This window comes from Lethenteron reissneri, chromosome 45 (genome assembly GCF_015708825.2).
Source record: "Lethenteron reissneri isolate LAM-NWPU_2019-01 chromosome 45, ASM1570882v1, whole genome shotgun sequence".
In the NCBI taxonomy this organism is placed as follows: Eukaryota; Metazoa; Chordata; class Hyperoartia; order Petromyzontiformes; family Petromyzontidae; genus Lethenteron; species Lethenteron reissneri.
Window position 1 is genome coordinate 4,404,111 of NC_083823.1, and position 223,330 is coordinate 4,627,440.

The 223,330-nt window shown below is 50.9% G+C and overlaps 5 protein-coding genes across 12 annotated transcripts; 1 reads left to right on the forward strand and 4 right to left on the reverse strand.

The window, feature by feature from the left end:
• Positions 1 to 17,104: 17,104 nt before the first annotated feature.
• Positions 17,105 to 40,041, reverse strand: EIF2A (eukaryotic translation initiation factor 2A). Its single transcript, XM_061570254.1, has 15 exons — positions 39,956 to 40,041; positions 37,896 to 37,965; positions 35,455 to 35,529; positions 34,197 to 34,315; positions 33,943 to 34,042; positions 32,289 to 32,371; positions 31,535 to 31,608; positions 27,376 to 27,520; positions 26,582 to 26,698; positions 25,097 to 25,441; positions 24,583 to 24,827; positions 23,257 to 23,382; positions 22,616 to 22,747; positions 20,032 to 20,097; positions 17,105 to 19,122 (listed from the first exon to the last, which is right to left on the reverse strand). Exons 1-15 carry the CDS (start codon positions 39,981 to 39,983, stop codon positions 19,057 to 19,059), a joined length of 1,791 nt encoding a protein of 596 aa, XP_061426238.1. The 5' UTR covers positions 39,984 to 40,041; the 3' UTR covers positions 17,105 to 19,056.
• An 87-nt stretch (positions 40,042 to 40,128) lies between these two features.
• LOC133353831 (stress-associated endoplasmic reticulum protein 2-like) lies at positions 40,129 to 45,957 on the forward strand. Of its 7 annotated transcripts, none has more exons than XM_061570259.1 (4): positions 40,129 to 40,267; positions 41,569 to 41,655; positions 43,242 to 43,314; positions 45,677 to 45,957. In XM_061570259.1, exons 2-4 carry the CDS (start codon positions 41,572 to 41,574, stop codon positions 45,715 to 45,717), a joined length of 198 nt encoding a protein of 65 aa, XP_061426243.1. In that variant the 5' UTR covers positions 40,129 to 40,267; positions 41,569 to 41,571; the 3' UTR covers positions 45,718 to 45,957. The 7 variants fall into 7 exon arrangements, with proteins under 7 accessions (XP_061426243.1, XP_061426241.1, XP_061426244.1 ...); XM_061570257.1 differs by having other exon boundaries at positions 40,226 to 40,372; XM_061570260.1 differs by having other exon boundaries at positions 40,234 to 40,364.
• Positions 45,958 to 49,269: 3,312 nt separating this feature from the next.
• Positions 49,270 to 152,175, reverse strand: LOC133353829 (TSC22 domain family protein 2-like). Of its 2 annotated transcripts, XM_061570251.1 has the most exons (4): positions 148,298 to 152,175; positions 120,994 to 121,068; positions 55,991 to 56,042; positions 49,270 to 50,072 (listed from the first exon to the last, which is right to left on the reverse strand). In XM_061570251.1, the coding sequence occupies exons 1-4, from the start codon at positions 151,111 to 151,113 to the stop codon at positions 49,764 to 49,766; spliced, it is 3,252 nt and encodes a 1,083-aa protein (XP_061426235.1). In that variant the 5' UTR covers positions 151,114 to 152,175; the 3' UTR covers positions 49,270 to 49,763. The 2 variants fall into 2 exon arrangements, with proteins under 2 accessions (XP_061426235.1, XP_061426236.1); XM_061570252.1 differs by lacking the exon at positions 120,994 to 121,068 and having other exon boundaries at positions 148,298 to 152,174.
• A 22,406-nt stretch (positions 152,176 to 174,581) lies between these two features.
• On the reverse strand, positions 174,582 to 195,932 carry NUFIP1 (nuclear FMR1 interacting protein 1). The gene is made up of 11 exons (XM_061570390.1): positions 195,491 to 195,932; positions 194,662 to 194,828; positions 191,545 to 191,646; positions 191,321 to 191,383; positions 189,897 to 189,973; positions 189,180 to 189,272; positions 186,113 to 186,355; positions 185,490 to 185,497; positions 184,115 to 184,267; positions 178,247 to 178,683; positions 174,582 to 176,763 (listed from the first exon to the last, which is right to left on the reverse strand). The coding sequence occupies exons 1-11, from the start codon at positions 195,789 to 195,791 to the stop codon at positions 176,455 to 176,457; spliced, it is 1,953 nt and encodes a 650-aa protein (XP_061426374.1). The 5' UTR covers positions 195,792 to 195,932; the 3' UTR covers positions 174,582 to 176,454.
• Positions 195,933 to 211,967: 16,035 nt separating this feature from the next.
• LOC133353827 (type-1 angiotensin II receptor A-like) lies at positions 211,968 to 216,620 on the reverse strand. Its single transcript, XM_061570249.1, is given in 3 exon segments — positions 211,968 to 212,587; positions 212,589 to 213,224; positions 216,246 to 216,620. Coding segments are annotated over 2 exon segments (1,059 nt in total). The 5' UTR covers positions 213,143 to 213,224; positions 216,246 to 216,620; the 3' UTR covers positions 211,968 to 212,082.
• Between the last annotated feature and the right edge of the window lie 6,710 nt (positions 216,621 to 223,330).

Sequence of the window (223,330 nt, forward strand, 5' to 3'; positions counted from 1 at the left end):
CGCTCACGTCCGCACGCGCGGTGGAGGGGAAGGGGGTTGGGGGTGTCATCCGCCGTGCCAGCGAGGAGCTGTCGGCGTCACACAAAGTTCGCTCGCGACGAGGAAGCCCCCCGGGCACGGCTCTCGGAGTCCTCGTGGGGCCATTCAGGGGCACACGGAGACACAACCTCTTGACCGTACTTGCCCACCGTGCTCCACCGCGTTCCATCGTGCGTAGCCAGACGCTAACCGCATACAGGTGGCGATTGTGCGTACCCCGGCAGGGCCGAGTAACTAGTTTGCGCGTTGTTTATGTGACGAACCTTTTTACTGGCTGTGTCGGGTGGTGGAGGGCTACGACACATTTATACGTACAGCGATGTAACTCAAAAACCTTTATATTCTTGGTTCTTTTGGTAAAGTCACGTGGAAGGGAAATAATAAAATAATAGAAATATAAAACAATACAAATTCTCACGACGTTTCGACTGCAACACAAGCAATCATCATCAGGTGTGAAAAAAGTGGTGGAAAATTTGAAAAAAGTAGCGTTTTTTTCAAATTTTCTTGCTGTGGATTTTACATCTGATGATGATTGCTTGTGTTGCAGTCGAAACGTCGTGAGAATTTTTATTGTTTTATATCAATATTATTTTATTATTTCCCTTCTACGTGACTTTACCGAAAGAACCAAGAATATGAATCCCTGCAGTCACGAAAGCTTTAAATCAAAATTCAAAAACCTTTATTATGAATAATATTGGTCGCGAAAGTCTACATGTTAAACTAACCTATTTCTAACCAAAATTTGCTATGTTACGCACTTTGAATTCACTCTACATGCTGCTATGCAGTCGAACAACATTGTTTACTGTGTGTACTGTGTTCTGTATATGTACGACTTGGCAGGCAGCCGGTCTCATGCTTCGTGTGCCACTGTTTTGGTAATTGTACATCACTCAAGGCAAGGCATTTACATGGAGTGTGAGATATTAGTCCTTTTAAATGTCATGGGTTTTATTATATCTCTCTGTGGGTTTGTTGGCGAGCGGCCACAGCCACCACCAGCAACAGCTACAAACAACTTTTAAAATAGCCATCTGACTAGGATTTTAATAGTACAATTTACGCGACTGATTAGCCAGAAGCAAACACTGTGGTGGATGACAAACATTTGCTGGGTGTGGATGGGATTAGCCCCGTTGCTACTTGCACAGTGGAGCTCACACAAAACAACGGTGTTGACAATAGGCCTCTGGTTACTTCTCGCCTTTGGTGGCCACCTATTGTTTTTTTAAGAACTATTGGATAATGCGTGTTTGTTTAGCGCCATTGCGTAATGTACATTATTGTGTTCTGTGTATTATATTGTCCTTGCCGTAAAAAAAACATAGCGGTTTGTCGCGTATCGGATATCTGACGCACAAGTGGAATATTTTAAACTCTACGGTAATGGTGCAAATGTGGTCATCCAAAACAGACCGTACAACAGTGTAACGAAGCAATGTCCGATCCACAAATATGAAGCATTAACATCAAAGTGATACAACCCCGCTACTCCTGGCGTGATTATCTGGCTTGACCACCTGAATGTGAAATTGTAGTTGTTGCTTTGCCTCTACATCAGCAGCCATACGACAAGAAGGAGCCTGGACTCTTACTGATGAGAAATTGGACGTCAAGACCGGTCCAGGGCTGGCTCGTATTGAACCAATGCCGCTGAAAAGATGCACTCTCAGAAGGCCACGTAGGCCGATGGAATGCGTGAAAAAAAGTTGTATTTTGAGCGTGGACAGACAAATATGGGAAGGAGACGTTATTCCCGCTTACTTATTTTGTTGATTCAGGTCACCGATTCATGCTTGTGCTTCTGATTATTGGGTCAAGGGGGGATGTGCCTGTGTGTGTGTGGTGTTGTGACCTGCATTTGTCCACGTGTAACTCTCGGGTCGTGCGCACAGGTCGCAATCGGGTACCCGATACCCGTACCCGGCCGGGTATGGGTAGCCGGGTACCCGTTTGCCACCCTGGTGCGGCCGGGTACGGGTAGGCCGTAAGTCACTGGTGAGTCACCGTTTGTCACTCATTTCCCAACGTCTTGTCTCTTCTCACAATTCAAGTTCCTAGAATCAACCCACCCGCGCCTGCAACATGGCTTCATCCCAGAGGTCGCAATCGGGTACCCGTATCCTACCCGATACCTGGCCGAGTACGGGTAGCCGGGTATCGGGTAGGGTACGTGTACGGGTACCCGTTTGCGACCCTGGTGCGGCCGGGTACGGGTACTCGTAAATAATCAAAACCAGTTTGCGACCTCTGGTCGTGCGTACAGGTTTTGGCTCATTGGCTCGCCACGTGCGAATGTTATTGGGCCGTGCTCTCGTGTCCTCGCTTAGCGTGGGGTCGACGTGGCCAGCGTCGCGCGCGCGCGCGTGTGTTTACGTGCCCGCGCGACGCACGTGTTTCGCGTCGTCACGGCGTCGTACGCTTCGGTGTCGGTCCACGCCGTCACCGGCCGCCGCGCGTGACACGGCCGGGGCGCGCGCGCGCGCGTCACGCGTGCGCTCGCCGCACAAGAGGCCGTTGTGACGACCGGAGCGTGCTGTGCAACACGACCAGCCTTGGCAGCGGGAGGTGGCGGCAGTAGTGGCGCTGGCGGCGGCGGTGGCGGCGGCGGCGGCACCCCCCTCCTCCCCTTCCCACGTCACCGCTCCAGTTGTCTCCAGTTTCGGCGATAATTTCGTTCGTGGGCAGGGGAAGAGAGAGCGAGAGAGAGCGGGGAATAAATCGGGGGCTTTGTGGAGAGAGCGTCGGAGAGAGCGGCGAGTGAAGGCGACGGACGCCCTGTGTTCTGTGCGCGTGCTGTGCGAGCAGAAGAGCCATGGGTGTCGGCGTGCTGCAGTGCTTCCCGTGCCACAGCCGCAGGAGGAGCAAGCAGTCGGAGGCGAAGGTGCGCGCGGAGGGGGAGGAGGCGGCGGCGGTGAGAGGTAAACGTCACGGCACCCACCACCACCTGGCTTAGGTGTCGTTCGTGTCATCGTCGGACACGGGTCTAGAGTGCACCGTGCACTCCGCTTGCACTGAAGTGGCTTAACGGGTCACCGATTAATTGGCGTTTGCTTGGTCGCTGTGAATGCAGAGGCATACGGCGTCTGCTGAAATGTATCTTATTGCAATGTAAATTGTCTTTTACTTTACTGCGCTTTTGTCAATTGTTATAGTTTTTTTTCTGTTGGATTCATGTTGCTGTTGTACCCAATAAACTTTTGGTTTTAATGGACTTTCACCTCAATTTTAAAGATTTGATGATGAATAGGTATCATCATCATCATCATTATCAGCCATTATCAATCCGCCGCTGGATGAAGGCCTCCCCATGTCTCCACCATCTCTCATGATCTTGCGTGGCAACGATCCATCCATCACCTGCACATGAACCGATTTCATCACTCCATCTCCCTCGATGGATGTCCTCTCTGATGCATTCCGTTTTTTTGCCTGCCACTGTTGTTTTTTTCTCTCTTAAACATCGTCACTCTCGTTAAACAAATATCTCTGCTCTAAAAAACAATACCCCTAAATTTCGATTTAAAGCTTTCGTGACTGCAGGGATTCATCTTCTTGTTCTTTCGGTAAAGTTACTTTACCGAAAGAACCAAGAAGAACAATACCCCTTGCCAAATCAGTCAACTTTTGGGGGGGTCCAGGGGGTGAAGTAACTGGTGGTTTTGATGGGCGCACCGTAATGCGTGGAAGCAATAGGGGAGATAGTGTTGGGGGTTAGTGGTGCCACTGTTGTGAGCTTGTGGGTTCGATCCCGACCCCGATGCCTGTATATTTGAAGTTTGCGTGCCTCTCTCCCCGTGGTCATGTGGATTTTTCTCTGGGTCCTTCCGTTTTCCCCTCCACATTTAGAATCAACGTCACGCGTTTGGAGTATTTAGCTAGTATCAATTTCCACGCGATGAGCCACTTCGTTGAGCTATCATTTATGATAGCCAGTTCGCGTGCGAAAAAGAGCTACATGGCTCATTGGGCCCTCCTGTTAAGAGCATCAGTGATGATGTTATCAGCTGCGGTGCCGATAAAGTAAACATGAGAAATGCTGACAGGTTTGGCAAAATTCCAATCTTATATTTAATTTCATAACTCCAGAATGAAACATCAGATTGATTGTCACGAGAGAGACTTTTCTGCCACGCGACAAACATAACTCTCATTGGCAAAGCTGGTGGGAAAATGTGCGGCCCCTTTTTCTATGTGGGCCAAGGGTCACTTGAACGTGTCTTAGATGTGGCCCTGTGATCTCCAATTCCGTGGGCTGTTCTTCGACACGGATTCTTCACCGCGTGACGTAATGCTGATAGCACAATCTGAAAAAAAAATTGTGGGGGAAAAATGACCAAAAAATACCGACGGTTTCGTCTTTTTACACCGGGGAGCTTTGAGCGGAGATGTCAAAGGTTATGGCAGCAAAACGGCGAGCAGCTAGAACTCGAGCGGAGAGAGGGGGGGTGGGGAGCCGTTCATTCCTTTCTGTACAAGGTTTCTGCACCGAGCGATAATCGCTGTACCTACGTGCAGGGCATCTCAACACTCGCTGCCGTCACTCACACTCACTCCAACTGGCAGTGCTCCCATGCGGGGGGCAGGGGGGCAGGAGGAGGGAGGGAGCCCTCTCTCCGGGAACGCGGCTCTAAAGTTAGAACGCACCGCGCCACTGCGTCTCACCGATCAGGGCTCGCACTTGACCTCTCCAACATTTGCCACTGCCCATTGTGACATCTCGCTACGGTGGCTAGGAGATGTTAACTCCCTCGCCTGGTATGCAGGAGGTCGTGGGTTCCATCCCGACCCTGACGCCTGTTGTATATTTGGAGACTGCGTGTCTCTCTTTCTCTTCATCATCATCACGGTGGCTAGGAGATGTTACTGGTAGGAACCCACTGGTTCCACCAGCCCACAGGGAATTATTGTGTCTGTCCATCGTGCACGGAGGGGCTGGGTGGGGAGGGTGGGGCTGGGTGGGGAGGGGAGGGTGGGGAGGGGCTGGGTGGGGAGGGTGGGGAGGGGCTGGGTGGGGAGGGTGGGGAGGGGATGGGTGGGGAGGGTGGGAAGGGGCTGAGTGGGGAGGGTGGGGAGGGGCTGGGTGGTGGGTGGGAGGGGTGGGGCTGGGTGGGGGGTGGGAGGGGTGGGGCTGGGTGGGGAGGGGCTGGTCACCCCGTGGTGCCCTTATAAAACTCAACGTTTAACCTACTCACGCCCGCTTGCGCCCACCCTCACAGTCGGGCATATTTGCGGAATACACCACGCTGCCGTTGACCCTGGCCATTGACCGAGCAACCCAACGTTCTTACCAGCTCCCTCCGCAGGAATCTGTTAACTCCCTCGCTTGGTATACAGGAGGTCGTGAGTTCCATCCCGACCCTGACGCCTGTTATATATTTGTGGTTTGCATGTCTCTGTCCCTGTGGTCACCTAGATTTTTCTCTGGGTCCTCCGTTTTTTTCTTCCACATTTATAATTAACACACACGTTGAGAGTATTTGGCTGCTACAAATTTCCAGGTCATAAGCCACTTCGTTTTAGCTCTCATTTGTGAAAGCCAGGTCGGGCCTTACCTGGTAAAATAAAAAATAGTTTAGTTTCTAGTTTAGACATCAGAGAGTCATGTCGATCCGAAATTGAAAACCCATTTCAGATGTCGCAGTGGTTAGGTCAACCGGCCCTCGGAATAAGGGGTTGGATCTCTGAGTAACTTCTCCTACGACTTTGCAACAGCCCAATGTAAATCCACTGCTAGATGAAGGCCTCCCCATGCCGTGCAAGTCGCGGACGTTGTTCTAACATACTTCACCAATCTGGTCAATGCATATTGCTGAAGGGTGGGGACCCCCATCAGTACCGACCGGTTCAGACATCGCACATCGGATGGCGTTAACCGTGGCTGGAAAGAAAAAAACTTGGGTTAGCCAGATTCATTATCAGGCATGAAACAACCATTTGGCCAAAATAATTATTTTAGATATTTTTTTTTAAATGCATAAATGGCCCAGCATGCAGTTTACCTGAACCCTAGGGGTCACTGGAGCCTGCACAAGTGCTGCTCACGGCTCCAGTCTGAGCCTTACCGTGGGACAAGCGCCACGGCAAAAGCGCCTTTTCCAGAGACGGTCCAGCGAAGATGAAGAGTTGGGGTGGGGCAGGGGGGGAAACATGAGATAATAATAATAAAAAAATAAATCGTTTATCCAGAAAGCCCTGACCGAGAGCTCTTCACTTTGATGTTGTGGAATTTGCTTGGACACACGCGTGCGTGCGTGCGGCACATGTCCAGCCTCAGCGTTTCGCCATTAAAGCTCTGGGGCGCCCTCCGTCTCCCCCCTTAAATGGATCCACGTGCACAAATATTGAGAGTTGGGGGAAGAAAAAAGATACGCGCTGTCGCTCCTTGAAAGCTTGCCAAGTTGCAGTTGCAAAAATAAGCGTATTTAAGCCACTTGTTTACACACGGTTCAGATTTTTCCTCGATGGGTTGCAATACCACAACAGTTTTTTTAAAGAAAGCACTGCTGTAAGCAAGCAAGCACAGCAACAAACAAAAAAACTTGCTGCATTGGCGGGTGTTCCACTCTCTGCGCTAACTCTGTGTCAATAGTCAAACTTTAAAAGGCAACCTGGAATGTTTGGCAGAGCGGTTATTCCAGGTGCTCAACTCGGAGAGCCCAACGCCAGAGTTAAAACACAGAGCAGAACCACGGGGTGGACCGCTGGGTTACCGAAGAGACGACTTCGTGTCTAACCGTAGGCTGCTGCAGGAAACGACGATGCGGGGACAGGGCCGTGTGGCTCCTCGCTTCCCCTGGGCTGACCTTGCCTGACCTTGGCTAACCTTGCCTGACCTTGCCCACCAGGTTCCCTGAGCTTAGAGAACCTCGTGAGTGGAGAAGGAGGCAGAGGAGCCCGTGGCTACGTCAGGTCGACCGCGACTGTCGAGACCCGGGGATAGGAAGGGGGTTCGCTTTTGGAGTTTATCCAGTAGGGACCCCCTAGGAATGGGGTTCGTTCTCGGGGGCTTGATCAGGAAGAGACCCTTGGGGGGCTGGTGATGGAGGGTGGGTGGTTACCACGTGCTACCTCCATGTATGCTCACACTCTTGACTTGGAATCTTAAGGCGTGTGTGAGCATGGGTGTGGGTGCACCATGCGTGGTGCTGGCCACCCACTCCCTCGTGTGCCGTGCCGGCCTTCATAGGTGCTATTCGCTAACAGCACTTGCCCCAACAGTCTGTTAAGGCTATACGGGGGGGCCTTTGTATTTTTGGGTGCGCCACTTTCCTCGTACAAACTAGCGGTGTGAGCATGTGGTGTCAATGGTTAACGTTTTTCAACTGCAAACCAATTGACCCGAGGTCAATTTGCCAACCGCAGATCTAACATTGGTATCTATTGACATCCGAACCGGTCCTGGGCATCCCCTAGGCCAAGAGTCGGCAACCTGCGGCTCCGGAGGGACACGCGGCTCGTTCAGGACTGCTTTGTGACGTTCTTCACGTGCATTGCGTCCTCTTGAAATGTTGAGTTATTCCCCGAATATAAAAAAAAAAATTACTCCTGTTTTTTTGGTTACCGACCAGAGGTCGCAAACGGGTTTTGATTCCTTACCTGTACCCGGCCGCACCAGGGTCGCAAATGGGTACCTGTACGGGCCAGGTACGGGTACCCGTTCCCTACCCGTACCCTACCCGAAATGAGTGACAAACGATTACTCACCAGTGACTCACGGCCTACCCGTACCTGGCCGCACCAGGGTCTCAAACGGGTACCCGTACCTGGCCGGGTACGGGTAGCCGGGTATCGGGTAGGGTACGGGTATCGGGTACCCGGTTGCGACCTCTGTTACCTACCCCTGCCCATAAGTCGGCTCGGTCCTCGTGTGAATAACATCGGCGCGGTACCGCGGAGGCAAAGGCAGCAGCCGGGTGCGGTGCCCCCAACAGTCCGTTAAAGAACGTTTTGTCGCGTCCCGCAGAGAACAGCGTCAAGGCATCCGCCGTCGAGACGAAGCCCCTCCGCAAGCAGACGGTGTCGCCGAGCCCGTCGGTGGCCAGCGCCCAGGCCGAGGAGCCGCCCGCGCCGGTAGCCACCAGCGGCTACGCGGCGCGCAAGGCCCGCATGTCGTTCCGCCACGAGATGGACGCGCACGAGTCGGGCGTCTTCTCCACCATGTGACCTCGGCGGCGACGCAGACAGGCCGCGGGGGCTCGCCACGGAGCGCCGGGATGTCTCCCGACAAGGGGGGCAGGCTCCGGTTTCTTGGGAGGCCGAGTGGGAGAGCCGCGGCAGTTCCGGAGGTTCCAGATTAAACCCAGTATCCGATTCCCGCTCCGCGAAACAAAATGGGAACGGCTCTTGTCGGAGACGAAGTTGGCTGTACCGCCCGGCCCCGGCTGTTTTTGCGTGCGGTACTTGTGCGCCACGATGAGAGAGTGTTCGGTGCGACGCCGTAAAGTGGCGTTGTACTAATGTGTATTTTTTTACAACTTTTAAAAAAGATTTAACAAGTACAGAGGAGCATGTGGTGAGCAGTAACACCGGCATTGTCCCTCGCGATTACAATGTGCTAAGGGCAGGTGGCTGATTTTAAAACTGTATGAAGTCGAGTTGATTATAATTTTTTTTTTCTACGATTACGCTGAATTTGCCTTCTCCTTCCCACGGTGTCTGCTCCGCGTGGGGAGCAGGAGTTTGGATGCGTCTTGAGGCTCCTGCATCTACCGGGCATGGAGAGAGCAGCTTCCATTCGTGGTATCGGATTTCTGTGCTTGAGGAACGGCTGGTGCACAGGGCATGAAAATCTTGGCCCAGACTGCAGCTTCCAGTTCACTTTTGCCATTTTATTTCCACAAATGGCACGACGGCAGAGAGCGAGCGAGCCAGACTGTCGCCGAAAAGTTACCGCACGTGCCTTGAATTACGCATCGCAATGGAGCGATGCTTCCCAAGCGCCGGTCAGCAGTGGAGCTGTGAACACCAGAATGGAGATGCAGCCAAAGCCTGAAAAGGACGTAAGTTGTATTCGGGGAAATAGGGGGTGGGGGATATTTTGGGTGGAATAGCGCACTAGTTAACCGAACACTCGCCTTGCTCCGTAACCAACTGGTTATCCAAACAACAATTAGTACTCGCCTTCCCACTGAACCTAACCCTACCTCTAAACCCACCTCCTGTGCTTTAATGGGGTTCCTTTTCATATTTGTTTGCTTTTAGCTTGTGGTGTTTACAGTGCCTTAACGAGGTTTTGTTTTGTCTACAGCTGTGTGGTACACGATTGAGATGGGCACAGCAGCCTGTGTATAACAGAGCATAACTCAGACACTTTTTAAATAAATATATATATAAAAATGTGAATTACATTTCTATTACTACCCTGACTGCATTGTATAGCCATGTTGCCTGCAAGGGTAACTTAAACTGGTTTATTATTACGTTGTTTTCCTGCTTTTTACAGTTCAACTTTTCTGAAACTATCACTGTGAATACGGCCATTGTGAGCCATTAGGCTTGGGGGTTAGGCCTCTCTTTGGCCTCTAGCTGGCCGTGCCGTCACTCGGGACAGCCGGACACCAGCTCAAGTGGACATCACTTGCTTCAACAGCAAAGATCGTCCTTTAGGTTGAGAGAGAGAGAGAGAAAAAAACAACTTTTGGTCATTGTTAACGTGTTTACAGTTTTATAGATTATCGTGGGGGTTTTTTTATCGTTGAAAGGGCGAGGGATGGGCGGAGAGTTTTCCGGGGGACTTAGTTCACACTCACGAATGCGGTGACCTCGTTTGCATCGGACGCGAATGTTGCCACTGTCAGAAGATGACACGATCCACACGAAGCAGCCAGTGAATGTGCCTGAGGACAGCAGCTCGGTTCAGACACAAGTGGGGTGATTGGTGATGATGGAAATGATTTATTTAAAAGTGCCCAACACCCAGTGGAGACCCGAATGGGGTCCTCCGCTGGGCCTTTTACACTCGCACCATGTTTACGTGACCTGCCACGTGGACCGCCACGTGGACCGCCACGTGGCATCTCGGCCACGCAGTTACCTTGGTGCAGATAAACGCTCCATTCAACGGTGGCCCCATTTCGTACCGTGAGCTGCAACGTGCAATTCTGCACACGGATGTTTGCGTAAAGCGCGTATACCGTAGTTGTAAAGTGTGCATTTATTGCGTGTAGATATCAGATACGGGAGGGTACAGGATCGGAGTGATGCCCCCCACATCAAGGTTTTACCATTTTCCCCAGCACCCACTTGAGGCATGACCGGGTTTGCCGCTTTCTCCACAGACCAAACACGGACATTTAAATTCAGTCAGTCAAGTCAGTGTGGCTCAGAATGACGTGCTACTGTAATAGAGTTCAACGCAATGCCAGTGCCAGCTCAGCCGAAATCAATTCCTGCCACCCCGAACACAAATGTCAATTCCCAGAGTGTTCGAGTTAAACTCGGACAGGTGGCAACTCGAGTATATGGGGCCGTCCATAAATGACGTCATGCATCTAGGGGGGGGGGGGGGGGGCAGACATTTGTGACGATGTGTGACGAGGGGGGGGGGTGGTTTGGGAAATGTGACGTTACATCAAAATACGCAACTTTTAATAAATATAGAATTGTTATAACAATACTAATTGTTAGAACAACACTCCTACAACATCAGAGTGCAGCGCCCCATTAAATACGCACTACAATGACAATAGTTTAAAGCGAATTGAAGCATCTTTTATTTTTAAAATGGAAATATGGTTTGGGGGGGGGGCAGAGCTTTGTGACGTCATTTGAGGGGGGGTCTGACTTTGTGACGCCGTGTGACGAGGAGGGGTGGGGGGGGGGTCAAAAATCGTCCAAAATCACGTGACGTCATTTATGGACGGCCCCGATGGTGACCCTAATGCGGTATTGAAATGTTTCGGTATTCGGCATAAGGTCATTTGCATTGTATATTTGTACAGCTGTATATAGAATGTAATTTAGCTGTGAATGTAGCTCCACCCAGCAAAAGGTGCTCAACCGTCTCAGCTGCTGCAGACATGTTCAACACGATGCGCTCAGCTGTAAGTCGTCAACATTGCTTGTGCAATGTTGAACTGAAATGGGTTCTTCTGTGAGCTGTGGTCCAGGGGTGGATGCTGGTTCACTTAGTAGTTGCTGGAAGCTTGGAAACTGATCAAGAGGATCAGTGTTGTCGCCTTTGTATTCGTTTTAGTAATGTTAATTAAACAAAAAATATTAACACCCGTTGTTTTGCTGTGTTCACTGTGGTTGTGTGAACTGGTCAGTGTGTGCGTGTGTGTGGGGAGCGGTAGTGTAGTGGTTAGTGCGCCGCGCTACGAACCCGGCAACACCAGTGACGATTATCTAAACCGGTGCTGGGTGCGGTGTGTAAACATCGCCACTGGGGAGACAAAGGCGGGCGGGCGTGGTGTTGGCCACCCCCCCCCCCTCGTGTGTCGTGCCGGTCTTCATAGGTGCTCGCTAACAGCACTTGCCCCAACAGTATGTTCAGGCTATACAGGGGACCTTTGTCTTTGCCTTTGTTATTAGTGTGTTGCTATTTGAGTGCTTCCTGTATGGGGGCTGTCTGGTGTCCTGTGATTGGTGTCCCATACTCTTAGGTTTTTTCGGTAAAGTCACGTAGGGGAAAGCAAATAAATTAATAATATGTTAATTATAACAATAATAGGAGAAATTATAGAAATAAAATAATAAATCACGACGTGTCGGAGGCAACACAAGCTTCCGTCTTCAGGTGGAACCGTCACAGCACGATTGCTGTATCAAGTAAAGAGTCGTGATTTATTATTTTATTTCTATCATTTATTCTATTATTTTAAGTATGAATCTATTATTATTTATTTATTTTTACCTACGTGCCTTTACCGAAAAAACCTAAGAGTATGAATCATTGCAGTCACGAAAGCTTCAAATCTAGAATTGGTGCCCCAGTTTCCTGCAGCGTCATAACAACGCAAAGCACACTGGTTACGCTTCGCATCATCATCATCAGATATGATCAATCCACTGCTGGATGAAAGCCTCCCCAACCCATCGCCACCTCTCCTATGACATAACAATCCACGTAGCCACGGGATGACTTAATCGCTCCATCTCCATGGTGGAAGTTCCTCCGTTTTGTTCCCTATTTTGGCTGTCACTTCCGATGTACGTGGAGGTGCTAAGTCCGAATTACTTCTTGCTCTGGTGTAGAGCTGGGGAGGTATGATCGTGGAGAGGTCTGGAGGTGCAGATATGAATGCTTATATTCTAATCTTGCGTATTGTATGTTTAGGAGCAAATGCCACTGTCGATATTTACATAACCACAATTATATATGGTCCATAGTTTTGGTCGCATGGCCGCAATTGCACTGTTATTAAGCTAAATCACAAACATACGAGGCTTGCGTGTCCAGGGATTGCGCCCTCTGCTGTTCTGGAGTGATTCCCTAACAAAGCTGGGGGCGTAAGGGACTGACGGACCAGGGGGGAGCGGGGGTTGGAACTTTCATTTGACATTCATGGAGATGAATGATAACATTGCAGGTCCTAAACAATTTACCCATTAAACACGTATTGGGAGGGTCCTGCATTGAGATGTTTGGCCAGTTCCTCTGTTCTGTTGTTTGGTTCGTGGAATAGAACGGCGGTGCCCGGAGAAACCCCCCACCACCACCACCACGACGGGGTAACACAGATCCACACAGATAATAATTATACTGGTAGGAACCTCCTGGTTACACCAGCCCACAGGAGATTATTGTGTCCGTCGTGCAGGGAGGGGCTTGGTGGGGAGGGGCTGGGTGGGGAGGGGCTGGGTGGGGGAGGGGTGGGGCTGGGTGGGGAGGGCTGGTCACCCCGTGGTGCCCTTATAAAACTCAACGTTTAACCTACTCACGCCGGCTTGTGCCCGCCCTCACAGTCGGGCATATTTGCGGAATACACCACGCCGCCGTTGACCCTGGCCATTGACCGAGTAACCCAACGTTCCTACCAGCTCCCTCCGCAGGAATGTGTAATATCGCAGAGACACACACACAAAGACACACACAGAGATACAAAGAAACAAAGATCCCCCGTATAGCCTTAACAGATTGTAGGGGCAAGTGCTGTTAACGAGCACCAGAGATACACACACAGAGGCACACACACAGACACGCACACAGACACACAGAGGCACACACACACAGACACACACACAGACAGACACACGGAGATACACACACAGACACACACGCACAGACACACATACACACACACAGACACACACAGAGACACACACAGATGCATTCACGAATCCGCTTCTGTGCTCGTGCTGCCACCACGTGGCCAGGGGCCGACAGCGCACCACGTGGGTCCCTCCTTTGCACACGGCGCGCGTTTACGGTATCTGTCGTAAACGCGCGTCTCCCACAATGCACGCCGCCAGCATCGCCCCTCCTACCCCGCACTTTACGACGACGGCTGCCGTAAAGGAGATCGTCCCTGGAGCCCACGCTGGTGTTTAAATGCCCGCGGTTGAGTTGAGTTTTGAGTTGTTATTGTTGTTATCCTCTTGTATGTTTATGTATCATGTTTATGTATAATGTTGATGAATAATTGTATGTATAACGCTGATGTATCGTGTTTATGTATAATGCTGATGTATCATTTTTATGTACAATGTTTATGTACAATGTTTATGTATAATGTTGATGTATATTTTTTATGTACAATGTTTATGTACAATGTTGATGAATAATTGTATGTATAACGCTGATGTATAATGTTTATGTATAACGCTGATGTATCATGTTTATGTATAATGTTGATGTACAATGTTTATGTACAATGTTGATGTATAATATTCTTAGGTTTTTTCGGTAAAGTCACGTAGGTAAAACATTAAAATTAATCAAAGGATTTATTTTACTTTTATTAATTTTAATGTTTTACCTACGTGACTTTACCGAAAAAAACCTAAGAATATGAATCCTTGCAGTCACGAAAGCTTCAAATCTAGAATTGATGTATCATGTTTATGTAGAAGCACCGTATGGTGAACTTCTTTCGCACCGTACGTAGCCAACCTTGCTCATCGGAGGCGCTCGGCGAGGGGAGAGGGACAACCAAACGCAACAAGCAGCTTCGAATAAATTCGGGGCTAGTTTTCAATCTCTAAAAAGCTCCAAGCTCCAGTAGTGGGCGTCCTTAATACTGGTAGGAACCACCTGGTTACACCAGCCCACAGGGGATTATTGTGTCCGTCCGTCGTGCATCAAAAAATGGGAGGGGTCGGGCTGGGTGGAGAGGGGTGGGGAGGGGAGGGTGGGGCTGGGTGGGGAGGGTGGGGCTGGGTGGGGGGTGGGGCTGGGTGGGGGGTGGGAGGAGTGGGGCTGGGTGGGGAGGGGCTGGTCACCCCGTGGTGCCCTTATAAAACTCAACGTTTAACCTACTCACGCCGGCTTGTGCCTGCCCTCAGTCGGGCATATTTGCGGAATACACCACGCCGCCGTTGACCCTGGCCATTGACCGAGCAACCCAACGTTCCTACCAGCTCCCTCCGCAGGAATGTGTAATACCGCAGTGTCTCCTACTACTGGCTCTGGTCTGGTCACCGTGCCTGGCACTGGCTGATGACTCGTCACCAGCGCCTTGGATGGGACACGGTGTTTTGCAGCAGCTGTCTTTGGCTCTCGGGGGTAGTCGGAACTTGGGGGGTGCTTGGTTAGCGGCCGAGTTGTTTGTATCACGCCGCGGTGGGGGGGGGGGGGGGGTCTTTTAAGGTCGGTGCATTGCTCATGGTCGCCAGCCGTGATCTATCCACTGCTGGATGACGCCTCTCCAAACGGTCGCAGCGAGGAAAGCGCCCACGTGCGTTTTGGGTTTCGTGTGCAAATTTATTTATCTTCTTAATTGTAGACACGCGCCACGTGTGAAGAAGGTGATGTTTACGTGATGCTAAAATGTCTAATTATTTTTGTGCGTGGTTAATAACAAGCGGTTGGATTGTTGTGGAAACTAGTGTCAAGATACGGGGTTTTTTTTTAACTGAGAAGTTTTTTGTTGAATGTTCCTCCTCGTGGTTAATCCGCGCTGTCGCGCGCTGTTTTCGTCTCGCTCTTCCCCTGCATTGCAACAAACTTCCCCTTCAATCTTGATTTGAAGCTTTCGCGACTGCAAGAATACTCTGATAGTGCGCTGTTTTTGAGTTGTACGCCTTTTGGCGTCATCTGGTCCAACACCAATGGAGACTAGGCTCTAAGAAAAGCTGTCTCGGGTGTGGGACCAATCAACTTCAAGGACAGTGCATATCATTATCAGAGTTGTTTCTTTTTGTTTGCATTTTGACTGCTTGTGTTGTGGTTATTGCAAACATGATCCCTTGTATAAAGGTGTCAGTTTTTGTACCAGTTGAAAGGGTAAAAACCTATCACTAAGTGTTGTCTTTGTGGTGTGGAAATTCGCAGTGAAATAAAATCAGCTTTTTTAAAAAAGATTCATTGTTTGGCACCACCCTTGCCCGTAGTCCATGTCCATGTCCAGTCTTTGACGTTTACTTTTGAGTTCTTGGGAATTTCGATCTCCCTCTCCCCTTCGTCTTTCACCAGTCTGCCTCGCGTGGGATTTGAACTCATGTTCTCTGGGCACGGCGGTAGTAAGAGCCCAAAACCAGAGCTCTTCCACTCAGCCACCACAGCATGCCTTGCCAGCTCTTTCGCTTGTGGGGCCAAATCATCTTGGAAGGAGAGTTTTTTTTTTATATATAAAGTAGCTTCATCCACCAGATGGCGGAGGGGAGGTTTACACTCAAGCTGTATTGGCTGCAACGGAGTTCCACACAAATCAACTTGGCCCCGTGAGAACTCTCCCAGTTACCCTTATTTATGTTTTGGTGTATAAAAAATAATGGAATCCGTGGCCTGGGTTTGAACCCAGGGATCTACCTGCAGTACAAGTTTCCCAAGTCTGGGACCCTACTGGTTGAGCCACGCTGTGTGGCGTGGTTGGCCATGTGTTTTTTTGGGATAAATGGTGAGAACACGATCTCCTCTGTATGCAAGTTACTAAATAGGTGTTGCCTACAGATGACAGTAATTACTCTTTCAGATGTTTTGGAGTTAAGCAGCTTCCCTCACACCTCTGGTTGGGGTTTTCGATGAACGTGGGGAAAAAAAATCAACACATGCGTAGGTACAAGGATAACACTTAACATTCCACATTTTAACACATTCCTGCGGAGGGAGTTGGTAGGAACGTTGGGTTGCTCGGTCAATGGCCAGGGTCAACGACGGCGTGGTGTATTCCGCAAATATGCCCGACTGTGAGAGCGGGCACAAGCCGGCGTGAGTAGGTTAAACGTTGAGTTTTATAAGGGCACCACGGGGTGACCAGCCCCCACCCAGCCCCTCCCCTCACCCAGCCCCACCCTCCCCACCCAGCCCCCCCTGCACGACGGAGGGACACAATAATCCCCTGTGGGCTGATGGAACCAGTGGGTTCCTACCAGTACTAAAACCTCTTGCTACACTGACATCCTCCTGGCCCAACAAGCAGCTGATACTGACTACGCCCGATGTTCCCAGGAAGCCTCCCAATCCAAGTGTCAATCACACAAAGCCTCCACTCATCTGCTGACAGCGTCCTCGTGTCAGATGGGCCCAGAGGCCTCGCGTTGCTGAACGTGGCGTGGGCCCGTCACTGATGATCTGAGTTGGTCTGGTAGACACGACGACGACTAATCCGCTTCAATTGTGCAGAGTTGTCACCCGCTCTGATCAAACATCCAAGCCAAGCCTCGCACTATCCTGGGCCTCTCAAGCGTTGCTTGTACGTTGAACTTCTTTCGCACCGTACGTAGCCAACCGTGCGAATCGGAGGTGCGGGTGAAGGACAACAGATACGCACACAAAAAGCAGTTCAATCTCGATGATTTAAAAGTGTATGGCTCCCAATGGCTTGGCGATATGACGCTGGGTGCATTCAGGACGCTTTGGTCTGAGCAAATGTACTTGAGGAAATGGGCCAATGTTCATGTTGCATATACTGCATACAGTTTATGTACCGTATAACAAGACACATTTCACCCATGCTACTCTACTTTGAAATAAACTTTATTAAAGTATTGCTCTCGTGGTGTAAGTGATGCAAAACGCGTCACGTCTCGTTGAACGTAAACACGGCACGCGCAGGAGGATGGGCGACTTCCAGGACACGCACAGAGGACTCGCATACACACACAGTACACACACAGTACACACAGTACTCACACACAGTACTCACACACACACAGTACTCACACACATACAGGACTCACACAGTACACACACACAGAGGACTCGCATACACAATACTCACACAGTACTCACACACACACATAGTACTCGCACAGTACTCACACACCGTACACACAGAGGACTCACACACACACAGGACTCACAGTACACACAGTACTCACACAGTACACATACACAGTATTCACACAGTATTCACACAGGACTCACACAGAGGACTCGCATATACACAGGAAACGTGCAACTTTCACACTCGTGGAACTTAAGCGGACAAGGATAAACATGTATTTCATGTAGATCCTTGTCTATAAGCCACCTTACATCCGTTTGATGTTGTTTTTATCTTGTTATTGTGCGATTATCGGCCTAAAGGTAAACTGCAGCGAGCCAACATGCGCTGCAGGGAATTTATGACTTAACACTGATTTGTTCGCGCAATATTTTCGACCTCATGTTTCGACGCAGATTTTTTTTTCTCCGATTTGTTTTCTTAACTGCGAAACTTTTTTTTCTTTTACGTTGCCGACCCAGGCCAGTCACTCTTGCATACAAGACTTTTATCCTGGTCTCCCGAGTTCTCGCCTTGGTTGTGCGAAAATAAACTCAAACGTAAAAATTATTCGCATCCTACTCAAGACAGAGGACTCGCAAACAGCGAGACCCCACAAGACTCGCCCTCTCGCACCGTGCCCGAGACTCGCGCGCGTTCACAACACTTACGCTCGCACACACGTCAGGAACCCGCCGACGGGACCGACCGCGACTCGGGAAGCGACGGTGGGCGCCCCCCCGTTCGACAATTCCGAAAAACGACGATCGACTGGACAAAGTGCGTCGAATTTCGCGTGCCGCCAACCGATTCGCTAAACCCCACGGACATCTCACAGACACAGCTCACGGAAGCTGAAGTCGCCCAAAAAGTCGGGAGTGGGGGGGGGAATTGTTTGAAACAAAATGCAAAAGCCCGGCACAATGATCACAACTCCGCCGGAGAGCAGAGGTAATGAGCGTGGTGGCCGGTTTGTGTCTCGGCTGTGATCAACGCCGCATTACAAGTCCTTAAACAATCCTCAGCAGCAGCAGCACCAGCGATCTCCCTGAAGGCCAAAGCCACGGGGTAGTGCGTGGCTAATCGCATGCAACATCGGTGGCGAGCGATATCGGAACCAGTCTCCCCGGGTGCCGCCTTCACCAACTCGCACTGACCAGCGTGGTAAAGTATGGTCAAGCAACCCCCCCCCCCCCCCCCCCCAAGGCAGTGTGGGGGAAGCCTTCATCCAGCAGTGGATTGACAAAGGGCTGTATTTTAATGTACCTGCAGGGGGCGAGTGTGGCGTTTGTAAAAACTTAAAACGGCAGTGTACAAACCGCACCGGTAAACCGCACACCGTCGCTCGCACGGGGGTCCCCACAAACGTGCCAGGCCCCAACGAGACGATCGCCGCCACTCGATCGCAGGCGTTGTGATAACTCGGGAGGCTTTTGACTCGACTTTATTCAGGCGGAGGGAGGGGGGGTTAGGGCGCATTTGCCGCGGCGGCAAAAAATGTCACGTTCCGTCCCACCGTCGGGGAGGGGGGCCGGAGGGAGGGTGAGTGCCGTGTCTCGTCCTCGCACACCGGTCAAGCCGACCGAAGCTTGCGCCCCCCTCCCCCCCCCCCCCGCCACCGGCACCACTCGAGGCCCGCCGGCTCCCGTTACTCTCGACTGGGGCCTGCTCATCCCGCCGCCGCCGCCGCCGACAACCGCCGTCAGTCCTGCAGCTCCAGCTGCTCCAACTCCTCCAGCAGCGACGCCTCCATCTGCATCTTCTCCAACTGTGAACGAGAATCGGCGTGAACGCGGCACCGGGCACGCGGCGGCTCCCGCATCTCGTGGTGCCGCCGCCCCTCCTCCGGCCAAAACGCGGTTGACGGCGATTTCCGCATCACTTCCTGTTGACCTAACCGCTTTCCGATTGGCCACGGCTTGTGTTAAAAATTGAGGCTGACGAAACAGGAAGCGGTTATGGAAGAGCTCCGCACGACGCGGATCGGGGTTCCGAGCTGGATCCTGAAACGCGTCTGCGCGGTGCGTATACAAGTTCTGCATAGCCTCTGGCGCAATAGCTCCGGGCCAGAGGTCGCAATCGGGTACCCGATACCCGTACCCTACCCGATACCCGGCTACCCGTACCCGGCTAGGTACGGGTACGGGTACCCGTTTGCGACCCTGGTGCGGCCGGGTACGGGTAGGCCGTGAGTCACTGGTGAGTCACGTTCTGTTTACAACCCTTACTAATTGGCTGTGTCAGGTGGTGGCGGGTTTAACGACACATTTATATATTTACACGATCTAACCCAAAAAACCTGTATTATGGATGATTTTGGTTGCGAAAGCCGACTCCGTGTTAATCTTAGCGGTGACTGCACGACGCTCAGCTTTTGGCAAGCCATCATCGAACAAAGATGGTCACTGCATCGCGCGCTTTTCAGATGGCCTTCTGCGGCCGTCTGGAACGCTCTTCCTTCCGATATTAGGAAGCCACAGGAGCTATGCACTTTTACATCATCATCATCTGGATTGACTAACTCATTTCTTTAGAACTGCTTTTTGTGTTCAGTGTTTTCTCATTCCCCCGCACCTCCGATTGCCGCGGTTGGCTACGTACGGTGCGAACGATGTTCAACGTACAGACACACACACTTTGGTCCCCACACATGGCCGGCTCCAGTTGGATCGCTCACCTGGTTTTTCTGAAGCTCCTTCCCGCCTGTCTGCTGCTCCCTCAACTGATCGATGGCTTTCAGCTTCTGTAGGAGACAGCACGGAGGAGAAGGAGGACCACCACCAACGACGGCGCTCGAGAGGTCAGCATTTACCGGCAACAATTTCACCGCTCGGTGGTCGGTAGTAACCATTCAAAGTTCTACGTCTTCTATACTCGCTTGACGACCAAATCACTTGACGGCCGGTTTCGTGGAACCTCTTACCGTCGTTGTGAGGGGGTTCTCTACTGAAATTATTTTAGTGACTCGACTACCTTTTCCCTCCCGTGCTCTAATGTCCTTTTGTCTAGCCCGTTGATGGAACTCGCTCACCACCACTTCCCCCGAGTGGACATCTCGCGTGGAAAAAAAGCTTCATAGCTCATCGGATTAATAAAGATTCCGATTCCAAATGACTGACCGTCCGATTCACGTTCCGCGAGCCGTACGAATCGAACCGCCGTGTGTGTCTCTCGTTACGTTTTCCACTGTGGCTTGGCAGGGCTGCCGTCTTTGACCACGGGGAACCACCAGGGGTCAGTAGCGTCCCGGTCTCGAACACGGGGAGGGCCCGGGAACGTCTCGATCTCTTAACTATTTTTTATTTTACCAGGTAAGGCCCCACTGAGCTATATTGCTCTTTTTCAGATGCGACCTGGCTATCACAAATGATAGTTCAACAAAGTGGTTAATGTGTAAATGTATTGCAGCCAAACACTCTTTAAACGCGTGACGTCGATTCTAAATGTGGAGGGAAAAACCGGAGGACCCGGAGAAAAATTCACGCGACCACGGAGAGAGAGAGATATGAAAACTCCAAATATACAGCAGGAGTCAGGGTTGGAATCGAACCCACGACCTCCTGTATACAAGGCGAGGTAGTTGACATCTCGCTACCGTGAGTCGATCAATAGCTGCCACGACACCGCCACCACAGGCGAACGATGGCTGCAGGGCGTATTGATCTCTCTCCACGATTATTGATCGCTTTTCTCTCCCCAGATTAAAATAGCGCGAACAGAGGGTGCACCGGTGGGAGGGGGTGTTTATTACAGGCTAATAGCTGAGAGTGATGGCACAACAATGTTGCTTTTCACTTGATTAAAAAATCCGGCGTGCACAAATTCCGCTTATAAGGGATGTAACGACGTATCGACTCGTTGATGCGTCCCATCGATTCCATAAGCTCACGGTTCACGCATCAAAACGGACGAGTACGGATCGATGTTTTTCAATTCCATAGGTCGCAAGAAATGAGTTTCGCGTCACCCCTGCAAGATGCCAGAGGCGGCTGCATCCACCACGGTGCAACGGCAAAACCAGCCTCGAATTAAATCGTGAAAGTCGAGCGTGAACATTATTCAAATTAGCAGAGGGCGAATCTTTACACCTCTAATCAACACCGTGTCACTCTGGGCGGCCATCGGGGGATGGCGACGGCTTGGAAAGGCCTTCATCCAGCGGTGGACTGATTGATCACTGCTGCCGATGACGATGGAAAACTGCCCGACACAATGTTGTAAATCCTGCGCCCGTTATCACGACGGACGACTGGGGCCAACGCGATTTCACCCTTTGCGATTCGATGCATCGCGCATCACCGACACGGGGTGGGCCGTTTCGATCACTCAATCAAATCATCTATCGTCGCATTTGCCGTCGGGCAAGTGACATTTTCCGCGCGATGACTTCAAACCGACGGAAAACATTTTAACGACGACGGTTAAAGCCATTCCCTCCGAATTTAGTCGCGAGAAAGATACCATCCAAGGTGTACGTCCGGTGTGCTCGCCCCACACCAGCCGACAGCGCTACCTCTCCTGCTCCGCCCGCCGCCCTCCGCCCGCTGCCCTCCCGTCTGCACTGAGAGGCGAGCTCCGCCAACTGTTCCTGCACCGTCTCTCCATTTGCGCCTTCGGCATTTGCCGTCTCGTCTCGGCTGTGTTTTCCTTTTTTTTCTCGAAACTGTCATCGTGCAATTGCGTACTCTGTAACGTCTATCTGCACCGCCTTTCCCCCCCGCACCTCCCGATTGGCACGGTTGCCTACGTACGGTGCGAAAGAAGTTCAACGTACATACATTTTGCCTTTCATCTGCACCGTATTTGTCTATTTTGTACTGTACTCGCAGACTTGTTGCGTCTCGTCTTTTTCCACGACATCCTCTGCACTGTGTTTTGTCGTCAGTCGTTCGACCCATTCTGTCATCGCTTCGTCTCCACCAAAGTCTTTCTCCCCTCTCTTTGCATCGTCTCTCGTAGGTTCGTTTGTTGATGTAAAATGATAATTTAATTAGTGTAACATCCCCAACACCATTGTGCCCAATGGAACGCCATCAATTGTGTTGGAAGAGCGAGTTGATGAGTGGATCGTTCGGGTCGAAAATCAATTTTCAATCCACGCGTCGATCTATTGATCTGGGCGAGCTAATGTTGAGCAAGCGGTAATGGAATTGGTAAAAAAAAAAAAATCACAGCTGCACATTACAGATGCGTTTTAAAGGTGGAACATTTTCCTAAGCCAGCATTTTGTGAATGATGACAAAGGAACAGGATTCTCTCACCTTTTTCAAGGCTTTTATTTTCTTCTCCTTGTCAGGGTCATGCACGCTCTCTGTTGTCGATATCACCGCAGGCTTTGCGTCGCTGCCAATGTGGGCGACCGTGTCATCATCGTGCGCCTCTGTTCCGCCCTCCTTCAAACAACATCGCACGTTAAGCATTTGAAAAATATTAAAACGTTATTTAGTTTGAACCCAACAAATTCAACATTTAATGCACACCAACCCGCGATGACATCGTGGAGAGGGAGCGGTGAAATCGGCTCGCGTTCAGGAGCTAGACGGATCGTTGCGTTCCAAGACCGCGGGAGATGGTGACAGAGTGGGAATGTCTTCATCCAGCAGTGGATCGATCATGGATGACGACGATGACTATGAGATAACCCCAACCCAGTAGGAACATAAGACGCAATGGGAGTGGGAGACGCCACGGCAACGGGAGACGTGATTTGGAACGGGAGACGTGATTTGGAACGGGAGACACGACAGCAGCGGCAGACGCGACGGGAACGGGACACACAACGGGAACGGGACACACAACGGGAACGGGAGAGGCGATGCAAGCGGGACACGCAACGGGACACGTGATGGAAGCGGGTAACACGACGGCAAGCGGGAGACGCGACAGCAGCGCACGCGCGCACCTGCTTGGCCGCCTTCTTCGCCTCCCGCTTCTTGAGGTTTTTGAGCGCCGCCTTCGACAGCTGCTTCTCCGCCGCCGCGCTCCCCGCCGCCGGCCGCATGTTCTGCGGAAGCTCATCCTCGTCGTGCTGCGCACCGCACAACCACAACCGCCTACGCGTCAGTCCACCGCCCCCCCCCCCGCACCCAACCAACTTGGCCACCACACGCCCGCCCGCTCGCACAGCAGAGTGACGAACCAACTCGCTAACGGGGCAGGCGGCAGCGGTTGAAGTGGGGCCAGTATACGCGCCAGAGGTCGCAACCGGGTACCCGATACCCTGGTGCGGCCGGGTACGGGTAGGCCGTGAGTCACTGGTGAGTAACTGTTTGTCACTCATTTCCCAACGTCTTGTCTCTTCTCACAATTCAAGTTCCTAGAAGCAACCCACCCGCGCCTGCAACATGGCTTCATCCCAGAGGTCGCAATCAGGTACCCGATACCCGTACCCTACCCGTACCCGGCTGGGTATGGGTAGGGTACGGGTACGGCCGAGTACGGGTACCCATTTGCGACCCTGGTGCGGCCGGGTACGGGTAAGGAATCAAAACCCGTTTGTGACCTCTGATACGCGCCGGTGGTATGACACGGTGAGGAAAAAAGGAAATATGATTTCTTGATTGGGAATCTGTCGGCCGAATCGGTGATCCGATTTGCGCAGAGCTACCTGCCGATTGGAGGTGTGACGCTGGGATATCGGATTGAATAACAACGAATTTTCTACAAAAACAATTAACCTTTTCAGTGAACTCGCCAACAGATCTGCACATTTGGAACGACTGGAAAGGTGGTGATGTGGAGGCATTACTGTCGCACTGCAGGGGCAACGTGACGCTGCCGCGGGTAGATGCAGCCTACCGGGTGGCTGTTTGTTTGATGATCTAGCGGCACGTGCCGTTTGAAATTTCGTTAACGCAAACACTAGATTTCGTTAATTGAAAAGTATCCGTCATTTTTCTATTGCGTTCACGTGAAATGTCGCAAACTGAACGCTCGTAAATAGAGAGATACCTGTATATTAAGTCAACTCTAACAAATACATGAATACAAAATAATATCCTTCAAAAGCCAAAGTGATCCCCAGCTCAAACCGAACATTGAGGCGGCGCTCACCTGTTTACCGCCCTGAGCCAGTGGTGCAAATTCCACGTTCCACATTTCTCTCTACGTTACAATCCGAGCTGTGAGCCCACGTTCGAACGGATAAAATATACATTTATATTATTCTGCGCAAACCAGCACCTTCCGTCAACCCTTCCTACGCGCCGCTTGGGCAGCGGTGCCGTACCAGCTTGGTGTTGGTGACCGGTTTGTTGCGGAGGGCCGGTGGCCGGTATGTCTGCGGGATCTTCTTCCCCGGGGCGGCCGGTGCGCCGTTGCCAGCGGCGACGTTGCCGGCGGCCCGGCCGGTGATGCCCGGCTCCGGGTAGGTCCCCTCCGGCACGGGGCGCCACGTCGTCTCCCACACCTCCGAGTTCTCGGAGGCCTCCCAGGTGAACACCGTCGCCCCCAACACGTGCCACACGCGGTAGCCTGCAGGGCAATCGCGCGCAGACGCCGTCGCTCAAAACGGCTCGCCGGGGGAACACAAGCCTCCTCCCGCGGCGGTCACCCGTCCGTGCGCTATCCAGGCTCAGTCCTGACCAGACCGGGCGCGTTCTGGCCGGATCGACCGCGAGGCGTGAAATGTCCGCGACGGCGATAGTGAAGTGTAAAACGAAACTGGGCGAAGAGACGAACAACAGTCGTGAGGAACGACGCCGGCACGGCTCGTGCTCCCGCGCGCTCGCTCGTGCGCTCACCGTTGCCGACGCGCAGGCGCGGTGCGCAGGTGGAGGTCAGCACGTGCGCGCCGTCCGGGCACCAGTTGAAGTGCGTCGAGTCCGACGCCGTGATCTGCGACACGAGCGTTTTCTTGCGCACGTCCCAGAACTCCATGTTGCCGCGCAGGTTCCCGAAGCCGGTAAGTGCCAGCAGCCCGCCGTGCGGCGAGTAGGAGGCGGCGTTGCGCGGCCCCGTCCCGAAGTCGAACACGGGCTCGCAGCTGAGGTTGTAGATCGTCGCCTTGGCCGGCATGAAGCCGTAGACCACGCAGTACTCGGTGGACGTCGGGCTCCACGTCGCCTCGTAGATTGGACCGTTCTTGGCTGAACCGCCGGCGTCGCCGGAGGGGGCACGGGGGAGAGAGTGTGTCGAGAAGAGACGAGATTAGCGCCTAGGTTGGGCACGCGATGATTGGTCGATTTGTCAACGAGAAGACATTTATGAGGGTCGCGAACGCTGGGCACGGATCTGTTATTATTTTCAACTGGTATGTTTTTCTGCGTAATTTGTTCACAATGGCACGGGACGCTCTTGCAAATGAGACCCATCCCGGCCTCTCAAGTTCTCACCTGGTTAAACTAAATAAACTTGAACCTGAAGCAACAGAGCCGTAAAAAATTAACCCGTAAAAACAAAGTTTTTCACTATAAATCCTTTATATGTCCTCTCGTCATCTGGCTTGAGATGGCTGCCACCTATGGGTCAGATGATTGCCTGCCACCATTAAGCGAAAATAAATTGTCACGCACAACGAGTCTGTGTGCAAAATGTCAGCTCGATTGGATCACGGGAAGTGGGTTAAAAAACGACCGAAAGATTTGCACGGTCGTAAGCGCGCAAGCAAGAAAGCAAGGAAACTTAATATAAAGGATTTAAAAATGTCATCAATTCTCCAAAAGAATCACCCCCAACCTGGCCACAAGTGGTGGGCAAAACAGACGCGCTAGTGTATAATGTAGTGTATATAGTGTAAAGCCTGTGTAATGTATAATGTAGTCTATAATGTAGTGTATAATGTAGTGTATAATGTAGTGTATATAGTGTAAAGCCTGTGTAATGTATAATGTAGTGTATAATGTAGTGTAAAATGTAATGTATAATGTGTATAATGTAGTGTATATAGTGCGAGCGCCCAACCTTCGACTCCGGCGTTGCCGGTTCTGCCGATGCCACTGCCTGTCAACCCATATGGTTTACCCCGTATTCTTGCGCAGAGAAATTGAGTTTTCAGGTCCATAGGTCGTACAGCCGTTTCATTACGCGCAAACAAAAAATTGTAATTGTCTATTTGTGTTTCTCTCCTTGTGATGGGACATTTGTAGGATGAACGTTGAGATGTATAAGGGGCACGGGGTGACCAATAAGGTCTGAATTGGTCTGTGATAAGGTAGGGCACTGATAAGGGGTTGTTGACCGGTATGCGATCCTGCCACAGTAGTAGCGGCGGCGGCGCTGTGACTCACGCAGCTGCACGATGATGCTCTCCCCGCCCGTGCTCATGTAGTGCAGCGTCTGCTCGCCGTAGTACGACGCGCCCGTCTTGTCCACGTCCGTGCTCGCCACCACCAGCACGGCCGTCGCTGTGCTCACGCAAGAACAGCAACACGGAGGAGGCATGGGGTGGGGGGGGGGTTGGGAGAGGGGGGGTGAGTGGGGGGCAGGGGGTGAAGTTAAGGCGCTTGATGAGTGTCACGTGACCATCACGGGAACTTAATCAAGACGTGGACGGCTTCTTTAAAATATACAAACAGAAAATTCACATTAAGTTAATCCTGATTGTGCTATAGGTGCACACACACACACAAACGTACCCACATGTACACAAAGATAAAGATCCCCCTATAGCCTTAATAGACTTTGAGGACAAGTGTTGTTAGCAAGCACCTGTGAAGGCCGGCACGGCTCACAAGGGGGTGGGTGGCCAGCAGCACGCCCGGCCGCCCTCGTGGCGATGTTTAAACACCGCACCAGATAGTAATTTGAGGCTGAGTCAACCTAGGGGAGGCCCAAGACCGGTTCAGATAATCGTCACTGGTGTTGGCCGTGAGCCGGAATCTCCGGGTTCGTAACGCAGCGCGCTAACCACTACACGACCGCTCCCCACATACATATATGTATACACACACACATGTACACACATGGGCAAACCCCACACGGAGACGTGCACACACACACACACGCACAGTTGTTGCCACAACTGCGAGACATCCGTGCGTGCGGCTCGGAGGAGGAGTAGAGACAGAGAGGGCAGCCGCACCTTTCTTGTTCCACACCAGGGAGGCGCGGTCGGCCTTGAAGAAACTCCTGTTGGCCAGCGCCTGCGTGGGGCCCCCGAAGTCGGGGTAGCGGTAGAGACGCACGAACGACGGGCCCCCCTTCACTCCCGGCACGTACACGGCCACCTGCGGGCGCCGGCAGGGACGGCACACGGCGCGCGATTGCACGTCTGCAAGCAGCCACCGTCTCGCGCACACGAGCGATCACGAAGCGTGATTGCGCGCTTTCAATCGGCGTTTCTCAAAACGCCAGCCCTCGTGATTCCAGCCACCGCAGTTTGTTAACCTATAATACCTGGGTTTTGGTTCTCTGTGACCTGCCGCCGGAGAACCTTCGTCACATCATGTTGCCGCGCGTGGCCTTAGGGCGGTGGCGCGGCCCGGCGGTGGCGCGCGCTCGACACTTGTCACAGATATTCACGGTTCGAATCCAGCTGGCCCCCCCGATTAATACTGCGGGTGTAAAAAACCAAAAAAAAAATACACTAACGTGCCGTCCTCTTGTCCTCAAAGTCTACCTCAACAACTTGGCAGGACCCTCCTGCAAAAAGAGTCATGAGACTCCGTGAGGCTTTACTTATTAAGCAAACATAATAACAATAAAGTGCACCTCGCTTGGGACTAAAACAGCGGTGATGCAACGACCACCATGCTAAGACGAATGGAGAGCGGTGTTGCTGATATGCGTACAATTACACTGGTAAACAAAAAAAAATTCTGGCCTGGACTTTTGCAGCTGTTTTAGACTAATTTCAGGGTGCCGATTCCAAATCTGATCTCAGATTCGCTCTATCACATTATTTTTATGCTATCGGCATACCCCATTTTCATTGATTTTACCCGAAATTAACTCTGTCACTTATGATTGCAAGTTGTTGCGAGTCAGTGACTGCTTTAGTGTTAACATATGGTGCTGTATTTTTAGGATAGTGTGTTTATAATATAATTTTATGTAGATATCCACATTTAATATTTTTCTTCTGCAGTTTTTATTGAAAATGCAATATTTGATATCTCAAAAATGATGTGATGTGATAGACAAAAACTGATGCCAGATTTGGAATCAGCACCCCAAAATTACCTTAAAACCGTTGGAATACCTTATGCCAGAAAAAGTGTGTTGACCAGTGTTATTAATAAGTATACAGTACTGGGCAGGGCATGAATTGGATGATCAGAGTGGCTCCCGGCATCAGTCCCCATCCTCACAAATGGCTGGGGACATGCAGCTCAAAGACGAGTTCCTAGATGGAGCCTGCAGCCTTATTCACATCGTATAGCAGCTCTTCCATTCACTTATGGTTTCACAAGCCTCAATTTATACACCAGCCTCTCCAATCAGGAGCTTCATGAATGACACGGGTTTGAAGGAAGCCACGGTGGCAAGATGTTAACCACCTCGCCGGGTGTAAAGCAGTTCGTGGGTTCAATCCTCACCCCGACGCCTGTGTATGTTTGGAGTTTGCATGTTCTCTCTCCCCGTGGGCGTGTGCATTTTTCTTCGGGGGTCCACTGCTTTTTCCCTCCACATTTAGAATCAACATCATGCTTAAGAGTGTTTGGCTGATGTATGTTTACACGTGACAAGCCACTTTCTCGAGCTGTCATTTGTGGTCAGGTCGGTTTTTACAAAAAATGAGCTACATAGTTCAGTGGGCCTTATCTGGTAAAATAAAAAATGGTAACGGTTTTACTCTTCTTGGTTCTTTCGGTAAAGTCACGTAGAAGGGAAATAATAAAATAATAAAAATAAGCCTCAAGGCTCTCTTCCCCCTCTAACCCAGCTTAAATATACGCTGCCAAGCCTGGGGTGTTTCATTCAGACGCTGTCTTCCCGACAGACCTGTTCTTCACCTGAGGACGGCTGCTTGCGTTGTGGCCGAAACGTCGTGAGAATTATTTTATTATGTATTATTTTGATTGTTTTATTACTTCCCTTCTACGTGACTTTACCGAAAGAACCAAGAAGATGAATTCCTGCAGTCACGAAAGCTTTAAATCGAAACGGTTTTACTGTTAAGGGCTCTCGGATGTGAGGTCACTTTGGTTCCCATCACGCAAACGCCACTGTGCATCATTATCGACATGGGGCTCTGTAACACAAAGGGCTGTGGCAAATGGTTAACAAGAGGCGGAGCCGATGAAATCAAAATTTTCTAGGTTAAAGGTAAAAAAAATTTTTGTAACCGTAAGTTCGATCTCGTTTGCATGATTTACAAACCCTAAGCTTTTAGACGACTCTCCATTCGTTAAAATTGGTGGAGCGGCTGACGAGGACTTCACACACGCACACATTATAGCGGTGTGTGTGTAATAAACTGGTACAAGTGCCATTTCCTGACAAATCGAAATATCCTCGGAGGGGAGAAAAAAATAATAATGAAAATCTGCCCACATGTTGGCGCCACCGCTCTTCCTCCCTGCACTTATTATCTTTACGATACAGCAGCTCGCGTCAGCCGAGCCTCCCGGAGTGCTTTAAGCACACAGAAGCCTTGTTTTCCCCGTTTCACTCGCGCACCACCGAACATCGCTTCTTCCACAACATCTGCCAACCGCAAAAAAAAAAACAAGCAAAACAAACGGGCGGGCCGGCCAACCACGGCGCCTTAAAAACACCCCACGCTCCCCGTTCGCACGCCAACAAAAAATATAGGGGGGGGGTGGGGGATCCAGGGATCCAGGATAAGTGAAGGCCCCGAGCTGGCACCGCCTCGGGAACGCCGGACGACTTCTTAAGCGCGCGAGTCATGCCGCCGAGAAATAACGAGCAATTATAAGAGAAACTACAAAGGGCGCCAAACTTCCCCGACTGCCGCTGCCTCCGCCCCATGCAATGTAATCGCACTAATGTCCTCGATGGCCGGTTTGAAAAGCGGCGTCGCCAGCAAGAGCTGGAAGCTTTGGCTGAGCGTCTGACCGCCGGGGCGGGGTGGGGCAGGGCGGGGGGAGCCGTGCCGTGCGGTGGGTACGGCGCCTCGCCCCCGCGGCCACTGGAACAGTTTGTTCGACGACCGCGCGGCGTTCTGCGGTGACACGCGGCGCGCACAAACACTTGGGCGCGCACGCGTCCGAAGCGTAAACGCCACCGCTGTTTTTTTTTTAAATAAATGTTTTAAATGTAAATACCGTTTTGTGTCCAGTTCGTATGCCTTTTTGTAATTCCACATTTCTCATATCGAGTGGTTTTTTTTGTTTGTTTTGCTGTAAAAATGTTTGGCCTGGAAGCATCTCGATTGACGTCGGAAAGCGACGTCAAACTGCGCGCGTACTAAATCGGTGATTCTCAAAGCGCATATTCCATCGCGATTGACTTCCTACATCATGTGCCACAAGGAAAAGGGCAAAAAAACAAGAGTTGATGTCTGAATTGAAATGTTGACCACTTATGTAATCATACCTGTCAACTGATACGGATTACTCCATATTCTTCTACAGGGAAATTGAGTTTTCTGGTCCATGCAGCGTACAGCCGTTTCAAAACGGGCAACAAAAAATGTCTTTGTGTTTCTCCCTTGTGATGGGACTTTGTAGGATGAACGTTGAGATGTATAAGGGGCACGGGGTGACCAATAAGATCTGAATTGGTCTGTAATAAGGTAGGGCACTGATAACGGGTTGTCAGGTTTGTGTAATCGTGGGGCATGGGTGGGGGGGGGCAATCCGTACCTTATTACCTTGCTATGCTGTATCAATATAAAACCCCACACCTGTACATTTGCAGCAAAAAAATATTATTTTAGCCAATTTCAACGCAGTACCTGGCAACGTCATTGTCCAGAAAGTCGTAGGAATTTGTCGAGACCAGGCCGAATAAAAAAAAAAAGTGAAATTTCACTCCACCGTGCACCCGCCGGTGCCGCCGGTAGCACCGGCGAGCGACTTCACGGCGCCGGCGCGTGCCACCGGAACGAGAGGGGCTCGGCAAAGCGCAAGGACCCGCACGCTCGCTCTCTCTCACGACGCAATGCCCGATCCACAAATACAAAGGAGACATCGCAGCGATACACTCCGCTGCTTCTGACTTGAACACCTGAATGTGAAATTGCAGTTGTTGCTCTGCATCTCCATGAGCCGTACGAAAGAAGAAGAGGACTCGCTCCCTCTCTCTCACGCTCTCTGACACTCTCACTCGCTCACCTTGCTGGGGCTGGGCCCCGGGGACAGCTGGAAGTCCGCCACCTTCTGCTGGAACAGCTTGTTCGCGATCGTGTCTGCGGCGAAACGCACACGTGCCGCTCGTTAACCCAGTGGAACGTGGGGGGGGGGGGGGGGGTACAATTTTATAGCCGTGGGACAAATTTCACTCTTTCGGATACCTTTAGCGGAAAGTCAAACAGTCATCGACAATAAACTTCGATTGCGCTCGGACTGTAGGCATCGACCGCATACTTCGAGAAGGACTTCAAAGAAGAACAGGCGACCAGGCCAGATACAATAAGCAACTCGACGTTGCCAGGTTGAAGTTATTCCACTTAGTTTGGCCAAGTTGCTTGGAGTTTACATACAGACGTCGTTGGCGGTGTAGTTTTTGTTTAAGCGGCAGGCCTCGCGTGGCGATGCGGCAGGCCATACGGCGTGAAACCCGTGGGTCGCGTCCAGGCTGTACAAGTTCACGCCCCGGTTCAACGGGCATTACCGCGGCGCCAGGGCCAGGTTCGGATCTCACTCGCCATCGACCTTAGCCGTGGTCGGGAATGGAACTCGAACGGTCGCGCCGGGTTCACAACGGAGGGCGCCAAATACTGCGCCACCATAATCCGTGAAAATCGTGAGCTGAACCTCAACGCGCGCTGTTGACGCGCACATCATGGGGTCGTCAAGAGTCGATTTTGATTTACCCGTCGCCGTTCGCCTCCTGCGTGGAGGCTCACGGTGGCGCTTGGTCGCTCACCGAAGTTGTTGTCTTCGAAGAAGTGCACCTCGTTGTTGACCATCCGCGCGCAGAGCTTCTCGTCGTCCGACCAGCTGGGGCACCTGGGAGAGGAGGGGTCAAAGGTCACAGGGGTTAGGAGAAGAAATGGGCTGGAGCTCGCCACGGAGCAGGCGTCAGGGTGTGGCAGTCATCGACACTTCACCACTACGGGGTGCGATTTGGTGGATAAAAGAATCGGGATTAACACTGTCAGAGCAGAGCCTATCTTCCCAGGAAGATCTCATTGAGTCTTAGGAGTTTTTCGAGCAGGGTCCTGCATTCGGATGTTTAATTTTAGTAAAATGTGTTTATTAAAATCAAACCTCAATATTCAATGTCATAAAATCCACTTAAATAATGAACCAAGTGATGAATTTTGCCACGGTTCTTTCCCGTTAAGATCACTCGTACTCTGCTGCTGCCCCCATTGTCTGGAATGGCCCTCCCCCAGCCGTCCACGCTGTTGACTCCCTGTTCCCGTTTCATTTTTCATCTATGCCCAACTGGGTCTATGAAATAATTACGCCCAATATTTACGTGTAGGATCCCAAGATGTGGTCTCCATTTAGATGCTACATGAAACCACATTTTATTGCACTGACCCACAGAGACTCACTTTGAAACTCACACAGTGATCCATAAACTCATACTGGGACCAAGAGACTTACAAAGAGACATTTAGACACAGAGACCTAGGGGGACATGCAGACCCACACAGGAACCTATAACTCACACAGAGACCCACAGACCTACACAGAGACCCATAAACTCAAATAGGGACATGTAGATCCACACGGGGACCCGTAACTCACACAGAAACCAAAGACTCACACAGGGACCTCTAGATTCAGAAACCTATGACTGCCTCTTTCTCCATAAAATATGCCCACCTTCCAAACACAATTTCGAGAACGCGGTCGCAATAAACAACTTTACAAATCCACATTTAGCTGTGTGGCCTCCCAGATGCGCATCGCAAGCCACCCTCACTCATGCATGGACAAATAGACTCACACAGAGACCGAGAGACAATTCTCTAGCAGAGGTCGCAACCGGGTACCCGATACCAGTACCCTACCCGATACCCGGCTACCCGTACGGGTACGGGTACCCGTTTGCGACCCTGGTGCGGCCGGGTACGGGTACGGGTAGGCCGTGAGTCACTGGTGAGTAACCGTTTGTCACTCATTTCGGGTAGGGTACGGGTAGGGAACGGGAACCCGTACCCGGCCGGGTAGGGAACGGATACCCATTTGCGACCCTGGTGCGGCTGGGTACGGGTACAGGTAAGGAATCAAAACCCGTTTGCGACCTCTGTTCTCTAGCGACCTATAACCGACTGCCTCTCCGGGGTTAAATAAAGAAGCCCAGGGCCGTTGCAGAGCGTTGTGAGACGCTGCGCGACCGCACGCGGCACCCGTATCGAACGGAGCCGACGCGCGAGCGCGCGCGTGTGCAAGTGTGTGTGCGCGAGTGTGTGCGCGAGTGTGTGCGCGAGTGTGCGTGCGAGTGTGTGTGTGTGTGCGCGAGTGTGTGCGCGAGTGTGTGCGCGTGCGTGCACGAGTGTGTGTGTGCGCGAGCGCCACCCCGACGAACGCAGCCGCAACGGGTCAAGGGTAAAACGGCCTCTCACCATCCCTGCTGCTTCTTCTGGAAGAAGGACTTCAAGCACTTGCCCTCCTTGAGGTCCCACAGCATCAGGTTGGGCTCCCCCTTAGGGTTGTCTTTGGTTGCTGGGAGGCGACACACACGGCGAGGTCGGGGGGAGCACGGTAGTGGGGGGGGGGGTGGGGAGCGGCGATCACGATGCTACAACCGCGAGCAGCTGTAAATTTGCGTCGTCGAATGTGTCCGTCGTCGAGTTCCCGGGTGTGGGAGGCCACTCACTCATGTAGGGCTGCCACACGGCGAGCAGCGTGCCGAGCGGCGAGAACGCCAGGCACGCCGTCTTCGGCATGTCCAGGCTGTGCAGCAGCTTGCATTCCGGCAGGCTCATTACCTGCACCCTATCGGGGGAGCAACGGACACTCGCTCACGCGCTCGCTCGCTCGCTGCCCGGCTTGCTCACTCATTCACTCACCCACCCGCCCGCCCGTCGCCAGACTTGACAGACTGTTGGGGCAAGTGCTCTTGGCGAGCACCGAGAAAGGCCGGCACGGCACACGAAGGGGTGGGTGGCCAGCACTACGCCCAAGTGCCTGTCTCCCTAGTGGCGATGTTTACACACTGTACCAGCTACCCATTTGAGGCCGAGTCGACCTTAGGGAGGACCAGAATCGGTTCAAATAATCGTCACTGGTGTTGGCCGTGAGCGGGAATCGAACTCTGGCCGCCGGGTTTGTAGCGGTGCGCTAACCACTGTGCCACCGCTCGCCATACTCACACACACGCTTATTCAGTCACACATTCAGTAAACCCACGCACCCTTTAACTCACCCATCCACTTACCTACTTATTCACTAACCTGCCGATTCATACACTTACAAACACTTTCAAGCACTTTATTGCTCATTCACTCAACCACCATTCATTCACTCATTGAATACATTGCAGAAATGATTCAATAACTTTATTATTCACCCAGACACGTATCCAATACCTGGCTGAATCATTCACTCGCCCACTCCTTCAATAACACACTTGCTCATTCACTTAGTCTCTTTAATACATAGACTTTCGCGACCGACATCAAGAGGTTTCTGGGTTAGATCAAGTATCTAATGTGATGAAACCCAAAAACCTCTATGACGACTAATTCTCATGCCTGCTCAATCACACACTCCACCTGCACGCTGCTCACTCAGAATCACTCCCTCAACCATGGAAACGCTCACTCATTTGCTTACTTATCGACACATTCACGTATGCACTCGATCACTCACGTACCCACCCACTCAGTCACTCAAACTCGACCGCTCGCTCGCTCACCACATTATGATCGCCAAAGCAGCGTCCCATTCTTCTTCTTCGTTCTTTCGGTAAAGTCACGTGACTTTACCGAAAGAACCAAGAAGATGAATCCCTGCAGTCACGAAAGCTTTAAATCGAAATTCAGCGTCCCATTATTTGACAGTTCGTTTTTTTTCGAGCCCGCAGAGGTTTGGGTTCAGGACAAAACCTCCCCATCCGAGAGGGTCGTGCTTACTTCTCTCCATTGCACCAGGCCAGCTGTGTGCCACTGCTGTTGAACGCCAGAACCCTGCAGGTCTTCTTGTCCTCGCTGGGCGCAGGATGGTAATCCGAGGGACGGGCACGCCGTTGGAAAAACAAGAGAGAGAGTGGTTTGTTTTGTTAACGGAGTTGTCCTAAAAAAACACACACACACAAAACACGCGGACACAGGCCCCACTGTTCCGATGCCAACGTCGTTGCCATCCATCACGCGAAGGTGAGATGCGCCGCTCCGCCCAATCGTTCTCGCGTTGCCAGGGTGACCCTCATCCGCTGCTATGGCAACCGGTACGTTAGTGGCTGCGGAGAGGGGAGGGGCCTCGGGGGGTGCGGTGAAAGTTAAAGCGAGGTGAAGTGCATAAAAGATGAACGGAGCGATAAACAAGGCGATAGAAAAAAACGTTAATATTTAAATAAACTACTATGTGCGGCGTGAAAAGGCTTGGAGCAGAGTCAAGCACGTCAGGACAAAGCGGGTGCGCGTGTGTGGAAGCGTCCCGGTAGCGTTTGATTTTGGCAAAACAACTTTGATTTTACGTTCGAGTGAAAGGGCGACAGGCTCGGGGCGACACAAAAGCACAGAGGGAATAAAAAGTAAAAGAGACCCTCGCAAAATGACGCAAGACAACAACGGCTCCTTTATTGAGAAGAACGTTAGGTCGGCCGGGGCTGAGCGAAAAGCACAGCGAGTGCGGTCCAGCAGAAGAATGGCCCCGTGCGATTCACCGTACTAATGAGGGGTCGGGTGTGGGGAGGGTTCACTCTGGGGGGTGTCCCCCACACTGGGAGAGCTGGGCTGTGACTGGCCCTGACTGACTCAACCAAGCATAGGAAGGCCTAGATTTGAAGCTTTCGTGACTGCAAGGATTCATACTCTTAGTTCTTTCGGTAAAGTCACGTAGGTAAAAAATGAAATTAAAATTAATAAAAATAAAAAAATTATTTTTATTGTTTTATTTTTACTAATTTTAATTTCAAATTAATAAAAATAAAACAATAAAAATCATTATTGTTTTATGATTTTTATTGTTTTATTTTTATGCGCCAATCAAAGTTTTGTTCTTCTGCGCATTTGTCCTCGCTGCGCTTGGACGACATGACAACAGAATGATCCGTGCCAGGTGGGTCGCGGTTCAAGGTGGGACGGAGTTGCCAAAAAGAAATTCATTAATAACGATTTTGACTTCCGTTTATTCGGGACCGGGGTCCTGTCATAAGGTTCATTTGTTCAAACAAACAAACTGTTGCAGTTCCGACCATGAGGGTTTGATTGGCAGAACTGCTGGTTTGTCAGACGCTGTTGGCAAGAGCACTCACACTTCACCAGGGTGTACTCTTTCAGTGCCAGGAAGCAAGATTGCATTAGAAATTAATTACGTTTTCTTTCGGTAAATTACGACGAAAATTTTCATTTCTTTACACTTTTGGTCACGCCACGTAAAAAATATAGGCTTTAGCCCATTTCATATTTTTTCCTTCCAGAATTACATTTATCCAGCAGAAATTATCAAATATCAAGTGTCCTCTATTGTAAAGTTAGGACCGTACCCATTGAACCTTTAAAAGCGATTTTTACTCCGTTATTCTACTTTCCATTGTTTGTTATGATGACTATGTCATTGTAAAATCTGACAATGTCAAATCTTACCACACTAAAGTTTATGCCTTTATTAACCGAGGCAACTTTCGGAGAATATCTTCCTCGCCGTCGAAATAAACAGCCTGGGTGAGGGTGCATCTCAAGCAACGTAAGAACCAATGGCAAGGATCGACTCTAAACCATTTGATAGGTAACCAGCGAAGACTGCAGAGTTAGATTAAATATAAATAAGAGCAAGTCACCCACAAGTTCACTGACCAAAGGAAAATAACTGATGCAGGAAGCTGTGACGCACAACTGAGCATATACACATCTAGAAGAGGGCGTGCCACTGAGAATTCCATAATTTTCAAGGTCATGCCTCACGGAGTGTGGCGAGTGTGGTGGGCGAGGTGGAGTGTGAGTGTAGTGGAGTGTGTGGTGGAGTGCGAGTGTAGTGGAGTGTGTGGTGGAGTGTGTGGTGGAGTGTGAGTGTGGTGGAGTGTGTGGTGGAGTGTGAGTGTGGTGGAGTGTGAGTGTGGTGGAGTGTGCGAGGTGGAGTGTGGTGGTGGACGAGGTGCAGTGTGAGTGTGGTGGAGTGTGGTGGTGGAGTGTGAGTGTGGTGGGCGAGGTGGAGTGTGGTGGAGTGTGAGTGTAGTGGTGGAGTGTGAGTGTGGAGGAGTGTGGTGGGCGAGGTGGAGTGTTGTGGAGGAGTGTGAGTGTGGTGGTGGGGTGCGAGTGTGGTGGTGGGGTGCGAGTGTGGTGGGCGAGGTGGAGTGTGAGTGTGGTGGAGGAGTGTGAGTGTGATGGAGTGTGGTGGGCGAGGCGCGCTGTACCCGGGGAAGGCGCTGTTTTCTTTAAACTCGGGAGGCCCATCGATGAGCTGGAGACCACCTGAGCCTCTGACTGCGTCGCAATAAAAACACAAAAAACTCGTCAGCAAAATCAGCGCCAGCCTCCCGCGGATGTCCTCTTATAAGCGCATGCGACTATACAAGCAGAGGTCAGATCGCTGAGATCCTGGGTTTGAGCCACCGTGATTAAACCAGGTTCTCAAGTGGGGAGAGCTGGTGGTTTCAGCCTGGCCATCGATGACTTCACAAACAAAGCCGTGACATTAAAGTTGATAGTGTAAATGCTTACCCCGAGCTCTCAATACTCTGATAGTGCACTGTTTTTGAGTTGAACGCCTTTTAGCGTCATCTGGTCCAACACCAATGGAGACTAGGCTCTAAGCAAAGCTGTCTCGGGTGTGGACCAATCAACTTCAAGGACAGTGCATATCATTACCATTATCAGAGTTGTTTCTTTTTGTTTGCATTTGACTGCTTGTGTTGCGGTTATTGCAAACATGATGCCTTGTATAAAGGTGTCAGTTTTGTACCAGTTTAAAGGGTAAAAACCTATTACTATATTTAAGTTGATTGCGCAGCTACTTTTTGCGAAATCGCAGGCCACAGATTAACGCGACTGTCAGCGGCAGAGCGGGTGTGAAAGGGCTGTCCCCGACTTTGAGAACCAGGTCCACTTGAAATCATTGCAAGAGCTGCATTCACCACAGCACTCTGCTATACCACCCCACACACACACACACAAACTACATCACCCACATCCATCATCACAACTCCCACCGACAACATCTGCCTTCATCATCACAGCGCCCACCACCCTGCCACCCACAGCACCCACATTCATCACGGCATCCAGGATGATCACTTCACCCACCAACACCGTAGTAGTAGGTTTTTACCCTTTAAACTTGTACAAAACTGACACCTTTATACAAGGCATTATGTTTGCAATAACCACAACACAAGTAGTCAAAATGCAAACAAAAAGAAACAACTCTGATAATGATATGCTCTGTCCTTTAAGTTGATTGGTCCACACCCGAGACAGCTTTCCTTAGAGCCTAGTCTCCATTGGTGTTGTTTCTTTTTGTTTGCATTTTGACTGCTTGTGTTGTGGTTATTGCAAACATGATGCCTTGTATAAAGGTGTCAGTTTTGTACCAGTTTAAAGGGTAAAAAACCTACTACTATATTTTGCCACTGGTAAAGGAGGTCTCGTAGTGTAACCACGAACATCGTCACCCATGACCTTATCCACTGCTGGATGAGGCCCAACTCTTGAGCCACGTGGCTCTCGCAGCAGCGGCCGCCACGTGCCGCTCGCACTACAACAGCTGCCACTAGGCCCGTCACGCCGCACGTGCCACCACAGCAGCAGCAGCCGCGTAGCTCGCAACAGGCACGGCCCATAGAGCCTCTTCTTGCTCTCTTCACAGCCTCCTGCTCCTCCTCGTCATCATCGTCACCTCGTCTCTTGCCATCATCATCATCCCTTCCCCTCCTCCTCGTGTCTCGTACTCCTAACCCCCGTCACCCCCCCTCTTCGTCACCCCCCCTCCCCCCTCGTCACCTCCCCCCCCTCATCACCCCCCCTCGTCACCCTCCCCCCTCGTCACCCTCCCCCCTCGTCCCCCCCCTCGTCACGCCCCCTCGTCACCCCCCCCCCTCGTCCCCCCCCCCTCGTCACGCCCCCTCGTCACCCCCTCCCCTCGTCACCCCCTCCCCTCGTCACCCCCCACCCCCCCCTCGTCACCCCCTCCCCTCGTCACCCCCCCTCGTCACCCCCCACTCGTCACCCCCCCTCGTCACCCCCACCCTCCCCCCTCCTCGTCACCCCCTCGTCACCCCCCCTCCCCTCGTCACCCCCCCCTCGTCACCCCCACCCTCCCCCCTCCTCGTCACCCCGTCACCCCCCCTCCCCTCGTCACCCCCCCTCGTCACCCCCACCCTCCCCCCTCCTCGTCACCCCCTCGTCACCCCCCCTCCCCTCGTCACCCCCCCCTCGTCACCCCCCTCCCCTCGTCGTCGTCCTCGTCGCCTCTCACCCACGAGCAGAGGCACAGGCGCCGCCATGTTCGTCTCGCGCGGGGGGTCCTGGGAGAGAGAGAGAGGGAGGAGGGGGGGGGCGGCGACGGTGAGGGGGGGGGTCAGAGGTCACGAAGTAGCGCCGGCTGACACGTTGTCATCGAGGCGCGCACGGATACGCCATCCTCCGGAAGTGGATGCGAAGCGGCGCCTCCCCCCTCCACCGTCACTTCCTGTCCACATCGACGGACGGAAGCGCAGGCTGACTCCCGTTACCGCGCGTTCGTTCGCGTCCAGCTGCGACGTCCACCGACGTTGAGGAACGTTCGACGGTAACCTCGCGGCAGAAGTCGTCTTCAACCTCGGCCGTCGGCCGCGCTCGTTGGTTCGCGTCCGCACTACTTGATCGTGTCGGAGCGATACGCGGCGGTGAGAGGGTGCGTCTCTTTAAACGGTCGTCAGAGTCGAGCGTTACCGTCTTGGTGGTGATTACTGCGCGATTACTCCGAGGTAACTTGGGAATTACTCTGAGGTAACTATGGGATTACTTTGAGATTCTCGTGGGATTACTTTGAGGTAACTGTGGGATTACTTTGAGATTATCGTGTGATTATTTTGGTGATTACTGCGCGATTACTCCGAGGTAACTTGGGGATTACTTTGAGATTCTCGTGGGATTACTTTGAGGTAACTATGGGATTACTTTGAGATTGTTGTGGGATTACTTTGAGGTAACTATGGGATTACTTTGAGGTAACTATGGGATTATTAAGATATTCTCGTGGGATTACTTTGAGATAGTTGTGGGATTACTTTGAGGTAACTATGGGATTACTTTGAGATTCTCGTGGGATTACTTTGAGGTAACTCTGAGATTACTTTGAGGTAACTCTGGGATTATTAAGATATTCTTGTGTCATTATTTTGGTGATTACTGCGCGATTACTCCGAGGTAACTTGGGGATTACTTTGAGATTCTTGTGAGATTACTTTGAGGGTTACACAGGGATTACTCCGAGGTAACTCCGGGAGTATTAAGATATTATCGTGGGATTACTTTGAGGTAACTCCACGATTACTTTGAGGTAACTCTGGGATTACTCAGAGATTATTGTGGGATTCTTTGAGGTAACTCTGGGATTATTAAGATATTCTTGTGGGGTTACTTTGAGGGTTAAAAAGGGATTACTCCGAGGTAACTCCACGATTACTTTGAGGTAACTCTGATTACTCAAAGATTATTGTGAAATTCTTTTTGGGGTTACTCCGCGATTACTTTGAGGTAACTCTGGGATTATTAAGATATTCTTGTGGGATTCTTTTGGGGGTTACTCCGCGATTCATTTGAGGTAACTCTGGGATTACTCAGATTATTGCGGGATTATTCCGAGATTACTCTGAGATAGCTGTGAGATTACTCCGCGATTACTCGGAGGTAACTGCCTAAGTTACTCTGAGATTACTCTTACATGGCTGTGAGATTACTCTGAGGCAACTGCCAACGTTACTCTGGGATTACTGTGAGGTTACCTGCTGCGATAAATTCGCGATTGCTGCGAGGTAACTGAGATTACTCCGCGGTAACCCCTTGAGGTAACCGTGAGGTTTACGGAGGCTCTTGTGTTTGATGCAGACGATGGTGGCGAAACAGAGGATTCGCGTGGCGAACGAAGCTTACAGCAAGAACATCACGCAGCGCGGACATGTCGCCAAGAGCTCCGTGAGTGTTTCCCTGCACGTGACCAACGTTACCACCGTCACCACGTGACCCCTGTTGCAAGTTACCACTTTCACAACGTTATAGACCGCGTTACCAACTTCGCTTGCGAGCGCGTATCCACATCGCGCGTTACCACGTCACCTCGGTACAAGTTACCACGTGACCAACGTCACCACGTCACCACGTGACCAACGTTACCCCGTCGGTACAAGTTACCACGTGACCGACGTTACCAACTTCGCTAGTGAGCGCGTAACCGCATGTCGCGTGACCACGTCACCACGTGACCTCGGTACAAGTGACCACGTCACCACGTGACCTCGGTACAAGTGACCGCGTCACCACGTGACCTCGGTACAAGTGACCGCGTCACCACGTGACCTCGGTACAAGTGACCACGTCACCACGTGACCTCTGTACAAGTGACCACGTCACCACGTGACCTCTGTACAAGTGACCGCGTCACCACGTGACCTCTGTACAAGTGACCGCGTCACCACGTGACCTCTGTACAAGTGACCGCGTCACCACGTGACCTCTGTACAAGTGACCGCGTCACCACGTGACCTCGGCACAAGTGACCGCGTCACCACGTGACCTCTGTACAAGTGACCACGTCACCACGTGACCTCTGTACAAGTGACCGCGTCACCACGTGACCTCGGTACAAGTGACCGCGTCCCCACGTGACCTCGGTACAAGTGACCACGTCACCACGTGACCTCGGCACAAGTGACCGCGTCACCACGTGACCTCGGTACAAGTGACCGCGTCACCACGTGACCTCGGTAGAAGTGACCGCGTCACCACGTGACCTCGGCACAAGTGACCATGCTACGTGTGAACGTTGCGTCGCGACCGTTACATTTCACGTGTCAACGTTTAGGGGCCGTCCATAAATGACGTCACGTACCTGGGGGGGGGGGGTCAGACATTTGTGACGATGTGTGACGAGTGAGGGGGGGTTGAGAAATGTGACGTCACATGAAAATGAGCAACTTTAAATAGATAGACAACACGTTCTACTTAATTAAAGACTTTGTAATAAATATTTTCTCCTACAACATCAGAGTGCAGCGCCACATTAAATACGCACTACAATGACAGTAGTTTAAAGCGATTTGAAGCATGTTTTTTTTGTTTTGGGTGGGGCAGAGCTTTGTGGCGTAATATTTGAGGGGGGGGGTCAATCGTCCAAAATCGCGTGACGTCATTTATGGACGGCGCCTTACCACAGCGCACGTGGTTACCTTGTTAACGGTGAGCACGTGACGCATTGCCACGGTAACCAATGTGGTTTTAATACTCAACACTCGCTTCGAAACGTGAACCACACGGGAGTTTTAACAGTGAAACCTCAACTCCATCCCCTGCTCGCCATATCGGTCTTTGGAGCTGTTTGACCATACTTCACCACTGTGGTCAGTGCGGGTTAGTGCAAGGCGAGGTCCAACACCGCTACAGATATCAACCCCCCCCCCCCCAACCTTTGCTTTGAAGTACAGGGGGGCGGGTGAGAGAATGTGGTGTAGATCTGTTGATCTGGAGACGAGTGAGAAACTTGAGCCGTGTTGTGTCCCCCGCAGAAAGCCCAGGAGGAGAGGCTGCCCGTGAGCCCTGCCCTGATTGCACTCTTCGTGTTCGTGGTTTGCGGCTCAGGTACCCGATCTCCCCACCATACCCGACTTCAAAAAACAAAGATCCCCTCCTCGTATAGCCCTAACAGACTGTCGGGGCAAAGTTCTGTCAGCGAGTGTCACCTGTGAAGGTCGGCACGGCACACCAGGGGGTAGGTTGCCAAGGGGGTAGGTTGCCAGCACCATGCCCGGCCGCCTTTGTGTCCCCAGTGGCGATGTTTACACACCGCACCAGGTACTCATTTGAGGCTGAGTCGACCGAGGGGAGGCCCAGGACCGATTCCGATGATCGTCACCAGATGTTGGCCGTGATCGGGAATCGAACTCTGGTCACGGGCATCGTAGCGCAGTGTGCTAATCAATACACCACCACACCATGTCCCCATTGTGACCCTGCAGGGAACTAGTGTGCGTTGACTTCAGAGGTCAAGGACTTCGTGGTAGACAATGGTGCAGTGCAGCAAAATCCATTATTGTACTGTATGTTCTATGCCCCCCCCCCCCCCCAGCCCCATGCCTACAACCCACACTAACAGATTTTTAGTAAAGTTGGTCCTATAACCACAACTCTTATGGCATGGGGAGGCACTCATCCAGCAGTGGATTGGCAAAAAAGAGTTGCAGAGCTTCCTCCAAAACCAGGGCATTCTCATGACCTGGTTTAACAGATGGACTCTGTGTTTCATCCGCCGTGTTCAACCACCACATGGCAGTTCAAATATTTTTTCTTCTTTCTTAGCACTGCTTTGGACTTCCCCCCCCCCATCCTCTCGTTTCCCAAGCATTTACAACCTTAAATTTGCATTTAAAGCTTTCGTGACTGCAGGGATTCATATTCTTGGTTCTTTCTGTAAAGTAACGTCGAAGGGGAAACAATAAAATAATACAAATATAAAACAATAAAATTCTCACGACGTTTCGACTGCAACACAAGCAATCATCATTTGGCTTTTTGTGCCTTTGCTCGGTAACTGTGAACAACAACAAGTTGCAACTGGCACCACAACACAGCCGTGAGAATGCGTCGCAGTCGACGGCCGAGTCAGCGCGTTGACGTGGTTGATGATTTTCCCCGAAACCAGACGCCGTTCGCGCGTCGATGTTTGCATAATACACGTCAGCATGGGTAAACCCCCACACCACACGCAACACGGTCAGGGAAGTGCGTCACCACGGGCAGACCGAAACGCCCACAAGCTATGGGCGGAGACGCATGGGAAGTGATTGGCGTTCTGGGTTTGCGTGACCTAGCACCCCCGTGGGATGGTGACGGTGTGAAAATGCCCCCAGGTGTGCTTCAGGTAGATTTATCAGGTGACTCGTGTTTTAGAAACTGGGTGTAGTCCACTCTTGGCTGTGTTGCAACGCACGAGTATCTTATTACATTCCTGGCTTTACAGTCAATTCCTCTTAATAAGCGCCGTTTAATTCAAAATAGTAAATTCCACGTGAAGGATACAATGTATTGGCCGTGAGCTATCCACCACTGGATGAAGGGTCCGCCAAGCCAATGTCATCCAATCACGGTCCCACGTGAGCAAGTCGGTCTAGTTCCTGCACAAGAACGTTTTGATCACTCCCAAATCCACCCAGGCCATGCCCCGAAAAAAGTATGTCCTTCCAAACATATCAATTGTTTACGGGATTAAATAAAATGTACAATTTCGATTTAAAGCTTTTGTGACTGCAGGGATTCATCTTCTTGGTTCTTTCGGTAAAGTCACGTAGAAGGGAAATAATAAAAACAAAACATAATAAAATAATTCTCACGACGTTTCGGCCACAACGCAAGCAGCCGTCTTCAGTCTGACTGCCTTCTCGACAGACCTGTTCTCCACCTGAAGACAGCTGCTTGCGTTGTGGCCGAAACGTCGTGAGAATTATTTTATTATGTTTTATTTAAATTTTATTATTTTCCTTCTACGTGACTTTACCGAAAGAACCAAGAAGATAAAATGTACAAGTCATGTATAGCATCCAAGAATGCATTTCGACCGCAGTGAATGCATGCTCAGGAGAAATAAGTTGCGCATGATTAAAGTTTTAATTCAGTTATATCTCCTACTTTATGGAACATGCATATAATACAGGTACACACGGCCCTGTCAATCCACTGCTGGTTGAGTGTCTCCTCACACTTGGGTAATGTTTTACCATACTTCACCACACTTGTCCGTGTACGCTGAAGGCGGGGAACATAGGTGTGGGGAAGCATGAGATTGATATATTTTTGCTCCACATACCTTCTGCTGTCCACGACACTGCCCCAATCTGTAGCCTGGGACACGGATGATGTAAAGCAGTGGGCTTCCCAGGTGAGGCACTTGTGTACATGAATGAAAAATTGCTCACCTCAGTGTAAATTGTTTTTTTGTCCTTTACAGCTGTCTTCCAAATCATCCAGAGCGTGAGGAGTGGATATTGAGGCAGTGCTTGTGAAGTTACTCCCCCATCACCACCAACTTCTGCTGCCACGATGTGGGAACGCATCACCATCGCCTCGCCACCCCACTCCCAGCCTCTCGCCCAACACCCAAGCCAGTCTTTAAAACGCATGCTTTTAAGTGTTCATGTAAAATGTTTACAACACAAATGTGCCTTCAATGGAAAGTGATTTACTATTTATTCAAAACTGACAAATAAAAGCCTATATTTCCTCGCTAAATTTTACGTGGCAGCTTTAAACTGTTATTCTGAGAATGTTTGTGCTGACTGAACATTTGCTTATTAAGTTGTGGATCCACACATGCAGTGTTCAGCATGAACTGGCACTGGGGAAAACGATGCTACACTGTTCATTGGTGCTGAAAATAATGCTTTCTATTAATATTGTAGTTTAATATACCTTCCGAAGTCAAGCCTGAAATGTACCGAATATCAATTGCAAGCAGCTTTGGCATACCAGGTGAAATGGTGGCTGCTTCAAAACGTGCATGAAAAGTTGGAGACATCAGAATAGTTTGTTAGGACAGGGCATTCACCATGGTGTGGTCTCCTACTTTGTTTAACGTTGTGCTTGACCATTTACAAATGGCGTTAGCACAGCAGAGAACCCAGGGACAGATAGGCGATACAAATGTATGCGACTTGGGAGTGTGCAGATGCAGGTTTGTTGACGAGGTCTTTGGTCAAAGCCATTCTGTTATTGGCGGTCTTTAGGCAGAGGTTGGAAACCTCAGCCTCAAGTTTTCCTGACAACTGATTTCTAATTAGAAACGACCCTCCTATAGGAGAATCATTAAGTCAAGGCAGTAAATAAGGTTGTATAGGACTCTTGTACAAAGGCAATAATATCCATAATTCAGAGGGCTGTGAGGTCAAGACGAATATTGCTTTATCAGGGCAGGTGTTTGACGGGCGATGGAAACCACTTTGGAAATGAGACGTCTTGAGTGGAAAGTGGTAATTGAGGCAGGAGCACTATCTGCTACTGTATGGATCTGAAATCTGGACTCAAACGTGCCGCTTTTGAGCACAGGTGTTTGAAATCTACGCTAGGAATTGCTGCGAGTCTGAATAAGCAATGCAGAAGTTCGGAAGGGAACACTCACAGGCAAGTGCTGCCGATGAGGGGAAAAAAAACGGTGGAATGTGTGCAGGACGCAGGAGGGCTGATTGCCAAGACGGGCATTAGAGTGGTCTGCATGAGTGGCGATCTACAGGAAGAGAAGACCTAACCAGCAGATGGTGGGTACTGTCAGGGCAGGCCTAGGAGGTCGTGTCTCCAGCAGCTGTGGTAACTGGCGGAGGGTGCAGAGTGTTTGTGAGATAGGATGGCATCAACGGATTTTGCCACAATCACAAGCAGGGTGGCTATATGCAGCCGATTGCATGGTTGGCAATATTTCAAAACTGCATTCATAAGAACCATTGTATGTCCACAATACATGTTCTTAGGTTGGATCGCATGTGTTGTTAAACCCACCACCAATCAGTAAGGTTTGTCACCTAAACAGAACGTGCCAGTTGGTTACTGGTACAGCACAATGGTGTGTTGGAGAATAAATCCACAACATTTACAATCGGAGTACGACATTTTACCAGTAATAACAAATAACATCATCAGGCGACGGCCAGATATGTGGAGAAATCCTCCTGTTTCGTTCCTTCAACAGCGGGGATAGATGTGATGGCGTCACTTGTGAGCCCCTCACAAGTATATGTTGGTTACAGCGCACAACACTCCACGCGAACCGAATGCTTTGCCTGCACACGAGAAAGTGGCTTCGACGACACTCGACCACCTTGACGACTTCCAGTGGTGCTTTGCGACCCGAGTCCCGAGCATTTATCGAAAAAAACATTTCTGCGCAAAAAAATGAAACGACCATTTCTCATGTCATGTGATATTTAATTTCACGGCTTGCGTTACAAGCAGGTGGAGAAGGTCTCTTGCACATTATTAACTCATTCCCATTGTTACAGTAACAAACACGCATCGTCAATACCGCGCGCGAGAGGGGATTAGTAGGTTATGTAAGCAGTACAAAATAACTTAAGTGGAACGGGTGCGGTGGTGTGAACAAAACAAGGGAGAAAGAGAGACGGAATGGTGGGTGGGAGTGATGAGCGGCGCAAATCAGCAACGACTTGAGAACAATCCACAGGCTTTGGAGGAGACGCTCAGTGCCTGTGTCGCTTAACCGTGCGGCCGCGTGCGACGAACAGGGCCTACGCAAAGGCCACGAATAAATAGAACGGTCTCAGGCGGCCGGGGGAGCCGCAAGCTACGCGCAGCAGACGGAGCTACGCCGGTTCCGCGTTTCACGAGAGGCGATGAACGAAAAAAAAGGTTGAACCCAACTTGCTGAGCGTGCTCTTGGCATCTTTGGTTGAATGTTCTTCCTTTTATGAACGTATCTTTTTGTCTTCATGTGTTTCAAGTTTCGTAGCACTGGTTACATGAGAGACGGCGGCAGAGAACCGAGAGCGTACTGGTAGAAGAGAAACGGGCAAAGTGAAACCTTAATCCGACTACAAAATGTTGCACAACTGCAACTGGCCAATGAACTTTAACTGCCATTCAAGTGCACAACATTTGAAACACTTGACCGTATCTACATGTTTCTGTCCAAAGGAACATTTTACATACAGTACATACATAACGTACAGAATATACACTTCTTATACAACCTGTTCACTCTATCGTCACCGTGTGCTGTGCCCATAAAGTGTGTACCCAGCGACAAGTCACACTTGTGATGCTACAAGGACGACGCGTTCCTGCTCAGCCCACAAACCGCAAGGTGGGGGGGGAGATGCAGGGGAGGGCACCGGACTGCTTTGTACCATTCTATATTTAAATCCCCGAAAAGGTGACGGGGGACACTCTGCAAGTGATCATTTCTCTGCGGCAAGGACCCCTAGGTGCATTTGTGCGATACGACCCCTCTTCCGAAGTCACCACCGACTTTACCTTTTTCTTACCAATGAAATTCGAGCAAAACGCGCTCACGAGTTCCTGAAAAGGCCTCGGTCGCAACTGGTAGCGGCACGTAGAGGTAGCGTGCGCTAGCTTCATGCTGCTGGAAGCGACGCTTGTCGCGCTAGTCCCGACGTGTGCTATGCGACGCAACATGCTACACGACGCTGCTGCTGCTGCACCCGCTATGGGGACAGAGAAATATTGACCTCCACGAGGAACAAAAAAAAAATATATTTTTAAAGTGACACGAGCATAAAATTGAACAAATCGTGGACACCCGACGTGTCCCATCGTGTGTATGTGACGTCCCGCTTGAGGAATTTTAAGGGCTTTAGCGAGGGTGGATTAACGTGTCTCCACGCACCGCTGCGTTGGCAGCTATGCGCCAGGGACGAATGTATGTACGTAGGTGGCTCAGTTTCGCATGGTCACAGCTCGGCTCGATCCCAATCCCAACTCTTCAGAAGGGGCCCTCTCTCTGCTTGGCTTGCCCTTTGCCGGCTCGTTCACATCAGAAGCACGGGCACCAATTAACACGTAGCCTAGCATTCAATATACAGTACATCAGTCACCTTTAATTACTTATTTTTTTTCTTTCATATAACTATGTTTATGTACATGTCATCACAGTAACAGATGGCTGTCAGGTCCTTGTAAGCTCAGGCGGCGGAGTGACACGTGGGTAAAAAAAAAACAAAGAATCCTATTGCAATTTGCGACGAGGAGGAAGAGGAGGAGTGGCTGTCAGTCTGTGCTCCGTCGTCTCTCAAGAGGCAGCCCCCCCCCCCCCCCCCCCCTGGTTGGGGGAGCAGGGATTCATTTCTCACCCAACACATTCCGGGCCCGCTGATGGACTTGGGAGTAGGCACACGTCAGTAGGAGCCACAACCGTAGCGATACGTATAGCTGGACGCTGCGTGCTAGGCGTGTAAAGATTTTCTGGGGCAGCCGATCCATACCGTACAGACCCAGCTGAAATTTAGCCCTGGGGTCGGTAGGGGGTCGGGGGTGGTGGGGGGGGGGCAGCATCCGGCGGACGGGAGCCCTCACACGGACGGGAGCGCCGTGGCCGACGGGGCGGCTGTCACGGGAGCCGCAGCGGCCGGCGGGGCCGCGACGGCACCCACCGCTGGGACTCCGCCGCCCGGCGTAGACGGCTGGGCGCCCCCGCCGCCACTCGGCACGCTCACAATCTGGCTCTGGATTTGCTGCAGCTGCTCAGGGCTCGCCAGGCTCTTGAGCAGGCGGTTCTCCTGCTCCAGCTGGCTGTTCTTCTCGATGAGCTCCTTGATCTGCTCCTTGAGGACCTCCACCTCCTCCCGCACGGCATACATCAGGTGGGACTTCACCAGGTCCTGTGTGGCACAACGGGGAAGGGGGGGGGGGGCAGTAATCAGTTAAAACTATCAAATTAAACAATTTTTATTTTACCAGGTAAGGAGCTCTTTTTCAGGAGCAACCTCGCCACAAATGATAGCTCGACGAAATGGTTTATCAAGAGGAAATTTAAAGCAGCCAAATACTCTGAAACGCATAATGTTGATTCTAAATGTGGAGGGAAACAGTGGAGAAACATCCACGCGACCACGGGGAGGGAGAGAGAGACATGCAAACTCCAAACAAACAGGCGTCAGAGTAGGGATTGAACCCACGACATGGGGACCAGGTGAGGGAGTTAACATCTTAAGATCGCACCCACACTCTTAAAGACACTCTGTGAACTCGCCCCTCCCTGCCAACCTCTTTTCTCACTCTACTCCACCCGTCCCAACCCCTCAAGATAAAATCTCAACTTGTACTGCTTTAAATGACATGCCGAGCAAAAAATATATTTTCAAACACCGCTCAATGTCACTATAAGTTGTCAGGAGCGAGCTGTGCACATAAATGAATTGTTGTACTTATGCTCAAACGTAAATGCTCTCCACGTTCAACAATCCACACTGACCAGCGTGGTGAAGTATGGTTAAATAACCAAGACGGCTCGCACGGCATGGGGAGAACCTCATCCAGCAGCGGACTGACAATTGGGCTGTATGTGTACGTACGGTCAGAATCAGAATATTTATTTAGACTGGAGCAATCCAATGAGCAATACATCTATCAGTAGTCTTGCCACTACTGGACACCTGTACGAGCTTCGTCACTAAACCGAACTCGCTTCCCCCGGCTAAACGCTCCTCCTCGTTGTCCATGGGCCACAGCAGAATTTTGGAACCGTGTAAGTCAGCAAAATCTTAGTTTTTATACATGTGGATAATTAAAATGGATTCATTGACAACCTAGACATTTGAAATGATTATCACACAACTAACTGCTATTGGTCACAAACAAACGACAGGTGGCACCCACAAGGGATACATCTGAACTCATGGACTATCAACCCCACACTTCTCGCGAGCGGTTAAGCTCGGCTGTGGCTACCACGAATGCACAATCCACTCGGGCCGCAGGAATTACGCCGCTAATCCACGACACAGCAAGCTTAATGGCTTGTCATCTTGACAAAGTCCAATCATCAGCGGAGTGTGTTTCAACATCCGGAGCACGTCTCTCCGGAGGGACACGGTGTACCGCGGTGGCTAGGAGATGTTAACTCCCTCGCCTGGTACGCAGGAGGTCGTAGGTTTAATCATGACCCTGACGCCTGCTGTTGTATATTTGGCGTTTGCATGTATCTCTCTCTCTACGTGGTAGCGAGGATTTTTCTCCGGGTCCTCCGTTTTTCCCCTCCACATTTAGAATCAGCGTCACGCGTTCAGAGTTTTCGGCTGCTATACATTTCCACGTGATGATGAGCCACTTTGTCGAGCTATCATTTGTGGGTCTTAGATCTGTTATTATTTTTTTAAACGTTTTAGTTTTAGCTGCTGCTGCCCTGTAAGCGCACAGTGCCCCACGCGTGAGACTCGACGAACGTGGCACAGGTGCCCGCGTTCACATCGGCGCTTCCATACCAACAGACGCCACAAGGTGTTGTGTCAAGCTTATCCCTGGCACCCACACCTGTGACAAGACGTACCATTACAAGTATGAAGATGGTACTCGCACACTACTGTCAGTGCAGTCGCTTATTGCTTTTTTATTAGTAGAATTGGTTTTACTCGTCCACGCAATTGGGGATATGCGTACGCTCGAGAGAGTTGTACGTGCGGGCACAGCGTGCGCAGATCATGCGCAAGCCTTTCGCCCCACTACCATGCCAGTGCCCCATCGAAAAGAAGCGACCATCGGCTCATGACGTAAGTACAGAAAGAGTGAAAAGGCAGAGCAACATTTCAGTCTCGTTACATCGATCAAATAAAAAAAAACTCAACTTAATCATGTGCTATGGATAAGGGTCATTGCCCGAAACGTCGCCGATTGTTTTCGTTCTTTTTCCAGGCAGCGTTTTTTGTTAATTGTGCACCGCTGCCAATGGCGCATCATCACGTCAATTTGTTTAGATCAAATTAAATCAGGAGCACATTTGGTATTCGAGTCATGTTTATGGACACAACGCTCTCTGCTGCTGCTGCTGCGTTTCACAGACGGTCGATCTCCAGTCTTTTCACCGCAAGAGGCGATGCGGCGACGTTTCATCCAAATCGAGTATATTTTGCAGCTACATTTTTCCAAATTTGGCAAATTTGGACCACAAAAGCCAGCACACAAAGCGCGACTCTTTTCGAATAATGTCACGGCCTCTCTCAAGCAGACAACACGCATCTCACGGCCAATACACCCGCGGTATTAACACGACCGTCTCTGATACACACACACACACGGCATTCGTACTTGGAATAAAATACATCTCCGCCAATGTGCTACACACTAATATTTACACACGCGCACACACGACACCTTGCGGGTAGCAGAGAGCATTGGGCGTATCCGTTGTATTGAATCTCCTCTATAATCTCCCACGTCTACCCTCGACCGGCTGGCCCAACAGACTTGCACGCCTGGAGGAAGATCCCCTAACCAGCAGTGGGTTTAGACAGGGGCTGGACCACCCCTCTCCACTGGAAACTAAACATCGGAAGACTCGGCTCCACCGCCTTTATAGGCAGAGCAAAAATAGCCAACGCCCCACCCACCAATGGGGTAGCGGACCTGGCTCGTGACGTCACCAAAGCTTTCTGCTTCTCGTGGCAACGGTGACATCACCGGGGAAACCCCCCCTGCCCCCCCCCCCTCACTGGCCCCTCCCCCCTCTCAGTCACTAGCACCACCCCCTCCCATCTAGCCCCACCCCCTTCCCCCCTAGCCCCACCCCCTTCCCCCAAGCCCCACCCCTTCCCCTAGCCCCACCCCCTTCCCACCTAGCCCCACCCCTCCCCCCTAGCCCCACCCCTCCCCTCTAGCCCCACCCCTCCCCCTAGCCCCACCCCCTTCCCACCTAGCCCCACCCCTCCCCTCTAGCCCCACCCCTCCCCCTAGCCCCACCACCTTCCCACCTAGCCCCACCCTCCTCGCTACCCAGCGGCCCTGACACAGCATTACATAATAGCAGAGTGGGTGATCTCATACGCGAAGCGGCTGATGTACTTCAGTTCTAAATGAACATACGTTATAGCATACTCTTTGGTTCTTTCGGTAAAGTCACGTAGGTGCAAACTATAAAATAAAAAGTTATTTTTTTCATCCGTAAAATTGTATTTTCTTACCTACGTGACTTTACCGAAAGAACCAAAGAGTATGGATTCCTGCAGTCACGAAAGCTTCAAATCAAGATACGTTATAGTATCGAGCGACGCCACCGCCGCCACTACAATCGTCCGCCTGGCACCCGGACACGGAGCTCATCTTAACGCTCCATCTCTCCGCTGGACGCACTCTCGGCGGCACGCGTTCCATTTATTGGCTGCCACTCGGGTTATTGGTCGAACGCTCCGGCCGTCGAGACTCGATGACGCGTCCTGCCTAAAGCCACTTACTTTCCTTAACAGCCTCGAAGATGTATGTCATTAGCCTCTCAATGCGTTCCCTAAGCCACGTAAATTGCAAGCATGCATCTCCGCAAAGACACGTGTATTCATTTAAAAGACCATGTTACAGTACTATATAGGGTGGCGCGGTGAAGTATGGTGAAACAACGTCCACCACCCGCACGCCGGTGGGGAGGCCCTAGGGAACACGGCGAATTTGGGCAACCGCCCCGGGCCCCGCGGTTTGGGGGGAGGGGGGGGGGATCCCCCCGCCCCTCTTCGTCGTCAGATGGAAGGGGCCCACACAGTTGGGTTTGCCCCGGGTCCCGCACTCCCACTAAGGATGGCCCTAATAAGATGACATAGCAGCGTATCTATAGATATCATCTATCTATGCACGCACACAGAATAGACATCTACTACAATTATGCTAAAGCTATTAAAATGCATTACGTACGTTTCCTTAACACTCTTATTCGCACTAACACCAACACAACACAATGTGATCTACACACGGGTGTTGAACGCCCATCTAACCACGCGACGGTAAGAACTAGACACGGTCCCGATATCCTGATCCGGACCACGAGCTGGTCCCGGACCGCATGGCTAGAGGCTTCTTCAACCCGACGTGGATCTTCATCACCAACAACCCGAAGAACCCCGAGCCCCACACGGAGCCACCGTTATATCGGCCCGGGCTGGGGCTGGCTCCGCCTCTCACCCCGCCCACCTTCTAGATCTCTCTGGCCCTTTCCCGAAGGCTCCCGAGAGCTCTTCTATACCACGTGACCACCCAGCGGCCTCCCTCCAATATCATCCGGCACGTGTCGGCAGATCAACCAGCATATCATGCCCCAAAGTAACCCTGGCTGGCTGACACTCTCTCGCTCCCTCACCGGGAGCCCGCACCGCACACTGTACGTGGTGCCTCTGTGCTGACCAGCGCTCACCCAAGCCCCGCTAGGGCTGGTACTACGCCCAGTAAGCGGGCTACACGTAATGTTAACACATTATCCGCCGTGGCCTCGAAGGCCCGGCACCACACAGTGACATCATTCACAGTCACTACACTCCGAGTATTGTATACAAGTAGCTTACACGTGCAACATTGACAAATACAGTGGAGGAATACTGTTGAGTTGCATTGCATACACTTGCAAGTAACGAATATAGGACACAATGGAAACACATGCAATTTGCAAACACAGCGCATACTATTCAACTGAATTATTTCTATTTAAATGCGTGGATTTTTTTTATTACGTTTGTAGGGGGTAATGGACGCCGAGTGTTATCCCAATTGGGTAATTTACGGGGTAATGCTTTGAATTTGGACCGCGGCCGACTCTTCAAAAAGCACGTCATGGGATCTTTAACGTGCGCTGTCAAGCAGACGGCGCTCAATTTTATTGGCTAATACATCCGCAGTATTAACCAGGGCTGCCGCTGGATTCGAACCAGGAACTAAACTGAAATATTATCCGTGTAAGGCCCCACTGAGCTACACATCTCTTTTGCAGAAGCGACCTGGCCACAAAAGATAGCTCAAAGACGTGGCTTATCACGTGGAAATGTACAGGAGCCAAATGAGGGAAAACCCGGAGGACCCGTTGAAAAATCCACGCGACCACGGAGAGAGAGACACTCAAAGTCCAAATATACAGGCGTCGGGGTAGGGATCGAACCCACGACCTCCTGTATACCAGGTGAGGTAGTTAACATCTCGCCACCAAGGTACCTCGTTGCAGAACCTTTGCAACAAGAGGCGGACATGCTGCCCCAAGGCAGCGCCATCGCCCCATATTCATTTACATTCAAGCAACGGATCACCACATGCAGGTAAAGACAATGTACACTGTAGATGTAATTGCGATTGTGCGGTATGTGTGTGTGTACATCTGGTGCGGAGTGTAAACATCAGCACTGGCGAGATAAAGGCGGCCAGGAATGGTACTGGCCATATCACTCACTCATGGCGCCTATCCAGGCTAAACAGGGGTTATTTGTCTTTGCGTGCTATATGCGTGAGGGTATATGCGAGTGTGGCTATGTCTTTGTGTACATGTGTGCGGAACTCTGCGTATATGCTTATGTGGGTATATATATGAGCATGTGAATGAGAGCGTGTGAGTGACAGTGTATGAGTGCGGTTATATATGATTGTGGGCATATATGTGCGTGCGCATGCATGTGCGCATGCACGAGTGCGTGCGGCCATACACGTCCACACACGTCGGCATGAGAGTACGAGCGTACGTGCGTATTTGTACGTGCGTATTTGTACGTGCGTGCGTACGTGTGTGGCAACGCATGTGCTATGGTTTGTGCGCCTGCGCGTGCGTGTCGTGATTTACACTCACCATGGCTTGCTCGATTTTGTTGTCAATGGCAACCACGCTCGCACCGGAGGCACTGCAAAGCAAAGGAAATCACCGCGGTGAGATTGGCGCTCCGTACCCTCGCATCGCTCTCTCCGCGTCGCTCGCCTCGGCTCTCTCGCGACAGCCTCGTCCTTCGCTACTCCTGCCACCGTAGTCGTGTTATTATTATTATTATATAAGATTACGACTATCGCTATCATCACTACCGTCACCGCCGCCGCTGCTGCTCTTTGATACGAGTGTACAATTAAAATAAACAACGGAGGAGCCAAGGACGACGGTAATGCAGGGCGAGGCGGCTGGAGAACGCAACGCTCTCACACAGCACAGCCAACAACAAAGGCTTTCGATCAGCTCCTGCAAGAGGGGGGGGGTGACGTCACCACCACAACGCAGCCAAACAGCAGCAGGCGGAGCACAGCAGCAGCGGGAGCAGGAGGTGCAGGGGTCATCATCGCGAGAGAAAAAAACAAACCAGTAGCAGCAACAGTAACATCATCGACGGCAGCAGGAACAGCAGAACCAGCAGGAACATCAGTCAGCAGCACTACATCCTCAGCAGCAGCAATATCATGAACAGCAGGGGGTGAATGAACAGCAGCAGCAGTAGATGATGATGTTCATAATCAGCAGCAGCAAACGCAGCAGGCGTAGAAACAATCAGCAGCAGCAGTAGAAGACCCATCAACATCAGCAGGAGCAGAAACCATACCGAGTTAGGCATCAGTAATTGTATAAATAGCAGCAATAACAGACCCAGGATCATCAACAACAGCAGAAAAACAGGACTAAAAAACAGAGGCATCAGTGTTGTCGTATAAATATCAGCCAAGGCAGCAGTAGCAGGAACGGCACCTAAAGCAGGAGCATCAATAACAAGGTAAGTAGCAGCAGACACAGCCACAGCAACGTAACCAAAAGATCCGGCATCAGCAGCAGCAAACACAGCGCAAGCAGCAGCAGCAAAAATAGCAGCAGCAGCAGCAATAACGAGGAGCAACGTCAGTGACGGAGCAGCAGACGGGATAGAATGTCACTGCCCAACAAGACGAGAGCGGGCTCTGTATTGGTTGGCTTACAAGAGAAGCCATTGTGCTTAGAGGTGAATGCCACGCGGACTGGGACGGGTGACAAGAAGGGCCGATGGACGAGACCGGTGACAGAATGGCAGCCAAAGGTAGGAAGGTGGCCGTGAGGACGACCACCCCACAAGGTGGGGGGGGGGGGGAATTAGATCAGCTCAGGTGCAGCAGCGACATGGATTGTGGCGTCACATAACCACGAGCGAATGGCGTGTGGATAGATTGCACGATCGCGATGCATGTGTATACCCATATGTACGCAAACACGTACATACGTGTGTGCCCGAGAGGACGTACAGCATGTGTTTACGCGCGTGTATATTACGGAGCGATGCAATCCGTTCATGCGCAAGAGACCGACTGGCACTGTGGGCCCGCGAAGGATGCTGGCGGTACGGAAAGGCCTTCATCCAGCAGTTGATAGCCCATGGCTCACGTATGCATGTTGAACTTCTTTCACACCGTACGTAGCCAACCGTGCTATTCATGACGACGACAATGATGATGATGATGACAACGACGACGAATGTGCACGTGCGTGCCTTCATCCAACAGTGCAGAGACCGTGGCTAACGATGTCGGACACCTGGCGTGGCAGCTTTTAGAGAAGTGAAATCGATGGCCCCGGCCGGCATAGCCCCGCTCATTGCTCTACTCTACGCTGCACAAGACAGCACAAAGCAACAGCCCCGAGGGGGTAGGGGGGGGCTGTATCCATCACGACAGCGCACCACTGTTGTGGTGGCCGCCGCAGGCATTTTCGGTATTCGGCAATCGGTAACGCAAAACCCTGGGTGGTGGTGGCGGTCAACTGGCGGCAATGGCACACGCACAATAGCCTCGCAACAGCAGACACCGACAGCCGGGGGTGCACACGGCAGGAGAACACAAACAGCAACAGCCGAGGCTCACAACAATGGATAGAGCGACAGCGTGCACAGCAGCAACAACCGTCACACGCACCATAATGGACAACAGCAGTAAGAGACAACAGCAACGTCCAGGATATTTACAGCAATCCAGGAGTGAAGACACAAGGAGCAGTCACAGCCAGGATGAACGATGTTTAGAGACAATAGAAACCAGCCAGGACACACAACAATGGACACTGACAACAGACAATAACAACAGCCGGTAGATACAACAATGGACACTGACAGCAGACAATAACAACAGCCGGTAGATACAACAATGGACACTGACAACAGACAATAACAACAGCCGGTAGATACAACAATGGACACTGACAGCAGACAATAACAACAGCCGGTATACACAGCAATGGACACCAACAGCAGACAATAATAGCCGGTATATAGATCAATGGACACCAACAGCAAAACAATAGGTGGAATACACAGAATGAACAGCAGACAACAGCAAATGACACACAAACAGCACACATTAACAATACACACACAGCAGACAACAGCCACGGTTCCCACAGCAAACGACACAGCAGACAATAGACCACAACAACAGTCACACGCGCGCAGGGCAGGGCAAGGGATAGCAGCAACACGGCGAACAGAAAAACACGCCGAAACGCGGTCACAACAACAACAACAACAAACAGACAACAGCAGCGCCAGCAAAACAGTGGCAAGCACCGGCAAACGACAGCAGCCGACGATGCTGCTGCTGCTGATGATGATGGAAGCAGAGCCCCGGGGAACAGGCGCGCGACAGCGCTAGCAGCAGCAGCAGCAGCCGCCACGGCATCTGACCGAGCAGAGGAGGGGTCGGAGTTGGGTGGACTGCGCTTACGTCGGCGTCGAGGGGAGAGGGGGGTCACTGCGGACGAGCACGGGCGAGGATGCCGGCCAGCTCTTCTCGCCCGCGGCACGCCACAACACATCGGCACCCGCTCGATCGAGATCTTCCCCCACTCCGCGTGAGATCTCGCTCACTGCCTCGTCATTTCGAAGCACGGGCGGGTCCGTAAGAGTTGTGCGCGATGGGGAGGAGAGGGCGTGCGTTTGTGCGTGTGCGTGGGACGGGATGCACGACAGGGTGTGTGTGTGAGAGAGAGGTGTGTGTGTGTAAGTGAGGGAGAGGTGTGTGTGTGAGAGAGAGGTGTGTGTGTAAGTGAGGGAGAGGTGTGTGTGTGTGAGAGAGAGGTGTGTGTGTGTGAGAGAGAGGTGTGTTTGTAAGAGAGAGAGAGGTGTGTTTGTAAGAGAGAGAGAGGTGTGTGTGTGTGTAAGTGAGAGAGGTGTGTGTGTGTAAGTGAGAGAGGTGTGAGAGGGGGAGGTGTGTGTGAGAGATGTGTGTGAGTGAGTGAGGTGTGTGAGGTGTAGTGTGTAATTGAGAAAGGTGTGTGTGTGTGAGGTGTGTGTGTAAGTGAGAGAGGTGTGTGTGTGTAAGTGAGAGAGGTGTGTGTGTAAGTGTGAGGTGTGTGTAAGTGTGAGGTGTGTGTGTGTAAGTGTGAGGTGTGTGTAAGTGTGAGAGAGAGGTGTGTGTGCGAGAGGTGTGTGTGTAAGTGAGAGAGAGGTGAGTGTGTGTGTAAGTGTGAGGTGTGTGTAAGTGTGAGAGAGAGGTGTGTGTGTGAGAGGTGTGTGTGTAAGTGAGAGAGAGGTGAGTGTTTGTGCGACTGCGTGAGACGCGGCTGACACAAGCAGCTCGCGAACCCCCCCTGCCTTGGGAGCCAGGAACCGGTTCAAGCCGGTTCTCACGGGGTTGTGCGTGACGTCAGGGCCCCCCCCCCCCCCAGCGAGGAAGAATAAAACGATCGGCACGGTTCGCGATGCCGCAGCACCACCGACTGCCTCTCTCTCCGCTGCCCTCGTTGGTTCTCATCGCGAGCCGCGTGTGTCGCTGCGGACGTGGGCTTGTGGGGGAGTAACGTGAGGGGGGGTGGGGGAGTAACGTGAAGGGGGGGGGGCTCAGGTGCGTAGCTCAGGTGCGTAGCTCAGGTGCGTAGCTCAGGTGCGTAGCTCAGGTGCGTAGCTCAGGTGCGTAGCTCAGGTGCGTAGCTCAGGTGCGAGTGATTTCTTTGGGGGAGACAGTGGCAGAACGGGGCTTTTCATTCACAGGCAGCGTCAGGGCAAGGATGCCCCCCCCCGACCCAGATTGGGGCACAATAACTTGGGGACCCCCCCCCCCCTCGTGCCTGGAGTTACCGACACCACAGGTTGGAGGAGAAACCCAGTCACAGTACTGTGTGGCCACAGGGTGCGGTCAACCGGTAGAAGGGCATTACTATTTGACTCCCACCAATACCACACCACCCAAAACTGATTCTATGGATTGTGGTGACGATTCAAGATTCGAGGCGTTTTTGGTAAGCACAACATATTGACATTAGAAAGACGAATCATTGAGAACCCTGCTGCTTTCGCCATTCATCGTCAGCTTAAGAATCAATTTTAATCAAGGAGACAGCGCACGCATTGTGCACATACAGTCCGAGAGGCCCTGACATGGAGTACTACACAACAGGGTACCTTACCATAGTCATAGTACTACCATGGTAGAACAAAGTACCCTTGGTACCATCAGTCCTCTGGTACTAATACCCATAACTACAGATTAAGCTGATCTAACCCACAACACCTGTGTTGTGGAAATTGGTCGTTAAAGCCTACACGTGTTAAACAGGTACTAATACCGACTGTCAGGGAACGCGTGCCGAGGTCAAAGTTCAACACTTGGAGCACCAAACCACAGAGAGCCCAGCAAGAGACACGCCGGCAATGATACCACAGCACTTTCGGTCATGGTCATCACGCTCATGATGTGCCTGAAGGACAGGCGGATTATACGAGGCATGTTGTGCCGTACAGTGCCGCGTGTAGCTATGCGCGAACATTAATGTTGTTATTGTCGATTATATTTGGCTTGTTTCGCCGCTCCCCGAATCGTCTGGTCCTGGCGCGGGACCAGCTCGCTGAAATATTAATGACGACCGGAGACGGAGGAGGGTGTTCCGACAAAACAACCGGAGTGATGCCGACACAAACAAAGATCCCCCATTTAGCCTGTAACAGCCTGTTAGGGCAAGTGCTGTTAGCGAGCACCTATGAAGGCCGGCACGGCACACGAGGGGGTGGGTGGCCAATACCACGCCTGGCCGCCTTTGTTTCCCTAGTGACAATGTTTACACATCCCACCAGGTACTGATTTGAGGCTGAGTCGACCTAGGGGAGGCCTGGGACCAGTTCAGATAATCGTCACCGGTGTTGGCCGTGAGCGGGAATCGAACTCGGGTCGCCAGGTTCGTAGCGCAGCGCGCTAACCGCTACACCACCGCTCCCCCCTACACACACACACTCACACACATCCTACACAACCTTACACCCAACCAGGTCTCTACACACAAACTCTCAGGGGGTCCCCGACACACACGCTCCGTACACACACACCCAACACAACTGGGGTTCTCTACAACAAGTGGGGGTCCCTGGGGTGAAGGGGTAGCGAGGAGGGCACTGGAGTTGAGAGGCCACTCGCTCTCCCAGACCAGGTGCGATCTCCGCCACCGTTCTCGTCACGATTCACTCCCGTGGCCAGGCACGTAGCGATGCGATCGCCCATTTAAATAGCTTCCTCTCTTCCACGCAAGACAAGTGCATTGCAGAGCATCGATTATTTGCCCCATTCGCATTCATGTCGTCTATCACGGGCACACACACACACACGTCACCCACGGGGCGCAGCCACTCAAGGCGTATTGCTCTCGCAACGGTGCATAGTAAAATCAGGAAAACGAAGAGGCACTCCTTCTGAACGCAACCGCAACCGCGCGAGTTCGTCACGCCTGCGGTCGGAAGCGACGGATCGTCGCGGCCGAACGGCGACTCGGGGCGGCGTACGAACCTCGGCAAGGAGAACAGCAGGTTCCGGCGCGGAGCTTTTCGCGGGTCTTCCAATGACGTTGACTCGCGCACGACTGGGACTTTGCAAGTCTGTGTTCGTCAAAGGCTCGACACGGATGCGCCCTTGGCTCTAGCTGTTCCACGTGTGGGGGGACGGTCAGTGGCCGGGTTTTGAGCGAGGTACGCACGACGGGAGGGTGGGGGGGGGAATGCTCACACCTATCTAATGGGAGTAGCCACCGTACTATTTATACGCGCTAATAAGGCGCGCTTGTGTCAGCTCTTGCGAAACGTTTGTCAAATTTGGCCACCGTACACTCCACGTTACGGTGGGCGGGTGGGTGGGCGTCACCCCGCTTCGCCCATCAACAAGGACGGCGCGCACCGGTGCCTGGCGCTCACGCCTGCGGCACAGCCCCGGCGCTCACGCCTGCGGCACAGCCCCGGGGGGGCGGGGGGGGCCCGTAGGCCCCGCCGGAGAGTGCGTGGGGAGTGGACAGCGGTGCAACGCCTCCGATCCGCCAGCACTTTGGAGGCAAGTTGTTGCTGGGTCACACAAAGGCTTCATCTTCTTGGCTCTTTCGGTGAAGTCACGTAGAAGGGAAGTAATAAAATAATAAAAATACAACATAATAAAATAATTCTCACGACGTTTCGGCCACAACGCAAGCAGCCGTCCTCAGGTGAAGAACAGGTTTGTCAGGTGAAGACCAGGTCTGTCGGGGAGACGCTGTCTCCCCGACAGACCTGGTCTTCACCTGAGGACGGCTGCTTGCATTGTGGCCGAAACGTCGTGAGAATTATTTTATTATGTTTATTTGTATTATTTTATTATTTCCCTTCTACGTGACTTTACCGAAAGAACCAAGAAGATGAATCCCTGCAGTCACGAAAGCTTTAAATCGAAATAAAAACACACAAAGGCTGTGGAGTGCAGCGGCGAGTCTCCCAGCCTGCCGGGGCTCTACGATGACCAGGCAGCAGAGCAAGTGGGATCCTCCATTGCGTACACGCACATTTTGAAGTGCGTCGTCTTCGTCGCGCGCGCGTAGGTTTTCCGCCAGGCACTTTGGTTTCCCACCACAGGCGAAATACAAAAGTAATTGGACCAAACATTCCAATAGACTCAGTGAGGCTGTAACAGATAAAAAAACTATTATGATTATTATAATTATATTATCATATGGCAGTAGACCTTGCCTTGCACAGAGCAGTGCGCGATGTCAAGGGGGGGCAGGGGCATGGCTCCAGGTGGACATCGTGGCTCGTGACTGCAAGGCCACGAGGTCACGAGGTCACACCAGGGTCAGGGCTTGAATCGGCCGTGGGGTCGTGACCCCGCGCGTGGTAACCACGGCATCCGTCGCACGTGTGAAACGGCCGCCACGGATGCGGGTTGGCGCGCGCTACATTTCGATTCAGGGCACGACAAACACCGTGGAGCTGTAAATCACGAAGCCCCGTGTCCACTGGCGGGCGGGCGGGCGGGCAGCGGGTGAGAGCGGCGATCAGCGACGTGCTGCATTTTACAGAGAAACAACGCGGGTAAACACAAACCTGCCAGATCCCTGGGTGAATTCAATTAAGCGCCACCGTTTGCAAGACCACCGCCAATTGGGATATTTTATTCCATTTTTCCAAGCGGCGTAAACCTCATTACATCTTATCGCGATATCTACGCTTACGTGTTTTTGCAAAACGGCCGTAAAAAAAGCGGAGCAATTTCATTACGAACTCCCAACGACCCCACTCCCCCCCCCCTACTCTAATCCCTCTCTCCCCACGGATCAATCGCCTGCATGGGGAAGAGCTGGCAGAAAACCTTGGCATCGGATCACCCACCCCCTGTAAAATGTAATTAGTTTTTTTACTAATTGCAAAAAAAATAAATCGGCTTAAAAGAAACCGGACCAAAAATGTTTATTTGAAAAATTAATCAGTGAATCGTGTAGATTTCCAGCCACCTCTTGTGTATCCCCCTGATTTCCTCCAGCCTGCCCACACCGGCTTTAGCTCTCGCTAAGCATCCACAAAACACCAGCAAGCTTGCAAGAGACACGCGTGCAACGCTCGCCATCGTGTCTTAGCCCCCTCACAGCTGATTACGCACACTCCTGCAGCTCGCTTGCCAGGCACCCGCCCTGGCCAGATGAGTTAGCCAGTGGTTAACCAGCTCGCCTGCCATACAGCGACCCAACCAGTCAGCGAGACGTCCAGCCAAACAGACAGGCTGCCAGGCAGAAAGCCAAACAGTCACTCACAAACTGTCGTATCCAATAGGCCTTCCACCAATGAGCACCTGAGTGTGTAGTACATGAGGGGTCCTGCACAGTGGCTCAGCCAAGCCGTGTGGAAGGAGCCCCCCCCCCCCCCCCGGAGGTACCAGGTGTCTAGATTCTCTCCCTCGAAAGCCCCAGGCCGCAAACACCGAAGACCCCCGGGCTCAATGAGAAATCCAATCCGTTGACATGGAGTGGGGTTCAGTATATGGGCGTGGGAATATATCAGGCGGGGGAGGGGGAGGAAGCAGCGACCTCGCAAATTTTAGATGGGGGTGAGGCAGGGGGGGGCATGGCAGGGATTCAAGCCATTATCCTGTACCTTCAGAGCAGCCTTCATCGACGCTCTGGGATACCCAGCATAGGCCCCCAACCGCCACGCCCCATGGCCATTAAGCCGGCCACCACCCAGCCTTCAAACGCGTTCCCACACCTGGCTACGGGGGGCCCCTCTTTAATGGGGCTAGCGGGCTCCGGCAGTGGCTCCGTCACGCTGGGCTGGGCTCATGAGAGAGAAAGCCCTCGAGCAATCGCTCTGGGGGGGGGGGTGAGGGGGAGTGGGGCGGAGAGGGGAGGTTTGGGAATCAGCCGGGCAAATCGGGAGGATTGGGCGGGCAGCCAGGTGGGCTCAGCTGCGGCGCATTGGCTCAGAGGAGAGAGGGTTGAGCAGTCAAAAGAAAAACTCTCGACCGGGACGGAGGCCCCAAAGCGGCAAGCGCTCTCGCAACAAAACACAAGATGCGTCCCCCACCCCCCAACCCCCCACCCAGGCCGACTTTTAAACACAACACAGATAACTATTTTGTTAAGTTCATTCCTGATAACTGCCTAACTTATGAGCACCAAGTTGGAGCGCCCACGGCCCCGTCGGATAAAAATCAACTTCCGGGGGACGACGCAAACTCGCACGGGCCACGAACGTCCCCCAGACCCACCGTCGCCACTGACGATCGCACCTCCTGAAAATCGGGCTCGCGTTTAACGGCGCTAGAGCACAAGTGGCGATGGGTGTGGGTTGTGGGGAGGAAGCGGAGGGGGGATGGCGCAAGCGAGAGTGAAAGGCAGTTGCAGGGATTAGCGGCGCTGTGTAATATTATTGAGTACAATTTTTGGCAACCCAGACTTAAATTATAATAATAAATAAATGATTGAATAAACACCACACAAAGAAAACGTGCTATGCGGGTGCATTCATTTCATTCACGTTTGTAAGGCAAGTTCTCAAATTAAAACACCAACAAACGAGTTCCATTCGACGAACGCAGGACACGTGTCGCAGGGTTGCAAGCAGACTACACGTCAAAGTGTAACTGCGTAGACACTTTTCGATTTAAAGCTTTCGTGACTGCAGGGATTCATCTTCTTGGTTCTTTCGGTAAAGTCACGTAGAACTGAAACGTCGTGAGAATTATTTTATTATGTTTTATTTTTTTCGGCCGAAACGTCGTGAGAATGATTTTATTATGTTTATTTTTATTATTTTATTATTTCCCTTCTACGTGACTTTACCGAAAGAACCATGAAGATGCATAGACACAGCTGCACGTGACTATGCTGCTGGCGTAGCTTGCGGGAGGGTGTGAGAACCGGGACCGGGGAGAGCACCTGGAGTCATACTCTTAGTTCTTTCGGTAAAGTCACGTAGGTAAAAAATGAAATAAAAATTAATAAAAATAAAAACAATAAAATCACGACGTTTCGGAGGCAACACAAGCGTCCGTCTTCAGGTGAAACTGTCACAGCAAAAAATCTCCAGTGGAGAGAAGTCCCAAGAGGTACAACCAGTATATAAGGTCGTACCTCTTGGGACTTCTCTCCACTTGATACAGATTTTTTGCTGTGACAGTTTCACCTGAAGACGGACGCTTGTGTTGCCTCCGAAACGTCGTGATTTTATTGTTTTTATTTTTATTAATTTTAATTTCATTTTTCACCTACGTGACTTTACCGAAAGAATTAAGAGTGTGAATCCTTGCAGTCACAAAAGATTCAAATCTAGAATTAGCACCTGGAGTGTTCTCTCCACCACCCGTGCCCTCGCCCCCCACACAGGAGCACAAAAGTGGCGACGCAGGCGAATGACCTTATGATGTCACGAGGTTACGGCTGCGTGCGTGCCGCACATTCCAGGGAAGTGAAAATGCCCGCTGCTTGCTTTCGTTTGCCCTGCATCGCTTCTATTTATAGCCGGCAAACATTAACAGCAGCTTTCGCTTCTCCTTCAGTTGTTTTTCTCAAAGTGGGGAAAATACATCCTTTCGTGCTCCTCAAAAACAAAACAACAAAAATGTCGGTTAAAGTTTCAGACCGAGGATGCGGGCGTTTTTTTTTTTTGGTAACGATGACGATGGGGCAAGGCTGCCTTTTAGAAGTCCGCGTTTCATCAACACGCGCGACCTTGCCAGCGCGCCGGCTCTCCGGAGCACGGCGGAGAGCGAGCGGGCGTTTGGACATCGCCGCTGCGGAGACCTTTACCGGAAGAGTGACCATCGGGGCCACTTCGGCCGCATTTTCCTTTCACATTTTTTAGTTGGCCGTGAAGAATCACAACGGCGGGGGGGGGGAGGGGGGTCGTCCCACGAGCTTGCATGGCGTGAAAGCTCAGGGACTGGCACGCGCGATGGGACCGTGCGAGGCCGCTCGCGCACCGTTGTTGTCGTTTAAAACTAAACTATCTGGCGGCGGCGGTGGCGACGCCGCGTTGGTGGTAGTGCACGAGCACAATCGACAAATCATCGTCATAGTTATTATTATTATTATTCGGTAGTCGATTGTAAAACGTTTACACGTGCAAAACAAGCACGGCTGATGAACGGAGGACTTAAGGCGCGCGTGCGTGTGTGTGCACGCTGGTCGTTACCCCCGCCACCCCCTCCCAGCGGTGTTGACGATGGTCACGACTCTGGGATTGCCATTCGATTCAAGAACGTATTATTTGTCTTGCGTTTGACCACCTCGTTTTGTGTTGTCCAGATCTCCCGGCCTCATTTGCGCGGTTCTGTTTGCTATGTTCCACTGGCATACACCGCAATTCGACGTGTGTTTTCTAAGCCAATTCATTTTTGATTGTGGATGAGCCGATGCAGCGTCACTTACCGAGATAATTTGCCGACTCGGTTTGCCTGGGAATTAGGACGGGGGGAAAACAAAATACCGAAGCAGACAATTCGCTGCGACATATCTGTCCCCCGACATCAAGAAAATACAAGTACTTTTTACACATACCATCAGCCACGCACAGCCTTCTGGGAGTGCCCAATGTCTGCAGCGTTGGTTCAACACAAGCACACCCTGCACCGGCTTTGACATTCGGCATCTCATCAGCAGAGTCGAGCTTGATTGAACCAATACTGGCGAACTCGCACATGTTTCGAGGCAAGGACTCGCTCTGTTAGATGTGGGTCCTAGTTCGACGCTAAACTATTTAACCATAACGCTGCCGAAATTACGGCCTTCCAGAAGACACTTCTGCCGATGGTTTGTGTGAACAAAAACTTGTATTTTTTACGTCGATGAACAGATATGTGGAGGGTGGCGTATATTGTCCTCTCATTTCATTTTTGTTACTTATATTCTCCACATCGACGCAACATTATTTTGCGTGATGTCGTACGGATAGTAGGGTGGTGACTACGCGAGGAATAAAGAAGCGTTTGTGCACGTGCACACATCGAGGGCTTTGAGAACACCACATCAAGTGTGCAAAGTGCAACACAAGCCTGTTTGGTCATCACCCCCGCCACAACAACGCCTAACGCTGCTGCTGCTACACACGACGAGCGAGATGACGGGGAACTTCAAATATATCCCGAACGCAGACAGGCACAACTCATGAAAAGTGCCTCAATCAGAACATTCTTGACTGTCCCATTAAGCCAAACCGTATTGTGTAGGCTCCACAACACTAAATCCAGAACAAACAAAATACCAAAATACCAAAACTGCGGCATCGCCGGCCAACAAAACAATGCCGCACGGCCGTTAGCAATGAGCAGGCTTCCGCTCGCTTTGGTAAACCAAAGTCGAACGCAACAAAATGTACGTGACCACATTTAGCGCAAGCTAAAAAAGTTAACCCGTAAAAACAAAGTTTTTCACTATAAATCCTTTATATGCGTGGCGGCTAGAGTCCTCTCGTCCTCTGGCTTGAGATGGCTGCCACCTATGGGTCAGATGATTGCTTGCCACCATTAAGCAATTGGTAATTACATATTAAAAAAAATGTTTTACCTACGTGACTTTACCGAAAAAACCTAAGAATATGAATCCTTGCAGTCACGAAAGCTTCAAATCTAGAATGTTACATTTTTGAAAAAAAATTTCACGAAAATTAATTGTCACGCACAACGAGTCTGTGTGCAAAATGTCAGCTCGATTGGACCACGGGAAGTGGGTTAAAAAACGGCCGAAAGATTTGCACGGTCGTAAGCGCGCAAGCAAGCACGCAAGCGAACTTAATATAAAGAATTTTAAAAACCTCACAAGACTCGCGGCAATGGATTCGTGACTGCGGTGGGTGCGACGGAGCGTCACCTGCGCAACCAAGACGCGCTAAACTCTCCGCCTCCGTCGCTGGGCTTGTGCTGCTGCTGCCGCCAGGTGAAAGCGCTTCAGACTGGCACGGTTGGCTACGTACGGTGTGAAAGAAGTTCAAGATACATATGGTACACTGTAGTCTGCACTCCTTTGTCGGAGCACGGGGAACAGCAAAACGACACGAACGCTCTCTCCTGAAGTCCTCTCGTCGTAGCCAGCAGCAGCAGACGTCGACATTGGCAGTTCATCCCCTGAGATGAGGTTAAAATTCGCCCTTTTTCCCTCGACGCCAGGGGAAGTGCAAACCCCACGGGCCCGCGACTTCGTTTCACGCGATCACTTCGAAAAAACGGCCCGCAAAACGACATCCATCCGTCAGCGCAGGCACGTCAGCAGCGCTAATTGGGCGGCAGAGGGGAATATTTTTGACCTGGCATCGGTGCCGTGTTTGTAATTTCGGCGCGCCCAGGCCGCTTCTGTCACCGCGAGGGCCTGTTGCGGTGGCAGGAGTGACTTAGCGGCGTCCTAATTTGCGACCCCGCCACGGATATTTTGGGGCTCCATTCGGCACCTCGGCAAAAGAAGAATGTTCCGCACCCCCGTCCCACGCGATGAGTCAGGGGGCCACTCAAACCTCAGGAAGGCTTCCCGCGTAAACACTCCCCACCTGCCACACCCCGAGCTGGGAGCTGCGGCAGGAGCAGACGCATTCTGCGGGCGGGGGCGGAGAATATTTACCTCTGCCACGTCATTTACGGTAAGCGGCTTATGAGCAAGGGCGGTGTTGTCTGTGACCACACCCCAGCACTTTTACGAAGACTTACCTGCACTCTGTTAAATAACTTGGGAGCTACACAAGCGCCGGAATCAATTTTGACCAAAATAAAGCTACCACCCCATTGCACCGGCGTTCTGAGAACGAGCGTGCCCCCCACCACCGCCCAGCGACTCCCAACCCGCGGCGGTCACGGGGCACACCTTGTCCCGCGCTGGCAGCTCGCAAAGACACGAGCTGGGGCAACGTGACAACGGGTGAGTAGCGGGACGGAGCACACCGCATGCGGTTTAACCGTCTGGCATTCACCCGTCAGGAGTCCCGAGGGCTGTAAGCCTGCAACCACAGACGGCTTTGTGGGGGGGGGCTTTCACGGGACCGCCAGAGAGAGATGGGGGGGGGAGGGTTCTCGTTTCCAGTCTAACGAAGCCGTGCCGACTCACCAATGTGCGTGCCGTTCGAGAAAATAACTCTCGCCCCTTACGAACTAAAAAAAATATCTCCCGCCCGCACAGCCTGTAACAGACTGTTGGGGCAAGTGCTGTTTGCGAGCACCTATGAAGGCCGGCACGGCACGCAAGGGGGTGGGTGGCCAACACCACGCCCGGCCGCCTTCATCTCCCCAGTAGCGATGTTTACACACCACACCAGGTACTCATTTGAGGCTGAGTCGACCTCGGGGAGGCCCAGGACCGCTTTCAGATAATCGTCACTGGTGTTGGCCAAGAGCGGGAATCAAACTCAGGTCTCCAGGCTCGTAGCGCACCGCGCTAACCGCCACACCACCGCTCCCCTTAAACACACATAGCCCCCCCCGCCTCTACCAGAAAGCCACCCAAACCCACAATCCCCTACGCACGCTCCTCGCCTGCCAACATTTTTCCAAGCAGGATGGCACCGGCTCCAAGTGTTTAGGAACGCAGCCATTCGTAGACAAAACTTTTTTTTTATCTCGGAACGTTTGCAACGAATGTTTCCCCCCCGCAACGACTTTGACAACCGGTCGGTGTAAGCGCTATTGCCGAAGCGGCTGTAATGAAGACCCGGGGCTACCGACACTCATTGTGAGGCCGTTCAATAGCAACTGCAAATGTGAACGCACTCAACGGCAGAAGAATCGTCACCCCCATCGGTGGCATCGTGCGACTATCCACAACTGGCCAAATCCGTCGAGCGCAATTCAACGCGTTCACGCAACTAACCTTGGGCGCGCGCGGTAACGGTAAAGGTCCCCCCCCCCCCCCCCCGTCGACTCGCGAGTTCGGAACGAGTTGCTGAGAAAAGCGATCGACAGTCCCGGAGCAGCTTCGCAGCCACACGGACCACTTTGGTGCCGCACGAGAGAAGAAGCGTCGGCGCTCGCCCCGGGCTTGCGGGAGGAATGAGTGCACTGCGTCGTACCTACGCAGGTGCTGTTCCAAACTCCACAGCAGCATCCCGAGAGCCATGGCTCGCCTCCGCAGTGGCACCACAACGGCAGCCTCCCTCCCTCGGCAGCCTCCTCCGCCGCCGACTAAAGCAGCCACTGCCGTCCCTTTCTGTTTATTGTCTTCAACATACGGAACCCCCTGCTGTGACAACTGCCCCGCGCACACCCCTTTGCCCTGCCCCCCCCACCCCGCACACCCCCTACGCACACGGCAGCACCAGCCTCCACGATCCAGCTAGCCCCCGGCAGCGGAGCGAGCCGTGTCGGGCCCGGACGATTTTACAAAAATGGTTTGACCTCGTCGGGCGGCGAGTCGCCCTCTGGTGCATCGCTCCCCCAACCCCCCCATGCTCTGCCCCGCGGATTAGCGCCGGCTCCCCCCCTCCCTTCTCCCCCGCCCACTCGTCTCCGTAGTGACCGGCGTGACGTGCGAGCGAGCGAGTGAGCGAGCGTCGCCGTTACATAAAAGTGGAATGGTGCGTTGCGGGGCGGACGCGATGCGAGGTGACGGCGGAGCAGGCGGTCGCTTGCGCGCGGGGACTGGCCGCCTTCCAAGTTTTGCCGTCCGGGGATTAACGCGGCGAGGCCCTCATGCCAAACGGCTGCGGGGAACCCGCAAAAGTCGCCGCCACCGCCGTGGTCCGAACGGCGCTGTCGTTAAAATCTGCATCGCAAAACGCGGTTGGGGGGGGCCCCCCCCCGCCCTACCCCACCGAAACTAATTAAGAGCGCCGACGACGTTAAACTGAACCGACCGCTCGCTGGTGATGTTGACACCGGCGCAGACTTTCGCCTGCGGAAAACACCACACGGAGTAGAATCTCGACGGCGGAGGCTCTCGCCGCGTGTTACGCCGTGCGCGACCGCGGGAGTGAATCGCCTGTGTCTGGCGTCTTGTTCCCACCGTGTTTGACTCGAGCTGAACCGCCTGGGAACGGCGTTGGTGGACGTGACAAGGCGGCGATGTCCTTGCAAAAATATAGTCAACCCCCGCGCATGACAAACACTAGGATCTAGGTGCCATGAAGGAAATTTAACTGTGACCATTACTTTCAATTGATACTGCCAATGAATAAGTGGGCAGCATGGTGGAAGCTCGTTTTCACGTACGCACGACAAAATTAAATGCAACGAGCTAGCCAACGTGCATGAGAAAATACGCTGTAAAAGCATTTAATGGGAAATGCTTTAACACAGAGTTTATTTGTTCCAATTACGCACACGTGTATATACACACAAACAAAGACAAAGATCTCCTGTATAGCCTGTAACAGACTGTTGGGGCAAGTGCTGTTAGCGAGCACCCTATGAAGGCCGAAACAGCAAACGAGAAAGGTGGATGGCTAACACCACGCCCGGCCGCCTTTGCCTCCCCAGTGGCGATGTTTACACACCGCACCAGGTACTCATTTGAGGTTGAGTCGACCGAGGGGAGGCCACGGTCCAGATAATCGTCACCGGTGTTGTACCGTGAGCGGGAATCGAACTCGGGTCGGCAGGTTTGTAGCGCAGCGCAGTGCGCTAACCACTACACTACCCCCCCCCCCCCCCACATACGCAGAACACACACGCACACGCACTGTACTTGTTTTCACTAGCGACTTTCCTGAGCTCGGAGTGGAAATTACACATTCCTCTGGTGGGAACCAGCCTCCCCTTAAACAGCTGTTGCCGATTTCCCACAAAAGCGGTACTCATTTTAACGACCACATGAAGACGATGGGGTGGAGTTAACCCCCCCGAGTAGGATTTTTTACCCCCGTGATCTTCACTCGCAGCCTGCTGCTTGCGAAACGAGTGGTCTGACAGCACCGACAGGCCAGACAAGCGTACCAAGGCAAAGCCATCCCCAGATAGCCTTTAAAAAAAACACTTGGGATAGAAATGTGGTGAAGCGAGGACTTCCTAAAACCTACATTCTAGATTTGAAAACCGACATGGCGATGTGGCCACCACCACACACCAGGCTGACTTAGTCTCCTGAGTGCAGATGCTCACACACCACATTAGCTCAGATCACATTGCTGTTAGCCATGGTCTGGGATTTATCCCTGGATTCGTAATGCAGCGCGCTAAACCACTGTGCCATCACTCCCCATATATGTACATATATATATACACGCACTAGGTATAGTGATCCATCGATGTGTCAATTCATATTGATTATTTAGCTCACGATACAAGCATATAATCACGAGTGTAAGAATCAATGTTTTTTCATTCATTTGTCCGATGTAACTGGTTCACGTAGGGGCCGCGATATTCACCATGCGAAAAACAGGGGGATAGAATTGCGGTCACGCAACGCGGCAATTCATTGATTCGCAGAGGGAGGTGAATCGTTTACTCCTATAACACACCGCGTGTTTTTGTAAACATTGCCTATTGACCCCACTGAATGCACAAAATCCCAAGCTCTATATTCCACAAAATCCCATTGCCAGAAATAATGACCGTGATATCAACGCCGACAATTCATCCGCGCGGTGTTGTGATCGTGCCGTTGTACCCGACATCAGACACCGAGACTTGCGACGATGTAATCCTTTACCGCGCATCTGTGGAATGTGAGAACGGTTATTTCCAAAAATTAAAATGTCAAACGCTGATTAATATATATTCGAAGCAAATCAGCAGAGTAAGCTGCGGACTTCTGTTACACAATGCCAAGGCCGCCTGTTTAGCCCGAGATAAATTCGACTCCGTGTAATGTTTCGCTCAAAGGCCTGAAAGCCCTCTGTCCCCGCTAGGCAAGTGTCAGCAGCGATTAGCGTCTGCTGGACCCACTGCACCAGGCCTGGGGCCGGGCGGCGTGGTGATGAAAATGCTCGTACGCAGTTGGCACTGGCACGGCCGTCACGTTAAGAGAGAGCAACTCTCGCCACGTTCGTCGTTGACACCGGTCCCGTCACGTGGATATAATATATACACTGCTAAATTGTCGGCGCGGCCCTCTTTGCTCACTCTGGAGAAGGGTCAGTGCCTAAAATGTTATCCCATTATATATTTTTTCTGTTCTAAGGCAGAGTTAACGGCGATCACGGAGAGTTTTTTTTTTTTTCCCGCGGTATACCGCTGTAAAACGCAGTCTTTAATCAATATTTTTGTTATTAATTTGCCCGCAGGAGAAATCCTTGCCACGGGCTGAAGCTGCCAACCACCACCCTGGGGGACTTACCGAAAATCCGGTCCGCTACGCGGTGGCCGGACTGACGCGTGCCCACCTCGGGAGCCCGGAGCAACGCGTGCGTGCCGTTTTATACTAAATCGGCCGAACGTTACGTGGTTCGGCATGCGATGTTGGCATGGCACAAACGTCCGCCCCCGCCACTCGTTGTGTTGGTTCATCACCCGAATTGTTTACTCGCTCACGTATCGCTTACGCGAGTGAGCCGCCCGGCACGCGCGTTTATAACCGAAGGTGTTCACACAGTTCCTGGTGCACTTCGCCGAGCCGAACGCAACAAAAAAAAAACCTCTAAATGTTTGACTTGTCAAACGGATCGCTGATGTTTTTGTAAGCACTTACACGGAGCAATAATTAAGACAATTATAGCCCAGTGTTACAATACACAAGCACTGTGCAATGTGTTTTGGTTAACAACTTCGTGGGTGGAGGTGCACTACAAAGGCGTAATTAAAATGGCTGGCTATTAATCACTCGATTCCAAATATATCACCCAACGACCCCTGCCTGACGTTACGCAACGGTCTCACGGCTGAGTTACCCGCCGAACGAAAAACACACACGCGTTCCACGCTCGCCTATCACTCGCCACTGACTCTGCGAGCTCCGAGGCACAGAGAGGGTCACAGCACTCCTCCCCCCTCCCCTTTCACAGACCCAAGTTCAACACAGGCACGCGGCCACTCAAGAAGATACGGCAGCTGTCGTATGTACGTGGACGCATGTTAAACTTCTTCCGCGCCAACCGTACATAGCCAACCGTTGCTGAACGGAGGCGCGTTGATCGCTCATCGCCTGGCAATGTTAAAGCTGTCCGAAATGGTTTTTTTATTTTTCACGGCTTCTTTGATGTTGGCTTCTGAAATTGAGGCATGCCGAGTTCTGAGACGGTGCGCGAAAGCGAGCGCCGATCAACTTCACAAGGGATGCACTGTACGTACGAGTGGACATCTGTGAAAAAGAGCTTCATCGCCCATCGGATTCCTCCAGTCTGGATAAACATTCAGATTGTGTACAAAGGCTCCACGCGGTGGCGGTAGGTCAAGGCTCGCACGACAGCAAGGGGCGTTTCGTACCGTATGTGTTTTGCGCGAGGGCTGCTCCGTCGGCATATCAGCGCGACGTAACATCTTGGGCGTCCCGCGAACGCATCATGCTACGATCGAGCGGCGCCCGCTAGCTCCGCTAGCTCCGCTAGTTACGGCTGAAGGCAGCGCAGGCCGAGTTACCCCCCATTAAACTCAGCGGCAGAATAGCTGCCGCGGAAACCGATTGGGGGGGGGGGGGGGGAACTGCTGCGGATAATATAATTGGCCGTTCGCAAGCAGCGCCCGTGTTGAAATATTCGGCAAAATTCCCTTTCGAGGAATGTTCTCTGCGGGACGACGAGAAACCGCCCGATCTGGAGAAACCCCCCACCCATGCGTAAGTGATAACAATCACAGAGTCTGAAGACAGGGAGGTGGTGGTGGTGGTCGCCCCTTGTTGCATCTGCCATCCCCTGGCCACCTCGCGGAGCTTGGCGGGATTGGAGAGTTTAAATAATCTACGCAGATCCACCCCCCCCACCGCCCGCCCCCGAAGCTCTGGAGCAAAGACATGCGCCACCCCCTGCTCGTAATCTGCGCAGGTAACCGTGACTGGCACCGCACAGGAGCGCGGCTGCGTGCGTCGCACATTGTCCTCACTGGAGGACGTATTTTGTACGTGGATCTTCGTTCGCACTGTACGTAGCCAAGCGTGCTTATCGGAGGTGCGTAATAACGCCGTGGTGGTGTTATCTGTCCGCCAGGCTACCCGCGGAGAACTCCGGTATTGTTGTGCCCCTGTTCAAACCACAATGGGACGTGGGCGTGCGGGGGACAAACGCGCGGCTGAATGTCACATTTCTGGTCGGCCGGTGTACATGTCAACACAGCCCCGGCGTTACCCTGCAACACAAAGCCGTGTTTCTGGGATCGCGTTCTCAAAGGCCGAGCGCCGTCTTGACGATCCGGTGGCCGACAATTCGCGAGGGCCGGAGAGACGCCCTCGGTGCGGAGGAGATGCTAACGAGCTCGCCTGGTTTTCAGGAGGCTGTGGGTTGGATCCCGACCCTGACGCCTGCATATTTGGAGTTTGGATGTGCTGCCCCGTGGTCGCTTGGGTTTTACCCTCCACATTAAGAAACGCGCATTTAGAATGTCTGGGCTGCTATACATTTCCACACAATAAGCCACTACACGTTGAGCTATCATTTGTCAGGTCACTTCTGAAAAAGAGCCGTATATATAGCTATGTAGGCATTACACCTGGTAAAATAAAATAATAAAAATTAGTTTTAAAAAATGAGCTCCCGAGAAATGTTTGCCACGTTGCTGTAGGAGTGCAAACCAAGACCGTGTGTGTGTGGTGTGTGCGTTTCTCTCATCGATGTGTTTTTTCCTTAACGTTTTTCATTGTTACAGGGGGAGGCACATTCTCGACTGAATTCGGCTCGTTAACAAGGAGGGTGTCGTCTTTGGGGAAAGCGAAGGGTGGTGGGTGTCACCATTAGATCGCACCACTCTTTACGTTTCAAAAGGAAGCCCCATTTTTAACGCGGGATTCCACGAATTAAGAAGCCGTGGCATTCGACAGCAAATCAGGTCAGAGAAGAACGACTCGTCATTTGCGGCGTTTTGCTTTAAGACGCAGTGTATTATCTACTCTCACACTGTGCTTATGCTTCCGTTAAAACCGGACTGACACTAGTGCCCCATTGCTCCCCCCCCCCGTATCCTCCAGCGATCGCGTGCAACGCTCTGCAACTGTTAGGTTGCTTGAGATTGGAGGGCCGATTCTCGGTGGCACGAGAGACAGAATGGGGCAGATTAAGTGAGTCCAGCTCAACAGCATCATCATTACAATTAGCTATCAAATACTGAACAGCGACCTCTGCATGCCATCACTATTCCTCCTGGCCCTGCGATGCCACAGCCCATCTAACCCCTACACATGAAGCCATGTCAAGATCATTCGCATCGACTACGATCGCATTGTGTCGGACGGAATTTAGATGTAATGGTTGGCGCACTGCGTGACGATATGGCGACGCATATTCGATTCCCGGCCATGGTTAATTTCTAAACCATCCTGCGCCTTCCATAGGTCGACTCAGCCATTAAATTAGTATCTGGTACGGTCTGCTAGAGGATCGGTACTCAGGGAGACAAAGGCGGATGGGCGTGGTGCTGGCCACATGATTCCCTCGTGCGACATGAGGGCCTCAAGCAGCTGCTCACCAACAGCACTTTCCCCAAAAGTCTCCATGGACCACGGTGGCAAGATGTTCACTACCTCGCCTGGTATACAGGAGGTTGTGACTTCGACCCCGACGCCTGCTGTATATTTTGAAGTTTACATGTTCTACCCGTGATCTCGTGGATTTTTCTCCGGGTCCTCTGGTTTTACCCTCCACACTTTGAACCACGGTGTTTAGAGTATTTGGCTGCTGTAAATTTCCACGTGATGAGCCACTTCGTTGAGCTATCCTTTATGGCCAGTTCGCTTCTGAAAAATAGCTGTGGGCCTTACCTGGGAAAATAAAACATTGTTTTAATAGTTAAAAAAAAAAATCTGTCGCTAACAGAGACGCTATTGCCCACTGGCCTCTGAAGCGCCAGGATCGACGCTCAGCTCACCGACCCGACTGGAGTGTCGTGAGAAGCAAATCGAGGCGCGAGCATTGGAATTACAAAAAAAAAGAAAACAAGGCAAACAAAAGTTTTCATTGCTGCGTTTTTTTCTGCCGGCCGAGAGCCGGCGGTGGGGTCCCCTAACAGCGCTGCGCTGTATCTCGTCACAGCCGGGCACCCGTCTTAGAAATCCAGCCCCTCCGCACCCACAACACCCCCCGCCGTCGCTTATTCCCCCCGGATGCGTCCGACAGGAACCATTCGGCACCGGCCGAGTGCGTCGGAGCGACCGCGGAGACACGAGAGGATTTGAGCCACAGCGCGAGCCGTGTGGGGGGAAAATAAACAAATAAATAATGGAGGCTTGCGCGGACGAACCTCGTAAACAAGTTGTGAAGGACGGCGAACCAGGGCGGCGCCGGTCTCCCGCCACCCTTGCGTGGGGCGCGCATTAAAAACGGGGCATTCCTGGAAACCTGCTGCTTTGCGAGCAGCTTAATGTACCCGCTCGGTGGGAACGCCGCTCTGAAAAAAATCTAATGAAACGCTTTGAGTTGCCGGGGGGGGCAGGGGGGGGGGGGGGTTGAAGGGTCACGAAATGAACCCTCAAGTACTTGACCGACAATACCGGTCCACCTCTCGTCCTCGAGTACACAGTGACAAGACTCGAACGCCACGTCCTCCGTCGATTTCAGTTCCCTTGCCCTGCGCATTGCTGCAGCACCTGCTCTGTCCACGCCAAGACATCGCCGTGCTATACGCACAACAACACTGGGGTTGCCAAGACAAACGCACGCGCAGGCCGGTCCACGGAGGTTACCGCCGGTCCTGCTGTACGTGACTAAAAGCGTGAAAGGGTTACGAGCATTAACGTAAAGCGTCTCGACCGTGTGCAGGCGTCGCCGAATCCGCCGCTCGCGTGGCCACTCACCCGTCGTGCCTCCTCAGCTGGCCCGCAGAGTGCAGCGGCCGGTAGGCCATGGCGTCAAGCGGCGCACACTGGGCGGCAGGCGCCGGCGAACTGAGGACCCCGCTCGGGGTGCGCGCGGGCACAAACACGCGTCAACATATTCCGGCCACGGCCGCAAAAAGCTCGGGGCGGGCGATCGTAGCCGGTCGCTGTTGTCGTTCGTAAGTGAAGGTCGGTCGAAGGCCGGCGTCGAACTCGCGTGGCGTGGCGAAGATCGGGGGGGGGGGGGGGGAGGAACTAAAGCAGAGCGCCTCTGGGCTGTCGCGCACACGTGTGTCGGGCGATCGTTAGGCTCGGCAGGAGCCGGGGAAGGGGGGGCTGCGAGCGGTCGATCGGCATGCCGAATGTGGCGGGGGGGGTGTTTAACATCGCTCCACTCCGGGTGCCCCACACTGCTACAGATCGAGAGTCACCACTTCAAACCCCAGCCGCACTCGCGAGTGGCTGTCGGTGCAACTTTCCCCGCCATCGGCCCTCGGGGCTCTCAGCAGATGTTCGGCGCTGGGATTGACCTTCGGGAGCGATGAACGATTCCGTTGTGCACAGGCGCCGGGGTCAGGGATGGGAGACGACAAAGCGTGGTCACGGTGAAGTTTTCCCAGGTGAGTCTGCTGCACACTTCTCTTTGCCAATATCATCCCGACCAAATGCCGGTCTACTTCAACTTCGCAGCGGCCTCCTACGAGTCAGCCGCACGTACGCGGTTAATCTTAAAAACACCGCAAACTAATTGCATGTGGCAGAAAAGCAGACGACTCTTCATTTTGCGCAACGTCTCGCGGACAAGCAAAGCCACCGGAATGAAAAAAAACACCACACGGTGGCTCAGTGCTCGAAAGCGCGACAACGGAGGATTAGGTGTCCCAAGTGCGTGGCGATTGGGCGAGTACCCCCGCATACCAACCACCCCCCCCCCTCTTGCCCCCTTCATATCGCTACCCAAGTTAACTTAGAGGCGGGGGGTGGGGGGGGCGAGGCACGGCGTGACTTCAGCGAGCCGTACACGAAGCACGTGGCCTCGCGTGACCCCGGACGCCGAGCGCGGATTGGGAGGGGGGGGGCACGTCATGTGACGCCGTCGTCAGGAGGTGACAGCACGCGGCGTCGCGCGCGGGGCGTGGGGGCCCCCCGTGTGGCACCCTCGTTGCCGAGCGGACGCAGGTGTTCCCCCGGGGTAGACAGGTGAAGGCGGCGGGTGGCCCCCCCGGGGCGTTTAGGCGGCGGAGGCGGCGATTAATTACCGCATGTGCATTCTGGGAGGTGGTGCCATGGGAACTGGCTGCACCCGGGCGAAACCGGCGCGAACTGGTCGGAAGCTGCGGCGCACGGCTCGCTCGCTCGCCGGCGCCTCGCCCCAACGCGGCTCGGCGAGAGCCGAAACCTCGCGGCGGCAGCAGCAGCGACGGCAACAACAACGACGCTTTTCTATTGTGCGAGCCGTTCCCCCCCACCCCGACCCACGCAGTGGTAATGGAAAAAAAAAGTGCGTGTTGTCCCCACGCCACGTCCTAGTGCAATACGGCAGAGGGTGAAGCAATAATACAAACAACAACGGCGCGTTCCTCAACACGCAGGGCGATGCAGCAGGGGCGACGTGACGAAGGCCCGTTGGGGAATCGTGTTTTTCACCCGACCTCGGAATTTAAATATCGGATGAGCTATGAAGCTATTTTTCACATGTCATCCTATTAATACGGCTGGCGAAGGATGGTGCGCAATTAGTTCAACGTATGTACATGCTGCGTTACTTAGCTGCCTCGATTCAGGCAGCGTGAACAAACAACAAAACGTCGATTTGCATGGTAGGGAACCAACGTGAGACGGCGAATTACGTCGCCAATTTTGGTGGATTGCTGTCTGCTGGCGACGGTGCTGACGGTGGTGAGCGCAGTGGGCTGTGAGAGGAATGTCCTGGGCTTGTTCCGACAGGAGATGATGGCCCGCACGGCTCCACTACCGCCCAAACACCACACCACCGACAGAGATAACCATCCGCTGAACGGCACCTTTTCTGTCCCCCTCATCGTCGTACCCCCCCCCCCTCCCGCTTACACGTGTACATTTTTTTTCCTTTCTCTCCCCCATCCTGTCACAAAATCTCAAGACGCGCTGGAATGTTTGCGGAATCCAAATATCGCCGTGCAGAACGGCACGGCGATCGCTCCATCTGGGTGCATCCGAGGACGATCCCAGCCCTGTGCATCGGCAGTGTGGAAAGCCATACCTACACCATCATCAATACCGGCATCAGCACAAAGTGCATCAATACTGGCATCAGCAACCAGTGCATTGATGCACTGCCTGCTGATGCCAGTATTTATGCACTGGTTGCTGATGCCAGTATTGATGCACTGGTTGCTGATGCCAGTATTGATGCACTGGTTGCTGATGCCAGTATTGATGCAATGGTTGCTGATGCCAGTATTGATGCAATGGTTGCTGATGCCAGTATTGATGCAATGGTTGCTGATGCCAGTATTGATGCAATGGTTGCTGCTGCCAGTATTGATGCAATGGTTGCTGATGCCAGTATTGATGCAATGGTTGTTGATGCCAGTATTGATGCAATGGTTGATGATGCCAGTATTGATGCAATGGTTGATGATGCCAGTATTGATGCAATGGTTGATGATGCCAGTATTGATGCAATGGTTGATGATGCCAGTATTGATGCAATGGTTGTTGATGCCAGTATTGATGCAATGGTTGATGATGCCAGTATTGATGCAATGGTTGATGATGCCAGTATTGATGCAATGGTTGATGATCGCCGATTGAGGGCAGCACACAATGCAAGAGGGGCGTTCATGCAGATGGTACAGATACACCTGGCTGCCTTTGTCTTCCAAGTGCTGATATCATATCAAATGTGTACTCATGCAGAGCAGAGTTCACTTCAGTGAGGCCAGGTGCAGGTTGAGTTGCCACTTGCCTCTTACTGAATTAAAAAAAAACTAAACAATCGTCATTAACGTGGCCCCTAAAATAAAATCACGCGAGTAAGCTGACGTTTCAGACAATGGCCCTTCTTCAGAGCAAAGGCAATGAGTGCAGACAGACTGAACTGTTTTACGTATGGAGACCACACTTCATACTGTGCGACTGACAAAACTGTCATTACAGCCGTGACCGGGAATCTCGCTCAGTTGAGTTTAGGTGGCAACACACTGCACCACTGATCCACGTAAAAGCAGTCGCCATTCGCCACGAAGAGGCGGTTACGTCACCACAGCGCTTGAACCAGGCTACATTCACTTCGAGGTCACATTAAGTGTGGAAGGCTCACTCCTGGCAGAAAGCCACGGGACAGACCCAGGTGTTATGGGTTGAACGACCGAGATGACCGCCTTCACACGCACGCGCACACACACAAGGGGTCTTTTGTGCGTTTGTTCCGGTGCTACTGGGGCTACTCGGACACAGACAACAAAGAGGCTCATGTCCTCTCCCTCTCTCTCTGACGAGGACAAGAGCTCACTCAAAAAATCCAGTGTGGAGAATATCGAACCACGCCGGCGAAGGGGAGAGAAAAAAGAAAATTCCACGCAAAGCTCTAGGAACCGATCGCAAAGCTTGAGACGAGAGGTTTCTTTTTTTTCTGTGTGCGTGCTGTAGAGTGTAGAGGGGAGGGGTGTTCCCTTTGCGTGGCCCAATTGGGACGGTTATGCAACAAGCGAGGAGGCTTCCAGGCCAGTTGGCCGCCCGGCGCAGCATCCACGTCCAACTCCCGAGGCCTTCGTGGCGAGCGGTGCGACGACGGCTCTCGGCCTCTCGCACACCTGCCTGCCCCCCCCCCCTCCTCCCCAGGCTTCGAGGCCGCTCTGTGACGCCGAGGAAGTATGACGAGCCGGGGTGTAAAAACGTGGCACGGTGCGAGTACGCCAGCACTGAATGATGGCCTGGCTCTCGCCCAATCACTGACCAAAGGTCGCTACGAGCCCGAATGATGATCCTGGGTCGTATGCAAACCTAAACAACATTCCCGGAGCTGCACAAGAATGTTTGAATGGCAGCACGATTCGCACGCTACTACTAGAGATGGTATCGGCGCGAATGAATGTGGCAGTGAATCCGATGCTCAAGAACCAGACCCCAACTATGGCACCGAGCTAGCTTTGATTCCAGCAGTTTTTTTCATGGCTCGGTATTTACTCATTTCAGAGCGCCCCCCCTCCCTCCCTCCCTCCCTCCAGCCATCCGCCCCGCACAGACACAAGTAAGCCACCGCTCGCTCCGTGCTGGAATGTGGCTCAACGTTGCACATTTGTATTTCAGCAAATGCACATCTTTAATGTGGTCAGATTAGACTGGGCGCATACCCGCCAGTCAAACCGGACCACCGTGGTAAAAATTATATATTATTTCGCGCCGACCCGGTGACCTCTTCCGCAGGAGCCAAGCGCGCGCGGTCTGACGGCAGCAGAGGGATTTGTTTTTTCGTGGCGTTGTGCGATGAGCACCGCCCACCACCGGAGGTGGGTGGAGATAAGCGTTACATGATCAGCCAATGCCCAGCGCTCGGGCTTTAAACCGTTGCCTCTGAATTTTGGGTTATGTAACAACGGCCGGTTCGCACGCCGCCACGATGCATTACGTATCCGCCGAGCTCGTGCGCGCTTCTTTCTGTGGCAGGGCTTTCAGTGCGAGCGCTGCACAAATATGCTGATGAGTGAACCGCAGGGCCGTGATCAAACCATTCACCGTGGGTACATCTTGTGCTCCCCCGTTCAATGCAGTGCATGGCTTCCGTGCAGTAAGAGGAGACAGGAGCACAGTGTGCGTATCATTTACTAAAATGAACATTCTAGGAGTCATCAGGCAACGAATGTAAACAGATCCTAAACTTCGATCCCTATAGACGGGGGGGGACATGGCGAGTTGGCACACGCGCAGTGTCACGTTGAGCGAACACGCAGGCCGCATGCAAACTCGTTAAAACTTTTAAAACGGTTCGTTGCAACGAGGCGGAGGTTTTTGTGCGCGGCAAGAGGATCATCGTGTGCCCACTGCGGCCATGCGTGCAGCGAGTTGGCAAGCACCGGGGCGGCGCCTGCCAGCGCCAAAACTTGTGGCGGGCCACACGCCGTCCAATCCGAAGACGGGCTGCCGCTGCTCAGTTTCACTCCGAGGCATGAAACCGTGGCCGAGTAGCCCGGAAATTGCATCTACGCAACCGCCACCGCCATGCGGCATGCTCCAACACCTTAGCCCTCGTCTTTGTCGTGAAAAAACAAGTCGGAAGGCACACCGTGCCATGCCGTGCTGTGCCAGATTACACCATGCCTGCCTGCCTGCCCAAATTTGCATACATGTGAAAATGCCGATGGGAACAAACGTATTTGGACCTGAGACCTGACAGTCGGCTAAATCTGTTGGAACAATATATTAATTTCTGGTGCCAACTGTTTACTTGCCAAGCACGCAATCTCGCGTGCCGGTACCCATTTTGCGACCTCTGTACACACGCACGTGTAGTACCGTGCACGCACGGGTACGCAAGCTCAACGCGCGCGCCGTGCTCAAGCCATCATAAAGCGGCTGTACCAAAAAAGCGGACACGCGACGCAAAAACCTTATTGGCGGGCAGCCCGCCTTCGAGTTCCAGGGCGGCGTGGACAGAGATCACGACGGGGCACCAGGCATGTGCGGTGCAGATCTCGGCAGGCGCAGGGCCGGGCCAAGTGGCAAGCGTGCGAGCAGACGGGGCCCGGCAGACGGGCCTGCAGAAGTCAGCGGCTGGGGGTGGGTTACTCAAGAGCCTTAAAAGCACTTTGTAGTGAATTGTAATAATAGCATTCCTTGGCTTATTGTACACACACCTTGTGTTTAACGAGAGCCAAGTGGCACCCTCGCAACAAAACCTGCCGCAACGGTGGCAAGGTATCCGATTTTATTTTGCTCAGACGTTTGTTACAGGTCCAGCGCTCCACACCCCAGACAACAGAGGCCACAAGTGAAAAAACGTTCGTTTTTACCCCCAGCCGCTGCGGTCGACGTGATCGTGTGACGAGATCGTCGGAAGCCGTAAATAATCAACCCACAACAACAGCTGCAGACTCTGCACAAGTTAAGCGGCAGCTTTCGTTTCATCGCACATTGTGCATTTTACAGCGACTGCTGTGTCACGACTGCTCATGCCTTACAGCTGCCCCCCCACCCCAAGCTTTACCCAACACTGAAACAACAAGATTGGTGTCTGTCTGGCGTGTGCAACCTAGAACATTGTTCAATGCCAGGGTAGGAGCGACCCCACATACCCACTGGCGGGAACCAGCGTAACCTGCTGCTGGGCCCGTCAAAACCAATAATGACAAACTGAGCTCACGTTAACGCTCGGGGAGGCACGCCGCCGATGTTTAATGCACGACTTCCTTAACGTTTCAGCCAGGCAACATTCGATACGAGCCTCCTACGTGCGTGCGAACGCATGTGAAAGATAGGTGGGGGGGTTCGGGGAGGACAGTGGCGGGAGGGGGGGGGTAGGTGTCTGGGTTTCAATTTTAAACGAGGCTTCACACGAGTCGAAGTGACAGGCCTAATATTTAGAACGCTCGAATGCAAATCTGCGCCCCGTCTTGACGGCAGCGCTGCCAGCAGGCGCACCCCGTGCCCAGAGCCTGCTGCACGCCTGTGGGGTAAGCGATGGCGAGCGCCATGTTGCCGACTTGGCGGACGGCTGGGCTCGATTTCTGATACAGTCCTGTGCCTCAAGGTCAGGGGTCGTCAACCTGCGGATCCGGAGGCACGCGAGGCTCTTTCAGGACGGCGGCTTCGTGACGTTATTCAGCACGCGCATTGCGGCCCTTGAAATGTTGAGTTCATTGCCGAATTCGGTAAAAAAATTCCGCTTCTTGTTAATCTGGTTTGCCGACACCGCCGCTCTCGGTCGACTCAACCTTACATGAGAGAAGCTCGTGGGGATGGTGTCAACGTCAGCGGTGGGGTCCACAACAGTATATACAGGCTGCACAGGTGGTGTTTGTGCAGGCGTGTTGGCCTTAACCAGGTTTGTGCTGTGTGCCAGGAGAGGCCACGCAGAGACCGTGGACAATGGGGATTAAAGTGAAGAGCAGCGTGGAATTGGGACCCTGTTGATCAGGCAAACAAGACGCATTCGTACATTCTGTACACGTTCATGCCGGGGCCGGCCGTGCAGCCAGCTTCAAACGTCAATACTTCATCGACTTCGCGCACTCGCCAGCCCCGGCGACAATGACGCTCGTTTCTTGTTATACCGGGTAAATTAACGTTAAGATTGTTCCTTTGATAAAAGTTATTTCTTTATTATTATTAATCGCTGTTGGGAGTCCATAGGATACTTCACGCTATTACCAATGGCAAAAAAAAATGTGTGATTAAGCAAGGCGAGAAAACCTCCACCTTGAATCGATCAGCAAAATCGATCATGAGCCGGGTCATAAGCCAGCAGGACACACCAGTGCGGAAGTTCCCAGTGAAACACGCGGACTCGCACGTCCGCCCGCCCGCACGCACGCACACGCGTGCACGCAAGCGAGCACGCGTACGTGACCGGGGATCGCAATGTGCCGCTCGCCGAGGGGGGGGCGTGCGGAGCTCGTCGGCACGGCGTGACCCCCTGGCGGCGAGCGTGGCCCCGGTGTCGTATTGTCGAGGCTTTATGCCATGTTGACCGTAACGCACCGCGGCGCTATTAAATTACACTCACTATAGAGGTGACAAGAAAGTTCTCTCCAAACGCCAACCCCCTCCTCCCCCACCACGAGCCAGTTTTTGCAAGAGGTGACGGTGCTGCAGTGGCTTCCGAATAAAAATATACAGGTGTCAGGGTCGGGATCGAACCCACGACCTCCTGTATACCAGGCGAGGTAGTTAACATCTCCTAGCCACCATGGCGACGACCGTGTTCTGCACGGCGGAATATCTGACTGGGTGTTGACGCGGCGCAATAACACGTTTCAATCCACTGCTGACTCAACGTCACCCCAACGCGCAGGGGTTGTTTGACCATACTTCACCACGTTGGTCAGTGCAGGCTTGTGAAACACTGCAATACCCACCCGCGTATTCAGTTTTCGTCGAAAGCTTCCAATTTATCTTCTTGGTTCCTTCGGTAAAGTCACGTAGAATGGAAATAATAAAATAATAAAACATAATAAAATAATCTCATGACGTTTCGGCCACAACGCAAGTCTTCAGACGCTGTCTTCTCGACAGACCTGCTCTCCACCTGAGGACGGAGTCTTCTCGACAGACCTGCTCTCCACCTGAGGACGGCTGCTTGCGTTGTGGCCGAAACGTCGTGAGAATTATTTTAATATGTTTTATTTTTATTATTTCCATTCTACGTGACTTTACCGAAAGAACCAAGAAGATGAATCCCTGCAGTCACGAAAGCTTTAAATCGCTTCCAATTTAATCAATGTGGAACTTCCACGGCGAGCTTAGCGATGCTTATGGATACGGGTGGGCGCTCAACGGGCGTTCTGATCGTGGAGTCGCCGACTTTTAAGCGACTCTTGCGCAAGACGGCACAGCGCCACACGCCAGGCCACCGGAGGCCATCAGAGGCCACCGGAGGTCACTGAAGGCCCACGAACGATGGAGGCGGAACGTGGAATGGTCGCTGTCTCCGGGCCAGCGAGGGGAAGCGCGGCGAGCAGCGGGCGGCCTTCAGAGACGTGCGGCCGCGTCTACGGCCACCAGCTCAGCCGGCCAAGCGAGCGGATTAAGGCGACGAATGCCCCTCGCTTCCACCGTACGCTGCTCGTTTCAACTCGAGCGGCGGAACAACACAAAGAGCTCAAAGAGCACGATGATGGCTTGCGACGTTTTAAATATTAAAAAAGAAGACAAAGCAAAGAGAATTTCGCCGGCGCACGCACACACAAGTAGCGTGCTGTACCATTCAGTTAGCAAAAAAAACAGGTGTAGGGTCGACTCGAAAACAAGGTGACGTTTTTTTTTATCTGATAATTCCTGGTTAATTGACTGCATGCGGCAGGGACATTCCGTTCCCGGTCTAGACAACATTTGTAATGTGTTGCGCCCTCAGGTGCCGCGCAGTTTGTGTCACCAGTAACACGGCATCACACACCACGCGAATAATAAATCCACGAGACATAAACCCTTCCCCGGCTTCTCCCGTGGCATACGGCCGGCAGCGCGCCATTATAAACGAGGCGGGAAAGGAAGTCCCAAGCTCAAGTGTTGCGATTTCTTCGTCAATGTCTTGACAGCCGCACGTCACCCCCCCCTGCCCTGGAGCGCACGTGGGGCAGGCGCGACAGGGACACGCTCGAGAGAGAAAATAAAATTACGGCAGGGAGCTGCTGTCAACGGCAGGGTAACACACGCGATAAAGGACGCGTGTGTGCGTGCACAAGCGGACGCACCTCCCCACTCCCTTCCTCCCCCCCCACGGGGGAGGGGCGAGGGGGGGCATGGAGACCAACCTCAGAGGTGTTGGCCAAGTACCAACAAAAAACCCGTGATGGTGATCGTGTCAAAGCAGGTCGGCTGCATTTCTCAAAGACAATTTCAATGCTCCTTTGGCCACTGATGGCAGCAGTGAGGAGGTCTAATGAGCAGGGACCACCTCGTTGACGCCCTCAGTCACTTTAAGCTCACCACCTCCCCACCCCGCTCACGGGTCACGAGAGGTCGGCGAATTAAGATTTCCACGCAAGAGCTTCCTTGGCGCCGACTTGGCAAAGCGAGGGTGGAGCCGGCCCACCCGAAGTGGCCCTCCTCTTCCGAGTGCGGGCAGAAGCGACCGGCACGCCCAAACGGGCCTCCCTCCACCGCTCGCGGGAAGGCAGGGCGAGAATTGCACCGGGCAAGACCCTCAAAAACTCCCAAGCCCAGGGCACGGCCTCAAAAATGTTCTCGGCCGAATCGTCCCCACTGCTTTCTACTTCTTTATTTTTTCCCCCAATAACACTTCACGCAAATATTTACGTTCGAAAGAGGAATGGGTTTGACTCCCGCCGCTGTACATGCCAAAGCATCTTCCTCCTCTCGCTATATCCCGAGCTGAGCCACATTTCGTGGCGACGCTTGGCCCGCTGGCCCGTCCGCGAGCGCCTTGCTCTCACGACGATCACCGGGCGACAAAGACGTTACGTCCACTAGCGGGTGGGCGGGCGGCGGCACGCTAACCGGCGTGGTGGACGATGGCGTGGGAACAACTCAACGGCTTCCCAGAGGTTTCTTCCTGCCATTCAAATTCAGGTTTATCGCAGAGTTACATAACAAGCGGGCTGCCGAGGAGATGGAAAGGCTGGCTCGACTAAGGTCGCCCAGGGTTGTTTTTAGCTGCGCGATCGCCTGGCTCACACCGCGGAAGCAGTAATTGTCAAGAACAACATTTTGGACGATCGACGCAAATATTGCGTGGGAAACAACTGAAAGACAAATGGCCTGTTATGTAATTGTGCAGTCATGGCAAATTGCGTGATTTCTGTGCATCGTAAACAAAGCAGAGAGTGTGTGTGGAGTGGAGTGCGGATGCTTAATATTTGCGTGCCGGGATAAGGTTTTTGAGGAAAAACCTCGCACGCTGCAGAGCGCATACTCAAAGTGGATTGCATTGAAAAGCCAGAAATCGTTAAGATTACTTGAACGAATAAAAAAACAAAGTTTTCTTGCTACTTTGGTAAGGTCCCCCCCCCTTCTGCTTTTGTTTTCAAAAAGCACAAAACCACTCTTTGAATATACTTAACTTTAACGGTCGACCTCCAAAACTTCACGACGAAAGTCGTCGGCTCGACGGGAAACGCACGGCGGCTTTAAAGCAAACCACCTTCGCCGGGGGGGGGGGGGGGTAGTCTTATCAAAAAGACAAACTGTCCCGAAATCGCCACTTTGTTTTTTTTTACTTTTTGGCAAAAACAAAAAAACCCCACGCACAGCACAAGGGTGGCGCAAGCCCAAGGACTTCTTCGCCAATGACCACGAGAGTTCAAAGCACATGCCGCCCCCCCCCCCACCACGGACAGCGCGGAGCCCTCTCCACCGGGGGCTCAGATGTCGCCAAAGAGAAACAAGGACGCACGTCGGGAAACTTTTCTCTGCGCCTCTTTTCATTTCCAGACCTCGAGCCGCCGTGGAACATCGCTCGGCTGTGCGCAAAGACGGCTACTCGCCGCTTGCTGCCAGCGGTGCAGCAAAAAAATAAAACTCATCAATGGGTGCGATCACTTTGGCCCTATCCGGGTGGGCAGGCTGGCCCCAAGGGTGAAAATTTGAATTAGTCGCCGGTGAATTGACGGCCAGAATATGAACGGCGAGGTAAATTCAGTGGCAGTGGTGCAGCAAAAAAAGAAAACTGATCACTGGGTGCGATCACATTGGCCCTGTCCGGGTGGGCAGGTTGGCCCCAAGGGTGAAAATTTGAATTCGTCGGTGAATTGACGGCCAGAATATGAACGGCGAGGTAAATTCAATGGCAAAACTTCACGTTCTTCCCACCCCGGCGCCGGCCAAAGAAAATGCAAAGCGAGAAGCCCCGGTAGCTTCCGTCCGTGCGGCGACATTCCGTCCCGCAGCAGAGAGAATGACCACTTCATTACAAAGATTCCCTGTCGGACGCCACTAAAGTGTTTACAGTGGCCAGCTCCGCCACAGAGGCGGTAAAAGTGCACACATTTATTTTCCGACAACATTTTCAGAGTGGAGTTACCGTGAGAATTACAGCACAAGTGGCTTCCAGCATCTACTCTTTTCCCCTACCTCCCCTGGCTTAAGAGCTTTTGAGGACTCCATCTAAAGAAAAGATGAAGGGGGGTAATGGAACGTGGGTCGTGTGATGTGTCTCAGAGACGATGTGCCATCGCGTGGCACTCCCTCCACAACCACGAGTCGGTCATCAGAAAGTCCGAAGCCGCATATCGTAACGTTTAGGAATCATCAGCGAGCCACTGACGTGAAAACATCTTGCATTCTCCATGCGACAGGGCATGATCGTCGCGTGAAGTCCATGAGAGTTGAAAGACAAAATCTAAATGGGAGCAAGAGGAAGAGCTGACAATTCCTAAGTGCCCGCAACTAATCTCGGAGCCATGTCCCGAAAGCTCCAGTGGAGTGTTTCGTTTGAAGTCGCGCAGGTGCACACGCCTTGCCAGGGCAGCTGTCGGCGGTGGCTCAGGGTCACTCACCTGTGCGGTGCACGCCCAGACCAGGCCCGTGCGAGGAGCACGCAACCGCACGAGCAGCCGCCCTGTCCCCTAGGCAGGGAGCGACGCATCGGCACTGCGATTAGCATGCCATCTTGTACGTTCAATGCAGAGGTTGTGTGCCAACATTGTTGCGAGTCAACGACACAGCAACCGTGGATTCCTCATTCGCCGCAACGGCAAAGCCGCAACAGGTCCTCGGAGTGAGTTGCGACCCAGAATCGTGACGATTCGTAGAATCCAGACGACACGAGTGCGCGAGTGGTGGGCGAGTATTCACATGGACTAATGATCATCGAATTTTAGGCACGCCGCGCACGCTTAAACGTTTGTTGGCCAATTTTCATCGGACACCTGTAACAACACCGCGCGGGCAGGTGTGACAGGGCAACTGAACCCTCCTGCTCGCGCGCACATCGCAAAAAGCTTGAGGGGGGGGGACAAAAGGGTCTTCCGATATCATGGGTAGCGCAGAGAAACGAGTTGGGGGTTGCGGGAGAGCCACACGACTTAGCTCTCCTCTGCACGGAGCCCGCGAACACCGCGGGGAATGCGCCACCTTCGTGAACGAAAGGGAGGTTGAAGATGCCGAGGCTGACAAAGTAAACAGTCAAGAGGCCATCACGACGGGCGGGCGGTGTGGATTGACCACGATTCGATTAAAAAAAATCAACTCAAGTTTTTGTTTTACACTGTTGCGCACGTAGCTGCCGCTTGGTGGCTGCAATGGTCAGGTAAGCAACATTACGTACGGTGAAGAGTGGGGAGGAAAAAAAGAACACTAATGCGTCGTCGCACCCCACGGTAGCAGGTGCTGGGCTGGAGCGTCGCTCCTCTCTGCGTTGAGGCAGTCAATACTTGAGCGAACACGCCAGCTTTCACGAATAAAACTGAAGTAAACAATTTTATATTTTACCAGGTAAGGCCCAGTGAGCTGGACACAGCTCTTCATCAGAAGCGACCTGGTCACGAAATTATAGTTCAACGAAGTGGCTCATCAGGTGGAAATGCATCGCGGCCAAATACTCTTAAGACACACGACGTTGTTTCTAAATGTCGAGGGAAAAGCCAGAGGACCCGGAGAAAAATCCACGCGGCCACGGGGATAACACACAAACTCCACGTATACCAGGCTTCAGGGTCGGGAACGAAGGCACGACCTCCTACATACCAGGCGAGGGCGTTAACATCTCGCCACCATGGCGCAATATAACTTGTGCTGGGTAAACCAAGCTGGACTGTTCAATGGTGCCACAAATCCTGATTTGTATCAAAACCGTCGTTGAATATTTCCTTCTGATGTAAAGGTTGCAATGTCCCGCCACCCTGGCGAGATGACTTAAATGACGACGGGGCTGCCGACGCTCACAATTTTTTTTTCACAAACTCAACACTTTTGCACCGCGACTGGCGCGCGGACTGGATCTGGCACTGCTCGTGCCACACCGAGCCAACCGCCAGAGCGCAGCGGGGGCGCCAATCGTCCATCCAACACGCTTGAACCCATCCAACCCCGCTTGACCCATCCACCCGCAAGCCGTCCAAGCCGCCACCCATCCCAGTCGTCATCGCCACCCGTCGCGCGCCCGCCGCCCCCTGCCACCACCCCCCCACTCACCTGTGGAAGAACAGCAAGATGGCGAGCAGCGTCTGCTCCCCGGGCTGCGAGCCGAGGCCACTGGCCGCCAGCAGGCGAGGGTCGCGCAGAATCTTCAGGAGCGGCGTCGAGGGCGGCGACGACGATGGCTGCTGCGGCTGCTGCGGCTGCTGCGGCTGCTGCGGCTGCGCCAGGATGCTCTCGAGCCGCTCGGCCACCAGCAGCTTGTCCCAGAGGTGCGCCAGCGTGGGGCTGCGCAGCACGGGGCTCGACTTGGCCACGGAGAGACAGCAGCTGCAGGCGTCCAGGTCGAGCGAGGCCGGGCGGCACTTCGACATGCTGGGGGCCGTGGCGTCGGAGTCGTGCCTGCGTCTGTGCCCGAGATCCCCGGGCGAAGGAAGGGCTTCGCTGCTTCTCCCTCTTCTTCCTCGTCCTTCTTCTGTCGTCGGTCGTCACAGGCAAAGCGGCGAATGTGACACGGACGTGGTGCCGTGAGGCCGCTTTTTAAGCTGTTCGTGAAAAACTTGAGGCACCACCAGAGGTCTAGAAGGTCATCTTCCAGCGCTGCTCCGTACGAGTGCCGGCCGCCGAGTCCACTTGGAATCTGTCCAGCGCGTCGCGGTCCAGCTACGCTACTCCGGCAACACAAGTTTTGAGTTGTAGAAAAGCAACACGAAGAATTCTTCACTTTGGAAACGTAAGGTTTTTGAAAAGAGTATTAATCTATTTTGCCGCATCAGAAGGACTCGGCAAGTTACGATTGCGCTCGACTGTTTCCTCGTATCGGCGAAGCAGCAGCAGCACCACTCTGTTAGTTTACCAAAAGGGGCGGGCAGCCCGACACGAGTTTGGCGAAACACATCTGCCACGCTACGAACAGAATACCGCACACGCCCGATCGCTTGCGAAACTGCACGCGCTTCCAGTTAAATATTAAACTTGCAATTTGACGGTAGAAAAAACATTCCAAAAGTGGCGCTCCTACGTGCATGCCAGCTACACGTAACTATAAATACACGCGGCCGAGCGTCTCTACAATTAGACACGTTGCTGGGTCTTCAAGGCTCGATACAAGTGAGATCGCGTAAAGGAGAAAAAAAAAACGAATCCAATCCAAACCCCTACAAAATGTTTTTTTTTAAAAACACGCTTCAAAATTTCGGCTGCCGGCCGCTCAACGGCACCGGCTACACCAAAGTTTTTTTTAACGTCGCAGCACGGTGGCAGCCAATGGCGCGAAAACGCACGAATATCGAGACGCCTCTACTCAAGGCTGGCTACGCGTGCCAAAACACGGGCGCACGCAGAGCAACACGACGAGAGAGCGTCAGCGCTGCCAAGCCGGTAGCGGAGAGACACGCGCGCAAGAGCGAGCGAGCGAGCGAGAGCACGCACGCAGGCCACACCCCGAGTGAAGGAAGAAATAAATAAAAATAAGGAGAAGCTGCGATGGCCACACCTACTGGAGAGCCGCTCCCCGCACGCACGCAATCTGTCTGAATCGGTCCGAGATCACGAGGGCTACGCGAGCTGCTACCGATGTTCGCCGCGCTCGTCAGGGTTTTTTTTTTCCCGGCAAAAGGGGGGGGGAAGCCGGGAGTCGTAATGAGCCGCAGGGCCTCCTGTCGCGCATGGAGGTGGTAATATCGATGACCCGGAGTGTAGCAAACAACGACGACGTGGCTTGGGAATTTCCAAATAATAATTTAACTGCTGCAGCACGCCGACCAAAGATAAACCGAAAGGATGCAGCGGAGCGGAGGCTGCGTTATGAAAAAAGACGCAATGAAAGGTTGAAAGATGTTCTCGGAATAGCGACCGGGAGTTGCCGTAAAAGGGTTTCGTAAATGTAACATTTTTAATTCGTAATTGTGAGGACGACAGCAATGAATCGCTGCGCACGAGGCCGGCGTACGTTTGAGCCCTCGGTATGCCAAATAAATCCCAGCAAACCGGTTTGAAGACCGCTCAAAACTCGGTGACCATCGACTTTAATGACCGTATTGAAGACGGAAGTTCATCCCAGGATGTGGGAACACAAAGATTCAGGGGCGGGGGTCACGGGGGACAACACGGGGGGCGACGCGTTCCCACCCGACCGACCAGACGACAACAACAACGTCGTCATCCCAAGGAGCCAAGGGGCTCAAGTCTCTTCTCGGAAACGCTCGGTGGCACGTAGCAACCGGCTCGAGCACCTGACACGCACGCTCGCAACCGATCACCACCACGCGCACGCACACGAAGGCCTCGTTCAGGTGGTGTCAAGGTCCAGAGGTCATCGCCGCCACTGCCGTCGATGCCTCTGTTAGATCAGACAGCTATTGCATGGATACCCTCCTATCTGGGTACTGTCGCCTTCTCCATCCTGCACGTGTTCATCCCACTGGCATTTCCTCTCCCCGATTACATCTGCAACGTTTTCTTGCTGCACTCTATTCCAAATGTCATGTTGCTGCTTATATAGCCTATCCTGCCATAACGTCATTTGTTCATTTGTTCAGCTTCTTCCGGGAGAATCCCACACGGACGGTATCACTCGTACCTGCGCACAGATCAGATTCAAGAATCCAATGGAGTACTGCCATTGCTGGCCACCTCGTAACCAATGCTTGCAACAACAACAACACCTGTGGCATTCCCAGGCAGAATCTAACCCATGCACTCACCAGGCTTCTCTCTCTGCTTCGCTTGAGATAATTGTGGAATCGGGTGAGTCCAGGGTGATTTGATCCAAGAGGTTAAGTCTACTGATGCCAAAAACGCCTGCCTACCCAGTCCAGCACCTATACAAGGAAACCTAATTAATTCCTTAAATGGCTAGTTCTTAAACCTGGGGTGCACACACCCCCTGGAGGTGCGAGACATGGCCAGATTTTTTAGAAGGTAAATCATCAAAAACACAAATTAAGCACGGGTACCAAAGTACAGCTACTCTGTCTCATCAAACCTATGTATTAATTAAGTTTTCAAAATAATACGATTGGGAACCACTGCCCTTAAATACACCGTTGAAGGTTCGCCGTCACTCCCCGCCTGCTCACTCAGGTGAAGCGAGTCGGCAAATAAACTGCGCCGCCACCACCACAGACAATAACTACAAATGCCATTTTGATTGTAAAGCTGCCATCAAAATCCCTCTCAACATTCGCGCTCCCCCCCCATGTAAGAACCCAGGGAAGACTGGCCCCTATCAACACACCTCAGTGGCTCCCAGGAGCAAACAAACAATACTACGGGGGAGTGAGCGAGCACTCCACAAAAATCTGTTGCCAGGACGACTGGCAAGGGTGGACAGGATTTGCCGCGGGCAGAACGATTTTCGCTTCCAGATATTCTCGAGGAGCATGTCTGCGCAGGTTGACGCTCGTCGACTGAGAATGGACGGAGAAAGCGTGTCAAACAGCTGCAAAAATAGAAAGTAAACACTACTGCTCCTACAAACACCGCTGCCGCCGATCAGAATTAGTTTTGGAGCTCCCGGGCGAGCAATGCACGAATGAACGTTGAACTTCAATCGCACCGTAAGTTGCCAACCGTGCTAATCGGACGTGCAATGGGGGAGTTTTTGGGTGCGCTGTCGCCATGCTTGGGAAGATTATGCCGGGGGGGGAGGGGGGGGGTCAGGGGATGGAGATAGGACTGCAGATTGGCTGCAGCCGTCTTCTTCTTCAGAGTGGCAATGTTTGGCAAACACAGCAGCACCCGCGCGATTCGGAACGAAACGGTGCTCGCGTGCGTGCATGCATGCGTGCGTGAGAGAAGTCGCTCACAAGGTCCGCATGAAATATTAACACGAAAGCAGGTGGACACGCAGCGCTCCGCGTGAGATGAGTGGCAGAGCAGCGATAATGCGCGTTGACCCGCCAGAGCATCCACCTTTTAGATTTGTTGAGAGTGGAAGTCACAACCTCCCTTGTATCTCAAACTCAATAAATAGACACCTGTCCCAGTGGACTCTCACCTGGTTATAAATAAAATTCGTGAGTATGTGCGTGCCATTATAGAGAGCACAGGCGGTGCATTCAGTTAACCCACGACACCTGGGTGTGTCACCGTGCCCTCCCATCAGCGAGCCGTCAACATTTCACGTGGCCTCAAAGTGGATCTAATAAGCTTGGCACAAGCGCCGTGGTGCCGTCAGCGGCCGCTGAGTGGCGAGTGGCAATGGCACAGAACATGAACACGTGACCACAAGTTGTGGTACAACCGGCCTAAATATTTTTTTTAAATATTTTAATAAACGAGACAGTTACACACCAATCAGGCGATTTGTAGTACTATATTTGCATCTTCATAGGTCCACGAAGAAGCCAATCCCCGTTACTGTAATCAACATCTCATTTATGAAAGTATATATATTTTTCATATATATATCAGCTTGTGCATGACACCTTGTTGTTGTGAAAGATTATGTTTGTTCCATGCATCCCACCCCCCCCCCCCCCCCCCTCTGGCCAAAGTTAATGAATGGAAACAAACGACGGCGGAGGGGGATTCAATCTCCGGGGGAGTGTAATTCTGCTGCCCTTTAAGGGAAAAAACCTCCCACACCCCCCAAGGTGGAACAGTGGGGTAGGCAAATGAAATGCACGTAAAGCCACCGTGTCTCAAGTAACACACAATCACATCTCCTCTGGACGTTTGCCTCGTGCATTGGTTCGTACCAGGTTTGGGGACAAAAGCGTGGCACACCCGTGCGCCTCCGGTCCCAGCTACGTGGGCATGCGGCTGTGTCTCGGGCGCTTACACAGCATCCCCCGTATTGGTCAATGATTTGCTGCCAAGCAACGATGACCACACAGGGAGCTATAGCTACAGACATCGACACCTACGTTGAATTAACCGGGGGGGGGGGGGGGGGGGAGGCATTCATCAACCACACTTCGGCCTTGAAAGAAAATAATATAATAGGTGACGTTTCAGGCAATGACCCTTCTTCATTGCACACAAATGGATGAAGGACAAGGGGGGGCAATAGACAGCTGTTTCGGAAGCCGTTTCTGTCAGACACCTTCATATTGCGGTAGTCCAGCGCCACCGTGTGGAGAATCTGAATTGCTGTTTCGTCTCAACACGCCGACCACGACATCCGGGAGTTTGAGAGTTCAACTCCTGGCTTGGGGCCGACTCTTCCGTCTTGGGTTGATAACACAAGTACGTCACAAACAGATGTCCTATGGACAGACTCACCACAGGAATGTGGAATTTCCACCAAAGGCTCAGGGCTAAGAAAATCTTAAGGCAGAGAAGTTGCGCCCCACCCCCCTGCACCCCTGCTGCGAAAGCAAATTGAATGAAGAAGCTGCTACACACCAGAGCCACTCCACCTGCAGGCACGGTGAGACGCGGGCTTTACCTGCCCCCGTATACCTGTGCGCAACCACAGGTGCGTGCCACCCACGTGCCATTCCAAGGGCTGCGCAGGTGGATCGCAACCGCTTTAGAGTAAGGATCGAGCGTTGCAGATGAGGCAAAAGGAGCCAGCATCCCTTGCGAAGTAATCGCGCGCGAGCAAAGTGCTCGACGGCAGCTGGACTCACCACTCCTGGCAGGGCGAGGATAATTCTGGCAAAGCCGGATTGGAAAATAATGTCATTGGAACCGAACTCCCTCCTCAAACATCGGTGAGGAGTGGAAGCAGTATGGCGAAAATGCATGTATGTACAGCATGTTGAACTTCTTTTGCGCCGTACGTAGCCAACCATGCTAAACGGAGGTGAGGATGGGTGGCCAATGCCTGGCCGCCTTTGTCTCTCCGCAGCGCTGATGTTAACGTACCACACCCGGCACTCATTTGAGGCTGAGTCGACCTGGGGCAAGCCCAAGACCAGTTGAGATAATCACCACCGGTGTTGGCCGTGAGCGGGAACCGAACTCCGGTCGCCGAGTACGTAGCGCAGCGCCCTAACCGCTGCACCACCACTCGCCGTGGCCAGAAACAAACACGCAGACAAAACCGAGCCCCCTATTTTTGGCGAGTGATTTAAGATGCAATCTTCTATACAACCGATTCCATAATAATAAACGCAACTTGTAATGCGCCACCGCCACCGCACATTACTTGCTCACTCTGGAAGAGGAAGAGTGAAATCTGAGACGAGCGGGAGGGCGGACAAGCATTGAGCGGCCGCCAACAATTTGCCCAAGCTTTGCGGTCCTCGATGCATTCAGATGTTTTGGACCAATTAATACGCATGTGGGAGGGAACCGGAGCACCTGGAGAGAACCCACACATGCGAGGGGACAACACTCGATCCCACGCAGGTTGAACAGATGGAGATTAGTTTAGGCTTTCGCGACCAATATTATCCAGGTTTTTTTTTGGATTAGATCGCGTAAATTTGTCATATTTTGGTTTGTCATACATATATATAAACAAAAAAAAACCTCTTATAAATGGAGATTAGTTCACATTTTCTACGTACCATTGTCTCACCAACTGCTGTGCAAACCCTGAACCCGAGAGCATTTGTTGGGGGTGTACGGATCGTGATGATTCAACCCCAGGGACGTATTGCTTTTGATCGTCCGCTGGATTTAATTATATTTTCATTTCCCCCGACGGACTGACGCGCTTCAATATTACGGTTACGTTTTCACTTTAGCGACCCACTAACAAATACGGGTTACACCTAGATTTGTAGAAAAATCTATTTCAACATGAAAAAAGAGGAGATATTGGAATTGATTTTGTGACGAGGCACAAGTGAGATTTTACAGCCAATGTTTCGTTACGCCGGATGTGGGACATCGCGATAAATCGTCGGACGCGCAAACGCGGGCCTTGAGGACCTCCGTGGGACACTGGCCAGCCAGTGTCCCCTACCACCCCTTGGCTCCAGCCCAGCAAGCCGGCTCCTTGGCATTCACACATTCACACGCGACAAAAGCGCCGGCTTAAACGCCGCCCCCCCCATTAGTTATTCTCAGCGAGCTACCGGCACAGTGTACCAACACAGATATCGTGTGAACTCCGTTGAGCAAGCAGAGCGCGTGGGAAGACGCAGTGCGATTTCAGGAAACGAACCAGGGGACCAGGCGCATGACGATGCGTCGGCTCCATCTCCAGTTTTCACACGTGCAGTAATAAATGCGTAAAATCGCGTAAGACATTATAATGCATGACGCCAATGCAAACTATATGCAAATGGTTGTCCTAGGGGTAGCGGCGTTGTTTGCGACAGAAACCTGGGGCTGAGAAAGGAAAACACGAGAAGTATGGAGATGTGGGCTGTGGTGTCAGACGGAGAAAATCATTTGGGATGGAGAGAAAGAGTAAAGTTCTAGAGCAGGTGCAGGAGGAGAGAAGTCTTGATTACGACAATCGAGGTGAGGCAATAAGATGTGGCGTGGACAGATTCTCAGAGGTGATGAGCGCTTGGTGAAGGATGTTGAGAAAGAGGCCTCGAGGCTGATGCCAACTGACAACTTGAAGGAAGGAAAAAGGGGGGGGGGCAGGGGGGTGGGGGACCACATGGTCAAATTTCAACTCATCGTCATTCGACAGGACTGGAGGGAGACCGAGTCAGAGACCTGCCATTGGGAAGAAGACTAAGGAAACATCACGCGAAAATTACATTTCATATTCTCGAACAAACGAACAAGAACGAACGAGAGAGAACAAACGAGAAAGATCACACACACACACATGAAATAAGTGTAAATAAATATAAAATGTTATCGATTCTTGCGTCAAACGGCAAGGCCCCCCGCCCTAAACAGCGACAATTCATGGAATCGTAGGGTTAGTGGAGAAGCATTCTGTGCTCGACGGTGACGGGTCGTTACTCCCCTGAGTGTCAAGGGCACGTGGACCCCTGCAGAGGGACAGGGTGTGACGATGAATCGACCCCGCTCATATCAAATCGTCATGTCGAGATAAAAGATAAATTATTTGTCGCCCTGTGCATTTCCACTGCTCGATGTATGGCGTGTGTAACTTCTTTCCCACCGTACGTAGCCAACTGTTGTATACTAACCCTTCTTCCAAAATTGAGATTAATAATATTTGATGATTTTTATATATTATCTTTTTACTTGTTTTTTTAATGAATGAAACACACCAAAAGCGCAGCAAACTGCAAAACACCAGGTGTTGTTAAGTAATGAACTGGAGGAGGGCTAGGATGGCAGAATTTGCAACCTTGCTTCAAGGAAAGATAAGGCCTGATGAACGGGCACATGTCACCCGTGCAGGCGGCAGAGACAGTGGGAGTGTCAGCCAGACATAGTTAAGGCAAAAAGCCCAACCATCCTGCATGGTTTTAAAGTAACGTCAAAATTCGAAATTCAACAACAGAGTAGGCTAAAGTATCGATCCTCGCGCTCGCTTAAATTGGAGACCAGGCTGCGAGCTACATCAATGAACCATTGCCATTTGCTAATCCAATACTGAATGTTAATATTACTGAAGTCAAAACGAATTCTATGACCTCAGCACATGGGCAAATAATAGGGCAGTGTCGACTCAAAGGCAATGGAAGAAACAGAGGCGCCTTTGTCTAAATCACAACCACAGAAAGCCAGGAATCATCACTGATTGTGTGTTTAGGGATTCCGAGCTAGTTGGAACACGTGCACACAGGGGGGAGGTAGAAATACGCCTTGTCCTCCTGCAGCTGAGGGAACGAAAATAAGTGGGTCAGCTCAAGGCTGTGTGCACAGGGGAGGGAGCTGATTTAAACAACCCTGCACGTCTGAACGTGAGGGGGCCTTTGACCTGAGATTAAGAATAACACTCCCAGAGCAGAAGGTTGGATGACCACAGTGAGACGAGAATAAGAGTGGTGTATATCTCTCAAGGAGGCAGACCCAGCTGAACAACAAGGCTGCGGGGGTCACCAGAAGTTCGCGTTCGCCTAGTTAAGACAAAAAGCTCAATTATTCTGTATTGCTATTAAAGTAACGTTAAAGTCGGAATTTAACAACAGGGTAGGCTAAAGTTTGATATTCACACCCACTCCAATTAAACCAGGTCACAAGTTACGCCTACTGAACCATCACCATCATTAAGTCAATATGAAATGTTATTTCCATACTTTAATACTTTCTATACAACTCGACCCGAAGCATATGACAATCAGAACCTTCCTAAGTTAAAATTGAATCGCACCCAGACAGGAGCGAATAGTCGATATAAGGTTGAAGAGGGAAGGAAATTAAGAGCACGGCGAACTGCAAACGTAAGCAAAAAGCCGGGAACGACCAGCCCAGCAACAGCGAGTCGGGCTTCGACAGGCCATAAAGTAGAATAATAACTCCCGGGGTCAGGGGACACAAGAAGAAGCAGGCAGACAAAAACCAGAACTGACTCCAAGGTTCAACCGCCCTCACCTACTCAGGAGTGACGGAAATTAATGAGGCCTTGAATTAACGGACAGCTGGACTGCAACAACCACGGCGAGCAGAGATAGGGTGGGGCAAAGACTGCGGGGCTATGGAATGCAACTTCGTGTCAGTAAAGCCCTGACAAACAAGTTAAGTTAAAGACATCACAATACATAATATCGCACATAACATCAATGTTAACGCTATTCACCGTAAACTATATTCCGCTTATATAACCATCCAGGCACCAAGGAATACGAATTCCTAGGATCAAGAAACTTACCCCTTAACCTAAGATATCGGAAATAAATTAATAGTAATAAGTATATGCATGAAAAGACAAAGTAAAACTTATGGAAAAGCCAGGATAACGGGATGAATCACAACCAGGTCGAATATAATACATAATAAAAAAAAAACGATGTTAAACCCAGGGTCGGAGAGAAAGGGAGATCCCGGCCGTCTTTGTATCCCCGCAGCGCGGGATAGGAGTGTGTATACGCTCGGGGAAACACCTACACTTGAGTCAAGCACCACGATGGGAAACGACAGACCTTAGGTTACATACAGAATCATAACTGTGAAATAGTAAGGGACAAATGTTAACTTAAAACTTTTTAACCATTTCTTTGTGCGCCGGGTCGGAGAGAGTGTTGCCCCTCCCTCCAGGTTGTGCAACACGAACAAAGACGCCTATGAGACATTTGTAACGTCTGTGTTTTGGGTTCATGAAGAAGGCCAGACAAGAGATAATATTGCACCCAGACAGAGAGACGACCTCGAGGCAATTTGTAACATCTGATTGTTTGCTCGTGGGTTTATGGAGGGAGTGTGACAACGAATATACCGTCAGTGATGCACACAAGGACACACGGACATACGGACAGACACATGGACACACCTGCCTACGGACAGATCCTGACACAGCAAAAATCGGAAGAAGCCCCGCCTTGTGGGCGGGATCCAGGGGGAATTTTCGGCATAAAGTAAAGGATCCTGAGCATTGGAAATCAGTGCGACGGGAGGGTCGACTCAGGAACGAGTGCGACGGGAGGGTCGACTCAGGAACGAGTGCGACCAGAGTGGGTCCACTCAGGAGTGCGACCAGAGTGGGTCCACTCAGGAGTGCGACCAGCGGGTCCACTCAGGAGTGCGACCAGAGGGTCGACTCAGGAGCGAGGGCGACCAGCGGGTCGACCCAGGAGCGAGCTCGACCGGGAGGGTCGACTCAGGAGCGAGCTGCGACCAGCGGGTCGGCTCGACTCATCTTCAGCTCGTCAACCTCTGCCGAATCGGGGGTCTCTGCTGCCACCGGAGTGGTGAGCATCGCGGATCGGCGACAACCCAGAGCTGCACGCTACGAGCGAGTTGTGGGCGCCACCTACCGACCGGGTTCCGAACTGCGACAGCGTATCAACGGGCATCCGAACCAGTTCGCCACGGTGACAGGGGATCAACTGATACGTATGACGCGCACCGCCCCCTCACCACACGACCACCAGGCGTCTGTTTGACCTAAAGAATCGACTCCGAACACTGACTATTCAAGACAACTCTTACCACTCAAAAACACTCGAACCCATAAGCCATCCGTGGCTGGAAAGCATCGCAACGAGACCGAGTGATGGCCCTCCGTCGTTTATAAGAGTATTCTTAATTTTTATCTTTAATATTTAGTGGGCTGTACTCTTAATCGCATAAATTCCCAACAGATCCATCAATACGAACTGATTCTTGGCACCTCCTTCCGCCGAGCCACGCTCACGTGGGGAGTGGTGGCCCACCGGATCCTTATCAGGTGATCTGGTTTCCCCAATTAGTAAACTTGGTATAAGAAAACGAGCTTCGGAAAAGGAGCACCGTCGCAGGCCCTTACTCCGGGCCGTTCTGTTGTCCGATAACCTGCCGATGTATCTGTTGAGATTGGTGCCTTTAAGAATAATAACTGTTTTTGATTGTGTTTTTATCGCCGTATAATCTTTCAAGTATCTTTCAGTCATAATCGCCGCACGTACTCGCATCCTCTACAGAATATTCAACTGTCCCGTGACCCAAGGTGTTAACAACGTGATAAGGGTTGCGTATGGTCAATAAGGAGTGTGGTACTGCATGAACAATATTGAGTATAATCATTCATTAGCGTTAAGGTTTTCTTAGCATAGTATTTGCATATTTCAACGACTCTCTCCCTCACTAACAACCATCGCGTTATGAACAATATTGAGTATAATCATTCATTAACATTAAGGTTTTCTTAGCATAGTATTTGCGTGTTTTAACGACTCTCTCTCTCACTAACAACCATCGCGTTATGCGGGATCCATGTGCAGTTGTCAAAGTGAAATCAGACAATCGTTGATGATACTGTATTGATGCCGTGTTGACGTTCCGGGATTGAGAGTTCGCATATTATATCATAGTTAAGGTTGAATTAGTAATAAATTGATCAATACAGAAGTGGTTGTGTGATTCTTTCCTGAAATCTATGCATAAGATCTGCTTCTGCGTTGAGATTTGAACTTGGTGACCTTAATAAACACACTAATACATACTCAGTAAATGTTAAAGCGATAACGGGGTGAACCGGGGACCTAAAAATATAACCACGAATAAAACTCTGGGAATGTTAAAGCGAGAATGAGACGAACCTAGACAACGATGCCGAGTTAATCTAAGTTAATCTTGCATACTTACACCACACCTGCATAACTGCATACGATTAATTGCCTTCTTCCGATCGATAACCCACCCTCGTCACCGAGGCGGGGTCCGGTTATCATAACGACTTGTATTATCATAATTACACCCACTCGCATAATTAATCCGATTACCTCTCGAATTGGCATAATTAAAATGTGCGTAATTACATAAATTAACATATTTCCGGATAATTACACATTTGGCCAGATTTCATTTAATAATTATTATTTTCACTGAATATTCATAACACACAGGTACAACATAATAATTTCACCCACGCACGCATACAACATAACAAATTTTCTTAACCCAACATATACAACACAACCGCGCTCATCGGAGGTGCGAGGGGAAAAGGACAGCAAACTAAACACAAAATTAAGTTCTAAAGAAACAGGTTTTCAATCTAGATTGTTTAAAAGTGCATAGCTCCAGTGGCTTCCTAATATCGGAAGGAAGAACGGTCCAGGCGGCCGCAGAAGCGCATTGATGAAGGTATCACCATGTGTCTGGTTCCGTGGATTTGGTTGACATTGTTCACCGAGCTGGTCATTGAGGGTTGGTGAGGGTGGGGGGGGTTATGGTCACATGAATGTGAGCCCTGTTTGGCAATTTTATTCAGATTGTTAGGTTCATAGCGCAGCTGGCTTACACCATTCTGCCACTGGTCTGTCAAGTCTACGATACATGAAATGTATAGTGTGTGTGTGTAAAAATCGACGTTTCAAAAATTTTCTTACGCTGTACGAATCTGTGCGGAGGGGAAGGGTGATGTAGTGGTCAGTGCCTAGTGCGCTATGAACACGACGACCTGAATTCAATTCCCGGCCACAGCCACAGCTAACACCAGTGGCGAGTGACTTAATTTAAGACTGGCCCTGTGAGCGACCTCCACAAAGCCGCACTGACCAGCATGGTGAAGTATGGTCAAACAACCCCCACGACTAACACAGCATGGGAGAGGCCTTCACCCAGCAGTGGATTGACAAAGGGCCGCCCACTATATATATATGCTGCGCTGAACGGATCCGCATGACCCCTGGAGCCAATAAAGTCACCCACTTCTCCATTCGTGAGTGTTAAAAAAAAAACTGTCACCGATTCTTGAAATTTTGTAAAATCGCAAACAGTTAATTGAATCGCAAGAGGGGCGGGATCGTTACACACCCCCACCCAACCCCCCGTAACTGTGCGAGGCTGCCCAACCGTAGCCCCTCTGCTGGGCAGTGGACGCCGCCCCAACCCAGTGAGAGCACCGCGCCGATTGTCTTACCTGCTCGGTAGAACGGGCGGCAGCCGGGTGGTGGAGGTCACGCGGAAGGTTGACACGGGCACGGTCAGAGTCCGAGCGTCGTGGGAGGGGGGGGGGGAGACATAACGGAGAACGCGTGAGACATGTTCTTGTGGACCACTGCCACCAGTGGACATACACTCAGTGGGGGACAAGGCCTCAGCTCGCACCAGCCACTAGGTGGCGGAAGAGTGGCGTTCAGCGGCACGACATCACCGTGGCCATAGCACAGGAAGCATTCAAACCCAACCCGGTCGTATTAATTCAATTGAGAATGCGAACTTTCATAACACAAACTTGGGAAAACCGACGATACCCAAGGGGCAATTGTTTCTATATTTGAATACAGCGGAGTATCGCGCATGAGACAAATGTCACGTCCGTTGCACACAAGCACTCGCAAAGACAAAGACACACAAAGACACCCCACTGTATGGACGTGAATTTTGTTGGGGTGAGTACTATTGGCGAGTGCCCATTTATATCAAGAACGGCGAGTAGGAGAGTGGTAGTGGCCAGCACACACGTACAGTATATACAAGATGCCCCGTATAGCCTTAACAGAGTTGTTGGGGCAAATGCTGTTAGCGAGCCACCGATGAAGGTCGGCGCAGCACACGAGAGGGTCAGTGTGCTAGCACCTCGCCCGGCCACCTTTTCCTCCCCAGTGGCGATGTTCACACATCGCACCAAATACTCGTTTGAGGCCGAGTTGACCTAGGGGAGGCCCAGAACCGCTTCGGATATCCGGCACCGGTGGCCGTGAAGGGGAATCGACCTCGGGTCGCTGGGTTCGTGGCGCAGCGCGCCAACCAGCCGCGGCACTACCGCTCCTCCATACATGTATATGCGCACACACACACACACGCGTGTATACACGCACATACCTAGCCATCGATGGAGTGTTTCTTGGGAGAGAATCAGTACCGGTGAAACGACGAAGACTACCAACGATTCTCGAAAACAAAACCTATCGGCCACAGTAAAAGACGCCTGAACTCATAGAAGACGCCTCAACACAAGACCACCACGTAACACCATCTCGTCGACAACCCAACTTGCTTTTTCGCAACTCCACTTATTTGCAGGCGACACTAATTTGCACAACTTCATTACCAAAGCAAGAGGAGGTTTAACAAGTGTGTGTGTGTGTTGTAGGCGTCTAGAGGGGAGCCCGCGGGCGAGGTTAACTGCAAACCGGAAGCAAGTTTGGATGCTTTGAGGACGCTGCGCACAGCTGGTTCACTCTGGCTACAGCCGCCCACAACGGAGGCATTCACAAGAATCAGACACTTTTGACATATCGCTTCCTTGCCTGCTGCAATCACATCCCCGAGCTCGGACGAGCAGCCTACAGCAGCCTACAGCAGTTGCGCGCACCCCCTGTGTGAGAGCGTGTGCAGGGGGGCCTGTCAATCGCTCTCAAAAGCCAGCCGCATCGCGCCCGAGACCGAGTGACGTGGGGAAGGTAGAGAGAGAGGTGTTCTCACAAAGCGGCGGTGAGGCGCAACCTCGCACGTCTCGTGCGTGTCACGCACTTGCCGCATTTGCACGATGCTCCCTGGCCTTGTCCAGACCACCAGCTCAAAAGCCGAATGTATGGCAGTTATTGTTGTTTAGAGCCACCCGATAAAAAATAAACGCTTTGGAATATCTGGCCATCATAACAGGAAGCAATGAAACAAAGGGATGACTGGTTTTGTTCTCATTAGGACTCATCAGTGGAGTACAGTCATCAATCAATTGCTCACTGCTGCCAGATGCTTGGGAGCTCAAATATCGAAAAGGCTTCTGCTACCTCTCCTCTATGGGGACCCACATTAGCAATTGCTGAAGGCAACAATCATTAAACTCCAAAACATGCCAAAAGGCAACAATGATTAAGATCCAAAACGTTCTCTACGTGATGACAAAACCTATCACAACAGGAAAATGCATGCAGGCTAGACACAAATAACTTAAGCAGGTGAGTTATAGGAAGTAAACCGGATTGAGGAAAATTGCACGTGACCTCACGAGTCACATGGCCCTCCGACCTTCATAAATATCAAGCACGTAACAATACACACATTCATCAATTAAAATAGATTCTTATGTTCACGATACAGGCCACGAATTGCATGAAAATTGCTCACGTATGCTTTCTGCCAATTGCATGCTTGTGATGCGCTTCTGCGGTCCGTCTGGAACGCACTTCCTTACGATATTCGGAAGCCACTGGGGCTATGCACTTCTAAATTTAGATTGAAAACATTTCTTTAAAACTGCTTTTTGCGTTTAGTTTGTGGTGCTTCCCCCGCATCTCCGATGAGAACGGTTGGCTACGTACGGTGCGAAAGAAGTTCAATGTGCATACATAAAGCCAATGCAGCTAACGCAATTGTACAAATGAGTTGGACAAAATGGGAACCGGTACAATGTGGACGGTCAAAACCGGACAAACGTTTCTCCCTTTGGTGGATCGCGATACCCGAAACTTTAGCGGTCTATTCAACTGCTGGGGTCCAGGGTGTGGGCGGTGTGGGCATGAATCTTTACACGGCTGAATTGTATTAATGTATGTATGTACCGTACGTGTATGTTGAACTTCTTTCGCACCGTACATAGCCAACCGCGCTCGTCGGAGATGCACGCGAAGGGGAGCGAGTAGGCATTGCATCAGAAGATTGTCGGAGGCTTGCGGGAATTTACTGTGCATCTTCACAACAGACGCAGGTCACAAAGGTGGAGTATTTGCCTTTCAAATCTTCCCCGGAGCACCTGGATTGCCACATTTCCGGTTTTTTTTTATGCAAAAGGGACGAGGCTGGCACTAGGCACAATGTTTACATCGTTACGCTATATATTGCTGGCGTCACCACCACTGAATATCCTCTAGGATTACGCTTCATTAAACGTGACATTTTCAGCACGTTAGAAGCGGGGTGGGGGGGAATATATACAATATATACATACGCAATAACACTTTCGGATATTCCACTTTATCTGATGGGAGCTGCGACCGATTAGACAGACGGCTGTAAAACATTAAACGGCTTTTGAAAGGCTGAAATTAACATTCGCACACCCTATGATTGCGATGGTCGTGTGAAAAAAATAAAAAGCACTCGTGGCGGTGGATGTGTCAAAACAAAAGAGAGTTTTGATTAGAGGCACTTAAACACACATCCCGAGGATTTTTCCCTGCATCCGACACGCTTGCGGGCCGGACAGCGATATTGTGGGCAGGGGGCGGGTTCATCAATATTGCACGTTCACCTGCCGTCGGCACGCTGTCTTTCTGCGCCGATTAATAATTCACGGTGCAGTTAACGAAGCACCGCTCAAATAAATAAACCGTGCTCTCACGGCTCAAGGCCACTTCGGTGGGGAAACGCCTCCTCCAACAGGCCTCGCTAATCCTATTGCTGTTGTTGCTGCTATTTACACATTCCTGTTGCGGAGGGAGCTGGTAGGAACGTTGGGTTGCTCGGTCAATGGCCAGGGTCAACGGCGGCGTGGTGTATTCCGCAAATATGCCCGACTGTGAGGGCGGGCACAAGCCGGCGTGAGTAGGTTAAACGTTGAGTTTTATAAGGGCACCACGGGGTGACCAGCCCCTCCCCACCCAGCCCCACCCCCCCACCCAGCCCCACCCTCCCCACCCCCCTACCCAGCCCCACCCTCCCCACACAGCTCCTCCCCACCCAGCCACTCCCCACCCAGCCCCACCCTCCCCTCCACACCCAGCCCCTCCCCACCGTCCCCACCCAGCCCCTCCCTGCACGATGGACGGACGGACACAATAATCCCCTGTGGGCTGGTGTAACCAGAGGTTCCTACCAGTAAAAATGTTATCCTGACTGCTGTCAAAGTCACGGTATGACGCTCTTCCTTCGTATATTAGGACGCCACTGGAGCTATGCACTTTTAAATCTAGATTGAGAACCAATTTCTTTAAAAGTGCTCTGTGTTTAGTTTGTTCTCCTGTACCCCTGATGAGCGCGATTGGCTACAAATGGTGCGAGATAAGTTCAACGTATATGCATACGTAAGAAATATCCATTCGAAACTCTTGAAGAGAAAGGGAGCCCTTGGTGTTAGAGAATGGCCCACGGAAGTTGTTATCACAGAGCTACCTCCGAGATCCCTTCAACAAAGTGACCTTTGACCCACACAGCAGGAGAGCACGTGCTTTCCTACCTGCCCTGCTACAGAAAGTACTGTTCTCGTCCCATCACAGCCAAACCGAAATGTTTAATTCTCGGAGATGAAATGTAGCAAAATTAAGTGCAAAATCAACCGTAACGTGATGGCTTTTTTTGTTGTTGCAGTCATCGGTGATTGGGTCGAGACTATGAACCTACTCCACATAAGAACCCGGTTTAAATCACAGGAACTAGTCTCGCCAATATGCCGCACTGCTGGGTTTCCACAAAGTGGTAGCGAGTTTACTGGTCCTGAAGGAATGGATGTACTCAGCCGAGCCATGGCTGGAATTTGAACTCGCACCCTTCTGCTTGCGAAGGACAGCCGGTTGAACACCAGCCAGATATACTATTACAGCCCAGCAGCAATAAATTATCTTTCGACACACTTCTTGGAAGAAAAGAAATAAAAATTTTAAAGCCACAATTGCACAACGGTTTAATGATGGGAGAAGGGGTGGTGGGTGGAGGGGGAGCGGCAGCTAATAAAAAGTCATGGAAATGAAAATCAAGGCTGACTGGGCGCGTGGCGGGGCCTCCGCTTTGTCAACACAGAGCGCAAAACCAGACCAGACGCCCGTGATGTTCCAAACGCGCCGACGATTTATTCGTCCCGACAGTCGCCGTCGTTCACTTCACGCACCGATCATCCCCCACCCACCCCACCCACTCCTGCGAGGTGTGTCGCGGGGTTTCACCTCACGAGCCGTGTGCGATAAGAAATTGTCACGATTCAGTGTCACGGGGATTCGATTCGAGAACTCAATTTAACTGTTGTATCTTGTTCGTATTGTCCCATGCGGAGCGTCTGTCTCGTGTGTAGAGTCCCAATTTGTCCCGTCGCGTGTATTTTATCGTTGGTACTGCGAGCACTGTCTTGTTCGTACCGTCTTGTTGGTACTTTAATCCTTCCTTCCTTCCGCCTCTTCCACACAATTTCATTTCTACTTCCCACACTGCCTTGTTACCTCCATCTCGTTGGTCCATTAACTGACAAAGTCAAAAAAACGTGCAGAACAATTTTCCCCGAAACTAAAAATTACCGATTCTCGTACGTGTGATTTGACGAGTGTGTACTGTGGAGCCTAAGGAGCGATTTTAATCAATGATTCGTCACGGACAGACACTCCACCCCACAACACCACACTGGCTGCCTGGCAAAGCAGCTGTCCCCCACCCCCCCCCCCCCCAGGGTCCGGGCACGGTTTCTACATTTGACGCTTCACAGCAATCTGAGAACTTGAAACTATTTTACTTTTGCTGTATTTTCAGCACCCGTTGCATTGAGGCGAAGAAATGTACGCACGGAACTCGTGCAGCTAGCAGTGCACCACCTTGTGTAAGAGAACAGCCCAGGAACAGTAACAGAATACTCCTTAACAGCACTTCCCTATCGCCCTCTGTCCATATATTAGGGGACACGATTACTTAGTCTTTTCCACGAATTGAATCCCGATTGTGCAATCGGCATCATGTCATGCGAGGGGCAATCCACTCGGAACGCTCGCAGAGCAATGCATTGCCCGTGTTCGAGAACAATCCGCCAAACGAGATACCGCAGAACTATTACCGAAATCTCTTCAAGTGACCTATCATCTACACCAGGGGGCAGCATTTTCCCACCATCCCCCACACCCCCCACAATCTGCCAGACAGAGAACGTTGTCACTTGCCAGCCAAACCAATATTTTTAATTCTCAGAGCTGGAATTCAGCAAATGGAGTGCAAAACAAAATTAAACTCGAATGTGGTAATCGTTGAGCAGGATTAATCTTTCCCCATTCAATCGCCGGTAACAAACCATCGAGCTTCGAACCGAGGAAATCACACCTAAGCACCCTTGCATTATAGTGTATTTTGATTAGCTAGCTAAAATGTCAAGCGACCACGGATACAGTCTCATTTGCAACAGTAACCTGCAGCGTCAGTCTGCCAGGGGGGGTGACGATTGCGATGTAAAAATCCCAATTGAGCAATTTGCGGCCAATTTTGAAATTTGGGGGAAATTTGGCCCCCCCCTACGCCGGCACACAATGGCCTATACCTTTAAAAATTACGTCGGGGCATTCTTTAACGCTCACTGTGAAGCAGACTTCATGCATTATCGCGGTTCGTACACACCAGCTGTATTCGAACCGTGAACCTCTGCGTCGAGTGAAGAAACTGCGCCACCGCTGGTTTCACATCAACGTCTGTGGTGGTCACTGCCCGAGGGCTGCGGACGTCTTTCACACGGCTAAGCGACAACACGTTTTTTGCCGCGCGTTGCCGAGGTTGGCGGTGGTTCAAGGCTCCGGCCACCCTAGTTATTACTGCGGGTGGACTGACCATAATCATACGCGCAGTGCATTTGTCAGTGGACATTGATTAATCCATTGGATATTGATGAAAAATTTAATTTGCTTATTCAGGAAAGCTACGCTGAGTTGTGGGACTTTTCAGAAGGATCCTGCACTGCGGTTTTAATTTTAATTAATTGATGTTGATACCCTCGCCGCCACAGTGCTGGATTACAGGGCCACGTGCGTAGCCACCACTGCCTATTTACGTCATTCGAAACAGAGTCAGCCATAGTGCCGCTGCCGCCGCGGTACAAATTTTCCCCAAAGTATCCAACTGCAAATGACTTGGTAAGAAAAGAAATCTTCGCAAATCCCCCCCCCCCAACCTCCTGTGAAAACTTGACAGAACTCTCCAAAAAATGGAGTTGAGAAGCAGCGAGGCTTTTCTGGCTAAACGAGGTGCAGCGTGACGATGCTCGTGTTCAACGGCCCAGCGCGACGCTCTCGGGGTTTCCCGTGGGGCCGCCGCCTGCCCGGCGTCCGCGTCCCGGCACCGTCGGCACGAGGCTTGCCGTGGAGAGAGAACTCCCTCGGCGGCCTTTTAATTTATTCACCCAATACCCCGCGGAGCACAGCGTGGCCCAGATTCATTTAAACGAGCACAGCAAAGCGGATTAAGGTAAAGTTATAATTCGACAAATCCGAAAATAATAATGAGATCACTTCAGAGATTCCCGAAGGCATATTACACTTACTTCTTAAAAAACTACTAAAACTGTACAGCCGCAATTGTAAATTAAAGAGTAGGGGGTAAGAAACTAAAAATGGACAACAATCACAACATAATTAATACAATGTCAGTTAAAATGAGAAATCTTTGGGGATTATTTTAAAAGAGCGACTAAAAAGGGGAGAGGAGTTTGCTGCTGCGTTGAGGAATAAATGCGGCTGGGCTGCTCGATAGCCAAGGTCAACCACTGGATGGGGGAGTGAGCTCCACAGTTCAGGCCCACAAAACCAAAAAGGCCTAAAAGTCCATGCAGTTTTCTTTGTAACGCAATGATGATAATAACGAGAGTTATTTTGATATAGCTCCATATATAGGCCAGGGCACGCAACTCATCTCAAATATTTGAAAGACCACCCCCTCCAGAGGCAGCTGTCCCTGTGGCACAAGGCGACCCAACACCAGCACCTGACCTGCAAACTGGTATTATTCTGAGAATGGGGCAGGGGGTGGGGGGTAAATCATTGCTACATCTCAATTGCGTAATTTGCGAGTAATTTTCGATTTACGGCAAATGTGGCGCAAAGCATCACCGCGGTTATTACACTCTCGGCAATAATCATGGCGCCGGCTGGATTCGAACCGTGAACGTCGGCAACACAGTGGCGAACGCACTGCCGCTAGGCCACGTCAACCGCCCCCAGGGCGCACGTAGCAGCCAGGGATTTAAACCTTTCTCGTGTGGAGCCAATTCCGTGCACGGTCTGCAGGCCCGTCGACGCTGCCACGACGGACGGCGTCAGCGTGGACCGGCGGATTCAGAGCAACCACGTAACCGGCCCCCGTTGCCAGCGATGAAGTTCTGAGAGCCGCTCTCGGCAAGCCTTCGCATCACCGACCGAAATAACTGCTTGTCGAACGCACGTGGCCGGTTTCCTGGTGTAAACGGAGACTATTCATCAGCTGATGGTGCTAAATAATTAATCGGGGCCGCTGATCTGCCGATACCCACGGCGGGACGTTCACTCCGGCGAGTAGGCGTGTCAATTACTTTGACTTGCAGGCCGGGAGAACGCGGTGTGTACGAGCACGTTATATTCAATCACGGGGCGCGAGGCCGGCTCCGATAACGATCTTCACTAATTAACAGCCCCCACCCCCCCTCCGCTGCTGCTGAGTGTGGCTCTCGATGATGGAACTGCTTCCGGGTGGAGGGGGGGGGGGTGCTATGTCACACGCAGAGTAAGGCTGGAAGTTTCCCTCTCTCCAGCCTGTGTGCGCGAGCAGGCGTGTGGTGCTGGCGGGATGTACCGCCGATTCGCTCCGCTCGCAATTCAGTTAAGTGTCACAATTCAGGGTCGCTATTCATGAATTAATTATTTTTTTTAACACTGTTGAATGCAATTCCATTTTCTCCCGCTCCTCTGCTGCCTCTATTGCCTGGAACTCCCTACCTCCCAGCCATCTGTGCTGTCAGCTCCCTGCCCCTGTTCAAATCCAGGCTCCTCTGCCTTTGACTGCCTGCTTCTCTCTACTAACTAAATATGCCTCACTGTTACTGCACAGCTTCTTGAAATGTAGTCGTATTTAAACGCTATAAAAATCTAAATTGTATTGTATTGTCGCAGTCTATAGTGGCTGGAGGGTTCACGTGAATCTATTGCGCACGACACAAATAAAACAATGATTCTAACACGTGTGATCCAATGCATGTATCATGGGCTTAACAATCTATAGTAACGGGTGAATCGATGCAAACGGCCCGAGGAAACAGCCTCTTGTGGATTGAGCTGTCTCTGCATTCTCAACCCACGTGATTCAAACCCACGCAAGATTCGGCCTATGTACGGCGATGAGAGCAGTAACATCAATTATTTCCGGTTCAACGTCAACACAGATTTCCAGCTCACAATAGATCATGCGCCATTCAAACAAGGGCATCTAACCACGTGCCGCTTGTTGTTTGCGCCAACGTGACGGTGTCCTCGGGGTCGAAACGACGTCTGCGAGAAAGTGAATAATGAACGCGTTACCATTTTCTCAGACGCAGACGCCCCGACAACTTATCGGGCACAGCCCGAACTATGAAAAAGTAATCCCTGTATAAACAACAATGCCACCACTGATCAAGGAGGGGTGGGCAGTGGGGAACGGGCGCCATAGCTGCGGCGACGGCCGGCCCGGCAGCGGTGGTCGAGAACCGGCATCGGCAGGGCTACGTCTAGACGCTGGTTGGCTAGTTAGGGTTGGGGGGCAGTGCGAGCATTGAACTCGTGACTCGTTTGTTATAGTCAGTGGGAGGGCCAGTACTCGTGGCTGGCTGGATCGTTGTTGAATTTATCATTCGTTCGCTTCGCCAGTGCACTCCACCCACATGCGGATAATCCATCCCTTGTCAGATTTTGGCCGCTTTTGGTCTCCGGCGTTTCATGTCACGCCGTCCATCACGTGCCCCCCCTCGCCTCCGTCTCATCATCAGCGGGATCCCGGCACGAACCCCAAATGTTCAGACATCGCACCGAGCCCCGCACCGGTTCAGTCAGGCTTACACCGCATGGGCCTCATCGCCACGGACACACAGGTCAGCGGGCACACAACAGGGACGGCTAGCGGGCAGGGCACACAACAGCCGCGCGGGCGCTGTGCCGGGCAGACAACGCCGCACCCTGCCGCCACCCGCCCTGCAAAAAAACCCCCCACGCAGCCCCCTCTCTCCCCCAGAGCTTGTACCGAGCTGACCTCGCGTCAAGAGCTCTCTCTGGCGGGGCTCTCGTCCCATCAGAATAACAATTAGCGATGGCGGAGCCACGCCGGTTGGATCGCTACCACGCCGCTGGGGCAGTGTTTGGCGAAGCCTGGAACGAGTCCAGTGCGCGCCGTCACGGGCGGGCAATGCGACGGCCCGATTCATTGTGAGCCCCACACTCTCCGTATAACGATTAGCATTTAACACTCATTGAGAATGCTGCGTGTGGGTGCCAGATATGGGGCCTTGGCTGGCTTCGGTGGCGAGATGTTCACGACCTCGCCTGGTATACAGCAGGGCGTGGGCTCGATCCCGACACTGACGCCTATTATATTTGGAGTTTGCGTGTCTCTCTCTCAAAATTTAGAAACATGCGTTAAAGAGTATTTGGCTGCTATAAATTCGTACATAAGCCGCTTCATTGGGCTATCATTTGTGGCCAGGTCGCTTCAGAATAATAAAAATAGTTTAGTTTAAACATTCGAAATCCCAACATTTTAATTAAAATATTAAATTGGATGGAGTGGTGGCGCAGTGAATAGTGCACCACGCTGTGAAACCACCTGACCTGCGTTTAATTCCCAGACCGCGGCTGACATCGGTGGCGAGTGATGTCTCAACAGGTCCCCGGGCCCACCCATTTCTCCAAAGGCGCTGAGCACAGGGTAGGGAGTGGTGCAGCCCCTTCTGAAGGTGGACGCCACCTTGGGGAGAAACTGCAGAGAGCCTTAGGACCACCTTGGTCAGGCTTGACGGATGTAAATGGAGAATGAGCACGCAGTATGTGGAACTCCCCAACTCTGAGTGATGGCTTTTTGTCTGGAGGACTAATCAAGACACTGGTCCGTCCAAATATCTGCCCCCAGGTGGCATAGTTGTTGCGTTGGCTGCACAAGTGCACTTCGCTAGGTTGATGATCCAAACGTATCTGTCCAACATCCGTACAAGGTTGGCGAGGTCACCTTGCAGCTTTTGCGCTATGGAGGTCCCTACAATTAGCACGGTTGGCTACGTACAGCGCGAAAGAAGTTCAACGTACATACAAGTGGGTCATCCAAATAGGGGTAGATATGTACACACCCGTGTTTCCCCGATTGAGCCAACTAATGCAACCAGCACCTTGGTGAACACCCGTTGGTAGGAGGTCGAATGGGAGGGTCCGAGACTCATTGTGGCCCCCACCCTGAAGATAAAGAACCTCCGGTACCGGTAATGCTGCGCGTGGAGATATGCATCCCGCAGATTGAACGACATCAGCCAGCCGCCCTGCTGCAGAGCACTGGGGAAGGATCTGCGTGATTGTTTCAGATGGAGGCCATGCCTCATCAGGCTGACGATGGCTCTGTGTAGTCGTACGACTGCTTCCCGACCTTGACATTTGTTTTTGTAAAAGCCAATGTCCTGGTGTTGAGGGCACATGGACCAAATGACCCCGATACTGAGCAGATATTCAAACTCTTGTGACGGTGCCTGTGGCTAAACCACTCGCTGTGCTGAGGACAAGTGCAGAGTTGAAGTGAGGCACCCTGGGTAGTACTAGGGGCGAGATTAAGTGGCAGTGTCCACCCCTGCATTCTGGATGGGTGGGATGGCAAATTGCACGCTGTTAATATCAACACTGTCCAGGGGGTGGCAACGTCGAAGAAAAAAATATATCCTTTTCTTTAGTCGCTATTTTGCCATATCTTTCATTCTTGTGTCTCCGTTTTTGTCTCGTTTGTATCTTTGTCTATTAGCCTAAATGTAACGTTCATATATAATTTGCAATGATCGCAAATAAAATATTTCCAAGTGCATGATGAAAAGCACGTCTAGCGAGACCAAAAATCTATCTTGACGAATCAGGGCATTGTTACATACCTGGGGTACTTATAACGGTTAGGCCAGTTCGTTGCATGCCGTACTGTACGCATACGTACTCTGCCGGGTGTTTCTCGGATCGAATAGCGAGCGCGAATTGTGACGATCCATCAGACTTGCCCGCGGAGCGGGTGACGGGCGAGTCACTGCGTGTGCAGCACGCACACAGCGCGTGAGTACATTTCTGAAGCGTCTCGCACTCAGCAGCAACAGGGGACTCAAGCGGTTGGAGGGGGGGGGGTTTGGCATTCCAGCCCCGGCGTGCGCCTCTTGGGAGCGCGCATTCACGACGACGGCGCTCGCCCCGCGCCACTCTACAGGGCAATTCACTTGAAGAATGCGACGCGCGGTGAAAGGGGGCCGTGTGCGCGCGGGCGGGCAAGTGGGCGATATTTTCTGCGTTTTTCCAGTTGAGTCATCTTGCTCGCTCCACACGGCCCTCGTGCGTCAGCGTGCCGCCGCCGCCGTCGTCGTAATGCGCACTTTGTCGAATTTTATTCGCGCCCTGAATTCGTTTAAGCGAGGTGCACGAAAGCGAGGTCTATTTTGCGCAACATGTTTGCGGCGACTGGGCAAACAACGGTTCGTCTCTGATGGCGAGAACACGGGCATCTTGCTAATGACGAAAGCGCGTTGCCGCACCAAGCCAATAACTATTGTATGTTACAAACATGTTCCTTTCCCCTCTTCATGTCCAGGCTCCAGACACGGTTTTTTTTTCACCACAGTCTCACCGACAATGCAACGTGGGTTTATATGGAGTCTACATGCAACCGCGGCTGAAGATGCTGCACAGAAAACTGGAGACATATTTATTTAATAGAAAGCGGCAGGTCAGTCATAGCCAGATGGGAAAACAAAGTAAGCCTGGACCTGATTAGGGGGCAGCACAAATGGCTGTGGGGAGTGGCTTGTGGACGGAATTGGAAAAAAATCCATTGTTCTATACGTCATCGATGCTTTGTTCCTTCACCAACCCGCACTGACCAGTGTGGTGAAGTATGGTGAAAGAACTATCACGACCCATGGAGAGCCCCTCTCATTCGGCAGTGGACCGATTCAGAGCCTCTCCAAGAGCCCCTTGAACAGGCCACATCTGGTCCGTGGGGCAGCCGGCTGAAGAACTCTTTCCCGAGAGGATACGCGGGTGCCAACGTTTACTCGTATAACACCAGTTGCAGGTAAGATAACAGGAACGCTGGAGGTGTTTTCACGAGGGCTGGTTGTTAGCATAATAAACGGACGCCCGACGTTGGTTTTGGCATGGCGCAGGCGCGCAGAAAAAGCTCATCACCCCCCCCCCCCCCACCCCGTTTTTGCAACAAGCGCCGTGGGAAAATTTAACGAGCGCACACAACATCACCACCCCTCCCCGCCGGTGCTTGGCTTCGGCGCCACCGCGACCACCGAACGCAACCCCCCGGGAACACCCCCACCGGAAGAAAGAAATGTGAAATTCCTCGCTCACACCTGCACGCACCGTTACTGCCGTTGTGCGGGCAAACACTTGCGTTGCGCGCCCACTCCATGCCCGGCCGTTTCAATTTTTTTTGGCACCACTTAGCAAAGCAAACACTCGCGAATGTCTGTGCGTGTGCACATGCTCACTGGTTGGAGCGGTAGGGTAGCGCGGCTAGCGCGCTGCGCTACGAACCCGGCGACCCAAGATCAGTTCCCGCTCATGACCAATAACAGCGGCGAATATTTGAATTGGCCCTGAGCCTCCTCTAGGTCGACTTGGCGCGGTGTGTAAATATCACCGTCACCGCTAGGAAGACAAAGACGTCCGGACGTGGTGCTGGCCACCCACTGCTTCGTGTTCCGTCTCGGCCTTCATAGGTGCTACGTGCTCACAGCATTTGCTCTAAAAGTCCGCTATGGCTATACAGGATATGTTGTCTTTGCTCACTCGCGCACACACACACACACAGATTCCAATGCCGCCTCCTGGGACAAGTGCTGTTTGCGAGCACCTATTAAGGGCCATCCCAACTTCATAAGCAACCTTTCCTAAACCCTGCTTGCTCGTGTGGTTGGGTATGCCTCTACGTTATTCGTAATTTTGTTCCCAATGACTTTCAAATTCTTATTTCAAAAATATAAGAGAAAAAGCTACAAAAAACACACATACAAGGTGAATGGCATTGGCCTAACTTCCCAATGCTGACAAATTAGCTGCGGGTTACTCATAGCAAGACCACCTTCTCCTGCAATAACTTGGCAGAACCCTTCTGATAAATCGGGTTGAGAATCAGTGCCGCTCGCCCGGGCAAGCAAGCATATCAGTAATAATAATAATAACAATAATTGGCTAATTGGAAGCCAACCGCTAGGCATAGAGGAATGAATCGGCTTGGGTGCTCGGTGGATTGTTAAATTGCAGGGGTGGATTGTTAATTTGTAGAAATAGCAGGGGTGGATTGTTAAATAGCAGGCCGTGGATGGTTAAACAGCAGATATAGCAGACGTGGATTGTTAAACTGCAGGGGTGGGTTGAGGTGGATTGTTAAATAGCAGGGGTGGATTATTAAATAGCAGGGGTGGATTCTTAAACTTCAGGAATGCATGCGGCAACGGCAACGATTTGTCAAGGTGTTCATACAACAGTGGATGGATCATGTCTGCTGATAGAACATGGGGAGTCGTGTGGCCAGCACCACACACAGGCGCTTCTATGTCCCCAGTGCTGACGTTACGAACATTGCACCACGTACTCGTTAAAGGCTGAATTTACTTAAGTGGAAGGGCTCGAATAACTACGTACCACTGACGTTACTACGGGTGCCAGTTGAAACCCAGGTCTCCGGAATCTCTGTACCAAGGCGTAATTTCAGCGAGGCCTGTCCCGGTCGGTGACCCAGAAAACACTTGCCGTACCTGGCACACCACATCCAGTATACCGCTCAGTGTGGTTGCATGACGACTGGTCACGTGCCCCCCGCCCCCCTACTCCAGCCTAGGAGCGACGCAGAAAACAGCCCACCTCCTACGCATTTCACAAGTAGTACTAATCACATACCTGCATTTCCCATAAATATGCTAAATTCCTCTTGACATGCAAATTATTTTGTCAAGGCGCCCTTCCCCCCTTCCAACCCAGCTTAAATATACGCTCCAAGCATGGTGGTGTTTCATTCAGACGCTGTCTCCCCGACAGACCTGGTCTTCACCTGAGGACGGCTGCTTGTGTTGTGGCCAAAACGTCGTGAGAATGATTTTATTATGTTTTATTTTTATTATTTTATTATTTCTCTTCTACGTGACTTTACCGAAAGAACCAAGAAGACAAAAAAAAGTGAGCGGGAATCGATGACCTGCTCTGCGCACACAACCGTGAGGATTCATGCCCGTGGGAGCAGTGGGCACGGCCGCAGCGTACCTATCGGAGCGTCCCCGGTGGTCGTGGCGCGGGAGGTTCGCAGACAAGGTCTGATAGAACACGGCAGACGGGGTCCTGGGAACACCAGAGCGACCCCGTGACCCCCAGACCCAGTGCATTTTGGGAGGCGATGGAAAGAGACGAACAAAAAGAGGAAGAGAAAGAGAGAGGGAGAGCAAACAAGGTCAGAAAGACAGGGAAAATGGAAAATGACAAATCATAAAAGATGGGAGATGGTCAAACAGAAGAGCAATGTGTTGATGAAATCAAGGAAAAGGTACCAAGGAGTGCACTTAATATTAAGGAAAGACAAAGCACAACCTGAAGCTCTTATTCAGCAGCAGCAGCACACAAGTAGTGTCCCTCTGGCTTCCCTGATCCATGGCTCCTGCTCCAGAGAGCGACGACAGGACTGAATGAACATCTCCCACCTTGAATCGGTCTTATCATTTCGGATTGAAGTATTTTCTCCACCCCCTTTCAGATACATCACGCTGTGCGGCGTGAATTTAAACGCACTTACAATGGAAAACAAAGACTTGAAAACAACTCTGGTCACATCACTGACGGCGTCACCCACACACTTCCTCAAACAACAACGTCACTGAAGTGACATCACTCGGATTGTGCTTTTGACCGTGACTTTAAGAGCTTTCATCACCAACAAAACTTCAAGTGCTTGTTAAACAATTTAGAGCCAAGGTGATCACAGAGGTTATCACGCACCACACGTTGGCAGTGAAGGTTTTTGTTTTTTAAAGTGCGGGGAACTTGCAAGGAGGCTGCAAATGTGTCTACGGAAAGTATTTGAACAAGGATAACCAATTTGCAGTGTGTTGGTGGAGTAACCAGTGGTGCAGCAATACGCAAACACCGGCAGTGTTGATTTGGAAAGGGGGAGTTGCCTGCAATTGCGTACTGTGGTTGTTTTTAATTTGAGATGCTCTGGCATGTGCAACGTGGGTGCAGTGATGTAGTAGCGAGCGCATACAGCAACCCGAGTTTGATTCCAAAGCTAACAGCGACAAGTGAGAGCTGAAACAGTCTTAGGCCTCTCTCCCTCCTTCGCCAACGCACATCGGACCAAGTATGGTTAAATAACCCCCCCCCCCACGCCTACAATTAGCGAGGTTGGCTAATACATGCCTGACAAGTGTCGGAAGATCCAGATCCATCAGTGGGTGGACAAAGGGGTGTAATGAATACAAAGGTTTAACCTCAACCTACAGCAGGTGAGATTCATGAGGCACCAGACTCTCTCGTGATAAAGGAAGCAAGCTTACGAAAATTGTAGGGACATATTTCACGTTTTTCAGCTTACAAAACATTTGGTAGGTTTTACCGGGTTTTTTTATGAAGCCGATTGTTACGTAGATGGTTTACCTAACGCTGTGTAAACTAAATACACAGGGTGTGCCGGCAGAGACGGCAAAGACGCAACTGCAGTTGTAACTGCGTGGCCAGAGCAGACGGACCACAGTCGCATGGCAAGATGGTAAGTGCGCAGAAAGCTCGTTGATGTGGGTGGGAGAGTACCTGGAATGATGCAACTATTAATTGATTACGGTATGTTCTTAGGTTCAGGATACATGCATTGAATTGCGTATGTAAGAAACGATTACTTAAAATTCATGCTTATTAAATACTGTTATTATAATTTCAGCGAGTACAATGCGTGCGGCACAAACGAGGGAGAAATAAAAGACGAAAATTGAATTGGGTTTCCGAATCGAATCGTGGTCCCAAATCGTGACAATTCGGTGAATGCTTTGCAGGGCCGAATGGATGGTTGTTAAGCCCTGCGAGTGGCACAGACTCGCACGGGCGAGTTCAGCATCGCAACATTTTTTTATACTGGAGGAATCCGATGAGCTACAAGGCTCTTTTTCACCGATAGTCCAGAGTTAGCGTGGGCAGTAAGGCCTCCAATGCTTGTGCAGGTGGCGTAAGAGGTACAGGTGACAGCAGTGCGGCAAATCTAAGAGGCCCACCCCTCCTCCCTCGCAGCAGTCGACAACAAAACTCAGAGGTTTGGGAGGCATCCAGGACAGATCCAGCAGTGCCCGTGTAGGATCTTGATTTGGCAGCAGTGTTGGCGTCGTCCCTTTAAGGGCGTTCTGTTTCAGTTTACAAAGTTTAACCAACGCTGATGTATATCTCGTCTGCAATAAAAAAAAAATGCTATAATATGAGGAGTGGTGAGATTCTAATCGGGGCTTTATAAACACAGGAAAACATTTCCGCAGTAAAAGAAACAATCGCGCCGGCATGACATTCGTGGCGGCTCTCCCTCCACGAAGCATCAGAAGAAAACGTGGCCAACGCATCGCTCGTTGACGCAATCAACGTTCCCCTAAACGATGACGAAGACAAATGAGCATAAAAAAATTGGATCAAAAATAACCTCCCCACCCCCTCCACCACGTCGTGTACAGAACGCAGGCACACACACACACACAAAGACAAAGATCCCCCGTATAGCCTTAACAGACTGTAAGAGGAAAGTGCTGTTAGCGAGCAATAATAAATGCCGGCACAGCACACAAAGGAGGTGGGTGGCCAACACCACGCCCGGTCGCCTTTGTCTCCCCAGTGGCGATGTTTACACATTACACCAAGTACTTGAGGCTGAGTGGACCTAGGGGAGGCCCAGGACCGGTTTAGATAATCGTCACTGGTGTTGGCCGTGAGCGGGAATCGAACCCGGGTCGCCAGGTTCGTAGCACAGCGCACCAACTGTTACACTACAGCTCCCCACGCACACAAACAACACGACACGCGCTTCTGGTTGCATGGATCAGTATAGGCTGTATTAGAACGTGGCTGAGCACGTGTCTTTCTCCACTGGAGGAGTTTGTCTTTCCGTAATGCAAAGCGCAATTTGACGGCCGCTCAACGTGTCCGTTGGTTATGCCGCCACGGTATTATATTCGATTTAGGATTCATGTATAATTTGACAGGGAAAATAGACCTGAACGCCGTGTGATCTAGGCTGACCTGTTCTTGACCTGTGCCCGACTTGTGTGAAAGAGTTTCCATCTCGATGGAGGGTGGGGGGGGGGGGTCTCACCTGGCATGTAAATCTACCAAGGCTGAATGAAACAGACCCACCAGGATAGTGCTGGGGTGACAACCCATTAACCTCATTGTCACCGTAATCCCCGTGGCGCGCGCTCTCAGACTAATGCGCGAGGACGCACGCGCCCGTGACCGTCCAATCGCACATCGTAAGCGCAAAATTCGTCGAATACCGCAAGGGACGTTGGGACTGCACACGCGCGTGCCCCCTGTGGCGGGGCTCATGGCGAGCAAACGATCGTTTGGGGTTTTTGGTGCGTCGTGCTATCGGCGTCACGACACGACCGGACTATCGATTCGGATCCCTTTTGACGCAACGGTGTTGGAGAAGAATGACCCATGGAGGTGGATATCAAAGAGCTACCACCGAGGTCCCTCCAAGTGACCTCTGGGTCACGCCGTAGGGGGAGGCAGCACTTTCCCACCTGCTATGTGGCTGAGAGTTGTGTGCTGCGCGAAGGTCAAATTGATAATGAGATTTCAGAATTGTAAGTTGGCAAAACGAAGTGACGTGAACAGGATAAGATTATGAATGCTCTACGCTTGAGAAGCTGGTTTCATCACAGGATGTTAGCAGTCACCTCTTGAGGCCACCTGGTCACCTCGTACATTGGTCACTCTTTAAATGACCAACATTTTCTCACCATAGCCAGAATACAACTCAAATCAAAAGTCTAAAACATCACAAGTGGGCCTGCAACTACTTACCCGACTTGCCATTCAGTTAATTGTCAAGATACGGGGGTCACGATCCAATACAACATCCGATTCCTTTTCAACATCAAAGTGCACTGTAGCGACCCCCTAGTGGCTGAACTAATTACAACATTTCGAATCAAAAAGACCCGATTCTCACAAACACGTTCATGTGTGTAAATAATAAAAACAAGTGTCTCAGCACCGATTATTTTTTTAATCGTCGAATCCACGCCCCCCAACCCCCAGCACCGCACTGGCTGAGGCTGGGGGGGTGTGACGCCTTCGTCACGAGAACCACCTGCCGGACCCCGCCAATAGGGGAACCCCGCAGCGGGCGGGCGCGGGCAGATTCCACATTCCCGCAACACTCGTGGCGCTGACCCGAAGCTTCGATGACACTTTTACCAATTTGAGTGCGAGGAAATCCTTTGGGAGTTCGACTCGAGCGCGTGCCATTGCTTCGTAGCAAACAGAAAAGAAACGACCCTCGTGGAACTTGCTCGCGAGAGACACTGTGCTATGCAAAGTGCACGCCTGTCGGCAAACACACACCGCGAATGCGAGCGATGTGCGCGAGACCACTGGGCTACACGTCACAGTGTGTAATGTTGTCTATTGAAGGTCTTCACTGGTAAACATTGGCCACGGCTCGTGGTCAGGACCGTAGCGAAGTCTCGATAGGTCGAGGATTTTTTGTTTCAGGCGGATCCTGTGTTGTAATGTTTTGGCCAATTTTTCTTCAATTAGTGTCCTGCATGTGGGACAAAAACAGGGTACCCAAAGAACACACACGGGGGGGGGGGGGGAACAACCAACACACTACCATCTCTCCTGGTCACCACAATGCCCAAGTATTAAACACCTGATATTTGAAGGCAGTGCCTCATCCAAGTAACAACCAGGCTCACAATTGCTGAGCTTTTGAGATCTGACGACATTCGATGGAACAGACAAGTCTGCACGCAGATGCCGTCCATCGTCTGGGAACGTCGCGAGAGGCCTAGAAGATTTTAAAGCTTTACAAGTCTCGTCGTGACCCACCAACCCTCGCCTCCAAAGCATCGAATTCATAAGGGAGGAAATGTATACAGTGCAACCCAGAGGAACGAGAAAGAGTTTGTGACACAAGAGCTCTCGAGGAGGAGGCAATGAATCCTTTGTTTAACCAGGTGGGAACTCACCGGGCCAACAGCCCAGGGGCAAACACACACAAACACACATTTTGTGGTCAAAACTTAAATTAAAATTCAGAGTAAAAAAAAACTACAGCATATAAACATTCACAAATATACAACATACAATCCCTCTATTTCACACTCTTTTTTTAAATATCTATATTTAATCGTGCTTAATAATTGAACGCGATGGCTAAAGCAGCAACTAATCATGAATAATTCCCAACCGTTGACAATCCACTGGTGGACAATGACCTCAACCGTGCTTGTGTCAGTCCCAGGGTTATAGTGGCCAGAATTTTCCATGCTGTTCAGCGCTGCTGTTGCTTGTTGATGAACGGCAAAGGGGGCCCAAGGAGGGTGTGGATTTCACTCGCCAATCAATCAGAATCTTTATTTATCCTGGACAAATCCTATGAGCTATGAAGCTCTTTTTCACAATTGTCCAGGAGAAAGAGGGGGGATGGGTCAGAAAGTTACAACAAACAATACAAAAAACAATACAAAAAACAATCGGAGTTAAAATTATAGGAAAGGTAAGCTAATCACTGAACCAAATAAACTCAACTATTTTATATTTTACCAGGTAAGGCCCCCTGAGCTATGTAGTTAGTTTTCAGAAGCGACCTGACCACAAACGACAGCTCAACAAAAGTGTCTCTATCATGTGGAAATGTAGAGAAGCCAAAGAAATTATGTAAAAGGCGCGTTTATGTAATGTCAGCCATGGCCGAGAATCGTCACTGTGATGGTTGGGTCCACAGAAGCGTGGGTTCGGGTCGTCTTGGAGGCAACTGAAGCTCATGTAAGGCACGGGGGGGGGGGGCGGTCAAGGGGGGGGGGGGGGGGAGAAGGGCCAGAGAAGGGCCGGAGAGGGGCCGGGGGGGGGGCCCAGCTTGCCCACGAGTGCATTCCACGGTGCCCTGCGCATCGTCACATGGTTTCGGGCATGGACGCCCACGCGGGGGGAGGGAGCGCGCGCGCAGAACGCGCCGCTTTGTGCGTGCCGGCGCCGCGGTTTTAAACACCGAGGGCTTGAGTAGTGGCGCGGGCACCCAGAGGCCACGATGTACGCCCGCCGCATTGGGGGGGGCGCGGGGCGGCGACGCACAAAGGGGGCGATTGCACGCGGCGAAGCAACGTGCCACTGTTGGGCGCGTGAATCCACTTGCCACGCTTGGGTGTTATTTTCGGGGCGAGTTCCGAGTATTACGATACAGTTTCTGTTCTTGGATTATTGTTGTTTTGCCCATCTACGCCGTGGCGGCAATGGAGATTCTCATGAGGTTTTACAAGCGGGTGGGGGTTAGTGGGAGCTGTCCTATTCCGAGCGGCTGGGAGACTGGGACGTCGCCTGCAATAATTAAGCACGCCAGTGTGTGACCCACGTAGGATGCCGCGCACTCAATGTAACAAAGTAGGAACCTAAATTAAATCGGCAGAAATAATCCGTCTCTCTGCATAACAAAAACATGTTTTTCAGTCAATCGGCTTAGGGGCCTGCTGGACTATTATCTTTCAGTGGTAATGTCTGAGCAGGCAAACTACAGCAGTTTAAAATTTAAAAGCCTCACTTAATAGTCAGACCAATTAGACAAAAGCTACTGGGGTTCCTGATGTTTTACACAAAGGGCCGTCGAATCGACACCGTGGGGTCCTTTTCAGAGAAAAACATAAAACTCGCACGAAATATATTACACGACATTGTGGCCGATCATTGGGAATGCGGTGGCATAGCAATGAAGCGCTAAAGCTGTGCGGCTGCACCTCGGGTCGAAGGGACTCGGGCGCTGGGATACGAAGAAACGAGAAGGTTGGACACGGGATCCCACTTCATTCCTTGTATCATCGTCCTTGCCAACCACGCTACGCCAATAGGGTTATAATGAATGAACTGACAAGATTGTCTTTTCACGCAAAAATGTAATAAACCTACATAATTTTAATTATGTTTTACTCATAATGCTCCAGTTGAATAACGGAGCTCATTGGAATTTACCAAACCCCAAGATATCAATATCATTGCAAAAAATTCACCACGTCAAATTTCACAAGCAATATCATGATTCACAATAGAGTTTTCGGTCAAATTGCGTAATGAGAAATTAGTGTCGTAAACCCTCCTCCACCCGACACAGCCAATGAATTCCGGAATACAAATGTGAAGTGATGGTTTGATTTGTGTCGTCCGTGAACATAGCAACGTCAACCCCAACTGCAAAACTACTGCAGACGATGTGAAACTTTGCACCTTTGTGAAAGCCTTGAGTGGTTAGTCATGGCACAAAACACTCAAGATTAGTCATGAACTTGCCGTACTTGCATACCCGATTCGATGCATGTATGTTCAACTTTCTTTGGCACCGTACGTAGCCAACCTTGCCAATCGGAGGTTCGGGGGAAGGACAACAAACTAAACACACCAGTGTCCGAAACTTGGGATTCAAATCCAGGATTCTCAGCGGTGCCACCTCAGCGCTCCAATTCCTGAGCCACCCAGCCACATTTCCACATAACGTCAAAGCCGGCGACAGTTAAACCTGCAAGGCTAAAATGAGGTCTGCAGGAGTGAAGAACGGTGAAGCAGTATTTTGGCGGAGGTCTGAGCTGTAATGTTACCCACTTATTACCGCTGCGATTACACATCTGCCTCCAGCTAAGCATTGCCGTGCTCGCCCACCCCAACCTTCCATTACACGCCTCCATCGTCGGTGATGGTGGGAGCCTTATTTCATTCCTTCAGATTTCCACGCGAACATTTGAAAACAATGACGACATCTGATCGCCAGGTTTAGACCATTGGGCATAGCTATTAGCAAATCCGGCTGTATATTCTGCAATTAAACGTGCACGCGTTCTTTACAGAGCCACTTTATGCAGCATTGGAGTCTGTAACTTGTAGTTTGTTTTGGAGGATCAACTCACAAAGCTTGCCCCCCATGCGTGCTACCCGGATAAAGTTTCTCACCCAAACCGCCCCTTCGGTGTCATTGAAGCTGCTTCCCCGCATGCGAGCGGCGGGCGGAGGAGTGGGCCCCAAGGCCTATGGGCCCCCAAGGCCTGCGTGGCCTCAAGGCCTGCGTGACCCGGGACCCAAGAATGCAGCATTCCTTTATGGCAGCAATGCGAGGCACGCACATGACTCATCCATCCCTCTCACGCGTTTAATTATGGCCGCTTTCCATGACCTCCGAGCTACAGATTTTTTCAGTGAACAATGCACACGTACAAACAAGTAACACAACTGTGACCGTAATTCCTTTCGGATAACAGCTATGGTTGTACTGAACCTCCATCAACAGCCGCGTTTGCATTAATTGACGCCTGTATTTATATCTGGAGCGCGGAACCAAGGCAGCGGTTAAGCCACAGGTTGGCTCATCAGTCACCCAGGCTGCTCATAAGCACATCAACGTGGTCATGGTATTTTTCAATGAGCCAGCCAAAAGGTTACAGTTCAAGCCGCCCATGCCTAAGAGATCTATTGGGTCTGAAACATGACGAGACAAACTCTCATTCTCTTCGGACATCTACTCTTGCAGAAATAAACACACGCTATACGTTTGTGTGTGTATAGTGCGGGGAGCACTAGTGTTGTTGTTAGCAAGACACACACTACAAATCCGGTGCCGAGTTCGATTCGCGCTCACAGCCAACAATCGGTGACTTTTATGTGAACCAGTCTTGGGCCTCCCCAAGGTCGACTCAGCCTCAAATGAGTACCTGGTGTACTGTATAAACGTCGTCACTAGACAAAGGCGGTCGGACGTGGTGCTGGCCACCCACACCCTCTTATACCGTGCCGACCTTCAGATGTGCTCATTAACAGGAGTTGCCCCAATAGCCTAGCAAGGCTTTAAGGGGGATGTTTGTTTGTATAAACATAACAATACCCAGCAAATGGAAGTGTATCCGGCCAAGTGGCTCAGTGGTGGAGGGAGCTGCTCGCAATCGGAAGGTTGCGAGGATCAAAATCCTGGACGGGCAATAAAAAATTAACCCGGAAAACAAAGTTTTTCACTCTAAATCCTTTATATGCGTGGCGGCTAGAGTCCTTTCATCCTCTGGCTTGAGATGGCTGCCACCTATGGGTCAGATGATTGCATGGCAGCATTAAGCAATTGGTAATTAAATATAATATTTTTGTCCTAAAAAGTGTAAAATTTAGGAAAAAAATTTCACGAACATTAATTGTCACGCACAACGAGTCTGTGTGCAAAATGTCAGCTTGATTGGATCACGGGAAGTGGGTTAAAAAACGACCGAAAGATTTGCACGGTCCTAAGCAAGCAAGCAAGCAAGTGAACTTAATATAAATGATTTAAAACGAGTACCAATTTGTGGGGAAGTCAAGAGTGCTTGTTCAATAGATAACACTCGCCCCTGCTCTAGGAATGTAGAACTTCCACCACTGTCTGAGGGCTGTGAAAGGGAATTGAGAACCTCCTCAAGGCTCATTTGAGCAGGAAATCACCTACCGTGGCGCCCTTTCATCAGTGTTTCAAGGACTGCTATAGACCGATGAAAACGCCTCTGCCGTCTTGCTCTGATTGTGGAGCTTTTCATGAGATTCTACAATCAGAACAATCAGCTGGATTGTTTTTTTTTTTATAAATGCACCTGGTGTGCATGGCACACTTCACTTACAGAACATCAAAATCGCCTCTTGGATGCACGGTGCAAACTCCGACCAGCACAAAAAATTAAACCAGACCGACTGGTCCCCTTTGTTCAAAATAAAAGCACGGCGCAGTACACTTTCAAAGTTGGCATCTACATTTAAGTGTGCTTTTTTTTTTATTAAACCGTAGAGTTTCCGCGGTGCTAAATCTTTCAGCCCCTTTTTCCAGTTTCCCTCCTGCCGGCGGAGGCTGCTTCATCCAGTCCGTCATTTTCTCGTTTGCAAGTTGAGCAGTCGGGTGGCCCAGGGGTCAAATATCATCTTTAACCTCGGCACCTCTGAAATCTTCGATTCAAATGAGCCCAAATGCCAGTAAATAAATTGGGTTTATGGTCTCAGCCTATCCAACGATCGCTAAACAAAAAACTATGATATTGCATTAAATTTTCTTGCAAATGTCACTCATCCACACCTCGTGTGGATGAGCAACGCCTCCAGGAACCCCAGAAGTAGTTCTGCACGAAGTCATCTTTTCAGAGACCGCTTTGTCACGATGTGTGACGTTCCACCGCTTTCTGAGACAGTTCAGAATGTAAATGTTTTCATCTCATGGCATGGCGACGTTATCGCAATCAGATTACCGTAGGTGGTAAGAAAGCAAAAATACGTTTCACGTGAACCGGGCGAGGTGACTGCGGACCAGCCCCGCAAGGTTGCGAACATCACAGCGACACCGATGCCCCAACGCGACTTGCGGCGGGTGGCACCACGTCCACACGGCAGGGCGGTAAGGGTGGCCACCTCCCATCTCCATTCTACGGCACGGCAGTGCCTACTACAATGTTACGCGTGCCATCCCACTATTTAGAAAGAGGTGAGGCTCCGGTGAGACACATGATCACCTCTGCAGATGGGAAGCCTCGGATTCAAATTCTGGAAGCTGGTAGTGCAGTTCAAGCGCTTGGTCCCTTCAAGCCACCCTGCTGTGCATTTTGCCCCACAGGCTCAACACGGCCTAAACCAAGCAACTCGGGCAATAATCCGACGACGCACTTCCCACAAATACCTGCGAGTTTAAAATAAAATTTCCATGATTTACAAAAGCCCTGTTTCATAATCGGACGGGATGTGATCCAGCCATGATTGCCTGCATTCAGAGGTTTAGTTAATTAAAGCTGATTCACCGCTGCGTTGTTAGCATGAGTTGGGAAAAAAAACTGCTACGGTGCCTCTCACCGATGAGCTCAAACACATGAACACAAGTCTCAACGAGCAGCACAACGGCTTTCTTTCCTCGCTCTAAATATCTGCTCTGACCGCCCCCTACCCCCACACACACAGCAAAGCGCCGGGCAATATTTTAATTGCAGCATTTTTCGCAGAGGACGTCACCGGGGGTGTCATAATCTAAGATTAAACGTGCGATCCCTGCTTCGCTCGGTGCAGCTTTAGCCCGCATCATCGCAGGGATTTAAATGCGGAAGAGCAAAACCCAGACGCTGCAGATTGCGCCAGGCGCCCAAGTACAGTCATCCGCAGAGGGGCAGTGTACGTGGTCACAGGGCCAACACTCGTTCGCTATGACACGTGTCGGATGCCACCTTGGGTCTGAACGAGGTGCACGCACGCGCTCGCTCCGAACACCATTCAACTGCAGACAGGGACCTCGACACTCTAACCGTACTGCGATCCTTCACTCGCAGCACATCGGTGGGGGGCCAACAACGAAGCAAGAGATGAGACTCGCTCACGTTACAATACGCAAGGGGCCGCTGGGATTGAGCAAAAATTCCCACAACGGGAACATCCGCTAAGTAATAAGAATGTTGCAAATCCCAGCTCAAAAGGCACCTCCCCCTTGGTAACGATCTCTCGTTTCATCTCGCCCGTCACCGGCGGTGTTCCTGAGCCAATGGACGAGGGAAAAGTAGAGCGGTGAGACTTGCACAAAGGCCCATCAACTCAGTGCGCAGGCTCGTAATGCCAGTGGGGGGGTGGGGGGGCGGGGTGGGGGGAGGGGCGACGTCATGCCGAGCACCGGCCGATGCAGGCGCAAACGTTAACGAGCGAGAGCCACACCCTGGTCTACTGCCACCGGAACAATTTAAAAACGTCTGCATAGAAAAATACCACGGCAAGGCTTAAGAGCATAACCTTGATTATAATTATCCAAGCCCACGGGGAGACTGGGTTTATGGGTACGATTATGGCAAAAAAGGCATATTTGAATCCAAATTACGTGTCTGGGGCACAGATTGTAATGTCTATTGTGCCGAAGGAATGGAAAGAAACCCGCAACTCTGGTGTGCCGCGGCAATACGTGCGCGAGCTAATGCACGCCCGAGTGTCTCTATTCGTGTTCCTTCCAAACGTAAAGTATAATCACAGTAAAGACGCAAGCGCAATTATGTTAGCTATTTTGTTATTTTACACGGCAGTGGTGTTGGCAGAGCGACGCTGCTGCTGCTGCTGCTGCGGCCGCTGCGCTGGGCAAGTCCTGTGCCTGCGTGCTTGTGTGTGCCCAGCGACCCATTTCCATGGCACACACGGCAGTCGGGGTAACCCGACTGGGAGCCAGGGCAACACATCACCACACCGTTTTCTGGCAGAACCATGGAATACGGTCAGACTGCCCTGCAAGCGGCCCACCCACACTCCGCAGTCAGTGACATTTGCCGAGAGACAGCCGAGCACAGGCAGCTACCAGCACAGATAACACTCTTCTCAGGAAAAGCATGCTTACCGACAAAGCCCCACACACTGCTTCACCGCACCGGCCACCTTTCAGATTGTTACACGGCTACCAAAGGCATTCTCGCACGTATCACCGATGGCAATATCACCGATGGAAATGCCACCTGTGGGATCTCGGCAACGGTGTTTGCCGAGACGCTAGCAACAGCACTTCTGACACAGACCTCTGGCGTTTCTTGAGATTGCCAACCCGCAGTCTCAAGATACAGCCAACCCCTCCCAAAAGCTCCCGCTGCTGCTGCCGCTGGCCCCAAGGGTACACGAAGACAGCCACCCACAGCCTCCAAAAACGCCACAGTGACTCATGAGAACCACCCAACTCTCCACCGGACTCCGAGCATCTCCACCAACAGCCTCCAGACACAGCTGCTCAATGTCTTCTGAGATAGCCACCCACACGCATTCTCTAGACACAGCAGCTGCCCAGAACCTCGACTGGCAGGGCCACCCCCGGGGACTCTGAGGCAGGGATTTTCTCAGCACCCCACAGGGCAAGGAGCGCGCTCATTTCTCAAGACGGTCTGACGCAGAGCCAAGTATTCCTGCTATGGCTACCGGGGCCCCGAGCAAGGGAGTTGCGCCAGACGGCAGGAGGCCATGAATTCAAATGATTTATCGTTGTTTTTACATCTTTGGGTGTAATTATCTAATTTGGCAAACATTCACTAAAACCGATCCATTCAAAGGGCTTCAGGAAATCTGAATTCAAGCTGTATTTCTCTGCTGACAGGAGCCAAGTGAAATAACCATAATTTTAAACAGGGTGTTTGCCAAAGTAAGGTTGGTTAATTTTGGAAGTGGCTTTGTATGCTCCCGTCGTGCCATTACGATACATTATTAAAACAAATTCGCTTCAGCGCGGAAACTCTGAGATTACCCCTTTAATCATGTAAATATAACTAATTATATGCAAACCCCAAATACCTCTTTTGAGCGAATAATTTGGCTGAAATTCTTCTGCAGCACTGCACACGCTAGCGAGATGGACATTTCATTAACATTACTCTTTCATCGGAATCACCTACGATTCCCTATCCACTGCGAGACACATGCTTTATTTGATACTAAAATTATGCATATTTAGTCAGTTATTTAGTGACTCGATGACCTTTTATATAGTTTGTACTTCATTCGTTTCTCTGCATTGTTTGTTGCTGTAATCTGCTGACCCTGCCCTGACTGGACATCAGTGAATAAACAGCTTCATAGCTCATCGGATTCCTCCAGTCGAAATGAAGATTCTGATTCATCAACACTCCTTTGCTTGCAGCTCCCCAATGACGCAAGTTTCAAACTCTCGGCTCTCGCCGCTCAGCTGATGGCGCCGGTTCGCTTTCACGATTCATAAATCCACCGGAGGTGATATTGAACCTCAAAGCCGTGGTCCCTACGGTTCCAAGGCATCGGGTCTCCAATCCCGTAGACAAGCTTCGCTCGAACTGCGAATGATCACGGGGGCTCAGCACGCGCTCTGCCCGTGTGGCCAACGTGGAAATACGAGTCTGGGTGCGGTACACCCGAACGGGGTCCTGTTGGCCCGACTGCTACAAGCCACGACTCATACTGAAACCTAACCAGATACTTCTTAAAATCAAGAGGATAATGACAACGGCATTGTTCAATTACGCATTAGTGAGGCAGGGGAGTTTAAGCCGCGATGAGCCTGTGCTGGTACGCAGTGCCAACGGAGGCACATTGCATAATGTCACCACGATGAAAAACTATCCATCACCTGCGGCGTTGCGACCCCCTTTTACAATCACTTCAGGGTAGGGCTCAAGGCTCGACGTTCTCAAATGACAGACTACACATTTAAAGGTGCATCAATAACATTGATTGTGTTTTTTATGCTCACGACGGAATATGCCTAACCTCGGAAACTATGCCTGAACAGTGCTTTGATGAGTGGCTACTATTTGCACCTGATTGTCTTAGGCAGCAGATGACGACGGAGCAAAGTCTATTGTTGCATGGTACTTCTGTGTTCCCGCGTTTATGCTCCCCACACTGATCAATGTGGTCTGGTAAAATAACCCCCGTAAACCCAGCAGTGGATTGTCAAAAAGGTTGTACACGTGCATATGTTTTATATAATTTGTGCACACGACCCCCTACGGCCAATGTAATATTTTAAAAAACCCCAAACCTTTTTTCAATTAAAGTGCGACCCTGAACGATGACAATCACTGTACGGCGGGTGACATCTGTTACACGGCTAACGGAGACGCATCAGAAAAATTTGACAGCGCCGCAACGCAGACCCAGAGCCGCTTTCAGAGAGCCCAAAATTACGTGACGCTGGAACCCACGGCGCAAGCCTGGCCCCTCTGGGCCATGAAGAAGAGTCATCTCACAAGGGGAGAATATGAGTCCGCACAGAATTTCCATCAGAAATTAAATGCCACTACAAATGTTCAGCATAAATTCATATTAGAGGAGACGTACTTGCTGAACTTTATAATGCAATAAAGCAAAACAATCCGGCACGCTTCAATCATTGACAGAACCCTAAAATGAGAATCCTGGGCTGCATAAAAGTTCACTTCGACACCATCTCTCACGAAGTTTGACGGTGTGCTTTGCGTTAATCGAGAAGTTTTTTTTTACAGAGTTACAATAATCAAGTGTAGCGCAATTTGAGGCTGGGGGGGGGGGGACACACAGATATCCGTCATTGTAATAGGGCTGCCCCCCTGCAGGCCTAAGCGCCATTTAACAAGTGACTGAGCAAGGCCATAAAAAACCAAGGAAGACATTCATGGGAGAAACGTCACGCCTGCCAATGTTCACAATTCACCTGCCAAACAAGGTCGACTAATGAAATATAAATAAAACGCGTCGCGACTCGGGCATTAGTTTAACAAGCGGGGATTTACAGTCAGCAGGTAGCAAAGGTGAAAATGCTCCTTTGAATCTTCACTCGCGCAGTCCTCTGAGCAGGCACCAAACGTAACGATTCCTCGTCACCCTTGACAATTTGATCGATTGCCATCATTTGCGGCCAGGGATCAATTCAGTTATATCCTATGTTAGTCTCGTATTTTTACATCTCATTTGTATTGTTTATCTTTGTCTAATTTCTACAAGTTTCTTCTATTTGCAGAATTGTTACCTGAACAAATTTGTACAAACATCTAATCGGCTCCATGCTCAATCGACCATGGGGTGATTTGCTCATCTCACGTACGCAGCTTGGAGCCAGTGGCAAAAATTTCCACATTGCTATGGCGGAGTCTATCACGAAATGACAACCACTACCAATAACTCAACAAAGTGGTACTCATTTTATCAATGCCAAAGAAATGAAGGGCAGAATCGAGCCACAACCTGGGTATGAACTCACAACCTTCAAAGTGCAAGACGTTCACTAACCGCTGCGGTACCTGGCTTAAAACTCGCATATAATTTTCATAAATTGACAACAGTCGATTCTGAATGCTCAATTCAAAGCACGTATCGTCAGCACAAGAATTGATTTCGCTCAACGAATCGATTCACAGTCACGTGCCCACTCCTGAGCCTGCCCAGCTCTTTTGCTGTGCCAGTTCATGCAACTAAGAAATAAACTCACCACCAACTACTGCGACTGCCGGTCAGAAGGTGACAACCTCCGTTGTACACATGTACACGCACAGCCCTTTTCGTCAATCCACCGCCGGATGAGGACCTTCCCATGCCGTGCGGTACGTGTGGGGGTTATAGTTACTCGACGTATAAGAATTAAATTTTTTATTCGAGCAAGCCGACGTATTCTCCTCCTCGTAGAGCAAGCGAGTGTTGTGATCTCACAGGGGTTAGATTTCTGGACGGCTAAGTCACGGAGGAGTTCAGATGCTGAGGGAACGTGCCGACAGCTGCCGACAGGGGTGACCTCGTGAGAGCCTTCAATGTCTAATGACTGTGGAGGCAACAAAAACAGCCTGAATTTAACCAGGTACTCTCGGCCAATGTTGTGATTCGTAATTGATTTTTGGGTGCATGCGAAATTTTAATTTGTTTGGCTATGTCAGGGCGGTGCAGGGTGCTGCAACAAATCTTGGCCAAACCCCCAAAAAAATCTATCTTGAATTTTAACCCGGTACGTGCCTTCAAATATAAAAAAAATATATGTGTGCAGTTCTGGTTTCAGCGAGGTTCGACAACCGCCGTGTTTTACTTCTGTTGCATTTCCATGGTCCAAGAGGCCACCCACCTCTCGTGAACACCATCTTTGCAGCTTAAATTGTATTTCGCATTTGTAAAAACTCGACAACTGCAAGTATTTGTGCTATTCATACAGAAGTTAAATGTGTCGCGGTAGTTCAACTTCCCTTAAACCAGCGCCACATAAATTTGAAAAGAAAAATGTGCGAGCACGTACGTGACCGGATTAACAAGATGTTGCCGTACACTTGGCGAGACCATTAATAACGCGCGCCGGCTGGACAGAACATCAGCTCCGAGGTAGTTGAAGGAATGGAAGAAAACAGATGAACGGCATGTCTCTACAGTGATCCAGCGGCACCCCTCTCAAGCAGGCAACCACGGCAAGCCGCCCAAGCCAATCCATTCAGCGAGCCCTGGCGCTTTACCTCCACAAAATATGGCTGCCCTCGACGAAACTTTTCCCTGAACGCTTGGAGGTAATCCGAGACGCCTTTTATCTTGATTGCCCACAGAAATTCTAGTTACCAGCGACGTCTTTCCACCCTTTCGTTTTCGACGCGCTCGTAAAACACGGGGAGGCCAGCCAACAAAACAAACACCAGTCTCCGGCGGAGAGGGGCTCACCACTGGAATATTATATAATGAACTACCCAAAAATACTTTGCAAAAAAAATTTTCCTTGAAAAAAAAAAAATACACATCTGTAAGTCAAACAAAACTTTCTTAAGCCTGCGCGTTATCAACGACGGGCTGATTTAATCTCGCGGGCACGTTCGGACGTGCGCTCCTGACCGCGATCCGTCTCACCGAGGCAACACGCTCGCGCCGCGTGCCATGGCAATGGCACGTGCTGACACACGTGCTGTGGCGATGGAACGTGTGCTGACACGAAGGGGCCAAGTTGTGGAGCTTTTCCACTCCATAAAAACACACACATGCGCGCGCGCACTCTCTCAATCACGAAAATGGTCACACTCACTCCTGGAAGCCCTTAGGGTTAAACTTCCAAATACATAAATGTATTCCCAGCACATGACAATGATAATAAGAATCATTAGCGGTGATAATAACCATCATCAGCCATGATCAATCCACTGCTGGATAAAGGCCGTCGACAGTCTCTCTCGGTCCCGTGACGCTACAATCTACCTAGTGCCTGCAAATTCAGATTATTCTGGTCTCATTAGGTCTCACCTGGTTAAATAAACTTCACACAGGCTACACAGGCCGACTTCACTGCTCCATGTCCGTAGCGATGAACATCCAAGGGCACGCTCCCTCCCTTGACTGCCCACTGCGTCGTTCGTTTCAACCACCGGGCCATCATCCCCCCTCCAGAGACGCGTCCTGCTGGAGCCCCACTTACTTTCCGAACAGCCAAAATTACATCTCTAATCTGCATATGTCATCCAATGCACGAGGTTCCTTATTCTGTCTCTCATTGTAATTCCCCGGCATGCATCGTCTCTCCATGCGTCTCTATGCACTGTGGTAAGAGTACAAAGAAGACATTCCGTTCAATGCTCCTTCAGAAGATACTAGCACATGTTCAATGCAATAATCCCGTTAATTCAAACATGTTCATTAATGTTTGTAACTCTGCATCCACTTTCGCATCGGCAACTAGTTGTTCTCCCTTTGTTTATCCCAGGTGACTATATTTTAAGGTGATCGTGTCAAGTCACAGTGGGTTCCCACACGACTCAATGCAGGATTTGTTTCCCACCCGCAACCAGCAAAGGATATAAATTACTGTAAACATTACTTTTGTTATGGTCAGATGCCTTATTATAATTATTTAATCTTATATTCGTCATCATTGGCAGACCGACCTCATACAACCGACCCTGGAGGCTGGGGGTGGGGGGATAACAACAAGGAGACCTTTAACGCGGCCGTGGAAATGATGGTCATTTTCCAGTTGCCGTGCCACCACTCAGAGGGACAGTCCAGAACAGGAGCTGTTGCACATGTATGACACATGCTCAGTATCTGGAGGCATTCACATTCGATCACTGAAATCACCTGGCCACCTCAGTGGAAAGTACGGCAGTCGGTGGCCAGTACAACACAACTTGACAAGGGCCTGTTGCCACAAAAAACTCAAGCCCTCTCCTTTCTTGGGGTAAAGGATTTGTGACGGTGGTTATTGTATACCCGCACCTCCGATTACCACGGTTGGCTACGTACGGTGCGAAATAAGTTCAACGTACGTACGTATAAACCACTACGAACAACGATTGCATAGCGCTCGTGATACGTGCATCGAATAGCGCGTGCGACGATCGGTTGGATGAAGTTCGTGTTGTACGGAACGATTTCACGTGACTTGAACAGCCACCAGAATCACGACAATGTGCCACAATCTTAAAAATATAGCTTCTTGAAACAAATCACTACCTGAAATTGTACAGGGAGGGGCGGGGGGGGGGGTAGAGATGCAGGGGGGGAGGGATATCATTCCACGCCTCGTAGTAATAGTTACAATTATTCACCCAGGAATATTCACTGAATCTGGACAAACTGGAGTACCCAGGCCATAGGCACAGGATGAAAGACTACACACACTGCCGCCTCCATCGTGGCCACCCCTCCAGCCTAGGCTTACAACGCACCTGTTATTCCTAAGCAGACGCACATCCAAATACTAACCAAACAAAATCCTAGGCTTGAAATCTGACGAGATCGGGCACGATCAAAGCAATACGGTCATCGGAAGGATGCAGTCTTACATATTGAACGTGCCGCAAAATGCAACACTTGTTACGTAAGCGCTTCAGAGTTTCACACCAGAACCTGTTCCGCCAGGTGGCTGTGTTAAGTGAAAGGTGGTCCGAGTGACCAACCGCGCTGCACAGGCGTTTCATCTTCCGTTCGCAGAAAGGTTTGAGGGCTGTTGTCTTTTTTTGTTGTTGGGCCTGCCTCACCCTTAATGCCCCAGGGGGTCACAAGAAACATCGGTAAAATGCCCCCACGCACTTGTCTGCTCATCTCAAAGTAAGTACACGATTCGGCATGTGGCGTCGGTAAAGCTTCCATCTGCAACGCCTTGAGCGGAGGGGTGTAGCGCACTCAAAGGTTTTTCACTTGGTCGGGAACCCATGAGTGATCACCGACTGCACCCATTTCCACGAAAAGCCCTCTTGCCGATTGTGAGCACGCCATAACATCACGACACTGAGAGTCAAGCAGCAGCATGATACAAGGGCCATGAACCGAACGTCTCAACATCACGGAATTGTTCGGCATAACACCAAGCGGGGTGGTGGCGTGGGCCCAGGGTAGCGCGCGTTCAGCCGCTCGCTGCGGAGGGTTTGCACCGCGAATCTGGCCGGCCACCCTGGTTATTACTGTGAGCGTTTTGACCTTAAAAATCCACGCCGTCTGCTTCAGAACAGGGATTATGTATGTCTGTTGGGACTTCTTGTTCGCACCGTACGTAGCCAACCGTGCGGGGATTGGAGCTTTCCAGAAAGAACCCCTGAATTAATCTGGAAACTAGTTCTCAGACCGAGACAACCCAACACTATACCCTACATTTCCTAGAAGTCTGTAGAAGAGACGGCCGTGTCAATAGGTGACTCTTGGCCCCAGGGGTGGAGGTTACTCAGAACTCTAACCCTTTGCCAGAATCATCTTTTAGTAACATCACCTGACAAAACATTAGGAACGCACCAACAATTCAGCGCAATATGAGACGTCCTTAGTCAGAGCAAACACAGGAACATGCGAAGTCCAGTTGGCTATGTAAACACATTTGTTCGAACTGGTATTTGCCCCCATCAGAAGCAGTACTTATTCAATACTGTACACCTAATAGGGTAGAACAGCGAGGCAGTGGTTCGCACGCTGTCTTCCCAATCAAGCGAACAGAGTTCACTTCCCGACCAATGGCGAATATAAGTGGCGAGAGTGATGTCCGAACCTGGCTTCCGCGCCCCACCACCCCCCCCTGCCATTTACCACTATCAGCTTAATCATCTTGGTGAAGTATGGTCAAAACGACCCACAACCACCGCGGCATGGGGGACAGCCTTTAACCGGCGGCGGATGGACGAAGGGGTGATGAATAAAATGCTTAAATACGAAACATCTTTATCACGCTTGTTGGAACAGCTTGCGTCTTTGGCCCACTATCTCCGGCGGGAGGAGACTGTTCTGCTAGAACTACGAGACGCAAACTTTGCGCTTTTTCTCGTGCTTGCCGGTCACGCGCAGATCTGCTCCGCGGTTTCACCGTTGCTCGACTTCGCCACATTTTGCCGCCGACTGGCACAAAGGCCTATCCGAACAAGCTGAACGCCGAAAAAGAAGCAAATCGGCATTGCTAATTTGCCGCAGCAGCGTCGGTGAGTTGGCTGGCCATTGCATCACGACCAACGGCGCGTCAGGAAGGGTCTGTTTAAAGACAAGGCGCTGCACACGTTGCCCTGTTACTGTCTAGCTCTCGAATCCCGCTGTTAATTCTTAAATAAACTCAAAACTATACAGCGAGCAGGGCTTAGAGAGAAGCAAATATTTATGGAGTCGATCCACACCTCGCGGGTTAAATTTCGGATCTGTCCCACAACTTATTACAAGCTGTCGCGTATATGTGTGGCTTACGTAGGGGGTTCCCACCCTGTCCCCCCACACTGCTAGGTTCTCACTGGAAGCACACAAAGTCCCCACCCCAAATGAAATATTTATGACCGCGAAAAGAGCACCACAACTTGAGGTGTATCCCTATGGACATTGTTTAGAAAAAGGCGTTGTCCCAACATTCGAAAGCACAACCATCCTGTCACTTTGAAGAGGCTAGTGCTTGTAAGTTCTACGTAAAGAAATTACGATCTGTCCACTGGGCGTTTACAATTTGCAGCCCCCAGGTGCCGTCACAGTTATATTATTCAAGAATAAATCCTCTTTCTATGCAACACTGCATTAATGTAGAACCTATAGTAGCTACAGGGGTCATGATAAACAATAACATGCAACATGTACAACGATTTTAAATAATTGTAAAGCACAATTCGATGCGTGCATCATGCACGAGAGTAAGAATCTATTTCACCGAATTAAGAGATGGATCGTTACAGGCCCAATGCTACGTGGCGAGCAGTAGACATCAGTGCAGCATAATCCAATGCAATACTATACGTCTATGCCTTCACCAACCTGAAATGACCAGCATGGTGAAGTTTGGTGAAATAATCGCCACGACCACGGCAGGCATGGGGATGCATTCATGCAGCAGCCGATAGACACTACACCTACTAATCCCGATATCCATTATATACAACCCTCCAGGCCTCTTTGTTCTTGTATCGACATGCCGCTCAAAGCCATAAACGTAAAATTAGGATTACGCATTGCTGATGTTTAAGCCAAGTGTCACTTGTGTCTTTACCCGCCGGGAGAATAGGGCTTCTCTAATTCCTGTGGATGACAGGGGAAAAAAGAACCCCTGCACCTACAATAAGTGATTTACTGTCAGACCTGCTTGAAGGCAGCCATAAAATCAAAGCCAGGCCGAGCACAGCGAGGGAGCATTAGGGCGGCAGACGTGCCGGGAAAACTGTGCGGATATTTTGCCACGTGCTTCATGGCATCAAGGCCTGCTTTGACTCACAGAAAGGTGGGGGGGGGGGGAAGAGGAGACGGGGTGGGCGGCGTCAACCGTTGCTCCCTTCCCTGCGTGTGCCAATCAGAGAGGACGAGCCAGGCCTCGGGGAGGACGAGCGAGGCCTTGCGGAGCGACCGAGTCACCCGTCGTCGTTCTTGCTTCGAAAGCCGCGGCGCGATAGCGGGCGCGTTAACAATACAATCGGCTCGTTGTGTGAAAATCCATCCTGCGGGGCTGGTGGCACACCGCGGCGATCAGCTGCATTAAAATGAATTTATTCCTTACGTGGGGACAAGAGCGGTTTTTTTTTAGCTGCTCGTGCATAAGAGTCAATTATTTACGATGAACGAAAAACGTTCAGGAAATTTCTCGCAGAAATTACATCAATGCTGGGCTACGTGCGCAGTGAAGGGCAATGCGGAAAATTCCATTGTGGTACTCCTTAGTGCAGGGGTCGGCAACCAAAATAACAAGAAGAGCCATTTCTTTCCAATTCGGTACAAAATTCAGTATTTCAAGAGCCGCAATGCATCTGAGTACATACTGTACTCATCGTCAAGAAGCAGCCCGTAAAGAGCCGCATGCGGCTCCGGAGCCGTAGGTTGCCGACCCCTGCCTTAGTGCATGCCTCCGCATCTACAATGTCCAAAAGCGAGCTGGCAGAAAATAATCACTTGTTGAATCGAATTGTGGCAATGAAGCGTGACCATTCATCAAATCTCTGGTGGGGGGGGGCGGTGTTGGAGGGGGAGTAAGGGGCTGAATTGTTACATGCCACCTGAGCAGGAAGGCAAACTGCGTGTGAGCGACGGTGGGAACAAGTGGAGGAGGAGGAGGAGGAGGGTCGCAACTTACATGCTCTCTTCTAAGCTCAACAAGAGGCCCATAATCGCAAGGGAGGGGGGGGAATCACTGTTAAGGTCTCCACGGCCCAAAGCCTTTCCATCACATGATTACAATGACACATCCTGCCAGCATAAACACGAGCAAGAGGGAGTCGGTACATTTCTTAAGGGACATTTTGCCCACTTCCTATTAACTAACCGGGTGGCTCACCGGTTAGAGCAAGTGGCTCGCAATATAAAGGTTGCAAGGTCACGTCATTTCCTACGGGGGTCAATAAAGCGAATACCAATTTAGGTGAATGTCAAAGTCGCACCTCCGCTTAGCATGGTTTGCTACGTACGGTGCGATAGAAGCTCAATATACAAGTTCAACATACATACGTCATATGGATAGACATATTTCGATTTAAGGCTTTCGTGACTGCAGGGATTCATCTTCTTGGTTCTTTCGGTAAAGTCACGTAGAAGGTAAATAATAAAATAATTAAAATTAAATAAAACATAATAAAATACAATTCTCACTTGTATTTTATTATGTTTAATTTTTATTATTTCCCTTCTACGTGACTTTACCGAAAGAACCAAGAAGATGGATAGACATACGTACGTATGTTGTACTTCTTGAAGCACCGCACGTAGCCAACCGTGCTAATCGGAGGTGCGGGGGAAAGAAACCGAACTAAACACAAAAAGCAGCTCTAAAGAAATGAGTTTTCAATCAAAATTTAAATGTGCATAGCTCCAGTGGCTTCCTAATATTGGACAGTGGTTGTCATATGGATAGACTAACTCGCACCATAGAAATGTTGGATTTTCACCACTGGCTCAGGGCTGTAAATAGAAGATAAGTACCAATGCCTAAATGCTAATGTGAACAAGACATCACTCGGAGTTTAATATTAAGCACCCCCCACCCAATCCTTCAAAATTATACCAATTGTCAAGAATTGATTATTAGTTTTGTTACATTGTCGAGAATGTCTAGCAAAGGTCCATTCACGTACAAGAATGAAATCAGTAATCGATTCTTACGACGCGCAATTGTGTGCCTTTATCTTGAGCGTACGAATCGATTTTAGCCGACTAACTGAAGCGTCGTCACACGCCAACGTCCCACCGTGACGGCGGCAAGTTACGCACGTTACCAAAGCCGGGACGCCTCACAGCGTCTACATTTGATGGCGTGAAATGTTTGCGCGCGTGCGCAAGGAAAGGGGCGGCAGGCGGGTGGGATGGGAGGGGGGGGAGCGATAGGCGAACGGGCGCTGGCGCCACATTAAGCGGCTCGAGTTGCATTCCTGTCGGGCGTTTCGGTGGCGCCGCCGCTGTGCACACGCGCGCACATGGAGGGGGGGGGGCACACGCGTGTGCCGGCCCCCCCGCCAACCCCATAAATTGAGCAGCGCGACACCTGCCAAACGACTTAATCCGGCGAAACAAAATGTAGAGCAAATATAAAATGAGCACAACTGCGCAGCCGCTGAGGGATGAATGCATGGGGGGCACTGACGTCAGCCGTGCGCACGTGACCCACCTCGAGACAATGCGCTGTGCTCGGCTACATTTAACGTTAAACAATTTAAGCCAGAGAATTTACAAATGCCGGCGAGCAGACTGGCTCTATGCTGCTAGGATTTTCGGAGCGACGGCATTGGTGGCGGCGGCAGAGAGAATGGGCAGCGACGTCATCCCGATCGGCGCGCAAGCTGCTCCGGGACAAAGCGGTGCACAGCTGCAAGCGGCCACGCTCGGCGTTAAGCGACCAAATCTGTCGCGGAATAACTTTTGGCACAGCTTGAGGTGTGGGCATGCAGATCAGCGAATTACACGTACATCCGTCCAAGCTGTGGTTTTTCCAAGGGGGTTTGGCGGCTCCGTCCGAATGCACGTGGCCGCTCTCGAATGAAGGGTCGAGCTCTGGCACAAAGTTAGATGCGGCGAGCTGCCCCAGAATTGACCCGGTGGGGTGGGGAGGTGGCGGTTTAAGTCGTATTTTCACTATAATGACACATTCCTCCAAGACAAAAAACCATCTGGTTAAACCCGTGTGCAAGACATATATATCAAAGCTGAGCGGCAGGTTTCCGTGACCAAATTGACCTCTTTGTGCCGATCAAAACATTCTGTTCTCACAAACCAGAACCAGGATCTTATTTCAAGCTGAAAAAGAAAGAGGTGGATGGAAGGCGTGTGGCGGCGGTGGTGGTGGAAGTGGTGGGGGCGGGAGGGTAACATAACAGGTAATCATTTCAGGCTCAGTCAACTTAGAAGATGCTCACTGGGTAAAATATCTGCAGTCAAGCCAGAGTAGCAGGGAAGGGGCAACGCATGCTGAGAGGCACAAGGCTAGGCAAGGCTCTTCCCAACGCCAAACAACACCTTGAAAACCGGCATTAACGTCTCAGCGTGGGTCGCCCAAGAGTTTGAAATGTGGCAACAGGGGGTGGTGGGGAAGGGGGGCCACAGCTATGCAACCCACTCACTTGTCCACCTGCTAATTGTTTAGTTAGCACCGCTCATGCTGTTTTCTCTGGCCCGCAGGAGCAAGTTTTCAAATTCTTCCTTGCCCTGCGCGTCTCGGCAGACGAGCGCTTTGCAAGTCGACAGCTGGAAACGTATCGAGTGTTCAGCAATACTTCAATCTTTGCCACTTGCCGACGGACGTTATTTCCAGCCCACGTTCGTGCTTGAAATTTGATTATGGTGGATGTAATTACAATCATTATTACTTCAGTTTAAACGCTAAGGGTGTACCATCATTGGGTCGCTGCCTTTTGAACCGAAGTCTTCATTCAGGCTTCGTATTGATTTCAGGGTTTTCCTGGTTTACTCCATATTCGACCCATTATATTTTGATTTGCTTCAAGTGTTATTGTATTGGCTTTGTAACTTCAGGTCGACCTCAAAACTTCTAGTACCATCCGTCATTTAAATGACAGTTACGATCAATTTACAACCGACCACCGTCTACCGTTAAGATGCCCGAGAGATTAAAGGGACTTAATAATTGAAGCCGAATGCAAAAAGTTAACATTTTCAAGTGCATGGCAAAACATTGGTGAAAAATCAGAAGAGCATGTTAAGTACTTCGGTTTTATATTCTGAAGAGGAATATCTTTGAAAAGTCAATAAAACCAAAAGTGTATTACTTCAATAAAAGATACAGTATGAGATGTATCTATTTTTTTTATTTACTTGTAAAGTGTTATTTTTCAATGTATCTATGAGACTGACTGTATTTAGAGTGTACCTTTAACTCATGTACCTAGAAGGAAGTGGCGGCCCTTTAACTTTCCACGGCCAGCCCGTGCTAAACCAACATGACAAGTCCCCTAAAAGTGGCCTGTTAGTAACAACACTTGCAGTGTAAAAAGCTTTGGGGGGGAAAAAAGTGTCCTAAAGAAATGACCTTCAGCTCTTGCCCATCTTCTGTCGAAGTGTTGACCAAAGGTTGAGGTTGGAGGCTCTAGTGCTGCTCACTTGCCCGAAATTTGCTAAATCACCATCACAATGCTGCTTTGCTCCCCACCCGAGTCGCTAATAGCTGACTATATATCTTTAATCTTAAACTAGACATTCACAATGACTTCTAAAGTTTTACTCCCAATTCAGACGTGGAAATTTGGCTCATTGGGAAGATAAAACATGCACAAATGCAAAAGTACTGGTCACACCGTCCAAGAAAATTAAACACTCCCATGGGGCCAGAGGGGTTACCGCCTGCCTGACACGCCAACCATTGATTCATGAGCCTCTTGCGGGAAACACACAGCCGACAGCAAACTTTCTCCCTCGTGGCACAAGAAGGCTACGCACACTATGGAAGACATTTTGGCTGACGTGCACGCACAAAGCGCGACCCAAGTTTTGTCCAATTTTAAATCTACGGTGCCACACAACACGCTGATCACTTCGCGACGGTCTCATACCGCAGTCTGGCCAATAGATGTTGGTTGGCTCTCTCCGAAGATTAATTCGCTCTCCGCGTTTTTCCGAAGAACTGTCATCACACTTAAAGCTCGTTGATCCACTTATAAAAACGCATTATACAAGGAGCTCTAAATCACACATTGCAACGTGGGTGAAATACCAGTGACACAGCGCACGAAGCCTAATGCGATGTTGCATCACGAAACCACTTACACACTTTCCACTCTCTATGCCAAGAAATTATACCTTTACACAGCAGCTGTTACTTCCAAGTCTGGAAAAGACTTGGCTGTACACAGTGGACACAGACTGAGAAACGCTTAATGGCCAGAGCAAAAAGTTGGAGATGCAGGCGAACAATTGACACGGCGAAGGAGGGCAGATGAATAACGGTGCACACATTACACTGCGCGCACACTGGCAACCCGCGAGCACGCTTGCGAGCGGTTACCTCTCTTCCTCCGACTCCAGCAGGCCTTGCGTGGCGCCGACAGCCATGGGCAGCAGCTGCGGGATGACAGGAATTCCTCCGGCGAAGCTCTCGCCGTGCACCTCCCCGTGGGCAGCCGCTCCCGACGGATCCTCCGGGTGGCCGCCGGGCAGCTGGTGTTGTGTCTGCGCAACGCTGTACGCCAGAGAGAACAGCGCCTGGCTCTGCTGGTGACTCAGCTGCTGCTGCCCGTGCTGGAGCAGTAAGGAAGCGGCCGCTTGTGGGAGGAAACTGCCGCCGTATCCGCCGAGATCGCCACCGAGGGTGAGAGGATGCTGCAAGCCGAGTGGTAGGGGTTGAGGAGCGGCGCTGCCGGTGGGGGCGCCCGATGCGAGACCCGACACCGGCAGGATCTGCTGCAGGGGCAGTAGCCCGTGCTGCTGCTGCTGCTGCTGTGGTGGCTGTACAACCAGCTGCGCATGCTGCTGTTGCTGCGGTTGAAGCACGGGGCCTGGCGGTCCCACTGGCTGGGATGCCTGCGGCTGCTGCATTGACTGTTGATCCGAGAGCATGGGAGGCTGCTGTTGCTGCTGGAAAGCAGGCTGGCTCAGGGCCTGTTGCTGCTGTTCTGACAGCACGTGTGATTGCATTGGTGGCTGCTGAGAGAAAGCTTGCTGTGGTGTCATAGGCTGAGCCTGCTGTGTCAATGGCTGCTGCTGCTGCTGCTGCTGAAAGTTGTGCTGGTTGATGGCCTGCTGTTGTTCCGACAGCGCATGTGTAGGCATTGACTGCTGAGGAAAAGCTTGCTGTGCTATTGGATGTTGTGTCTGCGGTTGGAAAAGCTGCTGGCTCGTGGCTTGCTGCTGCTGTACCAGAGATGGAGACTGAGGTGGCTGCTGTGGCATCATGGGATTCTGCTGCACCACTTGAGGGGACTGTTGAGGATTATGCTGCGAAAGCTGCTGCCCGACCATCATCACTGGTGGCTGCTGTCCTCCTGGTTGTTGCTGCTGCTGCTGCTGTTGGCCTAACTGAGGCTGCATTGAAGCCTGCCCCATCTGCTGAGCTTGCTGTCCTATTGGCTGCGGCTGTTGCATCACCTGCGGAAGCTGCTGCTGCTGCTGCCCCAACAGTGTCTGCTGGCCGAGTGGTTGCCCTGGCTGAGGCTGCTGGTGGGTCACCTGAGACGCCACTGACCCCTGATGCGCAATGTACGGTTGCTGGGTCGCAGCCGGATTGTGAATCACTTGATGGGCTATGGACTGGGCCGGCTGTCCCAATGCTTGCGGCTGGGGCACACCCGGTGTGGATTGTGGGTGCTGCCCGCCGAGCTGCGAGGAGGCCATAGTGGCCGCGTTCCCTTCACCGGTCTGCGCGGGCCCCGGCATCTGGGTCACCGTTAGTGACCCCTGAGTCAAAGCACTGCCCCCCATCATCGCCTGACCCTGCGGCTGCACACCCATCTGCTGCTGCTGCTGCTGCCCGGCATAGCTCATTTGCTGCGGCTGCTGTGGTGGTTGCGGCTGAGTGGAAGCACTCACCACCTGCTGCATGCCCACGGTTTGTATCGAACCCTGCCCTCCCGCCGATTGCACAAAAGCATTCACATTTGACAGCTGCTGCTGCTGGATATTGTGCCCTACGGTGTTGCCCTGCTGCTTGTTGAACGCCGCGGGCACGCCCGAATTCACCGCGTTAATACCGCCCTGCTGAGATCCGTAATCCAACGAATTCACGCGTGCCAGCGCAGCGCTGCTGGCAGCATCGGCCGCGTTGTAGGACGCGGCAACAACCAGAGTCGTGGCGCCGCTCTCCTTCATAGAGTCGTTCACATTATTCCTGGCGGCCGCAGCCACAACTGAAGCTGCAACAGCAGCAGCAGCAGAAGCGGCGGCGGCGGACGCATCAGCCGCTAACGAGGCGCTCTCTTTCTCGTAATATTCAGTGCAAGTCCAGCGACCCTTTTTGTAGGGCTCGGTGGTGGTGTCCAGCTTCACTACGCGGAAGCGCGAACTGCACACGGGTAGATGGTGGTGGTGGTGGTGGGGCTGCTGCTGCTGCTGCTGCTGGTTGGAGGGAGCTACCTGTGAGGAGGGCGCAGTGGCCACGGAGACGGGAGCCGCCACCATCGCCTGCGCCGCCGGGGGAGGAGTAGCAGGAGGCACCGCCGCCGCCGCCGCTCTGGGAGACGCCACTCCGGGCTGAGCTTGAGCCGAGAACGCGGCCGCCACAGCGGGTCCCGCGACCGTCTGGCTCGAGGGAGGCGCTGCTGCTGGTGCTGTCGATGCCACCGCCGCCGCCGCCGCCGCCGCTGGGGAGGGGGCGACCCGAGTCGGCGCGGTGAGGTTGACGGCCGCGCTGTGCCCTTGAGCCGCCGCGTTGCCGGGCCCGATGTGCGGGCCCCCGTTGACCATGAAGACGCCGCCCTGAGCGTGCACGGGGGTGAGAGCCGGCGTGTCCACGCCCTCGCCCACGTTGTTGAGCGTCTCCTCCGAGGAGCTGCGCTCGTAGGCACCCGGCTCGAAGTCGGCGTTGCGAGAGCCGTCCAAGATCTCCGACGAAATGTCCTCGGTGCGCGACTCGTCCAGGTCGTCGTAGCTTTCCGTGTCCTCGGCCACGCTGTTGGGCTGAGCGGCCGTGACGCTCGTGATCTGGAAGCCGCTCTTCTTCTTGGTGGGCATGTGTAGGCTCTGAGAGCTCGGTTGCTGCTGCTGCTGTTGCTGCTGCTGATGATGCACATGCTGCTGCGGATGCTGAGGACCCGGCACCGAGCCTCCTCCCTCGTCCAAGCCGCCCGTGTTGAGGCTGCCTCTCCGCGGCACCGACGGGTGCGCCATCTTCTGTGGTCACGGTGCGGAGGGGAGTGCGAGAGACACGCCGGAGACCCCCGGCCGGATGGGCGTGTGGGTGGGTGGGCGGGCGAGCTGGCTGTGTCTTGATGAGCCAGATAATAAAGGGCTGGTTGGTTCGAGCTTGACTTAATGAGCTCGCCCAGACTTACGTCCGGGATGAAGCGCTCGCCGGCCAAGCCGGACTGTCTTGCTCTCTATATATCCAGGATGGTTGTCCAAGCCAGCAGGGCTGGCTGTGTCCGTGATCGCTTTGTAAGGCTCGTCGCTCAGGCGTATCCGGTCACTTGGCCTGCCTCTCCCCCAACGAGGTGAGCTCGCTGCTGTGCGGGCTAAACAGGAGACCGCCTCCCTCCCTCCCTCGATCTGCCGCGTTCTCCGGGCGATGTAGACGGTGGCGAGCAGCACTGCCTGCGCTTTTGATCGGTATGATCTTGTCCCAGAGAGAGAGTCCGCTAGGACTGACTGTCCCCGCACTATCTCCCCTTTCTCCCTCGGGGATATATCCCGGCTGGTACAGTAGAAGCACCCACTCTCCACCCTCTCTGCGGGCTAGACGGGCTGCCTGCCTGCCTGGCTGCCTCTCGCTCCAGGTTAGACGGACTGACTGACCGACTGACTGACTGGCTTCCCCGCCGCCTATCGCTCCCTCACCGGCGCGGCCCCCTCCTCCCCGCCTCCTCCTCCTCCTCCCACCTCCGCCGTGTGCCTCCCTCAGGCGGCGCGAAGCCCCACCAGCACCACCACCACCACCAGCACCACCACCACCATCATCGTCATCGTCGCCGCACCGGCCGCCGCGTGCCTCTCCCGACGCTTGCTGGAGTCGGGGGTAGGGGGGGTGGGTGGTGGTGGTCCCCCCGTCGCTGCCTGTGTCTCCTCACCCCTCCGTGTCGCTCCTCCTCCTAGCTAACCCCGGGTGGCGGCTCCTCAACCCCGACGTCTCCCTCCTCCGCTGCTGCTGCCCGCCGCGTCTCTAACACCGCGGGAGCCGCAAGCCTCCGCCGCCTCCTCCTCCTCCGCCGCTAGCAAAGATGGCGATGACTGAGGGCGCGGTGCACGCCGGGAGAGGAGGGAGGCCCCCGCATGGGCGGCCTCGGAGGTGCCTGCGCCGCGCGGGGCCGCGTTGTCAGACTCTGGAGGGTTTCCCTCGCACTCGCTCCTCAGGAGATGCCCCTTTTCAACGTGTGGGAAAAATCGGGCGAGAAGAATTGATGGTTGTTGATGGGAAGCTTTTGTGACTGCAGGGATTGATACTTATTGGGTTTTTTAGGTAAAGGCACGTAGGTAAAAAAAAAATAATGGTATAGTAAAATAATAATAAATTAAAATAACTCAATTAAATCACGACGTTTTGGAAGCAACACAAGCCTCCGTCATCAGGTGTAAAACTGCTCAAGTGAAATTACTGTAGCGTGTGAAGAGAGCTATTCAAGACACGTGTTTTTTTAGAATGAATGACTGATGACAATTTTTATGTTTAATATGCTCAAGACGGGGGGCTTTGCATCCGTGTAAGGAATGCCAGAACGGGAATCAACGCGTTTCTTTCACGAATCTATGCTCCAGCACAAGGAATTCGGCCATTTTTTTTTACGATACAAAGCTTGAGCCATGCTTGATCCATGCTCGAACACATAGAAACCGACCATTTTTAATATGGTCAAGACGGGTGACTTTGCCCCGTGTAAGGAATGCCAGAACGGGAATCAACGCGTTTCTTTCACGAATCTATGCTCCAGCACAAGGAATTCGGCCATTTTTTTTACGATACAAAGCTTGAGCCATGCTTGATCCATGCTCGAACACATAGAAACCGACCATTTTTAATATGGTCAAGACGGGTGACTTTGCCCCGTGTAAGGAATGCCAGAACGGGAATCAACGCGTTTCTTTCACGAATCTATGCTCCAGCACAAGGGATTTGGCCATTTTTTTTACGATACAAAGCTTGAGCCATGCTTGATCCATGCTCGAACACATAGAAACCGACCATTTTTAATATGGTCAAGACGGGTGACTTTGCCCCGTGTAAGGAATGCCAGAACGGGAATCAACGCGTTTCTTTCACGAATCTATACTCCAGCACAAGGGATTTGGCCATTTTTTTTACGATACAAAGCTTGAGCCATGCTTGATCCATGCTCGAACACATAGAAACCGACCATTTTTAATATGGTCAAGACGGGTGACTTTGCCCCGTGTAAGGAATGCCAGAACGGGAATCAACGCGTTTCTTTCACGAATCTATGCTCCAGCACAAGGGATTTGGCCATTTTTTTTACGATACAAAGCTTGAGCCATGCTTGATCCATGCTCGAACACATAGAAACCGACCATTTTTAATATGGTCAAGACGGGTGACTTTGCCCCGTGTAAGGAATGCCAGAACGGGAATCAACGCGTTTCTTTCACGAATCTATGCTCCAGCACAAGGGATTTGGCCATTTTTTTTACGATACAAAGCTTGAGCCATGCTTGATCCATGCTCGAACACATAGAAACCGACCATTTTTAATATGGTCAAGACGGGTGACTTTGCCCCGTGTAAGGAATGCCAGAACGGGAATCAACGCGTTTCTTTCACGAATCTATGCTCCAGCACAAGGGATTTGGCCATTTTTTTTACGATACAAAGCTTGAGCCATGCTTGATCCATGCTCGAACACATAGAAACCGACGATTTTTAATATGGTCAAGACGGGTGGCTTTGCCCCGTGTAAGGAATGCCAGAACGGGAATCAACGCGTTTCTTTCACGAATCTATGCTCCAGCACAAGGGATTCAGCCATTTTTTTTACTATACGAAACTTGATCCGTGCTTGATCCATGCTCGAACACATAGGCTCGTGTATTCATTCGGCCGCCCATTGACGCTGATTGGCTTTCTTCGACATGAACATAATTTATCATCCATTCTGTCGCGGATTCATTTTATCCCATTACAGCACGACTCAGAATATTTATCCATAATACGGGGTTTTTTACACGCTTTTTATTAACTCACCCTGTTGTTGTCGTTGTTGTATCCACAAATCTTGTAACTCAATTTTAACCCACTTCCCAATGTGGTATCGACTGCAAACTTGGTATACTTATGTCATACTGATGACAATACTATATTCTATCATTAAAAAATACATATTTTTAAACATTATTTTTTATGTTATGTTTCAGCCTGGGTCTAATTGTCAGAGGTGTGGACTCGAGTCATGTGACTTGGACTCGAGTCAGACTCGAGTCATGAATTTGATGACTTCAGACTCGACTTGGACTTGCATAACAATGACTTTGTCCACGATAAACTGACGTTGGCTGTAATTGGCCACGGTCGCTTATGTTATGGCAAGCTTCGGGCCACTTCCTGGAGTCGTGGAGTTCTGCCATTACTAGTACAGTTATTTTTTAATATTACTTGTTTTTGGGTTAGATCATCTAAATATATAAATGTGTGGTTAAACCTGCCAACACCCGACACAGCCAATTAGTAAGATTTGTCATGTAAACAAAACGTACCAATTTGCTCAAGAAGGGCTCACAAGTGATGTCATCTCATCTACCCCTCTATTGAAGGAACGAAATGGGAGGATTTCTCCACAAATCTGGCTGTCGCCTGATGAAGCTGGTTGTAATTACTGGCAAAACGTCGTACTCAGATTGTAAAGGCTTTGCTCTCCAACACACCGGTGTGCTGTACTAGTGTAATGAGCGACTTCCGCGACACGTTGTGTAAAGGGTTCTTATTTTTCACACTGGGCACAACACTGGCCAACCTTATTCTTCTCACCCTGAGTACAACACTTAGATATTAACGTCTCTACTGGCTACACACAGACGATCACTCGGCGTGGTCGCTGGCAGGTGGCGTGACGAGGATGGCGATGGAAACCTCGCAGGACATCTTCCACGTGGCCATACGACGGAGAGAGATGACGGCGAGCAGCGACGAAGCCATGACCCAAGAATCCTCAAGCGAACCCCGAGCTCTGGGTCCGCTCCCCCTTACATCCCTCCCAGCAGAGGTCGCAAACGGGTTTAGATTCCTTACCCGTACCCATACCCGGCCGCACCAGGGTCGCAAATGGGTATCCGTACCCAGCCAGGTATGGGTAGCCGGGTATCGGGTAGGGTACGGGTATCGGGTACCCGGTTGCGACCTCTGCCTCCCAGGCATGGCTAGGCCCCGCCTCTGGCCATGCCCTCTCGTGGAACCTTCGAGCAGGTTCCCGGAGCATCTCGGCCAACCCCACCTGTTACCTTTGCCCCAGATACCTCTCCCTCTCCGATTGGATGTTCCCTTAATCATTACCGTACCCGTGTTTCCCTTTCTGGGCCAGCAGGTGTCATTATGTCATTACAACTAGTAACGAATTGGCATGTTCTGTTCACGTAATAAACCTTATTAATTGGCTGTCGGGTGGTGGCGTATTTAACGACACATTTATACATTTACACGATCTAACCTAATAAAAAAACCTGTATTATGGATACTGGTCGCGAAAGCCTACGTGTTAAACAATATATGTGTGCGTGTTTAGTTATCGTACAATCCAGATTGTAAGACGCACTTCACAGTTCACTAGGATATGCGTTCACGAGGAGGAGCAGGGGTCGGCAGTCGCGTTGGGGCTCTTAAAGGGCCTGCTTCATGACGTTATTCCACTCTTGAAATATTCGAGAGTTTTTTTATTTGTACCGAATTCGAAACAAGTGGCCCTTGTTGTTGTTACTTTGGTTGCTACTCCTGACCCTGGATGGAACCTCGCTCGTTTCACGGGGGTGTCGGTTCACGCCAACTGTGGTGGAAAGTCAAACGTAGAGCAGTGCGTCTTATAATTCGGTAGATGCACGCGTGCTGTTGTGCGTAGTTTGGTGCAGCTGCTGGTGTTTTGCTGCTCTTGATATTGGGCGCACAAGCACATTTAACAAATAACAACATTTTCTTGCTGTGGTTTTCACACCTGATGATGATTGCTTGTGTTGCAATCGAAACGTCGTGAGAATTTAATTGTTGAATTTTTATTATTTTATTATTTCCCTTCTACGTGACTTTACCGAAAGAACCAAGAATATGTACTTTGCGTGTTATTTTTGTTTCTGTGTGCAGAGATATAGCGGACTGATGTTATTATCGATGTGTTCCCCATTCGGGTGGTGCATCGTAAAAAGCAAGCACACATTTCTTGTTTTGAGTTGCACGGTGCTTTAAAATTACTTAAATCACCAAGATAAATGTTCGCACAAAGTATTGTATTAGGAGTGTAACAATTCATCGATTCGTTGACGGCTCTAGATGATTTATTAATCTGATTGTGTGCGTGGAATGAGTTAACTTGATCCCTCCAGCGACTAGAAGCCGCTAAAAGAAATATTCTTGAACCGTGAACCTGAATTGTGACAATCCATCGAATCGCGATTAAAGTTAATCATTAGATCCCTAATCGAATCCCTGCTAATTCCTTCCATTTTAATCATGTGCCAGACCTATAGTCATGGGTGGAGTTAGCCGGAGGTGGGGGCAGGGGGCGGAGGAAACCTCCGCCCAAATTGGATACCTTTATTAATTCATTTTCAGTAGTTTACAATAAAAAAAATTAATTACATGCACCTGCGATTCATAATGTAAGGGACAAAGCGAACCCCATGGCGCCTCTCCCCCTAAATATATAGAAGTCAAACTCCGTCTCAGCCTGTAGCGAAGGACAAAATTCCAAGCCGGTTTTTTTCAATTTTAGTATAAATGGAGTCGTAAAATACTCATAATTGGAAACTCGGTGTAAGCGTTTCCAGATGGTGTTTTTTTTTTTTAAAAGAGGCCGTAGAGATTACATTTTTTTGCGGTGGATAAACGAACGCGGCGTGACATCAGCGGTGTGCGCCGGACTGCTATTTTATTATTTCCATTCTACGTGACTTTACCGAAAGAACCAAGAAGTTGCCATGGGCACGTTTGGGTCCCTCTCCAAAAGGGGCCACTGAGATCTCGTCCGGAGGCATTCTTTGTTTAAGATCGACTTTTGGGAAACATTTCAGCGTTCAACTGGAGGATTTTCTCCCCAAAATCTGACACCACCGTGCCGAGACTCCGAATCACGTCGCTTCTCCACTCCATTCTCTGAGCAGCAAAGTCGAGCGAACGCCTTGTGGCGACACGGAGTAATGTGAGTTATTTCCTTTCGAAGGCTTGACAACCGAGCCACCAGTCACCCTCCCCACCCCCTGCGTGAGAGTAGAGGTTAGAAGAGTGGATCGGTCCGTGCAGTGACTGGGCGCTAAAGCAAACACTCAATGTCTGAGGTTGCTCAAGGGCACCCAATGTTATGTGTACGTATGTACACTGAATCTCTTTCGCATGGTACGTAGCCGACCGTGCTAATCGGAGGTGCGTTAGGAACGAGCAGGCGTGCACCAAATATCTGCAAAGTACATCAATATTATGATAATCATCTCGCCATTTTTTATCGCTATATCTCAATTTTACATTGCTCATCTCACGATATTTCTCTGCAGTCTGCATCTCTGTTAACACATTCCTGCGGAGGGAGCTGGTAGGAACGTTGGGTTACTCGGTCAATGGCCAGGGTCAACGGCGGCGTGGTGTATTCCGCAAATATGCCGGCGTGAGGTTAAACGTTGAGTTTTATAAGGGCACCACGGGGTGACCAACCCCACCCCACCAGCCCCACCCCTCCCACCCCCCACCCAGCCCCACCCTCTCCACCCAGCCCCTCCCCACCCTCCCCTCCCAGCCTCACCCTCCCCACCCAGCCCCTCCCCACCCTGCCCCTCCCCACCCAGCCCCTCCCTGCACGACGGACACAACAATCCCCTGTGGGCTGGTGTAACCAGCAGGTTCCTACCAGTATAATCTGTGCAACTCTTTATTTGTATAGCTTCCATCACTACGTTTCTGTATTGTACCTCTCGCCTCTCTATATGTTTTGTCAACATCTCATATCACTACATCTCTCTGCATTACACATCGTTCTTCTAACCTTGATAACTCCTCTGTTTACATTTCTTGCAACCGCTACAGTTATATATTGAAACTCTCGTCTCACTACATCTCTTATCTTTTGTCTACGGCTCAACTCACAACATCTACGTCGGTCTACATCTCTTCTGACTTATCAGTGCATGTATCTCTCTTCCCTACACCAGAGTTTCCCAACCTGGGGGTTTGCAGACCACTAGCGGTCTCGCAAGGCCATCGAAAGAGGAACTGTTGCAGATACTGAGATTTATTTCACAACACAGGAATCATCAGCCTTTCAATCCACGCGAGTCAAGCAAGCACAAGTCATCTTCTTGGTTCTTGCGGTAAAGTCACGTAGAAGGGAAGTAATAAAATAATAAAAAGAAAACATAATAAAATAATATAATAAAATAATATAAAATAAGTACAAGTTAATCTTTTGTATGGCTTCATAATTTCAATTTGACGGATTTTTTTGTTAATTGAATTCGTATTTTTTTGTTATTGGCGAGCAATGGTCGGAGATATTTCGATTTAAAGCTTTCGTGACTGCAGGGATTCATCTTCTTGGTTCTTTCGGTAAAGTCACGTAGAAGATAAGTAATAAAATAATAAAATAAAACGTAATAAAATAATTCTCACGACGTTTCGGCCACAACGCAAGCAGCCGTCACCTGAGAGCGGCTGCTTGCGTTGTGGCCGAAACGTCGTGAGAATTATTTTATTATGTTTTATTTTTATTATTTGTCAGAGATATTGTTTAGAGGTTTGACAGTGGCCAGCGGCCCATATGGGTGGCACACCGCTGCTCTGCACACCCTATTGTCATCGCCATAGGAGTTTGTACATTGACAAGGCGACGGAGGGATGGGCTACCAAAATAGTATTCCTGTTGAGGGCGCACAATTGACCAGTAACCACCACTATTTCCGTCAATTCAGGTACGATGCTGGGCTGTCATTGGGCTGGCCCACCCACCATCATAGGACACTGCTTTCACAGGGTCACGGCCTCCCTTTATGGAACATAAACCGGGCACATAAAACACAATGGATGGAGGTGTGGGCAATGGTCACGGGGGAAGGATTTTTGCAGGCCACAATCCCTTTAAAAATGACATTAAGGCAGGCTCACGGTTTGCAAGAAATCTCTCTTAAAAATGAAATGCTGTCCCTGCAACGCGATCCGTCTAAAGCGTGCCACGAAGTCACGGTTACACTCTCCGGAGTGTGGATGTATAGGTATGGCTGCCACCGTAGATTTTTTTTTTACGAAATATCCGGGCACAACGATGACGCATGAAATGCCTGCACTTGAAAGTCATATGTTCAAAGAACTAGGTGTTTCGGACATAGGAGGGAACACGAGCGATACTTAAAGAGTGAAAATAGTGCTGAGAAGACCCATCTGAAATATATAATGGCCATACTAATTACATTCAGTACAAGTGGCAACGCTATGCGCAGTGCAGTGAAAGACACAACTATTTTTTAAAGATGGGACAAGACAGGAGTTTCATGGGTTAGGGCGCTGAACTAGCATTGCTGAGGGCCTGGGTTCGAATCCACACAGCCGCCTGTAATTAAACTGGGTCCTCAATTGTAGCGAGTTTATGGTCTCAACCCGGTCACCGTGTACCGTACAAAAACACATCACGCTAAATAAAACTCTGGACTTAATTTGGCTAAATTCCAGCTTATGAAGATTAAAATATATAATTATGACTCGCAGGATAAATCGCACTCTCATTTGCGTGAAAAGAGTTGCCTCCAACTATATGGACCAGAGCTCACTACGATGTGGCTCTGTGATATCCACTTTCGTGGGCTGTTCTCTATGACGAAGGGTTACGCGGCCTTGAAAACTATTAAAATGAATACCCAATCTCGTGACATGACGTCAATAGCACATTCAACGATAGTCACGGCTAACATCAGTGGCGAGCGATATCCGAACCGGTCCTGCCCCACCACGCACTGACCAGCGTGGTGAAGTATGGTCAGGCAACCTTTGTGAGTGACAAGGCACGGGGACGCCTTCATCCAGCAGTGGACTAACAAAAGGTTTAACGCTATAGCTATGATTTATATACTGTATCAGACAAAATAGGGAACAAACTTCAGAGGACGTTCACCGTGAAGATGGAGGGGATAAAACCAACTTTTGCGGAGGAACTGTATGGATTGTTTGATCTCAACATCACGATACATCTTGACGACTTGGGGAAGGCATTCATGCGGCAGTAGATAGATCATGGCTGATGATGAAAGTGATTTCATATGCCAAAAAATGAGTTTCTCACTTGCGATAGTGGAAGGTGGACGAATATGGAGTCGGGTGTTGTTCAAGTACAGCACAAGCCTGGTTCGGGCGAGACGCTACGGCAGGAGAGATTATTTGATTGAAACTTGCGCGGCCTATCCTCGAACAGTGGTGTCTGCCAGGGAGTTGAACATCCAGGCCCGCTTGCCAGCGGCATTCTGCCCCACAAGCGTCGAGGGAAGATTCAAAAGAAATGAACAGATATGACAGTGGGCAACGAGTCGTCTTGTGAGCGCCAAAAACGTTCTTGAATGTGTGTCTGGCCCCTTTCTCCGTTCAAGCCATCGCTTAAAAATATAGACATTTTATTTTTCCTTCAAGTGTGTTATATATATTGGCAAACGCACAATGGGAGTACAGAAATCCCCTCCAAGCAGAGAGCAGCAATTTCAGCTTTTTAACTTCAGGCGAACCTGGAACGCATTTTCTCTAATGCGTTATTTATTGTTACACAACCCCCTGCACTCAATTCCAAGTTAACCAGAACAACATTGGGAACATCTGGGCCCTGATGCAGAACACACCCGGGCTGCGAGGAGCAGAGGAGGCGACCCACCCCCACAGCCACACGACTGAGTGAAATAACAATAAATAACGGGATATAATCAAATAATGATGTGGCGGCGGCGGCGGTGGTGGCGTCATTCCTCATTCGTGGGGCGGAGGGATTCGTGTTTTGATTCCCAACTGGCATCACGACGAGGGGCGTGGTGGGTCATGACCTGAATTCGCGAGACGGGGGTTGCGTTTGGCTGGGGCGTGCCACGGTGATGGTGACGATGGTTGTTGCTCCGCGTTTTGGAATATTGGAATTGTTGTAGTTGTTGCGGTGACGTGGAATTAACAAGGGCGATTCTTCACTCGCGCCCTCTCAAGCCGGCCCCCCCACTCCACCACCAAATTCCTTTCCGAGTAAAGCTTTGACAAAAAAAAAATCGATGTGTTGCTTGCTCACTATAAATGCATGTACAATGTTCCCCAAATCCACAGATAAAATGCAACTTATTGGAATTTGGGCTCATCGTTAGCAGTCCATGATCAATCCACTGCTGGATGAATGTCTCCCCCGCAGCCATCGCCTTCACTCGCAGTCTTGCGACTCGCTCCTGCACACAAGTTAATATCGCAGTTCCATTTGTGCAGAAACTGGGTTACATTAGTGCTTTTTTAAAAATGTACATTTCAATGTTAATTTACAATTCATGGTTTTCCGAAAAAATATTACATTATTTAACGTTTATGGTGAATATTAGGCGTGGGGAGCCCAGGTTGTCCCTTGGCAAAAAAAACATATAACTACCACATTTGATGTTGTACGTACGGTTTGAGTATCGTACGTTTCGTCCACGCGGTTGTGAATGTCGCATGAGGCCACTGCGCGTATTTGAATGTTTAAACAGCCCTCCTCCTGCGTCGCCACCACCGAAATGTCGTGGGGCAAACCATGTGGCTGAAGCCACTGGCCTAGGCCCTCTCGACTCCATGGTTTATGTTTCTAGTGCACAGCTGCTTTTTTTATGCTCTTCGCTACGGGCACGAGAGCACGGCCACAAACATAAAAAAACAACCCCACGTCGCTTCGCAGGCGCTGTGAATTATTACGATTATATAGCTGCCTCGCGCTCCTACAAACGCCTCTTACGATACAACCGACGCCATGGCGGTGACCTGGCTTCGCCTTTCTCCACGAATAATGGATGTGCAAAGATTGCTTATCAACGTACACGGCAGACTATGTACATAAACACACACGCGCATGCAGTATTTGCAGTAAACATTTATCAGCCTCCTTGTGAATTGATCATTATAGAAATCGCTGAGTAGAGGGGTCCCATCATTGATTTTAAAACGCAGTCGAGTTGTAATCGGAATGATACAGTGCAAGGGTTGAAAGTTATAAACTTTGCTATGAGCGTGTAGTGTATTGCTTCACCATCATCAGCCAATCCCCGCTGGATGTAAACTTGACCTGGTAAATTAACAGTTACATGTTTTTGTAATGATTTGCTTAGATGTCCGATACTTTGCACTATTATCGTGTTTTGTATTCTTTGTGGTAACGCTCTGCCCCCTTGCCGGACATCTGCGAACAAGAGCTTGGCACGTTCTGTTTACGTAACAAACCTTACTAATTGGCTGTGTCGGGTGGTGGTGGGTTTAATGACACAGTTATACTGGTAGGAACCTCCTGGTTACACCAGCCCACAGGGGATTATTGTGTCCGTCCGTCCGTCGTGCAGGGAGGGGCTGGGTGGGAAGGGGGTGGGGAGGGTGGGGCTGGGTGGGGGGTGGGACGGGTGGGGCTGGGTGGGGAGGGGCTGGGTGGGGAGGGGCTGGTCACACCGTGGTGCCCTTATAAAACTCAACGTTTAACCTACTCACGCCGGCTTGTGCCCGCCCTCACAGTCGGGCATATTTGCGGAATACACCACGCCGCCGTTGACCCTGGCCATTGACCGATTCCACCATCGCTCCAATTGTTTTACCCCGGCGGTTGGAAGTGCATTGCACGTTGACAATTCAAGGGCGCGGTCTGCACATCATGGCGAAGAAGGTTGGTGGTGGTGGTTTCACTCGGATTTGCGAAACTCCCAAATTCGTTTTAGCTGCAAAGCGTCCGGGATTTTGTATGGCGGGCGAGAAAAAATATATAGGAACATGAACTCTCGCGTACGTAGATATGCATCCTTTCGTATGCGCAGCTTTCCTTTGGATGTTTCAGTTTCCTGCAAACATGTAAAATGCTCCTTAAAATTTGAATCGCCCAAATAACCCCACGGAAGACCACGTTGAGTAAAATCTCACGACTCGGTGATAATGCCATTGCTATTAGCATTACGATAATCAGATAAGAGGCACATATGCCTCATTAAAAATAAAGAATGTGAGAGCACACTTCTTAATTGCTGAAAACTACTGACGCAAGCACAATTTTCACCAAAATAAAGTGGAAATGGGCCTAAACTCGGGCTTACTTTCAGCCGCAGTTGTCTGTGGCTCCAGAAAATAAAAAACCCCTCCACCACCACCATCACCACCTAAGGGGCTTTGAGTTAGGGGACCTTGGAAACATTTTACGAGAAATTAAGCTATGGGTCAAACTACCGAGCTGTTAATCAATTTATTGATGAGTTTGTGTGATGTATTATCTAGTTGTGCACCCCTAAATCTGACAGAGAGGGTACGTGCCTATTAATATCTGGCAGTTCACTAGCATCGGTTCAAGCAAACCTGACTGCTGACGAGACACCGATGTGAAACACTGGTTGGGAGTTTAACACGTAGGCTTTCGCGACCAATATTATTCATAATCAACGTTTTTGGGTTTAGATCGCGTTATTTATGATGAGTTAATGAGTTAATGATGACGTCACCCTGCTGCTGCTCTATATAAGAACGGGAGACAGAGGAGAGCCTCACCATTCTGGCCAATTGCCCGATGATGCTGGATGCAATTTCCAGCGAAACGTCGTACTCAAATTGTAAATGTTGTGGTTTCACGCTTCAACACATCGGTGGGCTAGAGCAGTGAACTATTTGTCTTTTGTCAACGTGACACTTTTTTACTGATTGGTCGTGTCGGGTGGTGGAGGGTTACGACACATTTATAAATAACGCGATCTAAACTGGTTGGGAGGTTTGTTGGATTAAGAGAGTGTTGCCGAGATTATGCATTCCCTGAAGGCGGTGAGGCTAACGCGATTTGTTTTACGTCGAGGAACGGACATGGGACGGAGGCGAAACGTCCACTTGTTGACTTTGTGACTACCACGCTCTACACTGACGCTCATGACGAATGCGTGTTGTGTATTACTGACTGAAAGAAGGAGCGTCTCGTTTGCCTCGTCTCTGTGGAAGAGCTTCTTTGAAAGGCTGCCGACCACGTGGAGAGAGACACGTAAACTCCAAATATACAGGCATCAGGGTTGGGATCGAACTCACGACCTCCTATATACCAGGTAGTTAACATCTCGCCAGAAATATAAGGACGGTCCAACTACAGCCCTTGCGCTAAGCTTTTAAGATCGCTCAGGTCACAGGAGTACCCAAAGTTTGAGCAAACCTTTAGGCGCTGGCGCAAAGAAGAAACTCCAGATGGAGAAGCTCCTGAACCAATCAATCGCGGAACAGTCGAAGAGTGTCTTGGGCGCGCGATTAGAAGGGTCAAGAGACAACTATGGAGAAATTGATCAACCGTGGAAATGTCAGAGGGCATCAAACACGAGGTCGTCCGAAACCTATCCGGTGGCCGGATGACAGAGTCAAGACGATTCCTGGAGAAAATAAGAAGAAAAAAAACCCATTGGAGACATTGAAGGAGGGGGAATGCCCAGAGAGCGTGAGAACTGGGAAATATCTGCCCAGAAGATTTTCGGTCGGTAACAATAATTATTTAAATGTATAAGCGCCCACCCAACAATCGTTCTCTGGGCGTTAACGACCTCCACCCAACGCAGGCATTGTCATGTGAAGATGTGGCAGCCTGCAGTGGGTGTCTACGTGTTTATAAAATAAGACTGCTTCCCATTTGTTATGATTTGCAGTAATAAAATTCAATAATGGAATCAACATCGTGTTACAAGAAACACAATTACCTTTTTGAAAAACGTATTGCACAATCCTGTGACAGGTGACGTCACATTCACTATCACGTCAAAATAACCTTCTGGAGCCACACTACAAATTCCGTTTTTATAATTCACAATTTTATTCCAATCAATTGTGCAATCATCGCCATATTGTGTCCCCCGCCTGATAGAGAATGGTCCGCAGATGTAGATCTCATAGAACTACTTCTGAGTTCCGTGCAAGTGAACCCTGCCACATGGCGACGTTCTTCACGTGGCAAGTCGAACCGATATTTGAAAGAACAAAAAATATTCTGACCGGAATTTCTCCAAATTGAACGGACGAAAAACCCGACACTTACGGCCACGAGTCGAATTCGTGCGCGGTTATTGGCCGACTGGGTTTAAGGACCGTGCCAACTCGCTCCACTCGAGAAGCCAACATCCTAGCGGCGGCGGCGGTGGCTCAAAAGTGTCCCCTTCAACAGCCCCATGGCACCCTCGTCTACCGCGGGGCGCGCGGTGACCTCATGGTCCACACGTGGCCCAATAAACACCACGGCAGACGCAAAGACTACAACGCATGCACACGCGGACAAACACACACACACTCGACGGCCATTACAAGCGCCGCCTCATCCGTTATCAATTACCGGCTGTGTTTACAAGCGCGGCATGTCACGCTCCGTAGCCGACAGACTCGCTTGCTCGCTGGCTTCTCGTGTGAATGGGTGGCTGAGCCGTTCGCGACGTTTGCGGCGGCGAACGTGAAAGGCGCGTGCCGCGTGTCCTGAGATGACCCAGTCTGGTTCTCTCGCACCCTCCCCTGCTCATTCCCCATCCCACCACTGCACTCACCCCTCCCTCGCTCGCTCAGCACCCACCCTCCCTCCTCCTCCCATCTCATCCCAACAGCTCCCTGCCCCCCCTGCCTCTCTCACCACCCTCTCAATGGCTCACCATCTCTCCCCTCCCACCACTCTCTCCCTCTCCCCATCTCTCCCTTTTCATGACTCCCCATCTCTCTCCTCCCACCACCCTCTTCATCTCCCCATCTCTCCCTCTCCCCATCACGCTCTCCATGACTCCCCATCTCTCTCCTCTCCCCACCCTCTCCCTCTCCCCATCTCTCCCTTTTCATGACTCCCCATCTCTCTCTCCACCACCTTCTCCTTCTCCCCAGCACCCTCTCCCCATCTCTCCCTTTCATGACTCCCATCCTCTCCACACCTCTCATGGCTCACCATCTCCCCTCCCACCACTCTCTCCCTCTCCCCATCTCTCCCTTTTCATGATTTCCCATCTCTCTCCTCCCACCACCCTCTTCATCTCCCCATCTCTCCCTTCCCCATCACGCTCTCCATGACTCCCCATCTCTCTCCTCTCCCTCTCCCCATCTCTCCCTTTCCATGACTACCCATCTCTCCCCTCCCACCACCCTCTCCTTCTCCCCAGCACCCTCTCCCTATCTCTCCCTTTTCATGACTCCCCATCTCTCTCACCACCCTCTCCATGGCTCACCATCTCTCCCCTCCCACCACTCTCTCCCTCTCCCCATCTCTCCCTTTTCATGATTTCCCATCTCTCTCCTCCCACCACTCTCTCCCTCTCCCCATCACTCCCTTTTCATGATTTCCCATCTCTCTCCTCCCACCACTCTCTCCCTCTCCCCATCTCTCCCTTTTCATGATTTCCCATCTCTCCCCTCCCACCACCCTCTCATCTCTCCCCAGCAGCCTCTCCATGACTCCCCATCTCTCTCACCATTATCTCCATGCCCCCCCGTCTCTTCCCACCACCGCGCATCTCGCTGCCATTGCGAGGCTAACTCGGATTCTGCATTCCCACTTCACTCCCCCTCGGTCTCTCCCTTCTCACACCCCCTCCCTGCCGCTCTACGCCGATCCGTCTCTCCCTCCTCCGTCGTGCCGGGTGAGCGCGGCTTGCATGACGCAGTCGTATTCAATGTCTGCAAACAGGCGCATCACCGCAACACGTGCACACGACCCGGTATAACCGAGTTGTTTGCACTGAGATTTGTGTGGGTTTTTGCTTTTATTATTTTAAATTTATAATATTTATTTTAAATGCGTATTTAATTTTATTATCTTTTATTTCTATTTTATTTTCTATCTACGTGACTTCACCGAAAGAACAAATAATATGTGTGTATATATATTTAATATTTATTGTATGAACAATTAATTCCCGATTTTATCTTCGGCTAAATCCCCAACTGCAGAGGCTGTGGGCTGTCTTTGTGCGCAACTCGCCGGGGAATCAACTAATACCGACTGGACCGCCACCACCGCGAGAGGCCGGTGAACGAGATGGAGATGCCACTGCTGCTGGCAGCGGTGCCGCCCGGTTCGATGTACGGGAGGCGATTTCCACTCCCTCCTCCCCACAAGGCACCACGCGCCACACGTGACGCAGCTTTGCGCAAGATGTGCACGCGTGCTCCTGCATGCCAACCCGGCGGCATCATCAACACGGCGTGCCCCCCACCACCAACCCCTCACTCCTCCCAGCCCCCCTCCCCCTTAACCTCTCGCCCAGTAACACAATTGACACTTAGACAACATGCCTCCTGAAAGACCCACCGCAGAAGAAGCCCTCTGGATTTGATATTTCGCGAAGCTCATGGTCCACCCTAAACCGCATCCACTGCACAGAGCATGGCAGCAGATGCGGATAGCTGATGCACAAATGGGAAATGTTAAACTCTCCCAGTAGATTCTAGATTTGAAGCTTTCGTGACTGCAACGATTCATATTCTTAGGTTTTTTCGGTAAAGTCACGTAGGTAAAACATCAAAATTAATAAAAATAAAATAAAACAAAGATCACGAAGCTTCGTGATCTTTGTTTTATTTTATTTTTATTAATTTTGATGTTTTACCTACGTGACTTTACCGAAAAAACCTAAGAATATCTCCCAGTAGAGGTGTGCGACTGTGGCCATCCAGAACTTGACCGTACGCAACGTATAACGACGCAACGCCCGATCTACAAATACGAAGAGACATCACCACGGCGATCGACTAATCCGCTACTGCATCTGACGCGGTTATCTGGTGGGCTTGATCACCTGAATGTGGAATTGTCGTCGTTGCCTCTGCATCTACACCCAGCAGGCATACGACGACAAGAAGACGTCTCTCTTTCCTCTGCACGTAAAATATTATTTTTACACGGCCCTTCTTCCACAGAGGTTATTCTCGCCCCAGCGGACCCCCCCCCCGCCCCCCGACTGGACATCTGTTCAAAAGAGCTTCATAGCTCATCGGATTTTCTCCTCCAGTCCAAAAAAAAGATTCTGATTGTGAGAAATGCCCACTCCCCTTTAACGTCGATTTATGTTCGTGCGCACATTGTCGAATTCTCACGTGATGCAATTGTTTGTATGGCTCAGATCTCTATTTACTGAATCGCTGCACGAACCGTATTTGTGTTGCTTGCTAGTTCGGTGACCCGGGTATACCATTTGAAAATGAGGTTCATCCTGGTTTCGTCTGAGTTCTTGCCCCCGGTTAAACAAATACGGTTTTATTGACTCCTGGTGAGATGGCAGAAGAGAGATAGATAAGACACACATACATATCACGGAGATGGGAGTCTAACGAGAGATATGGAGAGACATTTAGACAAACGGATTGTGAGATGCACCGACAGGAGAGAAGACCAGACACGGATGAGACAGATTTGCATTTCAATGCTTGAGATAGCAATGGCGTTACGTACGATATGCAGACAATGTGGGGATTACATGATTATCACGTTTGATAAAGGGTGAGTTGGCTTCGTCATTGTAACACGTCGGCTTTCACGACCAAGATCTTCCATGATACAGGTTTGTTTGGGTTAGATCGCGTAGATCGCGTAAAAAGGTTTGTCACGTAAACAGAACATGCCAATTCGTTACTAGTACAGCACACCGGTGTGTTGGAGAGCAAATCCACAACATTTACAATTTGAGTAGGATGTTTCGCCAGTAATTACGACTAAATGTTGTGGATTTATTTACGTGATAAACCTTACAAGTTGGTGGTGGCGGGTTTAACGACACATTTATATTCACGTGATCCAACCCCCCCCCCCCCCCATAAAAAAAACACATTCCTGCGGAGGGAGCTGGTAGGAACGTTGGGTTGCTCGGTCAATGGCCAGGGTCAACGGCGGCGTGGTGTATTCCGCAAATATGCCCGACTGTGAGAGCGGGCACAAGCCGGCGTGAATAGGTTAAACGTTGAGTTTTATAAGGGCACCACGGGGTGACCAGCCCCCACCCAGCCCCTCCCCACACAGCCCCACCCCTCCCCACCCAGCCCCATCCTCCCCCTCCCCACCCAGCCCCTCTCTGCACGACGGACGGACGGACACAATAATCCCCTGTGGGCTGGTGTAACCAGGAGGTTCCTACCGGTATAACTTGTATTATGTATAGCTTTATCGTGTTTATTAATATTCGAGCTGATGTTTGATTCATCCCTATTTAATTACTGAACCGTGTTCCCTTGAGCCACTTGGGTCCCTCGGACTTTGCTCGGTTTACAGTCGAGCTGCCACCACCCTCCCCCCTCCACTGGGGATTGCGAGACGGGGATGGTGAGAGTGGGGGTCCGTCCGCCCCCCTCCGGGAGCGGTGGCGCACAGCGGCTAAGCGCGCCGTGCGCCTACGGACCCGGCAAGATGTCAACCGGGTTCAATCCCCGCTCGCGGCCACCACCAACAACCGGTGACGATTATCTGAAGCGGTCCTGGGACCCCCAACTACGGCGACTCGGCCTCGAACGAGAACCCGGTGCGGTGTGTAGACATCGTCACTTGGGGGAGACAAAGGGTGGCCCGGGCGTAGGTGCTGGCCCCTCACCAATCCCACCTCTTCGTGTGTCCGTGCCGGCCTTCATATGTGCTGCTCGCTAACAGCACTTGCCCCAAACAGCCTGTTGAAGCTATACGGGGTGGGGGGGACCTTTGTCTTTGTTGGTCTCGGGGAATAGGCAACGAGGCAGCTGCTTTCGCTCGGCCAATATTTGTTTTCAACCCAGCCGCCGTTGGTGTACGTTGTGCCAGCTTTACATTTTAAAACACGGGGGGGGGGGGGAGCTTAATTTTAATTGGAGCTGTCTGGGGCCTGAGCTCTAGAAATGATATCCTCACCCCCCCCTCTCCCTAGTAGCTGGTTCTGTACACACTCATTTGGGGGAAACGTAAACCTTGTTGTTTGCTATTGGAACGCGGTCGAGGGAGGACCCTGCCCCTCCCTCCAGGAGCTGAAGCGATGACATCAGCACGTGGAGGCAGGTGGCGGACGGATCATTGCGATCGCAGATGGCGACGTTCTTGGGGGCGCCTTCACGCAAGCAGTGGAGAGATCATGGCTACACACTCTAAGGTTTTTTTTTTGGTAAAGTCACGTAGGTAAAAAAATAAAATGAAAAAATTACTAAAAGTAATCATATAAATAAAATATTCTTAGGTTTTTTCGGTAAAGTCACGTAGGTCTTCTTCTTCTTCCTAGCGTTGTTCCCGCTGTGGCGCAGGGTCCGCTTTTCGGCATTGTCTTCTCCATTTGGCTCGGTCCAGGGCATCTTCAGGGGATGCGTTGACCGTCTTCATGTCTTCCTTTATTCGGTCCATCCATCGCTTCTTCGGACGTCCGCGTGGACGGCGGCCCTCTGACTCAATACGCACGGCAGTCTTGGCCACTGATGACTCTTCACTTCGCATCACATGGCCGTACCACCGAAGCCTTGCCTCGAGCATCTTGTCCGCAATGGGGGGCCACACCAAGTCGCTTCCGAACGTCTTCGTTCCTGACACGATCCCATCGAGTGAGCCCGAGGCTCCATCTGAGCATCCTCATCTCCATGGTGTGGAGAGCTTGTTCGTGTACAGTTGTGGCTGGCCAGCACTCGGATCCATAGAGTCACGTAGGTAAAACATTAAAATTAATAAAAGTAAAATAAAATAAAAATCACGACGTGACTTTAACGAAAAAACCTAAGAATATGAATCCTTGCAGTCACGAAAGCTTCAAATCTAGAATTAAAATAAAATAATAAAAATCACGATGTTTCGGAGGCAACACAAGTCTCCGTCATCAGGTGGGACCGTCACAGCCAGATTTATTGTCTCAAGTGAGGAAAATTCCAAAAGACAAGTTCTTAAATACAAGGGGGGAGGAGGGGGGAGGAGAGGGGAGGGGGCTTTTCTTGTCTTTTGGAATTTTCCTCACTTGAGACAGTAAATCTGGCTGTGATGGTCCCACCTGATGACGGAGACTTGTGTTATTATTATTTTATTTTAATTATCACTTTTAATAATTTTTAATTAGATTTTTTACCTACGTGACTTTGCCGAAAAAACCTAAGAGTATGAATCCTTGCAGTCACGAAAGCTTCAAATCTAGAGATCATGGCTGTTTCATGATGATGATGACGACGACAACGATCAAAATCGGGCTATTGAATCCCGTCACCACGACACCCGGAATGTGCCTAATAACGAGCAGCTAAAGCATGCGTGAGAAGTCCGGGTTCTTCTTGGATGGACGATCGGCATGCGTGAGATCTGGAGTCCGCGCTACCAGGGCAACCGCTTCGCAACATCGGCGAGAACGTTGGACCGGTTGCCGGCAGTATCGGACGAAGAGAACACAGGTGCTATAGGCTGCTGTCGGGCGGTGTGGCTACCTTGGTGGCGGAGAGCAGCAGTGGCGCTAAATCCATTGTCGTGCTAAATTTCGATTTAAAGCTTTCGTGACTGCAGGGATTCATCTTCTTGGTTCTTTCGGTAAAGTCACGTTACCGAAAGAACCAAGAAGACCATTGGTCGTGCCGCGCTCCGCTCAAAACGACTCTCATCAAGCCAGCGCCGGCTCGCGGGGCAAAGTACGCGCGTGCGAAGGCTCCCAATCCAGCAGTGGATTGACAGTAAAAAACAAAATAAAAAGAGGGCTGTAGGCGGGCGTGCACGTTGCGAGATCGGGGAGTGGGGGGGGGTCCGTGGGAACCGCCGTGTCAGCCTCGCAGCGGCTTTTGGGTTCGCCATCTTCTGCGGCCGTCTGGAATGCTCTCCCTTCCGATATTAGGAAGCCATCGGAGCTAAATCCAGATTTAAAACTCATTTCTTTACAAGTGCTATTTTTGTGTTTAGTTTTGTCGTCCTTCCCTGGCACCGATTCGCACGGCTGGCTACGTACGGTGTGAAAAAAAGTTCAACGTACGTACAGACTCACAGAGAGACCCATGGATTCGCACAGACCCATAGTTTGTTGGCCTTCCCCCGCACCTCCGATTAGCACGGTTCGCTACGTACGGTGCGAAGAAAGTTCAACATACGTAGACTCACAGAGAGACCCATGGATTCGCACAGACCCATAGTTTGTTGGCCTTCGCCCGCACCAGCGCTGAGCACGGTTGGCTACGTACGGTGCGAAAGAAGCTCAACATGTATTCGCTACATCCAGCCAACCCCGAAACACGTGGCACAGCGCAACGGGCGGCACCCCGGGACTTTGCACAGCGAAGGAAGCGGTGACTGGAGCTCTCCGCTCCCCTTCTTGGCAGCGAGCCAGGCGACCGTTTGCGGGCACGAACCTTGGAACCAGGTTCCGTGTCGCGTCCCCCGACACACACACACGCGTGGCACGGAGATGTTAACTCCCTCGCCCGGTATACAGGCGGTTGTGGGTTTGATCCTGACCCCTGCTGTACCACGGTGATAGCGCGTCGCTATCACCGTGGTCGCGTGGATTTTTCTCCGGGTGCTCCGGTTTTTCCCTCCGCATTTAGAAACGACATGACGCGTTTTAGAGTATTTGGCTGCTATAAATGTCCACACGATAAGCCACTTCGTTTTGCTATCATTTGTGGCCAGGTCGCTTCTGAAATAGAGCTGTATCGATCAGCAGGCCTTACCTGGCAAACTAAAATAGTTTAGAATAGTAGAATATTTCGATTTAAAGCTTTCGTGACTGCAGGGATTAATCTTCTTGGTTCTTTCGGTAAAGTCATGTAGAATGGAAATAAAAAAGTAATACATAATAAAATAATTCTCACGACGTTTCGGCCACAACGCAAGCAGCCGTCCTCAGGTGAAGACCAGGTCTGTCGGGGAGACAGCGTCTGAAACATTCATGAAACATTCATAATAAACATTATTTAATGTTTATTTTTATTATTTTATTATTTCCATTCTACGTGACTTTACCGAAGGAACCAAGAAGATGAATAGTAGAATAGTAAACACGCGACCAAAACCGGCGACCGCCCGGCCCACCCTGCCCTGGCCACCTGCCCACGGACAACATGCTGCAATGAGACGACACTTAAGTTGAACACGGAGGCTTTTGCGACCAATTTTACGATTCGTGAATCAATTACGAAGCACGGTGACACTTTCCGATTGACACACATGCCTGCAAGCTGACCTCTACCCTCGTGACCCACTTCTCTACCCACGGGACGACTTCTTCACCGCCTGTCAAGCCACTCTACACATTACTACACTTCTCTATTCATTTTACTACACATAACCACCTGCGTCGCCACCTGCCTTCCTATCCACCCACCAGCTTCAACCTCTCTCTACACCTCGAACCCTTTCCAGCTCTCCTCCCACCCGTGACCACAACCTTGCCCCCCCCCCCCCCCCCCCGACTCGCTGCTTCTCTGACCGCCTGGCCACTCCAAAAACAAAGATCCACCGTACAGCCTCAACATACTGTTGGGGCAAGTGCTGTTGGCGAGCATCTACGAAGGCCGGCACACCAGCGGGTGGTTGGCCAACACCACGCCCGGCCGCCTTTCTCTCCCCAGTGGCGATGTTTACACATAGCACCAGGTACTCATCTGCGGCCGAGTCGACCTAGGGTAGGCCCAGCACCGTTTTAAGAAAATCGTCACTGGATTCATGAGCGGGAATCGAACTCGGGTCGCCGGGTTCGTAGCGCAGCGCGGCTAACTGCTACACCACAGCTCCCTGTGGTCACGCACACACAGAACAGAGCCCCGAAGAGCGTGTGGGCAGATAGTGTAACGGGGCCGCAAGGTAGTGCCCTGGCGGCGCGTGGCGTGAAATCCTGCTGCCCACGGGCCCGCCCGTGCGGCCCATTTCGGTTCTCGTGACAGAGGCTTGGTTGTGCTGGGACGTGTCCTGGCAAGCCGTGCTACCCAGATAATGAAACGCGCGCTCTGGGGGGCGGCGGGCAGCCCGTACGGCCCCCTTGCAGTTCTTATGTCAATAATTTAGACCAACGCCATTTGGCTCCCAACTTTGTGCCCGCGTTTGAAAAAACACTCAGTCACTCAGTCAGCCAGTCACTCAGTCAGTCACTCAGTCAGTCACTCAGTCAGTCAGTCACTCAGCCAGTCACTCAGCCAGTCACCCAGCCAGTCACTCACTCAGTCAGTGACTCAGTCAGTCAATCACTCAGTCAGTCACAAACTGGCGAAGTTTGCGAGAAGAAAAGGTGCAGAAAAATCTGCAAACGTTTGTAACATTTTGCGCGGAATATCTTACACTCAAAGCATACGATGAGACGGGAGAGAAAATAAACATCGCATTTCTCAACTACCACGCGGCTTTGGGAATTTCTCATGTTTGACATTTATTCGTGACGTCGAAACCGAATGCTTTGTTAAACGACTCGAGGCTGCTTCTTGCGATCACGGAGCGCCGGAGACCACAGAGCTAGGATCCTGCATTTCAATCCGATTAAAGTGGCTTCCCAGGTGCAGCGTGTTGATCGTCGCAGCCCCAGTCACCAGCGAACCAAAAATCTTTGCTTCTGTGCTTTAATTCGTCACATCGCAACCCTTACAATTATTTTTATTATCTGAATGGACAAGACGAACACTTTACAGAGCATCGGCCCCAAGTGTGGATAGGAGATTCGATTTTGGTTTACCCCAGATGTAGTTCTGTGAAGGCTTCTTCCCAGGGCAGTTCTCTTGACAGCGTGTGATGCACTACTACCTGCAGAGTTGAAAAATTGAAAGTCTGACGACACAACGCCGATAACTCAATTTCAATATAAATGGGCGAAGCGAGGCGAATGATACTGCCGGCTTGCAATTGGCTGGAATGTGTCTCGCGTGTCATCATAAAGTATATTTTAAGCTCAAATCAATGTCCATGGCCCTCCTTTCAAATCGACAAAATAATAAACACATGGAGGTGGCCCGGTGGGCTCGGGGTCTCGGGCGTTAAGCCGCCCGTGATGAAACCGTGTCATCAAGTGTGGCGACATTTGATGGTTTCAGCTGATAGTTATTGACTGCAACAATCCCATCACATCCAACTTCATTTTTTCATTTAATTAGGCAAAAAGTAAAAAAAATAAAACAGCTCTGGACAATATATATTTTATTCGGTTAGATTGCCATGCAACGCACACACGCCTAAGTAGCAGGGTGCGTCGGAAAGTTGCAGTGGCCTCCGCCACTTGAAGGGGGATCTCAGATACGGTTCGGAGATGTCTCCTGTGGACCGTTCTCAAAAGGTGATGCGCCGGGCTCTGTACAGAGTTTAATAAAAATCCCCCCCTCGCCCCCCCCCCCCCCCTTCCTCCATGCTAAATGTAAAAAGCGAGTGCGCTTGAGTGCGGCGTGATGTACCGGTCGTCTCAGGTTTGGCACATCACGCGCGACTTGATCTATTCCAATACGCTCGGCAGTAACGGGAAGACTCCGTTGTTCACAGGGGACTCCGTGTGACCGTCGCAAGTTGTCTGCGCTTACAGAATTATGAGCGTTCCGCAAGACGGATGCCCCAGCAGCTGACTGCAGCTCACGCTCCTCCGCACACTGGCAGAGCCAGTGGGGGGGGGGGTGGGGTGGCACGTGCCCCCCCAATGATCCGATCGAAATCCCTAATTTCGATCGGATCATTGGGGTTTATTAGTAATAAATCGGCATTTTGCGACTCCCACTGCCACTGTGTAGCATATTATTACGTGCCAGGGACTCTATAAGATGATAGGACAATAGTCTGAGTCCATCATTGGCAATAAGTAACGGCAAAGCAGTTATAAGTGACTCACAGAATTGTGCGCAGTTGCGTATACAGAACACGACTTCCCTGAAGGCATTCACCTTCAGCGAGCGCGATGCCGATCACACAACGCGGTTCGAATTCGACGCTCGATCGATGGCTGCGTCATCGCCGCACACGCGTCGAATAAAAAAGCAAGGGACAAGTCCTTACTTACTAACAACTCCTATCATTTCTCATTGCTGGAGGGGTTGCTTCCCCGGACCTCAAAATCCTGGCTCCGCCATTGCCTCCGCAAAGGCCGAAGATCGCGGTGCCACGCGGCCAAAGACACGTCGCAGCACTGACGAGGTTCCGAAAATGTTAAGAGATAAAAAAAAAACATTGGCTAATCCTCCTGTCCATGCGTTTTTTTTCTCTCTCCCTATTTTCGCCGAGTTTGTGCGTCGGGAAGCGGAACCTCCTAAGTGGGCACCTCCACCAAGGGCGGAGTTTCCCAGATCTCCTCGCTGGCCCTGGCGTCGTGGTCGACCGCCGTTTCTTTTGAGATCGTTGCAACATCAACGGGACCCTCCTCGGAGTCGCGGTGACCTGTCACCTCCGACCTCTCAGCCACGCCCGTCGGTTCGGCGTCGTTCGATGGGGCCGAATCGGCGCGACTTCCCGCGCTGGGCCTCCGCTCGCTGGTCGTCGCGAAGAAGCCTTTCTGGACGACGTAGCGGACGCACTGCAGGAGGGCGTTCCTCTCTTTCCTCATGTCTGGTGCCAGCAGCTGCAGAGAGATCACGGGCGATGGGGGCAACGGGGGGAGGAAGGGAGCACAAGATTAAAACATCATCCAGACACGCCGGCTCCTGGAATGAATGCCACGGAAATTTACATTTAAATTGCATCAAAGTTGTCTCGCGGAAAAGATCCCAGCGGCCCATTTCTTTTTGGCAGCAATAAAACACCGTCGTCGTAAATTCAAGTCCGAGCAAGTGCGCTCGCAATTGTTTAACCACGCGGGGTTCTATTTAAGGGGTACAGTACCCACCCCAAGACCACAACGCAAACTCCTCGGCAGGTTTCCGCGTGACCCCCGGGCTGTCAGCCATGGCACCCGTGTTATTAAACACGAGCGCGCTCCACAAACAAATCCCTTTTGGGCAGAAACTGACAAAGCAATACGCGGCGGGTGGGGGGGGGAGAGTTGAGAGGTTTCACGAGCCGTAACAGATACCTGTCAAGACAGCCGAGCCACGTGACGTGTACGACGCACGCTAAGATTCGCCAATCTCGCGCTCGCACAAACGGTCGGCGATTCACAATCGCCACTCGATTGATTCGAAAGGTGATTTGATTTCTACTTTGACGAACGTAGTAGCAGCTGCAGGACCAGCGTGACCCAGCAGCACACGAGGCACGCAACGAACCGACAGCCAGCGATTGTCGCGCGAACCGCAGCATGTACCGCGAGCGTAACAATCTCATTTTTTAACCGACAAATCTACGAACCGTTAAATGGACACCGCCGACGTGGCTTCCGCGCAGGACAAGTGCGACGCTCCCGTCGTTCATACGTCGACGGCGTCTGCACGTGGCGTCGTGTCACGCGTCACATGGCCAATGCGTCGAACAATCACCGGCGAAGAACGGACGAGGACACCGAGAGCCGTTGCGTGGGGAGAGTCACGCGATGCACGAGAGACACGTCGACTTCAAAGGAGGATCACATCCCTCGTGTGAATGGCTAGAAAAAAATGCGACTGATAACTTTGTGCCAATATTGGTTAAGCCAGGAAAGGATTCAGTGTATGAACAGCCGATTGCTTCAATGCCTCTGTTCAACTTCTAGAGTTCACTGCCAAGGGGGCCCACGTAGAGCCCATAGACTGAAATTGAGACTTACAGACTCACTCACCCATACTCGCAATAGAGACCCACAGATTCACGCAGAGGGTCATGGACTCGCATAGAGAACCATAGACTCGCATAAAGACCCATAGACTTGCATGGAGTTAACAATAACTCACTAAGTGGGCTCAAATAGAGAGCCACAGACTCGCACGGCGATTCATACACTTGCAGAGTTCACAGTGGTTCAATCCAAATGTGACCATGAGGAGGACAAAAACAAAACCCATTCTTGAATGTAACCACGACCACAAACCGTGACAACAACTCATGGAATCACTGGGGGGCGTGGGGGCGGGAGACCCGTCACACGGGGGGGTTAAAACCGATACGCCGCCGCGTGGCGAGGCTTCTCTTACCATTGCCAGCAGCGTGGGCCGAGGCTTGGCCATTTGTCCGTGTCCGCCCCGGCCCCTCCCTCGACCCTTCCCACGGTCGCCTGTTCGCCAGCGGCCCTGCCAGCGGCCGCCCTGCCCATGGCCGCCCTGCCAGCGGCCGCCCTGCCAGCGGCCACCCTGCCAGCGGCCGCCCTGTCCCTGGCCGTCTCGCTCGTCGCCACCCTGCCCGTCGCCGCCCCGCCCGTCGCCACCCTGCCCGTCGCCGCCCCGCCCGTCGCCGCCCCGCCCGTCGCCGCCCTGCAACTGTGGAACTCTTGGCTTCTCCGCTGCTAGATGCCCGCTGTCCTGCGCTTGGGTTCCGGGCGGCTCTGCGACGCCGTTCAGCGACTTCTCGGCGGCCTTGCTGGGCGGGAAGCGTCGCTCCGGTTCTTTAGCCTCGGGCCGCTTGGACGACAGCTCTGTGAACGGACAAACGAAAAGAAGTTAGGAAGATCCGCGCGCACGTGGATTACGCAAATGATTTACAACTCGTGTTTGTCCTCGGGACGTTTTGTGAATTGCGGTATCGTAGCTACCGGCGAGTAGACGTCTGGGCAAGAATGTTCACGTGATTGCCAACTGTCCTCTTGATTGTTGCTCTGGTTTGCGCCACGTTTTGGACAAGAGCTTTCGACACTCTGGGCGGCTTTCAACAGGTTAAGTCGCTAACAGCAACTCAATACAGGTAGTCCTCTACTTACGAATGAGATGCGTTACGACGACCCCATCGTAAGTCAAAAATATCGTAAGTCGAAGATGGCCTAGCATACCCAGGAGTCTTAAAGAATGGTGATGATTTATCAAAACAGAGCAATTTACAGTACCGTACTGTATAAACTATATACTGTATGTATTTATTAATTACAATACTGTATTGCACAGTAAAATGTATAGTAAAAAAAACAAGGTAAATTCTCATCCTACCTATATGAACTGCAATTTAATAGAACGTTTTTGCAGAAAACCATCCTATCTGCTATAAAAACTTTTAACATGCTTTGAAACACAGAAAAAGATACACACGCTAACGCCGAGACCGCTGGTGAGAGTGAGGCATCACCATACAAGGCGGGAGATGCGTACAGTACATCCCCGCACCGTCCCAACGTACAGTATCGTACCTCCTACGCTACTGCGTTTGCCTGCCGCGCGAAATGTAAAATTTAACAATTTAGTCGTATCGCTATCGCAATCGTAAAATCGAAATATCGTAACTCGGGGACTATCTGTAGTCCACAGGATCGGTTCACGTTCTCGAACAAAAGTGAAAGGCGAGTTGCCGGCGAACTGCCCCGCCGCCGAATTGTTCATCGACCGCTCGCCAGCGCTCGCGGGGACGGCCGACACCGCGCCGAGCGGCCGTGTCCGATGCGAGGGTCATAGGTCACGCACGCCTGGTGTCTCGGTCGAACAACTCCGCGGTTGGCGTCGCCTCGATTGACCGCGGCGCACCCTGGGGCTGGCGCTGCGATCGAGCCAACAGCCTGGGGCAGGTGATTTACGCGTCGAGCTTAGCCCGAGCTCCAAGAAAAAGAAACAAAAATAAATTCCGCAACTGCTCGACATTTCTGAATCGACTGAACCGCGTTCGCGTATGGAATGCTTCGAAGCCCCACAATAATAATAACAATCATTTTAAAGTGGACAGAATTTGCTCACATTCGACGAGAGAGAACCGAGAGGCAAGAGGAGGAACCACAGGCGAGTGGGAATGGCAGCAGCCACGCGGTGAGCCGTCGCCAACTGCCCAAGCTCCTGTGGTCCTCGACATAGGAAGGTGTTTTGAGGAATATTCTTGGTTCTTTCGGGAAAGTCACGTAGATAGAAAACAAAAAATGAAAAAAAGTAAAGTCAAATAAAATAATAATTCATAAGGAATTGAAAATAATAAAAGCAAAAATGTTCTATTTAGAATTTCTCTATTATAAAAAAAAAAAAAAATTCTATCTATGTGACTTTGCCGAAAGAACCAAGAATATGAATTCCTGCAGTCACGAAAGTTTTAAGTCAAAAGTGTTTTGAGGCAATGAGTGAGTGTTCGCATGTGAGAGGAAACCAGGGCGTCTTGAAAAAACCCATCCCGTAGACAGAACACAGATGGAGATGAGTTCACACTTTGCCGTCTTCAGGGTATGGCACCTCGACTCCCACGGGAAGGGAGTTTCACGAAATTTGTGGGATCCATCAACCCTCTCTGCTGCCTCCACACAGTGCTGGATTAGAGCAGGGGTCGGGAACCTTTTTGACTGGGAGAGCCATAAAAGCCAAATATTTCTAAATATATTTCATTGAGAGCCATATAGTATTTTTAACGTATAATAAATGAAATATGTATTACTTTTAATGCGACTTCTGGTGCTGCATGGTTTTGCTGATGGCCTTGTGTAGTCTGGTTCGTGCGTGGTGAGGCTGAGCTTCGTGCAGGCGTTGAGGCCCCGTGACCCGTGAAATTTATCTTCAAAACTAATTTCTGTTTACTTTAAAATGACACAGTATTATTAAGCAATATCACAAGTATTTTAAAATCAGTTCCAAACTGATTTTTGTATTTTTTTTTTCAACTCAAAATTATCTGGGAGCCATATGCCCGTCACCAGAAGAGCCATATATGGCTCGCGAGCCATAGGTTCCCGACCCCAGGAATGGATCGACTTCTTCATTGGACACGTTCAAGGGTTGGGTGTGTAACTATGCATCTTGGCATTAACTAATGCCATTTCGTATTCTCACGATTGTGCATAAGAATCCATTGTTTGCAAGCGTATGCAATGTATATGCCAATTACATTTTCGTGCGATATTAATATGCGAATGGAGTGAAGAAAACGGCGCAAATGAAGGACTTTTGTTGAGGAATAATACAAGCGAGATGGGATGAGGCAAAAGAGAATGTCCAGTTTCTGGGTGGGTAACTGACGCTCAGTCACGAGAAGGCGGAACCCACTTGCCCCTTTCGCGATTCCACCGAACCGTCACGATTTCATTCGCTTGATTCCGTTACAGAATCGATTTTTCTTCTTGGTTCTTTCGGTAAAGTCACGTAGAAGGGAAATAATAAAATAATTAAAATAAAACATAATAAAATACAATTCTCACGACGTTTCGGCCACAACGCAAGCAGCCGTCCTCAGGTGAAAACCAGGTCCGTCGAGGCGACGGACCTCATTCAGACTCTGTCGCCTCGACAGGACCTGGTTCTTCACCTGAGGACGGCTGCTTGCGTTGTGGCAGAAACGTCGTGAGAATATTTTATTATGTTTTATTTTTCTTATTTTATTATTTCCCTTCTACGTGACTTTACCGAAAGAACCAAGAAGATGAATCCCTGCAGTCACGAAAGCCTTTAAATCGAAATAGAATCGATTTCCTTTGCAGGAGTCGCGCAAACCCCCCCCCCCCCCGTCACCGCTCGACGCGTGCCCCCCAAACGAATCAACCTAACCGATCCTTCGTCACACGCCCCCCCCCCCCCCCCGTGGACTCCCCCGCCGCATGCGCTCGCAAAAAAATCTAAAATCCGCGAGCGATCGAAAGAGGCGGGGGGGGGGGCGGCGGCGGCATTTCTGTCGGGTAGCGCGAGTGCCGCCGGTGGAGCGGCACCGGCTCGTGAAGCACACGAGGGGCGTCTGAGGACCTGCGGCCTCCACTAAAGGATCGGATTTAGCGACGTTAATTTTGGCCATCTGCCGTGCACGCGGACAAAACCACCTCCCGCTCCCCCCCCCCCCCCCAATGGGGGGCGAGGTGGAGGGGGGTGGGCCGGAGGGTCGTCGCCATTACGTGCCATCCGGGGTCGTCGGCGTGACGCGCTTAGTCACTCTCGATCGCGTGGGCGAGGCGTGCCGCGTCTTTTTCCCTTGCCCCCCACCCCCCCAGGTTCATTCCAACTGCGCTATCGGCATCGTGATCACGGGATAAACTCCACCACGGCATGGGCGCGTAGAGAACGGCGGGCGGAAGTGGATTTCGAGGAGCTACTTCTGAGATCCCTTCCAAGTGACCTCTCATCTACGCGCCGATTGGTGCGCTGATCCCACATTGCCCTGCTGCAGAGAAATGTCTCTGACACGGCAATCAAGCCCAGTAGTGGGCATCCTTCTCAGAGCTGGAAATCGGTCGAAGTAGCTAAACAAAACTCGAATCCACTGGTGACCATTAACTCGCCGTCATTTGAGAATTCGATTTAATCACCGGCGGCTGAAACCCAGATTCGAACCCAGGTTCTCGGCAGTGGGGCGCGGCTCGGTGATGTGACCTTGAGCCACCCGCTTTTTAAAAAGGCATCACTTTTGGCACTTACAGCTGCTGCGAGTAACTCGTGCCAGGAAGGGCTTCTCTCCCGTCACAGTTATACTGCACTACACGCGCACACACACGCGCAAGCGTATCATCGCTTTCTTGACTCGTCACCCAATCCGCTCCACTTCCGAGAAACGCGACCAGTATTTCAAGCGACACGGCACGTGCGAGCAGGTGGCCGCGATCATTAGGATTTTCCCTAATTCGCCGAGCTCATATCCACTTTCCAAGTGTGGCGAGCGAACGCACAAGCACCGCCGTTGTTGGCTGGCACGATGCGATGGCGCATCGAATGAGCGAAGGGGCGGTGCGCCCCCCCCCGCTCCACCCACCTACCGCTGTCAGCAGGTCACGGTGGCGAGGAGATGTTAACTACCTCGCCTGGTATACAGGAGGACGTGGGTTCGATCTCAACCCTGACGCCTCTATATATTTGGAGATTGCATGTCTCTCTCTCTCATTATCATCACGGTGGCTAGGAGATGTTAACTACCTCGCCTGGTATACAGGAGTACGTGGGTTCGATCTCGACCCCGACGCCTCTATATTTGGAGGAGGCATGTTAGCTCTCCCCGTGCTCACGTGGATTTTTATATCCGGTTTCCCTGACAGCTGAACTTTCCACCCCTCCTCCACCCCCCCCCTCCAGTCCGGGACTCGTAGCTGCCGTCGTACCGCCTGCACACTCGCCAGCTAACCCGTGCGCTGCACCCGTGCGAGCTCTGCAAGGGCCGATGCAAAACAGTCGCACTGTGCGGCCCCCGGCTGCTGCAATGGGTGGTCCAGGTGTTCTTGTGACCCCCAATTAACTCTTTAAAACGTAATGGTTTTGCATCGCTACAGGCGATGCACGCTGCCTGAGACGAGTGTGAAAAGACTTTAACACGTAGCAGGCTTTCGCGACCAATATTATTCATAATAAAGGGTTTTGGGTTAGTTCGTGTAAGTATAAATGTGTCGTAACCCTCCACCACCCAACACGGCCAGTAAGGTTTGTTACGTAAACAACGTGCCAATTCGTTACTTCATCGCTCCACATCGAAGGCGAGCCATCGTCTTGGACACAATCCATCCCCTGCTGCCATCCGGTCACCCGTGCCGCTCGCTGTCCATTGTCTCGCGATGTCCTGCTCAAGGCCTCTTCACTTTCACGTCCCCCTTCGTGCCGTCAACAAACCTGCTGTGAGCGGCTTGAAGGCTCAACACAATTCATCTGGGCGGCCTACGTGCTTGGTATACAGGAGGTTGTGGGTTGATCACGACCCTGACGCCAGTATATTTAGAGTTTGCATGTTCTTCCCGTGGTCGCGTGGATTTTTCTCCGGGTCCTTCGGTTTTCCACTCAACATTTAGAATCAACGTGCCTTTCGAGTACATGGCTGTGATAGATTTCCACTAGATAAGCCGCTTCGTTGAGATATCATTTGTGGCCAGGACGCTTCTGAAAACGGGCTATACAGTATAGCTTAGTGGGCCTTACCTGGTAAAATAAAAACAATTAAATAGTTTGACCCCTTCCCGCACTGACCTCGCAACCCCCCACGACCCTCACCTTGGGGTGGCTCGTCGTCGCTCGCGCTGTCCGAGTCGCTCCCGTAGTTTGCCATGAGCGCGCCGAGCCCAGCCGTCACGCAGCACGGAATCACGGCGCTGGCGCTGGCGCCGACAGTCGCCGCCGCCGCCGCCTTCTCCTCCCTGTCCGAGTCTGAGGCCACAACACGACAATGACGCGCGCACGTGAACAACATCGACCACAACAATGGTGTTCTTAGGCTTAGTTTTGGTATCGCGTCGTCGTTCGTGCAGATTGCATCTCACGCAATTGCACGGCAGTCAAAGCAATAATATACGCTCCAAGCGTGGTGGTGTTTCATTCAGATGCTGTCTTCCCGACAGACCTGTTCTTCACCTGAGGACGGCTGCTTGCGTTGTGGCCGAAACGTCGTGAGAATTATTTTATGTTTTATTTTTATTATTTTATTATTTCCCTTCTACGTGACTTTACTGAAAGAACCAAGAAGAAGTCAAAGCAATGTTACTTTGCCTCAATCTCATACAGCTGGAACTTTGACCAATTACACCTGACGAGCTCGCGGCCGCTTCCGAACCCCGTGTCTCCGACCGCCGAGCGGCCCGTGGGTTCGCACCGAGGTCAACGCGTCCAAAGGACGCGTTCCCGTGACACGCGCACGCATCCCTCGCAGAGTTCGTTCCGAAGGCAGGTGCCGCACACGCCACTGTCGCGCGCCGCATCCGCCTTTGTTGTTCCCCAACAGCGCCGCGTACGAGAGAGAGAGAGGCGGAGAGAGTACGTTGACATTTAAGACAATGGCTCCGTTGAGCAAAGCGGAGCCTGAAAACACAGCCACGCGGCACGACGCTCCCTTTGTAGCGGCACGGCGAACGGAGCGCTCCGCCCCTAAACGAACGCGCGGAACGGAACGTCGCGGCGATCGAAAGACGGCCGCGACCAAACCGTTCCCCCCCCCACCCTGCCAGCCTCGTCAGATGTCAGACGCTGAAGCAGAGTTGAGAGCCCTGGCTGGCGGTGAGTAGACAGGGACTGCCCGGGAGTGCCAGGCGCTATAGACTTGCGAGGTGGCCAGTGACGGTAGCGCGGCTACGGAATTTGAATCCACCTTTCGTGCAGCTTGGAGCGTTTACCCCCCCTCCTACACTTCATTGATTTTCTCTGGGTCGTTCGGTCTCCTCGTCAAAACGCTGGCCAAAACATCCAAGTACAGCGCCCTCCTTAAAAGAGTCTCGAGACTCAACAAAGGCTTCTCTGGATAAACAACAAATGCAATTGTAATTACAATAATTTTCATTAAAAAAGAAGTATTATCTCTCTCTCTCGACCGATTGACCAAAGAAAAGCACAACGTTGGGAACACGCGAGCCGAGGGCCACCCATTGGCCAGTCCGGCTGCCATCACTTCCAACGTCGTGGAAACACCGCCGCCCACGTCGGCATGGGGGGCGTGGGGTGCGTGGGGTGCGTTGTGGTGCGTGGGGGGTTTGGGGGGGCGTGGGGGTGCGTGGAGGGCATGGGGGTGCGTGGAGGGCGTTGTGGTGCGTGGGGGATGAGGAGTCGCGTCACAGACACTTCATTTCGAGCCGGCGATACGCCCGGAGGCTACGTGGCCCACTCGTGCAGTTGGGCACCGCCGCTCAACGGACGAATGAACAAACATCCCCGTGAACTCCTTTCGCACCGTACGTGGCCAACCGTGCGAATGGGAGGTGCGAGGGAAGGAAAACAGACTCAAAGAGAAAAGGCGGTTATAAAGAAACGAGTATCAATCTTGTGAGCCCCTCAGAGGGCGAAGTCGCCGCCGGCTCCTTCACCGACACCGATTTAAATGGGAGCCACGGGGATTTTGTACTTTAAGTTATTTTATGCAAATAAGCCGGGTCCTTTGTTCATTCTTACTCAACTCCGCACGATGAAAATCACTCGAAGGCTTCAACCGACCGACGATCAAATCACGTTTCTTACACACGAGAACGGAACGAAAATCAACAGACTGTCAAGACGTACCTCCGTCGCCTGTCTGCCAGAATGCTCAGCGGGTCAACCTCTTTCCCATAGGCCTTTGCGGCTTTCCCCACACGGTCCTCGTCGCCGGCTGCTGATTGGCTCGTCTCCGACGGGCCGGACCGTTCTTGACTCGGGGTGGGGGTTGTCTGTCGCTCCTCGCCGTTGCGGTCGCAGTCGCCCCCCGGGCCACCCGGGCGTTCCCTGTGCCTCCACGATGCGCGGCCTCGCCACCGCCCGCGACCGCGCATCCTCCTGGGAGAACGGGCAGAGCCACCCCCCCCACCCACGGATGTTTCAAAACGGCTGTCGGAGTTCGCTCACAAGCTCGCACCAGTCATCGAGACCACATCGCCCGGGGTCCTCCGATCCCTCCACCAGAGAGACAAGATCGTTTCTCACCACTTCAAGATCTTCGGTCGACTCGTACACCTGCCTAACATCCCCACTCGTTTCCCACTCTACTCCCCCAATTTCACATTCTCTGAGCTACAGCAACCAAAGGGCCTTCTGTCCAAAGCCTAATTCGACCTTCTGACAATGAGGATGTCACTCTCTGCTGCTGCTGCTCCCGATGTCTGGAACTCCCTTCTTCTGCTTGTCCACACAGCCGAGATTCTTGCCCTGCTCCGTTTCAGGCTCAAGATTTTCCTCTCCTCTTCTGCCGCAATAATGAATCTCTCTCTGCAGTTGTCTTTAGAAGCACTTCTGCTTTAACATTGTCTCAATTCTCTCCGTAGTCTGTAAAATTATGTCATTCCCTTGCTCTCGTCAAACAAACAACCACGCCTCGGGTTCTCTGGATCAGCGTGTTCCCCCCCCCACCCACTCGCATTGTCCTGGGATGCGATCGCCATGCAAAAATCCACCCTGCATTGTCGTAAAACGCTGCATTGTATCGCCACAGGATCGCCGGGTTATGTCTCCTCCACCGCGGCAGGTGTTTCCCCGAGGCAGTCTCATACTGGGTTACTCCTCTCCCGTCTCAAACACACACACGCGCGGTGTCCTCGCCCCGGCAAAGCGATCGGTGTTAGTTGCCGAGGCGATCGTGCAACCGAGTAACAGGGGGGAGGGTAACTTTACCAAATTTGCCCGCGACGCCGGCCCAACAACAGCCTGGGTCTGTGAACAACGGCGAGAGATCTTTGACACCGTGAGACTCCCGTGCGTGAAATTGCCACGACCGTACGCACGGTACGGTATCTGTACTCGGGGGTTAATGATTTAGTTTCAGCCCTACCCACCCCCCTCTACCCTCCCCCCACCCTCCAATATTGCCCAGAAATTCGATAAAATTATCACGATTCATGGTTGCAAGTCATTTCAGGAGTTGCTTTTTTTTTACATTGTTGCTAATTTAGCAGGCCTCTGGTGGCTGCAGGGGGTTCACACGAACTCATTACGTACGACGAGTACGAACCGAAACACATCGATTCTTACACGTGCGATTCGACGCGCGTTTCGCGAGCTCAACCGATTTATCAGCGCATCTTCAAACCTCGACTTTCCCGTATAACAAACGTTATCTTCGAGTGGCATCCAACGTAAACTAAATGTGCGTGTGAACATCACTCGAAAAATAAACCCGTTGCGTAATCACACGCAGCCATCGGTACATGTACTGCCAAAAAGATGCTCATTTGAAAGCTTTTATTTAACCACTGACTCGAACACGTGTGTGGGCTGACGAGTCTGGGTAGAGTTTGCCAATTTCTGTTTAAGGTGCCATGCTGGGCCACTCCAGCCGAGGTTGCAACTCAAAAAAATGTACCCGTAAAAACAAAGTTTTTCACTATAAATCCTTTATATGCGTGGCGGCTAGAGTCCTCTCGTCCTCTGGCTTGAGATGGCTGCCACCTATGGGTCAGATGATTGCCTGCCACCATTAAGCAATTGGTAATTAAATATAATTCTTTTTTTCCTAAAAAGTGTAAAGTTATGGAAAAACATTTTCACGAAAATAAATTGTCACGCACAACGAGTTTGTGTGGAAAATGTCAGCTCGATTGGATCACGGGAAGTGGGTTAAAAAATGACAGAAAGATTTGCACGGTCGTAAGCGCGCAAGCAAGCAAGTGAACTTAATATAAAGGATTTTAAAAGGGTGCCGCGGTGGCTAGGAGATTCATCTTCTTGGTTCTTTCGGTAAAGTCACGTAGAAGGGAAATAATAAAATAATTAAAATAAAACATAATAAAATAATTCTCACGACGTTTCGGCCACAACGCAAGCAGCCGTCCTCAGGTGGAGAACAGGTCTGTCGAGAAGACAGCGTCTGAATGACTCTGTGGCCGAAACATCGTGAGAATTATTTTATTATGTGTTATTTTCATTATTTTATTATTTCCATTCTACGTGACTTTACCGAAAGAACCAAGAAGATGAATCCCTGCAGTCACGAAAGCTTTAAACTGGCTAGGAGATGTTAACTCCCTCGCCTGGTATGCAGGAGGTCGTGGGTTCCAACCCAACCCTGACACTCGTATATTTGAAGTTTGCATGTTTTCCTCGTGGTCGTGTGGATTTTTCCACAGACCCTCCGGTTTTCCCATCCACATTTAGAAACATACGTTTAGAGTATTAGGCTGCGATAAACTTCAACACGATAAGCCACTTCGTTGAGCTATCATTTGCGGCCAAGTTGCTTCGGAAAAAACAGCTATATAGCTCAGTGCGCCTAACACCTGGTAAACTAGGAAAAAAGTTGAGTTTTAGTTTAAATCAGAAGCCAGGCCGACTCTCGCGGGGTTAATGGTTCCGCACGTCGCAACGAGAACACCCGTCAAACATGGGAGACCAGTTTTCAGCGGCGCTGCTCCTTTGTCTAGGGTGCCCGGGTGGCCCGTTTGACGGACACGTGGTAATCGTGGCGGGATTTGGACGTTGCCTTGACGACACACCTCCCAAAAAAACAGTGACTCACTCTCGCGGTTGCAAGCTCTGGGAACCCGTCCATCCGCACGACTGGCAGTTCGATAATTATTAAAGATGAGAGAGAGAAGAAAAAAAAAACAGGTCACCGTGCCCCCCCCAGGGCAAAGCATAAAACATTTAATGAAATTTAAAATCCACTCACCCAAACTGCGCTGTTGTCAAAACGTCTCCTCTGGCCTCCCTCTCTTCGTTCAGCACTCTCTTGCGAGCCACATTCGCGGTGGTCGGGAAATTCCTGGGAAAATCAATTAAAGAAGCAAATACATCAAAGATAAAGGGGGGGGAAAAAAAAAACTTCGTCGCGTCACAAAAACACGAGATGATCGCCGCGACTCTCAACCGATTGAGCGAAGGCTCACCTATACAACCGCGCGTCGTCATGCTACAACGGCGATGGCGTTCACGCGAGCGCGCGGTCGATTATGTTCAAGACGGTCTGGGCAGACCGCGGATGCCTCCCCAGTGAGAGCCAGGGGTGCTGCTGCTCAACGATACCAAATGCCCGCAACGGGGGTTATTATTCGGAGTTGTTCTCGGGCTGTAAACGCCACGCGGAATGCGAAAAACGGAGAGGGAAAATTGCAGCCAGCGAGGGGCACTCAGTCGGTGGTGACAGTCAGAAAGGGGCGGCATTGATTTTACACTGGGGAAAGACGCTTCACGTGTTAATCCAGCAGCGCTCTTCCAGATAAGGCTTGCCCCCCCCCCCCCCCACTCCGTGCAGTGACCGGAGTCTCTGATAAGGCAGAGAAAGTGCACTTTGGTAGGCGATCTTGACAGCACGGTGGGGGTGACAGTGAAAACATCAAGTGCCGTGGTGGTCCCGTGTTGTACGACGCAACGAGACGGGTTAACTGACTTCCGTCGCTCTGCTCTCCACTTCGCAATGTCCTCCGCCGTCTCCAGCTTGAACTTTTTGGCACCCGGTGCGTGCCTCTGCAACACGCAGGGGGGGAAGGGGGGGGGAGAGTCAACGAGAGCAGTGGAGGTGATCGAGGTGGCACGCCGGGCCGCACCGGTTTAAGTTATTGCCCAGCGTGGCCTCGTAATAAGTATAACCAGTAAAAACAAAGTTTTTCACTATAAATCCTTTATATGCGTGGCAGCTAGAGTCCTCTCGTCCTCTGGCTTGAGATGGCTGCCACCTATGGGCCAGATGATTGCATTGCACCATTAAGCAATTGGTAATTAAATATAATATTTTTGTCCTAATAAGTGTAAAATTTTGGAAAAAAAATTTCACGGACATTCATTGTCACACACAACGAGTCTGTGTGGAAAATGTCAGCTCGATTGGATCACGGGAAGTGGGTTAAAAAACGACCGAAAGATTTGCACGGTCCTAAGCAAGCAAGCGAACTTAATATAAAGGATTTAAAAACCACGTGCACTTTGAAGAACATTTTAAAGGATGGAAACAGAAGACAAAAACCAAAATGGTGAGTAGAGCGGTCAGCTTGGGTTTCATGAAAAGGCACGTATCATTGTGTACGTTGCAGAAGAGCATTTTAAAAAAACCACACGTGTTCCAATATGCTCTGCATAAGTTGACTCATCACCTGTCAAGGGAAAGGTTCAATAAGCTTCTAGAACATTTTCAGGAGGGGTCTCGCGTTGGGATGTTTGGCCAAATTCATGAAGGAGCGTTTGACATGGAGGGAAAAAGGAGAGCCCGGGGAAAACCCACACATACGAGGGAAACGCAGTCAACACTGCCAACTCTTACGCCATCTCACATCGCACGCCTTAAACACCTGGTCATCCCAGGTATTCAACCCCTGATATTCCAAGGTACTCAACACCTGGTATTCTCAGGTACTCAAACCCTCGTATCCCCAGGTATTCAACACCTGCTATTCTCAGGTATTCCACACCTGATAATCTCAGGTATTCAACACCTGATATTCCCAAGTACTCAAAACCTGGTATTCCAGGTATTCAAGACCTGGCATTCCCAGATACTCAACACCTGATATTCTCAGGTACTCAACACATGATATTCTCAGGTACTCAACCCCTGCTATTCCGAGGTACTCAAGACTTGGTATTCTCAAGTATTCAACACCTGATATTCTCAGAAATTCAACACCTGCTATTTCTAGGTACTCAAGACTTGGTATTCCCAAGTACTCTCCAAGTCGAGTAGAAACCAAATTAAAACCCTGCTTAGCTTCTGTTCTGGTTGAGATCAGACACAATCCCGGAGTTAATTGGTCGCAGTGATTTGTACATTTCCAATAATTAACCTGTTCTACATTAATTGTACTGCTTGAAAATACATACATTCATCCAATGAATCTGCACCAGCTTCTCGTGAGCTTCAAAGGTACAGCCTTCCACCTTGCACTGCAAAACACACCCGCACCAGACGGAGAAGACAAACTGTCACAACATTTACGGCCATCGTTCGGCAGTGGTCTTGCTCATGGCTGATCATGATGATGATGATGCTGACGATGAACCGTGGGGGACAATTGACTGCAGGATTTCAATATCTGCGCGCATACCTTGGTGTGCTGCGACATGTGCTCGTCAAACTTCTCCTTGTTCTTGAACCCACGGTCGCAGGTGTCGCAAAAGTGAGTGTACACTGGCTCCTTCTTTTTTTTCTGCACAGAGGGTGGGAATGTGAGAGGGAGAACATTTAAGATGACCGTCATCTCATGTAGATGTATACAGCGCCTCCTTCTAAGACACTTAACAACAATGATAAAACTGTGCATAAGATGATAGTGGCTGAAATAAAGAGTGGGGTTGTTATTGAAAGTGGTGGTGTAGTTATGGTGACAGGAGGACCAGGTGGGAGTGGTTAAGGAGGGTTGGGGTTGGCCTGGTCGCGGCTGGGGAGCGGGGGCAGAGGGAACAGGCAGTGAGTAGTGCTAGGGGTAGTGATAGGGGTTGGGGTAGTGGTAGTGCTAGGGGTTGGGGTAGTGATAGGGGTTGGGGTAGTGGTAGTGCTAGGGGTTGGGGTAGTGATAGGGGTTGGGGTAGTGGTAGTGCTAGGGGTTGGGGAAGTGGTAGGGATAGTGGTAGTGATAGGGGTTGGGCTAGTGGTAGTGCTAGGGGTTGGGGAAGTGGTAGGGATAGTGGTATGGGTAGGGGTAGTGATAGGGGTAGTGCTAGGGGTTGGGGTAGTGGTATGGGTAGGGGTAGTGGTAGTGCTAGGGGTTGGGGAAGTGGTATGGGTAGTGGTAGTGATAGGGGTTGGGGTAGTGGTAGGGATAGTGGCATGGGTAGGGGTAGTGGTAGTGATCGGGCTCATGATGGGAGTTGGGGTAGACCTGATTGTAGCTGGGGGGTGGAGGCAGGGAGTAGCAGCAGGATGGGCTAGAGGAGAAGAAATGGGTTTTCAGGGAGGAATGGAAGCAGGTTATGGCGAAGATGACGAAGACTACTGTTTTACGTGCTGCAGTGGGAGTTTGTTCCATGAAGGGGAGCAAGCAGGGAAAAGGAACGAGAGCGAAACCGGGCGCTGGGTGAGGGAGGCACGGTGAGAGGCGGTAGAGATTGGGAGTGTAGAGGATGGGATGGGACATAGTGAGATACGAGAGAAGCAAGATAAAGTGCGACTTCAGTTTGACTGCCGGCCACAGCTAGCATTGGGGTAAGCGAGTGACATCTGAACAAGTTCTGGACCAAAAATTCTCCTTCACCAAAAAAAACCATTATGTGGGGAGTACCTACATCCAGCAGTGGACTGACAAGAAGACCCACACATTATTAGCATTACATTTGCACGTGTTGAAATTCCAAAGTTCCCATATCCATCCTTTACGGAGGGTTTTTTTTCTCAGCATCTGTGCATACAAAACCGGTCTTATGTAAAGAAATAAAAAGTCAATTTGACAACTTCAAAGCTGTTATGGCACCGGCGGTGTGAAGTAGAATCATCTCTTCTTCTGCCGAACGTTCGTCACACCAAGTGGGGCTCTCTCCGCAGTCTTCGGCCCCATCGCGATCTCCAAAGTAGTACCGCCACATGCTCTTACGTCCTCGATGGCAACTTCTCACTGCATTCTCTTGAGACTCGGCCTCTTTCTCTCACACTCGGTTTCCACGGTCTGAACTTGCTTTCCAATACGGTCTTCTGACCTTCTGGGCACGTGTCCGAACCGTCGCGCCTATTCCCGGCCAACTTCTCCTCTCTCGACGCGACCTTCACCCGTCCTCTCAATTCTTCGTTTCTCACGACTTTCACGAATCCCTCTCGGCGTCGTCACCTCCGCAACGCTCATCATGGGTGCCAAAAGTTTCCAGAGGGCTCAGCGCTCCGATCCATACGCAAGTGCAATCTTCGCCAAACTGTCACTCTGGCTCTCTCGCTCACAAGGGATATTTAACTGAGGCCTTGGACTAGGGCAGGGGTCAGCAACCAAAGTAACGAGAAGAGACTTTTTTTTCGAATTCGGTATATATATTATAAAAAACCCTCAATGTTTCAAGAGCTGCAACGCTTGTGAATAACGTCACGTAAGCAGCAGTCCTTAAAGAGCCGCATGCGGCTCCGTAGCTGTAAGGTGCTGATCCCTGGCCGAGGCTATATATTTAGCTGTTTCATGTACGCGTACAAGTACGGCGTTGATGCATTGTTAATGTTTTTGAAACATTAATGAAATTGCGCGTCTAAAATCGATAATTTAAGACTTCAAAAAAAGAACACGCCAATAATATGCGAATTTATCTTAACCCGCGCAAAATAACAACACGCCGCATGAGGCCAAGGCAGCGATTCAAAGGGTAATTGATCCTTGAATCAAATCGTTCCCTCTAATCGTGAAAAGTTATAAAATCGCCAATGGAAGGGGTTGGGGTCCATACACGCCTATTTCTAAGAGCGTTCACGATGACCGGCCTTCATATACTTGTGTTAAATCTGTTCTTGAGCACCAATGCCGCACCACCGGTCTGCACGTCTCCATACCATTATCGGGCTCTGCGCGTGTTGCATTGAGCATCTCCTCTGGGTCAGAGGTCACAACCGGGTACCCGATACCCGTACCCTACCCGATACCCGGCTACCCGTACCCGGCCGGGTACGGGTAGTCTGTGAGTCACTGGTGAGTAACTGTTTGTCACTCATTTCGGGTAGGGAACGGGAACCCGTACCTGGCCGGGTACGGGTACCCATTTGCGACCCTGGTGTGGCCGGGTACGGGCAAGGAATCAAAACCCGTTTGCGACCTCTGCTCTGCGTGCGGCGGCGAGCGCCACCACGCGGACAAACTCTGCCAGTGCAGGCAGCAACCGCGTCCCCTTTGCCCGTGGTGCTTGAACGGAAGATGACAGAGAATAATAGAGACAGAGAATAATAGAGAGAGAAAAGGCTTTGGTGTGCTTTGGTCATGCGGAGAGAACCTTGGAAATTACGTGGGTCAAAAGGTGGCAAGTGATGAAAGTGGAAGGAAAGAAATCAAGAGGAATGCAGAAGAAAAGGAATGCAGAAGAGGTGGTGGTGGCGGCGATGTGGTGCGATCAGATGGCGCAGGGCAGCGTGCAGAAGGTTGACAAGGAGAGCGGACATCCCCACATTAGTGGGACAAACGCGTGGAAGAAGGAGCTTTACCAGCCAGCCCTCGAGGCGGCTAATTCCCGAAGCGAGTGGCAGTCCAGAGAACCGCGGCTACCTTGCTTTTAGGGGGGCCCTGGTGGTTGTCGTCATCTCGCTGTGGCGCAGGAGGTTGCGGCTGGCCATGTGGGGACGCGAAACGCTTTGGGTGGTTGCCACCACGACCCCTACGACCTCCACGACCCCCATGACCCCCATGACCGCCGCCGCCTCTTGCCGGTCCCCCTGAAGGGAGATACCAAGAGTAAGACATGACACAAATAATGGGGTGTTCAGAAGTAAGAGCACTCACTGCCTTCGTAAACTGTCGTACAACAGGTGACCGATAAATTTCGATTTAAAGCTTTCGAGACTGCAGGGATTCATCTTCTTGGTTCTTTCGGTAAAGTCACGTAGAAGGGAAATAATAAAATAATACAAATAAAACAATAAAATAATTCTCACGACGTTTCGGCCACAACGCAAGCAGCCGTCCTCAAGTGAAGACCAGGTCTCCCCGACAGACCTGGTCCTCACCTGACAGACCTGGTCTTCACCTGAGGACGACTGCTTGCGTTGTGGCCGAAACGTTGTGAGAATTATTTTATTAAGTTTTATTTTTATTTTTGTATTACTTCCCTTCTACGTGACTTTACCGAAAGAACCAAGAAGAAGTGACCGATAGTTTCATCGCATTGGTGTTTCTGCAGTTGACGGAGGCTGCTTGAAATAAACTGCTGTTCCTGCTATACTATACAAAACACAGCGCTGCAAATGATTATGCAACACAGCCGCAGTTAGTCATTCAACTCATAGGACGAGCAACCATACCCTGTGAAATAAACACCTACCAAATGGCAATTGTTAAATGTGACTCCGCCAGTTAAACTGTATTATAAATACATTACCGTGTCTGGCAGGGGGAGATCCCCACTGGTTCCCCCAACCAAATCCGGGTGGAGGTCCGGGTGGATGTCCGGGTGGAGGTCCAGGTGGAGGTCCAGGTGGAGGTCCCGATGGGAGGCCGCTGTGAGGCCCGGGTTGGGCACCACTGATCCAGGGGGGTCCGCTAGGAAAGTGCGGTCTCCACGCAGGCCAAGGCCCTGACCAGGGCAGCCCGCTGAAATGAGGAGGCGGCGGAGGCGGCGGCGGACCGCGCCAGACCGTGGAGGCGTTCGGCGGGCGAAACATCATCCCGTACGAGTCCATAGCGTCTGGTCAAGGGGTGCGGAACAACCTCGTGGCGGTTTCACGCGCGCGTCAGACACCGAGAAATCCACAAGCAGCAGCGGCACTCACGCGAACACGGCTCCCACATGGCACGCACGTGCGCGTCCACTTCCGGTGCCGCACGTCACTTCCGCTGTAACGCGGCCTGGTGGGGGCGGGGCGTGGTGTGGGCGGGGCGTAGAGTGGGCGGGGCGTAGAGTGGGCGGGGCGTAGAGTGGGCGGGGCATGGGGTGGGGCGAACGGGGCGGGGTCGACGGGTTCGCCTCGCGTCGCCATGGCAACGCCGAGAGGGCTGCTGCCTCGTCCCACGTGGTAACCGGCGCAGTGACATTGTCACTGTAACAACACGTGGTGGGACTTTCGCGACAAATGTCATCCGTAATGTACAGCACAGAGGCTGTGCTGGGAGAGCAAATACACATTTACCATCTGAATGTTCAGATTGTACAACACCGGTGTTGCTGTACTAGTGACGAATTAGCACGTTCTGTTTACGTGACAGACCTTACTAATTGGCTGTGTCGGGTGGTGGAGGGTTTAACGACACGTTTATATTTACGCGATCTAACGACAACAAAAACACCCCCTCTGTTATGGTTGGTATACGTTGTGTTCGGGTGGCAGGGTTTGATTCGTGCCGGCATCGAGGGCGGGAAGCGTCATGGTGTGTCTCATGGCAATGCACGGGTTGTTGTTGTTGTTGCGAGATCTGGTGCCGACTGAGAAGCACGTCCCGATTTGGTGCGTGGGAAAATGTGGTGTTGGTGGTGTTGGTGTTGGTGGCGGTGTTGGTGGTGGTGGTGTTGGTGGTGGTGGTGTTGGTGTTGGTGGTGTTGGTATTGGTGGTGGTGGCGGTGTTGGTGGTGGTGTTGGTGGCAGTGTTGGTGGTGGTGGTGTTGGTGGTAGTGGTGTTGGTGGTGGTGTTGGTTGGCGGTGTTGGGTGGTGGCGGTGTTGCGGGTGGTGGTGTTGTTGTGGTGTGGTGGTGGTGGTGGTGGTGTTGGTGGTGGTGGCGGTGGTGTGGTGTTGTGGGTGGTGGCGTGGTGGTGGCGGTTTGGTGGTGGTGTTGGTGGTGGTTGTTGGTGTGTTGGTGGTGGTGGTGGCGGTGTTGGGGTGGTGTTGGTTGGAAGTGTTGGTGGTGGTGGTGTTGGGTGTAGTGGTGTTGGTGTGTTTGTTGTTGGCGGTGTTGGTGGGTGGCGTGTGGTGGTGTGTGTTGTGGTGTGTTGGTGGCTGTGGGTGTTGGTGGCGGTGGTGGTGGTGGTGTGGTGTTGGTGGTGGTAGTGTTGTGGTGGTTGTGGTGGTGTTGGTGGTGGTGGTGGCGGTGTTGGTGGTGGTGTGTTGGGTGGGCGGTGTGTTGGTGGCGGTGTTGGTGCGGTGTGGTGGTGGTGGTGTTGGTGTGGTGTGTTGGTGGTGGTGGCGGATTGTGGTGGTGGGTGGGGGGTTGGTGGCGTGTTGGTGGTGGCGTGTTGGTGGTGTGTGGGGTGGTGGTGGTGGGGGTTGGTGGTGGTGTGTGGTGGTGGGTTGGTGTGGGTGTGGTGTGTGGTGTTGGTGGTGGTGTTTGGGGTGGTGGTGTGGTGGGGGTGGTGGGTGGTGGGGGTGGGCGGGTTGTGGTGGTGGGTGGTGGTGTTGGTGGTGGTGTTGGTGGCGGTGTTGGTGGTGGTGGGTGGCGGTGTTGGTGGTGGTGGTGTTGGTGGGGTGTTGGTGGTGTTGGTGGTGTTGGTGGTGGGGTGTTGGTGGTGTTGGTGGTGGTGGTGTTGGTGGTGGTGGTGGGCGGTGTTGGTGGTGTGATGGTGTGTTGGTGGCGGTGTTGGTGGTGTGGGTGGTGTTGGTGGTGATGTTGGTGGCAGTGTTGGTGGTGGTGTTGGCGGTGTTGGTGGTGTTGGTGGCAGTGTTGGTGGTGGTGTGGTGGGTTGGTGGTGATGTTGGTGGCAGTGTTGGTGGTGGTGTTGGTGGTGTTGGTGGTGATGTTGGTGGCGGTGTTGGTGGTGGGGTTGGCGGTGTTGGTGGTGGTGTTGGTGATGTTGGTGGTGATGTTGGTGGCGGTGTTGGTGGCGGTGTTGGTGGTGGTGTTGGTGGCGGTGTTGGTGGTGGCGGTGTTGTTGGTGGTGTTGGTGGTGATGTTGGTGGCGGTGTTGGTGGTGGTGTTGGTGGTGTTGGTGGTGATGTTGGTGGCGGTGTTGGTGGTGGGGTTGGCGGTGTTGGTGGTGGTGTTGGTGATGTTGGTGGTGGTGTTGGTGGTGGTGTTGGTGGTGGTGTTGGCGGTGTTGGTGGTGGTGTTGGTTGTGGTGTTGGTGGTGGTGTTGGCGGTGTTGGTGGTGGTGTTGGTTGTGGTGTTGGTGGTGGTTGGTGGTGGTGTTGGTGGTGGTGTTGGCGGTGTTGGTGGTGGTGTTGGTGGTGGTGTTGGTGGTGGTGTTGGCGGTGTTGGTGGTGGTGTTGGTTGTGGTGTTGGTGGTGGTGTTGGTGGTGGTGTTGGTGGTGGTGTTGGCGGTGTTGGTGGTGGTGTTGGTGGTGGTGTTGGTGGTGGTGTTGGCGGTGTTGGTGGTGGTGTTGGTGGTGTTGGTGGTGGTGTTGGTGGTGGTGTTGGTGGTGGAGGTGGTGGTATTAGTGGTGGTATTAGTGGTGGTATTAGTGGCGGTGTTGGTTGTGGTATTGGTGGTTGTGGTGTTGGTGGCACGGGATCCACAGTGCTCGCTGCCAGCCGTCTGTGTGGCCTCATCATCATCTGCAGCAGCGCGTTGCGTCTCAAAACCCACACTCAGTCGGATCCACACTTTACTCTGCAATAATTATTTCGGTAAAGTCACTTTACCGAAAGAACCAAAGATAAAATCCTGCAGTCACGAAAGCTTCAAATCAAAATTGCAAAGGTGGCAGACCGGGCTTCAACATCGCACCGAGCGCTCGTTAATTATTCACGGAGTTCAATTTACACAATTCGGATCCTGCTAAAAGACCTTTCCACACCCCTCCCCCCGCCACCTCTTACTGCCTTTGGCCGACTGTCTCTTGCCACCAAACCCCTCGTGTGGTCCTCAGATCGACTGCTTCCCTCTGCGATTCGTACTCATGGCGCACGAGGAATCCGGCACCAGGGCCAGATCCAACCTGCGGCTCTCTTGTGTTTTTTAAGGACTGCTGCCTCGTGGTGGTTATTTATTAAAGACAGTCCCTCCAGAAAAACGCGGAGTTTTTTGGTGATTGTTGCGGGCAAAAATCGTTGATTATGCGGCACGTTTTCTTAAAAAATGCGATGGAATATGCGGGATATTTATGCAATTTTATGCGATTAAATTGCGGGAACGTGCAAAAACTGCGGTTTGATGAAAAAGAGAAAAAAAAGTGATTCCCCCAACACCCTATTCACTAGGCTACTACTTTAATGTAAAGAGTCATTTCTTATTACTTCCTATGATAAGCAAGCATACTACATCACAGAAAGTGCTGGGAATATTTAAGTGCTCATCTTGTTTTATTTCAGACCTTAACAAACAGATGGCTCAAACTTACAAAACATTGAGTCGAACAAGTTCTGTAGCTTTACAAAATGAATATGCTACAACTTCTGTAAAAATGAATAAATAAAATATTAAAAAATAAAATGTGTGCTTCCTGTTTTACAGAGGTAGCTATACAAAACAGACATCTTCTGTTAAAATAAGTGTTTTCAGTGCACAGTAACGTAAGCAATACAGTAACAGTACAGTCTTACAGTAATGTAAATTTACATACTACTAACAAAAAAGTGCAATCTTACAACTGTAAAGTTGCATAAACTCCTGAATAAAACTAACTACGTAGCCTCTAACACTTCATAACGTTCCCATGGCAACAGGGGAAATGGCTGCGCTTGTGTGAAGTAAACGCAACATTTTTCAACTTTCTGCTAAGATATATGTGACTTTTTACAACGAGAATGCGTGGATTATGAAATCATGCAAGCCCGCATATTTTGCGCGCGGAAATCTGCAATTTATGCGGCGAAAGTGCGGCGTATTTGAAAAAACGCGCCCCCCGCATAAATATGCGGACTTTGGCTGATTTTGCGTGGAATCTTGCGATCGCATAATCGCGTTTTTCTGGAGGGACTGTAAAGAAGACCATCACCGTCTCGTGTCCCACCACGCAGTGCATCGTGGCTCTATAAATGTTGGGGTTTTTCTTGTTTTACAGAAATTCGAAGAACAAGTTATAGGCCAGAGAACGCCAAAAGGCGAACAGCACAAAGGCCTTCTTGGTTCTTTCGGTAAAGTCACGTAGAATGGAAATAATACAATAATAAAATAATTCTCACGACGTTTCGGCCACAACGCAAGCAGCCGTCCTCACCTGAGGACGCCACCTGAGGACGGCTGCTTGCGTTGTGGCCGAAACGTCGTGAGAATTATTTTATTATGTATTATTTTATTATTTCCATTCTACGTGACTTTACCGAAAGAACCAAGAAGATGAATCCCTGCAGTCACGAAAGCTTTAAATCGAAATTTAAGCACAAAGGCCCTGACCACTATCAGGGCATTTATAGTTCGGGGTGAGCAGCTACAATACGGGGCCTTTCTTGCCTAGTGTTAAAATATAACAATAGGTAGAACACTTTGAGACGAGGCTCAAAAGAAAGCTGTCTCTGGTGTGGACCAATCAGTTTAAAAAAACAATGCATATGTTACCAGAGGAAGTTTTTTGTTTGCATGTTCACCACAAGTACGTGTGGTTCATGCAGACAGGATTCCTTGAATAAGGATTCTGTTTGGTGTTATAACATCTTGACACAACTGTTTTATTACTCTTTGGTTCTTTCGGTAAAAGTAAGTTTTTTCTTGCTGTGGTTGTCCCACCTGATGACGATTGCTTGTATTGGGATCGAAACGTCGTGATCTACTATTTTTCTAGCTACGTGACTTTACCGAAAGAACCAAAGAGTATGGATTCCTGCAATCACGAAAGCTTCAAATCATAACCTGCTTTATTGCCAGAAAGGGTAAAACCTAATGTTCTAAAAATGTATCCTATTGTTATTCCGTTGCCAAGCCCCTGGGCCAGATCATTAACGAGAGTGCGTGGAATGCAACGTAGCCGTGTTTTTATGGCTTTTAAAAATGTTTCCTTCACAGCACTTTTGGGAGTGATATTAATCTTGAAATAAGTAATATTAAAAAATATAAAACACGCTTTAATGAAATGTACCGTACTAGTAATGGAAGAACTCCACGACTCCAGGAAGTGGCCCGAAGCTTGCCATAACGTAAGGGACCATGGCCAATTAAATTCAACGTCAGTTGACCGTGGACAATTAGACCCAAGCCGAAACATAGCATATTAAAAAGAATGTTTAAAAATATATATTAATTATTATAGAATATGGGATTGTCATCAGTATGACATAAGTATACCAAGTTTGCAGTCGATACCACATTGGGAAGTGGGTTAAAATTGAGTTACAAGATTTGAGGATACAACAACGACAACAACAACAACAGACAGAGTGAGTTAAATAAAAGCGTGTAATAAAAATGAGGCCTTTGGTACATGGTTGTCCGTTAAAAAAAAGTGAAACTGAAAACTATTTTTTGTTTTACCAAGTAAGACCCACTGAGCTGTATAGCTCTTTTTCAGAAGCGGCCTGGCCACAAATGATATCACAACGAAGTGGCTTATCACGTGGAAATGTACAGCAACCAAATACTCTGAAACGTGCGTTTCTAAATGTGGAGAGAAAAACTGCAGGACCCGGATGAAGAAAATCCGCGCGCCCACGGGGAGAGACAGACACGCAAACTCTAAATATCCAGACGTCAGGGTCGGGATCGAACCCACTGCCTGTGTTTCTCGCGATGTATTTAACGTCTATACTCTTAGTTCTTTCGGTAAAGTCACGTAGGTAAACAAGTAAACCCGTAAAAACAAAGTTTTTTACTATAAATCCTTTATATGCGTGGCGGCTAGAGTCCTCTCGTCCTCTGGCTTGAGATGGCTGCCACCTATGGGTCAGGTGATTGCCTGCCACCATTAAGCAATTGGTAATTAAATATCTTTTTTTTTTCCTAAAAAGTGTAAAATTTTGGAAACAAATTTTCACGAAAATTAATTGTCACGCACAACGAGTCTGTGTGGAAAATGTCAGCTCGATTGGATCACGGGAAGTGGGTTAAAAACGACCGAAAGATTTGCACGGTCCTAAGCAAGCAAGCGAACTTAATATAAAGGATTTAATAAGTATAACCCGTAAAAACAAAGTTTTTCACTATAAATCCTTTATATGCGTGGCAGCGAACTTAATATAAAGGATTTAAAAATATATTCGCCTGTGGAGGACGCGGGGATCGATCCCGCGACCTTTGGCATGGGAAGCGAGGGCGCTACCAACTGCGCTACTCCGCCACGGCCTGTGGAGGGGTTACGCTCTGGGCTCTTACACTCTGACGTTCAGCCAAAGCCATGAATGCGTTCTATTTGAATATATGTAAAATAATTTTTTTTGCCTAAAAAGTGTAAAATTTTGGGAATTTTTTTTCACGAACAATAATTGTCTGGCACAACGAGTCTGTGTGGAAAATGTCAGCGCGATTGGATCACGGGAAGTGGGTTAAAAAACGACCGAAAGATTTGCACGGTCCTAAGCAAGCAAGCAAGCACGCAAGCAAGCAAGCAAGCACGCGAACTTAATATAAAGGATTTAAAAATGAAATTAAAATTAATACAAATAAAACAATAAAAATCACATAAAAAATTTATTAATTTTAATTTCATTTTTTACCTACGTGACTTTACCGAAAGAACTAAGAGTATGAATCCTTGCAGTCACGAAAGCTTCAGATCTAGAATTATTTAACGTCTCCCCACCGTGGCGCCCAGAGAGCTTTAAAATCACTGCTCGAGAACGTTTACCCACTGCGTTGATTAACATCTGCATGACGCACACGCGGGCCACAGGCTTGGGATGCGTTTCGACGTAGATGCTACACAACATCCAAATTGAATTCTAACGATTGCGGAAAATGCCTCCAGGTGGAGTTCTGGTGCCGAGACTTTCCCGATGGGCTGGTCGTGACCACGGCTTCCGATCTGCACATCTCGGCCTCACAACTCTCACTTGTGGGCAACCAAAATGCAAAATGGGAACGTGAAATGCAGACAAACCAAACGCATGCGCATGCCAAGGCCTGTCATCAATTCACAAAGATTTCATTATTTGCATTGCTAAATTATGGATGAAATATTGGAAATCCACGGGACTGGAAGAATGCATAATTACCATACTGCTTCGCACCTCCGATTGGCACGGTTGACTATGTACGGTGCGAAAGAAGTTCAACATTCAGTACATACATTCAACATAATGCATAAATTGGTAAAATACAAATATATCGGATTTCCAGACATTGCTTTACAGTACTCATGTGAGGTAAGCCTTTGGTAAGCCTCACTGATGATGAGACACAGAGAGTGTAAACCAGTCCAGAGTTTAGATTTAAAGCTTTCGTGACTGCAGAGATTCATGTTCTTGGTTCTTTCGGTAAAGTCACGCAGAAGGGTAATAATAAAATAATAAAACATTCTAAAATACAATTCTCACGACGTTTCGGCCACAACGCAAGCAGCCCACAGGGGATTATTGTGTCATATTTAAAATATACGCTGCCAAGCTTGGTGGTGTTCATTCGGACGCTGTCTTTCCGACAGCCCTGTTCTTCACCTGAGGACGGCTGCATGCGTTGTGGCCGAAACGTCGTGAGAATTGTATTTTATAATGTTTTTTTATTATTTTATTATTTCCCTTCTACGTGACTTTACCGAAAGAATCAAGAACACAGTCCAGAATTTTCTGTATGGAAACATTTCCTCGTAAGCCCAACAGTCTGACCATCTAGAACTGGATTAATATCCTTTAAATATAACCCATCTTGAGATGCTGTTCAGAGGGGATATTGATTTTCTCAAAGTGTGAGAGGCAGTCATAAGCATAGGAAAAAGAAAGGTCTTGAGCCCAGAGTTGAACAGAGGGCAGAGGGTGCATTGAAAAATTACAATACTCCTATTGATGCTCCTGCTGTTGTGGAGTGGCTCATGCAGCCAGCTATGGCTGCAAGGTTTTGGTAGTACATGTTTACGCCATTTATTGTGAAAATTCCGTCAGTTCCTTTGATTGCTTTTTCATTGCTTTCATGGCTTTATTTTGGTGATTTCGAAAAGTGTATTGGTTTAGCCATGTTTGTTTGTTGTAGTACAGAGTTAGACTGATGGCCTTAATCCAAGTTGTCTTATGGTTGTTGTTGTTGTTGTTTGACTTGCAACCCACTGGGATTTTTTCACACAGCGTTGGTGTACGGTGATTTTTTCTGCAATATTTTGCTGTCTTTTCTTGGATTTTCTGTTAGCACTTAGTCACATATTCACTTTAAGATGTTTTTTGTTCATGTTTTTTTGTTTGTTGCGGTTGCACTCGATTCAAGAGCCGAATGGCTCACAGGGCTATACCTAATAAATGCACTTGAACTTGAAGGGAGTTGACAGCACGGACAGCTGTGGATAGAGAGCTCGAGACAAATGGGACATCAGAGGGGAATGAGCGACCTCCGACAGAGCGAACCTTGACTAAGGGCTTCAACATTATTGATTATTTACAATATAATTTTGGGCTAGAACACTTAAATATTTGGCCAAATGTTGGTCGCAAGACAAGTATTGTACTGGTAGGAACCTCCTGGTTACACCAGCCCACAGGGGATTATTGTGTCCGTCGTTGCAGGGAGGGGCTGGGTGGGGAGGGAGGGGCTGGGTGGGGAAGGGAGGGTGGAGAGGGGCTGGGTGGGGAGGGGAGGTAGTGGAGGGGCTGGGTGGGGAGGGGCTGGGTGGGGAGGGTGGGGCTGGGTGGGGAGGTTAGTGGAGGGGCTGGGTGGGGAGGGTGGGGAGGGGCTGGGTGGGGAGGGGCTGGTCACCCCATGGTGCCCTTATAAAACTCAACGTTTAACCTACTCACGCCGGCTTGTGCCCGCCCTCACAGTCGGGCATATTTGCGGAATACACCACGCCGCCGTTGACCCTGGCCATTGAGCGAGCAACCCAACGTTCCTACACCAGCTCCCTCCGCAGGAATGTGTTTTAGCTCAAGCCTAACCAAACACATTGCTGTATAAAAATTGAACACATTTCGTCATTAAGACATTACACGTTTAAATACTGATATGATCATTATAGAACATGTTTCTAGGGCACTTGAATTACCCAGAGTTGATTTTGAAAATTAATCAGCTACATATCTTATACCTAGTCGCATTAAAATCAAATTATGTACCCTTTCGTGACGTTTTTAAAGTCTTTACATCGTAAAATATGTATCTCTCAATCGCATTTGGTATTCTTGGATACAGGATAAAACTACAACATTTCTGCATCAATTCAACTTCATAAAAATCACTCAAATGGATATTTTTTTAAAATATATAATGCTTCGTGACATTTCAATGAAGTATTCAGCAAATGTCATTACCTCTCAAAGACTTGCCTCGGGTCTAAATGGATGTGTGCACTATTTAGTCTCAGATGTCCGGAGTTAAATACACACTCGCTAAATTAATATTAGTTTAGTTAGTGGCAGCTTTCAAGAATGCACAGAAAGGAGATTAGGCTTTGTTTGCTCCTGAGAAACACATCTGATTTGCTAAGACACTGGCATGTGCTTTCACAATGGGGAAACGGTGGCAGGCATTAAGCAGGTGCTGTGGAGAAAAATTAACCCGTAAAAACAACGTTTTTCACTATAAATCCTTTATATTCCTGGCTTGAGATGGCTGCCACCTATGGGTCAGATGATTGTCTGCCAGTATTAAGCAATTGGTAATTAAATATTTAATTTGTTTTCCCTAAACAGTGTAAAATTTTGGAAACAAATTTCACGAACATTAATTGTCTCGCACATCGAGTCTGTGTGCAAAATGTCAGCTCGATTGGATCACGGGAAGTGGGATTAAAAAACGACCGAAAGATTTGCACGGTCGTAAGCAAGCAAGCACGCAAGCAAGCAAGCAAGCGAACTTAATATAAAGGATTTAAAAAAGATAAATACCGGACGACTCGTGATTCTTGACCTATTTTATTTCACCAGGTAACGTGCCACCGAGCTGTATAGTTCTTTTTTTCAGAAGCGACCTGGCCACAAATGATAGCTCAACGAAGTGGCTTTTCGTGCGGACATTTATAGCAGCCAATAACTCTAATCGCACGTTTCTAAATGTGGATGTAAAAAACAGAAGCCCTGGAGAAAAATCCACGCCATCACGGGGAGAACATGCAAACTACACACATACAGGCGTCAGGGTCGGATTTGAACCCACGACTTTCTGCGTACCAGGCGAGGTAGTTAACATCTCGCCACCGTGGCGCCCTGTGTGTAGCAAAAAGAGAGCGTTTTATTGCTTTTCCAGCGAAGGGAAATTCCAACGGACAACCCACTCTTGAATTTCCCATAGAATTGTACTAATTTATCGACCCCCAGAAGGATGATGGGCTGAGTCAACCCCCAGCCAGAATATGAACTCGCAATCTGTAAGAGGAATTCCACGTGGCGCTCCTGTCATTGCTAACACAGTACCGTGTTCTCTGGAGTATGAAACGCTCTGGAGAGTAATTTGCATCTCAAACGTGCGCATCATGAGGGCAGTGCAGCAAAATCCATTGTTGTACTGCACTATGTCTATGCTGACTGCCGTAAAACATCTCGCACTGACCAGCGTGGTGAAGCATGGTCAAATATAGCCCCCACGACCAGCATGACGTGGGGAGGCCTTAATTCAGCAGCTCTGTACATGCCCATCGAGCAGAGGTCGCCAACGGGTCTTGATTCCTTACCCGTACCCGGCCGCACCAGGGTCGCAAATGGGTACCCGTACCCGGCCGGGTACAGGTTCCCGTTCCCTACCCCTACCCGTACCCTACCCGAAATGAGTGACAAACGGTTACTCACCAGTGACTCACGGCCTACCCGTACCCGTACCCGGCCGCACCAGGGTCGCAAATGGGTACCCGTACCCGGCCGGGTACAGGTTCCCGTTCCCTACCCGTACCCGTACCCTACCCGAAATGAGTGACAAACGGCTACTCACCAGTGACTCACGGCCTACTCGTACTCGGCCGCACCAGGGTCGCAAACGGCTACCCGTACCCGATACCCGGCCAGGTACGGGTAGCCGGGTATCGGGTAGGGTACGGGTATCGGGTACCCGGTTGCGACCTCTGCCATCGAGTAACATTATGGAGCGCTCGTACGGAATGGATTTTTGGCAGGAACTGGAATCCAGCCGGGTGGCTCAGCAGTCGAGTTAGCTGCTTCACAGTTGGAGAGGTCGCGAGTTCATAACCCTGCTGCTCCCCGGCTAGAAAAATGAAACCAAACTTGTTCCACTCCGCGGGGTAGTCAACAGAGGCTGCCTCGCGGATAAACTCGCTCCTGCCGTGATGGAAATGTTGGAATTCCCACCGCCGGCCCGGTACTACGAAGTGGAGATTCTGACCGTCGCCCTCGATGCTTACGTTTGAGCAGCCAGTCGCTATTGACTTTGATGTTGCATCGTAACGGGGCTTGACTCCTGGACGGCGAGGGCCGGCACCAGGACGTTTCAAGTTTCATTTATTTGGTACAGCCCTGTGAGCCATTCGGCTCTTGAATCGGGTGCAACCGCAAAAAAAAAAACATGAACAAGAAAACATCTTAAAGTGACTATGTGCAAACAGAAAATGCAAGGAAAGACAGCAAAATATTGCAGAAAAAGCACCGTACACCAACACTGTGTGCAAAAATCCCAGTGGGGTGCAAGTCAAACAACAACCACAAGACAACTTAGATTAAGGCCATCAGTCTAACTCTGTACTACAACAAACAAACATGGCCAAACCGAAAAACTTTTCAAAAATCACCAAAATAAAGCCATAAAAGCAATGAAACAGTGATCATAGGACGTGGGGTGGCTTCCGAATAAACACCCAGGGGGAGGTCGGCAGACGCCGTGGAAGGTGGCCGCTACCATCAGCAGTCAGCCTGGAATGTAAACTCAGTGGTGGCGACGGCGGCCGTAATAGCCAAGGGTCACGGGCCTCACGTATGTATGTGTTTGTACGTTGAACTTCTTTCGCGCCGTACGTAGCCAACCGTGATAATCGGCGTGGTGGTGGCAGACGTCTGCACCTGGGGCCTTTTTAAGGTGAGGGTTGGTGGTTCACGCAGACCTGTGGTCACCCCGTAGCCTGGCAGGAGACGGCAGTGCAGCAAGTAGGTTGCGAACCTCCTTCTGTGGAGAATTTGAATTGTCACCCCTCGTATGTGTTGTTACTCCAGGTTTACCCCACATGCAAAAAGATCGTTCGAGGAATTGGCCAAACATTACAATCCAGGACGTTGCTGAAAAAAATGAAAATTGAGACTCGGCGAAGCATCACTAGGCAAATAAAGAGCATCATGGCTTGTGTTATTGTTTTTAGAGAATATTCAAACTTACCACTTGGTGTGTGTCGGAATTGGAATGTACCTCAATATCCGTATTTTATCCAATTTCCTCTGGAAACGACACTGTTACCGATCGTTATCGTACATTGTTGAGCCCACATCGCGTACTGGTAAATATTTATTTTTCATACAATTTTGGGCCAAATTTCTTGCAACGTTTTCTCTACGGTGTTGTCATTGAGGTGAATCTGCAAAAGGAGATGCGTTTAGTTTCGACAAAATGTAATCCCGCAGCCTGTTCACGTCAAACAGTTATTTCCTCCACCAGCTTAACTCAATGGAAACTTAATGGAAACGTGACAAAGTTGTACAATTTCAAAAGAATGCACACAATGCCTCTTTCACTCTTCAAGGTATTTATTTTGAACCAAGATGAAAAAAAAATCATTCAATGACACGCAATTTATCATCACATCTCCCCGTATGAACTACGGACTAAGGCACGGGTCATGGACCGATGACCCATAGGCCAAACGCGGCCCACACGTTCATATCAAGCAACCCGCGGCCACGTGGAGCCCAGCAAATCAAATCGTCCCACAGTCCGTCTGAGCCGCGCTCGTTATGATGAACCGTGCAATGAAAGCTGCACCACTCCGTCTGCAGCGCTCATGGCTATGGTGGCGTGAGAGATATAAGTGAGGGCGAAAGGCCTTTGGCGTCCTGGTGCTGACAGGAATTATACTGGTAGGAACGTCCTGGTTACACCAGCCCACAGGGGATTATTGTGTCCGTCGTGCAGGGAGGGGCTGGTGGGAAGGGAGGAGCTGGGTGGGGAGGGGAGGGTGGGGAGGGGCTGGGTGGGGAGGGTGGGGAGGGGCTGGGTGGGGAGGGGCTGGGTGGGGAGGGTGGGGAGAAGCTGGGTGGGGAGGGTGGGGCTGGGAGAGGGGTGGGGCTGGGTGGGGAGGGGCTGGTCACCCCGTGGTGCCCTTATAAAACTCAACGTTTAACCTACTCACGCCGGCTTGTGCCCGCCCTCACAGTCGGGCATATTTGCAGAATACACCACGCCACCGTTGACCCTGGCCATTGACCGAGCAACCCAACGTTCCTACCAGCTCCCTCCGCAGGGATGTGTTATGTGAATGTAACATTTAGGTTGAGAGGAAACAAAACTATTCAGAGGTGATTTTATTTTAAAAATATATAAATATATAAACAATACAAACGATACGAAAAAAGGAATGGAATCTTAAATTAAATCGCGATCGTAAGTCATGAGATTTCATCAAACCGTTGGTGGGTGTGTAGTATGCAACACTTTATTTGGTATGCATGAGGAATGTATGTTGATACAGTATTGGTGAATTAAAAGATTCCCATACAATACGTGCATCATATTGCACGTGTCAAAAACAACAACAACAACATTATTTACGACTTAGACAAATATTTGCGAATGTGCCTCTCGGCTCATAGAATGTTCGAGAGACAATGGAACGTGTGAAACGATGTCAAATCATCTGTGAAGTTTGAATTAATTGGTGATGATTTGCAAATATTGGCATCCAAAACGTATTGTCACAGAAGGGTACTGCATCTCAACTGGACCCGAAGAGTGGCCAACGTGGAAGTAAGAAAAAGGTTGCACCTAGAAGAAGACCACCTTATGATGATGCAGGGAAGTGGTAAAAAGGAAGCTGATACTATTTAGACACGTATGTAGGATGGATAACAGGACAATTAAAAGTGTATTGTTCGGAAAAGAGGAAGGAACCGGAAAGGGAAGAAGAGCTAACAGAGAATAATGGCTTGACGATTACGACATCACAAGAGATTGGTGCCAGAAAGATGTGGCCACTATCTCGATTTAAAGCTTTCGTGACTGCAGGGATTCATCTTCTTGGTTCTTTCGGTAAAGTCACGTAGAAGGGAAATAATAAAATAACAATAATAAAACATAATAAAATAAAAATTCTCACGACGTTTTGGCCACAACACAAGCAGCCGTCCTCAGGTGAAGAAACAGAGCTGCCGGAAAGACAGCGTCCCAATGAACACCGCCAAGCTTGGCAGCGTATATTTAATCTGGGTCGGGGGGAGAAGAGCGCCTTGACAAAGGAGTTTACATATCAACACTGAAATTAAGCATATTGATGAAAATGCAGATAAGGGATTAGTCACTATATGTGGAATGTGTAGGTGGTGGGGGGGGGGGGGTCTCAAAGTCATATTATGCTCGTGTATTATGTAGGATTAGCAGTGATAAAGGGAGGAAGTAGGATTAGCAGTAATAAAGGGAGGGAATGTTTAATCGTAAGGAGCTGCAGCAGCCAAACCACCGCGAATGTTTAATTGTATTATTTTATTATTTCCCTTCTACGTGACTTTACCGAAAGAACCAAGAATACGTGGCCACTATCTTCTTGGTTCTTTCGGTAAAGTCACGTAGAAGGGAAGTAATAAAATAATAAAATTAAAACACAATAAAATAATTCTCACGACGTTTCGGCCACAACGCAAGCAGCCGTCCTCAGGTGAAAACCAGGTCCGTCGAGGCGACAGAGTCTGAATGAGGTCCGTCGCCTCGACGGACCTGGTTTTCACCTGAGGACGGCTGCTTGCGTTGTGGCCGAAACGTCGTGAGAATTATTTTATTATGTTTTATTTTTATTATTTTATTACTTCCCTTCTACGTGACTTTACCGAAAGAACCAATAAGATGAATCCCTGCAGTCACGAAAGCTTTAAATCGAAACGTGGCCACATCTTGAGCAGATTGGCACAAGATAGAGAGGAAAGTGTAAACAAATGACTAAATGTGCAGTGGACAACAACGGGCTATCTGCCCATGGATCGTGATGATGTTTCAAATGCACTGTGTTTTGACCCTTCTAACATCAGATCAAGAGTTCGCTGTCGTGTGCGTGTGAGTGTGTGACAGGGTGCGCCAATAAGAAAACAAGCTCGATGCCTTCTGTCAGTGTATTCGCCCAGGTAACGCGATCCGATCGCATTCCGGGCACGTTTCAATAAAGACGGGGGGGGGGAGGTGGGGAAATATTGACACGGCACAGATGCAGCCATAGAAAAGAAGGTGTCTACATGAAACGGTTATCTTCAAAAGAAAACCCGACGAGCAAATGTTAAATAAATAAAAAGCACCTGCTCTGTGAGGAACACTGCCAATTCGATTACAAAATATTACATTTGACGGGCGTTTAGGGCAATGTCCCTTATGTAGAACAGAGAAAAGCACTGTGCTTATACGTAACTGCAAACGCAATTCTATCTAACAAAAATGTTTACAAAAGTATTCAGTTATAATTTTGTTTAACTGCGTCGTTTCAATTCTGCGATTGCAAACAGCAATTCGATTAAATCTTGACATAAAGCTTTCGTGACTGCAGGAATTCATATTCTTGGGTCTTTCGGTAAAGTCGCGTAGATGGTTCAAAGAAAATAACAAAAAACTACGACGTTTCGATCACAACACAAGCGATCGTCATCCTCCTTGAATAGCAATTCGATTGCCGTAAACACACATTAAAAAAAGCGCACACCAATTCACAAACAACGACTGAAATTGATACCGGGCCTCGCTGGGTTGGAATTAATAATGAGCCTACACCGGCGCATGGCACCGCCGCTCCCGCCGATCCATTGGCGAACACATCCACATCTCGAAAATCACTTTAATTTAATTTCCCCTCGGGGTGGACGTTTCTTCGGAAATGAAAAAAAAACCATACCAGTGTGGCACGAGCGCCATCCCTCCCTCCCTCCTCGAGTCTCACGACGGCCTCCACGTCCCTGCCGGCCTGGGCAGGCTGCGCTCTTCAGCGAAGACTCTCCATCTCGACAACGCGTGAGCGCAGCGAGCTCGAGCGAGTGAACGAGCTGGCGAGCGGCCGAGGCACGTAGGCGCTGAGCCGCAGTAACCGACCGAAGCCCTGCCGGAAGCCCTTGCCCACGAAGCTGTAGAGCAGTGGGTTGAGGCAGCTGTTGGTGTAAGCTACGACCACCGCGACCGGCATAGCTGCGTCGACGGCCGCAGTGACGCCGCATCCCCGCAGCACGCGCAGGCGAACGAGCGTGTCCAGCAGCGTGAGCACGTGGTAGGGCAACCAGCAGAGCAGGAAGGCCAACACCACCGCCAGCACTGCGGGCAGCACCTTGTCCCGCCTGACGACGTCGCCGCCGCGACGCAGCAGCGTCCTGCCGATGAGGCTGTAGCAGGTGACGATGACGAGGAAGGGCACGAGGAAGCCGGCCACGTTGCGGGTGACGTTCATCGCCAGGAACCAGGTGCGCGCGCTTGGGTAGCGCAGTGCGCACACCGTTCTTCCTCCGTGGAATGAAGGTCACCCTGAAGACGGCCACGGGCACGCTGAGGAGCACCGCCGTGACCCACACGAGGACGCAGGCCACGCGGGCGCGCCTACGCGTGCGTCTGCCGCGCGACTGCAGCGGGCGCACGATGGCCAGGTAGCGGTCGACGCTCATGCAGGCGAGCAACAGGATGCTGGCGTACATGTTGACGCTGACGACGGTGGCCGACACCCTGCAGAGGAAGCCGCCGAAGGGCCAGTCGTAGCCGCGCGCCACGGAGGCGGCCCAGAGAGGCAGGGTGGTCACGAACACGAGGTCGGCCGTAGCCAGGTTCACGATGTACACGTTGGCGACGTTCCTGAGCTTCAGATATTTGAGCACGACCGCCACCACCATGGTGTTGCCCACGAGGCCCGCCACGAATATGAGCCCGTACATGACGGGGACGGCGGTGAGAGCCGCGGGGTTCGTGAACGCCGCGGGACACCGCTCGGAGGCGAAGTTCTTGATCGCGGTGCCGTTGTGGAGAGCGGCGAGGCTCTCGTTCGCGACATCGACTCCGCTCATCGCGACGGAATGCAACAGCGCAGGCTTCGGCGTCGGGTCGTCCTTAAGTTTCACACCCGACGGTCGCTTTCTTCCGTTTCAACTGCCCATCGTCCAGAAGGGAAATAATAATGATGATGATGATGACGATAGGGGGCAAAGTACTGCAAACAAACGCGTTGATGGAATCATCGCAGTGAAACAGACGCGGAACATTTGGGATAACCGGCAAAGCGGTGGGGGGGGGGGGGGGGGGGGAGGTGCCTGCGTTTGACGCAGCCGCAAAATTGCTGCTCCGTTACTCAGTTAGCGTCGCTCTCGAGATAAAGCGCCGGAAAAACGAGCGCGGCGCTATCTCGCGACCGACCGTATCCCGTTGCAATTGCCTTGCGCTAAATGATATCGGTGTCGTCCATGTAGGGCTCGCAAGTTAGCTCCTGTGTGGTGAATTCTCAGAACTGGAGAACAAACCAAAAGAGAAACCCACTGGAATTCATTGCAAGAAATAACAAAACCCCACCAACAATCGGTGATTTGTTAAAAATAAATATATAATCACTTTTGATTTAAATTTTGTTTACAATGACTCACCGTTGTTTTTTTTCTCTTCCAAGAAATCTCAAACGGATGCTGCTGCCAGCACCGTGAGGCTGAGCTCACGCAACTGCTGTGGTTTTACAGCCACGCAGCTCTCGCGGACTCATTGCGCGCGCCTACGAACTGAAACATTTGAGTCAGGAATGGAACGGGCCCTGTAGTCACTCGACTGTGAAATGTATTTAAGGTCACGGGGTCAACCCCGGTGGCGGCTACCGCGATAAAGAACGCGTCACGATCACTTGTGAAATGTAAAATCGCCAACGATAATTTGGCAAACCGACCGTTTTCTTGGTTCTTTCGGTAAAGTTGTGGCCGAAACGTCGTGAGAATTGTATTTTATTGTGTTTAATTTTTATTATTTTATTATTTCCCTTCTACGTGACTTTACCGAAAGAACCAAGAAGATGAATCCCTGCGGTCACGAAAGCTTTAAATCAAAAATTAAACCGACCGTTGTGGTAATTCGCTGCCGTTTTTGCCGAGATGTGGGTTTGTGGATGAGTGTAAACCGAGTTGGTGGTACGAATATATTTATACAAAAAAAATATGTTGCGACATTTGTGCCGAACCCTTGCTTTAAATTTGATCAACACAAACAACGGCAGAGGCAGATGCCTGTTGCACGAATGGAAAATATCTGGCTCTCGCTCTCCCTCTTGTATGCGATCGTGGATACGAACAGCAAAGCGTAGAATTTCTTAAAGCCTCAAATATATGCAGGTGAAGGCGGTGGGTGGACGAGTGGGTGGGCGAGTTTATCTGCAATTCACCAACTCTCATAGAAAGCAATTAAATGGATGGCTAAAGCACTTCAAAATTCAAGTCTCTAACGGTTGCTCTTCGCTGACCGTTCAAAGCTGTTATATATATAAACAATACAGAGTGTTTTTTTTGGTGAGGGGAGGCGGATGGGGGTGGGGTCTCCGTATGTTTACAACGATGCAGCCCCCTACGCTTTATTCCTGTTTAACTTCGTTTCAGGGGCAATCTGGACTAATGCCAGAGTACGTCACAGCTGACCACATTCACCTTAATGCCCTGACGTCCCACGTGGAACTCGCAGTGACCTTCGATAGCGCTAGTGCAGGGCCCGTGTAGATTGCGCCTGACGCGATACGGGCTTCAGATACCAATCGTACTAGAAGCAGTCGATGTAAATGCGTCAATTTCGTGATGCGTAATGCAACAGCTCCTTTCTAGCCACGGCTGGATGAAGGTTTAATTTTCCCCTTGTTAGTCATGGAGGTTACTTGATTTTAGTTTTTTGACAATGTTAATAATAATTAACAGTGATCCTTACCTGCCCAGTTTATTGTTTCCAGGAGGGCCCTGCGTTGAGACATTTGGACAGTTCAATTAAAATGTAGAGTTTGACTCGTCAGCGCAAAACGCAAACGCGACCCAGAGAAAACCCACCACGGTAGCACTCCGAGGTCCGCACAGATAGATTTAAGGATCCATTGGCGCAGTTGCATCTCCCGGACACATCGCAGTACAAGCCCACAACGCACGCGGACCCCCATTCTAGCGGTATCCATGCAGGCTGAAACCCGCTTAGCTTTCGGAGATCTGGCGAGAGGCGGGATGCGTGCAGTTATACTCAACTGAAACCCATTGAGGACATTGGCGATAACGAAGAAGCATAACCGTTCTAGATTTCAAGCTTTCGTGACTGCAAGGATAAATACTCTTTGGTTTTTTCGTTAAAATCACGTAGGTTAAACAAGTATAACCCGTAAAAACAAAGTTTTTCACTATAAATCCTTTATATGCGTGGCGGCTAGAGTCCCCTCGTCCTCTGGCTTGAGATGGCTGCCACCTATGGGTCAGATGATTGCATTGCACCATTAAGCAATTGGTAATTAAATATAATATTTTTGTCCTAAAAAGTGTAAAATTTTGGAAAAAAATTTCACGAACATTAATTGTCACGCACAACGAGTCTGTGTGGAAAATGTCAGCTCGATTGGATCACGGGAAGTGGGTTAAAAAACGACCGAAAGATTTGCACGGTCGTAAGCGCGCAAGCAAGCAAGCAAGTGAACTTAATATAAAGGATTTAATAAGGAAACAAATAAATAAAATCACGGCGTTTCGGAGGCAACACAAGCCCCCGTCTTCAGGTGGAACAAAACAACCAAAGAGTAAGCATAACCGTGTTTTGTTTTTTGTACGAAGTTCAGCCATCTCTCCAGCTTCATGACGAAGAACCCAGCGAGGCATTTCGTATCAGTAGCCAGCAAACGCTCAACTTTAGATCACACCTCGCTCTCGTTAGCAACAAGGTGACACACACACACACACGCGAAACACAGGGCTACACAGCGTGGCCTAGACGTCTTGTGACCCCCCCGATTAATTAACCCCATAACATTTGTTGTTCCTTTACATATTCATTTCAGTTTTTTATGCAAAAAAAAAGCATTACTACAAAAAACATTTTCAGATTTAGAGAATTAAATGGGGGGGGGGGGGGGTGTCACAATACATCTGGACCACCATGTTTGATCTTACACTGGGTTACCTCTTCAATAGAATTCCTTGAGTCGGTCAGCGCTCGTTCGCTCGCTCGCTCGCCGCAGCCACAACTCCGCCGATCTGTGGGGTCGAGTTAGCTCGCGGGTCTCCCTCAATCACAGCCAACTTTCTCTCCTCCTCCTCCAGCACGTGGTGGCTGCTTCCGTCACAAGGGGCACGAAATCTGCACGGGGACCTTGCGACCAAACCGACGCAGCGCCACGCGCAAGGGGCTTGAGCGAGGACTTGCAGACAGTTGTTTGTTATTCCTCTTCAAAGCGAGAACCAGCGAAGCCCTCGGCCACCTTCCCTTCGACGTTGAGTCACACGCCGGGTGTGAGCCAGCGCGCGCGCGCGTGCGTGCGCGTGTGTGTTGTGGGGAGCGGTGGCGCAGTGGTTAGGGCGTTGCGTGACCAACCCGGACGAGCCGGGGTCGATTCCCGCTCACGGCCAACACCGGTGACGATTATCTGAAGCGGTTCCTGGGCCTCCCCTGGGTCGACTCGGTCTCAATTGAGTAACTGGTGCTGTGCGTAAAACATCGCCACTGGGGAGACAAAGGCGGTCGGGCGTGGTGCTGGCCACCCACCCCCCTCGTGTGCCGTGCCGACCTTCATAGGTGCTCGCTAACAGCACTTGCCCCAACAGTCTGTGAAGGCTACAAGGGGATCTTTACCTTTGTGTGTGTGTGTGCACGTGTGTTGACATTTCCCCAGAGGTGTCGCGCGCACTTTGTACCACGGCGGCTGTCTTACCACTCAACGGCAAACATCGCGGAGTGACACGTAGGTGGGGGCATCCGTGAGCTATTGTTTCGCGAGTCACGAGCGAGCCGAACAATTGCAAACTCCGACAGCTGACTGACGGCTGGAGGTGGCGACGCTGTCGATCGAGGGCCTGGTGGATTTATGACTCCATTGTCCACGCGCTCTTCACCAGCGGAGCCGCCACCGAAGTCGTTGTTTGAAACCATAAATAAAAAGTTGTTTACGCGCGTGTGAACCAAGCGGAAAGGAGTCTCAATATGCTTTACAAATAAACAATCGAATCAACCCCATCAATCAATGTCCCTAATTGCAAAAGTGTTGATACGAAGAGATTTTTTTTCATGGGGGCTCTGACGCTAATTATTTGTCTTAACTACCTGACTGAATAACAAGCCTTATCTTTTACTGAATAACATTTCTTATCTTTTACCGGGCAAACGCCTTATCGAGAATTACGCAAGTCGCTCCGTACTCAGGACCCTAGGTCAAAAAAGCAATCAACGCGCTATCCACTTTAACACGTGGGAGGCTTTCGCGACCGATATTATTCATAATAAACGTTTGTGGGTTAGATCGCGTTATTTATAAATGTGTCGTAACCCTCCACCACCCGATACGGCCAATCAGCAAAAAAAGTGTCACGTTGACAAAAGACAAATAGTTCAATACTTTAGCCCACCGGTGTGTTGAAGAGCGAAACCATAACATTTATAGTTTTTGAGTACGACGTTTCGCTGGATGCCAGAATTGCCCGATGATGCTTGATGCAATTACCAGCGAAACGTCGTACTCAAAAATTGTAAATGTTGTGGTTTCACTCTTCAACACACCGGTGGGCTAAAGTAGTGAACTATTTGTCTTTTGTCAACGTGACACTTTTTTGCTGATTGGCCGTGTAGGGTGGTGGAGGGTTACGACACATTTATAAATAACGCGCTCTATCCACTGCTGGATGAAGACTTCTCCACGATGTCGCCTCCGCTCCCCCACGATGATGAACTTCTAAAACTATAAACTATTATATTTTCATTTTACCAGGTAACGCCCACTGAGCTGTATAGTTATTTTTGAAGAAGCGACCTGGCGACTAATGATAGCCCAACGAAGTGGAAATGTTTAGCGGCCACATACTCTAAACGCGCGACGTTGTTTCTAAATGCGGAGGGAAAACCCCAGCGGACCAGGAGAAAAATTCACGCGACCACGGGGAGAGAGAGAGATTTTTTTTTACTTTTAAACAACTTTTATTGCCGCAAGCAGCAACAGCACTGGAGGCGATTCCGATACGAAAAACACAAAGTCACCAGCAAACAAATAAACAAACGCTATACATCCACGCGCTGTGGCGCTAAATGCACCGGGCACAACACAAGGAAAAGCCACGTGGTGGTGGTGGTCATCGCGCACGCCACGGTGACGAGCGAGCGCTTCAGAAGGTGAACACGAGGGTGCCGTCCACGCTGGTACAGAGAGGGGCTTGTCCGGCTCCCTAGCGTTTGAAGAAGATGCGCACATCACCGACATGTGTGTGGTACGCGTGCTCCAGCCGGAGCCGCGCCTTGAGCAGGCCCCTGAACACTGGAAGCACAGAGCAGCCGTCAGTGTCACCTTCCAGCATCTTTTTCCTCGTTCTATACACCGTCATCTTCACCTGAGCACAGGCGAAGTTGGCGAGGTCATGGCGCTTGTTTTTCTCCTCTTCTCTTCCCTCCTCTGTCTCTCGGTGTAATTGTGAACGTGCACGCCTTTGTGTAGTTTTCATTGTTCGTTCCGTGTTCTATGTCAAGAGTCTGTGCGTCTCATCTGTGTCCCGGGAAGTAATATACACTCACTGCAAGTATTTTTCTCGCAGCATGGTTGTGAACTTTTTTTTTATGATCGACTTCAGTTTTTCAATATCACAAACATCTTATTCTTTCCCTATTTAATACATCACTCTGATGCAAGTCCACATCTATAAGTGTGTGTGTGTGTGTTCTGTTGTGTTTATCAGTTTTGTTCAGCCAACAAATTGTCGTGATTTATTTTGCAAAATCATTGCACAAATATTTTGTCTCGCTCTATTTGCCCTCGGTCACAATTTCACAGCCTTCTTTGTGAAAACAAAAACAAAAAGAATCCTCAATAATTTCCTCTCGATCACATCCGCCCACTTGTTTGGAACGGCTCAAGCAACAACCATCATGACCACGGGTCGGCAAAACCTGCGGCTCGCCCACAATGCATTGCGTCTCTTGAAATATTCTATTTTTTTTTATACCGAATTCGAAGCAAAAATGGAAGCTCTTCTTGTTATTTTGGATGCCGACCGTCTTCTCGTGACTGACAAGGCATGGGGCAGCCTCTCGCCCAGCTGCATTGATGAATTCGCTTCCTACGTATTCAAAGTCGGTGTTGCTATGGGGTAGGCCAAAAATGAATGTGCGTCCATTTCACCTCGATGACGGCGTCCGTTGCGTCTAAGGCAGGGGTCGGCAACCTACGGCTCCAGAGCCGCATGCGGCTCTTTACGGGCTGCTTCTTGACGATATGTACGTATGTACAGTATGTACTCAGATGCATTGCGAAAGAAATGGCTCTTCTTGTTATTTTGGTTGCCGACCCCTGGTCTAAGGAAACACGGAAAGCCGCCGTGACAGGTGAGGGCCTCTGCAAGAGAGCTACCGTCTCCCCACCCAATGGAAATTGAAAGTCAAGGCCACGGCGGTGCGATTGTGGTCATGCACGAACTATCTCCTCTCTCTCTCTCTCTGCTGAAGCCCCCTCGTCGTGGCGAACGGCAGCAGACCTCAGTGTTTGCTACGTACGGCGCGATGGAAGTTCGACAAACACACGTACGTACGTGCAGAGCGGGCGTGAAGGTACTACCCTCCTACACCAGTGCTCTGCATTGCAAGGCCCCGCGGTCCACTGGCAGCCTCTGGTGGCCTTTAGTGCGGCCCCTGACATGCGGCAACCGACAAAACACACAGAGTGAACATCCCCCGCCCCCCCATCATCATCATCATCATGCTGCTGCTGCTGCTGTCACAAACCCCCAATGGTTTCAAAGAGTGTGGCGGCGCCCTCGCACTGATGATGTCTTATCGGCGAAAGTGGCACCCTCCTCCCCTCTGAGAATGAGTGAAGGCCACCGCTCTCTACTCAGTCCGCTGTGTGGACCGTGTCGGTGAAAGTGGGCCCACCCGCTCTGAGAATGAGTGAAGGCCACCACTCTCTACACAGCCCACTGTGTGGACCGTGTCGGTGAAAGTGGGCCCACCTACTCTGAGAATGAGTGAAGGTCACCACTCTCTACTCAGCCCGCTGTGTGGACCGTGTCGGTGAAAGTGGGCCCACCCGCTCTGAGAATGAGTGAAGGCCACCGCTCTCTACTCAGCCCGCTGTGTGGACTGCATCGGGGAAAGTGGGCCCACCCACTCTGAGAATGAGTGAAGGCCACCGCTCTCTACTTAGCCCACTGTGTGGACTGCATCGGTGAAAGTGGGCCCACCCGCTCTGAGAATGAGTGAAGGTCACCACTCTCTACTCAGCTCGCTGTGTGGACCGTGTCGGTGAAAGTGGGCCCACCCCGCTCTGAGAATGAGTGAAGGTCACCACTCTCTACTCAGCCCGCCGTGTGGACCGCGTCGGTGAAAGTGGGCCCACCCCACTCTGAGAATGAGTGAAGGCCACCGCTCTCTACTCAGCCCGCCGTGTGGACCGTGTCGGTGAAAGTGGGCCCACCCCGCTCTGAGAATGAGTGAAGGTCACCACTCTCTACTCAGCCCGCCGTGTGGACCGTGTCGGTGAAAGTGGGCCCACCCCGCTCTGAGAATGAGTGAAGGTCACCACTCTCTACTCAGCCCGCCGTGTGGACCGCGTCGGTGAAAGTGGGCCCACCCCACTCTGAGAATGAGTGAAGGCCACCGCTCTCTACTCAGCCCGCTGTGTGGACCGTGTCCACTCCCATGGGCCGTGCTCTCCAACACGGAGCATTGCGTTGCCCTGCGAGCGATCCGCTTGGAGTCTTCGTCTCGCGTGGCGTGGCACCGATAGCCACGCCAAAAGCCGGGATGACATCGCGAGGTCGGGCGCGGTTGGCTACGTACGGCGCGAAAGAAGTTCAACATACGTATACGTACGCACGATTATTTGTGGACAATGCTCGGCGGTGGAATTTTCATGACAGGGCTCGATGCTCGCGGTGGGGTTTATGGTTAAAGAGCAACCGGAGGATGGTATGTTGCACTGTTGATCGTAAAATGAATGTTGTTTCTCAACAGTTGTGTCAATCATTAATCATGGCTCCCCATGGACTGTGAGTCATGGGAGTTGTTTGACCATACTTCACCAATTCTAGATTTGAAGCTTTCGTGACTGCAAGGATTCATATTCTTAGGTTTTTTCGGTAAAGTCACGTAGGTAAACCATTAAAATTAATAAAAGTAAAATAAAATAAAAATCACGACGTCTCGGAGGCAACACAAGCTTCCGTCTTCAGGTGGAACCGTCACAGCCACGACAGCTGTATCAAGTAAATGAGAGATTGCAGGAGCTACCACTCCGTATATATAATGGTTGGAGAAGGGGGGGGGGGGTAAGGGCCAAGTACAGCACACTTTTTATTAATATGGTCACTGCAGATTGGTGAAGTGGGGGAGGGGACGTGTAGGGGTGGGGGTTGGTGGCGGTGTGCGCACGGTCCGTTCCTACACCCGATTCGTCACACAGTGCGCTAACCGCTGCGCCACCGCTCCCCCCGTGCACGACTTAACCTTAGCGCGTTACATTTTGATTGAGCCCGGCGAGCATTTGGATGAGTACCAGGTGGTGCCAGGGCGATTTCACTGGCAAGTGGCCACAAGATTTCGCGACGGAAGACGGATTCTTAACTCCATCTGTGCGGAGCGTTGACCGTCACCCTCGCGCGGGGTACGCGTGCCTCTTCCAAGTTGCCGTTCCGAACTCCAGTTTTTCCTGCCACGTGGCTTAAAAAACATGAACGCGATTTGACCAGACACCATGACGCTCGTCAACAGGATAATTTGAGGCCGAGTGAGAGATTTTGATTGGGGGGAAAATCCATTAAGGTTTAGTATCATTTCATTTGTTTGTTGTTATCACTTTTTATTCATTTCATTCGGGGGGTAGGGGGAGCATTGGGCCGGCCGATGTCAGAACTGAGCTAATCAGTGTCAAATAACGGCACCAGCAGCAGCAGCAGCGGCAGGAAACGCTTTGTAATCAAGAGAAGGCAAAGTAACCCAGTAGTTTAATGGAGTAAATTAAAGTTCTGCACGGATAGATTTAAAAGCAAAAATAATAACAACAATAATGCCAACTGCCAAACGTCCGTCTCCTGGCCACCTCACAACCCACGTGTTCTGTTGTATAAATGCCTTTTCCGAAAATGTATATTAAAAATGATTCTGCCTATTTTTTCTTCAATGAGTTTGATCTGGATGGAGCGCTGGGGTACGGAAAGGGTGAGTCACCCTCCCCTCCCCCGCTGCCTCCTGCCTCGCCACACAAAATCTGCTTGGGAGGTCATAAATGTAATTTTTTAAAACCCGGTGCAATAAAAAAATAACACGTACATCGACAAACAGCAGGGGTCACGGATTTCCCCGGACGGCGAGAGTCAGCCAGGGGCGGTGGGACATTGCGAATTGGAATGGGGTTTTAAAATACAACAACAGTACAGTTCAAAGTAGCTATATCTTCAACCTCAGGATATCAAAAGATAACTTGAGAATAAGAAGCACGGATCCCTGGTGATACAGACGGGGAACTAAGGTCAATAAAACCCTCGGAATACCCTTGGTAACAACTATGGTATACCACGAATCTTGGTCAAGCATAAACCAAAGAATAATAATGAAAGTATTAGACCTCGGGTCATTCAGAAGAGATACAATGCGAAATAGGTCAATCACACACGACCAATATATCAGTATGCAGGGGGGCACCTCCCCTTAATATATCAAATACCACGCAAGGGTTCCAAACCGCGAAGTGAGGGCTGTAAACGCGAGAGACACACAACAAAGACACACAGAGGCAACACAGAGACACACAGAGAGAGAGACACAACATAGACACACAGACAGACACACAAGCAGAGAGAGACAACACAGAGACACACAGAGGGAGACACACAACATAGACACACAGAGAGAGACACACAACATAGACACACAGACACACAAGCAGAGAGAGACAACACAGAGACACACAGAGGGAGACACACCACATAGACACACAGACATACACACAAGCAGAGAGAGACAACACAGATACACAGAGAGAGAGACACACACAGAGACACACAGAGAGAGACACA

Excerpts from the sequence above, each read along its gene's own strand:
- LOC133353831 (XM_061570259.1), top strand. The coding sequence starts at position 41,572 with ATGGTGGCGAAACAGAGGATTCGCGTGGCGAACGAAGCTTACAGCAAG. Across the intron at positions 41,656-43,241 it reads GACATGTCGCCAAGAGCTCC|AAAGCCCAGGAGGAGAGGCT; the intron begins GTGAGTGTTTCC and ends TGTCCCCCGCAG. Across the intron at positions 43,315-45,676 it reads GTTCGTGGTTTGCGGCTCAG|CTGTCTTCCAAATCATCCAG; the intron begins GTACCCGATCTC and ends TGTCCTTTACAG.
- NUFIP1 (XM_061570390.1), bottom strand. The coding sequence starts at position 195,791 with ATGGACTCGTACGGGATGATGTTTCGCCCGCCGAACGCCTCCACGGTC. Across the intron at positions 189,273-189,896 it reads TGGAGAGCAGAGCGACGGAA|GAATTTCCCGACCACCGCGA; the intron begins GTCAGTTAACCC and ends TGATTTTCCCAG. Across the intron at positions 176,764-178,246 it reads GGCCCACGCTGCTGGCAATG|CTGCTGGCACCAGACATGAG; the intron begins GTAAGAGAAGCC and ends ATCTCTCTGCAG.
- LOC133353829 (XM_061570251.1), bottom strand. The coding sequence starts at position 151,113 with ATGGCGCACCCGTCGGTGCCGCGGAGAGGCAGCCTCAACACGGGCGGC. Across the intron at positions 121,069-148,297 it reads CTGGAGTCGGAGGAAGAGAG|GACCCCGTCTGCCGTGTTCT; the intron begins GTAACCGCTCGC and ends TGGTGTTCCCAG. Across the intron at positions 56,043-120,993 it reads CACCGGGGACGCTCCGATAG|TGCCTCCGGTGCGAGCGTGG; the intron begins GTACGCTGCGGC and ends TTTGCTTTGCAG.
- EIF2A (XM_061570254.1), bottom strand. The coding sequence starts at position 39,983 with ATGGCGGCGCCTGTGCCTCTGCTCGTGG. Across the intron at positions 34,043-34,196 it reads CGTGTGGCAGCCCTACATGA|CAACCAAAGACAACCCTAAG; the intron begins GTGAGTGGCCTC and ends GTCGCCTCCCAG. Across the intron at positions 32,372-33,942 it reads CAGAAGAAGCAGCAGGGATG|GTGCCCCAGCTGGTCGGACG; the intron begins GTGAGAGGCCGT and ends CTCCTCTCCCAG.